This window comes from Topomyia yanbarensis, chromosome 2 (assembly GCF_030247195.1).
Source record: "Topomyia yanbarensis strain Yona2022 chromosome 2, ASM3024719v1, whole genome shotgun sequence".
Lineage (NCBI taxonomy): Eukaryota > Metazoa > Arthropoda > Insecta > Diptera > Culicidae > Topomyia > Topomyia yanbarensis.
Window position 1 is genome coordinate 128799401 of NC_080671.1, and position 288358 is coordinate 129087758.

A 288358-nucleotide genomic window follows, 5' to 3' on the forward strand; every position below is an offset into this window, starting at 1 on the left:
CGTATTTAATAGCATATTATTTTAACATTGCTCTTGCAGAGAAAAACTCTAACTTATTCATACAAAACCAACTAGCAGTTCGCGATGGCTCAACTACACATTTGTCTTGAACATAGTTTGCACTAAAAGTCATAATGAAAAAAGTTATATTAAAAAAACTAGATTTAAGGGGGTTGCCAAGTAAAACGCTTTATCAATCAATAAACTTGAATCCTACAAGCTCAAGTTCTTCAACAAAAAATTTTACTATGAGCATTCCTAAAACTTTGTCGAAGACACCAACTTTCTACCTCGTCAGTATAAAAAGTTAATTTTTTTAGTTCGATCGTAGTAAGCCATGCCTAATTTCAATTGTTATCAGATTGTGGGGAATATTCATACGAACAATTCCTCCAAAGACACGCTGTGAATATATTCGATGGTTTGGCCTCTAGTGAATTAAGTTCACGTTTTGCCTTTCTCAATAGAAAGGTATTGCAATTGCTCTGAAAACCGACTTTTTAACGGAGGCCCGGAGGGCCGAGTGACATATACCATTCGATTCAGTTCGTCGAGTTCGGCAAATGTCTGTGTGTGTATGTATGTGTGTGTGTGTATGTATGTGTGTGTATGTGCGTCTGTGTGTGTGTAAGCGAACACAATCTCACTCACTTTTCTCAGAGATGGATGAACCGATTTTTACAAACTTAGTCCCAAATGAAAGGTGCAACGTTCCCATAGGCTGCTATTGAATTTCTAATGGATCCGACTTTCGGTTCCGGAATTACAGTGTGATGAGTACGAACACGCAGAAAACGTCGATTTTAAGAAATTCTGCAATGAATGTATAATGGTGAAAATTTTTCCAAAATGTGACCACAATTGCTTCGATTTGTAGTACTAGGTCATTAACAGCCATTCAAAGTCTCTTTGGTCACATTGGCCACCATCATCGGTTCCGGAAGCCCCGGCGGAAGTATCCAAATTCTGACTAACAGTCACATCGGTTTCTCGGAGGTGGCTAGACCGAATCAACCAAACTTAGTCTCAAATGAAAGATGTTGCGTCCCCATAAATGGCTATTAAATTTTATCCTAAACCGACTTCCGGTTCCGGAGTTACGGGTTGTGGCGTGCGATCACATAGCAAATTGTGATTCAAGCCGATACCCCGATGGAAGCAAAAACGCTTTTAATCCACCTAACAGTGTGATGAGACATTTCTTATAACTCTTATCACTCTCTTCGGATATTATATCGTTTGAGAACATTTAGAACTTGATGCTTCGCGATGTTTTTGATAACACATACTACATGGGATTGTGGCAGGACACAGAGAATCGCTCAAATCAGCATAGGACAACATCAGTGCTAGAAATCTCAAACCAAATCAATGGGAAAGCGAAAAAGTGGCCCATAAAATAGACATACAAACGAATTATTGCTAATTGCTCTGTTAATAAAATATCTAAATTCCTCAATCAATGCATTGTGGTGGGAAAACTGAATTTTCCTAAAGGGGTTATGTATATTGTACTGAGCCAAAAAATCGAATTTTTTTTTGAATCGGAATGAAGTTTATACTTTACTCAAATTTTCAACGCGACTGAGACCTAAATATCAACGCTTTTTCTGGAAAAAAGCGATACTAGCAGTGACACCATTCAAAGAAAATCAACAGTGAATATTTCCAGACTTGGTTTTATTTCCTATTTAAGAAATATTGTGTTTTTTACATCCTAGATTGCATGATTCACTGATCGAAACCCAAAACTTCATGAAGTATTTGAAATTATTAAATTAAAATTTGTGTTTGCTATTGAAATTGACAAAATGATAGTATCGCCCCTTTGACGATTGTTTACCCACCTATCAGCATTGAAGTATCACCCTTACATTTTGTTTACAATACCAATTTTACAATTGGTGGGGGTTTGGTGAAAATTGATCTTACTGTCCAAACGGCATAATTCCGAAACCGTAATTTTTGAAGTTTTAAAATTATGCAGAATTAATTTTTCAAAAAATAGTAACAGAGTTCGTGTTTTTAGCGAATTTGTTGAGACTTTATTGTAGTCATGAATATTAACCTGAGAAAATTCACCATAAATACTTCTTGGACGATATACCGTCAAAATTATTTTATCAAATGATGCGCTGTTTAACGTTTGTAAAACTCATCGAAGATACTAACCCTCCGAAATTGGCGGTTTCAAAATGATGTTATCTTGACCTTAAATTACTGTTTTTGAACATTTGACCTATACATATAATTGGTCATACAACAAAAATCAAATTCTTATCAAAATCGATCAGAACCTGCTAGAGTCGAATGGAAATCGTAATTTTTCATAAATTTCTCTCTACATTCGGAAAGTGTTATCCTCGATATTAATCATATTACGTTTTCGTCTCAACTCGACGCATTCCCAAAATGAAAACCTGTTTTAATGCACCTAGTGGTGCAATTGTGCTTTTCTCATTTGTCCAGATTACGATTCCATGGCTGGTTATGTTCAATACAATGGTGGAATTAAATATTACATGTTCAGTTCGATTTGCACATACGTACAATGGATCGACAGCCACGATCTTGAGATACTGACCGCCGCTGGTTTCAAGCGATGTTTCAGTATCACATAGTAAGATCCGGGAGGTTCGGGTCCTGCCGAAAATTTTCAACTTGTTAAGAAATTTTAAACTAGTTTTAATTTTAAAGTAGCAACCACTTACTGCATACTCCCTCCGGGCCGGTATGATTGACGATTTTTAGAGTGATTGGATAACCTTTCTATATGAGAAAGGCAAAAATGTCCCAAAAAATCAATTTTTGTCAAACATTATTTTTTTCGAGTTTACATCAAATCTCGATGTTTCATGCATTATAAAGTCATTTGGCATCAAAAATACAAATTTGATTTTGAAAATTTTTCATTTCAGTTTATATGGGAATTTGCTGTGTGATTGCACTCTTCAACTCGTAACTCCGGAACCGGAAGTCCAATCAATAAAAAAATCAATTGCAGCCGATGGGAAGGTTGTACCTTTCATTTGAGACAAACTTTGTGCAAATCGATCCAGCCATCTCTGCTTAACAGAGGTCACATTTTTTTCCACATACACACATACACACACATACATACATACACACACAGACATTTTCCGATCTCGACGAACTGAGTCGATTGGCATATGTCACTCGGCCCTCCCGGTCGGGATTAGATTGACGAATTTTAGAGTGAATGAGAAAGGCAAAAACATTTTAGCAAATGTTGAAAGTTATGCATTTTTTTGGTGAGCTGTTCTATGTTTCATAGACATTAAATCAATTTTAACTTCGCTTCCTTTTAAATAAAGATCCTTATTACAGTACATCTCTACAAAAACGAGCTCAATTTGAAAAGAAATCTGAGGATTATGATTGATTACAGAACTCTGGAATTTTCTATTGGAATGTTTTCAGGCAGGATTTTGATATTGATGCAATTAGACAACTGTGAAATCAAGACCAATAGATCAGTTACATATCAGGACCCCATTCCGACAATTTATCAAAAGTCCTCATGATGTTTACAACAACAGGATATCAATGTACGGATCAGATAATTGTTATTGTAATATTGAATTGAATCAGTCTGCATCAATCCATTTTTTTTGGGTGTGGTGGGGGGGGGGGGCGTTGTATGGTGTTAAACCCCAAAACCTTCTCTTGGCAACGCCATTGCTTGGAGTTATTTATTTCGCTTTTTATTTTCCGATATGTTTCAGATCGAGCCGATGGTCATGAGTTAGAAAAATTGCAGTCAGAAGGTTCGCACAAATGAACATTTTTGCACTGATAAGTTATCAAGTTTCTTCCAGACAACTTGGAAGTGTTCGGTGATTATTTCTAGCGGTTGTAGATAGAAAAATGAAATACAAAATTCGTTTTATCGAAATAATGTTTGGCTTATTTCAATGGATTATTACTATATTGAACAATAAATAGGCGACAAAGAGTAATCCACAAACAACAAGCCATAACTTTTAAAGTATTCAAAATAGATATTTGAAGTCTTCAGTAAAGTTATTCGCAAAAGTAAGAGCTACAAATTTGCTGAAGGCATCATTTCGATATAATCACTTCCAAGAAAATTTGTGAAAATATCTCACTCATAGGGGGATTAATCAGCAAAAGCACAATACCAAAAGAAAGGGCATATTGCTTCCATTAAATTCTCCGAAGATACTATTGACCTAAAATAAGCCGTTTTGGCGTTAAAAATAGATTACATGTTTTTGGTCATATTTCTGGCAATGGGAAATGATAAAAATCTTTCGTCCGCATTTAATGTTAAATATCTCTTTTGATAATAGTCCGATTACAACAATCTATAGCTTGTTCGAAAGATATTTGTTAAAGCTATCTAAAAACATATAAATTGTTAATCTATATTGTCAACTTCGGCAAATAATTCCAAGAAACTGCAAAAAACGCCATTTTTACACATTCAAACATTCATATCTTGGAAACTAAACATCAGAATCAAAAACAAATTAATAGCGTTCATACTGTTTTTTAGTTCTTTCATTTAAAATTGGTTTGGATAAGATCGGTTCAGCCATTGCTGAGAAACACGAATGAGAATTTGTCCGTTACATACACACACACACACACACACACACACACACACACACACACACAGACATTGTCCCAAATCGTCGAGCTGAGTCGATTGGTATATAAGACTCGGCCCTCCGGGCCTCGGAAAAAATCTTGAAAGTTTGAGCGAATTCTATACATTTCTTTTATAAGAAATGTAAAAAGGTAAAAATTTCGCTAAAATGTCTCTCAAATAACTTAACTTTGCAGTTCTAGGCCACCGACGGCCAAACAAACTTTCGTTGACTACATTGACCACCATAGACGGTTCCGGAAGTGCCCGGGAAAAGCGGCCATCTTTCATAACTAGCAAACTCATATCAGTTTCTCGGAAATGGTTGGGCCGATTTTCACAAACTTAGTCCCAAATGATAGCTATATTATCCCCACAGATGTCTGTAACATTTCGCACGGACCGCTTGTATGGTTCCGGAAATATAGACTGAACGGTCCGTTCAGCCGGAACTCAAATTTTTTATTCAAAGGGGGGACCCCATGAAATTTCAGAAATCGAATTCGTATTTTTGATGCCAAACATCTTTAAAATGTATGAAACGTCGAGATTTTATGTTATCTCAAAAAAAAAAATTTTTTATAAAAATCGACTTTTTGGGACTTTGCCGATTTTGCACCTTTTTCAGTTCAATATTACCGTGGCTGTTTTTTCTTTTTCAAAATTTTAGAACTCGAATAATGATTTATTTTCCTGTATATAGTTGTCATGTGATGTACAATAATAAAATGTAGTATATGCATTTAAAAGCTTTTAATGAATATAAACAACGCACACATTCTCGTGATTCATGATTGAGAAAGGCACAATTGCACCGCTAGGTGGATTAAAATAGGTTTTTGGCGTTTCCAACCACTGTGCCAGAGTTAAAAATATTCAAATTCATTGAATGAAAATTGATCATATTCAGCCGCATTTATTTTCAATATTCAGCGACGCAGCTGAAAACGTCAAACGAACAAACCGCCCTTTCATCCATGCAGATTTTCATCCATCTCCGATTATTACACGAAGCGACCGTGCAGTAACGAATCAAACGCATCAAAGTAGGCTCTGGCACAATGGAAGCGATGATGATTGTTGTTTCATTTGCTTTACCGGCATTTGAAAACATTTTCCTAGATAATTAGTGAATGAATATATTGTACGATATTCAACTGAATGATGAACATGGATATTTGAATGAAAATTTTTTCTATTCACCGCGAGTCGCATCAGGTTCATTTTCAGTCGTCAAAAAAGAGATTCGATAATTTTTAACTCTGCACTGTGCAATGTCTTCAGGGCGACCAAACAAAAAGATGACGCTTACATCCAAACATCATGGCGTCATAAAAATCGTAACCTGCCTCGCGTTCTAGCAGACATGATAACATCCCGGTGATTATATGAACGTCTCAGCACCTATAAATTTTCAAACGCAGCCTCAAGCGTGAACCTACTGTGTTCATGCGATCATGAATCGGTCACATCCGGAATTCTGGGTACCAGCAGTCTAGGTCCATACCTTCAATTGGACCAATTAAATAATGAAAGCTCTCATATCCACTGGATAACACATTCCAGAAATTCCTCCGTCGAAAAACTTAATCGGAGTAGGGTGATTTCACCGCCGTGGACTGTCCTAGCAGATCGCAAAAAGGCTGGCAGCTTATTGACCCACGGAAATCAGCAGCTACACGGTTCACTGAGACGGGAACAAAATGGCGACGTAATAGATGGAGACGAAAAACAAGAAAAGACCGAAAGCAAAATGATTTAAAGGACGAGCCATTTCATGCATCAAGTGAGGTTCCGAGACAGCTGCGGAAAACTCGGGGGCCAAAGGAATAGATGCGAAGAAAGCACAACGCTCCCCCTCTCCCCCACGAAATAATACCTTGATATAGTTCCGTGGAGAAGAAGGGCGAACAAAGAGTAAGGAGTATTTTTGTGGTTAGATTCGAAAGAGAGTCGCGAATCTCACACAGTACCAATATACTACAGGCCAGATTTTTGAATCTTTTTAAACCTTACTATAAAAAACATAGAGAGAGAAACATTAACCCAAATCATTGGGCTAAGTCGATTGGTATATAGGGAAAATGTCTAGAAAGTTTGAGCGAATTGTATGCATTTCCTTTATAAAAAATGTAAAACTACATAAATAATAATATGGGGAACGTGCCAATCGAGCCAATATATTCTAATAAGCTGTCCTGACAAATTACAACATTTTCCATGCCGAATATTACGAGTAGTCAGCGTACAGATCTTCTCCGCTGCAACTATTATCGCCAAAAAGAAATGCACAATTACATCACTAGGTGAATGAATCTGCACGACAATCAAAACAGATTCATTGCCGAATGTGGCAGAAAAAACATATACTTACAAACTTTCACTCATACATACAACTGGTCGTACGACCAGTTTTTAAGCATGCCAAACTACCATACGATTCGACCCGGTCGTACTACAAGTCGTACGACAGAGGCACACACGTTACGATAATCGTTCAGACGGTCGTTGCGACCCAAATCGTACGACCGGTCGTACGACCAATCGTATCGTGTATGGCCTGTTTTATACAGAGGAATGTGCAACACTGTAAATTTATGATTACTTTGATTCTGGTAACCCCGCAGCATTTAACACATCAAAACAATATCACATGAAATCAGATTGAGCTCACCAAAGCATTCCGTTGTGTCATCCTACGTCTACTGCACATATTGTATGCGGTATACTTTATGCAGAACCATTCTTTGCATGTATATTGGTTGGAACTAAATATATCGATGCAATTATCCAATTGGAAAATGCCACGAAACTCTTTCACCAACCATTGCTTCCATGCTTCGCATTTTCTTTCCACTACACCTGCCACTATTTCCCGAGTTAGCACAATCAAATACTTCTTTTATTGTCGGTATCTATTACATGCAACTATTTTGTGAATCACCAAAAGGAATATTAGCGCAATGTCATCCGGTAGTACCCACTCAAAACTTCTCACAAAGAGCGAGCAAATCAACACGACCGACGCCTTCGGCTTAACATCCCCAGGAAGTTTCACTTTCGATTTTTTTGCATAAATTGGCGAATGCTTTTTCCAATTGGGTCATTAAGCCATATGCTGTTTTTGACTTTTCCGATGCAGCTGACGTTAAAGATACGTAATCGAACTTTTTTTTCACTTTGCTCTGTTGTGATCACCTGAAAATATTTTTGCCTTTCTCAATAGAAAGGTATTGCAATTGCTCTAAAAACCGCCTTTTTGACGGAGGCCCGGAGGGCCGAGTCACATATACCATTCGATTTAGTTCGTCGAGTTCGGCAAATGTCCGTGTGTGTATGTATGTGTATGTATATGCGTCTGTGTGTGTATGTGACCAAAAATGTCACTCATTTTTCTCAGAGAGGGCTGAACCGATTTTGACAAACTTAGTCTCAAATGAAACGTATCAATAGGCTGCTATTGAATTTCCAATGGATCCGACTTCCGGTTCCGGAATTACAGGGTGATGAGTACGATCACGCAGACAATGTCGATTTTAATAAATTCTGCAATGAATGCATAAAGGTGAAAATTTTTCCAAAATGTAACCACAACTACTTCGTTTTGTAGCATTAGGTCACTAACAGCCATTCAAAGTCTCTTTGGCCACATTGGCCACCATCATCGGTTCCGGAAACCCCGGCGGAAGTATTTCATCCCGATCCGACTTCCGGAGTTACGGGTTGTGGCGTGCGATCACATAGCAAATTGCGATTCAAACCGATACTCCGATGAAAGCAAAAAAGGTAAAAATTTCGCTAAAATGTCTCTCAAAACAACTTAAATTTGCAGTTCTAGGTCACCGACGGCCAACCAAACTTTCGTTGACTACATTGACCACCATACACGGTTCCGGAAATGCCCGGGAAAAGCGGCCATCTTTCAAAATTTACGAACTCACATCAGTTTCCCGGAAATTGTTGGGCCGATTTTCACAAACTTAGTCCCAAATGATAGCTATAATATCCCCATAGATGTCTATAAAATTTCGTACGGATCGCTTATATGGTTCCAGAAATATAGACTAAACCGTCCGGTCACATGAAATTCCCATATAAGCCGGAACTCAAATTTTTTTTCAAAGGGGGGACCCCATGAAATTTCAGAAATCGAATTCGTATTTTTGATGCCAAACATCTTTAAAATGCATGAAACGTCGAGATTTTATGTTATCTCGAAAATTTTTTTTTATGAAAATCGACTTTTTGGGACTGCCGATTTCGCACCTTTTTGCCTTTCTCAATAGAAAGGTATTGCAATTGCTCTGAAAACCGACTTTTTAACGGAGGCCCGGAGAGCCGAGTGACATATACCATTCGATTCAGTTCGTCGAGTTCGGCAAATGTCTGTGTGTGTATGTACGTGTGTGTATGTATGTGTGTGTATGTGCGTCTGTGTGTGTGTACGCGAACACAATCTCACTCACTTTTCTCATCGGATGAACCGATTTTTACAAACTTAGTCCCAAATGAAAGGTGCAACGTTCCCATAGGCTGCTATTGAATTTCTAATGGATCCGACTTCCGGTTCCGGAATTACAGGGTGATGAGTACGAACACGCAGAAAATGTCGATTTTAATAAATTCTGCAATGAATTAATATAATGGTGAAAATTTTTCCAAAATATGACCACAACCGCTTCGATTTGTAGTATTAGGTCACTAACTTCCATTCAAAGTCTATTTGGCCACATTGGCCACCATCATCGGTTCCGGAAGCCCCGGCAGAAGTATCTAAATTCAGAATAACAGTCACATCGGTTTCTCGGAGATGGCTAGACCGATTCAACTAAACTTGGCCTCAAATAAAAAGTATTGCGTCCCCGTAAATAGCTATTTAATTTCATCTCGATCTGACTTCCGGTTCCGGAGTTACAGGTTGTAGCGTGTGATCACATAGCAAATTGTGATTCAAACCGATACTCCGATGAAAGCAAAAAAGGTAAAAATTTCGCTAAAATGTCTCTCAAATAACTTAACTTTGCAGTTCTAGGTCACCGACGGCCAACCAAACTTTCGTTCGCTACATTGACCACCATAGACGGTTCCGGAAGTACCCGGGAAAAGTGGCCATCTTTCAAAATTTACGAACTCACATCAGTTTCCTGGAAATGGTTGGGCCGATTTTCACAAACTTAGTCCCAAATGATAGCTATAATATTCCCACAGATGTTTATAAAATTTCGTACGGATCGCTTATATGGGGCCGGAAATATAGACTAAATCGTCCGGTCACATATGGAATTCCCATAAAAGCCGGAACTCAAATTTTTTTTTCAAAGGGGGGACCCCATGAAATTTCAGAAATCGAATTCGTATTTTTGATGCCAAACATCTTTAAAATGCATGAAACGTCGAGATTTTATGTTATCTCGAAAAAAAATTTCTCGAAAATTTTTTTTTTATAAAAATCGACTTTTTGGGACTTTGCCGATTTCGCACCTTTTTTCAGTTCAATATTACCGTGGCTGTTTTTTCTTTTTCAAAATTTTAGAACTCGAATAATGATTTATTTTCCTGTATATAATTGTCATGTGATGTACAATAATAAAATGTAATATATGCATTTAAAAGCTTTTAATGAATATAAACAACGCACAAATTCTCGTGATTCATGATTGAGAAAGGCACAATTGCACCGCTAGGTGAATTAAAATAGGTTTTTTCTCTAAATTTTGATGCAGGATTCTAGAGAAAAGCTTCTCAAAAGTCTGGTGGAATCCTGCTCAAAAAGTATTCAACTGAAGATTATGATTTTTTCAAGATGCTGATAGAATCATGTTTCTATTTTCAATGAAATCCGGTGTAAAATTCTGATGAATATCCTGCTGTGAGTTGCAGTGGATTAATCCCGATCAGAATGCAATAACAAGATTATAACAGAACACAATTTTTGTAAAATAGTGTGTTATAAATTAGGTCTCGTTAGTAGTTAAAATAACAGAAATTTATAACAAGTAACAATGCGAGATATAGTTTTGAAAGATTTCTGTTATGTGTTTCTGATCGGGATGTGACACAATATTGCTCTTCTTCCATTATCCCCTTCAACAATTGATTCCTGCTCAGAATTCCAATGGCATCTTTAACCAATTCATGCCGATGTTGTTGATAAATAACCACGTTTTAAAACGACTATAACTTTTGGTTTACACAACGTATGTTTACAACGACAAATAAGCTAATAGTTGGGACTAATATCTTTCATTCGAGCAGTAACAGTTATAAATATTATGAGTAGTACAGAAATTACAATTAATTTTATTGGGGTTCCGGTGAAACGGTGCTGCCAGAGATAGTTTCTGTTAATGGTGAAAGTCAAATTTTGGAATATTTTCGTAGCCCAATATATGTAAATATTATTCGAAACTGATAGAACTTTTTAACTTAGACTACCTTCAACTACCTTTTTCATGAAATTGGACTTGTTCGGAAGGTAAATATTGAGCAGCTTCTAGCACTGCGAAAGAAGCACCAATCTTTAGTAAACCAGGTTATTCGTGTTTCATGATGTCAACAGTTCTAAGAAAAAATAGGTTTGGAACCCTATATGCGGTAGAAAGAAGTTGGTCATGAAATGGTTAACAAGATTCTGATAAGAGACCCGGCAGTCTCTGGAGGTGATTTCAATTGTTGGGTAGCTCAAGCAAAAATGACTGTTTTGTCTATGTAAAGAGGGCGCCAGCAGTACTTCTTGCTGAAGCCACCGAGAACCCATCATCTACGTAACCTTCTGTAGTTCTTCGCTGGTGACAAACATGAGTGGGAGAGTTTCCGAAGACTACATGCGTAGTGATCACATGACAATCCGGTACGACATTGGTCAACTAAATGATGCTACAAGGACAAGTATAAGGATCTCTTTGTGGAGACAACGTGCACTCTTCTAACTAGAATGAGGGTTAAAAGAAACGTTAGCTGGGATATGTGACACCACCACGTACACTAAACTGGTGCCGAGAAACAGACGACCCGCAGCTTACTTACTTTATTTTTTTCTAGTATACGAGTAATCGAATATATTATCCCGGAAAATCGAAGCCCCCGTTAATCGAGTTTGACCTGTATTGCAGAAGACACACATTGTTAAAAAGTTTGTTTTAGAATTGTTACAGAAATATCTATAAACAACTAATACATTCCGTTAACTCGTTACCAATATAAATAATACATGAAAACCAACTAAAAATACAAATCACACCTTGAAATTCTAAACAATCGGGTAGGCCCAAATTAGGTACATTTACATTTCCCTTAGTAGGAAAATTTACCCTGATCATTTCATTTTCAATTTCTTCGCAAATACAGCTTAAATTCATAAAATAACACAAAAAAAGTTTGATTCGATTATCCGGGGTGAGATTTTTTTGAAATCTCCGGATAATCGAGTCCGACCTGTACTTCGATATAGATGAAAATCTTGTATTTAACGTTTTTCTGTTCGTTGTAGTTAGGGTTGCCACCCCTCCGGGTTTGGCCCGGAGACACCGGTTTTCGGAAGCGATCTCCGGGGCTCCGGGTTTTACATCAATTTCTCCGGGTTTGCTGGGAAGAAGCATAATTTCATTTTTTTTTGAATTGCACTTTACATTTTTTTTTGGAAAATATTTAAAAAGTCTACGTTAACTATTACTCTGGTTCAGATTTATTTTGCCCGAGTAATCCTTCAATTCAAGGTTCACCAAATATTGCTGATTTCTTCCACAAAGCAATGAAAATGAAAAATAAGTACAAATCAAGGAAAGTAATATTTCGCTATATGCTACAATTGAAATGTTGCATCCCACTAAGTCGTACAAAATAATCTGAAAAAGTTATTTTGCAGCAATTTTACCAAATCAATTCACTGTTGGTGGTGCTTATAACCAGCTGCACCACGCTATGACATATATTTGTTCTAATCCAACTGACTAGGTCAACATCAATCGTGTTTTTCCGGTGTTGTTGCCACTCCTTCGGCGACCCTTAAATGTTGGTTAGATAGGTGAGTTTTGTCCCTTAGTTGCGACCTCTGGTGATGAATAATCTACACCACATGGTGCTTTCCATGTAATGCCGCAGCCCTGCTAAAGGTAGTTATGGAGGAGAGCAATGCTCGTTCGACTTATCCTCCACAGCGAGAGTAGCTGGTGCTTTTGTATTCCTGTCACTTAGTCGGGGAAGTAAAATACCACAACATATTAAACAGACAAAACCGTCTCAAACGTGAAAAATTCACAGCTTTATTTTAACGTAGAAATAAAAAGCTATTAAGGTGGTCTAAAATGCCGTGCAATCGCTTTAATTTCAATGTCTTGTTCCACTCAAAATCCACCCCCCCCCCCCCCCCCGCGGCGATCAGTGAAAATCTCCGGGTCAAAATCTACCCAGAGGTGGCAACCCTAGTAGTGTCTACGACTCTTTGTATCAACGAACTGTGTTGTAATTTCCACATTAGACAACTTTATGAGCACGTCAATGGTCTCACTTTACCTACCAGCATCAGCAGGCGCGGCTCTCGACGGCCCTGATCATTTTCCCTCCTTTTATCGTTCCATTAGTAAATGGGCCAATTGATTCAATTAATCCTGATGATTCCTAAAATAGTTAATGCAGGTTTAGGGCACCACAACTAGTGCACTAATAAGGGATGTGATACGATTATAAAATAAACTTTTATTATACATTTTCCAAGTATCATGTTTCACGATTTTTTCCATAATATTTCTTTTACAGCATTTTATTTTATATCGTCTTTCACAAATCATATTGTGTTCATCCCATTTCCTTGGGTGTTTTCGACTTTTCATTTGTCTATTAGATTCTCCCGAAAACAGCATCGGTTTGCTTCTAGTTAATCGATTCTTCCCCCACAGTCACTTTCTTACTTAATTGTTTTGCAACCACATTGCGCATTCAGCAACAGCATTTATTTTTTTCATCAACTCCAGTACTTCCAATAAAGGCATTGTTTTTCCTATGTTTTGCCAGCGGTATTGTTCGTGCTTCATTACCAGCATAGAAGCACAGTATGTGTGTGACTAGCCATCACTTCTGAATGGGAGAAAACAGCAACCTTAACGTTTGCCCAAAATCTTCTTAGACCCTTTCAGATGCGATCGCTGTGGAACCTACAGCTCTGCGGATCATCAGCGCTAGAGATGAATTACATACTACAATCTCGCAGTCACTTTACGATATTTTAGCACTTGTATGTTTGCTTTCATCTGCTGGGATAATTGAGTGATCAATAATGAATAATAATAATAATAACAATAATAGTATAGCAATATGACCGTTTTATATCTGCCGTCTCTTTCCGTTTACTGCTTTGCTCGGTTAACGATCGGTAATATATTAGGGTTTAGATGTGCTGCTCTTGTTCTGCCATAACAATCCGATTGCGTCGGTTTCCCTGCATAGTACATCAGGTTTGCTCTAAGCAGTTTTTTTATTGAATAAATTTTGCTAGTTTTATTCGCAATCAATATTTTTGCGTATTGTTCGATAAAGTATAATAGCATTTTTTAGTCTTTCAGCAGAATTATGTTATGATGTGGAGTAGAGAGTTTGTGCCAAAAAAGTTAGTCAGTATTTTAATAGGTTAGGAATAGTTGCCTGGATAAGCTGTCTTTTGTTGGTGAGAGACCTCGATTAGTTAATTTCTATCAAAATGCATTGGTGTGAGAAGTGTGAAATATATGTAGTAGAATATTTTGATTTTGTTTTGATTTTTATATGACCAAACATTTCCAGTAAAGTGATTGCGATACTCCCTACAGAGTTTAAAATAAATTCGTGCGCTTCAACTTTCATATTACTCCATTACAATGTGTCTGTTTCGGCTTTATTTGGGACTATGACCGTTAAAAAAGTATGTTGTGTTCTTTGGGTTATTACACGTTTCACGTTTATTTCTTCCTGTTTTACAATGTCCCTACGATTTGGAAACAATAGTTCAACTGATTCTTGTTCAAAGATCATTACTTCAATTACAAAAATGACAAAATTGTAAGTTTATATTTTAATGGATGCATTTTTAGTTCAATAGAATAAAAAAGTAAGACTTGCTCAATTCAAAGTTTGGAATAAAAACAAGCAAGTGTGATGTATATTTCATCAGTGGAAAAATATGAAAAAATACTAAAAAATACTACATTTTACCGACATGGTTCCAACGAGATGGTATATCGCGAAGTTATGGTAGAGAAACTTTTTACGGTCCTTTTAGCGAAAAGAGAACAAAGTATACTTTTTTGTAGAGTAGTTGTGTGTTCGGTACTTTCGATCAAATACTATTCAAAAGATTGAATGTTATTGATGAAAGAAACTGTTAAAAATATGCAAGTGAAGAGGATAGGAATTCATCGATGGATGAACTGGAAGACCGGTCGATTCGAATCCAGGAATCACTTTTTCGATGGTTTCTCGATTCTGAGAAAATAGTACGATTGAAAACGAAGTCTTGAGACTCTGTCGCAATCGAACCGGTTCAAATACGATCCGGCTGACTGGACAGATAACCATGTGCTGATAGTCAAATTAGTCGGAGCTATTCATAATCGGATTTAACTTGAAATGTATATTATACAACGTTCACACTACGAGTTAAAACGTGTTTTAACGCTATCTTGATGATATTTTTCTTGTTGCTAATTATTGTAATGTGTTTCAACTCTGTAGTGTGAACATAGTATTATTCTCTTATAGTCTTTTTATAGTTTCCTACTAGAACGGATATTAGCTATCTTCCTTTGCACAAAATGGCCTTTCTCAATTCTAATTAAAAAAAAAATAAATAGCTAACCCACAAAAGCTTACGATCACAGAAATTATGAAAAAGGTACAAAACAGGAAATGATTTTAGAAAAGACTGATTTAACTCTGTTTCTCGTCCTCAACAAACAAAATACTGCCTTCCTAAGCTGCGATCGAAAAAGGAGCCCGCGCCACGCGCGTCTCTTAGTTGATACATTCGGCTTTCTGCTTGATGGCCACTGCTGCCGCCGCCGCTGCTGCTGCTGCCTGGAAACCCGGTGGCATTGGGATGTTGAACTTGTCGAAACTGGGCGCCCCGAATCCGTTGGACAGACTGTTCATGTAGGCGCTCTGTTCGCTGTTGAGCCAGTTGGCGGAGGCATGCGAGAAGTTGACCTAGAATGGAAACCGAACACAGAAGGAAGATAGAACTAGAGAGAAAGGCTACTGCAACAGTGCTGAATTCCTTCATGTACGATGGTTGAAATGTGCGCGATGCTGGATGTAGTTTCCACTGGATGGACAGAGAGGTTGAATTGGATTGAATTAAACAGAATAAGACTTTGAAACAGTATGAAATAAACGTCTACTAAATATCTGATTAAAGTCTTCAGCCCAACTCATAGGAAATGGATCGTTTCAGGTACTTAAAATATGCGCCCAATGAGTCCAGAAGACCCATATTTTTGTTTTTTAATTAACGAAACTAAAAATATATGATTCATCGGCTCCGCTAAGCTCCCGCATTAAGTCATGTAAAATCAATGAATTTAAAAACTTGAGATATATTCCACATTTCTTCTTAAAATGGGATATAATTAGATTATTCTTATCGTCAAAATTAACGAATGACCTTACACTAGGGTGACAATACGTCCTGGGGTGGCATTACGCATCTCGAAACGAAAGGTTTATTGTATGCAAGCTTGTATAGAAAAGTCGATTCGTAATGGTTCCATAATCTCGCCCCTGGATTCCGTGGACATTCCTTGGTACTTATTTGACTGTTCTGGTGTTCTGGAATGTCAAGAAAAAAGCTGGCTTTGTCCTTGTTTCCTAATCTAAGCCATTAATTTTTTTTGGGGCTTAGCCTTGTTTGGCCAACCGCAACCATAACTGCAACGTAAGCTCACTCTCAAGTAGAGTACGAAAAAAGCCTAACACACTCGAATCTATCAAGTGTATCAGTCTATGTGTCGTCATTCCTCTTTTCAGCACACTTTTCTAATACGGAAATTGAAAAGAGAAATCGCGAAGCAGGAAATATGTACGTGACAAATAACTGAATGAAAATAATCTGGCAGCCGGCAGATATCTGTCAAGATTTCTGTAGCTGTCAACATTTTCAAAATGGCACTGTTAGAAATATGCTATAATTCTGACTGTTTCCCTTTTTGATTTCGAATTTTAAATGATAAATGATGATTTCCAGAGCTTCGGTTCAAAGTGTCTTTCAACCCGGAACCCGACTGATTCCCTTAGGTACTTCTGAAATGATCTTACCAGTGGCATCTATCCTGCTGAAAATCCACGAATATGTCTATAAAAAGGGAAATAAGCATCAATAACTATCGTGGAATGTCCTCATTGGACGCATCACGACAGGTCGTTGGACTAATCTGTCGTTTCTAACATGCTACATAATAGGGAGTATGGAACGTCACTCTCAATTTTTTTTTTATTTATACCGACATACTGCCGCTTCAGATAAAATGATGAAATTTGGTAACTTTTGAAATTGTTGCAACCCTAGCCTTTCAGATCGAGAGATAATGGTAGTTGTTGGATATTGCCTAGACCAGTGGTTTTCAGCCGGGGGTGAATTCACCCCCAGGGGTAAATTGGATGATTGTTGGGGGTGAATTATGCGGGACAAATTTTAAATTGTTATCCAAACATTCCCGTCGGGTATTTGTCATTATATATTGTGTCAGTATGTCAAGAATTGAGATGCTTACTGATAGTGCCCTGGAACAGGTTTCTTATTGTAAAATTGTGGCATTCATCCAATTGAAAATCTAAAAAGGGTAATGATGGTAAACAATTTTCAGAAAGGGATGCATCATGGGGATTAATATTCGGAAAGGGGTACATGGAACGAAAAAAGTTGAAAACCACTGGCCTAGACTACTACGCCAGAAATAGCACGTGGCAGTTACTGGGGTCCATTGCCGTTTCTGCTTTACTAAAATTACGTATATTTAGTGCCAAAGACTCCTAGCCGGTTCTTCGTAAACGATTCTCCAATAACAGCTTGAAGCAGCTACTGCTTGTGGTGCAGCAAGAACCGAGACCTTCAACATTTTTTATGACCGTCGAAAACGGGATGAAAATTTCGCCAGGCTCGTTTAAGGGGTTATATTGTACTTGAGTAGATCGAAAAATTCGAAAATTTTGTTTTTGTGTATTCTTAATGTACCTTCCACCAAAAATGTTGCTACAAAATTTCAAAAGAATTCGACTATTAGAACTGAACTTACAGCACTAAGGAGCTGAAGGTGTCCTACGCAGTTAAAAATATTCAAATTCATTGAATGAAAATTGATCATATTCAGCCACATTCATTTTCAATACTCAGTGACGCTGCTGCAAACGTCAAACGAACAAACTGCCCATTCATCCATGCAAATTTCATTCGTCTCCGATTATTACACGAAGCGACCGTGCAGCAACGAATCAAACGCATCAAAGTAGGCCCTGGCACAATGTAAGCGATGATGATTGTTGTTTCATATGCTTTACCGGCATTTGAAAACATTTTCCTTGATAATTAGTGAAATGAATATATTGTACGATATTCAACTGAATGAATGACATGGATATTTGAATGAATATTTTTTTCTATTCAGTGCGAGTCGTATCAGGTTCATTTTCAGCCGCCAAAAAAGGGCTTCGATTATTTGTAACTTTCAATTCTTTCTGGAAGATTGCAATTTTACGGCCTACAGCGAACTGTTCTCGGACCTGCCACTTTTCCAATTTGTGCTGAATTGATTTTGGATGACGCGAATGGATCAGATTTCGCTAAAATTGCAATACGATGGTCAGCTGCTGTAGATGTTTTCTTGGGTTTTTTGCGTGTTTCCTTTTTTCAAAGGTTTTAAGGCATTTGTAACGAAGTATTCGGAACGCCGCAGTTTATTCGCGATTTATTTATACGTCTTATCTTCTTGAACAAAATTTCTTAGCAAAATTCGTTCCACTTGAGTACATTGAGATGCTCGACCCATTCTATAACAAATCTTTGACTTATTCAACATTTGAATACATTTATTAACACGCAGAATTCAAACTTCACCAAATAAAACGTATAATAGAATTATGTAAAATAATAACACGTTAATATATTTCACACACCTATTATATTGACCACACGAAAAAGCCTGCGGTAGTCTTGTTTAGCATCTTGACAATAATCTGCGCCAACAACCCACTAGTAACTTGACAGATCCCAAGGCTTCTGTGTGCGGTAGGTGTGATTGAGAGTGCTGCAACTTGGTATGCGTAATTGAGAGAAAAACAAAATAATCTACCACACACCTATTTTATTGGCCAGCAGTGCACATTAGTGTTAGTGCATTATCTTTCAAAAAGTAAGTTGCTTGCAAAATGTGTTGGAGGTTTCGCGTAGAACAAACGAGTTTGTTTGCTCATCTCTAAAATTAATCCAAAGATTCTTGCTGGGGGTGTTTTGCCAGTCGAAATTGCATTTTTCACTTCCGCTTATATTCTCAGCGAAGGAAATGTTGCGGTTTTGAAAATATTACAAGCATTGTCCTAATGTCCATCGATTTGATGCAAAAGAGAACGAGGCTAGAGGCTACTAAAGAGGGAAGAATGGCACTTTGTTAAGATCAAAATGACATCCTTGGCATTACTGCGGCCTCCGAAGATAGTCGGTATGACCTCGGAATAGATTTTACATTTTAACGACATTCAATTAGCTAGAGATTGCTGGATAGGGAAAGTTATGAAAATTAGAGCCATAGTACTCAAGTGAGAGCAAGGATGTGTCGGTTGTCACGGTAAAGATGGACACGTCTATATGTACCAGGACACATACTAATGAACTGGGGTGATTCGTAGTTATGCTGCCTAAGCTCGACCCTCATTAGCAGAAGACAAAGATTAAGCCCGTACGATATTAAGCCTGTTATGATGACCCTGCCACTTCTAGTTTTCCGATCTGTTTACTTCACATCCTTGCTCTCACTTGAGTACTATGGCTCTAATTCTCATAACTTTCCCTACCCAGAAATCTCTTGCTAATTGAATGTCGTTAAATTGTAAAAAAATCATGATTCGTAGGGTAGAACATATTCTACACTTCTTTTCTAGTGTTCGCCACCTTAGTAAACGATTGTTAATTATAGCATAGCATAGCATAGCTCGAAAACCTGCACAAATCGCAGATGGAGTTGCAGAATTGAGCATATCCATTGCCATATCAGACTTCACCAAAATCTACAATTACGTAGACCGGTTCATCTCCATACCTCTGGCTACGTCCTTATATAAATTTAAATGGAGATTATATAAATTTATATCCTGCAAATCTCTGAAAATGTTATTGCTTAATGCAGGCCAATGCAATGATATTTAAAATAAATATAAAACGTACATGAAACGGTCTCACCGGTATCCAGTATGCGAAGATAGTTTCTATATCTTGTGTACTGCCAAAAACACTTTCTACGTCGCTTCCGGAAGTGTTATGCGGTACACGTCGTTTTCTCTCTCTGAAACTCAATTTGATGACCGGAACGCGAATCGTACTACGCTGAATCTGGATTTGGAATTGCAGGTTCCATTATTTAATCGGAACAACCACAAATGGTCCAAAATATCGATCGAAAATTCACAATTGAAAGAAGATGACAACCAAGGGGTGAGTCGCTTAGCACAAATCGAATTGTGCTCACAAACAAACAGCGTGGTAGCTTGTGCCGTAATGTGCCGCGATGTGTGATGGTGGTCCGTAAAACAAAAGCAATGGTAACTATGATTATTCAATTACACTTTGTTGAGAGTTTTTGAGTAATCAGAAGTGTGCCTCATTGTGCCACACATTGTACTAACGAGTGAAATGATCGTGTATTACTGTGAAGCGTAATCTTATTAAATACTTTACGGTGACGTCACAAATGAACTGAGCGTTCATTTTTGACAATTCGCTTGTACTGCTTACACAATGTTGTATATGGGTCATTCCATGCGAAGTGATCAAAAAAAGATGCAAACTTGAAATCGACCTTCACGAATTTGAACAAAATTTGGAGGAATTGTTCATCTAGGGCCAATATATAAAAACCCAAATTTTTGTGTCAATTGAACCACCCCTCGGGTCATGGGAGCACCCCCCGTTTTGGAAAATTTCCAAAACCCTTGATTTTCTTTTGATCATATCTCCGGTTCTATTTACTCTAGAATCAAACCACAAGATGGTTTTTAAAGAAATTTGTTCAAGGAATCTAGAAAAAATATTTTTTGCCGACAGTGCTGCCAACTAAGCAATTTTTTCAGTTAAATATTAAAAGTTAATTTTTCTCTCAACACATATTTTAATTTTGAAAATTTTAATGCCATCGCGTTCCTCAGGCATTTTTACATAATAAACACTTATCGTCCCAATATAATATGAGCGCATCCTGAGATATACCGTTTTCTCTCTCACTCACGCGAGAAGAAGCTTATCCGATGTCCAACTTTTCCGAGATAAGATGAGTCGCAAAATTCTCCGTCTCCACAAATAGCGTGAGAATGATTTTCCGGATAAAATTTATTTGACTTTTTCCTTCTCACCGGAGAAGGTGATAAAATTTTAATTTCGTGGAAATCAATTGAAACTTCAAAAAATACACTTAATTACAAAGAAAAGCGGCAAAGAAGTATGATAGACTTGTTTTTTCGTGTTTTGGAATAACGACAGGAAAGCAGCGAGCGAAAAAAGGATACCGTGATAAACTCATTTACTCATTCTCCGGCTGTTTTATTTATCCGGAGAAATAACACGTTGTATTTATCCGGAGAAGTTGTGTGAGTGCCAATAACTTTTCGTGTGAAAATGTTAGTTTTTATTGTCGCAGTAGCAAACTATCCGGATGCATTAACTCATATGAGCGATAAATGCAATGCCTAGTTAAAACTTAAAAAAATAAAAAAAACTTTATTCGTGGTATTCAGCTTGCCGATAAAACCCTCCTCCGGGCATTGATATGATCGGAGCAGCTTTCAACCTAATGAAGCTCTAATCGAAAATCTCCTGGAGCTGCGAGAGTCACACCTTGGATGGTTTTTTTTATTATGGGAAACTTTGCCACTGTGACCACTATTCAATTCACTTGGATTGTTAGTTCCAGCAGCTCGAATCTGTGCAATATACGCAAGTAGCATCCATTCAATTTGTCGAAGATACGATACATAGATTCTAGGAGCTTAAAAAAGTTCCAAACGCCGCATCCACTACATCCGAAGAACAAAGATGTGCATCTACGTGCTGTCGATATTCAAACTGTAGATTTGTAGTTCGACTCCGATCTTTAGGAACTAGACAGTTGTCGTTTTTTAGCACTAAAACGATTTTACAGGCCTGAGAACCGACTGAATCGAAAGACCGAGCTTAACAACGAAGGCGAGCATCATAGAAATGATTGCTACGTCTATGATATGTTGTCGGGCTCTGATAAGCTGCAAAAAGCTGTCGAAGGGCATCATCAGCTCAAATCGATATTGGGAAAGGCTGGATTTCAACTCCATAAGTGTTCAATTTTCTCAGAATTTCTTGAGCACATTCCGGCCGATGAACGAGAATCAATGAAACCGACTGAAGATAACGACATCAACCAAGCGATAAAAATGCTTGGGCTACTCTGGGATCCGTCCGTCGATGAACGTTTTCTCGCAAGTGTTCCATCAACGTTAACCAAATCCAAGCGACCGTTAAAATCAACTCCCAAGTGGCGAACCTGTACGACCCACTGGGATTGTATTCGCCTACCATAGTTTTCGCTAAACTATTAATACAAGTTCTTTGGCGCACAAAGGACTGGGAAGATCCAATGAACAACCAAACTGAGCATCATTGGAACGAATTCAAGCAGTTTCTGACACTTCTGAAGCAACTACCCATTCCACGGCGAGTTACTCTCGGTGGAGCAGTAAGATATGACATGCACGGTTTTGCTGACATCTCCACCATCGCTACCCAATAGTTCGGCCAAATGTAGTTTGCTAACCAGTAAATCGATGGTTCATGCCCTATCGATTCCGAGATTGGAACTGTGTGCCGGTGCTCTTACTCTCGAACTTGGTGCTCTCAATCATCCAGATAGAATTGCAGCATGTCATGCTGTGGTCCGACAGCGAAATCGTTTTGGCGTGGTTAGTTACTAAGATGCATCGATGGTTTGCAGTGGAACTATATTCGATCTGCCGCTAATCCTGCCGACATTATTTCACGTGGTTAACTACCGACAGCACTTACAACTTAACGACCCAGTGTTCACCATCAAGATGCCTTGTGATGTTCCTGATGACTAGTTGAAACCAGAAACTAGATCAAGTAACAGCTACCGGGGTTTGTCAAGTACAGTTTATTTCGGAAGCTGCAGAGTTATCGTATGGGTCTATCATATCATCAACAATGCTCGAAAATAGTAAAACGACCGTAGCAGATTGACCATTACTGAGCTCCGCAATTCTCTGGTGATTATTGTGTGAGTAATTCAGCTGAACTCGGTAACGAAATCAAGCGAATGCAATGGAAGATTCCTTACAAACATATCAACGCAATGAATTCGATCTACACGAATCGGTGGACGACTGAAAAATTCTCATCTATCAGAAGCAGCAATCCGAGTACGAGTCCGGTGACAATATTTTTAGTGCGGACATCGCACATCGAGCTACTTCACTTGGGACCTGCAGAACTAATTTGACGTTGTAGGTTCTGTTTACACAAGGCACGTGACCGTACGAGTAGTAACCATATCATGCGTCAAGTGTTTTCGAGTAAGACCATCCAAGGGTTCTACGTAGATGGGTGACTTACCGAAACAATGAGTTACGCCAACCTCTACGTTTAGAATAACTGGCGTTGATCAAAGTCGTCTATTTGAAGTCAGTGTCGAATTTGACTACCGACGCATTTATTCCTGCACTTTATCGTTTAGTCAGCTGCCGAGGAATGGTATCAGAATCCCATTCCGATAACGCCACCAATTTCCATGGAACCAAGCACGAACTCCATCGACCATATAAGATGTCTCGTTCCGAGCAAGAAGTAACCCGCATCGGCCAGTTTTGGCAGTCCAACGAAATTGAATTGCATTACATCCCGCCAAACGCACCTAAGTTTGGTGACCTCTGAGAGGCTGCCGTGGAAAGCACCATCTTGACGTTCCAGGAAATGGCCACATTATTATGCCTAATCGAAGCTATACTTAATTCCCACTCGTTGTTCGCCATCTGTGCCGACGCAACGGAGTATGAAGTCATAACTCCAGGACATTTCTTGATCGACCGTCCGCTGACGGCGATTCCCGAGTCTACATACAACGATGAAAAGATTAGTAGTCTAGAGTGCTGGCAACACATTCAATTGATGCGTGAACATTTTTAGAGATCACGGTCTCGATATTCAGCCTTATTCTGCATTACGGCGGATCACATTTTCGAACGAATGTGATTCGATCGAAGAAGGCTTCAGTTTGGTTTTGTTGTCATTATTGAGAATGCGAACCACTTATGGAACATACATGTTCACTTAAAATTACGTTCATTGAATCATTGACTTAAACATTACAAGGGTAAAGTACACAATATGCAATGAAACACCACTTTCATGTGCGTTCTCATGTTTAAAAGTAAAAGAAATGATTTCCCTTTTAATTTCACATGAAAAAGCATTGTTTTATGTGGTGTTTCAAATTAAATTCAAAAAAATTCCACGTGAATACGACATATTTATCCATTGAATGTTCATTGTCATGCTATTGAGTCGTAAGGTATAAACTTTGCACATGACTTTCGCACGAAAAACATGTAGTGCATTTCTACATGTAAAACAATTGATTTCACCGATTCTTCTGCCAATGAAATCTATTAGCAAAGCAATCAGATATTCACGTGTAATTCATTTGGAAATTTTAAAAACACGAAACACGAAATTATTGCGGCACATTCAACAGGGCATAACTTTTTTTACCATTGGGTAAAAATCAACCAAATTTTACACACTTTCTCATTGATGTGTATTGTTTATATGCTGTCAAACTTGAAGTCGTGTTTTTGGATTCAACGAAAATGGAGGTGAACCAACGCGAGTCTAGAGAAAAAAATTTTTCCAAGCACCTGGAATTTCCTAACCTGTCGCACCGGCAGTTGGGAAAAATGTTGAACATTCACCATTCAACCGTCTCCAGAGTGTTGAAGCGGTTCCAGGAGCGGTTGACGTTGGACCACGGCAAAGGAGCTGGAAGAAAACCGGGACCGAAGAACAAAAAGACGGAGGGAAAGGTGAAGCGGATCATTAAAGAAAATCCCAACGTCTGAAGCCGTGATTTGGCTAAAAAGATCGGCATGTCGCAGAGCTACGTCCAGAATGCAAAGAAGAGACCTGGACTACATACATACAAGGTACAGAACTTCCCACACCGCGATGAGTGGCAACAATCGACGGCTAAAACTCGGGCACGGAAGCTCTACGAGAAGATGCTGACAAAATATGGCTGCTGTGTGATGGACCACGAAACGTATATTAAATCCGATTTTAAGCAAATTCCGGGGTTAGAGTTTTTCACCGGCAAGAGCAAGTTCTATGTGGACGACAAATTTAAGAAGAAGAAAATGTCGAAGTTCGCCTCCAAATATCTCATTTGGCAGGCCATCTGCTCTTGCGGACTGAGGAGTGAGCCTTTCGTGACAAAGGGCACAGTAAATGGCGAGATCTACAAATCTGAGTGCCTCGAGAAGCGCCTTTTGCCGTTCTTGCAGCAACGCGACGAAGCTCCGCTATTTTGGCCAGATTTGGCATCATGCCACTATTCTAAAAGTGTCCTGGAGTGGTATGAGGCCAATTCTGTCCATTTTGTTCCAAAGGACATGAATCCGCCAAACTGTCCGGAGCTGCGCCCGGTGGAGCAGTACTGGGCAATGATGAAGCGGGAACTTCGGAAGAGCAAGAGGACAGTCAAAGACGAGAAGGACATGTTAAGAAAATGGAAAAAAACTGAGAAACTGGTACCGGATGACACTGTAAAGACTTTGATGGAGGGCATCAAGCGAAAATGCGTTCAATTTTACACTCAAGGCTCCATCGATTAACTTTTCTTTTGACTTTTGAAGTAAATGTATGTATAAAACCCTAAAATTTTGGTTTGATTTTAAACATTATAAGAAAATTGGCATGACATTTTCGGTGCCGCAATAATTTCGTATTCGCTCTTTAGTCAATGGTATTTCTTATGATGTTGATGTGCTTTTCACACCATTTTCGCATAAATTTCATTTGAAAACCATATTTCCCACACTCGAATGGATATTCAAGTGGCAACCGTGTGCATTTCATGTGTTTGTTGATTGAAATAATTCAATAGATTTCCACATGATGTTAACATGTTAAGTTTTTTCAGTGTAGGTTTTTTTCGAGCATCCAGTTTTTTCCAGTTTTTTTCAAGAAAGGTTCCAGTTTTTTTGAAAAAAAATGTTGGCAACGCTGATCACAGCAAAAATTCCCCAGTTCCAGTCGCCAGTGTGGGTTTGAACGTCGTAGAAGTCACAAGCATTTTACCGCCAGAGACCCGCTTTGTTAGTTCCTTGAAGGAATGATCCCCGCTAGTAGCCAACGAAAAGCGTTCTAAAAATTGCATCCGCCACGAGATGTGTTATGTTATAAACATATGCACAACAAACGGTCCTTATTAGGACCACAAAACCATTCTCGTAAAAAATTGGACTGAAATTTTCATTTTGTATTTTGGAAAACAACTTCTCTCTCATCGAGTTCATTGTTTTCTCTTACAATTGCCGAAAAAGTGCGATGAAACAAATAATTCGGCAACAGTCATCGCTACTAACTCGCACGGAACAAATTATTTAGATGCAGCTTCTCAATGGGCGGCACTACTACCATGCTCGTCTGTTCTGCTCTGTGTCTCACACAGCGTTGCCAACATTTTTTTCAAAAAAACTGGAACCTTTCTTGAAAAAAAAACTCGAAAATTACTTTACCCTTGTAATGTTTAAGTCAACGATTCAATGAGCGCAATTTTAAGAAATTACGTATGTTCCATGCCTTTTACTGAATATTTGAGTTGGTTTTTTGGAATTGTTATCCAAATTAAAAAAATATTAAAGCATTCGAATTTGATTGTAATTGTAATAGTTAGTCGAATTTTACTGTTTTGAAGGTTGTGTAGTTTATCCAAAAAAAACCTAAATTTAGGACCAAACTTGAGCATGTGCTTAAACCTTTCTTTAGATACCACTATAGCAACTAGCTGAGAATTCAACAAATCTCGCGTGTTTTTTGTAAACGGCCAATAAGCATAATTCACTTTGAGAGAAAATTCCGGACAAACCGTAACTCGCCGAGAATTGATGTTAACAATTTATGAAAGGAAAAAGTTTTCTCTTTCGTCTACTACTATGACTTATAATCTGCGATTAATGGTTTGTCCGGAATTTCTCTTCAAAGTGAATTTTGACAGTATGCTTATTGGCCCTTTTCAAAAAACACGCCTGAAATATTCATCAACATATTTGACACAATGTACTGCCACCTTTATATTTGAGTAAAATTCATTTGAAATCGAATCAAAATGTACATTCCCGAACCGTTTTACTGACAAGTGGTATAAAAAAAGTTCAGGTTACGGTGGATTAAAATCTTATTCTGGGGCATTCGGCATCATCCCATGGCTTGCTTGAAAATTCTATGAATCAAATTACAATTTGTGAGAAAAAAATACTAAATAAATGAATATTTAAAAAAACTGGATAAAACTGGCTCAAATTTCAAAAAACTGTGATTTTTCCGATTGTCTGTTTGACTGGATGTTGTAAAAAAACTGGAAGAATCCAGTTTAAACTGGAAGGTTTGCGTCGCTGATCTCACATACGTCTGGCTTTGAGAAAAACTGTGGCACATATACTCTAGGTTCTAGTATTTTTGATGACTCATATTAAAAGTAGTTTTTGAACTATTTAAACAAGTGTTCAAAGTGTACGTAACGCTTTTGAAAATATTGAATGATACCCAGTATAGCGTAGAAAGACGCAAGTCCTACGTAAAAATTTAAATCTTACTTCGAGTAACTTTTTGGATTCTATTTGGGTCCTAGAACAACTGAGCCAATTCTAAGCACGATCGGTGAAACTATTTTTGGCGCCCACGGTATCACGGTATGAAGTTTACAGGGGATTTCGTATGGGATAATTGTTTTTTACAAAATAATTGTTCCAGGTGACCGGACTAAGTGACATTGCATTGATTTCGAGAAAAACCAGTTTAAAGTTTGAATCGTAGCATCCTTTACGTTATAATTCTAAATAAATATTTGCCATAATTCTTGCGTATTGTAACTGATAAAAGTCGAATGTAATTGAAGAAATCTTTATCCAGTGCTATCATTGGGCCCTATTCTCACAGTCACGTCACCTAGTGACTAGAAGGAAATTTTCTTCTAGTCACTAGGTGACGTGACTGTTAGAGTAGGGCCCATTATCTCATTCTTAAGATTTTGCGACTTAGTCTGATCTGACTTAATAGCGATCATATTAGAAGAGTAAAAATTCAGGACAGTTTAAAGGCTCCCAGCGTTACCTCTCAATCGACTGTACCTTCTCCCAGGTTTTCGCCAGGTAAAAAGCTCTGGGATCTGACAAGCAGAGCTTCGGTATTAAAAAGATTCCTGAGGGTTTAGCAGCAGAGGAGTTATCAGCAGTAAATACACTTCATTGAAGTAAAGCAGAAACATCAACGGTCCCAAGTAGCTTCCCTGCGCTATTTCTGATGTAAAAATAAATGCCTGCAAATCTCCAATGACTATTATCTCTCGATTTGAGAGCTAGAATCGAGACATCTGCAAAAACTACCGTTGATTCATAATTTCACCATTTTAACGATTGTTATGTTATTAATTGTATGAAAAATGGCGGATTGATTGGTGTAAGCTTGAATACGAGATTCCATACTCTCTGTTACGCACGATGCTACACTCGCCAGGTTAGTCGCTGTTCAGCGTCCAGGTGTGAAGTCATGTTAATCGTGGATTAGGTACAGCTTGCATTGACCCTGACGTGGTTCCATAATCACCAGCTCGAGAAAGCGCTCAATGAAGTTATTCCACGATAGTTATTGATGTTAGATTGGAAACATGTTCGCGGATTTCCAGTAAGATGAAAAAATGCCACTAACAAGAAAGTCACCAAAACGTCGATGAGTCTTCTCAGAGGCACCAAATGGAATGAATTCTTCGGGTTCCGGATTGAAAGACGATTTAAGCCGAGAAGAAGCTCTGGTAATCAACGATTCATCAACATGGATAGCGGCCAGAGTTTGGTCCAAAACTGGAATAGGTTCAATATGTTCGGCTGCCAATTTTCTTCTTATTCATATGCTACGTACATACGAACGCCTCGTTCTTTCTCTTTACAGTTTCCATGTAAGAAAAGGAATTTGGGAAGAAAAGCAATAGAGTACAATTGAAATATTAAAAAAGACATCAGATGGTAAAATTGGAAGATTCGAGTATTAGAAGCTTTGTTTTTCATAGTCTGCTTGAGGGTGCGTTTACGTTGCAGTTATGGTTGCTATTGGTCGTAACTGTGATCTGGACCGGAGTGAATCAAGCGAATACTCAATAAAGAAAAATATTTTAGGCTTGCAAGAGAAAAACCAGGACAAATCAAGCGTTTTCCTTTTATTGTTTCCAAACCATAGATCGATTTGGTCTCTTCACAAGTTTTTAGGGATACAACGAAATTTAATTCGGAATCAACGACAATGTTCCAAACATCACTGTTAAGATGCGGCAGAAACAAGCTTTTAAATTAGAAGAGATACAAATTTGACTTTCTCAATAAAATTTTTTGAGGAAATAAAATCCAACAACTTTGTCTAAAGTATCTAATCCCTATCTTCTGTAGCTGAGACGATATGGTAGTTTGAAATTGTGTTTTATAGTTTTTGCTGTAAAAAGAGCTTCGATTTGTCAGCAGTTTTCAATATCCTATGATTCCGGGAATACTAAAAAGTTTAAAAACGTTACGGTTAGCTCTCTGTTTAATATCAGCATTCTGCTGCCAGATCAAGCAGATCACATTTTCCTCTTAAAATTCTACTAGGCACTTAGGGGTCTTAGAATTTTACTGCCACAGAAACAACATCCTCGCCTTCTGAACCAGAAGGATTGAACGAGCAAGAGGTCTTACGATAAATCTTTGAATAGGAGTAACTCAGCACCGTAGTGCACGAGATCCGTCTAGTGAACATGATCCAACAGGAGCAATTTTGCGTCCATCTTCGTGCCACTACGTACCATGAGTCATGCCAGCTGTGCTATAAGAGAAAATGTTGTTATACGAGATGATTCCTATGACACTCATGTTTGTCAAGCGACAGTTGTCAAAGGCTTTCAGCAAGCTGACCACACGAAGCTTCTTAATTGATAATTATCTTTACATCCATAACACAAATGTTCATTTTCGAATTTTTCATTACCATCAGCAACCAGTTGTAACTGTTAAACAATTCAGTCAGAGCCTCAAGAGCAATGATCTGAAAATCCGAAACGAACAGAAGCGCAAATACACAGATGGAGAGAACTCAGAGGTGCTGGTAGAACAATACGACTGCGAAAGAGCAATAGTTCCGTATTAATCCGATATCGCTCTAGAATTTAGAATACAAAACTCTGCGTTTCAAAAGGAAGAACGAGGAAGCTTTTAAATATACCGCGAATGAATCATGATTAAACTTGCACCTTTGGACTAATGTTAATATAAACAATAAATCAATCAAAGTGTCAACAATATGTGACACCTGTGCCGGTAATATGACTTACCAAAAAAACCTTTTTATGTACATATAGTCGTATTTCGAAGGTTACAACTTCAAACCTGAGTTATGTAAGCATTATAACGTGTGTACGCATAGCAGCCAAAACAACGGTTAATGTTAGATTGATAAACAGAATCTGTTATACACATGAAGACACGCAAAGCCCAACTGGAAAACTAAAATTTGTCCGATAGTAGAATAAAAAACAACGCTTCCACAGATGTTTCCCGCACTACCTTAGAGCATGGCAGACACCAATAAACCCACGACCAAAGCATCATTTGCTGAAGTGGACCTGTTCGATCAACTGAGCACAAGTCGGCGAAGCAGACATCTCATCAAAAATGATCAAGAATTCATTCCATAAACTTGATTTATTCCGGCTATAGTAGATTGCGTTTCGTATTCATGAATCGTTTCCTATAAATTCTGGCAACACAAAGTCTTTGCATGATAACGCGAATGTTCTGTATGCATGTAATAAGTCTGGGCGTGCTACGAGAGAAGGGCTGGCGAAAGATTGCCGCTCCCTTAAGACGACAACATTCGATAGCTCAATTTAGTAAAATAGTCGTTCATATTGCTATGAGCTTGCTGTTGCTGCTGCTGTTGCTGTTGTTGCTGCTGCTGTTGAAGCTGATGTTGCTGCTGGTGCAGCTGCTGATGGTGTTGGAGAAAAAAGTCGTCATATTTTACCTGTGCTTGCGGATTGCTCGGCGGTTGTTGCTGCTGCTGCTGGCCAATGATATTCGACTGCAAGTTAATGCCGTGATGTCCAAATCCTTTAGAAAATTTTAAAAAAATGGTTAGAGAAATATATCTCTAGGTTCGAAAGATTAAAAGAACCTTGTCCTGCTTGTTGCATGCTTTGCTGAGTCAGCTGGTTCTGTTGCTGCTGCTGTTGTTGTTGCTGCTGCTGTGCTGTGAGAAACATTTCACCAGGTTGGTTGGGACCGTTCATGAACGAACACTGACGATACGAGACAATGGCTGGATCGAACGAGGTCCAATCGGCGAAATTGTTACCATAACCTGAATAGAAGGGAAACCATTATCATCAAAAGACCACTGTTGTCCTGCAAATACACAATTGATAGCTAACCTGGTTTGCTGTGCCCTCCTTGTAGTTGGGATTGTGCTAAATGATTTTGATCATTCTGTTGGAATCCCATAAACTGTTGCTGTTGCTGCTGCTGTAGTTGTTGACCCCAGCTGGGGGGCTGTTGTGGTTGTTGCTGCTGCTGTTGTTGTGGTGGTGTATTGTTCGCTAGATTCATGAAGGGTAGAATTTTGCTGCCTGAAACTGTAGAGTATAAAAGTTAGTGATCACACTAGAATAAACAGTAAGTAGTCAGTAGTCTTTTATTTTACCTTGAGCTCTCGGTACACCGAAACCGAAAGCATTCATGTGATTGAAGCCAGGTGGTGGCATCCGGGCCCGTTGAACATTTTCCAACAATTTGCTGTGATTTACGGCTGCATTGGCAGCACTCGGCGGTATCTGTTGCTGGTTGATCTCGTCGTTCATCAGCTCTGCCAGTCCCTTTTGGGTCTCGAAAAACGGGTCGAAGCCTAAAAGAGTTCCTATATGAGCGAAAACTTTATGGTATGGAGCGAGATCAAAAAAAAAACAAATAACTTTCTTTGAATTGGTAAGTATTACCAAATCTTGTTGTTAGCTAGTACAATTAACAGCGCCGAGAAGTTATTTATAACATTCTACTGACAAGCTAAGTGACCGGGAAATAAAATAATACCTAAGTCGTCGTCTACGACGGGATTTTGCTGTGGATACTGCTGCTGCTGTGGGTTGTGAAGCCTAGTGTTTGGTTGCGGTTGTTGCTGTTGCTGTGGATTAGCCCCGTTCAACAGGATACTGTGAGCATTCAGCTGACCATTGAGCATTCGCTGCTTCTGTACGTGTTGAGAACCTAGCAAACCTGTATAGGGGAGCCAATCGATGATAAATTTTCGATAAGCACGATATTAATTCTATACAATTACCATTCGTGTGTTGTTCTAGGAAATGGTTGCTTAACCGGCTGTTCTCGATCAAGCCGGCAATGTTCATTGGATCCGGTACCGCGAGTGGCGTGTGTCCGTTGAGTAAAAATTGTTGATTTTGCTGCTGCTGCTGGTGTTGTGCGGCTTGCTGTTGCTGCTGTTGGTTTTTGTGAAAGTCGAAAAACTTTGACATGTTGCCCGCGTAGATGTGATTCATGTCTGTGTGCTGCTGATGATGCTGTAAACGCTGATGAGCATGCTGATTTTGTTGCTGACTAAGCAACCTACTATTAAGTTCGTTCGTGTTGTGGAAGTAATCTGCATAATCTCCTGCAAGAAATATATAGCAAATCGTTAGGTGGTGTTACACGTCTTTGACAGAACCGACTACTACCGTTAAAGCCATTAAATTGCGACCCGTTCAGTCCACTGTTGATGAGGTTGCGCTTCTGTAGTTCCTGCACCCGTAACAGTTCCTCGTGCTGTTCAACGTCTGGTTTGCTGCGCATCACATACTTGCTAAAGGCATCCCAATCGTCGGTGGTGTTCGTGCCAAGCCCTGCGAGGCTTTCGACACCACCATTGCCAATACCCAGACCATTAAGCTGCTGCTGCAAATGCACATTATTCAGCAAGTGATGCTGTTGTTGGTGTTGTTGTTGCTGCTGCTGCTGCTGAATGTTGCCCAGATTCTTGAGGATCTCTTTTGTTTGCTGCTCATTGGAATCATTTGTACCGCTGAGGAGATCCGGCAGCTGGGAGGATGTTAGACCAGTCGTTGGGCTACCATCCGGGCTATCCTTGTTAAAATTGAACCGATCGAATGCACTGTATGAGAAGAAACTGCAGTTGTCATCAAAAATGCCTAATTTGGAGAACCGCGAGGTGGCGTTATCTATTAGACTGTTGATCTTGTTCATGCCATTCTGTGGTTGCTGTTGCTGATGCTGCTGTTTGCTGGCCGTCGACGTCGTGACGACCGTAGTGGTTAGGTTGGTGCCATCAATGTCACTACTAAACAGGGACGGTGATGGCGATATCACGGGTTCAGTACTGTCGCTGCCACTCTTGTCATCGGAGGCTAACGCGGACGAGGAGGTGGAGAAATTGCTGCTACTACTGCTACTAATACCATTGGTAATGGCGGCATTGGCTGTCGTGATGGCACCACTGGCAACGGTTTCATCTGGGACCACCTGACTGGTGGTGATGGCGATGGTTGTGGTCGTACTTCCGGTCGATATCACAGTATTCACAACAGCCAGTGGATCGGGGAATGCAGTCGGAGAGCTCTTGCCACTGGCCGTTTCGCTCAGTGTGCTACCACTGTCGCCACCTGCCCGGGAGGAACCACTGCTGCTGCAAGGGGAATAAAATTAAAGGTAAATTTCAGTGCTTCATTAGTATTCTGAACACATAAAAAACATATTTTAACATTGTAGTTTATGAACTTACCTCAGCGAAGGCGTGTCCGTTTTACCATCGTTGTCTGACGAGAGAGCATCATTGTCTAGATCCTCAAAGTCAAGCTCATCGTCATCGTCATCCAGATCATCCAGTTGCGTGGCAGACTTGCCGCCAGTACTTAAACTGCTTCCGCTGCCGCAACCGTTGACGATCGGTTTCAGATTTTTACTATTGTTCAGTACTTCCTTGCCACTATCATCGGCACCATTTAGGTGACCGTTGATACCGACGGCTAGCTTGCCAGTGCTGTCGTCGCTGTTGCTAATGACCGTCGGGCTAGTAGCACTGGTAGCACTGAATGCATTGTTCACAGCCGCAGTGGTAACGTTTGTCCTGCCATTACCGTTCGCAATGCCATTGACACTGGTAGTCACCGAAATTGTACTATCTTTGTTATGATTACTGCTGCTGTTGCTCCGATTGTTGCTGCTACTGCTACTACTGGAATTACGTTTGCCGTGATTGCCTTTGTTTCCGTGCTCCTTACCGTGATGATCACGATCCCGAGCCCTATCCCGATTACGGTCCCCGTCCCGGCCCCCGCGGTGCTTGCGACCACCTTTCGTTCGAGACTTTTCGTGCTTTCGGTTCTCCTTGTTGCTTCCGACTGAAATGGCACAGAACAGAAGACGACGTTAGGAACACGTGTCCACACCGCTCATCGCTATTCGCATAATTTGGGCCGAGCTGTTAGTCGTAGAATGTTAGTCGGATTAATCCACGAGGCCAATTCGTTTGTTAGATGAAACAGTCCTAACATGAACCTGTCGCAAAACACAGCCACCAGACTTTTAGCAACGCTCACAGCCAACGGGTAAACAAACGAACATACACTGATGGATGGCGGTCACGCTTTCCTCGAAAGGAGGGGTAAACATTCATGAACGTAGATTATTTCGGAAATTTTGATGCGGGTGTCCATGGGTAGGTGTGATGTAAAATTACACTTCCGGGGCATATAACATAATGTTGGTATATGTATAATGTTGAGATAATGGATATATTAAATATTACAGTTTGCTCATCTTTCATGGAGGCGGCAGTACACTAAGGATTATCAGTTTTGTACAGAGTAACAGTATTATCCAACAATAATTAACACACAGAACTCCAGATCGTATTTCTGTCTCTCTGAACCAGTGCAGTGATTGTTGCTCTTTCATTTTATCTCAGGTTTGGCGATGAATTCTATCTTTTTGCGCAACAAAATCGAAATCGAACAGAGAACTTATGGTTCAGAGAGGAATGATCTACTATAACGAATATTTAGGTACAACAAATAATATTTATCTTCCACATCTAGTTGAGCTACTAATAAAATAGAAATCAAAATCTACTGCAAGCTTTTATGTACAGGGCGGGTAATATACCTACATATAGCAAACTTATATTAGAAATTCTATCCCAACTAGAGTTGTTTTTTTTTTAATGGCCCGCCTCTCACCCCCACACCAAAAGGCTCGCACAGAGAGCCCCCTGGTAGTGGACGCATCAGTTCTCAGCGACAAAAAAAGGCAACACAAGAAGAAAAACTATTCGCGAATACGCTGAGAACAAAAAAGACAAAAAAAATACGTGAAAGTAACCGGCACAATAAAGATATTAGAGTTAAATGCAAGTAAAATAACTGCATCGAGCTCCCAGTGGAACGATGTTCCTTTTAAGGGGCTCTCTACAGTATTTATGATAGATACAGAAAGTGTTTTTTTCTAAATTTTAGTAGGTATAATTATTATTAGAATAATGCACATAAAGAAAACTTTTTGGTGAATAACTAATTCTATATTACAAATTCTCTAATTTTATTTTTAAAAAAAACATTTCAGCCTTGTTTCGAATTGGATGCGATTTGTTATTTGTATTAACTCAGTAGGAAGCCGATTATAGACCGTTGGCCCAATAAATGAAATACGTTTTTGACCAAGGTTAGTGGAGGCCCTGGAGCGTTGTAAACTATTGGCTTGCCTGGTACTATACACACGAGTGCCTGTGGTGAAGTGTAAATTATTATGCGCTATTGGGTTATGCAGAGCATTAAAAACATACATTGCTGTTTGAAATTCTGTCAAACCAAGCAATGGCAAGATGTTATGTGAATTATTGCTGTAGAGTAGCAATAGTTGAATACATAACTGGTTTCTTAAAAATAATTTTAAGACATCGATTCTGAAGAGTTTGTAGTTTTTTTAGATTTGATATGCTGGCACGCCCCCATACTGAAACAAGATAGTTTAGTAATGAATGAATGTGTGCATAGTAAAACTTTAATAGCACGTGCAGAGGTACAAAAGTACAAACCCGACGCATAGCCCCACATAATGCAGCCACTTTTTTTTCGAGAGATTTTAGATGGTCGTTCCAGGAGAGTGTAGAATCTAACCAAAGACCTAAATATTTGAAACATTTCGTTTCCTCAATCTCGTAGTGTTCAGCTATTGGATGCGAATGATCTTCTATGGATTTTCTAGATGAATGGAACAACATGTATTTGGTTTTTGATAAATTTAGGGAGAGGAGGTTATCGTTGAAATATCCGATGAGTAATTTCAAATCATATTCCATATCACAAACTATGTTTCTAGAGCTATTGTTTGGATAAAACAAAGCTGTATCATCTGCGAAAAGACGTGGTGTGCCTTTCAATTTAAGTCTTCCTAGGTCGTTGATATAAAGAAGAAATAGTAATGGTCCAATATTGCTTCCCTGTGGTACTCCTATTTCAACGTCTCTGTATGAACTAGTTACATTGCCAATAGACACGCATTGAAGTCTGTTCGACAAGTAGCTACGAATTAGATTATTAGCTAAGCCTCTTATGCCATATCGTTCTAATTTTCCTAGCAATATAGAGTGATCTAATGTATCAAATGCTTTTTTTAAATCCAGAAAGAGAGCACCAACAACTTTTCTCTGATCAATTTCATCAACAATAGACTCAACTAATTCAGTCATTGCAATCAACGTACTACAACCCTGCCTAAAACCGTACTGAAAATTATAGATTATATTGTGTTTGTTTAAGAAATCGAGTAACCTAGAGATCAACAATTTTTCAAGCACTTTATTAAATACTGATACTGTTGAAATAGGACGATAGTTGCACGAATCACAGGGAATTTCCAAATTTGAAAATGGGAATTACTTTGGCAATTTTTAAACAATTTGGATATTGACCGGTGTCGAGCATTAAATTAAAAAGCATATCTAGGTTGTAGAAGTTCATATTTGCAGAAAAACATTCTATAAATATCAAAACTCTATGCCGCTGGAAGGGTTCGTAGACAGCCAGCCGTACTCGTTTACTGCACATGGGACAGTTATGCGTATAGCGGCAGTTTAGGAAATAATAAATGCTTGTAATACATGAAATAAATTATTCTATATTTACAATTTAAAACGTGAACACATTTTTGCTGTACTACTACTGACTACTGCTCCGACTCAATTTTCTCTTTTCAAATGGAGCATCCATTAGTGATAGCTGAACTGTCAGTAGCCAAACTTGATTCGTAGAGAGCTGACAAATAACAGGGTTACGATGCGTCAACATTTCCCTTCTTAACAAAAGTATCGAATCATTGTTGTGTTCTCTGTTTCCAGAAGAGCGGCGGTCTGGGAGCATCATTCTACTTCTTTGTCCACGTAACTGTAGAAGAAGTTGTAGATGCTACTAACGATGATTTAGCATCAAAAGGCTGAACATCAAAAGGCCGAAAAACATAAGGCGAAATTTCAAAAGGCGAAAATTCGAAAGGCCTAATGCTAAAAAGATCGAAAAATCAAATGGCCGAAAACTTTAAAGGCGAAAACTCAAAAATGCCGAAAAACCAAAAGGCTGAATCTCATAAGGCAAACTTTTTTTGTTATTCGATTATTTTACATTGTGTTGTTCCTGATTGATTAATCGCCTCATGTTTGAGTAAATCGGGAGGATCGCACGTTTACGTACGAAACCTTTCCAATACAAAAGAAGAATTAATGCTCTAAAAATCCACCAAACCCTTTGCCAAATTGTGCATTCATTGCGATTTTAATTGAGATTCAAAGAATGCTCGAAAGAAGGAATCATCCCCTATGTTTGAGTAAACTGGGTAGCCGAAGTGATCACAAGTGTGCGTGCAAGAGTTATTTGGCATACAGATTCCAAGAACTGCTCATATTTGAAAGAAGGAATCAATCCCTATGTTCGAGTAAACCGGGAATACGAACAGTTATGCAGTTGTAAGCAGCTGGCATGTAGCTCAAATGTTTGAGCATAACGGCAACTACCTAAACATTTAAATAACTTTAAATGAGTTTGTTTACTAATAGTACTAATATTGTACTTGAACCAAAATGAGATTATTCTTCTTTACCAATTAATAAAAAAACATTTATGCCTAATGTGGCTACGCCACATGGCTTCAAGTCGCGTGCTGTCCGACATCGCTGTCGCTCCGTCGGACCTAAACTAATTTATAGCCCCTATGTTTGAGTAATCCGGGCAAACGAGTGGATCACAGGTTTGCTTGCGAGGGGCCGCAGCTTCCGAAGGCGGGCCGGCGACCACCTCGCCCGGCGGATCCTCAGCGGCTTTGCGCCGCTTCGGATCCTAAGTCTCGGTTATGCGGCAAAACCGCATTACACTGGCTTCGCCCCAAGTGCTAGATCAGTGTAACAACCGATGGTTGAATATATGTGTGATAGTGTGGGAAATGAAATGAGTAGGCTTTGCTGGATAGGGAATATAGAAGGAGAAATAAAGTAATGACTGACGTGTACGGACGTATTTCCTTTCACTCAAATCCGAAGCACCACATCTGGCGACGAGGCTAGGATTATTTCTTTCCATTGGGTAGATATTAACTAATTTAAAATGATACGTTTAAATATATAAACTTTTCTTAACAAGATAATCCAGCCACTTCCGGATCGGAAGGACGTTTATTAAAAAAGCTCATAAGCAAGGCGACAGCCGCTGCGACCGACAGAAAGAAGGTTATAACCGCTGTTATCAGCAGAAATAAGGCGATAGCCGCTGTCCCAGAACAGGAAATAGGCGTAAAGCCGCTGTCCCGAAACAGGAAATAGGCGTAAAGCCGCTACCATTAGGTAGAAACTAGGCAACAGCCGCTGTTAAAAGCAGAAAATAGGTAAAAAAGATACCATAGCAACGAAAATTATTTTAAAGTATAAATAAAAAAAATTATGGAAGGTTGGAACATAGCTTCATTTAAATTTAACCATCTACCAGAAACGGAAATCCGCAAGGAATGGTTAAAATGGAAGCGAAATTTCGATGTTGTGGCCGCTACAAGTGACGAGAAGAACAGTATAAAACTGAAGAACATGCTATTAGCGAAAGGAGGGTTGGAGCTACAGGATCTGTTTTAGTCTTTAGATGGTGCCGACGTGGTTGAAGATCGAGAGAATGAAATCGATCCATATAAAATAGCGATCGAAAAGCTGAACGAGTATTTTTCTCCCAAGCAGCATGATTCTTTCGAGCGAAGCGAATTGTGTAAATTAATGCCGTTAACTTCCCAAGATGGAACACGTGAGCCATTAGCGAAATTTTTAATGCGGTGCACAGAACAGGCCAAGAAATGCGAATTTGGAAAAACCGAGGCCGAGAGTCGCGAGTTAAGGATCATTGATAAAATTGTGTTCTACGCACCGATGGAATTAAAGGAAAAACTGCTACAAGAAGAAGAACTAACATTGACAAAAATCACGAAGATGGTAAACTCGTTTGAATCGATCAAACATCAAGCTCAACTAATTATAATCACAGGGAACGAGACAGCTACCAAAGCAATGATATCGGACTCAACCCACGTGAATCGAATTCAAGGAAACACGAAACACCTTACTGGAACATGTTACAGATGCGGACAGAAAAATCACTATGGCAATGATCAACAGTGCCCAGCTCGAGGAAGGAAGTGTGAGAAGTGCAATAAAATTGGTCACTTTTCGAAGGTTTGTCGCTCTGTTTTAAAACGAAAACAACATGGAAACACAAGCTTCGTTCCACCATTAAAGAGAGGAAGATTCGAAAATGTGAGGACAATAGATGTAACTGAGCACAACGAAGAACAACCCAGTTTCATCTATAACATTGGAGACGGCGATGAATTTTTATGCGTGAAAATAGGCGGTGTGCTTGTTCAAGTGTTGATTGATTCCGGTAACAGCAAAAATATTATTGACGATACTACATGGGAATATATGCAGAAGGTTGAGGGATCGCGCATGGTGGCCACTGATGGATCGAGAAGCGAAGGAATTTGTAGTTAAATGTGAAGGATGCCAACTGGTCGGACTGCCTAGCAAGCCGGTTCCAATGAGTCGTCGTGAATTGCCATTGAAAGCGTGGGTCGACGTGGCGATAGATTTTATGGGTCCACTTCCGTTAGGAGAATATTTGTTGGTAATAATCGATTATTTCAGCAGGTACAAAGAGGTAGAAATCATGACACAAATAACATCTCGAGAAACGGTGGATAGACTAAATAAAATATTCACCAGACTCGGATATCCCAGAACAATAACGTTGGACAATGCGAAGCAGTTCATAGGAAGAGAATTTGAAGAATATTGTAAAGTACATGGAGTAAGCCTAAATCATTCTGCTCCTTACTTGCCACAGGAAAATGGACTTGTTGAACGCCAGAACCGTTCACTTTTAAAAAGACTACAGATAAGTCACGCTTTAGGAAGAAATTGGAAGAAAGATTTAAACGATTATCTCATCATGTACTATACGACGCCTCATTCATCTACAGGAAAAACACCAACAGAACTGTGTTACGGTCGAACCATATGTTCTAAGCTTCCGTGTATTGAAGACATAGAGACTGCTCCACCTACTTCGGATTACCGTGATCGTGATTGCATAAAAAAACACAATGGAAAAGAACGCGAGGACACCAGGCGACGCGCAACGGAATCGGATGTCCAGACGGGTGACACCGTTTTATTACAACATTTAACACCATCCAACAAAATGCAAACAACATTTGACCAAAACAAATATTGTTAGAAGAACAGGTCCAAAGGTAATAGTTGAAGATTCAGGATAAAAGAAACAAAAGAAAGGAATGTGGCACATGTAAAGAAAATTCCACAATTGGCACAAAACAATGAACCAGCAACCTCAAAAACACTAGATAAGGAAGTAGAATTGACTGCCATTAACACAAGTCTAGATCTCGAAGAAAATTTTTCTGGATTTGATCATGAAGACAGAGATTCAAGACAATCCATAAAAAGGAAACCACGAGTTCGTGAACTTCCAAACAAATACAAAGATTATATTATGTAGTTAATAATTCTTTTAAAAAAAATGATACAAAAGGAGATGTGATAGTGTGGGAAATGAAATGAGTAGGCTGGATTGGGAATATAGAAGAAGAAATAAAGTAATGACTGACGTGTACGGACGTATTTCCTTTCACTCAAATCCGAAGCACCACAATATGTAGGTTCATTCCATAAATCATCGTTTGAAAAACTTAGCGAAATTCACAAATGATGAAGTATATAATTCAAAAGAACAGCTCATGATATAAAGGAAGATAATAAGGATAATTTAAATTATTGAAACGCTGTATGGAAAACCGAAATCCACTGGCGATCATAATAATAATGGTCAAAACAAAACATACGTCTGGTGGATCGCAGTTTTACATTATACTGTACTAAAACGTAAGTCATAGCCAAGTATTCATAATTGCAACAGTGAACAAGCATAAAAATTTCAAAAATGAAACTAAAAAGAACAGCTCATATTTAAAAGAAAGCAAAATCAATTATAAAATGTATTCACTCGAAATATAATCAATATCAGGTAATGGATATTGCACATTATTATCATTGCATCATCATTATCATTATCATCAAAAAAGTTTGCCTTTCAAAATTCTGCCTTCTGAAAAGTTTGCCTTTTGAAATTCCGCCTTCCAGAAAGTTTGCCTTTTGAATTCGGCCTAATGTAATTTCGGCCTTACGATTTTCAGCCTTACGGCCTCGACCCACTAACGATACAGCTGACAATTACGTTATAGGGGTAAAGCGGGGGGTAGTTCTACTAATGAAGATTAGGTTATTCTGGTCTAAAAAAAGATATATACCGGATTGCGTTGGGGTAAGTAGGTTTTGCGATTTGTGAGTTTTTAATAGTAACATAGAAATGTTCCATTGGATTAACCTTAAACAATTTTAAATCTTGCAGGATTTACTAAAGCACATCATACTAACGAAGTTTGAGGTTTGGTCAATCTACCCCGGGGGTCCTGGACCTGATCATAAGAGGTCAATAACGCATTCTCTTTATATCCATTGAAAAAATGACCCAAAGAATGACTGTTAGCGTAAGTGGCAGACTACGAGGACACTTGACTAGTTCATCGGCGAATCCGGAATATGGCTCTGGTCACTTTTGTCAAATCGGAAACCTTCGTCATGTATATGTATGACGTAGCCACATAAGCCGTCAACGACTAGTAACAGAAAATTCAATGCATTTTTTAAATTATGCCAAACGACCATTATGCCAAATGACCATTATGCCAAATGAATATTATGCCAAACAAACGTATGTGTCACCTACTGTTATGCCAAATGAACTTATGCCAAACGACGTGCTCCCGTTTTAAGACCCTATTCTCATAGTCACGCCACCTAGTGACTAGGAGAAAATTTCCTTCTAGTTACTAAGAGACGTGACTGTGAGAATAGGGTCCATAATCTATTTTATAATTTGTAATCCATTTTTAAATTTTTCAATATTCAATTTTCTATTCTCTTTAGTTTTCAATATTTTCATGCTCAAGTTTTAAAATTTTCGAACGTTTAAGTTTTTAATTTTGTAATTTTTAGATTTCAAAATTAAATTACTTAATTTTCAAATTTATAAATTTAAATTTCAAATTTTAAATTTTTTTCTTTTATTTTGATTATAGAGGTTTTAACCTTAGGGTCATTCGCCTCTTATTTTGAAATTCTTGAATTCTTAAATTTTTTTTAAAAATTAATTTCGTTAGTTCGATTCTTTTGCTGGATAAACAGCACGTCATTCGAATCCAACCAAGCCGGAGTCTCGGTTGCGCTTTCGTCAAGGTCGACGAACTGGCATTAGCACAAAAAATCGTAGAAGAGCACGACAATATACACGAGACGGAGATCGACGGCAAAACCTACAAACTCCGGATCACGGATCTCTCCGAAGATGTGACGAACCAGAAAATTATCCAGTTCCTACAGACATTCGGTGACGTGCTCTCTGTCCACGAATTGATGTGGGACGAGAGATACACTTTCGGCGGCATTCCGATTGGTGTTCGGGTTGCAAAGATGCTGGTGAAGAAGAATATCCCTTCTTTTGTCACCATAGACGGGGAAACAACGGCAATAGCCTATTATGGTTAACTGCAAACATGCCGCCACTATAATGAATCCGTACGCAGTGGTATATCATGCATCCAGAATAAAAAGCTTCTGGTCCAAAAATTTGACGCAGATCAAGCAAACTCGTCCTACGCAAAAGTCGTAATGCAACTGGCACGCCCGAAGCCGGCTCCCCTCAAACCTCCGCAAACTAAGCCGTCAATACTGAAACCGACCAATAACACAGCAGACACACAGCTAAAACAGAACGCGGTGATGCTCCCGATGCCACCCTCGAACACAAGCAAACCCCAGTAACACCGACCCAACACCGATCTAGCTCCCGGTCGACACTCGATTTTACCCACCGAAGGAATCTTCAAAACCCCGAGCCTACAAATGGTTAGCGGGGGACACGCACCACGTAGAACTACTTCAGCAGAACGAAAAAACGACGATGAGGAAACCGACCGATCATCAACTTTGTCAAACAGCCGACGCTCACTACGAAGACCCCCGGGAAAAAAAAACGACACTATGGCGGCGACGAGTCGCCTGAGGATATTAGCAATTTGTGATGGAGCACACCAGCTACAATATTGCTACCATCAACATCAACACAATATCAAACACGACAAAGTTAATCGCGCTACGCTCGTTCACCCGTACAATGGAATTGGGTATCGTTTTCATGCAGGAGGTCGAAAACGAACAACTATCCTTGCTTGGCTTCAACGTAATCTGCAATGTAGATCATGCCAGAAGGGGAACCGCAATCGCTTTGAAAGAGCACATTCGTTTCTCACACGTCGAGAAAAGTCTCGATGGACGTCTAACAGCACTACGAATACAAGATACAACTCTCTGCAACGTCTACGCATCATCGGGTTCCCAAGCGAGAGTCGAGCGGGAAAGATTCTTCAACAACACCCTCGCATACTACCTTCGACACAGAACCGAACACGTTATCTTGGCAGGCGGTTTCAATTGCGTGTTGAGACAATGCGACGCAACGGGGTACAACTCAAGCCCGGCTCTCCAAGCTGCTGTCGGGCAAATCCAGCTACACGACGCATGGGTAAAACTTCGTCCACAAACTCCCGGCCACACTTACATCACGCACAACTCGATGTCGAGGATAGATCGATTGTACCTTAGCTCGGGACTTCTCAGCCACCTGAGAACGGCGGACACGCATGTGTGTTCGTTTACAAACCACAAAGCTGTCACAACACGAGTATGCCTTCCACACCTCGGTCGAGCACCAGGCCGGGGCTTCTGGTCCCTCCGCCCGCACCTTCTAACAGAAGAAAATATCGAAGAGTTTAGATTCCGGTGGCAGTCTTGGACTCGCCAACGTCACAATTTTCGTTCTTGGGTGGAATGGTGGCTGTCTTATGCAAAGACCAAAAAAAAAAATCTTTTTTTCGGTGGAAGTCAAAATTAGCGTACGACGATTTCCACCGCGAACACCAACGATTATACACCCAACAGCGTCGAGCGTATGACGACTATTATCGGGACGCAACCATGTTGACGACCATCAACCGTGTCAAAGCAGAAATGTTAAAACTACACCGAGAATTCACGCGCATGTTTGTACGGATCAACGAAACATACATCGCTGGTGAAGCCCTCTCCATTTTTCAACTTGGGGAGCGCAGGCGAAAACGAACGACGATCACACGTTTACAAAACGAGAGGAATGAGTTCCTCGAACACTCCGAAGACATCGCACAACATATGTTACAATATTACCGAGAGCTGTATACTGAACACGAGACGGAACAGGATGACTTTGTGCTAGAAAAATTCCGGAACACGAAGAAGCGAACGAGGACTGCATGAGTGTGATAACAACAACCGAAATTTTGTCGGCAATAAAAACAAGCGCGCCGAGGAAATCTCCGGGGTCGGATGGTCTTTCGAGAGAATTCTACCTGCGAACTTTCGACGTCATCCATCGGGAAATTAACCTTGTGTTGAATGAAGCTCTATCATCTAATTTCCCCTCCAAGTTTGTGGACAGCATCTTCGTACTGGTGAAAAAGAAAGGCATAGGAGACACTGCTCACTCGTACAGACTAATCTCACTCATCAACTATGACTACAAGCTTCTGTCCCGCATCCTCAAAACAAGGCTTGAGAAAGTGGTGAGTGCCCATCGGCTTTTGGGAGACGTACAAAAATGCTCCAACTCCGATCGGAACATTTTCCAAGCAACTCTATCCCTCAAAGACAGAATCGCTCAGCTGATCCAACGCAAACAAAGGGCGAAACTAATCTCATTTGATCTGGACCATGCGTTCGTTCGGGTGAACCGAAGATTTCTATTCGGGAACATGTGCGCAATCGGTATCAACCCCAGATTGGTAGAGATGCTCTCCCAACTAGCCGAAAGGTCGTCATCACGACTGCTTGTCAACGGACATTTGTCGTCTCCCTTTCCCATACAGCGGTCGGTAGCTCAGGACAATCCTCTCAGTAGCTTTGCCCTCTTTTTGTTACCACTCCTGAACCAACTCGAATACGTATGCGGCAACGACCTAATCGTAGCTTATGCCGATGATATAAGTATTATCGTTACCACGACGGCAAAAATAGAGCGGGCGCGAAACTAAACTTGGCGAAAACAACTTCCATTGACGTGGGATTCATTAACGGTAACCCAATGGATATACCATGGCTGCAGATGGGAGAAACTGTGAAGATACTGGGTGTGATCTTCGCAAATTCGATTCGAGCAATGGTTAAATTGAACTGGGATAAAACGGTGGGAAAATTCTCTCAACTTTTGTTTCTACAAACATCACGCTCGCTGACACTGCTGCAAAAAGTAACTATGTTGAACATGTTTGCTACGTCCCGTATTTGGTACCTAACATCCATTATACCACCGGCGAGTGTTCATATAGCGAAATTAACCTCACTGATGGGAAATTTCCTGTGGCGAGGGATACCAGCTCTAATGCCAATCCGGTCCACGAGATCGGGAGCTAGTAGGCCTAAAACTTCAGCTACCGGCGCTAAAATGCAAGTCGCTATTAATCAACCGCCATATGAAGGAAATCGATTCCATACCCTTCTACAAGTCCTTTCTACCCAATAATAATCCCAATCCTTCGAATCCTCCTGCAGACTGTCCTTGCTTAAAATTAATTCACCAACAACTTCCGCACATACCCCTACAAATTCAACAGAACCCTTCCGTAAATCTTATCCACCGAATACGTGGGCAACACAGAGGAACCAAAAGTGGTACAAGAAAATCCTAACGTAAGATGGATTCGAGTTTGGCTAAAAATTCATCGAAACCGAGGACTCTCGTCAGCCCAGAGAAGCAATTTGTTCCTGCTAGTCAACGGAAAAACTGAGCACAGATTCTCATCAGACCTACTGTAACATTAAGTGGAATGGCAAGAACAACAAAATCACAAATTCTACAACTCTTTACTCGCTATACGAGCTTCATAAACCAATGCAACATAGTGAATCTAAATGAATTGAATTTTGTCTTAGATAATGAATTGTAAATAGTTATTAAAATTTTATAAACAAAACTTTACACAATATAAAAATTAAAAATAAAAAAAATGTCCCTGTTTTATCTGCCTAAAATTCTCCAAGGGGCTGATAAAAACGGGTTTTCACTGTACTTCGTTTTCTCCATTTTTTAACTTGTTCACTATCAAATTGCTCGACTTTTTAATATTTTCTTTTTCTTAAATTTTATTTCCCAAAGTTTTTCATTTTATTTGAATTTTCAGATTTCGAATTTTAAAATTTCAACATTTTAAAATATCAGAATTTTAAAACATCAGATTTTTTTTCGAGAGCTGTAGAGTTAGGCTCTCGGAAGGACTCCCCGTCAGAAACACACACTACAATTGCGGACGAGACTGTCAATGTCGCCCTTAGTGGCCAATTGCAGTGGGTTGTGATTCTGAATGTGATATTCATTGTACGGATCAGATATGTGCGGGCGCAGGGATTTCATGATCGCGTGTATCATCGCGAAGGACTCGAGCATTTGTACGTTAACGTGTTCGATCGCGGGTGCGTTCGCATGTCGGGTGTGCTAACGTGTATGTAACTTCGCGTGTAGAAATTCTATTTTATAACCGTGTACCTTTCGCATATTCGCGTGTGTTCTGAAATGAAAGCGCGCGGGCCGTGAATCTGATACTTGGTTTTTCGTGAACGGTTCATATTCTAGAAAAAGTAGGTTCTTCCATATCACTGGAGTTCCTAGTCATATTGCCATGGAACGTGTTTTCTAGTGGATATGAGCTTTATTTTGTTATTGGTCTAATTGGACTTAGATTGCTGGTACCGAGCGTAGAGATTTCCGCAAGTGACCAATTCGTGATCGCGCGACCACGGATATCGTAGGTTCATGCTTGAGACCGCGTTTAAATGTTTATAAGTGCGGAGATGTCCATTCACCGTGATGTTATCATGTCTTCAAGAAGGGTGTAGATTGCGTGGATGATCGCGAAGGGCTCAAGCATTTGTATGTTAACGTGACTTCGCGTGTATAAATTTGATTTTTATGTCGCCATATTTAGTGGATATAAGCGTCATCTTTTTGTTTAGTCCACCTGTAGGCATTGGACCTATCCTACTAGGGCCGAGGATATGGACTTCCGGACGAAACTGAGTTATGATCGCGCGAACCGACTTGACCAACTTGATGCACGAACCCAAACGACAATTGATTCCGAGAGGTCCTCTTTGAGAACAGCTAGTAGCTTATAGAACCGAAGCAGCTACTGACTATTTGCTACCAGGGCCAAAAATTCCCCTTCTGTGGATGATAGGGCGACGCAAGTGAAGGCTTTCTTCTTCGGCGCTCAAGTGCAAGCGGACGTCCTTTGTGCCTTTCAGATACTTTAGAACACGCCTCCATCCAATCTCAATTGGTTGAATTTAACACTTTTCTGCCTAACAAAAATGCGCTGATGGAAATATCTGGCCGCGCGGTGACCGCCGCATACAGCAAACCGCCGATAAAGCTGTGTTACGATGCGTTTGTCAGCAATTCTGTCTCCTCCTGAAGGGTTTGGCTTTTTCATGCCCGAATTGTTCGATTAGCGATGTAGTTTTGCTGATATAGCGTGTAATGATCGTCGATTTTCTCGATGCGAGTACCGAGGAATCGGTGAAGTTGGACAGTTTGAAGTGCGCTTCCAGCTTCTTTCAAATTTTCCGGTATTCGCGTTCAGAATGGCAGAATACTAACAAGTTGTCTACGTAAGTGAGTATAAAGGTACGCTTACTACGCTTTTTCATCACGTACAGACATCAGTCGGCATAAGTGGGTGCAAATCCCATCGCTTTGAAAATTCCGCGTAGTTCTATTTCAGACGCGAGCTGACTGTTTAAGTCCGTATATGCTGCGCTGCTAGTGTTACACGAGGTTATTAACTGCCTCGAAGCCTGATGGCTATCTTATGTATTGTATGTGTCCTCCTCTACTGCCCATAACAGCAGAAGAGTCCCATGTTGAAAAACAGCAAGCCGAGAAAAACGCTGTTCAAGATTGTCCCATCCATTGAGCCAAATGGATGGGACAACCATGTTTTGGCATTTTCTTGATATTTTCTGAACAAACCCGGTAATCTTATTAAGCAGTGTGATTCAGTGGTGATACAGAATACAATCCAACGGATAACTCATTTTCGACAGAAATCCACATGGTACTCTTATTCGTTTATGGGCAGTCTGACTCCGTACACAGGTAAGCTGTTTTAATATCGAGGTGTTTTATCTGCATTCTCTGTCGCGCCGCAACTTTCAACAATTTTTTAAATTTGTCAGGCGACGGGGACCGAACACTTACGTAGTCTGTGCCGAATTGCTGCGAGAACCTTTGCGCTACGAGTCTCACTTTGTACCGCACAACATTATCGTTCTCATCCTCCTTTTTCTTGTAGGTCCAGCCCACAGCTTTTCTTCCGAGTGAGTTAGTTTCTGTGTTGTCTCGGAGAACTTGTTCCCCTTCTCTTTGTTGACCCAAACGCTGCTCTCGAAGGATACGCGGGTGGTCCATGTTAGGTTTTGTGCCATTCCGTAACTCGTACGGTGTGACGTTGATTAGTTTCATGGGAAGCCTATTTTGGAGGTCAACAGCAGTGTTCAAAGCCTCTGTCCAGAATACCTGTTCCGATTTGGCGTCAAATAGAAGGCATCTTGCCATCTCGACGAGGTAGAGGTTCTTGCGTTCCGCCACTCCAGGACCATAACCGGTCGCAAAATTGCGCCTTTATGCCTTCGGGCTAATAAAAAAACTCGTAGTCTCTCCGTAGTGCATTCTCCTTCTCGATTAGAAGGTAAGCCTTTGGGATTAAGCAACGACGCATATTCTTTTATCAACGTTAGCACTTCTGATTTAGTTTTGGGGAAATAGAACACACAGAAACGAGAGCAGTTATCTATGACCGCAATGAGATATCATTATCCGGTCACTAATGGCACATCAATCGGGCCACATACATCGGAGTGTATCAAATCCATCAGAGCACTTAAATTAGATTTCAGATGGGGAGGGACACGTGTTTTTGCTTTTACCACTTTGGCAAACAAAACCGTTCCCTTTTCTTTAAATTTTTGGTGATACAGAGAGTGTTAGTCTATTTAGTCGATTTCCATATTATGATGCAGCATTTGAATAATATTTTCCCACATGTCCATTGCGAAATGTTGAACATTGGGCGAATTACAGTTCATCTCCGGAAGCACTTCGAGAAAACGCGGTATTCATGATAACTCAAAATCTACTGGACCAATCAGGCATACTTTCTTAATTCATTGGCCGGCGGCAGCGGTAAAACATGCTGATGAGTTATGTTCTATCAATGAGCATGCGGTAGACTTGGGTGCAACGCCCATCTCCTACATAGCGCAGAAGGCAAAGGATTCCTCAATTTCCTTTCGATCATGCCCTTATGAGCCTGCCTGCCTAGTTCTAGTCGTTCTAAATTTATAACTGATTCGCTCTAGAATACTTATCCGTCTTTCAATTCCATTGCTTTCGTTTCCCTTAGTCTTTAATTTTCCGAAAATAGCCAACGATATCGCTACAACTTTTAGAAGCTTCATCGGAATTCCATGTTTATATACGACTTTTCCATTTTTCAGTTCTTGAACGGCTTTTTGCACTTCGTCTAGCATGAATGGATCCATCATTTCCAATCCTCAAGCTATTTGTGCCTTCTTTACTGGTTTGTCCGTTCAACAGCAACAAGAAGTGCTTTTCCACCTGGCAGTCATTCCTGTACGATCGGTTGACAGATTTCCATTGCAGTCGTTAATCATGACCAGCGTCGAAGTGCTTTTCCTCTTTATGTGGTTCATCGTTTCATTCATTCAACATTCGCACGTCGTCCCTGGCAAAGCTTCCGTCTTCCTCAACGAATTTCTTTTCTTTTTGTTTTATTTTGCTTTGTTTGTTACCCTATCGTTTTCTGTTCTGACGTGTAGGCGCTGCGAGCATACGGCTCGCATTTTGACACTCGACCTCGAACCAGCCATTCCGATGGCTTCTACATGTCGTATTCAACATTTCTGTGTCTGCAGAACTAATCGCCTCATGAACCTGCTGCGTGGCCACATTAGGTTAACTCTAGTTTGTTGTTTTTTGATTCGTTTGTCGAGCTTTACAGATCGTATTCCTCGACAACAGTCGCGGTCGACTGTGGCTATATATTCAGGTGCATAGCTCTCTGATACCAGAAGCCATTTATGCTGAATAGTCTTGCGCTAATCCTAGACAGATAATACACAGAGTCGATGTTCGTTTCCGACATCTATGACATCGCAGAAATATAGTGGCGTCAATCAAAGCATGATTGATTTAAGAGCAAGTATATTTAGTTTTTATCATTCCATGAAAATTGAACGTGTAACGGACGTTATATTAGCGAGTATGATTATTCCGATCTCTATACATAACAGTGGCAAAAATAATTCTAAGGGCATAGGAAACTGATCAAATCTAAACACCACAACCACGCATACACACACACACACATATTTACAGGTAACACAAAGGAAATTAGTTTTTGGATCGGAGTATAAACGCAAGCGCTGTAGTAATGAGGAACGGAGGCACAATTTAAGGTTGCGAAAGCTTTCTTGGCGGGATTTTCTGGATGGTAGGAGAGTAGTGGGAAAGCGAAGGGTTAGCACAGGCTTCCCAGAACTGAACCAACTCGAATACGTATGCGGCAACGACCTAATCGTAGCTTATGCCGATGATATAAGTATTATCGTTACCACGACGGCAAAAATAGAGCGGGCGCGAAACTAAACTTGGCGAAAACAACTTCCATTGACGTGGGATTCATTAACGGTAACCCAATGGATATACCATGGCTGCAGATGGGAGAAACTGTGAAGATACTGGGTGTGATCTTCGCAAATTCGATTCGAGCAATGGTTAAATTGAACTGGGATAAAACGGTGGGAAAATTCTCTCAACTTTTGTTTCTACAAACATCACGCTCGCTGACACTGCTGCAAAAAGTAACTATGTTGAACATGTTTGCTACGTCCCGTATTTGGTACCTAACATCCATTATACCACCGGCGAGTGTTCATATAGCGAAATTAACCTCACTGATGGGAAATTTCCTGTGGCGAGGGATACCAGCTCTAATGCCAATCCGGTCCACGAGATCGGGAGCTAGTAGGCCTAAAACTTCAGCTACCGGCGCTAAAATGCAAGTCGCTATTAATCAACCGCCATATGAAGGAAATCGATTCCATACCCTTCTACAAGTCCTTTCTACCCAATAATAATCCCAATCCTTCGAATCCTCCTGCAGACTGTCCTTGCTTAAAATTAATTCACCAACAACTTCCGCACATACCCCTACAAATTCAACAGAACCCTTCCGTAAATCTTATCCACCGAATACGTGGGCAACACAGAGGAACCAAAAGTGGTACAAGAAAATCCTAACGTAAGATGGATTCGAGTTTGGCTAAAAATTCATCGAAACCGAGGACTCTCGTCAGCCCAGAGAAGCAATTTGTTCCTGCTAGTCAACGGAAAAACTGAGCACAGATTCTCATCAGACCTACTGTAACATTAAGTGGAATGGCAAGAACAACAAAATCACAAATTCTACAACTCTTTACTCGCTATACGAGCTTCATAAACCAATGCAACATAGTGAATCTAAATGAATTGAATTTTGTCTTAGATAATGAATTGTAAATAGTTATTAAAATTTTATAAACAAAACTTTACACAATATAAAAATTAAAAATAAAAAAAATGTCCCTGTTTTATCTGCCTAAAATTCTCCAAGGGGCTGATAAAAACGGGTTTTCACTGTACTTCGTTTTCTCCATTTTTTAACTTGTTCACTATCAAATTGCTCGACTTTTTAATATTTTCTTTTTCTTAAATTTTATTTCCCAAAGTTTTTCATTTTATTTGAATTTTCAGATTTCGAATTTTAAAATTTCAACATTTTAAAATATCAGAATTTTAAAACATCAGATTTTTTTTCGAGAGCTGTAGAGTTAGGCTCTCGGAAGGACTCCCCGTCAGAAACACACACTACAATTGCGGACGAGACTGTCAATGTCGCCCTTAGTGGCCAATTGCAGTGGGTTGTGATTCTGAATGTGATATTCATTGTACGGATCAGATATGTGCGGGCGCAGGGATTTCATGATCGCGTGTATCATCGCGAAGGACTCGAGCATTTGTACGTTAACGTGTTCGATCGCGGGTGCGTTCGCATGTCGGGTGTGCTAACGTGTATGTAACTTCGCGTGTAGAAATTCTATTTTATAACCGTGTACCTTTCGCATATTCGCGTGTGTTCTGAAATGAAAGCGCACGGGCCGTGAATCTGATACTTGGTTTTTCGTGAACGGTTCATATTCTAGAAAAAGTAGGTTCTTCCATATCACTGGAGTTCCTAGTCATATTGCCATGGAACGTGTTTTCTAGTGGATATGAGCTTTATTTTGTTATTGGTCTAATTGGACTTAGATTGCTGGTACCGAGCGTAGAGATTTCCGCAAGTGACCAATTCGTGATCGCGCGACCACGGATATCGTAGGTTCATGCTTGAGACCGCGTTTAAATGTTTATAAGTGCGGAGATGTCCATTCACCGTGATGTTATCATGTCTTCAAGAAGGGTGTAGATTGCGTGGATGATCGCGAAGGGCTCAAGCATTTGTATGTTAACGTGACTTCGCGTGTATAAATTTGATTTTTATGTCGCCATATTTAGTGGATATAAGCGTCATCTTTTTGTTTAGTCCACCTGTAGGCATTGGACCTATCCTACTAGGGCCGAGGATATGGACTTCCGGACGAAACTGAGTTATGATCGCGCGAACCGACTTGACCAACTTGATGCACGAACCCAAACGACAATTGATTCCGAGAGGTCCTCTTTGAGAACAGCTAGTAGCTTATAGAACCGAAGCAGCTACTGACTATTTGCTACCAGGGCCAAAAATTCCCCTTCTGTGGATGATAGGGCGACGCAAGTGAAGGCTTTCTTCTTCGGCGCTCAAGTGCAAGCGGACGTCCTTTGTGCCTTTCAGATACTTTAGAACACGCCTCCATCCAATCTCAATTGGTTGAATTTAACACTTTTCTGCCTAACAAAAATGCGCTGATGGAAATATCTGGCCGCGCGGTGACCGCCGCATACAGCAAACCGCCGATAAAGCTGTGTTACGATGCGTTTGTCAGCAATTCTGTCTCCTCCTGAAGGGTTTGGCTTTTTCATGCCCGAATTGTTCGATTAGCGATGTAGTTTTGCTGATATAGCGTGTAATGATCGTCGATTTTCTCGATGCGAGTACCGAGGAATCGGTGAAGTTGGACAGTTTGAAGTGCGCTTCCAGCTTCTTTCAAATTTTCCGGTATTCGCGTTCAGAATGGCAGAATACTAACAAGTTGTCTACGTAAGTGAGTATAAAGGTACGCTTACTACGCTTTTTCATCACGTACAGACATCAGTCGGCATAAGTGGGTGCAAATCCCATCGCTTTGAAAATTCCGCGTAGTTCTATTTCAGACGCGAGCTGACTGTTTAAGTCCGTATATGCTGCGCTGCTAGTGTTACACGAGGTTATTAACTGCCTCGAAGCCTGATGGCTATCTTATGTATTGTATGTGTCCTCCTCTACTGCCCATAACAGCAGAAGAGTCCCATGTTGAAAAACAGCAAGCCGAGAAAAACGCTGTTCAAGATTGTCCCATCCATTGAGCCAAATGGATGGGACAACCATGTTTTGGCATTTTCTTGATATTTTCTGAACAAACCCGGTAATCTTATTAAGCAGTGTGATTCAGTGGTGATACAGAATACAATCCAACGGATAACTCATTTTCGACAGAAATCCACATGGTACTCTTATTCGTTTATGGGCAGTCTGACTCCGTACACAGGTAAGCTGTTTTAATATCGAGGTGTTTTATCTGCATTCTCTGTCGCGCCGCAACTTTCAACAATTTTTTAAATTTGTCAGGCGACGGGGACCGAACACTTACGTAGTCTGTGCCGAATTGCTGCGAGAACCTTTGCGCTACGAGTCTCACTTTGTACCGCACAACATTATCGTTCTCATCCTCCTTTTTCTTGTAGGTCCAGCCCACAGCTTTTCTTCCGAGTGAGTTAGTTTCTGTGTTGTCTCGGAGAACTTGTTCCCCTTCTCTTTGTTGACCCAAACGCTGCTCTCGAAGGATACGCGGGTGGTCCATGTTAGGTTTTGTGCCATTCCGTAACTCGTACGGTGTGACGTTGATTAGTTTCATGGGAAGCCTATTTTGGAGGTCAACAGCAGTGTTCAAAGCCTCTGTCCAGAATACCTGTTCCGATTTGGCGTCAAATAGAAGGCATCTTGCCATCTCGACGAGGTAGAGGTTCTTGCGTTCCGCCACTCCAGGACCATAACCGGTCGCAAAATTGCGCCTTTATGCCTTCGGGCTAATAAAAAAACTCGTAGTCTCTCCGTAGTGCATTCTCCTTCTCGATTAGAAGGTAAGCCTTTGGGATTAAGCAACGACGCATATTCTTTTATCAACGTTAGCACTTCTGATTTAGTTTTGGGGAAATAGAACACACAGAAACGAGAGCAGTTATCTATGACCGCAATGAGATATCATTATCCGGTCACTAATGGCACATCAATCGGGCCACATACATCGGAGTGTATCAAATCCATCAGAGCACTTAAATTAGATTTCAGATGGGGAGGGACACGTGTTTTTGCTTTTACCACTTTGGCAAACAAAACCGTTCCCTTTTCTTTAAATTTTTGGTGATACAGAGAGTGTTAGTCTATTTAGTCGATTTCCATATTATGATGCAGCATTTGAATAATATTTTCCCACATGTCCATTGCGAAATGTTGAACATTGGGCGAATTACAGTTCATCTCCGGAAGCACTTCGAGAAAACGCGGTATTCATGATAACTCAAAATCTACTGGACCAATCAGGCATACTTTCTTAATTCATTGGCCGGCGGCAGCGGTAAAACATGCTGATGAGTTATGTTCTATCAATGAGCATGCGGTAGACTTGGGTGCAACGCCCATCTCCTACATAGCGCAGAAGGCAAAGGATTCCTCAATTTCCTTTCGATCATGCCCTTATGAGCCTGCCTGCCTAGTTCTAGTCGTTCTAAATTTATAACTGATTCGCTCTAGAATACTTATCCGTCTTTCAATTCCATTGCTTTCGTTTCCCTTAGTCTTTAATTTTCCGAAAATAGCCAACGATATCGCTACAACTTTTAGAAGCTTCATCGGAATTCCATGTTTATATACGACTTTTCCATTTTTCAGTTCTTGAACGGCTTTTTGCACTTCGTCTAGCATGAATGGATCCATCATTTCCAATCCTCAAGCTATTTGTGCCTTCTTTACTGGTTTGTCCGTTCAACAGCAACAAGAAGTGCTTTTCCACCTGGCAGTCATTCCTGTACGATCGGTTGACAGATTTCCATTGCAGTCGTTAATCATGACCAGCGTCGAAGTGCTTTTCCTCTTTATGTGGTTCATCGTTTCATTCATTCAACATTCGCACGTCGTCCCTGGCAAAGCTTCCGTCTTCCTCAACGAATTTCTTTTCTTTTTGTTTTATTTTGCTTTGTTTGTTACCCTATCGTTTTCTGTTCTGACGTGTAGGCGCTGCGAGCATACGGCTCGCATTTTGACACTCGACCTCGAACCAGCCATTCCGATGGCTTCTACATGTCGTATTCAACATTTCTGTGTCTGCAGAACTAATCGCCTCATGAACCTGCTGCGTGGCCACATTAGGTTAACTCTAGTTTGTTGTTTTTTGATTCGTTTGTCGAGCTTTACAGATCGTATTCCTCGACAACAGTCGCGGTCGACTGTGGCTATATATTCAGGTGCATAGCTCTCTGATACCAGAAGCCATTTATGCTGAATAGTCTTGCGCTAATCCTAGACAGATAATACACAGAGTCGATGTTCGTTTCCGACATCTATGACATCGCAGAAATATAGTGGCGTCAATCAAAGCATGATTGATTTAAGAGCAAGTATATTTAGTTTTTATCATTCCATGAAAATTGAACGTGTAACGGACGTTATATTAGCGAGTATGATTATTCCGATCTCTATACATAACAGTGGCAAAAATAATTCTAAGGGCATAGGAAACTGATCAAATCTAAACACCACAACCACGCATACACACACACACATATTTACAGGTAACACAAAGGAAATTAGTTTTTGGATCGGAGTATAAACGCAAGCGCTGTAGTAATGAGGAACGGAGGCACAATTTAAGGTTGCGAAAGCTTTCTTGGCGGGATTTTCTGGATGGTAGGAGAGTAGTGGGAAAGCGAAGGGTTAGCACAGGCTTCCCAGATATGACGTTATAGCTTATGGACGTCACAATTCGGATTGGGTTCTCTTCCGCAGGATGGAATGACAAGAGTTTAGATACCGAAAACAAACAAGGTCAGGAGGGTATTTCTAGCTGCTACTTCTGGGAGGAGGGAAAAACCTATCACGCACACACCTGTTTTACCGTTAATCTTATTCTCCTTATTGCTACCGCCGCCTCCATTGCCATGAGTGCTACCGTCGATTGGCGTAGTGGATAAGCTTGGCCAAGCTTCTTTGTTTTGTCCATTGGTTATGTCGCTAATATGTTTAGAATCACCTGTTTTACCATTGCCGTTTGTACCATTTGCGATAATACCGTTCGTGGTGGTGCCGGTTCCGGTACCGTTGCCATTGCCATTGCTGTTGCCATTGCCGACACCACCACCGGCACTGTTGCTGCCACCAACACCGCCGCTGCCATTCACCGAACCCGACGATGCACCGTTGACCGACGCCAGACCCAACTGTGCCTGCATCGTATCGTGGAGCCGTTTTTCGTACTCTTGATGCTTCCCTTGATGCATTTCCTGAAAAATCAATCAGTTAGTTGTCACTCCAACCATCCGTTTCACTGTGCGAAAAAAAACTCACCTCCTTCGTAAAGCTAGCCTCCTGATCACCTAGTTCGTGCAAGTACATGCAGTCTGGTTTCGGGCACGTCTGGTTCTTCATAAAGTGACTGCAGTACTTGGTGGTACCTAAACTGGTCTTTATCAACCGCCCGTCGAGCATAATGTTGTTGACGCTATGAATGGCCTTCAGCGCGTCGTTATTGTTGATGTACGTTACGTACGCCGACGCCGAGGGACCCTGTAGTATTTGGTATGCCCCGTGGTATGTTTGTCCGAAGCCGGTATATTGGTGCAGTGCGTTGCAAAGAGAAACAAAGGGGAAAAAGTCAGTTACCTCCTTTACGACGTAAACCAAGTTACCTGGACTCCTGCGTACGTTGTACTAGGATTTATGACAACTTTATGAATCTTTCCGTACTTGCCAAAGTATTCATGTTTTTTCAGAGTCTGAAATGAAAACAAACATAATTTTGAATGACCCTGTGATATGAATCGCACCGAAGAATTTAATCAAATCACACCAATCGACGATAGTCCGCACAAAAGAAAAGCAGAAGTGAATGCATGAATTCGTTTCCAACACAGAACTCACGCATTCACTCCTGCTTATCCGCTGTCGGTTGAAAGTGTTCTGAAGAAAAATAAAAGGCTCACACTGCAACTAACCACCCGCTATTAAAACTTACCTCGGGATCTGCCAATCTAGGCGGCAAACCGACAACGAACACCAGGTTCTTTTGTACCACCCGTACGTTGGCCAGATGTTTCCGATTTTCGGAAACTTTCGCCTTCCGCTGCTGGTCCCGTTGCCGCTTCTCAGCCTTGAACGCCGCAATCTGCTCCTGCGACAGGGGCTTGAAGTCGGCCGGATTCTCCGGGTAGGCCTTCCGGCAAGCGGGACACAGCTCGTTCTCATCGGTGCGGATCCTGTGCCAGCAGAACCGGCAAATCTGGGAGAAGGTGGGAAAAGAGATTGTATCAGTACTTTTTATGAAGTATAAGTTCACATAAATGGATCACAACAACGAATATCGGCATCCTACTTTTTTAAAGGCTAACCCAAGTTATTAGATTCTACCGATGCAAGCGCAAAATACCGAATCTCATGATAAAACTTGTACTCTAAGGAATCGTGGGCCTAAATTTTAAATATAATATATTTTTCGGATTTCGTAGAATTCAAAGGTACGACAGTGTATACCGAATATTTTTAGCATTAGATCATTGAAACTTCTTTGAATTGAAACATCTTTTGAAACATTGAAACATCTTTTCAATCTTAGAATCATCGAATATTTTCATCTTTTTGTTTTTGAACCATTAAAATCATCGAATCTCTCGAAATGTTGAGCTACTGATCTTTGGAGCTTTCAACCTAGATCTTTGAATGTTTGAATAAATTCATTTTAGAGTTTGGGATCTAAGAAGTTTGCAACTTTCCATGTTTCAATGTTTGTATGGTTTAACTTTCGTTTCTCTGGAATTTAAAAGATGAGACTGTATTTTTGAATCAAGAGATCTTTTGGATTGTTGAAATTTAGTAGTTTGGGTTTTTTTATTCAGAAATCATTTTCCATATTTTCACAGCTAGATCTTTGGGTTTTTAATCGAGCGTTTTCAAACAGCTATAGCATTTGATTTGGGCAAGATTTGCAAGTAAGACTAATAATTGGGACTATTCCATTTAAGCTCTAATAGTTATAAGTATTATTCGCGAAACTGAAATTTTTGCAATCCGTTTCATTGGATGTCGCTGGAGCAGTGGCTACCATTCATTCAATGCAAAAAATTAAATCTTTTTGAAAGCTGATGCTATACATTTAGACTACCTGTGACTATTTTTACATGTACTTGGACTATTGTAATTCCGATAGGATAATTGTATTGGGCATCGGAAGGTTAAAATTGAGCAACTTGCAGCACTGTTCGAGAGACTTAAGCTTAATCGAAACAGTTTTTATAGTTTCCAGAAATCATTTCAAGGTTCCTATATACACTAGAAAAAGGCTGAGCGCGAAAGGGCCAATTCTTTGATTCTCCGGTCTATAGAATAATTCACTTTTTCTGAAATATTAACGTTATTTGATTGAAAGTTTACGCGAAGCAGTGTCTGCTGCCGTTCCTAAAGCAACGCGGTTGATTTGCACTGTTTTGAACGGTTTTTCAAGAGTTAAGAAGGTTAAGAAGATCCAAAAAACTGTAGAACGCAAGAAGTAGTTGCTAACAAACTGGCGTCTCTGACTAACAAAGTGTACGAGGAGCCACGTAAAGAATTTGATAACGGGAAGATTCGGTCGATAACATAAACAGCAAATACGTCTATTGTTTGGTATGTTTGCCGCATAATGAACCATACCCTTCTGATGATTTTAAAAGAGTTATATCACACTTTGATAGAAATGGAATTCCATTCATAATTGGCAGTGATGCAAATTCCCGCAACATAATTGTAATTTGGGCAGCTCAGATATCAATCGGCACCGAAATAATGAATACTTAAATAGTACAAATCTGCGTACACTTAATGTAGAAAATCGCCCAACATTGGCACGAGCTGGCAGAGAAGACGTGTTAGATGTAACTGTCTGCTCTGACGGTATTATACATGAGTTGGCGAATTGGTTCATACCCAAAGAGCTTGAACCGTCGTAATCTGATCTCGAGTACATCTGGCTAGATATTGTCACTTATCGTAATCCCACACCTACGAACTTGGACCTCAACAAAGAGGTCTTAACGACAAGGTTTCATGAGTATTTTTCGAAGATTGAATCTCCAAGTGACTTGGATGAGGTCGAGGATAAAACCAACTCATTCATACTACCAGCATACCAACAGGCTTGTCCGCTTTGACTTATGCGTGCTTCTAGAGGAACACCTCGGTGGAATACAGAACTTGTTTGACACAAAATGTTATGTGAAATAGTTTTGAATCGCAGGATCAGGGACTGGTCTGAACCATTTAAGTTGATTCGCAAAGCATATAGAAATGCCCTTCGATCCTCTGAGCAAAGCAGTTAGAGCAGCCTCTGAACAGATGTCTCTAGTCTCAATGAGACCAGCAGATTAAATAAATTACTGCTCCATTTCGAAAAACTTTCGTGTCAGTTCGATTAGAACTGATGATGGTAAATACTTGTCTGACGAAGTTGTTGTACTCATCTGTCTTTTTGGCACCTACTTTTCAGGCTGCACGGAGCCATCACTGACGACTGCCTCTGAACTCTTTTTAGGTAGTTCTTATTTTTAAACATTTGTTCGTAAAAATGTAAGCGTAAAAAGGGGGATGGAAAATTTTGCTCCGAGCAAGTCTCCCGGAAAAAATGAAATTATTCCAGTTCTACTGTAAAGAAGATATAAATATGAAGTATTTAGCATATCTTGAGAAAAAAAATTTACTTGTAGCCTTGCAACAGGATACATTCGATTAACGTGATAGGGAAGAATTGTAAAATTCATTCCCAAACATTGCCGTAACTTATGAGGCGGGAAAGAGCTTTGGACCGATCAATCTGACCTCCTTCCTTTTCAAATCAGTGGAACGTTTAATCGACCACTACATTGGGGGTGTTAGCTTTGGCGAGCACTCGTGGCATGCAACATGCATATCAGCGAAGGAAGTCCAGCACCACCCTGTTATGCAATGTTGTGTACAATATCGAAACAGTATTTTCATAAAAGCATTCAACCTTAGCGGATTTTCTTGATATTGAAGATGCCTTTGACAACGGGTCTTTCGAATCCATTTTGGAAGCAGCTCGAGATTATGCAGCACCTTCATATATCACGAATTTGATACGCGCAATGCTTAGCAACCGACATCTGTGCTCATCGTTAAGACATGTAGAGATAAGGATTGTCTGTGGATGTCCTCAAGGTGGTGTGATGTCACCACTTTTATGGAATCTTGTCGCTGATGGCTTGTTAAAGAAACTTAGTGACCTTGGGTTTCCGCCATATGGTTTCGCCGATGATTACTGATATTTGCATTAACACACTTTTTGATTAAATGCAGCAAGCCTTGTGTGTTGTTGACCAATAGTGTCTTCATGTTGTATCAGTTAATCCAAATATAACATCAATGCACAGTGGTCCAGATCGCTAATTTAGGAGGAATTTTTACTTTCTGACAAACCTGTATAATTTAGCCGTATCATGTCTTAGGATGAATTTGTGTACTTTAGAAGATGCTTCTTTTTATTGGAATAGTTATTAGGGTGGTTCTAATTTATCTAAAATACGAAAATAAACTTTTTACTGATGAAAGATAGAGCTCCACAGTCTTCCACAAAGTTGTAAAGTAACTTATTTTGAATAAATTTGTTGAACATATTAAAGCTCTATCTCTTTTAGTTTTTGTTATACAAGAAATTTAAAAAAAAGATTAGGGTGTTCCTGAAAAAAACGTTTTTTTAGTATAACTTTCGTATCTTTTACTTTTTGTTAACACAACCTTTGAACAGCTTATTGAAAACTTCAAGCCGAGTATTTTTCTCCAAGACACCGAAAGTCTAACTTTTTTCTTTAAAAAGTTATGGACACTTTTCGTTAAAAAAATAGCCTATTTCAAGGCTCAATATCGCTGATGCGGGCACCTAAAATTGAATTCTGTTTCCACCACATGAAAGACCATACTTATTAGTATATTTGAGCAAAAATTGGCGAATACGATATTTTTTTAAAATTTGCAATTTAGATTTAAAGTTTGTAGTTTTGCAGGTTCAACGCATTAAAGCATTTACACACATATCGTTGTATTATGAAAAAAGCCACTTTCAAATATCATTCTCTCATCGCAGCAAGCTTTGCATAAGTGAAACGACTGTCAAAAAAGGTTTCTGATTTTATTCGTTTTAAATAAAACTAGTAAATATGGATATTAGTCGAAGAGAGTTGGCGAATTTGCTTATTGCTGGTAAAAAGACAGATGAACTGCTTAAGTTCATTACAAGTAGTAATCCAAATGTAGAATTGAGACTTGTTAGTGCTCGGAAGAAAATAAAAATCTTCATGTTGGAATTTAGAAGGTTGTGGATTCGGAGTAAGCGCACGCAAATTCGGTTTGAGCTGGAAAATTTTGTGTGGCTTGAAGGAAAGCTAAGATTCGAAGTCGAAGGTAAAGGTAAAGGCCGAAAGAGGAAACCATTTTCCGAAATATGTCGCAGAGCCAAAATAAAAAGATTAGGAAAGTTGCGCGATAAGTATTCCACGGAAGAACTTGGTTTAGCGTCAGCCGTCAACGCTAATTCTACTGGTTTCCGTTTAGTTGGCAGACAAATCGAACGATTGTCGAAAAGTCCCGTCAGATCTACCGTAGAGAATTTAGGATCTATGGCTGTCCCGATTGCAGAAGCGTTTACTGCGGAGGAGGCACTTAGATTTATTTGTGAAAATGATTTTTCTAAGGCGCAGTACCAAAACATACGCAGCTCAGTTATGCAGAAGGGTTTGGACATTTATCCCGCGTATAATAAAATAGTAGAAGAAAAGAAACTATGCTATCCGATCGGTATGTACTATTCTCAAAGATTCGTCCCTGAATCAACAATTTTTTTCAGGAATTTCTGTTCAGCCTTCTTGTGCGTATGTTCCCCTTCAAGCTCTTGTTAACCATACCGTGGAACGACTCATCTCGTTTCTGAATATTGGAGTTCTACCACTGCATCCTGAGGATAATACGTTTGTTATCTTTAAGTGGGGCTGCGATGGAAGCAGCAACCATTCCCGGTAGGCAACATTATTTTTCTTCTAAACTTTGACTGACAGTCTCTTTTCCACTTGAACATAGATACAAGCAAATGTGCGTTGACGAAGATGAAAATGGAGAACTATTCGAGTATAACGATTCGCATATATTTGCTCTATCTATAGTACCTTTACGTGTAGTTAGTCGCCGGAAAGATGAGTCAAGAGATTGCATTCTTTGGAATAATGATTTTCCATCTTCAGTATCCCTGTGCCGACCAGTAAAATTAATTTTCAAGAAGGAAAATCCTGAACTAACAAAGGATGAAGTTGCCGCGATGAACAAGCAAATCGATGAATTAGTCCCGACTATAGTAAATGTTAATATGCGCAAGATTCCGATTAGTTCAAGCTTCATATTTTCCATGGTTGATACGAAGGTAGTGAATGACGTAACAGGCACACCGTCTCAAGCGTGTTATATATGCAAACGCTCCGGAAAGCGATTGAATGATCCTTTACTGGAAGCCAGCGATCCACCGGATAGTTTATATGTTTTTTCACCTTTACATGCATTAATACGAGCAATGGAGTTACTATTGAATATTGCTTACCGTTTAGCTCTAGCAAAACCGCGTTGGCGCGTAGGCAAAAATACCAGCGAGCTTAAGGAACGACAAATAAAAATTCGACAAGCGTTACGTGACCGTTTAGGTCTTCGTATTAGCGAACCTTTGCCAGGTGGCGGAAATTCTAACGATGGTAACACAGCTCGAAAATTTTTCAGAAACCGAGATGTCGTTGCAGAAGAAACCGGGTTGGACGAAATGTTGCTAGAACGTATGTATGTGCTATTAACAATCATCAACAGCAAATTGGGAATTAACGCGGATGCTTACCGGAGTTACGCCGAAGATACACGATTGCTTTATGTACGCCTGTATGGTTGGTACGCTCTCTCACCAACCGTGCATAAACTCCTGGTCCATGGAGGAAGCATTATTCAACATAACATGCTGCCAGTAGGTATGTGCAGTGAAGAAGTTCAAGAAACCAGGAATAAAAGTATTCGCAGATTCCGAGAATTCCACGCACGCAAATTCGATCGACTCGTCAATCTTGATGACGTTTTCAAGAGACTTCTTGTTTCATCAGATCCTATAATTTCTCTTAAATGTAAACGTCGAATTCAACGAGCACCGCTGGATATACCTGAAAATGCAATGCATCTACTTTTGAATTAATTGGCATTGAATAAATTCTCCTTATATAAATCATAAATTGTTGTTATAGCCAAATTATTTTTAATGAACACATTCTGTATTGTTGACATGTAAGCAAAACAGAAAAGGAAATACAAAGGCTTTAGGCAATTTCTTTTATGTCGCTATGCGATAAAATTTAAAACTTTGGTTAGTAAATTTAAAATTACATGCTTAAAAAAAATAATATTTTCCAATTTTTGCTCAAATATACTTAAAAGTATGTTCTTTTCTATGGTTCAATCCGAACTTACTTTTATTTGCCCCAATCAGAGATAATGAAATTTGAAAAAGGGCTATTTATGAGCGAAAAGTTTCCATAACTTTTGAAAGTATAAAGTTAGACTTTCAGAGTTATGAAAAAACGTGGATTGAAGTTTTCTAAAAGCTGTTCAAAGGTTGTTTTAACAAAATATAAAATTTCTTTCGAACATTAACAAGTCTCAATTTTACATTTGGATTACTACTTGTAATGAACTTAAGCAGTTCATCTGTCTTTTTACCAGCAATAAGCAAATTCGCCAACTCTCTTCGACTAATATCCATATTTACTAGTTTTATTTAAAACGAATAAAATCAGAAACCTTTTTTGACAGTCGTTTCACTTATGCAAAGCTTGCTGCGATGAGAGAATGATATTTGAAAGTGGCTTTTTTCATAATACAACGATATGTGTGTAAATGCTTTAATGCGTTGAACCTGCAAAACTACAAACTTTAAATCTAAATTGCAAATTTTAAAAAAATATCGTATTCGCCAATTTTTGCTCAAATATACTAATAAGTATGGTCTTTCATGTGGTGGAAACAGAATTCAATTTTAGGTGCCCGCATCAGCGATATTGAGCCTTGAAATAGGCTATTTTTTAACGAAAAGTGTCCATAACTTTTTAAAGAAAAAAGTTAGACCTTCGGTGTCTTGGAGAAAAATACTCGGCTTGAAGTTTTCAATAAGCTGTTCAAAGGTTGTGTTAACAAAAAGTAAAAGATACGAAAGTTATACTAAAAAAACGTTTTTTTCAGGAACACCCTAATCTTTTTTTTTTAAATTTCTTGTATAACAAAAACTAAAAGAGATAGAGCTTTAATATGTTCAACAAATTTATTCAAAATAAGTTACTTTACAACTTTGTGGAAGACTGTGGAGCTCTATCTTTCATCAGTAAAAAGTTTATTTTCGTATTTTAGATAAATTAGAACCACCCTAATAACTATTCCAATAAAAAGAAGCATCTTCTAAAGTACACAAATTCATCCTAAGACATGATACGGCTAAATTATACAGGTTTGTCAGAAAGTAAAAATTTTTTTTTTTTTTTTTTTTTTTCGAGAGTTGTCCTACTGGAGCTGTAGAGCTAGGTTCTCGGAAGGGCTCCCCGTCAGAATCACATACTACAATTTGCAGACGAGACAGGCAATGTCGCCCAATAAAACACTGCAATAGGCCAATTGTAGCGGGCCGTGATTCTGAATGTGATATTCTTTGTACGGTTCAGGCATGTGCGGGCGTAAGGACTCGGAATCGCGTGTATCATCGCGAAGGGCTCGAATATTTGTACGTTAATGTGCTCGATCGCGTGTGCGTTTGTATGTCGCGTGTGCTAACGTGTAACTTCGCGTGCATAAATTCTATTTCATAACCGTGTGCCTTTCGCATATTCGCGTGTGTTCTAGAATAATCGCGCGCGGACCGTGAATCTGATACTTAATTTTTTGTGTACGGTTCAGATTCCAGAAGGAAGTGGGTTCTTCCATATCATTAGAGATCCCAATCATGTCGTAGAACGCGTGGTCTAGTGGATATGAGCTTTATTTTTTTTGATTGGTCCAACTGAATGTATCGACCTAAATTGCTAGAATAAAGGTTAAAGATTTCCGGACGTGACCGATTCATGATCGCGCATTTGCGGGTTGGCGTTTGAGATCGCGTTTGTAACATCGTAAGTACTAAAACGTTCACACAATTGCCGCAGTGTTATCAAGTTTACGCGATCGCGGGCATAGGTGTGCGTAGATGATCGCGAAGGGCTTAAGCGTTCGTATGTTGACGTGTTTGTCCCGTGTGCTCGCGTGTGTGTGACTTCGTGTGTATAAATTCGATTTTGAAACCCTGCGGCGATTTATATATTCGCGGACCGTCATTCTGATCTTTAGTTTTCGGTGTACGGATCACATTCTGACAGGGAGAGAGTTACCCCATATCACTAGAGTTTCCGGTCATGTCGCCATGGAACGTTTTGTCTAGTGGATATGGTAGTTATTTTTCAATTTTATTATTTTTTTTAATAATTAACAAGGACCTAGATTGTTTGTACCGAGGATAGATACTTCCGGACGATCCCGATTCATGATGGCGCGAGCGCGGGAGTTTGTAGGTTGACACTTGAGATCGTGTTGGTAAGTTTATGGGTGCTGAGATTTTCACCTTATCACCGGGGTGTAATCATGTTTGCGAGTTCGTAGGTTGCTTGGAAAATCGCGAGGGGCTCTAACGTTTGTGCGCTGACGTGATTTTGTAACGTGTGTTCTTGAATGGTTGCGCGAACCGTGAGTCTGATATTAAATTTTCAGTGCGCGGTTAGAATTCTGGCAGAGAGTGGTATCGTTTATATCGATAGGATTCCCGGTCATGTCGCCATGAGACGTGTTGTCTAATAGGTATGGGCGTATTTTCTTAAATGGTCCAGCTGAAGGCATGGACCTAGGCTTCTAGGATCAAGGATAGACTTTCGGACGTGACCGAGTCGTAATCGCGTGCACGATGGTATTTTTGTAGGTTCCCGCTGAGACCGCGTTTGAGAATGTGTGAGTGTTAAGACGTTCACTATCACCATCGTTGTTGATTCAGCTGAAGGCGGGTGTAGAATGGCAGTATAGGACTCGAAAAGAAGAAATAAAAGACAATATATGAGAGACGTAATAGATTAGATAGGTACAAGATACAGCTGAAATTATGATCATCACATGAGACATACATTAGTACTTCAAACACTACTAATACTTGAATAGCCAATCACCACACATAGCACATCCTTTCTCAATTATCTATTTGTTACTGGTTGATTGTTGGTTATGAGCTGGTGAATAGAGGAAAGGTATAGAACAGACAAAAGGCTCATATCAGCCCTCCCGGCCTCCCCGACACACCACTATCGAGGCGTATTGTAATCAACATCTTGAAGCGGGCTTCTTATATAAATCAAATCCTCAGTAGTCATAATGTTTGGTGGATTATTAACATGAGAACTAATTAACCTCTAGTAGTAGAACTTGGTGCAAATAAAAACAAAAAAGAGCGAAGGTCCTTATATTTAGATAACTCTATTGAATATATTGTGGCTTGATGATGTTTACAATACCGTCAATCCCATCAACCTGCGAGAGGGTGGTTTGTCAGAAAGTAAAAATTCCTCCTAAATTAGCGATCTGGACCACTGTGCAATGGTGCTTTTCACGCAATGAAGGATTACAACCGGAGCTTGCCCGTTGTCGGAGTTTTTTGACTCAGAAATTTTTGTCGCCGATCAAATTAAGTACGCTAGAGTAATTCTTCACTCAAAATTATATTGGTCAGCTCACATGCATTTCAAGAATCAATACAACGTGCATGGTCTTCGGCCAATACAGACGGGCTTTCGGTAAATCTTGGGGACTCGAACCCAACAATTGGTCGGTGTTAAGTCAGACCGGACTAAGTCACAAATATTGATTTCGAGCAAAACGAGTTTAAAGTTTGAATCGCAGCATCCTTTACATTATGATTGGAAATTAATTATTGCCATCATTCTTGGTTATTGTTACGTATTTCAAATCTGGCAAAAGTCGAATGGAGCTGACGAAATTCTTTATCCAGTGCTGTCATTATCTCATTTTTTATGTTTTGCGACTTAGTGCTGTCTGGCTTAACACCGGCCAATTGTTAGACCAATACTGCCATATGGGTGCCTTGTGTAGTGGCACAAGGGAGAAGTCACGAAAATCCAATCAAAGTTAAATCATCTTCGGAGGATGGTCTTGATTACGATGACTGGTGCGTTCACGCCAACACTTATTGCTGCTCTACAGGCATTCTTGAACATAAAACCACTATATGTGTTTCTAAAGCAAGAAGCACTTGCTTTTACATACCATCTTAATGTTACTGAGTTCTGAAACAGTAACCCAATAGACCGTACAACTAGGCTCACAAGACTGTGGTCTCAAATGGTCACTTGGGATAAGTATATACTTGCTTCCACTCCCAGTGACCTTACACTTACATGTAGTTTTTCTTTTGAAACCTTGAATGTGAGAAATGTATGGAGCGACAACTTGAAGAATACGTACTTTGTTACACTGACGTTTCTTTATTGGAGGGCCGAGCCGGTACTGGTGTCTTGGTCGTGAAGTGAGATTATACCAATACCATGCGCGTGGTAGATGGTGTACCGTATTTCAAGAAGAAATTTTCGCGATACTGTGTGGCGTATAATCGGCACATTAACAGGGTATTTACGGTAAAAGAGTTTATTTTTTAGTAATCGCATGTCGAACTCAAATCGAAGAACTTAGAAAAATAAGTGGACGAATTGGCTAGAGCGGGTGCTGCGACTGACTTAGTTGGTCCAGAACCAGTTCTACCACTGTCGATAAGTTGGATAAAGTATGAGATTCGCTCATGGGCTGGATCCGAACATGCCAAGCGTTGGTGTGGCTCACAAACTTTGTTGTTGTGGTGTAATGGGACTGCAGCCTATGCAAAGTACACAGTGGTCCAGATCAGGGTTGTTAACGTTGAATTCAACTTTACCGCCGATAACGAGGAATTTAGCGCCATTATTGGCGTTGAATTTCACGTTAATATCATCGTCATCGCACTACATTAAATTAAACGTTAGCGTTATCGGAAATTTTCGCGTTGAATTCTGTTTGAAGTGCTTTTTTCGTGAGATAAATTGTATAATCACATGTTTAATGAAATTTAATTTTATATTTAGTAATATTTTTGTAAGAAGGTATATTTTAAATTTTATTGAAATTACAGATTCTGAGGTAGATGGAAATCCACATGCGATGAAAATTTTATCATGCAACCTTCGTACATCGTGCATGAGCTGTCTTAAACTCTTAACTCAAGATTTCTAACACGAAGCATATTATAATGGGAATTGAGAAGCTAACAATACATTTGAAGGCTAGAAATATCTGTGTGAATTTCGCTTATCTGTAGATGCATAATGTAATTAACATTAACCCTCTGCTGCCCAACCCCGTTTTTAGTGAGATATGGGAAAATCGCTATAGAATATTTAAAACACGATTGTATGTTGTCACCATTATGAAAACCTCTTCAGAACATTCACATTAATCATACATTGTTTGCATTTTGAAATCACTATGTTAAATACATGGTCGACAATGACTGGGCAGTGCGTAAGCCTCTCGTACCTGAAGGCATAAAATAGACCCCACTTGCGGTCCTTAGCTTCCTGCCCAGTAACTCCTAGCCCTGGCCTCCTCGTGGCGTCGACTGGGATACGAGTAACCTTAGTGAAGATCGGGTAACCAACCCCGGTGGGAACTTTGGTCGTATGCTGGCAGGGAAGGGGGGGGGGGGGTTACCCTTCTTCGGAAGGTGTAAACCTGTCCTGGTGCCCAGGTGGGACCTTAAGCAGTCCTGGCACGATGGCCCACCGGCGAGACAGGTGGTTGGCGTAGGCCCTATAAGCCACCCCTTAAAAAACCCACATAACGAACAATACAGAAGAGAATACGACCCAGAACAATCGGCAACAACCCAGGCGACGAATAAAGGATCACGATTGGAAACTCGGAACATGGAACTGCAGATCGCTCGGCTTCGCAGGATGTGACAGGATAATCTACGACGAGCTACACCCCCGCAACTTCGATATCGTGGCGCTGCAGGAACTTTGCTGGACGGGACAGAAGGTGTGGAAAAGCGGGCATCGAGCGGCTACCTTCTACCAGAGCTGTGGTACAACCAACGAGCTGGGAACCGGCTTCATAGTACTGGGCAAGATGCGCCAACGTGTGATCGGGTGGCAGCCGATCAACGCAAGGATGTGCAAGTTGAGGATCAAAGGCCGTTTCTTCAACTACAGCATCATGAACGTGCACTGCCCACACGAAGGGAGACCCGACGACGAGAAAGAAGCGTTCTACATGCAGCTGGAGCAGACATACGACGGTTGCCCTCTGCGAGACGTGAAAATTGTCATCGGCGACATGAACGCACAGGTAGGAAGGGAGGAAATGTACAGACCGGTGATCGGGCCTAACAGTCTGCATTCCGTATCAAATGACAACGGCCAACGATGTGTGAACTTCGCAGCCTCTCGTGGAATGGTAATCCGAAGCACCTTCTTCCCTCGCAAAGATATCCACAAAGTCACCTGGAGATCACCGGACCAAGTAACAAAAAATCAAATCGACCACGTTCTAATCGACGGTAGATTCTTCTCGGACATCACAAACGTCCGCACTTATCGCAGTGCGAATATAGATTCGGACCACCACCTGGTTGCAGTATGCTTACGCTCAAAACTTTCGACAGTGCATAGCTCTCGTCGAAGCCGAACGCCGCGGCTAAACATCGAGCGGCTACAAGATGGCAGAGTGGCTCAAGAATACGCGCAGCAGCTGGAAGTGGCACTACCAACGGAAGAGCAGCTAGGCGCAGTTGTCCTTGAAGATGACTGGAGAGATATCCGATCCGCCATAGGTAGCACCGCAGCCACTGCACTAGGTACGGTGGGCCCGGACCGAAGAAGCGACTGGTACGACGGCGAATGCGAGCAGTTAGTCGAAGAGAAGAATGCAGCATGGCCGAGAATGCTGCAACACCGCACGAGGGCGAACGAGGCGCGATATAAACAGGCACGGAACAGGCAGAACTCGGTTTTCCGGACCAAAAAGCGCCAGCAGGAAGACCGAGATCGCGAAGCGATGGAGCAGCTGTACCGCGCTAAAGACACACGGAAATTCTACGAGAAGTTGAACCGCTCGCGCAGGGGCCACGTACCACAGGCCGACATGTGCAGAGATACAAACGGGAATCTTCTCACGGACCAGTGTGAGGTGATCCAGAGGTGGCGGCAGCATTACGAAGAACACCTGAACGGTGATGCAGCAGACGACGAGGATGGCACGGTAACGCACCTGGGAGCACGCGCGGAAGACATTACACTACCGGCTCCGGATCTCCAAGAAATCCAGGAGGAGATTAGCCGGCTCAAAAATAATAAAGCCGCTGGGGTTGACCAAATACCAAGCGAGCTACTAAAACACGGTGGCGAGCCACTGGCTAAAGCGCTGCACTGGGTGATTACCAAAATTTGGGAGGAGGAGATTTTACCGGAGGAGTGGATGGAAGGTGTCGTGTGTCCTATCTACAAAAAGGCCGACAAGCTGGATTGCTGTAGTCACCCTGCTGAACGCCGCCTACAAGGTACTCTCCCAAATACTATGCCGTCGACTATCACCAATTGCAAGAGAGTTCGTGAGGCAGTACCAGGCGGGTTTCATGAGCGAACGATCTACCACGGACCAGGTGTTCGCTCTTCGTCAAGTACTGCAGAAATGCCGCGAGTACAATGTGCCCACACATCATTTGTTCATCGACTTCAAAGCCGCATACGACACTATCGATCGAGATCAGCTATGGCAGATTATGCACGAGTACGGATTCCCGGACAAACTGACGCGATTAGTGAAGGCGACGATGGATCGGGTGATGTGCGTAGTACGTGTCTCAGGGACGCTCTCGAGTCCCTTCGAATCACGCAGAGGGTTACGGCAAGGTGATGGTCTCTCGTGTCTGTTATTCAACATCGCGCTGGAAGGTGTAATAAGAAGAGCAGGGATCGACACGAGTGGTACGATTTTCACAAAGTCCGTTCAGCTACTTGGCTTCGCCGATGACGTTGATATTATTGCACAAAACTTTGAGAAGATGGAGGAAGCCTACATCAGACTGAAAAGAGAAGCCAAGCGCGTCGGACTTGCCATCAACACGTCGAAGACAAAGTATATGATAGGAAGAGGTTCACGAGAAGAGAATGAGAACCGCCCGCTTCGAGTTTGCATCGGTGGCGACGAAATCGAGGTGGTTGAAGAGTTCGTGTACTTGGGCTCACTGGTGACCGCCGACAATGATACCAGCAGAGAGATTCGTAGACGCATCGTGGCAGGAAATCGTGCTTACTTTGGCCTCCGCAAGACACTTCGGTCGAACAGAGTTCGCCGTCGTACGAAGTTGACCATCTACAAGACGCTGATTAGACCGGTAGTTCTCTACGGGCACGAGACCTGTCGAGAGTGTCTTCGAACGGAAAGTGCTGCGTACCATCTACGGTGGAGTGCAGATGGAAGACGGCACATGGAGACGGCGAATGAACCATGAGTTGCATCAGCTGTTGGGGGAGCCGCCCATCTGTCATACCGCGAAAATCGGACGACTACGGTGGGCCGGGCACGTAGCCAGAATGTCGGACAATAGCCCGGTGAAAACGGTTCTCAATTGCAATCCGACCGGTACAAGAAGACGTGGCGCGCAGTGAGCACGATGGATCGACCAGGTGGAAGACGATTTGCGGATCCTTCGCAGATTGCGTGGCTGGCGACGCGCGGCCATGGACCGAGTGGAATGGAGGAATCTTTTGTATACGGCACAGGCCACTTCGGCCTTAAACTGTTAATAAATAAATAAATAAAAAAAAATACATTCAACGTTGAAAGTTTAAAATTCGAAGAAAATGAGAAAAAAAACTATTTTGTGAATGGCAATGTTTACGCTTTTTTAAATTTTTGGAAGAAATTATTTTCAAGTTGCTAACTTGTAGTACTCCTCTGTGGTTGTGAAATCATTATGCGGAAATAAAAGTTATTAATAATAAAATCTTGACTCGGACATATTTGAGTGTATAATGATAAATCCGTAGCTTTCGTGAGCTGGCAATATATTTTTCGGCTTTCTCATTAGAAAAACGATCTACGATAGGTTTTAAGCAAAACAAACATTTGGGCAGCAGAGGGTTAATTTTTTAAGAAATGTGTACACCTCAAAAATAATATCCATGCATAACTATTCTATATTTCATAAATCGCAAGAAAAATCTCTAATGCATTCGTTTGGTAAAGTTGAGTAGAAATTGGTTTCAAAGTGAAACATGAATATTTCGCGAATCTATAAATATAAACGGTAGATTTGATTTCAAGGTCAATCGTGTATGAAAAATTAAATAAAACATTTTGAATATTCAACTAGTGTTATAGTGGAACGTTGTTCGTGGTAAATTTCTCATAACTCAAATATGCTCATAAACATTTGGGAATTTTCTAAAGTTTCAATGTGGAGGCCCAATTTCAAGACACAACCCTGATGTTCCTTTCATTCTAAAAATAACAATCGAATATACCAGATGTTGGGTAATCTAGCTATATTTTCTTCAGTATAGTATCTCACATGGTAATATCTTGAGGTGTCCTGCATTAGCTATTGTAAAGAGGAACGTTTTCGGATCTTTACTAAAAAGTATAGGGGTGACCGATTGGCTGGTTGGCCGAAGGGGCAGGTTGACCGAGTGCCTTTTATGAAAAAGCTATTATGCGTAGTAGTGACATCTATAGTGATGAAATAAGAGATTAGAATCATTAAAAGTCGGAAATTGTTTATAAAAAAGTTGATTCCGATATTTTATGTATTAAATGCCAAACAGGTTTCAGAGTCTCCGGCGTGTGCCGCTTCAATCCTGAAATTTTTCCTCCTGAGGAGTTTCTGGCAGGATTTGTCGTACTCGACCCAACCCCGAACAAAACTCGTCCATTAGCATAGAATCTGCTGCAGATGTAAGCCTCTCTGAAGACGTCAGACCTCTTCCCAAGGCGAGTGCACGATCTGATTCGAAGAAGTGGCAAGTTCGTAAACACCGATTCCCCAATAAAAGCAGTATTGGAGGAGTAGAAACATGAAATCAAACGTAAGCGTACGCTGGCGGTGGAAAAAAAAAGTCAGCCAGAGCTGGTAAAAAGTTGACTAAAGCTGCCAAAAGTAAGTCCAAAAGGGTTAAAAAGACTAAAAAGTGAAGAGTGGATTTTATTATTACGTTACATTCATCCAAGTGCGTTGACGATGAACGATGAAATTAACGCCAAAATTATCGCCATTGATTTCAATGGAAAAATTATCGATTCAAAGACATCGCGTTGAAACGATAACGTTGAATTTACCACATTAACAACCCTGGTCCAGATCGTTAATTTAGGAGGAATTTTAACTTTCTGACAAACCTGTATTATTTAGTCGTATCATGTCTTAGGATGAATTTGTGTGCATCAGAAGATGCTTCTTTTTGTTGGGATAGTTATTAGGGTGGTTCTAGTATATCTAAAATACGAAAACAAATTTTTTACTCATGAAAGAGCTTCACGGTCTTCCACAAAGTAGTAAAGAAATTTATTTTGAATAAATTCGTTAAATAAATCAAAGCTGTTATATAAGAAATTTAAAACAATGGATCAGATTTAGATCAGAATTTTGTAACAAGGAAAAAAACGTTTTTTTATATAGCTTTCGTATCTTTTACTATTTGTTTAAACAACCTTTCAACAACTTATAGAAAACTTCAACTTTATTTTTCTCATGGTTACTGAAGGTCTAACTTTTCTCTTTCAAAAGTTATAGACACTATTTCAACGCTCATTATCACTGATGCGGGCACCTAAAATTGAATACTGTTTTAACCACATGAAAGATCATATTTTTTAGTATAATCCTGCCAAGAAACTGACTGGACATTGTAAACTCAATTGTTATGCAATTGCGTATCCATATGTTTGGTTCTCCATCCACAGATGAACATATGTAGAGGGAGCTAAAACTCAAGAATATGCTATACAGTGAAGACCCGATTTTATCAGACCCCGATTTTATCAGCTTTTTGACCCGATTTTATCAGCTTCATATGAAAATTGATAGTTGGTAGTTTGATGGACTCTAGCAGATGAACCAAGTTGAATTCGAGTAAATCCTTTCTTGAGTATATTTTTCTTATCTCAGATATCCGAAAATTTTGTTCTTGATTTTGCGCTGTCAGAGCCCCTTAAGCGAAGTTTAAGCAAAATAATCAGGAAAGGTTATGAGGCTATATCTAGGGACCAAAGAAGGCAGGTGTTGCGAAAGAAAGATTGAAAACAAATGCAAATCGCATGATTTTTGTTCAAGGGCAGGTTTTCACAGTGTAACCACGTAATTGTTCCAGAATTTATGGCACTTTAATTACGAATTCGGGAATATTTTTCCTGTGTGCACATTTCAAACGTAATACGGGATGGCGGATAATTATCAATTGACCAGTATTTGAGACCCCACGGATATGTTCTCGTTTAATGTCAAATTCACTTCCTTTCCAACACTACTCCTTCCTAACAAATATCAAATACAGCTAGGGGAAGATGGGGTAAAACGCACCCCCGGGGCAAAGTGCACCCCTTGCTTATATCGAAAACTGCTGAAAATTTCTAGAAAACAGCAATACCAGTCGGAAGTCCGTCATGGTAAACATACACTGTCAAAGTTTGATAACCGTACATCAATAGCAGCTCGAGAAATAAACAAAAATCAATAACGTGCTCTTCTCATGTAATTATTGTGACTCATGCAACAAGGATGTTCAGCTCTTATAAATGCTGTTTTACTATTATATCAGTGCATTCCAGTTCTATTTATACCGTTATTCATTATTCTGTCGCACTATATATGAAAAATCTACTAAATAGTCCACTTTTTGCTGAATTTATATCTCTGCTCCATCGGGGGCAAAATGTCCTCTTCTTTGATTTTGCTGATTTTTAATCGAAAACAGAAAAATCGTTCTGAAAACTTACTAATTGCATAATCTAAGGCGATTTAATGGCAAACTTTTGTGAAATCCCGTCAGAAAACAAAACTACTTGCTTGTTCACCGAGCATTCCGCCCCGTTGTTGCGATGCATCCTGCCCCGTTGTTATAGTGCATTATGCCCCGTTTTTATGGTGCATTTTGCCCTGCTTATTTTTCAATATGCAATTTTTAATGATTTTGAAGAATTGAATATTTTTTAAGTTTTTGAATATTTTGCGAAGCGTTATAATTGTGATTACAGAGGAAAATGATGACTAAACGATATCATTAATTCAATTCTCCCAATTGATGTTCTATAACTGAGTTATGATCATATTTCCTTAGGGGGTGGGTTTTATCCCATCTTCCCCTATATCATACTACCGATAAACGTCAATTCGTAAAGTATTCATTTTCATCAGTATTCACAGGTCAGAGCTAACCGAAATTTAGTTTGATATTTTTTTGATTTTTTATACAACTTCAGTAAGCGGACTTCAAAAAAATTTCCAAAATGTTCTAAAAATTATTTTTAACGGTTTTTACCGGAAATCTACATAGATGCTTAATGTATCTGTGGAAAGCTTCGTCCTGCTATAAAGAGTATTTACACATTAACCTTACGCGTATCTTTATTAATTTCAATTCATTAGTTTAAACGTAGAACTAACCTGATAACCACACGTACACGGGTAGAAGTTGAGATCGTCCACCTCCAGTGGTTCCATGCACAGTGGGCATTCGACCTGCTCCTCGTCGCCGCTACTATTGTTCATCACGTTCATGATGACGCCGGAGGATAAATCGAAATTTACTTGCACTCCTCTTTTTACTCTTCTTTCTTTAAGCCTAGACGATGCTTTGTTTTTCACAAACACACAAACACGTGCAGAAATGCAATCAACAGGGCCACCCGAACAGAGTCGGGGAAAGAGCAACAACGGTTGAGCTGACAGTGTACTTCGACTTCGACAGGATCTCCGGAGAATGCACTCACGCCGACACTGACTTGGCACTAACAAATTACACTGACGGGAGCACAACTGGCCGGATCAACACGGTCCAGATTCTTCTTGGCAGTACTTTTGCACTTGGATTGATTTTTTTACTCACTCACTACGCCACGCACTGTAAGTACGATCGCCACCTGTGACAGTGGGATTCGTCGCTTCTTTTCTTTTAGCTAACTGAATTTAAAGCACCACTTTTTTGTTTTGTTTTCAAACTTTCACCAGTAAGGATCACTCTCAGTAAATACTGCACTGGTCTCCGCACTGTTGGAGTACGCTTCGCGTAACCCAACAGATTCCGGTAATGTTCTAAAGTTCAAGTGGGGTTTTCAGCTTTCAGTTCCGTTCCGAGCTGCGGATTGACGGATGGGAAGTGTCGCGCTGGTCTTCACTCATAGACGATCTGTAATGGTACAAATTTAAATGATGTATTAGTGTGGATCGGAATGGGAGGCAGAAAAATTATTTTTTGCGGATGGTGGGAAAGTGCTATTTCGCAAACAATAGTAATTTAGAATTTTCGGTTCGTTTAGGATGTAACCTTTACGGCCAGTTCAGCAGCAGCAGCAGATTGTTAGCAGATATATACGACTGCGAAATAGTGATCAGCGCGCAATTCAATAGCCTCGAACTGTATAAGTCCGAAAACCAAACCGGAAGAGAAACTGTTACAATCAACTAGCTCGTCGGTTCGGTGGTTGTCTGTTAGCTAGAAAAAAACATTTTGCTTTACGGTATGCGGCACGTCTTCACCCCATACTATTGCGTACGGAAAAATGTACATCTAACATCACTTTAAAGTATATTTTGTTGTTCGTCCGGAAGCTACACAATAGTGTCCAATGCTTCCTGGAGCACTATGTTACATTACAATGTAAAGTGACAAACAGAACCAAATTTAATGATAGCATTATTAATAAGATCAAGCTCAAGTTTTCATAGTTGGTTCGCCCTCTATACTTCTGGGTACAGGAATTCAAAGAACATATTAGGAGGTATCATAGATAGCAACTCAACTAAGATATAGAAATATTTATTCTATTTGCTAGATCGGAAGTTTCAAGCAGCCGCAAAGACGGTGTCGCCAGTGCTTCGGGACATGGTGTGCTAACCTCTGCACTAGCGCGACAACCGGAAGGGTAAACAAAACTTGCGTAAATGAAACAGTGCAAGTATTTATGAAAGTTGTTGTACATAAATATCTTGGTTTAAGAAGGTTAAGCAAATGATAACATAAGAAAAACAACTGGAGCAACAAAAACAAAGTAAACAGTTATTCTCGAATTGCGCAAAAATACTTCTGTCCATGTTGTTTTACCCGATTAGATAAGCGATCAAAGATTCGGTAAAAATAGGGCAATAAAACACAGCTGATTTCTTCACCGGACGGGAACGATAAAGCTGTCAATTGCTATTATCGGGAAGCTTACCATCGATTCAATAAAGCTGTTCTCCGATTGCAAAGTATTTGCATCAGATAGAGACTGCAGTACCAGACCGTACCAGAAGAAACTGGAAGAACTCCGGAGCAAACGGGGAGAAATTCGTTGTTTGTATTCTCTTCTTCTTTTTACTTTTCTTCTGGTAGCAAACCGTAATATGAAGCAGCAAGTTTTTTTGAGCAAACATAATATCATTCAAGAATCAATTCGAGGCATCTCTCGTTGCAGAATGTGAAACTTTTTGGCACCGCGTACCAATCTAGATTTCATTACAAGTTACATATCTTAATAGGAACAGTATTGCCTATTACATTTGACACCTGAATGGATTTCATTCCTGGCCTGAATAGCAGCGTTCGCCTAGTAGAATGTTCAATCTCATCCTTCATCACCTTGGATCAAGGACCTATTAATACTCAAACGACGCTAAGTACCTATGAAAATAAAGTTGATGCGTGTTAATCCAGTAACTTAATGGTTTGATGAAAAATCCTGTGTTTTCTAAAAGTTGATTAGTTTGCAGTTAATCAATGGTGATAAGTTAACATTTCCTCAGAATTAGTGGAGTATAACGGTGTGAGACTGTAATACACTAAACTAGAAACTAATTATTTTTGGTTCAAATGTTATCAAATTTTGGAAAATAAGACTAGACACGCAACGCTCCTGAATATCAATTTTTCGGATTTGCTGAACTGTTGAATTTTCGAACATTTGTTGAAAAAAATATCGTGCGTACTCCTAATGTTGCCTACCAAGATATATCCCGATAGTTCCCTTCTATACTAACATAATTTCATTCCCATCATTGTCGTAAAGATGCAGAGGTAGTTTCGGTCTCTAGAAAAAGCGAATAGAGAACTCCGAGGGAAGACCCTTTCCCAGCAGAACAACCTTGGTCGTGGCCGGCACCGTTAACAACCTCTCTCAAACAGCTCGGTGAATAAGCTAAGCAAAGCATGTTATGTCCTAGAAAATTATTCACAAAAGAAACTTTTTATATTGGTAGTTCGTAGCTTGGGTAATTCTTTAAATAATTTTCAGAAGTATTAAATTTTCAGCTTGAAAAAACCGACAGCCATATTCGAGAGCACAATGAAAATACAAAAAACAGATGTCATTCGCCAAAAAAAAAATCAAATATGAAATTATCAACAGTCTGACCCACTTAGAATCTGCACATATCAAACCAGGTAATATTGCACTCTCGTAAAATTTTTTTTATCCCTTTATGGGCAACTAGGACCGAGCGTTGTGGCTTTCATACATCCTTGACCTAACGGACGAAGCTATGGTGCCTTGAACACAGGCAACGCAGATCCAAGGCAATCATTGAAATTATAAGTTCTGCGTTTGAGATGTACTTCCCCCGGTTGCCAGACGCAAACATCTAATTATTGCGTGTGACATTGTATGTAAAGTCTAATTATGAGTCCTATGGTGATGTGTGCGTGGAAGGTGTGAGTTTCAGCGTTCGAGTCCAGGGGTGCATATCTGTCAGTTGGCGTGGGTAGTGTGATCGCAAAGGGCTCGAGCGTTTGTATGTTAATATGTTAATCGCTAGCGCTAACGTGAGTCTGATGTTTAATTTTTAGTGCTAGATGCTAGAATAGTCAGTTTTCCCATATCACTAGAATTCCCGGTAATATAATATAACGTTTTGTCTAGTGAGTATGAGCGTCATTGTTTGATTGGTCCAACTGAAGGTATGAGTCGAGGCTTCTATAGACTTCCGGGAGTGACCGATTCATGATCACGCGAGTGGTGGGTTCGCTATACACTCACAAACGTACATAGGCACAAATCTCCGATCAACATGGGGGACGTGTCATTTGAACCAGACGCTACTGATTCCTGATTCAAAACGTACAAATGCTCGTTACTTTCGCGATAACACAAACCTGGCCACAAACGCGAACATGCAATTGCAATCATCTACATAATATATGTAGATGATTGCAATTGCATGTTCGCGTTTGTGGCCAGGTTTGTGTTATCGCGAAAGTAACGAGCGTTTGTACGTTTTGAATCAGGAATCAGTAGCGTCTGGCTCAAATGGCGCATTCCCCATGTTGATCGGAGATTTGTGTCTATGTACGTTTGTGAGTGTATATGAGAGAATATGCAATTAATTGTGTTAGTGAGTGCTAGTATGAATCTAATTTAGGATATAGCAATAAAAGGGTTCTTAATATGCCGAATAATGAAATAAGATGCAAAGAGATTAACTAGAAGTGCATAAATTGACCGATATTATTTTTGGTATACATTAGTGGTGGGACAGCAAACTAAGAGAACTACAACATAAACAGGATTTTATCATGCTATGCTGGCCGGGAATGGATGATTCACGTGCGTCGGTAAACTAATTGTGCCTTAATTTACCAATCCAATCTTTCCGAATGAATAGAATCGAATGTACATATTGAACACTGGATTTACCAACTATTCTATCATATGCGCCACTTCTACATCCATTCTCTGATCCAGCTGTCACAAATTCTCAGACGAGCACACACAGATAGACAAACGACTCGCACATAATCACTGTACACTAGCACTAAAATCTAGCTAATAGGTTTCTACTTTTACATTTCTTTATTTATTTTATTGACCTGTGCACGATGAGGAAGCTGACCAATAAATCGACACGCAATGACCCCCACTGCGAGCTGTGCCCACAAACACTATCATTAAGCTGTTGAACAATGTTTGCGACAGAGGTCAATCCACGGCCATCCACCAGCCTGCTTCGTCAATGCGCACAGGTTGTTGGCTGACTGTTAGTTTGGGCTGGTGCGGAGTATGAAAAAAAACACAAAACATAAAAAAGGCCCATAAGCCCTCTCGGTTTCCTCGATGCACTACTATCGAGGCGTAATGCAATAACCATCTTATAGCAGTTGTCTGTCAGGTGCTGCTTGATGATGTTTGCAATACCGTTCAACCTGTCAACCTAGGGGACGGAGGTAATATTGTACTATTGTAAAAACATGTAAGATTACTCCTAGAGCGTTTTGGTGAACTCGTGGACTTTCTTTAGATCACCCACCATCGTCTGCCGCACACTCGACTAGTAAATCTTAAACATCGAGCCATCTGTATAGCGTCCTGAGCTGTCTGTTCAGTATTTTTTTTATTTCTTATTGACAAATGCCCAATGCTTTTCGAATGGGCGGAGTTGCAGTTATTTTGAGGGATTGTGACACTAGTCGATGAGATCCATCGTATTTCTGCGATGCCACTATAACATTTTCAAGTTGTAGTGGCAGTTTTTCAAGTCATTCCGAAGCTTCACTGGACATTTATTAGCTTTTGAACATATTTAGTATACATTTTCTCGACATTCTTCGAGAGTTCATCGTTTTGTTGATGACGGAAAGCTTAGTTTTAAATCCGCAGCTACAAATTCCTTGCCTGATCATTATTTTTCGAATGAGTTTCTCGGCGAAAATGGGTGAATTTGCATGAGACCGCATACCATGCTGAGACTAGATAAAATTTTATTCATCTAGACATAAGTTTCGACGTCCATGAGAAGCTATCCTCTGTTTTTTATGACATAATAGTTGTCAACTTCTGGGCTCATGTTTTGGTCACTACATTCAGCTTCGTCGTCCTGTTAGGGAGCTTGGAGGCAAGAAGTAAACGGCACAAATTTCGCAATGTAGTGTGATCACCGTAGGCGCCAAGCGTTATTGTCCTTGTGTGCAATACTTTGGCTTCAATGCGTTCATGTTAGATGAAGTGTTTACTTTTGTAAAATAAAGTCATTCGCATAGTTTGGACCAGTGAATTCTATTAGTGACACATTTCTTATATAATGAAACTGGATATTGGTAATTTCATTTTTTGTCGTGATTTATCTCACCAGTTTTTCAAAATTTCCGAATAACAGGAAACTAAGTTTTTAAACTTCAGTAAAATTCATTGTACTGAACCGAATTGCACAATTTTAGCACTGATCAGTCGTTTTAACAAATTCTATATTAATTTTTGAAGCATGTAAAGAAAGTCAAAAACTGGTTTTAATAAAATCTTGAAGAATCAATGTGGAAAACCTAAATTTGCCAGCCTATTTCAGGCAGAGCCATCAACATGAAGCACCAACCGAACACTAAAATTTTGCAATTGCAAATATAAATTTACTTCAGATCTTTCTTCGAAGCCTTCGAAGGCGACAAACCCGACCAGAAGAAAATAACTGCGAAATACTACATTCAGGTATTCTATACCAACGACTTTGTACCATAATGTGGTATTAATAAGGTCTACATAAGAGGTAAAATACCAAAAATAATTACACAGACATGCTCTACGAATAACTATTTGATAATGAAACGAGTTATTATAATGCCTGAATAATAATAAAACATGTTTCAACCTTCCAATAACAAAACTCACTGTATGGAGGTATTCAATAAGGTATTGATTTGGTATTTGTAAAAATTACTGGAATGCATAAATAATACTAAAATAAAGTATTATACCTCGTTGAGGTATTAAGCAGGTATTGAAAAATCTTTCTTCAATACCTGCTTAATACTTCAATGAGGTATAATTATCAACTAATACCAATTTTTGGTATGAATACCAAAATATAGCATGCTCGAGTTATTGGTTTTTTCCTGGTCGGGACGGAGCATTTTTCTGAGATACTGTACACGAAACCTGTTTACTGAGAAGACACCAATCGAACAATTTTCCTCCTACTAGGGAATTCGTTCTTTACCTAACAACATAAACTTACCCACGCTAGTATATAGCAATCTGAAGAATTTATTGGAATATTCCTCCTTCAGCAACCATTATACTCATTTCAGATTGAGATTGTATAAACAACGACAAACTGATATGAACTGAATATTTGCGATATACGTCGTGACTAGGGCGTTTGAAGGCAAAGGACGGAACATCTATTTAGTGGATGAGTAGACAGTATATAAAGACCGGTATACTGAGGAGACAGTAATTAAAAAATGGTCGACTGAAATTTGGCGTCTTTTTCTTATTCGCGTATTAAAAAACCTCTCATTTAGTAGGCGTTGGTATGCGGAACGTCGCTTTTCTATTTTCTTTTTTGCCATTTTCCATTCAAATGACAAAATGGCGTCAAAGAAAGATATCAATATTTTGTACGTGCACTAGAAAATCCAAAATACTTCCAAACGCATTTGGCAAAATCGCTGAAAGTTACAAAATCGACTGTGAGAAACTGGGGACATGAGGACTCCGTGATCGCGTGGAAACGAGTGTTTATATGTTCGCGATTGAAACCACGTTTATAAATTTATAAGTGCTAAAACTTTCTCTTAATCACTGGGACGTTTTTATGTTACGAAATGGCGAGTGTAGGTGTGCATGGATGATTGCGTCGGATTCGACCCCGATAAGGGGAATTTTTTTACTGTCACTCTATTGTACAACCATGTGGTCAATTGCATATTCTAGTGGTTTCTTGAATGTTCGAACGCACTGCGAGTCTTATGTTTAGGTTTGAGCGAACGGTTCTGATGGTAGAATTGTGTGAGTTCCCCCATATCATTAGATGTCACTCTGAATCTCGTTATCTAGTGTATATGAGCGGGGCCGAGGGGCGGGGTTTCCGAAAGTAACAGATTCGGGATCGCATGGGAACGCAAGTTTGTATAATCGCACTGGAGACGGCGTTTATAAACTCGTAGATGTTAAAATGTTTAAGAACGTTTTTATGTTTGCGAGATCGCGGGCGTTGGTTTGCGTGGATGATCGCAATTGCATGTTTGTATTTGGAACCAGGGTGGAATTATCGCGCAGAGCTCGAGCAATTGTATGTTAATGGGTTTGATCGCGAGGGTGTGTTTGTGTTGCGTGTATGTTGCTTTGCGTGTATAAGTTCATTTGTATGGCCGTGGAACCGCTTGCTTATTCGTATGCGCTTTTGAATGTTAGCACAAACCACGGTTTTGAGTATACGGTTCATATCTGGAAGAGTGAGTTTCCACTAGAGTATCCGGCCACGGCGCTCTGAGATTTATACTGTATATGAGTTGGTTTTATTGAGACGGAGATTGAAAGCATGGAGCTGGGTCGCTAGGACCAAAGATAGCGGCTTCCACACTTGACTGATTCATAATAGTGTGACAACAGACATTCGTATAATCGCTCCTGAGAAGGCGTTCATATATTCGTCAGTGCTAACATATTGACTTGACCTCAGGAGCGTTTATATGTGTGCGAAATCGTGGGAGTAAGTGAGTGTGATCACGATTGCATGTTTGCACGCGTAGACAGATTAATATTTTCGCGAAGGACACAAGCGTATGTCAACGTGTTTGATCATATCACCGTTTTTATGTCTCGTATGGTAGCGTGTGTATAGCTTCGCGTTCCGTATTTCAGAGCGGGAGCTCCCGGACGTACATGATTCATAATCGCACGATAGCGGGCATTTGTATGTTTGCACATGAGACTACGTTATAAGTTCCTAAGCGCTACTACCTTGACTTAATCGCCGGAACGTTTATATGATTGGGAGGTCGTGGGCGTTGGTATGCGTGAATGATTGCGTTTGATACCGGGTTTGTATTATCGCGAAAAACTCAAGTGTTTGTATTCAACTGTGAGCGTTCTTTTCATCGCGTTAGTATATGTAGGACGCGTATGCTAGTGCATTTGCATATATTAACGCATATCTATAACCGCGTGGTCGTGTGTATATTCTCGTGTACTTTTGAGTGCCAACTGGGTCGAAATCCGTCATATTTACTAGAAGATGTAAATTGAACCTCCGCAAAACAATTTGATAATATAAACAGATAGATGTAGTAGCAAAATACGTCTAAGAACTGGGTTTGAAATCCAACGTCAATACTTTATTCGTTATTGTAACATAGGGAGACGCGGGGGGTGAGTTAGAACGTTATGTAACATGTTTTTACTGAAGAATAGGGAGGGCGGATAAAGAAATTGTTGACACTTTGTTACATGGGGGAGGGGGAGTCAATTTTAATTAATGCTTGTGTCACGTAATTTATGAATGGTTCCTACATAGCAGCTAAGGAAGGTTAGCAAAAGTTAACATATTTTTCCAGGGACTCTTGCTTATACAGTTTCGAGTTTATCGTTTCGTTGGTGATGGATTGTTCGGTTTTCAGCCCGCAGCAGCAAATTCCTTGCCTGATATTTTTTAAGTAAATTTATAGACGAAAATAAACTTGAATTTTCTTGAAACTTCACGCCGTGCTCAGGCTAGATAAAAGTTTTGTTCGGGAATCTGCCTGAAAGCCATCTAGACATAGATTTTGTCGCCTATGAGAAATTTTGTTCTGTGCTCCCTCAGAACACTTGTACAATTTCTGGACACGTTTTCTGGCCAGTGGATTCTGCTTCATTATTCAGTTCGGTTTATTGGAGGCACAAAATAAACGGTGATCTGCTTGCAGGCGGATCGTGCGGATTGTACTAGAGTTAGTACCGTTTTTGTTGGTCGCGGTCCGATAGTCTTGATGGTACGACTTTCTTGATCGACCTCAACCGTTTTCAGTTCACTCATGAAATCTTAAGACATCCAGAAGTTCCACAGGAATTTGGCAAAATCGTTGAAAATTGCATAATCAACTTTGACGAAGGTTATGGAAGTGTCAGTACTTATAAACGGAATCCTTCTTATTCCTCTTCATGTTCTAGTTATTTTTCGTCAACCTATTTCCGCTACGAGGCCAAACACCGACGCCAGAGAGGTGACCCCACTAACTGGACAAAAGACATCGAACAATAAAATCATGGACCGGGGACCAACGGCTTTAGTTCCGTTCCTGAGCTTACCAGTCAACTGACCGGTTACAAATTAGGGATATCGAACACAACAGTGTAAAAAACCAAAGAAATGAGCTGTGCTGTCAACCTAGAACATTGCAATGATAACCAATTGAGATAAAAAGCAAAATATTACAACTAAACCAAGAGTGCGTAAGTTGTACACAACATTATTGAACTAGTTAGATTGTGTCGTTATGGATAATGAAATATATGTTAAGACGGATTTCAAGTACCTCTCAGATAGAGTTTTACAGAACAACCGGAAAACGAAAGGTTCAAGAAAAGGTTAAGCAGAAACAGTTGTTAAAGTTGTCGGAAAAATACTTGGTTTGGAAGGCGACTTGCACATGTGGGCCGAAAACTATAATTTTTGTGACTACTGGTACTGTCAACCTAGGAATGTTTGCAAAAACGCTTATGAAACCTATAGTCGGTTATATCAAACCAGGCAAACCCTGTGAAACCGCGCTTTCTGCCGCAATGGCACGGCAGTGTGATTTGCTTAAGAAGAATAGATAAATCCAAAGTAACATATTCAAAATAAAATTCCAAAGAAAAAATAAATGAAAACATCAAAACCACACTACCACATTTTCAGAATTGGGGCTATTTTGTCTATCTATGGAGTTAATTTCGATAAATATTGAACTATTTCAGTCAGCAAGTTCTACGAACTATTACACTAGTTTACAAATTTTGGGTTAATTGCATGAAGTTAAGAAAAAAGGTGTTTTCTAAGTCAATTTTGGGTCGCTGAGCACGAAAATCATATCCATTTTCTTTTTCAAAGAACCGTTTTTGTGATTTTTTGAAAAAGGTATTTTTGAGCACTTTTTGCAGTTTTTGGTCAATATCTCAGGAAGAAATCTTCCGATTAACACAAACGACTCACCATTCGAAAGGTAATGATGTATTATTCCAAAAATGTATAACATGTTAGGATAAAATATCAACAATTGAGGGTTAAGAGCAACCAAAGTCAAAAAAAGTAGTGTTTGGTAAAATTGCTAATTTTTAGTTAATTTTTCATAAAAAAACAAATCAGCAAAAAAAATCTTTTAAAGTCTTATGTCTTAATCTTTTAAAGTCTTACAAACTTCTCACGTGAATTTTAAGCCTAAGATCACGAAAATCCGATAAAAACTGGTGATGTTATTAAGCATCGAGTGAAAATTGCTCTGTTTTTCACATATCTCTTTTGGTCTTAAATAAGATTACACTAGTTTACAAGAAAAATGAAGTTACGAGAAAAAGTGTTTTCTAGATTAGTTTTGGGTCGCTGAATACGAAAATAATACTCTATTTCTCTTTCAAAGAAGTTCGATTTTAAAAAAGAACGTTTCTTTTTGCTTCCGCTTTTTTGTTTTTGCTCTATTTTTTATTACAGAAAAATAATTTTTCATATTTTCAGAATCTAATGTGACAGATTTTAACAATTTTAAGGTAATCGCGATAAGCTAAGAAGAAAGGTGTTTCCTCAGTTCATTTTGGATCGCTGAATACGAAAACCAACTCCATTTTTTTCAAAGAAGCATTTTCAAGATTTCTTTGAAAAAGGTGTTTTTGGGCACTATTTTAGTTATTTGTTAATATCTTGTTCATTATCTTGACCAAGCATAAGTATCCGATAAAAAATCAAATTTGTATTCCGTATTCCTAATTTTAAGATATTTGTAATTTTACCTCTTTGTTAAAACTATTGTCCCCGATCTTGTAAATAGAATTGTATCCCTAGTTTTAAAACACCGGAGAAATTTTTCATAAATATTTGTTCCCCTTTTTTGTGTACCAAACTATATTGTTAGTTTTAAGACAACTGTAAATATTTCCTAAAAGCTATTACTATTGAATTCCTTGTTTTAAAATTTTACATAAAATTTTTTTTTTGCCCTCTCTCTTGTATATAGAATCTTATTTCTAGTCTTAAGATAGCTGTAAAATTTTTCTCTTTCATAAAAAAAATATTTCAACATTGTAACCTCCTAGTTTTAAAATATCCAAAATGTAAAAACAAAAGAATTTGGCACCGCCAAGCTAACGCATTTGTGCCTATCAAATAAACGAAATGAATAAGAAAAAAATATCTTGTTCAAATAGGATCCGATCGAAACAGTTCGAAAGGTATTGATGTGCCGTTTCCAAAAATGTATAATATGCGTAGATCAAATCTCGACAAACATATGATTACGGCTGAAAAGCCAACTGTCAAAATCCACTTTGAATGGAAATTCCGGACAAACCGTTACACGCCAATCACTGATGTTGGTAGTAAATGAAAGAGAAAAGTTTTCTTTCATAAACTGCTGTGAACTGTGTTCGACTAGTAACGGTTTGTCTGGAAGTTCCATTCAAAGTGGATTTTGACAGTTGGCTTTTGGGCCGTAATCATATGTTTGTCGAGATTTATTATGATTACAATCGACCAAAGTAAAAAAAAGTCTAATGTTCGATCTTTTTTAAAAAAAAATGCATATTTCTAGTAAATCTTTATAATAAATCAAGGACAGAAGAAAATTCCTTTAGAATCTAATGAGATAAATGATAATTTTTGCATAAATTTTAATCCAATGGTCACAAAAGTCGGATGAAAAATGTAGATGGTATGAAGCACTGAGTGAAAATTGTAACTTTTTATTTTTCGCACAATCATACTTTCGGCTGAAATAATCTTCTATACTTGATAGTTATTGTTTATGTTGGGTACTGTCTTCTCGAGCTTGCATCCATCCATCCTGCGGCATTTGAATGGTTTTGGATATTTCATTATACAACTAAGTGCTCTTTTTAAAATGTGGAAATATCGTTGGAAAAGTTTTGTTTTGTCTGTGGTGAGTACATATTTTACGAATTAAAGGAATTTTCGCCTTCTGCTTCAACAAGCTTCACAGCAGATTCTCAGTTCACAGAATATTACGTGGCTAGAGCTGCGATTCCACTGAGACTCCTTCCCGATAGGGACTCGAATATTTGACGACTGGCTTATGAGACCAGTACACCCTTTAAACCGCCGCACCAGGGCAGGGTCCGCTAAAATCATAAAATTTCCATTTCGCTCAATGTGCCATAGCATCAACATTTTCCACCCGATGTTAGTGATATTAGGCTTAAAATTAACCCATTATAACCCAGGGGTTTCAAAAAGTGAGCCAAATGCAGTGATATCTTCAATTCCACCAAAAAATGTATCAAAGATTATGGGAAAAATAAAATCACCGCTTAAAATGGTTTTGAGAATGAAAATTTCTCGTGCAAAAAATTTTGTGCTCTTAAATAAAAACAACAAATTTTAAGTTGTTTGACATATTTCTTCGGATTTTCTAATAGACAACACTTCTTTTACATCTGTGGGAACGTTTTGTCACATAATGGAATTATTAGCAGGAATTCCAACAATAAAATTCAATTAAATGTATTGCTTACTTTTCAGCCGCCATTTGCCCCAGCTATACATGGTTCAAAAATGTAAACAAAATTATAAAAAATGGCAGTTGCCTTGTTTCACAATGAAATATGAGGTGCAATGATCCCATTAGTGCAATAATAAAACAGTTAGATGCCAAAATTCTGCAGTAGATACGCGTTAAACGATGGATAGTTCTGCGTATGAAATTTCATACGCTAGGATATAATGGGTTAACGTAAACATATTATCTGTTGTCTTATATTCTAAAAGGTCCGAAAAAAATCTGTTTCTCGGTAAAAAAATCATTTAAAAATGAGTAACTTTTAAAAATGGTCAAAAATGCACTTTTTTAAACTTTGGTCGCTTGCAGCACTAAAAATTTTACATATGATCGACATATATTATATGTTTTTGGAAATATCTTTCCTTTCAACCTGCATATTGACTAAAATAATTGAATGATTTTGACACGAAATATTGACTAAAAACTACAAAAAGTGCTCAAAAACGAGTTTTTTGAGAAAATCACAAAATCGCTTCTTTGAACAAAAAAATGAATATTGTTTTCGTGTTCAGCGACCCAAAATTAGTCTAAAAAATACTTTTTCTTGAAGCTTTATTTTTCTTGTAAACTAGTGTTATATATGAAATTTGAAATTTATATCATTTTGTTCAGTGTAGTTTGCACTCTCCCACCGTCCGATCATTATGAAATTTTTCGCGTGAAGAAACGGGGTGGCAACGACCGAGTCGACCACTTGGTAATGACGCAATCCAAAATCGGTGCCTAGCAGACTGTTGAACGAATTCGACTGTCCGCTCTCACAAGGCGATATCTGCGGCGGCGAGGTCGATGTTGTGTTATTGATACAACACTACACCATTCCGATTGTTTGGCATCATTAGCGTTGCAATGTACTTTCCCCCTGTACTTAACATCGAAAATTAGTCCGAAAAGGGTAAAAAAAAGAATTGAAAATACAGTCAAAATATACCAACGAGCTAGATTTTGTTGGTGCTGGTTCGCTTTCGTAATGCTAGAAATAATAAAACTGGCGTGACATTGTAACCGGTGCGGTAGATTCTATAAAAGTACGGTAATACTGTGTTTCAAGACGAATACGTACCACTTGAATTTGTCAATGTTTGAGAATTTGAGATCAAGCTAAAATATTTCGATGAAATTGCAAAGTACGCCATCTCGTCAAAAGCATCAAGATCGTCCCTCATTATTACTATGCTTCAACAATGCGTAGGTGGACGAGTGTTACACCATTATTATAGTTCAACGGTAGTAGCGTACAGTTTTCATCGAAACCATTCGCACTCGAATTGTATGCGCACACTCTCCCACAGCTCTGCTCACCCGTTACAAATACTCTGCTGCTACACGCATTTTAAGCTAGTATTTAGTAGACAGTAGCTGGTATGTCTAGTAGTGTCTAGTACCAAGCCGAGGCACATCACAGTTGTTATAAAAGCATACCTTTGCAAAAGTGAAAGGCACTTCGTTTCGCATCGGAGCTACATGCTGTAATTACCCAGACAAATGTACTTGCACACAACACCCAGGGAATCCGATGAAGCTGAACTTGTACCTACGCGATAGTCGATGCAAAGTAAAAATGTATGATTGTGGAACGGTTAATCTCATCATTCGGCAAACAAAGAGGAGGAACTACACCATCGATCCTCTTTTTTGCACACACTCCCCGCCACCGGCCCCCCGGAAACCACTAGCCGATCGATGTGGTCAATAGCGTTTCAACAGTTTTTTTTTTATTGATTAATAAGGAACCACGTCCTTGGATTTTATATGAAGAGGTGACGATCAGTCTTAATGTTTCAGCCTAAAACGACAGCACTTTGTAGATGCGGTTAGCATTTTAATGAAATTGCATTTTTTATTGTTTGGCTATCAGTTCCTGGAATTGCGCTGCATTTTGTCAGAATGCATCCACCTGTGTCGGGTTGGTCTTTCAGTTCTCTAGTGGGTGCCTTCAGATGAAATATTCAGTGCACTGAGCACGGAAGGTAACGAGTGAGTCGGAAAATCAATATGCAATAACATTTTGTTTATGGTTTTGCTCACTTTATGGTATATTTGCTAGGTTTCGACTCCTCTTATCCTCGAAACCTGTGCCTTATCTACCAACTTGACAGATTTACTGGGCATATAATAAAACTGACTTGCCAAGAGCACAAGCACATCTACGGAAAAGTGAGGGTACACAAAGTATATACGCGAACGCGCAGTAGTCCACGGCGCACTCCAACAGCTGATTTTGACAGGTTGTCTACCGACAGAACGGAGCAACGGTTTCCAAAAATAAACCTATCGCAATCGACCTGAACCGACCGGGTGGACGCAGCCGGGAAAACGGTTCGACGAATAACTTCACTAACAATACACAGACACCGAACGCGACAGACAGAATGAATTGAGGAAAAAAAATGCCTAACCGGGCTGAATGAACAACCAACATACTGAAACGCATCCCTTAGTTGTAGCCAGTCAGCAGCGTCGAGAAGGTATAATTGTATGATCGTGGAGACCAATTCAAGGGCACGGTTGGGGTGATCATGCAGAGTTGGAAAGTGTGCGGTAAATCAGCGTTATTCGAAACTACCACATGTGCAAGCGGAAGGGGGACAAGTAGCTTAATCACTCGTAGAGTTACGCTGGGGTGGTGTTTTGATCATTAATTATCTCGGACCTCTATAATCAACTTATTCTCTATTGAGTCAACTTAAGGCAAGGGTAAACTAAGGATTACCTTTAGAAAATGATAAACGTACTTTGTTTTAATTGTCACCCAATCGTTTATCGAATTAAAACCTCTGTAGTAAACTAGTTTTTTAACTTTCCGGTGGGCGCACTAGATTTTTAAACGGACGTCGTCCCGTTGTTCATATGGTCATAGGCGAGAAATCTGTGACATTAACCAAAACGAACGACGAGCCCAAAAACATTTTGAATGCTTGTCATTTATTAAAACTTATTGATGCTTATTGTACAACCTCTAAATGACTAAAAGTTCGTAAGCAGATGGAAACTATTCCATGAAACGTGAAATTTTACTTTTCAACCCTCGAAATTCATGATTACCAATATGTTATACACGATTGAATATATGTGCTCGTTAAATAGTTCACAAAATCGTAAAATATCATTAATGAATTCGTGAAGTGGTTCATGATGCCTAATGTAGTAGTCACGACTAATTATGCGTACCCGTCAAATAATTCACAAAATCAAAATAATGTTTATGTATTCATGACCTGGTTCATGATTTCTAGTACAATAGTCACCACATTACATTCGTGAACTGTTTCATGATTTTTAGTGTAATAACCACCCTTCGTGTTTGTGGCATAGTTCACGAAATCATGAAACATGTTTCCAGAGGCGACGCGTGGTTCCACCGTCAACCTGTTCAATATACCACCAAGACCCTTAAAACGTCACAATCGTCTCTATGAGACGTTTCTGTTCAGTTGATTCTTTCGTCGCCGATTTCATCCAACATCTAACGGATAGGACCAATGAAAAATGTTCGTTGACATAAAATTTCGCTGGAGCTGACCAACGCAAATTTGTTGTCAAATCCCACCAGTGAATTGTCCAACAAACTTCTTGTAGAATGCTTAATTTACCGTAGAAAAAGAACAAAAAATATATAACATATCCGAGAAGGTTGCCTCTTAATTAGAATTGAAAAAGATTTCTTAACAGAAACATAAGCAATACAATCATGTATAATCTTCCGACAGTCGCGCTAGTGCACTGAGTGCACGCTGCTCTGAAAATCTAGCGAAATCGCCTTAGAGCAGCTGCGGCTGCTCATTCAGTGAGCCGTTTGCGCGACTTCCGGAGGGATAAAGAGATTAAAACTTATATATCGTTATATGATTTGAATTAATTTGTAATGTAGAATCTTATTTTCTATACACTGAGAATTATTCGTCCTTCTGTTTAAGATAGATTGAAACGTTTGTCAACCGGTTTAAGAAAATACCTTAATTCCTTCAAATTTGATAGAAATTTGAATGTTGTATTTTCCTCGCAAATTATTGTAGCAAACAGGCATTTAACATCCACGCGTTCATGATTAGAACAACCTTTGATTTGAGTTTGTCTGTTTTACACATTCAGTAGATATATTTTTAGCATGTGAATGCAAAGATCAAGCGATTTCTTTGGCGAAAAAGTGGACGGTTCATTATTATAATTGACCCAACCAAATACATACGCGCTTGTAACTAGTATGTCCCAGGGGCAGAAACATCTTGTTAGGCTACCCAAGAAAAAAAAGCGTTCGACCAACAGCTACGAACGTACGGCGCAAGGTGTTCGAAAATTATAAAGCGCTCTTGTTTTGCACACAGCTCCAACGCCCATATGTACATCGCAGCAATGCACGCTGGTTCAATATTTGATTTGAACCGGCGCAAAAGAGAATAGAAAGAGCCTCGCCCATGACACTCACTCCAGCCGTCGCTCATGCAACTGCTCCCTCTAGAGCATGCGGTGAGAGTACGAGATGCGTGCATGTTTCTGGTTGAACCGGTCATAGGAAAGCACTGCTGGAGACGCTAGGGGTGTTTATCGTTCAGATCAAATTATCGAACTTCAAGGTTCGGAGATTATTACTTTCATTAAAAATAGTTTACGTGCTACTGCTTTAATGTTAATGCAAAATTGGTTTTGGGTCGTCTGATTGTTCCTACCTGTTCAGTGAACAGGTTGAACGTACCGACGCGTCGCCTCTGTATGTTTCATGGATTCGTGATCTGGTTCATGACTCCAAATACATGATTTCCGATTTTACGAAATTGTGATATTTAAAAGATATCATTCTCAATTTCACGCCACACAGGGTCATGAAATTGAAGTATTTCACAAAATTATGAATATTATTCTTGGAACCATTTTTTCATGCACTTTTTCATAAAATATCATATAGTTATGTTCAGCTGCTAGCGACCTGCAATAGATACGAGCAACTGATTTAAAAAAACTGCTAGAACCTAGAAGTGTGATAACTGGAAAGAAAACGAAAACTGCACTGAGCACCCAAAATAGATTATAGAGCTACAAATCGTGTCTGTGATATAGTTCACAAAACAGGATACCGCGAGTCAGTACCACTGAAATGATCCAGTTCATATTGTCTCCAAGTAAATAATCCGGTAGTAACCCAAAAATAACATATCACGGTACGGTGAAAAGGATTCACGAATGTCGTGATAAAGCTGCTGATTTCATGACCTTGAGTCACAGAACTGCACGTGTCAAATTTGAAAGTAAACTGAAGAATAAATTATCACGGTAACGTACATACCCATACTATACGAAAATCGTGACTAAAATAATGAAATCATGAACATAAATCACTTCACTCATACCTAAAATAATCACGGAAATCATGAACATAAATCACGCTACGCTGCCAGCAAAATCCAATATTAAGCTCAAGAATAAAATATCACGGTGAGGAACCATTAATAAATTACGTAATGCTTTTAGGGGGGAGGGGTTACGACAAATTGTGACATATGGAGGTGTGGGAGTAAGCTAGAACGTTACGTAACATGTTTTTACAGAAGAAAAAAAATTAAAGGAATTTGTTACGTAATAGGGAGGATACAGAAATTTGTGACAATTTGTTACATTTGGGCAATTTTTGCGCTACGTAATTTATAAATGGTCCCTAACGTGAGGAGAAATTATGTTACACGCGACTAAGATCCTGAAATCATGTACATCGTTTAATTGGCGGCTCTTTTAGATGATACAGTTTATACAAAGCAGTGTATCCCCAAATTATAAACAAGAATCATGACATAAGCTCAACATGTCCAGGAAACAGTCGCTGCAACCCAACCAAACATTCGAGTGTACCACCTCTTATATTTTGGGGATAACTAGTTTTTTGGAAACAAAAATAGTTTCATGAATACTCGGATCATTATTCATAATGTCAGGAACTTGGTCACGGTTTTCATAAATCGTTCAATTCACGAAATCGTGATCTTTTTTTATAAATTCACGACCGATTTTTTTTCTGGTAGAGACTTCACGATATTCCCACACGATCGTATTGTATTGTATTTTTGAGCATGTATTTTATTTTGCTCTTGAGACCACTTTGATCAGATTACACTAGTTTACAGCATTTCGGAACTAAATAAGCTGGTGGTCATTTTCAATGTAAAATAGCGTGCTGAATCCGAAAATGAAGTCCAGAAAATTTACGGTAGAATAGTTTTCGAGTTACAGTAAAAAATGAATTTCACCTATAAAATTAAAAGTACGGTCAGTAAAATCAAAATATCTTCGGTTGTAGTGCATCGATATGAAAAATTGTAATATTGAATTAAAGGTACTTTCACAATTTCCATCAGATTTAAACTTATAAGTGCTTATTTTCATTGGTAATTAGCAGGCTTTAATTTCCCATAAAAATATTTTTTAGGATTGCTTTATTTTTCCCAAAATATTGACCAAACGCTCATTGTTCTTCAAAAAATGACGAAAAATGAAGAAAAAGTTCAATAGATTCGTAAATAACGCCAGAGCCAGTAGTCGCACTAAAACAAAAAGTACGTTCTATTATCTTTAATTCAACATTATAATTTTTCATATTGATGCACTACAACCGAAGGTATTTGGATTTTACTGAACGAACTTTTTGTTTTAATGGTGAAATTCATTTTTTTACTGTAACTCGAAAACTGTCCTACTGTAATTTTTTTGGACCTCATTTTTGGATTCAGCACAAAATTTTACATCAGAAATGGTGTTCGAATGTTGAAGTTCAGTTTTTTATTTCTATTTTGTACACTAGTGTTATAAGTGCTACAGTGTTCACTAAATCATTGGGCGTTTTTGTGTTTGTGAAAACTTGGACGTGCATGGATAATCGCGATTGCTTGTTTGTTTTTCTGTATCATCGCGAAAGGCTCAAGCGTTTGTTTGATCGCGCGATATATGTAACTTCGCATGTATAACTTCGATTTTATAACTGTGTGTGGCCGCATATTTACATGTATTCTTGCATGATCACGCGGATGGTGAATTTGTTAGTTATTAGGAGATAACATTCCAGAATAGAGTTAGTTTTCCCATGTGACTAAAGTTTCCGGCCAAGCGTGTTGTCAAGTGGTTATGACCGTAAGTTTTCTATGGTTGCTTCAACTGCATGTATGGAACTAACCTGCTAGGACCGAGGGTAGACTTCGGTACGTGACCTATTCATGATCACGCGAACACGGGCGTTTGTAGGTGCACGCTTGAAACCGCGTTTATAACTTTATAAGTGCTAAACCGATCGTCAACTAATCAATGTTTGCGAGATCGCTAGCGTAAGTGTGCGTGGATGATCGTGAAGGACTCAAGCGTTTATATGTCGACGTGTTTGTCGCGTGTATGTAACTTCTCGTGTATAAATTAGATTTGAATACCGTGTGGTGTTCGCATGTGTTCTTCGATGATCGCGCGGATTGTGAATCTGATGCTTGATTTTGATGTACGGTTCAAATACTAGAAAAGAGTTAGGTCCCTCACATCACTAGAATTCAGGTTATGTCGCGCTAAAACTTGTTGTGTGGTGCATAGGAGCGATTTTTTTTGGATTGTCCTACTGAAAGCATAGACCTAGGCTGCTAGTACCGACTCGAGGGGTATCCGGATATGACGGATTCATAATCGCGTGGGAACGCGCGTTTGTTTAATCGTATTTGAGATCTCGTCTATAAATTCATAGGTGTTAAACAGTTCACTTAATCACAGGGGCGTTTTCATGTTTGCGAGATCACGAGTGTTGGTTTGTGTGAATGGTCGCATGTTCGCGTTTGTGACCAATGTCGTATTATCGCGCAGGGATCGAGCGTATGTATGTTAACGGATTTGATCGCGTGAGCGTGTGTGTATGTCGCGTGTATGTAGCTTCGTATAAAATCGTTTGAACAACTGCGTGACCGCTTGCATATTCGCGTGGGCTTTTGAATCACGGTAGTGACCAGTCGTCCAGAAAATTATTGCTTTTTTCCGGGACAGTTTCCTGCCACCGTAGCGAAAAGTTTTGTGCGCTTGTGCGACAGTAAATTCCCGTCGAAAGTTCCGGTCCGTGGTTTGGATGCGTAAGTTTGTGGTATTGGGTCGTCGGAAAAGAAAAGCTAATTGCAAAGAATCCACTCGCTTTCGCTGGATAACTATAAAGAACCCAGTGACACCACGCCGCCTTTACTATGGAGGAACAGCCGAACGGGTATAGCTCTCCTGCATAGTTGTTCGCAAAGGAGGGCGAAGCAGGTAGGATAGCGAGTCCACCTCAGGTAGTTTACTACGGTATCTACCTAGGTCATTCACGGCAGGGCCTAAAATTCTCATATCCTTTCAACGAACGATGAAACCCACTGGATTCACTTTCGTCTTTTTGCTGCATTCTTCATTACTAAATACATACAAAGCAAAACAAAAAAGAAACAGCTGGCTTCTTCTTTCGATTCTATGAAAGCGAATAGCAGAAGCAGCGACTTTCGTTTTTCTATGACAATACAAAAATTCAATCTCGTTTTAATTTTAAATCAGCAATATTAACACTCATTTTAATTTTCATTAAATGAAATTATAGCAATGTGCCTCATAGAACTGCAACTAGAACGCGGTAACAATGGGAAATATGCCCACCAATAGTGCTTCAGTCGTCCAATATCATCGCTAGCTACTAATTCCACGAAATCGAACAACGACAAGTAAATATCGTTAATAGTGTATTTTCGTGCGCCCAGCACTACGTTCAATATCGATGGGACTATCTCAATCTCAAAGCGAAAACGAGTGTGTGTAGGAAATAATGAAATTGATCTTACTCGTATGCTTTGTCCTAGGCCGTTGTCTCACTTCCGTTGAGTGAACCCGGCGATTAGTCGCCCTGTCGCTAGGGAGGTTCCCATAAAAGAACCTTGCTAATCGAAAAGAACCGCTGAAAAAGCAGTCAACGGTACCAATAGGAGAGCACGGCCGTTGGTGTCCCGGTCGGCCGGGAAAAAAACTTTGCCTTCCTGTTATCGCCAGCAGCAGCGGATCTAAATTTATTTGTTTTTTTTTATTGTTTACCGAAAATCCGAAATTCTTATTGAAGCACTTAGGCCGCCCTGACAAATAGGGTCCGCTGGGAAAACCTGAACCCAAGTAGTGAGGAAACCCCTAATAAACAATTTGTATTATCGCGAAGGGGACAAGCGGCTTTAGGATAATGTGTTTGATCATGTGGGCGTTTTAGATTGCGGTTGGTAGTATAACTTCGCGTGTTTTACTTCGTCTTTATAGCCGTGTAGTCGTTTGCATATTGGCAGGAGTTTTTGAATATTTGCACGGGTCGTCGCGCAGGGGTCCTAAACCCAAAAAAGACGATTAAAAGTATTTACTGACCTTAGATGGCAGTTTCATCATCATCATCAACATCATCTTCAGCAAAGGGTCTTGATATGCAATAACGCATCTAATTCAGTTTGCGCCGGAGCTTTTCGGGTACCTAATTTTCTTTGTATTTTAGTAATCTTAATATTCTTCAAAGAAAATTCGTTAGTTCCAAAACTTGCCGTTCAACAATATTAGAATGTTCAGTAAATCGATGTAATTTACTAGTATCTGAATTTTTCTATATGAGAGAAATTCATTGTATGGATAAAATGTCAAAAAACCGACTTTAAATTACCTCGACCAATACATCGATATATATCCCCCAAATAAATTAATAGGCAAATACAGTAAGATTCCGTTTTTGGCACGTTCCGTTTTTGGCATGCTACATTTTTGGCAACAAAAAAGTTCCGTTTTTGGCAACAAATGGGTTTCGGTTTTGGCAACATTAATTTTGTTCATAGTAAATCTTTTGAAAAATGCTCAACAATCATTTTGTTGTAATAATGGATATCGCTTTTGACTTTATTTCCAAACATAGGAGTCATATTCAATATATTTTATGGAGGCGGTCATAGCGAATAAAGTTAAATTTGTTGACATCACAAATGTCACAAGAACATTAATTATATAAGAATATGTGAAATGCAATGAAATACCATTTCACATATTCTTATATAATTAATGTTCTTGTGACATTTGTGATGTCACAAATTGAAAATAAAAGCTTTTAAGGTAAGGTTCCATTTTTGGCACGGTTACAGTTTTGGCAACTGAAAAAAAATATTGTTGCCAAAAACGGAATCCTACTGTAGTATCTTCAGCAAAGTTACTCCAAATAAACTGTTCTACAAGATCGCAGAATTTTTTTTGTTGAATAAAAATAACTTTTCCAAAAAGTAGGAGAACCTTCTTAAGAAAAAATAAGGTGCTAATCGATTTTAATAAGGAAATAAGCTTCGAAAAACTTTGCAGAAATTATTTTATCACGGAAACGTCAACAAAACCCAGAAAATATTTTTAATCGTCTTTTTAGGGTTTGGAACAACCATGTGTAGCTTATATCTAAAAATTGACACCAAAACTAGATAGTATGAATGTAATTCGTTGGTGTGTAAAACTTTCTAGAATAAATTTGATAAAAAATCATTGCGTAGATAAAACGTAAAAAACTGATTTTGAGCTACCCCTGCCAATATATGGGTATATATTCTATAAATAAATTAAAAGGCAAATAGTACATTTAGCAAAGTTACTCCAAATTAATTCTTTAAAAGATTGTAGAAAACATTTTTTATGACAGAATGAAAAAATCCCAATATTAATGTGGAAACATATTCAGATACTTCATTTAGTTTTATGAAACTTTACTGAAGACATCTAAGCACAAAAACATAATCGATAGCGAGTAAATACTTTTGACCGTTTTTTTAGTATGAGACCACTGTGCATCGTTCTGAGAAAAGGAACTTCCAGTTATCACTAGAGTCCCCAATTATGGCGCCCTGAAACTTGTTGTCCAGTGTATAAAAGTTCCGTATTTCAGAGTGGAAGCTTCCGGACGAGTAATGATTTCGTGAGAATGGGCGTTTGTATGTTGTCGCTTGAGACCGCGTTTATAAATTCGTAAGCACTAACACATTGACTTAATTATCGGGAGGATTTCATGATTGCGAGATCATGGGCGTAGGTATGCGTGAATGATCGCGTTTTCGGCCTAATTTGTATTATCGCGAAAGACTTGAGCCTTTTTTTTATTCATTTCGTTTATTTGATAGGCACAAATGCGTTAGCTTGGCGGTGCCGAATTCTTTTGTTTTTACATTTTGAATATCTTAAAACTAGGAGGTTACAATGTTGAAATATTTTTTTATAAGAGAAAAAATTTACAGCTATCTTAAGACTAGAGAAAAAAAATCTATATATAAGAGAGGGGGCAAAAGATTTTTTTTATGAAAAATTTTAAAACAAGGAATTCAATAGTAATAGTTTTTTAGGAAATATTTACAGTTATCTTAAAACTAACAATATAGTTTGGTACACAAAAGGGGGAACAAATATTTATGAAAAATTTCACAGATGTTTTAAAACTAGGGATACAATTCTATTTACAAGATGGGGGACAATAGTTTTAACAAAGAGTAGAAATTACAACTATCTTAAAACTAGGAATACGGAATACAAATTTGATTTTTTATCGGATACTTATGCTTGGTCATTTCCAAAATCGGTGTAGAAGTAGTTGTATCAAGGACAGGGGAGAGAAGGCGTAGATGGTGACCGGTAGAGAAGAGCAAAACTTGCAACTTTCGGGCAAACGGGAGATCAGCGAGACAAATTTGCGCCTCAGTCTAGTAGGTCGGATTGGCGGATGGTATTCTTCGGACCCGCGGGGAATCCTTCAAAGGGAATCCTTCGGACCTCGAGTCGCTCTCGCTTCAGATTCCGTAGTGATAAGGGCGACGGCGGTTACATAGTGGCAGTCTGAAGCTTATCGGTTCCACACGGCAAGAGGAAACTTCTAAAAACGAGAAATAAAAAGAGAGGGGCTAAATTGGGATATTTATCGTTTTTATGAAAGTATAAATAAGGGACATATAGGGGAAATCACGATTTGCCAGCATATCTCGAACTGGGACATTGGGTGGTCTACCTCGGGCCCGAAGGGAATCCTTTAACTGAGACCTGGCGTCCAAATACCCGGCGCATACCCAGACAACGTTCTCGATGTCATGATAGCCCTCGTCACAAGCGCACAGACTACTCTCCGCAAGCCCAATACGCCGCAAATGTGCATCTAAGGTGTAGTGGTTGGACATAAGTCGGGACATTACACGAATAAAATCCCGACCCACATCCATCCCCCTGAACCAAGGTTTCGTTGATACCTTTGGGATAATCGAATGTAGCCATCGTCCAAGTTCACCATTGCTCCACGAGGTTTGCCAACTGTTGAGTGTCCTCTGACGACAAATACTAAAAAATTCGTTGAAGCAGATTGGTCTTTCGTATATGTCACCATTTAATGCGCCCACCTTTGCTAATGAGTCGGCCTTTTCATTGCCCGGGATAGAACAATGAGAGGGGACCCAAACAAAGGTAATCTGATAAGATTTTTCAGATAACGTACACAAGGACTCCTGTATCTTTCCCAGAAAATACGGGAATTGCTTTTTAGGCTTCACCGCACGAAGAGCCTCGATAGAGCTGAGGCTGTCCGAAATGATGAAGTAGTGATCTGTGGGCAGAGTGTCGATGATCCCAAGGGTGTACTGAATTGCAGCTAACTCTGCGACGTAAACTGAAGCAGGATCATTGAGTTTGAATGAAGCGGTGATAGTATTGTTGAAGATACCGAAGCCAGTGGACCCATCGAGATTTGATCCGTCAGTGTAGAACATTTTGTCACAGTCTACTTCTCGGAATTTATTATAAAATATATTGGGGATCACTTGAGGGCGTATATGGTCCGGGATTCCACGAATCTCTTCCTTCATGGATGTGTCGAAGAATACAGTAGAATCAGAAGTATCTAGGAAACGAACACGGTTGGGAGTATACGTAGAAGGATTAATGCTCTGTGCCATGTAGTCGAAGTACAAGGACATAAATCGGGTTTGAGAATTAAGCTCGACGAGCCTCTCGAAGTTTTCAATCACCAACGGGTTCAGAATGTCGCATCGGATGAGTAATCGATATGAGAGTTCCCAAAATCGATTTTTTAGCGGAAGAACGCCCGCCAGCACTTCGAGACTCATCGTATGGGTCGAATGCATGCAACCCAAGGCAATGCGCAAGCAACGATACTGGATTCTCTCCAGTTTGATGAAGTGTATGTTCGCAGCGGAGCGGAAACAGAAACACCCGTACTCCATCACCGACAATATCGTTGTTTTGTACAACCTGATCAGGTCTCCTGGGTGAGCACCCCACCATGTTCCAGTTATTGTTCGGAGAAAATTGATCCTTTGTTGGCATTTCTGTTTCAGATACCTAATGTGACATCCCCAGGTACCTTTAGAGTCGAACCAGACCCCGAGATATTTAAATGTGAAAACCTGGTTGATCGTTGCACCCATTAATAGAAGCTGGAGTTGGGCCGGCTCACGCTTCCTAGAAAAAACAACCAACTCAGTTTTCTCCGTGGAGAACTCAATACCCAGCTGAAGAGCCCAAGCAGACAAATTGTCCAAGGTATTTTGTAATGGTCCTTGCAAGTCGGCAGCTTTGGGCCCTGTAACAGAGACCACCCCGCCGTCTGCAAGTTGCCTTAGCGTGCATGAATTGGCAAGACAATCGTCAATGTCATTCACGTAAAAATTGTAGAGCAGGGGACTTAGACATGAGCCCTGGGGAAGACCCATGTAGCTAAATCGCGATGTTGTTAAATCGCCATGCGAAAAATGCATATGCTTCTCAGACAACAGGTTTAGCAAAAAGTTATTTAAAATTGGCGAAAGACCATGCTGGTGCAGCTTCTCTGACAGAATGTTGATAGAAACTGAGTCAAAAGCCCCCTTAATATCCAAGAAGACTGATGCCATCTGCTCTTTGTTAGCATAGGCCATTTGGATTTCTGTAGAAAGCAACGCAAGGCAATCGTTCGTCCCTTTGCCTTTGCGGAAGCCAAATTGTGTATCTGACAGTAAGCCATTTGCTTCAACCCAATTGTCGAGGCGAAACAAGATCATTTTCTCGAACAACTTCCGAATACAGGACAGCATTGCAATCGGCCGATACGAGTTGTGGTCGGAGGCTGGTTTTCCTGGTTTTTGAATGGCGATGACCTTCACTTGCCTCCAGTCATGAGGGACAATGTTACCCTCAAGAAACTTGTTAAATAAGTTCAGCAAGCGCCTTTTTGCAGTGTCAGGCAGATTCTTCAGCAAGTTGAATTTGATTCTGTCTAACCCTGGGGCGTTATTGTTGCATGATAAGAGAGCAAGTGAAAACTCCACCATCGAAAACGGTGTTTCGTTCGCGGTATCGGGAGGAGACGCGGCGCGGCACGTTTTCTGTACCGGGACAGAGTCCGGACAGATCTTCTTGGCGAAAGCGAATATCCAACGGTTTGAATATTCCACGTTCTCGTTGGTACTATTACGGTTACGCATACGTCGAGCCGTACCCCAAAGAGTGCTCATCGCTGTTTCTGTCGTTAACCCGTCGACGAACCGGCGCCAATAACTGCGTTTTTTGGCTTTCATTAAACTCTTCATTCGTCTTTCTAGCGACGCGTACTGTTGATAGCTAGCGGGTAACCCGTCTTCCCGGAAGGCCTTATATGCAGTGGACTTCTCCGCGTACAGCTCTGAGCACTCTTTATCCCACCACAGTGTGTGAGACCGTCCATGGGTATTCGCGCTGGGTAATGGTTTAGTCTGAGCTTGATTCGCACTGTCGAGAATCAAGCCAGCCAAAAACCTGTACTCTTCCTCCGGAGGAAGTTCTTGAGTGGATTCGATTTTAACGGATATCGCGGTCGCGTAACTCTTCCAATCAATGTTCCGTGTGAGGTCATACGAGGCATTGATTGTTTTCGATGGTCTTGAACCGTTAGCAATTGAAATCACGATAGGCAAATGATCGCTACCGTGGGGATCAGGGATCACCTTCCACATGCAATCTAACTGTAGCGATGTCGAGCAAAGCGATAAATCCAACGCGCTTGCGCGTGCTGGTGGTGTAGGAATCCGCGTCATTTCTCCCGTGTTTAAGATGGTCATGTTGAAATTGTCGCAAAGATCTTGGATTAATGTTGATCTATTATCATCATGAAGACAACCCCATACCGTACCGTGCGAGTTAAAGTCTCCCAGAACTAGCCGCGGTGCCGGTAAGGATTCCGTGATATTACAAAGCGTTCGGTGCCCTACCGAGGCTCTAGGAGGAATGTAGATGGAAGCAATGCAAAGGTCTTTACCTTTGATTAGAACTTGACAAGCGACAATTTCAATGCCTGGTGTCGAAGGGAGGTTAATTCGGTTGATTCCATTGGGGTTACGACTTGAGCCTTTGTATGTTAAAATGAGCGTTCTGTTTATCGCGTGGGCATTTGTATGTCGCGTATGTTTGTAATTTCGCATGTACTAAGACGTTTCTATAACTGTGTGGTCGTTAGCATATTTCCGGGAGCTTTTGAGTATCGCCGAGAAAAAAAACAGTAGAAGAAGAAACAACACAAACGTTAGGCAAACATTCAGTGAAGCTAATACGATATATTAGACAAAGACGTCATATATTGTGACAATCAAGAGAGAACGGTTGAAATAAATAATTGAAATGAAAGATGAGAAAGGCGAAAACATATATCATAAGAAAAAAGAATATTAGTATTTAGAACACCACAGAAATAATACAAACACTAACTAATGGCTTAGCTTTGGTTAGAACAGCATGAAACATATAACAGATCCAATAAGCCCTCCCGACCCAATCGAAGGACCATTTTGAGGCGTATTGCAAACAACATCTTGAAGCGGCATTCTGTTACGGGTCAATATGAAAAGCTACAATTATGTACAATCGAATATGAGTGGCTATTTGCCTAGTTGTCAAATTTAATAGATTTACGAATAAACTAGTATAAATTGATGTTTGTAATACCATCAATCCAATCAGCCAGGATGAGGGTAAAAATCAAAACTGTGCTAAGTTTCCCACACAAAATACGAGTTTTTTTATATTGCCGATAACGATCGCCATAGACAGATACCTCCCACTCCAACCCCCGTTTCTCGTTACCTTCGGGGTTACGGGAATATTTTTGAGTGTATAACTATCTATCACTACTGTCAAAATACCATGTTTTACTTTCCAAAAGTTGAATATAAAGTTACGTAGAAGGCATTTCACTATCAAAACAAATTAAACTTGAGTAATCACCGTTTAAAAGCAGCCTTATCTTAAAACCAAATCACCAGTCTGGGAAGTATTATCTTTTTTGAATTTTACAAGTAAAAAAATCCTTAAAGCACCTCAAACAAAGAGTATTTCGACTCATTTTGACGTCAGTTCTGCGAATTTCCATCTATGCAGTATTGCACGTATGACTACAATCACGCACGCAGTTACCAACATCAACGTCACCACAAGAGATGTCGTCGTCGTTCCACCGCCCATATCACTATGAAAGACTCTATTGACAATCTGCATACAACTTCGCACGTTTGCAAACAATACCAGCGACCAGGGCCGTCGGGGGTGGTGGGATTTCTGGGAAATACCGCTCTGTACGATATGCCTTATTGTTGTGCGTGACGTTCGCAAAAAAAAGTGGAAGCTCATTCCTCAAATTACATTAATATAAATATATGTACACAACGCAAACGTCCGTATGAGTAGAAGTGCGAGGGCCAATTTCATTAATTACGAGTACTGTTCAATTTCATATAGGCAAATCTGAGTATGTGCGAGGTGGATATACCATGTAGGTGGCGGATATACTGAAAACATGATGGATAGATAAACGAATGGACACCTTGAAGACGCACGCCACATAAAGACGATCAGTGAGAAAGTTTGTTGACCTTTCTTCCCCTCAACGCGTGAGCACTGGCCATCACAAATTAACAATTCATGGACTCACGAATGTTACCTAATATTTCAAAGTGAATCAATGTTAAGATTTTCCATGATGATAGAAAGTGCCATCAACTAAAAGAAAGTTTTAATTGAAAATAATCTAACTCGTAAGAGCTAAAATGTTTTTGTCACTACATTATTTCCTTATTTTTCTCATAGCCAGCAGGTACGTTGCGGATGGTCTTACCAAAGTGCAGAAATCACCTGGGATCACCGCAAAAGAGAACGGGTTTAAAAGCCACTTAAAGTCGCACTCAAACACAACCTATACAATTTTTATTTCTTTCTGCAACAAACTACCAACACAGCACTACACGCCGAGCCTACCTATGCTATGATTGAGCGTGTGTAGTCGCATATTGTGGAACGTGCACATCTGGAGAAACCAGTTTGAGGTTGTTTTTTTTTGCTTTGTTCCTTCCCACCGTAGTAGAGTGGCCTCAAACTCCAATATCCAGTTTTAAAGTCAGAAAGTTCCTCCGTTGCGAGCAGAACACGAAGCAGATGAATTTACGACACCAACGAGGGTAGTATGGGAGATGTGCTCCCGTAAAAAAACGGATCACCCACATTGTCGTTTCGTCAGATGTAACAGAAGGATTGGACAGACAAAGTTTGCAATAAATCGATGTACGGGAATGAGGTATTTGAACCTTATAGCATTCATTCATCAGCAGGTTTTCCTGACTGCCATACAAAACAGAACAAAATTTAGCAGACTTCCTTGCTTGCTCTAACGGGTCACCCCCGGGATTATGGGTACTGTTGTTGAATAATGATTGACCTGGTTCGTTTCTCAGCTCAATCGCGAAAGGTGACTGGGAAAAGTGGAAAAGAAACCTGGAGAAGCTCCTTCTTTTATTGCGGGTCGTTAAAGCAGTGACCCTGGTGCAACAGACCACAGACAACGATGAAGAGATGAGAAAACGGTTGCAACCTTACACCTTACTTTTCAAAGTACTAGGTATAAAGGATGATTTGGTAAAGGTACCTCTACCACTAGGAACACTGGAGGTCATGCCACCTTTACAGATTTTAGCAGTGTTTGCTGATTACAGATATACAGTTAGAGGCCTAATGAAACGATTTACCATAAAATAAATTGGCATAAACGATATGGTTTGAAGTGGATTTCTTAGTAATATCACACAGCATAATTTGAATGTCTGGGAAATAAAATGTAATTTAAACCTTAGAACAAGGATAGGGTAATGAACCTAGTTTGGCCCTATTAGCGAAACTATTTTTTGAACAACTACATTATATATAACCTACCTCAGTATTTGTGTACTGTTTTTTAAACGTCTGTATAATGATTATTTAGCGAAAATGTCTCTATTTTAAGCAAAAATGAAAAAAGTTCGATTCTGTGCATCTATTCTTACCTCAACGATCCAATTATCGCTTCTTGGGCGTGCCAAATTTCTCCTCATTGATAAAATATAGTTGAAACGCATTGGTTGAAATGCATTGCGTCTAAAAAATATCGAACAAGATATCCAGATCATAGAGGTTAAGGCATGATTTGTAAAACGAATCATTCTACTTTTTTCAGTGGGAACAAAACAACCGTAAACATCATGCGCATGAAAGAACCTCTTGAGCTGTTAGAAGAAGAGCTCCCAGTATTGCACTCGCAGGAAATATTCATGCGAAGGCTAACAACTGGTAATGACTAGTTTCACATCAAACTTTGCTTTGTCCCGAGCCGAATGTTATGTTCAAATGAAAATAAAATATCTGCAGTCAGCAATCAGTGAACGTGAAATAATTGATTATTTGTACCTAAAATTGCATCACAATATATTTCTAAGTTTATGTATTAGTTTTGCCGCACTGCTGATTCTTTCCTGTGCGCTGAATCCAAAAAGTTAGTTTTGATTGCGGTTGTGTATCGGAAAGACTATATGGCTATAATATATACCATCGTATTTCTGAATGAGCTATTATAACACTAGGCCTCAGGGTTGTTAATACGATACATTTTTCGCGATAATTTATCGGCGTTACTCGTTAACGATAATGTATCGTCATCGAAAACTCCGTTAACGATAATGTATCGTCGCCTTCATCGTCATCGTCGATAATTGTATCGTCGTATTCATCGTCATCGTCGGTTCATCGGTTATCGCGATACATTTTGCGTTACTTTCCCGTTTATTGGAGTTGAAGTTGATGCGGTTAACTTTCAGTTGATTAGAAATAAATACCTATTGAAGGACATGTTGTTGGCAGTTGAAAATCAATAATTTTGGACATTTTCAATACGCAGAAGGGTCCGACGATGTGTCAAAATGGAATTTTTTTAACTTTTCGAATAAGTTGGTGCACAGAAGAGTCCCAGGTGCACATTGCGGCAAAAAGGTGATCAAAATTGTTTTGACCATGAAGAAAACAAATTTTGAGCTATTGTGTAATTAGTAATTTTTATCACGCAAAGACATATATTGAAAAAACTAGTAAACCACTATTATTAGGCCATTCACAAATTAAACTACACATTTAAGTGGTGTGGTGATTAACAGATTTTATTATAATTTTAATTTAAACTAAAAGATTTTGAATTTTAAAAAGGAGAATATACATATTTCCAATGTATATTTTTTTTCTAGTTGGGAAGCTTTTAGCCCCTCCTCCGTTTCTTCTCTCCGCGATGTAACAAGATGCTTCATGCTTCCTTCTTTTACCCTCAAATATGTAGTGTAATTTATGAACGGCCTCATAATACAGTTTCAGTCATTTTTGAATACAGTGAAGACCCGTTTTTATCAGCCCCTTGGTGAATTGACATTGACAAAATCGGCACATATTTTTTCTGGTTCTGAAGAGACGATGTCGAAACGCAAACACCAAGACTAATATATCTCTCAGATAAGAAAGATATGCTAAAGAAGGAACTTACTCGAATTTGACTTGAACGTAGACAGGAGACCACCAAACGGTTTTGATAGTGTTTGTTTTGCAGTTTCGTCTTGGTGAAGCTATACCTGCGGAAATTTGTGGCTTCCATACCAAAACATTGCTTTTTGGACACTAAATCATTCGATAACTTCTAAGTTGTAAGAGATACAAATAAACTAACATTACAAAAATTCTGTATTTTCTTATGCTGAACGAAATCTTGGAACATTTTGAAATTCTACAAAATTACCAGGAAAAGTATTTTTAAATAAGCAATTTTGTGGGGTATATCAAAGAAATCTTCACAAACGTATAATTAAATCGACAGATAGACACATAGTCTCTTCAGCGAAGTTAATACTAAAGATATTCTCAACAACTTTGCCAAAAAAGTTTTTTTTTTATTTTCATAAATGACCAAACAAAAACTTGCTTCTCAGCTTTAGAGGGATTAATCACCCAACTAATACTTTTGAAATGCAAAAAATATAAATAAACTTTGCTGAAAACACTATAGCTAAAAAATGTCTTTCGTGATTCAAAGAATTTCTTTCGCCTTTTTGCCATTTTGAAAACACTGTGAACTGGTGGATTCTCCTGTGAATTGAAAATGTCCAAAACTATCGATTTTCAACTGCCAGCAACCTGCCCTTCAATATAAAAAGTTTGCGAAAAGTTGAAAAAATTTCTATTTTGACTCACCGACGGTACATGCCCAAAACTATTGATTTTCACTAATTAATAACTTCTTCAATATAATAAACTTTCCCCAAAAAGTTAAAAAAAATCCATTTTGACACATCGTCGAACCCTCTGTGTATTGAAAATGTCCAAAACTATTGATTGTCAACTGCCAATAACTTTCCCTTCAATACACAACACTCCCGAAAAGTTGACAAAAAATTCCATTTTGACGCATCGTCGAAACCCCCCCCCCCCTGTGCATACAAAATGTCCAATACTATTGATTTTCAACTGCCAACAACATGTCCTTCAATAGTTATTTATTTCTAAACAACTGAAAGTTAACCGCATCAACTTCAACTCCAATAAACGGGAAAGTAACGCAAAATGTATCGCGATAACCACCGATGAATTATCGACGATGACGATGAATCTGACGATACATTATCGTTAACGGAGTTTCCGATGACGTTGACGGGTGGTTAACGTTATCGACGATGACGATTAATTATCGATTAACAACCCTGCTAGGCCTATCCTAGCGCTAACGAGTGCTTCTAAAGTGAATAAGTCATAAATGCATTCTTCACCTAAAAGTGCTATGTTTAATATAGTTGTGAAGGAATAACGAGATATGAGGATGTAACTGTCGGCTCGTAGCACATAGTTTTGCTTAGCGCCGTTGTGTCATGTTACAGTTCACTATGTGAATGAGGTGAATTAGCACATATTTCAAGAAGGAGATTTTATTTTAATATTTTTGCACACCTGTTTTAGCCAAACAGATATTGTCATTATCCCATATGCTTGGTTCGGTAATCGGATCCACAAATCATATGCAAAATATGAGTTTTTCCGATATCTCGTTCACCCACAAGAGACTTGAAGTTACTATAGTAATTAAGTTGACACCATTCGGTAACGAAGCCCGATCGCTCAGGCAAACGTACAACGTACAGTGGGTCAAAATCCCGAAAAGCTGACCAAAAGTCGAAATATGAAGTTCTTCCTTTACAGCTGTTGATTTTTTTACATGATTTACGTTCCCATTGCATCATATAATGAAGTCAGTTCACCACAGATGACTCTGTGTCGAAACGTTAAATCCAATGCAAGTTTGGGTCAGAAAAATGGTTTTTTTCAAAAAATCAGTATCCACCAATGAATTAAGCTAAGATAGTTAAAAAAATGAACTCTCACGTTGAAGGTATGTTCTTTAATCATTCCGCTTGCTTCCAAGTGACATGCACAAAAAACTTACAATAATTTATTGTTTGAAAATTGTTAATTATTGTACGAAATAAACACTAATTTAAGCATGGCTAAACTAAAAGTCTTATTAGATCCCATTAATTTTTCTAATGCTAAATGTTTGTTAGGCATTTTCTCAAAAACATTGTAAATATTGCTTTTTGAAGCATGTAGAACTTTCCAAATATCACAAAAATGTCAAAAATAAAATAAAATAGATATCGACAGGTACATCTGTTTCATTTGATCACTTTTTTCTCTTAAGAGATAGACATTTTGCATCTTCAACAAAATGTCTCAAAATTAGATCTTCTACAAACTTTCCATAGACACTTTACCATTTCAACAATAAATGAAAAAGTTATGTTTTTTATCTGAGTATACACCCCCTTAAAATAAAATTTGCCACCATCATATTGAATTGCTCAAAAAATAAAGAAACCTTCCAGAAGACATCAAATTACTGTAACCAATTTGCGCATTAAGGGATCATCCATAAATGACGTAGCATTATGTGGGGGAGGGGGGAGTATTGTATTTTGTGATGATGCGTGACGACAGGGGGTTAGGGGGTCATATCATGCTACGTAGCTTTTTTAAAGGAATAACTAACAGTTTTTTATTTCTTTTATCTTACGGGAACAATAGGGGGGGGGGGGGGGGAGAATTATCGTCAAGCTACGTAATTACCAGGAGAGTATTTAGAGGTTTGTGACGAAATGCTATAATAGGTAGGGGGTGTTGAAAATAACTCAAAAAATGCTACGTCATTTATGGGTCGTCCATAAGGGCACAAAACCTAACATAAATTCAGTTTGATTTTTTTGTGTTTCGAATTCATCTCGTCAGTAACTAGCACCAACTGGGTGTCTAGTTACACGATGTATCTAAACCAATCTAATTTTCCCTATTAATATTATTTTCTGATTCTACATCATATTATCATGATTTAATCTGTTCCACGATATTCCGCCACGTCACTCGGTCAGTTGCTGCTTGTCTCCAACTTCTCAGGTGCCCGATACTCGCCAGGTTCTGCTCCACTTGGTCCAGCCACCGGGAACGCTGTGCTCCTCTCCGTCTTGTACCTGCCGGGTTGGAGGTGAAAACCAACTTGGTGGGGTTGTTGTCCGGCATCCTCACAACATTCCCCGCCCAGCGTACCCTTCCAGCTTCAGCTACTTTCCGGATACCTTTGCTCACCATAGAGTCGCGCAAGTTCGTGGTTCATCCTTCTCCTGCACACGCCATCCTCCTGCACACCACCGAAGATCGTTCTCAGCACCCTTCTTTCGAAAACTTCGAGTGCTTGCAGATTCTTCTCGAGCATTGTCCACGTTTCGTGCCCGTAGAGGACCACCGGTCCAATTTTCCCTATTGGGAATTAATATTGCATAATGCCAGGCGTTTGGCTCCCTAGCCATAAGACAAGAGTTCATTTTCGCTTTCTCGTCAGCAAACCAGAGCTTCCGATTTTGTTTCCTGGGACATCTCACGGGATAAGTCAGTTTCTTAGACATTCGTATATGCCGTGTGAACTGTTTGGAATTTTTATGTGTTTAACTAGTACTAACTTGAATACTAGTTTGATACATCGTTTAACTAGACACCCAGTAGGGGTGGGCGTAGCGTATTGGTAAATCGATTGCCTTGTACGCAGCGCACCTGGGTTCGAGTCCTGACCCCGCAAATAGGGTTAGAAATTTTTCATAAGAGAGCTTAATTTAAATGAAAAATCGAAAATGAAATCTCAAAATTTTTTGAAGGTTGCATATTGACTTGATGTTTCCCGACAAAGTTATCAAGCTTTAAAGGTCAACCGTTTTTCTGGAAATTTCGTATTCTAACCATGTGCGAGAAAGAGAGATAACACCTAAGTTTACATTAGAATATCTTTTTACTGTAATCTTCGGCAATGTTGAAGTGAAATACATATTTCATGACAGGCAACGATGGCAGAGTATAATTAAGTTAGACTTGCTTAACGACCGTATTTTTCGACTCGGGTAGAAAGCTCGCCGACTGGTAGAAAATAAGCGACAAAGGATACCTCACATTATTTTTTGTTTCTTTTAGTTATAAATTTCCTAACAAAATTCAAATGGACCATTTTAGCCAATTCATTCTGATTTCAGATTCAAAAAAAATATTCATATTTGAGGATTCAGTACACCGTCGCCGAATGGCATTCAAAACAATGCACTCTGTAAATTTCCTAAATGTAGCCGTTGCTAGGATATTTAGATATTGAAACTCAAGGAAACATAGTAATTCTTTTTTTCGAGAGTTGTCCTACTGGAACTGTAGAACTAGAATCTCAGCAGGGCTCCGTGTCAGAATCACTTACTACAATTGAAGACGAGACGGGAAATGTCACCCACTAAAACACTGCTTAAGGCCAATTGCAGCGGGCCGTGATTCTGTATGCGATATTCATTGTACGGTTTAGATATGTGCGGGTGTAGGGACTTCGCGATCGCGTGTATCATCGCGAGGAGCTCGAACGTTTGTACGTTTAAGGTGTTCGATCAGGTGTAGATAACTTCGCGTGTACAAATTCGATTTTATGACCATATCGGCCATTCGCATATACGCGTTTGTTCTTAGATGATCGCGCGCGAACCGTGAATCTGATACTCAATTTTTGGTGCACGGTTAAGGTGCTAGAAAAGACTGATTTCTTCCATATCACTAAAGTTCTCGATCATGTCGCCAGTCATCTGATGTCTAGTGGACTTGTACCATTTATTATTGGCCAACTGAAAGTATTTTTTGTTAGGTGAAACTATGCCACTGCGACCACTATTCAAGTTATCCTTTGTGGCTGCCCCTGTTTGCTCTACATGTTACAATTTTCTCGAATCCAATGTAATTGGAAGCGAGTTGTTTGTCCACATATATCGTCTTAACTGGGTAGTACATTATTAATATAGTTGGGGATCCGGCAGAGAATATGTTCCGAGCTCTTGGGCTCGTAGTTACAGAATCGACAAATGTCATTTTGACTTTTGTCAATTTTTTTCAGATGATACTTGGCAGAACAATGTCCCGTAAATAAACCTGTGATTATACGTAAGTCTTTACTTTTTAGATCCATTAGTTTTTTGACTCTCGTTGTATGTGTATGTATGAATTTCTTAGCTTATCGAACGCCTACTACGTTACGTCAGTCGTTTAGTAGTTGATTTCTTTCCCAAGTCGAAATTTCTAGTTTGATGGCCCAGGTAGATACGCCTAAAATGGGTCTGACCCAACAAACATGTTTGATGAACCTCGCCTGGCTAATTCGGCGGCCACTTCGTTACCACGGATTCCTTGGTGACCTGGAACCCAGAAACTGAAAGCATGGACCTAGGCTGCTAGGGCCGAGGGTAGGGACTTCCGCGGACGTAACCGACTCATGATCACGCGAACACGGGCGTTTGAAGGCTTACTCTTGAGATTGCGTTTGTAGATATATATAAGCGGTAAAATGTTCACTTAGTTACCGGAGTGTTATCCTTTTTGCGAGATCGCGGGCGTAAGTGTGCGTGGACGATCGCGAAGGACTCGAGCGTTTGTATGTTAACGTGTTTGTCACTTACGCTAGCGTGTATGTAACTTCGCGTGTATTCTTGAATGGCGCGCGCGGACCGAGAATCTGATGCTTAGTTTTTAGTGTGTAGTACACATGCTGGAAGGGAGTAAGTTTTCCCATATCACTAGAATTCCCGGTCATTTCACCATGAAACGTGTTGTCTAGTAAATATGAGCGTTATTTTTTATTGGTCCAACTGAAGGCATGAACCTAAGCTGCTAAGACCGAAGGAAGAGTGACCGATGCATTATTGCGCAAACACGCGAGTTTGTAGGTTCCCGTTTGAGACCACGTTAAGTTTATTAGTGCTAAGACATTCACTTAATCAACGGGGTGTTTTCATGATCGAAACCGCGGGTGTAGGTGTGAGTGGATGATCGCGAAGGTCTTGAGCGTTTGTATGTTAACGTGCTAAATGCTAAAAGGGATTACCCATATCACTGAGGCTCCCGGTCACGTCACGTGTTTATTAGTCGGTATGCGTGTCATTTTTTCGATTGGTCCAACTGAAAGTCTAGATCTATGCTATTAGGGCTGAGAGTAAGGAGCTTTCGGATGTGACCGATTTATGATCGCACGAGCACATGTGTTGGTAGATCCGCGCTTGAGACCGCGTTTATGAGTTCAAAAGTGCCAAAACGTTCGCTCAATCACAGGGGTGTTTTCATGTTTGTGAGATCGCGGGCGTAGTTGTGAGTGGACGCAGCTCAAGCGTTTATATGTTAACGTGTTTGTCGCGTGTGCTAGCGTTTATGTAACTTCGCGTGGGTAAGTTCGTTTTTATAATTATGTATTCGAAAGTGTTCTTACGCGCAGACCACGAATCTGATGCTTAATTTCAGTATACCACTCAGACACTAGAAGAGAGTTTCCCCATATCACTAGAGTTCCTGGTCATGTCGCCATGGAACATGTTGTCTAGTGAAAATGAGCGTCATTTTTTGATTGATTCAACTGAAGGCATGAGGCTAGGCTACTATAACCGTAGATAGAGATTTTCGGACGTAACCGATTCATGAGCGGTGGGTTAATGCTTGAGACCGCGTTTGTAAATTTATAGGTGCTAAAAGGTTCATTTAATTACCGGGGTGTGTTAATGTTGGCGAGATCGTGGGCGTAAATGTGTGTGGATGATTGCAATTGCATGTTTGAGTTTGTGATCTGGTTTGTGTTATCGCGAAGGCCGCGAGCGTTTGTATGTTTGGAATGGGATTTCGTTAGTCAGCCGATGACGAATCGATTTAAATCAATAAACTGAACGATTAAGAACCGCTCACTCAAAAGAGCTGGTTGCATATATCTAGCGGAAACTAATTTTCACGACGCGGAGAACCGAAATGTTCAAATTTATTTCCGGCAAAGCCATCAACGCACAGCACCAACAGAACACGAATGTTTTGTGAAGTTTTAAACACTATAGATTTGTCTGTAATATCAACATTGCGGTGTTTGAAAACGACGTGCGAAGCATTTTCTCGAGAGACTGTACGTTCAGATTGCTTTACTGAGAAAACGACCATTCTCTATCACACAAAATATTGAAGAATTTATTTGTAAAAAATACAAAAAACGCGATTTCCGAAAAATTTGACCGAAGGGTCATTTCATTTAAATTCCAGCCGCAAAAATTTTGAACTCTAAGGCCGAGACTACCATTCTGAGGAGACAATATTTAGGAGCTGTGATCTGGTTGACATATTGTTGATTGCGGTGAAAATCATTAGATTTGAATCACTAGTCCAAGTGCCGTCACCACCCTCAATACACCATATTTTTTCACAAGCGAGTGAAAGAAAGGTGCTTTATTAAACTGTTGCTGGTTTTCGCACATTATTTCATCAATTGACAATTGAAAATCGGTAGCCTCGAATAAAGAACACACTTTTACTTTACTAACTCCTTACTCGTCTTTCAATTTCTTATATCTCACGTAATTTCTGTCACTTGCTTTGTAGTCTTAGAATTGTAAATTGTAAACGTAAGCTCCGACAACCCGTTTTTTGTAGGAGATGAACTATCGCGACCAGTATTTATCTATTATGGTACTCGACTAGCCGGTTAACATTAAACATTTAATTCAATCGGACTATATCGGATATTCTTCGGATAACAGATAATCTGCTAAATTCTAAAGATTTTGAAAGATCTAAAGCAGAAATATTCAGCCGTGACAAACATTTTAAAAGCTTCCACAGATACCGTATCCACATGCCTGCCCATAAAGTTGAAGTTGATGGTGTGATAACGAATTCGAATGTGTTTAGCGTGAATCTACTGAAGTACGAGATTGACTGTTTCAAGGATCCCTTTAGTGATCGAAGATATCGGCTATTTGTGGCGCGCCACATGCATTGCACTAAATACAAGATTCGGTGTGGCGCGTGCGTAGAGTTTCGTTTGAAGGACTCTTGCATTGGGAATGCTTAAGTGTTTTTATTGTGGAAAGAGCCCACATGATCTAGTAGCATGATCCCAGGGAAAAAAAGCGTCAGGAGCATCTGAAGCGTTTGCTTACAAGTTGCTCTAAGTACTATTATACCACAATATTTCTTTAAATGGTCGCATTGGAAATTAGGACTCTAGAAGCTTAAAAAGCACTATTTTGTAGAAATACTAAAGCGAGCTACCTCATTCACCACAACAGATCGTTGTGGTATGATATGAGCTTCAATGAGGAGTTCACAGCGCTTCCAGGTACAACAATAATCTTAAATGGCTCAACATTTCAACCAGAGATTCATCTATGCGCAGGACTGCTAGGTTGAGCACCGGCAACTTTGTGTTATTGTGAAACGATTTCCGGTACCGAGGAGACTTCAATTCTCTTATCTTTTCGATATTCAGTCTACACAATCTTTGCTACAGCTTTAAGAAGGTTGCCTGCTTTGCTGTCCTGTTTGATCTTTAGGATTTTAGGAAACAAAGAAAACAAGCGATAGTTTGCAACAATTTTCGTCATTTTTTATTAGAAGTCCTATTATTTTATAAAATGGACCAAGTTTAATTATTATATAAAACGAATTTAAGGATCCAAATATTTCTTAAAACAGATTTCCGCGCTCCTCTAACGTTTATGCCCTTATCGGGGGCCAACTACACTTATGTTGCTGAAACAAAATAATTAGGATCTATATTTCATGGCAGGAAACGATGGCAGGGTATAATTGAATCACGCTTGTTTCTCGATCATGCTGTTAGACTCGGGTAGAAGGCTTGTGGACTGGTAGCAAATAGAAGATAAAGGATTTCTCACAATATCTTTCGTTTCTCTTAGTAATCAATTTCCCAGCAAAATGGAACAGACCATTTGGGCCAATTTACTCTATTTCCAAATTCAATAAAGTAAAAGTAATCCATATTTAGGAATTCAGGACAGCGTCCCCTGAAAAGCACTTAAGATAAGGCGAAAAAAATCCCAAAATGAAGCCGGTGCTAAGATATTTCTATATAAACTCTAAGAAACATCGAAATTCATAAAAACAATAATTGTTGATATTTGTTGTAGTTCAGGTGTTGAAATTGTGGCTTTCATTTGAAACTTACATTGTTCACAGTCCACTGGCTATTGAATCATAAAAAGTACATTTGTTTAATATGTAGCGATTGAGCCACTTGATTTACATTTGTTTTTTTTATTCCTGTAGAGGAATAGTTTTATTAAAAATAGCTCAATGTAATAATTTGAGATACCAACCTAAACTTTCAATTTATTTAAATATATGTTTTAAGGTCATGTATCGAAACTTTCGACAAAATCGACGTTTGCGATGTTTTAAAAACAAATTCGATGTGGTCTCCGATCTCATCTGAATGAGTTTCCTGCGACATCGAATTGATCAATCGGTATAACTCTCTAAACCAGCAAAATTGCCTTGTTGATGGGTACGATTGGAAACTTCGTATGCGATATTTGAAAACCAAACGCAAACGAGTTCCGTCTCTCACCTTGATCCAAACAGCAATCGCTTTTTTTCTTGACAAAATTTATTACCCTCACTTGGGGAAACCACGAACGTGCGTTAGCACTTGACGAGCGCGGTAATCTGCCATGCAAAATGTAAACAGCATTCAAAACCGACATCTCACATACACACCGACACACACAATAAAACTTCATTAGTTCGCTCATTAGGCAATAGGAAATTAGCAATTTGCCATACTTCGAGAATCGGACATCGTCGAACATCGATTGTGGCGCAGTGTCGGATTAACGAAATACCGACGATAGAGTCTACCCATTCCTATATACTTTCTTTCGACCGACCGAAGTTGTACTGTACTTACACAGGCGAACAGATTAGATTGAATATTGTGCTGCGGGAACTTTTGCGTAGTAAAAAATTAAAAACCCGCGATAGCGTGCCGAGGAACACGAACTTCTGCTTCCTTACCACCCCTTGCGCTACTGCATACGTTCGCAGCAGTTCATCCAACTGTGTCCACCTAAGAGGCCCAAAGAGACGAACTAACTGCCCAGCACAACACTTGTGCACTTAAGGCTTAAGGTGACGCAGCTATGTGTACCACTTTTAACCAACTCAACCACTCAGCGGTAATTGTCAACAAACTGGTCGATTCGATGGCCGATAGGCGGCCCCGATTTCGAATTGAAGTGAAACAAACAACGCCTTGAATAGTGCTGGACGCGTCCGAAAACAAAAAAAAACCAGAAGCAGGGGTGTAGCCGAAAGGATCCATATTGGTCATGAATTTATTTTAAATTCTTACTTAATTTCAGTGGAATACGCTGTATGACTAATCTAACCTCAAGACAACGTCAATTTGCAGATAGATGGATTCCGATGACTGCAACTACCTGTCAACATGTTTTCCGATTGCGACACTGCATTCTGGAACAAGTGCAAAATGGTGTAATACCTGAACGGCCGCTGATTGAAACAGAATGCCACGTCTGTCCTTTCGAGGACGACGATTGATAGCGAACACGACACGGGTGCGCTGCTATCATTTGTGAGCAGTGTATTTGGCGATAAGATTTCCACCACAGCGGAACGTATTGGCTGATGGAGCCAGTGGTGTATGGGGAACGACGAGATCCGCTGTCGATGCTTCCAAAGGTTATAGTGCTGAATGCAGAAATCACTACTGCTTTGGATTTGCAGAAAAAATTCATCGAATTATTTCGCAGGATTTATTTTTTTCTTCACTCTATAACCATCGTATAATATAGAAAGTTTAACAATTTGATTAACCACCATTAAGCAATTGCTCCGACTGTTGATTCAAATTTTAAGTTGTGCCTCGAATGATCTCATGAATAAATCAGCAGGTTCCAATAAGAATTTTTGGTCATGCTAACAACGCACTTGTAAGGAATAAATTGATATACTTCAAACATCTGTTTGGCATTAAAAAAATCTATCAGAGTGAAATGTCACAACTTCGTAATTAATTACTGCATATTAACCCTTTCAAGTCCAATATACAGGGTTTCAAAACTATTTTTCTTAAAACTACTGAGCTCAGGAAACATGAAAAACTTGCTTTTATCAACCAAGTTGCTTTTCTTCCAGCGTTCAATTTTTGACTTCCGATGATCAATAGAATTTTCCTAGAATATTTTCAATAGTCCAATTGCTTGGAGAAGGCATTAAAAACAGTGTGAATTAATAGGTTTTATCAATTTTCAATAATATTCCAAGACAACGAAGATATATCAATATATCAAATTCGTTCGCTAACTTAAATTGTCCCTGGCAACACTGCTCCAAGCACACCAATTGCAATAACTTCAGTTCAACAGTCTACTTTCTACTTCTGCCGCAGTCAGACGTACAATCGAGCCAAGTGAACAACAGGCCTCTCGATCTAGTGTGCATTGTCTCGAGAACAAAGGAAATATCGGATTATTCTTGTCATCATGAGTAAAGTTGACGAAAAAGCTCTACTCCGACCCAACGCTGCGGTCGTTGACTTTAAATTTTGTTTAAAACGACCGAGTTTTAGTGAAGTGGAATACCTTCTGAAGGTAAAAATGCAACTTAGGCTTGCGGAAGTCTTGTACCTTCAGTACCATCATCTTCGCAATGTAGTGTTAATATCATTCAACACGTTAGCACAAGCCGAGCGTTTCGTTTTGAAGAACAATTTAAAACACGTGGTTGAAAGTGACAACGTTGGAATTAAGATTCCCGTATACATTGAGAATGATTATATAGATGTAAGGTTATATGACCTATCACCTCGTACCCCTCCTGAGCCAATTGCAAAATGCATGTCGCAATACGGAGAAGTAGAATCCGTTACACCTGATACTTGGAGAAACTTCTTCCCGGGTACACCTAACGGCGTTTTTGTAGTGAGGATGCGGGTTGAAAGGCCTATACCCTCCTACTTGGCAATAAAACTCAATACTCACGGAACTACAATTATGCAAACTACACTATGCACCCATGAGGGGCAAACTCCTACGTGCAAGTATTGTAATCAGACAGCTCATCATGGACAACCTTGCGCGGAAGATGCAGAGGAAAATGCATCTCAACCGATTGCCAACTCATCTACGGCAAACCAACCTAAAACAGAGTTTTCAATACCAATGCCTGAACCACAAACGGTGGCCAAATTTGTGGCAGCTGTTCAGAGCATAATGACAACCGCAGAAGAATCATCCAGCACCCCAAAAGCAACTGTAAGCAACATCGGCAACGAATGCAGTAACAATGACGACGGATTTACACTGATCAACAATAAGTGCAAGAAGCAAGGGAGAACATCTGATCCCGGACACCAAGCCAGCTTCGACCGGGACGTGAATAACAAGGGAGAATTAAATGACCCCCCTGACGCTGTTTGCCAACAGACCTCGCGAAAGAAGGTCTCCGCTCGCAATAAAAAGTTGCGCGCACGAGATCCAATTAATTGTCTTGTTTGTATTTTTTATTTTTACATATATTGTAAACGTATAAAAGATCCACGGCTCCGTTAAGCTACCGCTATGAGCCGTGTCAAATAAACGAATTTAAAAAAAAAAAAATAACTTCAGTTCTACGGATGATACTTTTGATGTTCACATTAGTATCAGTTATTAGTCTTTATTGTTTCAATGATCAAATCTTACGTAAATCAAAAGTTGTATGTAGATGTTAAAAAATGTTGTTTATGAACAACATGGACACTGCTTAAACTTTAATCGATTCAGGAATATCTATCCAGCTTGAAGATTGCTGTCATATTTCAATTAAAAAGACTTTGAAATTTCATTTTTAAACAGAATATTTTCACACATGAGCATGCGGTTCTCTGACAGAGACCTCAATTTAATGCTTCTAAGACCAGTGAATTTTAATTCAAGATCACGTAACTAAAATAAGTCGGAGCCATTTGGAATAGCGGTCATTTGGCATAACTATGAGATGTCTGCTTTGCGGGTCATTTGGCATAATTTTGCGAAGTTATCACACTGAAGGTCATTTGGCATAATTATTTGCATTTTTAGTGGCCACATGGCTCGCTCCCATCGCACGCAAACGTATTCCTGTCTTGTGAGATTTCTCTATACATCAGATTTCTTCGCTTTTCAAAACAGCGTTTCAGTAACTAAAATTAGCTGCTTTTTATTCTTCTTAATTTCATGAGTTGTTCTTTCAAAATATATAATGTAAAAATACTATCGCATCAGCCCAATTACCAATTAACGGCTTTACCATTACTAGGTTTCGCAAAATGTCGGGAATGCCAATTTACTGCTGTATTTACACATACTAAACCATCGGTTATTATACTGCTCTAATGTGTAAGCGACTTTGCCGCATAAACGACGCGAAGGATCCAAAGCGGGGCAAAACCACAGAGGATATACAGGGCGAGATAGTCGACGAACATCCGTCGAAAGTGGCGGCCCCATGCAAGCAAACCTGTGATCCATTCGTTTGCCCGGATTACTCATATATAGGGGCCATGCACTAGTTTAAGTCCGACGGATCGTCAGCAATGTCCGACAGCACGCGACATGAAGCGATGTCAATGTTATTTATTTATACCATTAGGTCAGTAACACAAATTCTTGAAGAATAATATACTAATTCGCTTCGGTTTGCGATAAGTTTAATTATAAATGTATACTATTGGTCAACAAACCCTCTGTTTTGTTTAAAGATGCAGCGAAAAAAAGTGAAGCGATGCAAAGCCTCTGACGATTTGCCGGACTAGGTGACAGGTAGCCCGCACTCCTAAGAGTAAGTAAATCTGTGATCCACTCGTTTACTCATTTCATTCAAACATAGGACTTTTTGCCAGCAGCTTACAACTGTATATGTTATAACTTCTCCGGCACAGGAAAGCATTTACCCAAAGAAACACCCTTGTAACTTATAACTCTGTCCCACTCTATACCCATGCTAAACGATATTGTTTTCCTGGAAATAAAATAGGTTATACCAAAAGACCCTGAGCAGCACCAGGGCTCAAAATTATCTTAAATGACATTACTCCTCGCCAAATTTGAAATTTTGTCTGTTTCCCTGAGAATAAGAAAGTAACGTCAAATTACCTTCAGTGTGATCGCTTCTCAAAATTATGACAAACGTCCGTTATGACAAATGACTCTTTTGCCATAACGGACGTTTGGCATAATTTTAAGAAGCGATCACACTGAAGTTATGCCAAATGACAGTTGTGCGAAATGACATTTACTTTGGACAAAAAAATACCAAATGACCTTCAGTTTGACCAATTCTCAAAATTATGTCAAATTACCGTTATTCCAAATGTTCGTTATGCTAAGTGAGCTTATGCCAAATGACTTGAATCCAAATAAATCAATCAACGTCAAATAAATTTAAAAATTGGAAAACATTTTAAAGACATTTTCAAATATGTTTAAGCTTTGTGTTTTTCGGAGTAGAAGCAACCTGCGGCAACAATATCTGCAAAGTTAAGTGAATGAATCAGACATTCTGTGGGTTAGGGCAGAATGCTGAGGCGAAGAATAAGCCTCTACGTATGAAGACTCACTGTAGGTTGAAACGCCCGACAAATTGAGGAAGTACACGACGTTGGAAACAAAATTGAAGAGGTCGATGAAAACCGATGGAAACGGATATTGGTGTTGACGGGGCTAACACATCGATGAATACTTTTTGACGCACGACGCAATGTGGGCGCTATCGGAACAGTAGTCTCATAATCATCATCATAGTCGAATCACATGGGCGCTACGAATTATGACAGAAAGTAATTCGATCTTTAGCCACCAGTCTTGTACGCCGGTTGCCTGTTCATCTTCCTCAATTGCACAGTCAGCGAGTGCAGGGTCTGCTTCGAAGTCGACGGTCTCTTCCAAGTTCTCTCTAGGGCATAACTTCAGCTGGTCTCCCTTACGGCATTCGCGCGACATGACCATTATACTGTCCACGCCATTATGTGGTTGAGGTTCACTCGGAGGTTGATAACAGTCTATTATCTTTCTCGGGACATAACGAACCTAGAGGCCGCTTGGCATCCGGGAGGGTTGAAGGATCTCAGCCAACAATAGATGCGCTGGGTCCTCAAGCCAAAGTGTTTCACTAGATCGAGGACAGAATGGCTGGCAGGACCAATATATGTCAGTCATGCACGGAGTATTGTAAGTCATACCATTGCTGTCTTAAGCGAATCTCTCTCTAGGTGATTACAAGTCAAAGTGATTGGTATTTTCTAGTTGCTAAACTATAAGTGCTGACGATGAAATGTTTAGTACTTTGGTCGATTGGTCGACCATGGTTACCACATGGTCAGGTCCAATAAAGTGATGCAAAGGCTCACCACATAATTTGGGGCAGGACAGGTGCCAATTAGAGGGGCACTGAATTGACGGCAGACTTAATTAGTACAAATCTGAATATATTTGATAGAGATGATCGCACATTATTTACACTCTCTGCTACGACAGTACTGTGCATGAGTTGGTAAACTGGATCTTTGGTCATTGCAAGTTCTTCCTAGATATCTTTACATATCGTCATCCCAAATCTACCAACTAAGAGCACTGCGTAGAGGCAAGCCCTCCGCAAATGACCGCCGCGTAATTTGGGGTAGCAAAGATATCAATTTGAGAAGCAACGAATTGATGGAATACTTAAGTAGCACAAATCAGCATATCCTTAATGTCGTCCAACATTTGCGTGATCTGACAGAGAAGAGGTGTTAGATGTAACTCTATATTGTGGTGGAATTGTGGTATTACACATGAGTTGGAAAACTGGCTCATCCGAACGAGTTCGAACCATCGTTTTATTATCATAAATACTTCATGTTTGATCATTTAAACGTCTCCACAGATAGCGTTACATATCGTAATCCCAAATCTACGAACTGGGACCTCTGCGAAGAAAGCTAGGCAAGGCAAGGTTTATTGGAGTTCGCCGACGATTGAAGCTCCAAGTGACACCATGGTCATAGTTAAAACAAGCTTATTCACACTAGCAGCATACGAGGGACTTGCTCGTTTCGAGTTATGTGTGCTTCTAGAGTAACAATTTGGTTAAATTCGGGAATAGCTAGCCGCAAAAAGTTCCCTCCCCAAGGTTGAGGGGTTTGACGGTACTGCAAACATGATCAGGCATATTGCGTGCATCAGCGCTTAAGAACAACTTCTTTGAGATGGTTATTGCATTACGCCTCGATAGTGGTGCATCGAGGAGACCGAGAGGGCTTATGTGCCTTTTTATGTTTTATGTTTCTTCATACTCTACACCTGCGCATACAAACGCTCAACCACTGGTCTGTGCGCGGTGATGTGGCCGACTGGCGGGTCGATGTGCATTGACTTTTGCTGTGTGCCGTGTTTGCAAATATTGTTCCACAATTTGATGGCGGCATTCGTGGACGGGGCTCACAGTGGGAGTCATTGTATGTCCATTTATCGGTGGACTTCGTCATCGTGCACAGGTTATTTTTAATAATTAAATCAATTTAATAAATACATAAGTAGATACCTATTAGTTGTCGTTTGTAATAATTGTAGTTCTTAATATTAGTGATCAATTGTTATGTGCTAGTCGAATGTCTATCTATGTATGTCTTCGTCTGAGTATTTGTGGCAGTTGGGTCAGGGAATGGATGCAGAACTGGCGTATATGATAGAATAGTGGCCAATACTTCTGGTAATCAATTGCGTTTGTGCATTTGGTTCTATTCATTCGGGAAAGTCGGATTGGATAAATTAGGGAACAATGAATTTACCGACGCATATGAGTCATCCATTCCCGGCCAGCATAGCATGATGAAAGTCTAACAGCATGCAATTGTCGTTAATGGTAAATATACAACATTTGCTGCATTTAGACGAGTTTGATTATTGAGGTATACCAAAACAGCATCGATCAATTTATACACTTCTAATCAAGCTTTTTACATCTTTTTTCTTTATTCGGCATGTTATGATTATTTTTATTAGTATATCTCTACTATACGCTATCTATACTCATATAGGTACAAATACTCGTGGCCTTTGCGATAACACAAACCTGGTCACAAAGGCGACCATACAATTGCAATAATCCACACATACTTACGCCCGCGATGTTGCCTACATGAAAAAATCCCGGTAGTTAAGTAAACGTAGCGTCTTTAAACTTCCAAACACGATCTCAAACATTAATCCACCACTCGCGCGATCATGAAACGGTCACGTCCGGAAGTCTTACCTCGGTCTTAGCAGTCTGCACTAATGTCTTCAGTTGAACCAATCAAAAAAATGACGCTCATATTCACTAAACAACACGTTCCACGTATTGGGAAACGGATTCTCTTCTACCAGCTGTACCATGCACTAAAAATTACGCATCAGACTCACGGTTCGCGCGCAATCAAACAAGAATACACACTACATAATTATAAAATCGAAATAATACACGCGAAGTCACATACACGCGAAATACACGTTAATATACATATGCTTGAGTCCTTCGCGACCATCCACGACACCTACACCCGCGATCTCGTAAACATGATAACATCCCTATCATGAATCGGATACTTCCTGATGTTTCTATCCTTGATATCAGCAGACTAGGTCAATGCCTCCAATTGGATCAATTAAAAAAAATAAAGCTCTCATATCCACTGGACAACACGTTACATGGCGACATGATCGAGGACTCTAGTGATATGGGGTAACTTACTCCCTGTCAGAACGTGAATTGTACACCGAAAACTAGCTATCAGAATGAAGGTCCGCGTGACCATCCAAGAATGCACGCGTATATAGGAATGGCCAAACGGTTACAAAATCCAGTCTTGTACACGCGAGGTCACATGAACGCGAGCACAAGTGACAAACACGTTAACATACGAACGCTTAAGCCCTTCGCGATTAACAACGCACACCTACGTTCGCGATCGTGCAAACTTAATAACACCCCGGTAATAAGGAGAATGTTTTAGCACTTACGAAGGTTCAAACGCTGTCTCAAACGCGAATCTACAAACGTCCGTTTTCGCGCGCTCATGAATCGGTCACATCCGGAAACCATTACTCTCTGTCCTAATAACTTAGGTCCATACATTCAGTAGAACCAAAAAAAAAAATAAAGCACATAGGGTGATGAGCCTATTTTCACCATACTAAGCAAGGTGCCTCACTAATTCGGTAATTTCTTGCCTTACAATCAATGGAATGCGAAAAATTGACATGAACCGCTTTGCTTCGTTGTTAAGAACCAATATAATAACACAAATGCGTTGAAAACAGTAAAATTCTCGTGTTTGAGCGCAATGAAAACACGAATCGAGTGCCCCTATTGTTGCGCTACCATTTGACTCAATGCGTTGAACAAAGATGGCAGACACTGCTCTAACCAACGGCTTCAAATGGGTAGGGTGATAATAGAAACATGGTGCAAATAGGCTCATCACCCTATCCACTAGACAACACGTTCCATGGCGACATCACCGGGAACTCTAGTGATATGGAAGATCTCACACTCTTTTAGCATCTTAGCAGTGCACAAAAAAATAAAGTATTAGACTCACGGTCCGCGCGCGATTATACAAGAACACACGCGAATATGCGAAAGGCACACGGTTATAAAATAGAATTTTTACGAAGTTACATACACGTTAGCACACGCGACATACAAACGCACACGCGATCGAACACGTTAACTACAAATGCTCGAGCTCTTCACGATGATACACGCGATCGCGAGTCCGTTCGCCCGCACATACCTGAACCGAACAATGAATATCACATTCAGAATCACGGCCCGCTACAATTGGCCTAATGCAGTGTTTTAGTGGGCGACATTGCCTGTCTCGTCTGCAAATTGTAGTATGTGATTCTGACGGGGAGCCCTTCCGAGAACCTAGCTCTACAGCTTCAGTAGGACAACTCTCGAAAAAAAAAAGTTATTGAAATGATTACAATGTACAAAAGGTTTGATCAATTCGCTTCACCCAAATTTCTAAACAAATTTCTCAAAAAAATCGTTTTTGTTCGCGCTGAAACCCATGCCCATTTTAGTTTTCTATATAATCTATCTGACACATAAATATTATTCCTCTTACTGAAGTTGATTTCTTCTTTCAAACATGAGCAGTTTGTGGAGTCGCCCTAAGCGCACATTTTGATGAAGGTTAATATCAATAAGTTCGGATAATACATAATGTTGCTAGCGAACTTTAAAGCTGCTTAAGCTTTAATTGAACTTGAAAGCTGCATTAAACACTGCTAGAAGAGAAAACGTATCGTATAAGAGAGCGGGCCATTTGGCATTGTCATTTAGCCTAGTTATTTGGCATAATGCATTTTTAGCATAACGGACATTTGACATAATTTTGAGTGGTGACTACACTACCGGTCATTTGGAATAATTACTTTTAACTTCTGGAAAACGGTCATTTTGCATAAATTGGTAAATTATTAGCTTATTTTACTTTTTTAGATCATGTAAAAAGACTATTTAACCAGCCCAATCATTACTGACTTTTGCCCAATTATAAAAATGACAATTTTTATGTATTTACACCTACTGGCATCGGTTTCAAAAAAATCGGTTTGAAATTATGCCTGTTTCACAGATGATAAAAAAAACCATGTCGAATGGCCTTCAGTGTCATCACTTCTCAAAATTATGCCAAATGGTCGTTATGCCATATGCCCGTGGAGAAAAAATAATTATACCAAACGGCCGTTATGCGAAACGACCTTTATGCCAAAGGACCATTATGCCAAACGACCTCATTAGCATCCAATATCCTGCACATTTTATGCCAAATGGCCACTGTACCAAATGAGCTACCATCAGATTATTTCTTATGCCAAACGGACATTATGCCAAAAGACTTTATGCCAAGCGATGTTATACCAAATAACTTTATGCCAAACAGGATAGCCCCCGATACCAGTTGTAACTCCAGTTAGAATACATTGTGTGAACGGGTATTCGTTGAAATATTTACAACTTATTTGTTCGAACCTGGAAATTCGTTCTCTGTGAAAATATCTACCTAAAAATATCATCGACCAGACAACTTTTCAGAAGGTCATGGAAAGATTCGACGGCAAAGGAAAAAATGTTACTATATCCTATAGTTCAATTTTCATTCTCCGACAAATGACTACAGACTATTGAACGCGACCGCTGACGGCTCGACTCCAGTTTTAAATACCTAGCTGAGTTTCACTATCGTTTCGATTAATGAAACGAAGATAAATAAAACCTTCGCCTATGTAGCCTAGTCGACTAGGAAAAAAAACAGTGCAATTGACAGAACCTCATTTAACAGCAGCAGCAGCGACGACGATGCTACGCTGTCAGTTGTTTAGACAGGTGGATGACACGGCCGCCCACCGCAAACCCCGGTCGACCGATCGGATAAAGGGAGAGTGGTTAATTGTTTCGATCGATCGAGCTTGGATGAGATAAAATGATGTGCAATTTATTTATATCGGCAGTCGAAAGTTGGTACAGCTGATTGTGCGGGGATAATATGCCAGTGTTGATGTTGCTGACGTCGGTGGAAAAAAGTGGTGGGTGGAATCTATGATATCAATGAGGGGATTCCACACGGAAAATATCACTTTATCGTCAATAGGTACCATCTGTAGAGTTGAAGTGCTACTGACAGACTTTTTGACTATGAACTATTATATTTGGGATAATAATCGTTACCAGTAGATTTCTCAGCCACGAAGTACAGAATGTGGGCCAGTCAGTTGAACTATATGGTCCTCGTTGTTATATCTCATTAAATCGACGGTTAAAATAAAAATCTGTTTTAAGTGGCGCTATTGTGCTTTTTAGATCTATCCAAACTGATTCCATGGCTGGTTATGTTAAATAACTCTGATAAACGTCCAGAAAGCCTATCTCAATAAAAAATTGCCGGATTTAGGCTCTTGATATCGTGGTAGTACCAGTTCATATGGAAACTTATTGCATGACCATATCTCCGGAACCGAAACTTTGATCGACAAAAAATCAATAGCAACCTGTAGGGACGTTATGCCGTTCTATTTCAAATTAAATTTGTGCATACCGGTTCAACTATCGCTGAGAAAATCATTAGTTTAAATTACACATACACACACATTTTTTGTCGTAACGACTTATCTTCCAATATGGGGGCACCATTTCAAAATTTCGAAAAAAGGTCGTGTAATATTTGGAATGATCATCTCTTTCGCTGTACTGCATGGATTCAATATCAATTTCTTCGCCAATTTGTCGAAAATATGTTCAGCAAAGTTGCATTGAATTTTAAAGTAGGCATGACATGCATTAATAACTAATAATATATAGCAATCTTTTGAAAACTACTCGGAAATGGTGGAAATATTCAGCTCATCTCGGTCTGAGCCGTCAATATGGTGCACCAACAGAACACTTAAATAATGAATAAAATAAATATAGGTTAGCTCCAGATTTGCTTCACTATCATTCGTGTGTTCGTGGTAAGGAAGAAGTATCTCCTTAAAGGGCTGTACAATATCGAGAAGGAAATATTTGAGAGCTGTACAAGGTGATTCGTGTCGTTACTTGCTATCCAATGTGAGTACCCCAGTGCTAGGTGAATACCCCAGTGCTGGGTGAGTACCCTAGTGCTAGGTCATCATCATCGTAGCCAAAAGTTCAGGGTATTCTGAATCATGACTGAATGTATTTTAAATTTCCAGATTACTCGCTCTGGCGCAATTTATTTCATCTTCTTGAACGCCAACCAACCGCACGGACATCTTCCTGGATTGCACACAGCTAGCGAGTGCGGTGTCTGTCCTGAAGTCAACGACCTTTTCCAGGCTCTCTGCTGAGCACAACTTTAGCCTTGGTCTCTCTTTCGGCATACGCGCTACGTGTCCAGCGCACTGTGGTCTACCATGTTTCATCATCCTTTCGATATCGGCGTGTTTGTATACTCGGTACAACCCATTGAATTCTTGTCTCAAACGCACCAAACACTCGAAAACCCTAGTTCTAGATGAATGTTTCTAATTAAACAAATCCCTAGATTTTAATCAACTTCAAAACTTTAGCAGCTAGTATAAAAATATGTCGAAATAGTTTGGATTAGCGCTTGTACTAGTGACTTTTCTTACGATAGAAAAAGGCGAATGACCCGTTGGTTTGAATCCTCTATAACCACCAACAAAAAATCTATCCAGGAACTCGATTTCTCACTGATCAACAATCAAACATCTAACTCATCGATTTCCGGTTCTGTACAGCATGAATGATTCATCCTACTAATGCTGTAGTTTTTTGTTCCGAGTCACAGTTTGGAACAATCTGACTCACCGTTACACTAGTCTTGATTCTCTTGGTTAACATATGGGAAAAAGTTGTGTAACGCCAAACATACAAACACCCCCGCCTCTTCCACTCTCGCGGATTTGTTGCACATTTCACGCATTAACGTAACGAATCTGCGCACCTTCCCAAAATCGATTTGCATAGGAATTCCGATTCCGTCCTCGTCGCCCATCACTTGTTTATCGACTTCATTGTGCGAAAAAAAACAGAAACAGTTATCACTTTCACAAACACATTCAACCCGCGGTATGTGTTATGTCGTCCATCAGCTGCATAGGCATGGGGAAGCAAGGGAAAGGGGTCGCTACTGGCAGGAAAGAGAATTGACAGATTTGAGTAACGTCGAGTAGTTGATTTTTTGCTGCTGTTGATGTTGTTGCAGCTTGTTTCCCCTTCTTTCGCGTAATTTTGCTTAACTCGAACAGCGAAAAGCAAGCAAAAAAGAAAACCTTCACTTTACATTGAAATGAATTCAATTTTCTGTGTGGTGTGAATGAAACTCTTTCGGATAACCAAAAGTAGCAATTATTTTGTTCCGATCTTTCGTGAACTAACTAATTATCGCTTGCAGTGATAATTGTTCAACTTTCGTGTGAATCGAACTTCACTCTTGGGAATCACCGTTTTCGCACTATAGTAATTTATGCAACCATCACCGATTGCTACTTGCTGCCATGTAGAACAATGCGGATCTACTTGTTTGAGCGATTTCTGCACACTATCCGTTAAAATTGGTAAAATGAAATTTTTCGTTTTACCTCTAGAGAAAGAAAAAAAATCCACCCCGTAACCACTTTTACACCGAGACAATTTACGATCGCGAAACTCTTTACGCACACGGGAGCTACTCAAAAGTGCCTGAAGAAGACTGAACATTTTTTACGCTGCTTCAATTCATAGCCACGGTTGTGCGATAGGGGCACTACCATACCATGCCAGCCAGCCAGTCAGTCAGCAGCACCACTACAAACACGCTCGCACACAATCCGAAACGGGCCTACGTCCGCGACGGTGTTTCTCTCTCTCTGCTGCCGTTTCTTTGCGCCGCAGCGGGTTTGTGATTTTTTTGGATTGACTTGCGGAACGGGCGTAACTGGGAAAATGTTGGCCTAAATCTGTGGTACTGTTAAAGTAGGATGGAACGTTAATTTTGAAAATTATTAGATTTTTTCAAACGACAAATTGAAAAAGTAGACTTCATTATGAGCTCATACAATTATTTCAACTGATCTGAAATAATTCAGACGGCTTTAATGGTTCTTAGGATATAAGAGTACCATATGTAATTTTGACTATCTTAGAATTAGTGCAAGTAGAGTTCCACGAGACAAGTTGACTCTTCCGTTGACTGCTGTGAACTGTTGCCAATGACGGTTTCTCCAGCATTTCATCCTCAAGTGACAGCAATCTTTTACGCCCTAGTCCAATAAAAAATAAACTTATTCATGAACTTTAACCCATATAGTACGATGATTCCACATATTGTTGGGATAATACCCTGAACAGGTCGTTAGGCTCTTGAATCATATCTCGACAAACATATGATTACGGCCTAAAAGCCAACTGTCAAAATCCACTTTAAATGGAAATTCCAGACAAACCGTTACTAGTCCAACATAGTTCACAACAGTTTATGAAAGAGAAAACTTTTCTCTTTCATTTACTACCAACATCTGCGATTGGCGTGTAACGGTTTGTCCGGAATTTCCATTCAAAGTGGATTTTGACAGTTGGCTTTTAGGCCGTAATCATATGTTTGTCGAGATATGATGTTTATTAGGGTAGTAAGGCGCGAAGTGTACCTTCATTCACATTTCATATCATTATAAGTGGAAAATGAGGTTCTGTTTTGTGACATTGTCAAAATATGCTGTGAACGACTTCGTATGTCAGCAGAATCCAAACAAAAAATATGACAAAATTATAAATTGAAATTATTTAATGTTTTTCTGTGAGGTGTTGATTGTTACGCCCTTTGCACAGTTCGGTTCACAGCTAGCTCACGGCGATTTCTGTTATGATGTGCAGTCAATGGTTATTATTGTGATCGTGTGCTGTTACTATCGTCACATACACAATCGGGTGAACACATACTAGAGGTACCTATAGGTATGATTTGTGTGCATTATGAAAGGTGCCACCACTTCGGGGGCAGTTGTGGCACCAACACAGATCGGTTCATTCAATCACGAAGTTTCACTGCGCGATAGGGCGCAGGATGTATAATTCGTTCATAGTGTTGTTCGTTGTCTACTAATCTGGTTGATGGCGAGACAGTGGGGCCAAGTTTATAATTATATTGGGTGTTTGGTTCATTTTTAAAAACCTTTTGAGCGATAACAAGGGACCATATTTGTCGACGATAATTTTTCTAAATTTCCCACCGAATATTAATCGAATACGTTGTTATTTATTTTACTTTTTTGTATTTTAACTATTTGTCTTTAACTCATTCATGCCCATGTTGTTTGTGGACAACAACGTTTTTAAACAGCTATAACTTTAGATTGGGGCAAGATTTGCCCACAAAAGCAATTATGGCTAATAAATGTGACTATTGCCTTTCATTTGAGTATTAATAGTTACAAAGATCAGCTCTACAACAGAAGTTATTGCAATTAGTCTGATTGCATTCCGATGGAGCAGTGCTACCAGGGACAGTTTACGTTGGTGACGGAAAATGGATTTTTCATATACCTTCGTTATGTTGCAAAATTATTGAAAACTAATAAAACTTATTAATTTGGACTGTGTATGGCTACGTTTTCGTCGCAAGTGGACTATTCTAAATATTCTAGGAGAATTGTATTGAGCATTGAAAGATAAAAATCGAACAGCTTCTGACACTGCGAGGGAAGCATCTATGATCTATCTTTATGAAAAAAGGCTTTTCGTGCTTCTTGACCCCACCGTTTTCAAGGGATAATATATTTGAAATCCTACTAGAATAAAATTGGGCATGAAAGGGTTAAGATTTCCTAATTTGAGCATTTTTGACCACTCTTGCTTGCTAGTAATTACACGGTGATACAGTGATTTTGTATTCTTCAAGAGATTTAGCATAGGTTGCACACGGAAAAAAATCTATTCATAAAAACATGAACAAAAAAACACGGTTTCGTAAACTGAATGAACTTCAGAATATATTGGGAACGTGCCATTTGAGCCAATATATTCTGAAGTTTCTGAAATTGTGAATAGTAAATCTCGTAATCATAAAAACATCTGCTTCCAAAAAAAAGCTCGCACCACAAATATACAAGGCGTTACATTCTATTACACAGTGGTCCAGAATGTGAATTCAGCAGGAATTTTGACGTTTTACTGAAATTAAACGACTTAGGGCCGATTTTTTCACCCTCGCTTAACTTTTAAACCAGGTTCTCCAGTACGTTTAAACCTGGCTTAAGCGTTAAGCGAGGGTGTAGAAATCGGCCCTTAGTCTTACAATATGTTTGGCAAAGTTGCTGTACTTTGCAAGGCCCTTCTTTTCGTTTAAACAGATGCAAGGGTGGTCCTAATTTTAGCAATATTTAAAATTGAAATTTTTAACGGTTCGAGATAAAGCTTTACTGTCTTTGATGAAGTTGTAGAGCAACAAATTTTAGACAACTTTGCTGAAGACATGCAAGCTCTAGCTTTTATACTTTCCCTTGCTCGAGAAATCCAAATGTAAGCTTTAGGATGTTTCTTACAACAACGGTTTTATTTCTATTACACTTGTAGCCTGTGGACAACTTGAAGATTATTTTAGAGCGATTATTGAAGATTATTAATTTGCTTTAAAACACCAACTAGTAAACTCTTCGTTTCAAAGTTATGAGCACCTTTATATAAAAAATATTACTTTTTCAAATAGTATAGATCACCAAAAATGGCAAAAACGATATTTTTTATATCTTGCAATATTCACTCAATAAAAAAGTTATTTTTAGTAAAAAGTATAAGTGGGTCTGATATTAAACTTTCTAACGAGACTAGCTAGAGGTTCGGTATATTAAGACGAATTCAAGCAAACTTATTGAAAAGGTCCTATGTGCAAATGAGAGCCTCTCTTTGTTTACTTTCTCTTCCGCAAATAACACGGTCGCATCTGCGTTTGCTGCTTAACTCTTTGCATAATATGCTAGTCGAAATCATGCTCTTCCAATATGTACTGGAACATTATTGGAAAGATTAACGGTAAAGCCGTGATAATCGAAAGAGAAAGTAAACAAAGAGAGGCTCTCTTTTGCACATAGGTCCATTTCAAAAAGTAGGCGAGAATTGTTCCCCTTCAAAATATCTGAAAGTATTTCAAAAGTGATCTTAATGAATAATTAAAACTGCAAAAGTTATACAAAGAAAATCATTTTTCAAGAAACACTATTTTTTTGGTCAATTTCTTATAAAATGAAAAGTACACGACATAGTTTTAGGGTCTTCCACAAAAAGTTTCTTAAATTTTTATTTTCTTCAATTTTCTGGAAGACAACAAAACTATCTCAAACCATTGAAAAGTTAGTTTCCTGATTTTAATAAATTTCGAACCACCCTACCCACTATTTAAAATAATAGAAAATTATTTCAAAGTGCAATATTTTATAATTAAAACAAACATATATTTTTATTTTGTTCACCGTGAAAGTAATTTAAACATATTACAAAGGATCAATTAAAAAAACCCTTTTTTAACATAACTTTTTAGTTTTCATTTAATTTCCAATCTATCCTTCTAATGTTTTTCGAAGTTTTCAAAGACGAACATTTTCTTCTAACACATCAAAACTCTCTCTAACACTCGTTCAAAAGATATAAGCACTATAGATTTTTTATGGTGCCTTAAAAACAGGCAACGCAGATCCAAGGCCATCATTGAAATGATAAATTCTGCGTTTGAGATGTATTTTCCCCGGTTGCCAGACAAAAACCTGTAATTATTGCGTGTGACATTGTATGTAAAGTCTAATTATAAGTCCTGTGGTGGTGGTGTGTGTGGTAGGTGTGAGTTTTGGCGTTCGAGTCCAGGGGTGCATATCTGTCTGTTGGCGTGGATAGTGTGATCGCGAACGGTTCGAGCGTTTATATGTTAACGTGTTTGTTGCTTGCGCTAGCGTATGTGTAACTTCGCGTGTCTAAATTCGATGTTATAATCGCGTGGCCATTCGCATGTATTCTTGAATAATTGCGTGCGGAACGTGAGTCTGATGCTTAATTTTTAGTGCTAGATGCTAGAAGAGTCAGTTTAGCCATATAACTCAAGTGACCCAACCTGACCCGGTCATGTCGCCGTGGAACGTTTTGTCCGGTGGGTATGAGCGTCATTGTTTAATTGGTTCAACTGAAGGTATGGATCTAGGTTTCTATAACCGAGGGTAGAATTCCGGACGTGATCGATTCATGATCGCGCGAGCGGTGGGTTTGCTTTAATATGTGTAGATGATTGCAATTGCATGATCGCGTTTGTGTGAGTGTATATGAGAATATACAATTAATTGTGTTAGTGAGTGTTAGTATGAATCTAATTTAGGATATACAGTAATGTTTCGATTATATCACTATGCGTTTATATCAATACTCGTTTATATCACCCTCGATTATATCACGCTTTTTGAAAAACAGGCAAGGCACACTACGTTGTGATCTAATTAAGCCACATATTATGTCCTGATACTTTTAAGATATTTTTACAATTGATTTAATTATTTTCATGTAGGGTAATGAGCCTATTATTGAGTTTCGGACTATTTCGTTAAGGGTTTATATATGATGGGGTCGATCAAAAAGTCGAACTTTTTTATTCTTTAATCTTAAAGAATAGATTCTTAAGAATGAATCTGAAATCTTTTTAGAGGTCTAAGTAGTAGAAACAGTAGTTCAGTAGTAGTTTTTATTTTAAATTCTTCGTAACTTAATTGCCGTGTCCTTAAGAAGGCGTTTGATGTAGCGGGTAAAAAACGACTTCTTTTTTATTCGCTTAATTGTTAGTTATCCGCAGAAAAATCTAACACAATGACGAGTAAAACAAAGTAGGAAAGATATGGTAGGTATGCAGAGATATGGCATTTTCTATTGAATGGATGTGAAACCTTTTCTTTTGGAAGGACAACATCAACCATTGGATATGAGACTAGTTATATGGATGTTGAAACAACGAGAACTGAATCGTAGTCCCTTCGAATACAACTTAACCTACCAGATTCCTTCAAGTTTAGATTTGGGTGGTTCAACAATTTTAAGGAACGGTACGAGATACGTAAAGTGAAGCTGTGTGGAGAAAAATTATCCGCTGATGCCATAGCATTTGACCCAATGCGTTGAACAAAGATGGCGAACGCTGCTCTAACCAACGGTTTCAAATGGGTAGTATGACAACAGAAACATGGCAAAAATAGGCTCATTACCCTCCTATAATTTATTCTTTTTGACTAACTTTTTATTACTTTTTGTTCATAGAAATACATGGATTAACGCTTGAATGTGATCTTTTGTTTTATTTTGAATATATCACGCTTCAAATATATCACGCTAAAATACAGACCGACCCTGATATAATCGAAACATTATTGTAGTAATGAAAGGGTTCATAACATGCTGTACATGTATGATAATTGCACCTTTATTTACCAATCCAATCTTCCCGAATGAATAGAATCGAATGTACATATTGAACACTGGATTTACCGATTATTCTATCATATGCGCCAGTTCCAATCCCTGGTCCAGCTTTCACAAATTCTAAGACAAACACGCACATTGTACACTAATTCTAAAAACTAACTCATAAGTTTTAACTTCTACATTTCTTTATTTATTTTATTGACCTGTGCACGATGACGAAGTTGCTCAATAAATCGACACGCAATGATCCCCACTGCGAGCTGTGCCCACAAACATTATTATTAAGCTGTTGAACAATGTTTGTAAACACATTCTACAGAAAAGGCCAATCCATGGCGATCCACCAGCCTACCACGCCAATGTGCACAGGCTGTTGGTTGACTGATAGTTTGGGCTGGTGTGGAGTATGAAAAAACACAAAACATGAAAAAGGCCCAGAAGCCCTCTCGGTCTCCTCGATGCACCTTAAAGCAGTTGTCTGTCAGGTGCTGCTTGATAATGTTTGCAATATCGTTAAACCCGTCAACCTAGGGGACCTCTCTTGTTTGTCCCAATGAGTTAAATTGTTTTCCAAAAAACCCATTTTGGGCGAAAAAGTGCTCATAAGTTTTCAACGAAAATAGTTAGATATGTGGTGCCATGAAACGAATTATTCGCCTTAAAACAATCTTAAAATTGTCTGAATACTGTTTGTTTTAAGGTTGCACAGAGAATGCGTAAAATTCGCAAACGAAAAAAGCAGTTTTTTTCCACACCGTATGTCAGATCTTCATAAAAATCAATCAGCGTATGTAGAATGTTGTTACTGTACTGCTGATTGATTTTTATGAAGATCTGACATACGGTGTGGAAAAAAACTGCTTTTTTCGTTTGCGAATTTTACGCATTCTCTGTGCAACCTTAAATCAATACCGCAAAAGGTATTTCAATAAAAAAGTTTTTCTACGAAACACCCTAACCTTCGATTTTAAATATGTTGCAAAATAAAAAGTAAGACAGCTAGAGCTTGCATGTCTTCAGCAAACTTTTCCAAAATCTGTCGTTCTACAACTTTGCTGAAGGTCGTTTGGCTCTAGCTGGAATGATCAAAAAGTTAATTTTTGGCCTTGGTAAAATTAGAACCGCCCTGACTCTTGTTTTAACAAAAAAAGAGCAAAAAGACTGTTGTTTAAACGAAATCTTCTCCAAAGATTTGAAATGCACCTGCAAATGGGACTGTTATGCAGACTTGAAACTTTAAACGCGATTATCTCGAAATCATGTTTCCCAAAAGCGTCTTTGCGGTGACTACGATTGCCGGAAAAGTTTGCAACCGATCTCAAAACATTTTTTTTTTTGACTTGCTCGTAATTTAACTGCCATGTCCTTGAACGAATTAATTTTTTCGTCAAAATTCTCATATTATTGTTATAGATTTTTAAATAATTTTTTTCAGGTGAAAATAGTGTTTTTTTTGGAAAAATCGTCTCCGTTTCCAAAAAGAAGATTTTTTTAATCGATCGTTTAAGGACACCCCATTTACATATACTAATGATTTTTTTTAGTTTGATGGTTTCTGTTGAGCTGTTGGACTGGAATCGTAGTCAAGGCAAACCTCTTTGAAAAAAACGCGTTTTGCGGAAGTTGTTATAGCTTCGACAATTATTAATATATTTTTATTTTCTCAAGTGGATTTTGCAAATTGGACATTGTACTCCACTAAACTTATAACAAGTATTTCATAAAAATATCGCTACATAACTTTATAAACATTGAAACTTTTCCCTTTTTTCCCGCATCTCAACATATATTACCCCTTGATGAGGCTAAGTTGTTTAGTTTTAGCAAAATTTCAAAATTCCTGTCAAATTTGCGTTCTGGACTACTGTGCATTGTTCGGTTGGATTACTGTGGTTGTTCGCTGGACATGTTTAATTCTTATTCATAATATGTTTGTAAACAGTATATCAAATAAAGAACCTACATTCAAACGGTGTTCATGATTTCAGGAGCTACGTTGCGATTTTCGTAATTGCTCGTCACGTTACCGTGATATTCAATTCATTAGTTTACCATCGGATTTTTTAGTAGAGTAGCGCGATTAATATTCATAATTTCAGAACTTTAGCAACTATTTTCTTATATTCACGTTATCGTGATATTTTATTCAAGAGCTTCGTACTAGATTGTTCTGGCGAAGTGGTGTGATTTATGTTCATGATTTCAGGATCATTGTCACAATTTCCATAATTTCTATTCAGGTAATCGTGATATTTTAGTCACAAGTAGAGTGATGTGCGTTCATGATTTCAGGATCTCGGTCACGATTTTTGGTTTTTTAGTAACGAGTCGTGTGATTTATGTTCATGATTTCAGGATCTTTCTCACGATTTTCGTAATATATAGGCACGTTATGGTGGTATTTTATTCTTAAGCTCACTGTCGAATTCGACACGTGGAATGATGCGACTCATGTTCATGTCTAATTATTATCAGATTTTTTACTAGTGACGAGACAATATGAACTGGATCATAAAAGTGTGACTGATTGTATCTTGTTTTATGAAATATATAACGAACACGATGAGATGGGGTTTCTGACGAGAGCAAATCGAAACGTAAATTCCATAACTAATTTAGTTGCAGGTTTTGTGCTCTTCTCGCGCAAAGATTTTTTTAAACAACTTTGTCCCAGGTAGAGAAAATTGCTTTGCCTAATTTTTTCTCCACTAAGAATAAATATAGCATTTCGTGAATATTGTAATGGGAATTGTGAACAGGGTAACATAAAGAGAATTTTATAATTTTGTAAATTATTTTATGGGTGCGCATGGACAGGTGTGACTATTATTCTAAGAATCAGAGACCAGTTCACGTTTTCAGGAATAAGATTTCATGATTTTGTGAACTATTTAAATCACGAACGGTGACACTAGGAATCATGAACCGAACATATGAGTATTTTCCTATTTTGTGAACAATTCCACGAGCACGAATGCAGCCTTAATTATTATACTACTAATAATGAACTAGTTCACGAATATATGTGCATGATCATGATAGTGTAAACTATTTCACGAGCACGAATGGTAAAATGTGGCTAATGTTCTAGGAATCATTAACCAATTCGCGAATACCCGAAAAATATTTTATGATTTTGTGATCGAGCACGAAAAGTGAGTCGTGACTAATTCACTAGGAATCAAGAATTAGTTCACGTATACTATTTTACGAGCAACGATATTAAATCGTGACTAATATATTAGAAATCATGAAGTAGTTCACGATGATTGAAAGGATTAATGAAGAAAATTCTGAGTTTCGTGAAAAAATTCGCGAGGAAATATGTTTTGACGGCGCCGGTGGTTGAGTGGTAAGCGTGACTGCCACTCATTCCAGTTGGCCTGGGTTCAATTCCAGCCGAGGTCTGTGGTCACGTCTTCCTTCAGAAGTGAAGTAAAGCCGTTGGTCCCCGGTCCATGAAATTGGTGGATCGATATCTAGTCCAGGTAGTGGAATCACCTCTCTGGCGTCGGTAAAGAAGAAGTATATCCAACTTCTATACTCTACTAACAAAAATATCCTCCTCCCGTGATACTTGTGGAGTGCGCAGTAGTATATACGGCCTCTAGCAAAAGCAAATATCGGACTAACAATTCCTTCCCTTTCCTTTCGCGATCTACGTTCGGGCCTGGCCGGCGCCGGTATTGATCAGAAACACTAGGATTACCAGAAGTTGCACATTGAAAGATTTTTCGCTAATCCCAAGCATAATCTACTGATTCCCTGTGCAACTTCAGCTAGTCCCGATCAATAACGGAGTAGCAGCCAGGGGTGGTCGCACAAGCTCAAGCTCAAAATTCGCGAGGAAATATGTTTTGATTTTGTGAACTAATTCACAATCACAAAAACCACATCATGATAAAGATATAATAAATCATGTGTCAGTTCCTATCGTACAGTCCGACTCAGAATATTGTTCCTAAATCTATGAATAAAACCACGAATTAATCTTTGGTTTAATCCTTAATGCCCATAAAGTTGTAAACTCTGATATTGCACAAAGAATGAATCGATGCTAATGTCTGGGAGCAGCAAATCATCTTTCAATTTATAACTCATGTTAATTTCAAATCGTTTATTGATCTTGAACTTAGATCAGGACAGGAAACGGAAGAAACGTTAGCTTAACAGTTGGTTCTGCTATCAGTCGTATATGATACTGCGAACTTCACAAATGTTACGAGAGGAAGGAGATTGTTGGTAAGTACAAATTCTACAAGCAATTTCCACAAAGAAAAATTATTGAGAACGGTTAACAAACTAAGCCTATGGCTAAAAAATATTGGTTTGCTTTCGCGACAAGTATATGCAATAATCTTGAGCGGCCCAAAATAAGCAGTAAGTGTACTGAAAATCTTACTTTGTATAACGAACATACTAGCAATTTCACGCGCGCGTACTTTTCTTATTATTCTAGCTACGAAAAAGAAAAGGAAACAGATTTGTACCGGAGATTTATTTATTTGTTTTGTTTGTCATCCGACTCGTAGTCTTAATGATATTGGGGATGGGGGAAAACTGTTGTTGTTGATTAACAAATTTCACTTCTCAAGTTGGCATGAAAACCCCATTGTATTTTAAACAGGTTTACAGATATAGAAATAGATATTTGGTCTTGGTCAACAATACAAGAATTAACAAATAGGAAGAAAATAATGTTAAAAAATTCTAGATGACAGAAATATGTTCCGGAATACTCTGGAAGAATCATAGAACTTAAACACATCGGAAACCTGACTGAACGTACGGCGTATAGGGGAAACCGCCCATATTCTGTCCGATGGAATGGCCGATGAACCAATGCGCGAGATCGTACAGTGTGCAGGAATGCTAAATTAATACTGCGATAGTATATCGGTACAATGGACTGCCGCTATCAACACCATGCCAGTAAAAACAGCCAAGACTAGAGAAATTGAGCGAATCACGCCAAGGAAAGCTCCGCAGGGCACATCTGCCAAAACGCTTCTGGACTTGCTCGATTCGATCCGTCCAAGCACTATGATAATACCCCCAAACTATTGAGGACGTTTCCAATATTGGTCGCACTAGTGAACTGTACCTACTGAAGTGATCGCAGGTAAAGGGGGTCGCTAAAGTTATAGAACCAAGCTTTTTCGATAACGATGTTGAAATCCCACTGACTATCAGACTTCTAAGTCTTTCATTGTTTCCACTCTAGTCAACGGCTTGTTTGTAATATGGTAGTCATATTCAATAAAAGATCTTCGATGAGTGAAAGAGCTACCGTTACATTTTTCGACGCTAGCGCTTTTCACTCACAATCTCAACCATTCAAAACGTACAAACGCTCGCGGCCCTCGCGATAGCACAAACCTAGTCACAACAGCGAACATGCAATTTCAATCATCAACACATACCTACGCCCGCGATTCCGCCAACATTAAAAAACCCCCGGTAATTAATTGAACGTCGTAGCACCTATAAATTCGAAAGCGCGTTCTCAAGCATTGACCCACTGCTCGCGCGATCATGAATTTATTACGCCCGAAAGTCTCTACCCTAGATTATAGAGCCTAGCTTCACGCCTTTAGTTGGACTAATCAAAAAATTGACGGCCATATCCACTACACAATTTGCTACATGGCGACATGACCGAGAACTTTAATGATATGAAGAATCTCACTTACTTCTACCATTCAGCACGTTAACATAAGCTCGCCAAAAACCTGCGCAATCATCCACGCACACCACAGCCCGTGATATCGCAAATATAAAAACTTTCCGGTAATTAAGTGAACATTTTAGCGCTTATAAATTATAAAATATACATAGAACACTGTCTCAAGAGTGTACCTACAACGCCCGTATTCACGCGATCATGAATCAGTTACGTCTGGAAGTCCCGGTTCTCGGCCCTAGCAGCCTAGGTCCATGCATTCAGTTGGACCAAAAAAAAATACACTCGGGTCTCGAACTCTTTCGCACCATGCCGTGCATATGCACCCGACCAAATAATGATTAAACTCGTTAAAGCCGCCGAGCGCGGTATTCCTCGTACAAGTGGCAAGCAAACTTTTACCCCGAGCCACCCACTAGTGGAACCCAGAGGTCAGTCAAGCCATCAAAGACCGTAAAGCACTCCGGATATAGAAAAACATTCACGCTAGCCACCCCATGGAAGAACATACGGATGCATAGTTTCGTAGATCTCGAAACCTGGCCAGGAAGGCCATCGAGACTTCGAAGATCATCAAGTGCTGGAACGCGTTGCACCAAGGGATACCTCCCGATGTTTCCACCGCCGAGCTTTGGAGGAGAGGGAACGCCCTCAGCAGGAAAAGAAGGCCAGTCGGCTTCTCCCTCGAAGCAAACAGAACCGCAACAGTCAAACCCCAAGAAATAGAGCATGACCATGATGACCGTACACTTCGTAGTTGCTACTCCATGATTGACCAGAACAAGCGAAATTGCACACAGGATCAACGAATGGGGTGTAGCTGTCCATTCTCAACGTGCACGCTTCTAGAGCTCTAGAGTTTTAAATACCAAATAGTCGTCGGGGAAGGAAAGTTAGTGTAACAAGCGTTGTTATGGAGACCATGTATACCTCTGCATCTCTATGTCTGCTACGCAAAGGAGTTTTTGTTAGTGGGATAAAGTAAAGAATTACACAAATCTGCATTCACCTTGATAAGTGATACGATCTATGCAACTCTCGTAAGTGTTATCATGTGCAGCCGGCTGCCGAGAATGTATGATAGATTTACCGTTTGTTGAATTAATTTGGAAATGCTCGGTTTGTAAAAAGGCAACTGTAGCTCCAACAGTTGGGAGTGTTGTCAAACCCCAAAATGTTGCAGAAAAATTCCGCCAACACTTCAGCTCGTTATCTTCAGACGCTGCTCTCCCTCCGACATTTTTAGCACGATGCAGAAGGCTTGGAACAGCGCCCTTATATTCCCAACGGGTTACGGATAAGACTTCAACGGAGATTTCACGGGAATAAAATTAACGGCGGCGCTCGCTACCGGCCCCTACAACTCCGCGCGACTAAATGACGTCGGCTGCCTTATGCTACGGCATGATCCAGCAGAGACTAGAAGAGTGCTGTTTGAACCGCATCTGGAATGGCCAATCCATTCCATCCTCTTTGAAAACGGCCCTTGTAATCCCCATGCCTGAGAAGGGTGACACTCACCGTACAGCGAAAGACTTCCGGCAGAATAGCCTGCTGCCCATACGCAGGGAAAACTATGGAGCGGATGGTCAACGAACGGCTTATAACCTACCTCGAAGAAAACACCCATCTTAACCAGCGCCAATTCGCATTTCCCAAGGGTGGAAGGACTAGATCCCACCACGGAGCCCTTACAGAAATCCTTCGGCAGATTCTGGCGGACGATCTGCACGCCGACATAGCAATATTGAACATCGCCATGGCTTACAACACAGTCTGCAGCGAGGAGGTTCTTCGGCAACCGGGTAGCTGATTCTCCGGAAGCCTTGGGAACTACATCAAGGACTACCTCAACAATCATGTCTTTTGAGTGGGAGTTGGTAGCCTACAGTTTAGAACGTATGTGAAAAAAATCGATGTCCCACAGGGGTCCGTCCTCGCCGTTCCTTTGCCGGGGGAGTTTACATTTTCATCTACGCCGACAACATCATAATCGTCGTAGTGGGAGGATCGACTGCTCGAGTGCGGATAAAGCTTCAAGCTGCAGTAAATGAAATCGGAAAATGGGCTGAATCAGTGGGGTTCAACATAGCCGCCGCCAAATACTGCGTATTACATTGTTGCAATTCCCATCACCTAGCCAATAAAAGATCGTTCAAACTCAAAAATACACTTATCCCTTTCTGTAGAGAACCTAAAATCCTTCACAGAACCGAAGACCGACTCTGGTACACGAGAAGTCCAAACACCAACTCATCCAGGTCTCTGCGAGCAGGTCCTCCCGCAAGGTCGTTAAGGCAAAATTCCTAGGGCTAATGAACTAACCATTCCCGGACCTACCTACACTACTACAAATATACACTGACGCTTCCAAGCTACAAGAAAGAGTCGGAGTAAGGATCAGCGGTATAGGAGCTGATCTGGCCTACTGCATCCCAACAAGCTGCTCCGCTTTTTCGGCAGAAGCTGCTGCTATCAGTTTTGCGAACGCATGGAAACCAGAGGAACTACCGACTATCATTCTGTCGGTTATATCCACCCAGGAAATGGGAACGTCAAGCCACCCCTACATACAGCCTATGACCATTGCGATCCGTTAACAACGATATGCTGGAATACCAGTTCACCAAATATTCTTTACTACAAAGAAGCTTCAGCGGTCCTAAGCAGGTTGGTGAGTGAACAGCAGTGATTTATCCAAGAATCATGGACCATAGCAGATCGTGTTCACCGCCTTCCAAAGCAAAGTTGTAAGTTGCTTCATTATAAAGAGAAGGGTCTTCCAAGGACAACCCTGCGACATCGACTTTCCCATTAACCGAATTTATTTCCAGGCACCTAGTGTCTGCAATAATAGAAATTGCCACAGAGAGGACAAAATAAGAATGTCGTTAGCTACCAAGGGCGGCGTTGAAAAGTTTGCTTCACTATTGCAAGAGGCGAAATATTCACCCGATCATGGGTTTCGATGTCAATGCTCATTACGTAGCATGGGGGTGCGATATCTTAGGTCACCTGCCTTGTAAATTGTGAGTCATGGGAACCCCCACATACAGGCATAATAGTTTGGACAGGAAAATGGTTCTGGATTGTACGTATCACTCTGCTTATCTCAGTTCTAAGGTCAGTAAGGGTCTGCTTTGATCTAAGGATTAGGAGAAGAACTCATGAAGGTATTAGGGACATGTAGATGAAATCCCTAAGAGCGTCTTTGGTGGGGCTCCAGGTCAATGTCAGAAACCCCAAAGATCTAGAAGAAGCTACACTAAAACTCAGACACTGCACGATAACAGCACATGAGAAGAGCTGTATTCCAAACCAAACAGACTACGACTAGAAAAGCCCCATGCTGGACCAATAGCCTTGAGAGAATGTGCAGGGAAATGAAGGTAATTGTTTACTTTAGCTACTTTTCCCCCTGTAAGTGGAAAACATGTTTTTCTTTCGTGAATATGCTAGTTTAGTGTTGTAGATTCATAAAAATGAGGCGGAAAGCGAATTTTTTTTTTAATAATTCATTAATTAGCTTTAAAGTAAGTTGTACCTAATAACTTTGTTCATAGAGTTATTGTGCTCCCGAAAGTAAGGTTTTTGGCGAAGCTAGTTTAATGCGGCTATGCCGCATAGCCGTAGTCCTCGTACTCGTCATCGGAAACGTAAGCAAACCTGCGATCCACTCGTTTGCCCGGTATACTCAAACATACGGGCTACCTCTAGTTTAAGTCCCTCTGAGCGGTAGCGAAGTCGGACAGCATGAGAGAAAAATCGATGTGGCGTAGCCACATTAGGCATTAACAATGTTTTATTTAGTAACAATAGGATTGTATTTATCGGCAAAAATTAAATTATTGTCACACGCCACATCGTTTCAATTGGGTGCTGTCCGACTTCGCTGCCGCTCAGTCGGACTTAAACTAGGGATAGCCCCTATGTTTGAGTATACCGGGCAAACGAGTGATCAGGTTCGCTTGCGTTTCTGATGACAAGTACAAGGAAGGCTCGTCCAGCGGATCCTCAGCGGCTTTGCGCCGCTTCGGATCCTTGGACTCGGCTATGTGGCGTAGCCGCATTAAACTAACTTCACCAAAAACCTTACTTTCGGGAGCACAATAACAATATGTGCAAGATTAGTAGGTAGAACTTATTTTTAGTCTCATTAATAAATTATTAAAAATTTTCGCTTTCCGCCTCTTTTTTATGAATCTACAACACTAAACTAGCATATTCACGAAAAAAAAACATGTTTTCCACTTACAGGGGGAAAAGTAGCTAAAGTAAACAATTACCGTACTATTTTTTCGTTTCTTAAGGAGTGATATCTCTTCTACCACATCGGGTACGGATGCTATACCTAAGGATATACAATAGGTAGATGTGAAAGGCTAAACAGTGCCTGTGGGAAATTCCATCATGTGGAGGTAACACCAAGACATATACTATGCGATTATTCAGCTTCCTCTAGAACCAGAATCGGCTCAGCGAACTTTGCGAAATCCCTGCATTCGGAAAAATCTTCTTCGCGCAAGATATGAAGGTTTTTTTGAGAAGATGAACGGAAAACTAAATATGGTACAATATGCGATTAGTGATCTGTTTCACCGATCCTTGTACCGAACACTACGTCTCAAAAGATCCTTGATCTGAGAAAATGGTAAAACCAACAGGTGCGATTAAAAATTACAAATTACATGTTGAGTGATTGTCAAGCTTGGCAACTTAAATAAATGATGACTTATTTTTGCTGAATTGACAAGATTTGCTTGCATTTTGCTATGGTTTTAAACAGTTAAGAAATAGATGTAAATTTAATCCGTCACGCTAAAATAAACCAAGACCTTTCGATGCTTTATGAACATCAAATTTGGTCAAATTCAACAGGCTGACAAACCCACAAAATGATTCATGAATAAAGCTGAAACTGATTCAATTTCAAACTGCTGTTAAAATCATACGCTTCGACTGCGTTCAGCCATATTATTTTTCGAGTTCTGCATATATTTACTTGATAAACAAAAAAACTCTACTTACGTACTCCAAGTATCGCAAAATTAACCGAATTTATCTGAAACCTCCACTAGAAAGGAAATTTGCACAATAGGAAAAGTTACAGAATCGCACCCAACGACCTGTTAAAAACTTGTATCCTTGTTGCTGGTAGTTGTGCCTGTGCCAATCATAGCTCCGTTTTCATTTTCCTTCCGTTATGTTCCACACAGTCCGCATCTGGGACAAAAATGAACCTGTGTTGGTGTTAATGTTCTGAAAAATAGATGATTTTCTGCAAACACTGCTGCTGACTGGCAAAGGGTTTCACGACCAATATTTTTTTTCCTCTGCTGTTGCTGCGACTAGATGGAACGCAAGAGCCTCGCACATACAGCCGTAAAGCTGTGAGAAAAGGAACAGTGGAAAAAAGAAATCTCCCCTTTTTTCTCGAATAAAAAAAAACCCAAAACCTTTTATGGTATCTATAGCACTTTCCCAACACTTTTCATCAGAAATTTCACTTCACCGCGATTACCGACGCACCAATGAATACTCTGTACACCAATTTTATTACCTGATACGGAAAAAAGCAAGCGAAAATCAAAGATTTTCAGTCAGCAAAATCGAACCAACTTTGAATCGAATCGCTAGGAAAAAATACAGTGACGAACGGAGCGAACGGGATAGCTGGATATGGGTTTGGCATTGGAGTGAACGAGAGGTACCGATCGAATACACGTACGTAGCGGAAGCAAATTTCGTTGACCAAAATCCACAAAATGGTGGCTTCGATGGTGGAGCTACTGTCAAAAGTGGGCCACGATCGGAATTGTCAGCTGACGCGATAGCAGCGCAGAACAATGCTGCCAGAGAGACCGATTTATCGATTTTGTGTACCGATTTAAGTCCTCAACGTTGATAGGCAGATGAAAATCGTGATGAAACCTCACAAAACTGACATTTTATATAATGGGGTTCCATGCATTGAAAGCAAATCAAAAGTTGTTTCGAAAGTGTCCTCAACTTTCCTTAATAAATAATCCGGAAATTGAATCATAAACCTGTCTAGTGGTATCTACCAAGAACTCAAGGACAAAACCCATAACTGAAACCAGTTAAATTCAGTGAAATTTTATTACGTATTAAAAACCACTATGATTTATCACCGATTGCGTGTAAACTCCGGCTCGCATACATATTTTAATGCCGATATTTTATTTGAAGTTATTTCGATATCATATACAACCATCTGACAACGCTGGATCAGGGTTGTTGATGATTTTAAATTAGACGTCTGTACAGGGCGGGCATTGATGGGTGCCGCTGTAATTACATTGATTACACTGGAAAATAAATAAATTGCACAAAACAATTTAGTAAAGGGCGATTCCTTTACCCAACGTTCAACATTAAACCAGGTTTAAGGCACCGTTTAACTACACTGAAAAAAATCCAAACGTTAATTCTATTTGCTTCAAACCGCTTAAAATTCATATGAAGAAGAAATGCTATTGTTATCTCGCGCACACATACCTTCTATGTGTCAACTGTATAAACTATGTATGCACACACATAAGTTATATGTGCATATTGTTATAGAATGGGGTTTTATGTACCTAATAGTTATGAAATGTGCATGTAAGATTAATATTTCTTATAAATACACACATTGGGTTTATGTACCAGCAAATAGTGTCTATATGCCTCCGTTAATTGCAAAAATCTATGTGTAAAATCAATAGGCATAACGTTTACTTTTTTTTGAGTGTAGGTTTAAAAGTTGAAGGATTTTGGCTAGGGACGTTTCGATATTAAAATACATCGATACTTAGAATCGACACTGGTATCGAATGCAAGTACTGATACTTTCAATATAATCGTAATCGCACACAGAAAAAAAATGTTGGTAAAAATAAGAGTTTTTCACTCTTAGCAAAAAACAACCAACACATACTCTTAGTTTAAAAATAAAACTTTTGTTTTGAGTACTATTCTTCATGTGCTTAAAAGGAAAACTTTTACTTTGATTATTATTCTTGATTAATTTAAAAGTTTTACTTTCAACAATAGTTGGCGTTGGTTGTTTTTTGCTAAGAGCGGAACCAGCCCGGGGACAACTTGACAGATAGTGCTTGTTTCATATATGTACCACCGATTTGATGGTGGCGCTAGTATGCCTTTTCTGTACGACTACCACGAACAACGACACGAAAAAGTTTCAAGAGAAAAGCGTGTTTCGTTACGTATGTTATGAAGGCCGTCAATGCGGCTAGAACAACATTTAGAAAAAGCGTATTCCAAAATGTGGATAAAGAAAAAAAATATTATTAGAGAATAAATTTATCCCTGATTGGAAACCGTCAGCAAAGCTACATAAATCTTATTAAAGATTTAGCTGGAAGGTGATGTTTTTAGCAACCGGCTCTCTTCCTTCCTAAAAATGTTTTGGTTTTCTTGTTGTGTGAAGTTTGTAATCGGTAAATCATTGGTGTTATAAATGAAATATAAATGAAAAACTTTTTGGCCAATGAAAGTAAATCACCAAGCTTAACAATTCGTGAACCTGCGACATCTTGTTTCAAGTTCATTAAGAACGTCAAGAATTCTAGCATTTTGATTGGGAGAATAAACAATATATGTATAGGATTTTCTACACATTTAGCAAAATTGGTTTTGAATAAAATTTGTGTGCTTTTATCAGAATTCTGGCATCAAACCAGTAGTGCTCGGTTTCAGCAAGAATCCTGCCAGGAATGTACAATTTTGTTCGACTTCGGCCAGAGTTTTGTTCGACTTTTGCAATAATTCTTTCCGGAAGATGTTGCGATGGTTTTGGTATGGATCCCTTCAGAATTATTCTGGCATTTTCCTCGGCTCTACCGGAGGATTTCATGCCTTAGGAGATGTTGATTAGTTTCGGAAGATTTTCGGAAATTCCAATATAAGCGGTAGTGGCTTGATTTTGAAAGTCATCTTCTTGTATTTCCGAAAATCGATTTATTTTTTTTCGGATTTTTTAAATTCCAAATGGAATCTATGTTTCTGTTTAAGTATGGGGGAATGAGGGCAGTTTCTAATGTGAACAGCGAAATAAATTTGATGAAAGAAATGCTTAAATTGATTATTTTTTAGATATGGAAAATAGTAAATGGGATGCGCCTTTTTCAAATTTTGCTCCATTCGAGCCGCCATGACATCACCAAATCACCACAAAATTTGCTTATGAGTTCAATATATGGGAGCTGTCAAGTTGTCCCCGGGCTGAGCGGAACACTCTTATTTTTACCAATATTTTTTTTCTGTGTGTAGTATCGATACTTGAAAGTATCGCCATTCGATTCCGCACTTTTACAGTAGCTTAATTCCCTGAATTAGTTAATCTACAAACCGTTGTTTGGAAATTCAGTAGTGGGTTTTGTCAGTTAACGTTTTGCTCTGCTCCTGCGAACAGAAAATCCCGTTTGACAAATATCTTTTATTGGTCTGATTCGTTTGATGTTGGATCCAGTCGACGATTCTGTCAGACGTCGAATGTCAGAAAAGATAAACAATAAATAATTGGCTGATCAGAAATCTCATGGACTGTCAAATAATGGGCAATGCTCGGAATCGATTTTTTCATCAAATGCGATTGGTGCTCCAGTTATTGTAGCAACTCAAATGCAACAACCGATTCCGCAATGGTTTAGCCTGAATAAATAATCACGTTTCACTCGGAAATAATTCCAAAATCGTTCAGAATTCCGAATTTAATACTTCCAACTAATGGTTCTTTCGATTCTTTTCGCTATCGTGATGATTGTATCGATATCAGTAAAGTATCGATACCAAAAAATCGAGTATCGGAAACAAAAGTATCGATTCCGTACTAGTATCGAAAATATCGCAACGTCCCTAAAATTGGCCCTAAGCGCTTCATTTCAAACACATCATGCTCACACGGTTGCAATTACAATGTTCAATTGCGTGTGTAAAGTAATTTCAATGTAATTTTTAAATGGAATTCTTGTGATGATTGTGTGCATCACTTCATGGAAGAATTCTTGCGATGATTGTGTGCATCACTCCATGGAAAAATTTTCTAACATCATCGATTTCGATCAGTGCAACGGAAGATTGGGAAAATATTGAGACATAGAGTACTTAACAATCTATAACTGTATTAGGGCCGATTTCTTCACTCGCGCTTAACGCTTAAGCCAAGTTTAAACGTACTGGTGAACCTTAGTGTGTTCAACGATTTGTTTTCCTCCACCTGTCATAAGTGGAGAAAAACAAATCGAAAATAGCTTTTCGGTCGGAATATTTTCATGATGGATCCTAACTAATCAGTATTGCACATATCCGGAATAAATTTTACGGCGGCATAGATCATTACAACACCATTATAAATACTTTAGGCGAGCTACTTCAAATGTTCAAATTGACTGACAGTTTTATATATGACAGCTGGAGGAAAACAAACCCCCAATTCGTGTGTGTGTGAAATGATCTGCATAGAACTCTTTTCACCGAAACGTACACGACGCACCAACTGCTTACTAATCGCTGCTCTAAGGTTGCCAGCAAGTTTTTTGTGTAACTAGTACTTGTTAACGACGCTGAATCCTTCTGGATAAAGACTCGACACGTCAATCGTTTGTTTACCATTTATCTGTCAGTGTCATTCCAATCGAGCACGAGACCTGTCAATGGCCCTCGTTCCAGAAGGATTCGAAGCGATTTTCTTCGGATTGCGGGCTTTTGACAGGTCTCGTGCTCGATTGGAATGACACTTACTGACAGGGTGACCAGATAGAATTCCTTAATATCGGTAGGGTCACTAAAAGTTTATCGGTAGTTACCGGTAGGCCGGGTTGTTGTCCCAAAAACGTAGTATTGAACTGAAATTGTAAAATACTGACAACACAGATATCTGACCAAATCTAACCCAAAAAATAAATGTTGAGTAGGATGTGTCCAAAATCAATAAAAATCGGTAGTTTTCGGTAGGAATAACAAAATATCGGTAGTTTTGCCTTGGTCGTCTGTGAATCGGTAGGGAAGACCAAAATCGGTAGGACTACAGATAAATCGGTAGGTCTGGCCACCCTGCTTACTGATGAAAAATAAGAATAAGATAGAGTTGGCGAGTCTTTATCCAGAGGCATTCAGCGTCTTTAGTACTTGTATTTTCTATTTGCAGTAGTAATAAGCCTCCCACTTTGGTTTAAACGCAAAGACAAACAGAATTTGATTGGCAATTATAGCTAATTAAACTAATTTTATCATTTCTGTAGTCTAAAAAGATTGAATTTTACTGAACCTGATGAATTTGGGATCACTTGCATCACTGGTATACTCAACCTTCGCAAAACGATGGATAACGAAGAGTTGGAAGAACTTGCTTACTCATTCAGCCCTTTGTTATGCAAATTTGCAACATTATGACAGATTGGTTAAGCGCGGTGTTTCATGAAGCGCGGCCGTTCCTATCAGAGATGCCAGATTTGAAGATTTCTCGACAAACATATGATTACGGCCTAAAAGCCAACTGTCAAAATCTACTTTGAATTGAAATTCCGGACAAACCGTTACTAGCCGAACACAGTTCACAGCAGTTTATGAAAGAGAAAACTTTTCTCTTTCGTTTACTACCAACATCTGTGATTGGCGTGTAACGGTTTGTCCGGAATTTCCATTCAAAGTGGATTTTGACAGTTGGCTTTTAGGCCGTAATCATATGTTTGTCGAGATTTGTCTTCATATTGAACACATTTGAAATCCCGGTAAAAAAAATGCGGACGAACATGGTCAGGCGATTTAAACAGTTTGACGTTTAACTCAACTCGCCTGTGCTAATTGCCCCTAGCAATTTGCGAATGCGATTTAAAGGCAATTTCAACACTTAGACAAATTTTCTGGCGGCTGAAATGGACTTGGTTGTTTTTTGCGTTCATGTTTGGCTTAAGCTTAAAATTGTTTTTTGAACAATTCAATATTAATTCGTCAAAAGGGCGAAAGTGTTTTTTGTAAACAAACTTGTTTCGCTCATTAGTCTGCTGCAGAGTGGAAATTCATGAAAAATATGCGTTAATGTAAATTTTTACCCTTCGTAGAAGTAATTGCAATTGTTTTCTGCTTTGAAATTGTAGTAAATTAAAAGAAACCATCAAAATAAAAGTTTGTTTACAAATCTTATTCGCCCTTTTGCAAATTTAATATGGAATTGGTGTGTTCTCACTTGTATTTTGTTTGTGTAGTGCATGTTGTGATTTCAACGTAAAAGGAGGGATTCTGTTCTTCTTTTTGTATTTCAGCTGCTGGATTAAACCTAGCAAATTCTTGGCTTCGATTGCAATTACTGCCTTTGTTCTAACCGTATGAGTTCGGCAATATATTTTAACAGCCACGTAGTTGATAGGAAATTACAAATTCTCGCTATTTTAAATATTTTTCGTATAAGAACTAACTTCGTATAACAATTCGCTAATGTCTTTTTTTCCTTTCTCTGCCTGTCCTTGCGTAACCTGTTAATTCGATCGATCCCTTGATCGGTCACCGGGTGTGGAAAATGTCTTTGGCGCAGAGGCATACCTAAAGAGAGGGTTATACCAGCACGAACCAATGTTGTTGAATAGTAGGTGCGTAGCAACTTGAAAAGTTGCGACACTCCCCCCTGTACTTCGCGATCATTGATCCGAGGTACTCCCAATCGCACCAACATCCAACACGGCGAGTTTTATGGCTGGTCTCTCCAATATTCCGCTAGCTGTTTGCACCATAGCTCTTCAAACCTGGCCAACCTTGGACCAGATGGCGTCGATGATTCGTCCTTTCGGCCAACAATTTCTTGGAAGTGTCTCGTCCACCAACACGACAATGTCTCCCACTTCTATGGGCTTCGCCGGACAAAACCATTTTGTTCTCCTCGTTAACATTGGCAGGTAATCAGCTATCCAGCGTTTCCAGAACCTGTTTGCGTAGACCTGCGACATCTTCCATGTGTGCTTCAGGGCGTAGCTACTGTCTTCGAATGTGACCGGTGGCTTAGAACCGTCTGATGACCCGAGTAGGAAATGGTTCGGGGTTAGCGGCGATGATAGCTCATCGTCTAGTGGCAATTCAGTCAACGGTCTAGAATTGATAATTAGTTCGATTTCTGCCAACATGTTTCTTAATAGTTCATCGGTAGGTGTGCGTGTGAGTTGTAGGTGTTTCAAGGCTTTCTTCACTGACTGAACGAGGCGTTCCCATACGCCACCAAAGTGCGGAGAAGCTGGCGGGTTGAATGACCATTTTGTATCCGTTGTAGTGAAATGTTCCATCAGCTTGTCCTGATCTATCTGCTGTAGTGCCTGTTTCAATTCACGGCTTGCACCAACAAAATTCGTTCCGCGATCGCTAAATATCTCCAAGGGGGAACCTCTTCTGGCTATGAAATTCCTAATGGCCAAGATGCATGAATCTGTTGTGAGGGTGTGCGCAATTTCGAGGTGTATTGCTCGAACAGTGAGACAAGTAATCAACACACCCCAACGTTTTTCGGTGCGTCTGCCAACAGCCACGTGCATCGGCCCAAAATAATCAATGCCTACATATGAAAATGGCCGACAAAAGGCTTTCAACCGCATTGGTGGTAGAGCGGACATTTCAGGGACGGCTGGTTTTGCCTGGCGGATTTTGCAAAGCTGGCATCTCTTACGAACACGATTATACACCGAACGAAGTTTCGGAATATAGAACCGACGCTTGATTTCGTTGAGCGCCGTCTGGTGGTTCATGTGGCAGTATCGTTGGTGAATGCTGGCGATAATAAGATCCGAAACTGGATGGCACTTAGGCAGCAATATCGGGCGTTTCGTACACTCTTCCACAAATTCGCAAGCATCTATGCGACCTTTCATGTGAACTAACCCATCTACCTCAAGAATTGGGCTAAGCTTGTACAATGAACTATTTTTGGGCAACACGTTCTTCCATGGCAATGGATTAGATTTCCTTAAGTGTTGAATCTCTCTGGCAAACTCGGAATCTTGAACGAACTTAAGTATAGTCAGCTCTGCTTCTTTTAGTTCCTCATGGGATAGGGGACCGCTTTCAACAGGTTGTTTGACGATTTTCTTGCGTATATTAGCTGGGAATCGTTTCACAAAAGCCACATGACGTAGCAACCGTTTCCATCTGGAAAATTTCTCCCATTCGAATATCGCACGTTCTTCGAAGTGATGTAGTACTTTTACACGTTTTTCTTCTATTGTGTCACCAAATTTTGATATATTATCAGGCCAACCCTCTTTGGGGCCCCACAGGAATTCCAGTCCACGAAACCAACGACTTGTAGGAGCCAGGTCCGGTAACTTTTGCCATTTTGTAGCCTCGTCCGCAACGTTCAATTTTGATGGGATCCAGTTCCATTCATGTTGCTCCGTCAACTCCAACATCTCACTGATTCGTACCGCTACAAACTGGCTATATTTCCGGTGATCAGAGTTTAGCCAACAAAGAACATCTCGCGCATCCGTCCAGAAGAATCGTTGCATAGGTTTTAATTTGTGCGACTCCGTGATGCTGTTCGCCAAGCGGGCGCCGATTACTGCTGCCTGCAGTTCCAGTCTGGGTATTGACACAAATCGCAGTGGAGCTACTTTTGTTTTTGCCCCGACTAGTGCACATTCCACGACGCCACCTTCTTCGAAACGCAGATAACATACCGCAGCAACTCCATTCTCAGACGCATCAACGAAGACATGGAGCTGAATCGAATTTCGTTCACTGATGCTACTCCTCGTCCGGTAACATCTGGGCACCCTAACCATCTCTACTCTCGGAAGAACTTGCACCCACGTCAGCCATTTCTCCCGCTGTTCACTGTTGATTGGCTCGTCCCAATTCACACCGCTACGCCATATTTCCTGAAGCAATATCTTCAGAAACATCAGGAAGTTTGCCAAGAATCCCAAAGGATCATAGATCATCATTAGCGTGCTTAAGATCTGCCTCTTTGTCGGAATAATATGACCGTTAAGTAGTTCCGCGTTAATCCTTGGGGATACTTTGAAGGTGAATGAATCAGTAACAGTACACCACCACAAGCCCAGAACTTTTTCTGTCCCCATCTCGCTCAACAGATTCATACTTTTTACACCTGGTGTCGCTTGCAACTCCCGCAGTACTTGATTTGAGTTTGACAGCCAGTTGCGTATTTCGAAACCAGCCTCAGCATGGACGAACTGGACCTCTTTCGCCAACTTTATCGCCTCTTCTTCCGTTTCCACACTAGTGAGCATATCATCGACGTAATGTTCCTTCACTATCGCTTCAGCTGCTCTTGGAAATCGGTCCTGGAATCGTTGTGCATTATGGTTTTTTACATACTGCGCGCAACTCGGCGAACACGTTGCCCCAAATATCATCACCTTCATAGCATAAACGTCTGGATCACGGTCAAGCTCACCGTTTCGCCATAAAAATCTCAGACATTGTTGGTCATTTTCATTCATCATCACTTGTAGGAACATTTCCCGTATATCCCCGGTAATGGCAATTCTGAATTCGCGAAAGCGATGAAGCACGGATAACAGAGAAGTAAATCCGGCCCAGTAAGTAAAAACGAATTCAACGATACTCCCGCAACCTTCGCAGCCGCATCCCAAACTATTCGTAGTTTTCCTGGTTTATTGGGATTTACTATGGGGAAAATTGGCAGATACCAGACACGCGGGTATTTCTTGGATAGTTGTTTCTCAGTCAGTCTCACGATATATCCGCATCGCTCGTAATCTCTAATCTTCTCCTTTAACGATTCAGCCATTTCAGGGTCTCGTTGCATTCTCTTCTCCAAGCAGCTCAGCCGTCTCGCAGCCATAGGTTTGCTATCAGGCAGTCGGACATCATCGTTGCGCCAGAGCAATCCTGTCTCGTACCTTCTGTCTTTAACGTGAGTTAGAGATTTCAATAACTGCTGCGCTCGCTCATCATCCTTTGATAGGAGTGGCTTGATGTTGTGCCCGATCCCAATGCTATCCAAGGCGAAGTATGCTTTCACCGTTTTATGCAGCTCAGCATCGTTTCGCTCGCAACACTGGCACACATGAAAACTATGATGTGCCATGTAACTAATTTGGGGTATTACAGAGCAGGGTCCAAACACTATCCATCCCAAGCGTGTTCTGGTGGCAATCGGCTCGTTTTTCTTCCCCTCTCTGCTGTCTAACGTGTGCCCCAAATGGAAACTATCGATTCCAATCAATATTCTTGGTTCGACATTGTAATATGAATCCGCCGGAAGATCATGCAAGTATGGATAGCGAAGCTGCAATTCATCCAAAGCAAGGGTCTGCCTTGGCAATGCCAGCCTTTGGACAGTATGAACTTTGGGAATCCGATGCACTTTAGTGTCGTGTATTCCCGAAATTTCCAAACCAAGCTTAACGGAATTCATTTCCTGCCGTTGATAGTCTGATGTCCAATCGAGACACAAAGGATACGGTTCACCTTGAATATCTAGTTCTTTTAGCAAACTGTGTTCCATAAGTGTGACCGATGAACCATCGTCCAGAAAGGCGAACGTACTGACAGACTTGCCTCGTCCATGTAGAAGCACCGGGACGTATCGAAACAATACCTTTCCTACGTTACTTGAATGCGTGTTGCAGGTTTCGACGGATGTCTCTGAACTACCACGAGGAAGTGATGCTTGTTGAAGCTCTCGTCGTTGATATCTGGCCTCATCGTGTAACAATTGGTGATGCATGTAAGTACAACCATTCTTTCCGCAAGCTTGCCTAACCGTACACGCTCCGAAATGTTTTGTCAAACATTTACGACACAACTTGTGCTGCTTCAGTGCTGCCCACCGAGCATCGATATCCATTTCCCGAAACATTTTACATGAGCCTATATTTCCGCATTCTCCGTGACAAAGGACACACTGAGTAAACGCTGGCTTCGGCGTAGTCCTGAAAGGAACCACTGGAACAAGAGATGGACTAGAAGTCGTCTCGACATGTACGTGCACTTCCTCCCTTCGACCTCGTTTCTCTGGTTTGCCTGCGTAGCTGCTTATTGACGACGGAACCGTTACTGTGCATGCCGCTTCCACGAGCGTACCAAGCCATTTGCTAAAGTCCGACAGTGTAACCGCATTTAGTGCATGACGAAATCTCGCCCAATCGAGCTTAATAGTTGGTGGCAGTCTCTCGACGAGCTCTTGAAGGAGTGCCACGTTGCAAAGATGCTCGTTTAGACCACAAGCCACGATCGTTGCACACATATTCTGGACGGCGACGCCAAAATCGATCAGAGTTCCAAGCTTCTCTGTCTTCGGCGCGGGCATTTCCCGAATCTTGCATACTAATGAGTGTACAATCACTTCCGGCCTGCCGAATAACGTCCTTAACGTGTTTATGACACCTTCGATCCCTGCTGGATATAACAAACGGCTCCGCACTACTTCTAGAGCTTTTCCCTTCAAGCTTTTCTGAAGTCGAAGTAGGTTTTCTTCATCACTATAACCGCACATCCTGGTAGTACTCTCATAAGTAGCAATGAACAGAGGCCATTCTTCCGGATTGCCTGAGAAATAAGGAAGTTCTTTCGCAACTGCGTGCCGTGCGGCAAGTTGACTTCTGCTGAGCTCGTGAGCCGTGTTCACTGTTTCTTCTTCGATCGCAAGATCATTCCTCGGTGGGATAGATTCACCGATTTCCATCGCTTTCACTCGGTTCTCAAGGCACTTCGTTTGGACATCTTGCTTTCTTGCCATCTCCATAAGTTGTCTTTCCATCCGCTCGATCGCTTTATACACGTCGCCCGTTGCTCGGATTTCCGTTCCTAAAGTCGTTGAATTCGCGTTAGGTGGAGGAACACCGGATGGAACAACTAACTCCTCTCGTATTTGCTTCTCTCGCTTCTCCATTCGACGCTGAAACTGGTGGTGCAAATCACTGACAGCATTCTGCAACTCGCGGTCTTTTTCACGAAGTAGCTTCTCGTAGGCCCGCTGCTGTTCTTCAAATTTATTCTGCATCTGATCCATTTTTAGTTGAAACTGCTTAAGTTGCTCGTTTTGCACTTGGTTTTCCTCTGACCTTGGTTCCGCTCCACCCTGTACAGGTACCGTAATGATGACGGATGCGCTGTTAGCTGTACGTTTAGCTTCGCATGTTGCACAACTCCAGTCCACATCCTCGATGCCTTCATCAACGCCCACGCACTTGAAGTGATACCATAAACCACAGTCGTCACAGCAAACCATCCGGCTGTTATCTGGATCATTACAGGCTTTACAACTCACACCTGGCCAGGAGCCTTTTATCCGATTGGCTTTCGACATACCTCAGTAAGCCCCCGATCGTGATAAAACGGATTTTTTAAAATGTTGTGATTTCAACGTAAAAGGAGGGATTCTGTTCTTCTTTTTGTATTTCAGCTGCTGGATTAAACCTAGCAAATTCTTGGCTTCGATTGCAATTACTGCCTTTGTTCTAACCGTATGAGTTCGGCAATATATTTTAACAGCCACGTAGTTGATAGGAAATTACAAATTCTCGCTATTTTAAATATTTTTCGTATAAGAACTAACTTCGTATAACAATTCGCTAATGTCTTTTTTTCCTTTCTCTGCCTGTCCTTGCGTAACCTGTTAATTCGATCGATCCCTTGATCGGTCACCGGGTGTGGAAAATGTCTTTGGCGCAGAGGCATACCTAAACCCGCTTGGAAGAAAAACGGGCAGCCAGCAAAAATCCGTCAGGATTCCGGCAGCTGTCAAAATTATCAAAATGGCGCTGCCAGAATTCAGCTATACTCCTTCCAGTTATGGCAGGCAGATTCGCCTCACCGGTTCTGTTTTGTTTATCGTTGTTTCATTTTCGCCATATTTATGTTTTTCCAAGAAGGATAGTTTTGGCAGATGAAAAAATAGGAAGAAACAAAGATTTTGGTTTCAAACAAGGTAAGTAATATGGATTTCATGTCTCCAGACATGTTTTTATTATAAATTTACATAAAATTAAAAAAAAATTAAGAAAAAATGCAAGCAAAACCTGAAGCGGTGCAAAACCGGTCCTGCCGGTGCGTGCCTGGCAGAAATCCGGCAGAAAAAACCGTTAATAACCGTAAGGCGAAAAATTCTGCCAGAAACGGTTGTTGCATTTGAGCCGGCCGGCTGGGCAGCGCTCTGCCAGCCGGACCCCCAGAAATTCTGCCAGAGTTTTTATTTCGCTGCCGGCTATCTGGGGGGAATCCTGCCAGGCACGTCCGAGCGGGAAGAGAGGGTTATACCAGCACGAACCAATGTTGTTGAATAGTAGGTGCGTAGCAACTTGAAAAGTTGCGACAGTGCACTTCATTTAGCCAACGAATGTAGAAAATTGTGGAATCGTGTGTAAGTTTAGTAGAACCAAATCTCTGACCTAAATTCTTAATGTACGTCAGATTGTGATATGTTTTGGTGTGCAATACCAATTTCACCTTTGATTCTTCCTATAATTTGATGGTGATTAACTACTATACTGGGAAGTATATGTGAGTAGATAATGAATCCGAAAATAAATATTATTTTTAATTTTCATATTAGGCAATTAAGGGCGATTAAATGGCGCATTCCGTGGGCGATTTGTGGGCGATTTAAGGGCGGGTTGGGCGTTAAAAAAATGACGGCGGCGAATCGCCCAAATGTTGCATTTGAAATAGCCCCCTAATAGCCAGCAATTTGCTGACAAATTGAAGGGCAATTAGCGCATCCGAGTTGGCAAATAGCCCCCCGTTAGCCAGCAACTTGCCCTTTTTGACTGGGATGTTGTGAAGACGAGTTCTTTATTTTGTAGACATTTTTTTTCCGATGTCTGGCTGATTTCTGGCAGAATTCTGCCTCGAAATCAATAACCGATTCAGAATCCTGGCCGTTGAAGACAATTGTTATGAAATGTGAAGACATTTGAAAAATATTCCTGGTATTCCTGAACGGGACCCCCATATTGAAACGTTAGAAGTCAATATTGTCAATTATTCCATCAGAAACGGTTCATGTTTGGAGATTTGTTGAAATCCACGACGTTAACGTTAACAGTTCTGAATCAGAACTGTGTAGATTATTTGAACCTTTGTTGTAAAATATTTCTAAAGGTTTAGTTTGTTTTCAGTAGAATTTATAACTACACGTCACCAAGCAAGCCTAAATGAGATATGCATAATAAGATTGAAGAATTTCGAAAAGCAAACCTTTCTAACGTTCTTTCAAACGACTTTTTTTTGGTGATTGCTATTAAGGGTTTTTGAGGAATAAACGATGATGAAATATGCCTGAATGCATCCATATTCTATATTTTTAAAAACAAAAGTATAAAGCAGAGCGTGTGTTCGGAACTAGAAATGCAGATCACTTGTGATGCATTTTTAAAAATCAGCGAAATTAAATGCATTTATTTCCATCAAAATAGAAATTCATAATGTATTTTGCGTTGCGTGCAATGTTTTTGCGTTGCCTGCAATGTGGTTTGCGCTGCGTGTAAAACGTCAAATCCCTACAGAAAAACTAGCCCTACATTTAACAAAGCGTAGGACGTTTGTTAAACAAACTTTTCTGCGAGGGAATGCCAAGCTGATGCAAAAATGGAAATTACATGCATTTTTCCTAATTTGATGCAAATTTGTTATACATTCTTAGAGTGATCTGCCCCTAGGTTCGGAATCAAATTGCCTCACTTTTAGGGCATGTTCAGGAGTGCTTCAGTTATAGATGCATAATTTTGACAGTTCTATAAAATAAAACTGAAAATTTTAAAACTAGAACTTGCTGTTCCCAGCAGCAGTTTTAGCGAGTGTTCTATTCAGTTTAAAATTCATGTCCCGCCATGCCTTCAGCGTTACTGCATTCAAATTTATTTTTCCCCAGTCTATCGGGTCTAAGTGTCTGTGCTGAGTACTCTTCATGTATTTAAAACACAGTTCCAAACGTGTTTTAAAATCAGCAACAAATAGAACGGCATCGTATAACAATTTTAAATTTTAAAACAAAACTGTTCGAAATTATAAAACAAAACGCTCTGCTGGGGATGTGAATGTTTCAGTTCCAGTTCTGCTTTGAAACTCCTATACAAAATAAAACGCTCCTGAACATGCCCTTAAATTGCTGTACTTTGTTTCTATTCAATTGAAAAAAATAAGAAATAATAGTTTAATGTATATTGTTTACATTGTACGAGTATCACTAGCAATTGTGAAACTATTGGGAAATTGGGAGCCGGAAAAACATGAACGGCATCAAAAAAACCTACCCAAACCCTAATCTCTTTCTCCTTCTTCTGCCAGTAGCAAGAAGCCGGGAACGGTACGATTCGAGTTTTGAAACGATGAAACGAACATTTGATCTTAAGCGGACCCTACACGAGCGGAAATATTGACAATACATCATATATTGTTCGATATGGTGTAAGGTCATCTTAAAAATATTGATTCTGTAGAATTTAAATGGGATTGATGGATTCAAGCAGTCTTGTCAATATAATTATTAACAATATTTCTGTCTTGTGTAGGGTCCGCTTTACATAAGAAGAAAACAAGTGCCCGAAATGTTTCTCTGTATGGTGTAAAGGATCAGGTGAGAACAAGAGGATGACATGACGCCATATTGGCGTAGTCAACATAAAAAACTTTGTTTGTAACAAAATAAACGAAATTTGTCTAAATACAAAACGAGGAGCACTTTTGTTTGCATCAAACTAGAGAAAGTGTGCATTGTTTTCTATTGTTTACTGCTACTGCTGTTTGTTGGTGACATCTCAAGCGATTTTGACATTGTCAACCTGATCGGTGGAAAAACGATGTTGCTTATTGTCAAACTCTGTATGTAGAGATAGGGACGCCAGTTACCTGGATGAGAAACGTGTCGAAAAAACTTAAGTAAAGCTTTTGGGCAAGAGACAAATAAACGTGATAGACTACATACGTACAAAGTTCAAAAGGCTGGGTACCTTCACGATGAATGGCAGAATACATAATGGGGAAATAACGTTCGAGGGCACTATTTCGTAAGCGATGACAAGATTTATGCGAAAGCAGATTACCAGCAGCTTCCTGGGCTGCTTTCCTTCACTGTTCGTCATAAGTTAGACGTTCTTGAGAAGGCTAGAGAGAAGATGTTTTAGTTTGCTAATTAATACATAATTTGGCAGGCAAGTTGCTCGCATGTAATGCGAAGCAACCCGTTCGTGATGACCGGAACGGTCAATGAGCAGTAATAGTTAAAAGAATGCCTCCAAAAGAGTCCACTTCCATTTCTGAGGTCCCATGGTGGCCCTACACTTTCCTGGATGGATTTGGCCTCATGTCATTACGCGAAAGATGTTCCGGAGTGGTACAAAACAAAGGAGGTCAATTTTGTACCAAAGAATCTAAATCCCCCGAATACACAGGAATTGCGGCCAATTAAGAAATTTGTAAGCATTCTAATGGAGTGAGATCGGAAGCAGAATTGAGGGGTTAAAAGTTTTCCACACAAAAACAAGTTGGTACAAACGTAGTTCAAGATTTTGTGAGCAGTCTTAAAAGGAAAGTACGTGCATTTAGATATGGCTAATATATTTAATAAAACGAACATAGAAAATGGTTAACAATATATTTTATTTTGTTCCCTGAAAATTTGACAACGATCGGTTGAATGGATGAATTTTGATGAACCATTTCTCTTGGTGCAATTTGATAACGTATACACTTTAGCAAGACGATTTTTTTTAACTGGGATTGAAGCAGTCTATAAAAAAATGTTAAAACCATAAGGTAGACATGGATGGTTTAACAATGAAGTTTTATAACTGTTGCTTGGGTGTTTCAGTGCAATTTTGCGCCATTGATCGTCTCGATTTTCACACGTCGTATCTTTATCAACGTTAGATACATATCCGGAACCGATTTTAATTTGTTCAATTGTATGAAAGCAGTTTCTAAATTCGAAAACAAATTAAGCAAATACATTGTATTTCGTAAAAGGTTAGCATTTGATAGATTTACAAAAAGGTTTCTGATACTACATTCACACTACAGAGTTAAAACACGTTTTAATAATTAGAAACAAGAAAAATGTCATCCAGAAAGCGTTAAAACCAAGGGCTGAGCCGCTTAGCACAAATCGAATTGTGCTCACAATCAAACAGCGTGGTAGCTTGTGCCGCAATGTGCCACGATGTGCGATGGTGTTCAGTAAAACAAAAGCAATATGGTAACTATACTTTGTTGACAGTTTTTGAGTTGTCAAAAGTGTGCCTCATTGTGCCACACATTGTGGTAACGAGTGAAATGATCGTGTATTACTGTGAATCGTAATCTTATATCGTGTTATCGTAGGTGATACAATGTGTATTGCACATTGTTCTAAGCGACTCACCCCTTTGTTAAAACATTTTTTTTTTACAGCGTGAACGTAGTTTAAGCAACACAATTTTTGTCAACACAACAAATCGTATGCCTACTTCAAAATTATCAGAAAAAGTTGTATTAAAAATGTTCAACAATATATTAACATTTTCATTTATGGGTAGATCCAAAAAAGAGGGATTGTAGTATCAACACTTTGCTTTCTAGGGTTCTATTGATAGTAAGATAAATGGTTACGAATAGCTATTATAAACAATGGAAACGAATTCGGATATTAAATAAAAAAAATACGTATCAGCGATAAATTTAGTATTGTTATTAAATCACATTTGCAGTAAAACAAATCAAATTTTATGTTTTGCAAGCAAAAGTTCACAGAAATCGAGATTTTGTTACATAAATGAATCAACTCAACTGATCGACCGTTCATTACCCTGTCATATAAACATAATTAACGAAGCATCCAAACTGTTCGCATAACAAAACTAACAATAAAACAATTTAAACCCTATCGTACAAGATTCGACCCTTTCACAACAGACAAAACAAACAATCGTAGTATTGCACACGCTCGAAACAATTCCTCATCATGATTTAGACTCCAATAGGGTGTGCGAGTATTGTATTTGACACGTGCATGCCAGCTCAAAATATCGTATGCTCATCGAAATGGTATAGCAATTATGGCAATCGAATTATTTACAAAATATCGTATTATGTTTTTGGGTGCTACAGCATCCTCAGGTCAGTTTGTTGTGCCGCTTGGACTTGATTCTTTGCATGTCCTCATCCATCTCGAGGAATCGGCTCAGGCGGGATCCGTTGAAGGGAGCGTCGCTACCGGGTGGGTGCATACGCATCTGAGTAGGAGAAAATAAGAAAGCGTAAACTTTTTTATCAGTCAAATATAGGCATTTTCGGTTGTTTAGTAAACTGGTGTAAATTAAAGCATCCCATAACAGAACAGATGTAGCTGGCGAAGAATATATATAGTGGAAGCATATGCTGCTCGTACGCACCTGCTGACTGCTAGCGGCGATTCCTGCGAGTAGTTTGGCGTATTTGAATTTTGCGAAACAAATCTGGTTTGTGAGTTGAGTCTGTTGTATATTTTTGTACAAGTTTCGTCGTGGTACCATAGGGTCACGATTGTCAATAAAATATTGTTTTGTGTTGAGTCATTCGATCAGTACGTGATGTTTTGATTAAAGCTGTTCGCTCACGAGGCGACAGGACACGCGCCACAAAAATATTCACTATGGATTTTGTTCTACCTATTCCAACGCTGTTGCTGTTGCCGCGTTGGAATAGGTAGAACAAAAACCATAGTGAATATTTTTTGTTGCGTGTGTCCTGTCGCCTCGTGTGCGTACAGCTTAAATAGTATGCGGGTATACTGAAGAAAGCAATAAAGCTACCTAGTTAGTGTGGATTCAAGCGATCGAGCAATTGAATGGCGTTAGTAGGTTTTGTAAAGCTTTGTCCCAATCCCCCTAGTGTTTGGTGGTTTGACATGTTTGACAAAATGGCTATTGGGCGTTCGAAGAGAGCACGTCAAAAAATGTCAAACTATGGCTCCAATAGCCCATTTTGCCAAACCTAATTTTTAACTCTCAAACTGATAAATGTATCACGGGACCCAACATGGAATAAAAAAGGTTTGTTTTTGTTCGAAAACGTCAAGTATTAGTGGCCAACTCTAACGTGTATACACAATAGGGTTGGGCACATTTTAATGGAAAAAATGTAAACTTGACCACATCAAACGAGAATAATTCTATTTGGGGCTCGTTTTAGATCCCAAATACCTGTGCATAATTTAGGTTCCCCCAATCCGTTTCAAACGCGTATAGACAAATGTGACTTTTGTATTTTCATTTAAAACGCTCGCAATTTGTCCTAATGTATACAATCATTTATAGATACATAATTCAAGAATTACTCAAACATTTTATTGCATAAAGCAGGGCCGGCGGAAAGCGTGGCTAGTATGGGTAGTACTACCCACTCGAAAATAACCGAGTGAGTGGTTAATAACCCAATTTTTTCGAAATTTTGAACCATTTCAAAAAATTTAGATGTGCAACGCATGTATTTCGCACAACACACATTTGAAAACATCGCTGTGCCACAATTCCAATGTAAGCGTGTGCATTGCGAAAAGGGAAAAAATCCTTACTAATGGACCCCTCACCCTATGCTTTCTACCCAAGATGGGAGAAAGGTGGGAACATTTGACACTTTTGAGTGTATTAGTTAAATACTTGCAAAATTAAGCATGGCGGCCGGGGCCCTTGAAGTGAACAAACGAGCATCCTGATTCTTTGGCGCACGATGAAAAGTGAGGAAAGGCCGAGCTTCACCTCGGATCTACCTATTAGAACACTTAGGGACACTTTTTACTTCGAAAAAACCGATTAAATTAACTATGACCGAACCGAAAGAAAACTTATGGTAACAGAAAGGCCCACTACGTCATTTGTTTGTGCTTTTCTTCTTCATATCCTCTTGTTTTTTCGGCTTCATCAAAGAAAAATGACAACCGCACTCACACACAGAAAAAAATGTGCACACCTGTATCCGTCTTGCTTTCTACCCACTCGGGCGTAAAGTGTTTCGACGCCCCTGGCATAAAGTATGTGCCAGAATATCGTGTTATAATTGTTCAAACTTCAACGGTTAGAATTGAAAACCAAGTATCATTCCTTTTGCTAATTGCTGTCCCTAGCAGCAGTTTTAGCGGGTGTACTATTCAGTTTAAAATTCATGTCTCGCCATGCCTTCAGCGTTACTGCATTCACATTTATTTTGCTGTGTCTGTGCTGAAAACTTTGCAAGTATTTAAAACACAGTTCTAAACGTGTTTGAAAATCAGTAACAAATAGAACGGCGTCGTATAACAGTTCTATGTTTTGACACAAAGCTGTTCGAAATTATAAAACAAAGCATTCTGCTGGGGATGTGAATGTTTCAGTTCCAGTTCTACTTTGAAACTCCTATATAAAATAAAACGCTCCTGAATATGCCCTAAATTTAGCAGTTCTATAATATAGAACTGAAAATTTTAAAATTAGAACTTGATGTCCCTAGCAGCGGTTTAGTGAGTATTGTAGTTAGTTTGAAATTCATGTATCGCCATGTCTTCAGCGTTAGTGGACTCAAATTTATTTTTCACCGGTCTATCGGGTCTAGGCGTCTGTACTGAATACTCTCTATGTATTTAAAACGCAGTTCTAAACATGTTTTAAATTAAGCAACAACTAGAACGGTGGCGTATATCAATTTTACATTTTAAGGACATGCTCAACAGAGTCACAAGGTGGCAGCTAAAATGGTTGCCGTCGTTTCTGCTTCTTCTTTTTATTTCATCGTCAAAATCAAAACATTGCATTGGCGCGCAAGACAAAATCGTTTGTAACTTAAATGTCTTATCTCAGATTGCTTAGAAATTGTATCACTGTATGTAAGCATGTTAGCACATGCAGATGAAAAGATTTTCTTCACGGAATTTTGATTCGTTTGGAAAATTTGTACTTTTTTATTTTTCCAAACAAATCAAACACGTGGTACAAAAATCAGTCAGCTGATTGCTGAACGATACGCTTGTGTGCGTGCCATCTCCTATCGGTATAGGACGTACTAGCCGCACACAGATGCTGAACGTAACCCGAACATAGCCGAACATAACCGAACCTTTGTTGTGATTTTCGCATCGCTCCACCTTAAAACACAGCTCTAAACGTGTTTTAAAATCAGTAACAAAGAGAAAGGCGTCGTATAACAGTTCTAAGTTTTGAAACAAAGCTGTTTGAAATTATAAAACAAAGCGTTCTGCTGGGGATGTGAATGTTTCAGTTCCAGTTCTACTTTGAAACTTCTATACAAAATTAAACGCTGCTAAACATACTCCAACAAATTGTTTCAAAATTGTCTAATGTAGGTCCTTCGTTGGGTAGATCGTCCCACAGACGTCTATTATTGGGCCTATGTTGAACGATTTTTAAAAACAAGTTTTGGGTGTCACCTGAACGGGTACCGCTGTAAGCAAATCAAGAATGCGAATGCCACAGACAAACCGACGAATTTATCCGTAGCATGACCATGCGTGTTTTTCAATAATGGCCAATAAGAATACTTTCAAAATAAATTTTAATGTAAATGTCGAACGAACAGTTACGCAAAGAGTGAAGCCATGTTAACCTGTTGAACAACATAAAAATTCATCTCCAGAATGGTGGTACAAGCGTGAAATTTTGATTTTGCTCGTTTGGGTGACTTGGCTTTATTCTTTGACTAACCATAAAGGAAACAATAAATAATAACTAGAGGCCTCACTCTAAGGAATCACTAGTTACACGGACCAGTGCAATACTTCAGAAATGGTGGCGTTTTCGGTGTACTAGAACAGACATACCGTGCGTATTTATCAATAGCTACTATGGTCGGCTGGAAAGAACAGTTGTTTCGGGTGCACTTTCACTCTCATTCATTACTAGTTAGCGTCTTAGGTGTCACTATTTCTTTAGAAAATCAAAATAATGAGGTCTATATTAAATATTTTCTTTATGGTGTAACTGTACTTTATAAAATGCTGCAGTCACGTAATTATTTTTTACGAAATTCTTATTCAAAGGGAATGTTGCTTCGTTAGTTAAATTAAAACACAATATTAGAATGCGGTCGAAAAGTTTGAATGCAATTCTGCTAATTTAAAGATGGTGCAGGGGTGTGAATTTTCATTGAATGCAAACAATTCGTACAAATTTTTCACTGGATTGCGAGAGTAAGGTTAAAATTAATTATTATCTTAGAATTCTAGTTATATTTCACATCTCCAATTCATGAAATTATGATTCTAGTAATACTATAGAGCATGTAGTTCTTTATGTGAACAATAAAATGTATTCTTGTACTTATTTCCAAAATATTCAATTTTCCTCTTTTATTAGTTTACATTTGTAAAGTCGGGGAACATTTTTCGATAAGATCTGGTAACCGCTAATTGAAACCTTACACTGCTGACACAGTTTTCGACTTGAATGTTATATAAAAAGGTTACTCTAACCTATATAGATGGACAAGGAACATAAAATAATCCTTCAGTTTATTTTATTTGGTTAAAACTGTTCCAATTGTTACACGAAACTTAAAACGTGTCACTCGATTAGATATGTACTCGTTATTTTATGCGAAGAATAATTAATTTTAATGGTTTTAGTTAACATTTAATTTGGCATTTAATCGGCAGGAAAAAGTTTTATCTCTTGTTAAACTATTTTTCATCAGCTTTAGTTCAGAAAACACATATGGAAATGTTACTGGAGAAGTGCATAAAGTAGGAAGAACAGTGCAGTTGGTCAATATTTAAAAAAAAAAAATATTGCCAGACGTGTCCAACGTATTGTTCGTAGTCGAGTTTAGGTCTAGGTTTGTTTTTATTGTTCAGATTTTAGGCGACGGTGCAGAGTAAAAACGGCTGTTTTTGCGCTCTGAAACCGCCAGAAGAATGCACCCTAAAAGTGTCGCGTGTGCACTTGGCGCGTAGTGTGCGTGTGTTTGCGAAGTGTGCTGGCGTGTTGTTTTATTTAGGCGTGTTTGTGAATGCAGTTGGATTAGATCTCGACATTATCTTTGGCGTATCGTTTCTGAAAATTGCGAGAAAACCATAAAAATCACCGTTGATTGATTAGTATTATTGTTTTGAAAAAAAAAAAAAAATGATTTAGAATAACAAGTGCCGAATTATTATTGCATTCAAGCCAATCTCAAACAAACCAATGTAACGAATAGTATGTAAAATATTTGATATTTTATACTGTGAATAAGAATTTTAAAGCTTCGGAAAGTTACCATAATCCTGTATTTCTCCTTGCACGCGTAGTCGCTCTCGTCCAGATCCTTATAGCAGTCGGATTTGTAGTCCTCTGGTAAGGGCTTTCCTTCATACTCACACAGTTTAAGCAACGGGCGGGACCTTAAAAAGAAAATAATTTTATAGCATCATTTCGCTAGTAACTAACAATTGGAACTCACCTCACAATCATCTTGTCCATTCCGGTCGGCTTGTTCGTGGGACAATAGAAAACATCCGGTGTATTCTTATCGTACACAATGGATTTTCGCATCATATCTTTCTCCTTATACTTGATGTGCTTTTCTTTGGTATCTTTGGCACCTTCGACGACCATCTGTGCGATGACGAGGGTCACGGTGAAAAGTGCAATTGTCACGTGTTTACCCATGGTTTGAATAAGACACGACCTCCAATACCTCTATGATCGAATTAACGTGCGAAGAAATTGCAACTTGTTACGATAATTTCTAGGTCACTACGGCGCGCCCGGTCTGGATGGGAACTAAAAAAGAAAGAGGCATTGTTTAAATTCGCGTCCATGCGGTTGCAGTTGAAGTTTCTGGTGTCAAGGTTGAAGTGCTGCATGTGCATCGTTGCCGCCCCGTCGTGGAAGATGAAAGTGATTCTCACGCTGTAAACTTATAGAATCGAGTATTTATTTCAATTGGATTGTTTGACATAGCTTCACGAAGTTGGTGGTTAATCGAATCAGATGTTTGAATCTTTGAAAATATAAATGTCTTCTATCAGAAACTTTATCATTTGAAAATTGTCAAATCTAAAATACGGAGAATTGACAGCTAATCTATTGACATTATATGCGTCGCCCTCATCAATTTGATGTTACGCTGATATGTATCATTAAAACCGTCGCAGTTTTTTGAAATCATATTGAGAGTAATGTCGTTTTTTTCGAAGCTCAAACTGACTCAGTTTCGGACCCAACTGCTGTCAAACAGTTTCGAGTCTAGGTTATGCGTGATTAAACTGAAAATCGGGCTGCGTTCAAACCAGATTTATATTTCAGAGTCGCTCACACCATCACTGTATTGCGTGAATCTAACTCAGTTCCATCGAAACCCTTTGTTTGAAGCAACTAACCTGGGTTCGTTTCTAGAATCTCAAACGAAAACTACGATTCATTTTATCGATTCGGGATATAAAATTTAGTTTATCCGATGAATTTTACCCGATCGTTTATCTTCTCCAAAAGAATCAATGCCCGTTTTCAACGTTCTGCAAAAGTCACTAGACCTCCTATAAACCATTAAAATACTAGACTGTAAAATAAACCAGCTTGAGGTTATCAAGTTAACGAAAGGAAAGGCGCTTCGTGCAAGTAAAAGTAGTGAAACCAAAGATGATAATAAAATATCGTATAAGGAATGGATAAATCAGCACACGGTAAACTAAAGATCGAATCTTCGTCTCGTTGGTTCGAAGAAAATGTGGGAAATGGGAAGGCGGTGAAAAGTGCACACCCGCTAATTATAAACTGATCGGGTGTTGAGTTTTTGGAGTTTCATTTTCAAACCGCCGATGATCAATTTTAATTAGTTACATAGCAGTTTGATTTCGATCGTTTCCCGTTTTATTTGCTTTCATAACCAACATGCATTCACCACACTTTGCTTGACACTTACTAGGTTTGTTGTTTCACATTTTTCCCACTGATATACATTCCGTTAGTAGTTTTATTTACGCTTCCGATTATGGATTACATACGAGAAGGTGTAGAAATCTGAATCTATGGGAGAATAAGATAACAGATTGCACAGTACATAGTTTTGGATTGTCAACCGAACTTTGTTTTGATTTTTTCTACCAGCAATCAGAATTTCTATGCTTCCAGGACATCGTCCATGACTAGTTCCATATTAAATTTGCAAAAGGTCGAATAAGATTTGCAAACAAACTTTTATTTTCATGAAATTCCACTCTGCAGCGGACTTATGAGCGAAACAAGTTTGTTTACAAAAAAACTGTTTCGCCCTTTTGACGAATTACTATTGAGTTGTTTGCTTGTGGACCCAAGTTATATTCGACATAGATCTTTCATTAGGGCTTAAATCGCAAATGTAAACAAACTGCGTTTTCGCTATTATGACATTATGCGACAAAAATACTACAAGATTGAGGTGAAAATTTGTTTAAATGGTTTTTAGTTCGATTTATAATTAAAGAAAACAAAACGGCGAAACATGCATTTTCTTCGAGATTTCGACTTAGGCCCTTCTTCTCATATGGAATATAAAGGCTAAACTTACATTTTTTGACAGAACCGGGCGTACGGTTTTTATTCACAAAATTATTCTTTAAATGGCGGTTCTATTATATAAATGAAAAGCAATATGTACTATGATCATGTCTACTCGATAGTTGTTGCACATAAACATTCGAATATTTCGATATTTTCATGAAATTCGAAAAAAAGATGCACGCGCCCTTTCATTTACATTGGGTTTCTATGCGCCCATTTGCTGAGCCCTATTAAAAAGTATACTGTCAAGCTCGCCCATTTACCCAGCCCTACCCAGCAAGACAGAGTCAGTTTAGCCCATTTACCGCGCCCTTCTGAAAATTATGTACATGGTTTAGCCCTTCCGCAAATGGTGGTTGCTGAAGGGCGAAATCACGACTGGGATGCAAATTGGGCGTAAGCATTTTTTTAGTTTCTACCCACTAAAAGCACATAGGAATTAAATTCTTTGTTATATTGTCATAAGGTTTAAACAAAGATGCTTCCGGAAAAACATGATCATAAAGTAATTTATACCTACAATAAAAACTACATTTAGAAAAGCATCGCCGAATATTGAAACTGATTTTTCTCCATTTGAGTACATTGCGACTTAGGCCCTAATGAAAGATCTGTGTCGATATGTTTCCCTTTTGGATCAACCGTCTACCTACCCGACCCGAATAGAAATGTACAGTAACAACACCACGATTTTCATTGCGACACTACAATAATTTTACAGTGAATTCTAGTTATATGGTACAATATGAAAACAATAAACTTTAACGTTTCTACACTGAATTTCAATGTAAAATCGACATTTACTGTAAAAAAGAGGGGTGGTTATGTAACTTAACATTAAAAAATTGATTTTACTCCATACATTTTTTTTTCTCGAAAACGGTAAAATTTAATGTAAATTTACTGTATCAGTGTTTTGCTGAATAGTAAAATTGATTGTTACATGAAAGTTTATTGTAAATCTATTGCGAGAACTCTGCGTCTAACAATGTGGAAACAGTAATAACTATAATATTTATTGTTTTATGATTGTTTGTAGGGTAAATGTTATTGTAAAATTCTATCCGGGTTGTGACCAACTTAGTTTGCCCGATTTCGATGAGACGAAGTCGAAATGCAAATCCGTGACCGAAAAAAGTTGTGGGTATTTGGGTTCTTCACGCACAAAATGAATTTAATCCCATTTTCTCCTTGGGTAGTAATACAGAAAAACGTAACACATTGGCTTGTTTGCCGAACTATGATTCGATTGCGCTCATTAGCAAGTAGAATGCTTTGCTTGTGAGCAGGGATGCCATTATGCCAGATTTATCTGGCACAGCCAGAGGTTTTGGCAGCTTCCAGACAAAAAGACAAATCTCTCATTCTGCCAGATTTTTATGTTTTGGAAGCGGCTACATACACATTTTGGAAAATTGGGTAAAAATGTCCCAAATTTTACAAAAATCGATTGAGGCACATTCTACGAAAACTAAAATATATGCCAAATTTAGATGACTATGAGGTCGCTGTCAAGTGCCAGATTTTGCCAAATATTTTTAATTGAACTGCCAGATTTTCTTTGAAAAATAGTGGCAACCCTGCTTGTGAGACGGATTGTGAATACAAGTAAAGCCAGAACGTATTTTTCGTTTTTCGGAACATATTCTTCCTGTATACTCCGCTTTACAACCAGTGGCAACGACGAAATGACTTTAGGAACTACTCCAGTTTTCTCCGCAGTACTTCCAATTTCTCCGGGTACTGAAACATAGCCAATACTATTCTGTATCGATTGAGTTGAAAGCAATCGGCAAAATCCAATGCGCCTATGGTGGCGGAAATAAAAATCATGATATTACACGCTTTGGTCCCGCCGATCACAATCGGTGCTTCAATCAGTTTCGGTTCAGAGTATAGCAATCCATTTTCTGCCCATTTTTGCTGTCATGCTGATCAGGTTTCTCTTTCAGCCAGGCGTCCTTGATTTCGCGGTAGTTTGGTTCGCTTCTGCATACTATTATGCGGTTTAGGAAACTAGTTCACGTTCTCAATTAGTACACAGACAAACGGACGTAACAAGAAGATGAATCGATACATAGTCAAATGCGTCACTTCGTTTCCGCACTGAAATGAAAAAACGAAAGTGGTGCCACGGATTCGTAAGCGGGATCATCGAGGCGAACCATCAGTTTAAAAATTAACCCTTAAATGCATACTGTTGCCATTTGGCAACACACCGGTTTTTTTTAATAAAAAGCTCAATCAATGTTATATTCTGGCAACATTTTCCACCTTTTGACAGCGTACATTGTAGCCGACAAGTACAGTTGGATTAATTGACACAGTTCACGTTAATCGTTGAAATTTCGCACAATTAAACGAAAGCCGTTGGAATTACCGTTTTGCTTTGCGTCGAGAATTAAAATTTACAAATTTTCAAGCACAAAGGCAAACTATTATCCAATCTAAAAATATTACAGCAACAATGAAAGTTTATTCTCTTTCTAGGTTGTGTTATTTGATAAAAGTCATCATCTCACTTTCCAATAAAGCATAAAATGTTTATGTTGCCAAATGTCTTGCTTTATTCAAAGGCCAATAAGTGTGTCTCTACCAATTTGCAATGCAACTGGTTCCGATCAAGCGCTTTTGATTACATTTAGCGATGAAAACACTCGGCCATTTATGAGCTCGAGCGACGGCGTCTAGGATGACGGCTAGTCGTTAATCAATGAGGCACATAATGTGCAATGTTTATTTTCTCTTATGATCGATAGATTGTCTGGCAAATGGTTGTGTGTGTGGAGTTCAGTTTTTACAAAATTCTTTCGAAGTGCTCTTCGTCTTCGTCCAAACACTCCATCTCATCGGAGGAGTTACATCATTTCCATAGTCATAGATTGATATATAATTGCGACATATTATGTACACTTGAAACCGGACGAAAACAATTAATCCAATCTGTGGCCATTTGAAACTTCTTTTTACTTTTTGGTGCCCTATGAAAATTTATTTATAAAATTGAATTAATATGGCCACACCTTGCATTCTGCCACTCTCGTCCTTTTGCTGGATTAACTGTCAAAGAGGCTAATCCATGATACTGAAACGATTGTCACGTGAAACCGTCAATGTCATCCAAGGATGTGGTCAATTTTAATTCTAACGTTTCAATATGGGGGTCCCTTTTCAACAAATTTATATTTTCCCAGTTTTCAAATGCGAATAACTTCCGTTGTACTGATCGAAATCGCTATATTTTTGCACTATCTGATCGGAAATATGTGCACGTATATTGTATTTGATCCCGTAAAATGTACGATAACGAAAATAATGTAATTTGCAAAGGTGGTAATTATCTGCGCTGATTGGTCCGTACAATTCAACCAAGCAGCGAGCGTTGCTAGGACTGCCTCTTTTTTATCAAATGAACTTCGCCAGGTATAAAAACGGCACATAAGAGAAAATTCGTTTGCTTTCTGATCTCGTAGTAGTTCAATGAGGTATATATAGGTGTGGCAGAACACACGTTTTGCTAGTGTTGGCAACCAAAAATATGTAAACAATCCAGAAGTACAACGGGTCGACGTCATAGCTGTCACACGATTAAATGGGAGCGCAACGACCGGTATGACGAAAGCAAGTCGATTTATACTGTGATCACTCACACCACTCATGTAAGATTCATCTTACGAATACCAAAGTGCCATCTTCGCCAGACCTGTATATACGACATTGGTAGTAGCTGCTACGTTTTGTGTCAGCTCAAACTCTTCGGTTGGAATATATTCAATGACCAGGCATCATTCCATCCAATGATGCACAGGCGTGGCGTGCATACAATGATCAGCGCACATCGCAGAAAAAGCAGAACGCTCTATTTTCGGTGTTCAATACGCGGATAGCAAGTGGCGGGATCAGATAAATTCATCATTTGGTTAATTTTCTTTTGGCAAGCGGTAGTATGATTGACGATGACAATTTTATTAGCATTGGTTGTTGTGAAGGAGATGATGTTGGCGTCTTGGATACTGATATAATATGTTTCTGCGGTTGATTTGATACTTGCACGCTCATTCAAAACTACTCAAAATTTGAGTTCGGAGCACTCAATTTCAAAAGTAATAGCAATATGTCAAAAAATGAGTTTTAATTTGAGTAGAACTAACTCATTTCATGAGTAATCATAAAATCTTCAAAGTTCTGAGTGAAAAAATACTCTCAAAAAAGTGTGCGGAATTAGGTGTTGATTTAAATTTTAAAAAGAGCCTGAAGTTAAAGCCGATGATCGTTCATAAAACTAGAAGGTAAGTTTCATTGAGTTTTGCTTGCTTTCAAATCTTACTTCCAGTTGTGTTTTTGTAGTTTCGGCAATTTATACAAGATGCCGATCGGCATGAAATAGATGTAGAGAACGACCCTTGGATTAAGTTCCCGAACATCGCAAACACCTGGACAACGGTCTGGAGGATCAGGTAAATGATATTTGAAATGCCAATGAATGTCTTTGTAATTTTATTAAAAATGCGGAATGATTATTTTCTGTATTTCCCTCTTGAGTAAAATGTACTCAAATTTGACATTTTTATCCCAAACTCAAAACTGAGTAAACGAGGAAAACTCAATTTTTGACTATGTGCACTTTTAATGAAATTGAGTGGCTGGCTACTCAAATTTGAGTTGTTATGGATGAGCGTGTGGGGCAAACTGGGATAACTTTTTACATATCATCTATGTTAGGGTTACCAACCGTCCTTATTTTCGAGGTTTTTGGAAAGCGTCCTTATTTTACTTCAAATGTCCTTATTTTTAGTCTCAAACCTTGGCATATACAGAGTGGTTCAACATGATGGTTTTAATAAGGCATGCCATTTTATTGTAGTTTAGTATTGTTTGCCACCACAGTATGCTCACGATTTTCAAATTATTCAACTATATTTCGAAAACCAGCGATCTGTGAGAAATGTGTTTCGTGCACTCCGTCCATAATATGGTCGATATAATCGGCCAACTGACTCCACTATTCACCATACAATCAAAGAGTGAAAGTTGCAGTTCTCGTTATTGGATGGTTAACGAACAAATCGACCACATCCAGCACGCATTGAAGAAAACATTGACATTCCCATTGGAAACCAACTTTACTCGACTAATTAGCCAGATACCACTTGAAATACTCGAATCCATCATCAAACATTGGACCAATCGAAAGGATTACCTCAAGCGCCAACATGGTCAACGTTTAAAAGAAATTGTTTTCAAACAATAAATGGCAAAAAATGTTCTTTCGATTGACAAATAAACATTTCGCGATTTACTCAATTTTTAAAATTTTTGCGAGATCAAAAAAACGCCATGATGAATCACCCTGTATTAAATTATTCAGATCAACTTTATTCCAAGAGAATCAATTTCAATTGTCAATTTCAAATACTTCCAGCGATTGTTTTTGTTAATGCATACTCTCGGCGACTCATTCCAACCAAAAGTTCTTTTACTCAGACGTAACCAAAATTTGTTGGATAACTCGATATAGCCAAAGATGTTATCTTCGTTCAATATTGGCAATACACCATTCCAATTTGTCTCGATCAAGATTCAACGTCCCAGTTCAACTGCTGGAACATAAGCCAGAATCCCGACTTTTTCAGAATTCTGGCTCAAGTGACAACCGGTTCAGGCTCCAATTCCGAATAGATTTGGCAGGGATGTCCTTAATTTGCTCTCAGTCCATTTGGTAACCCTATCTATGTATACGCTGTTATAAACACAGTTTAATTGTGTAACTGCTGCATGTATGACGGGATTTGTACATCCACATGAAGACCGGTTTATTTTATGTTCAGCTAAATGATTTTACTTATTTCGCTGTTGAACTAGTGAAATGCTCCATTAAAAGTAATGTCCTGGCACCAGCTATACCAGATTTACAGACATGTCGGAATTCTACAGACTTTTGATAGCCTCCTGCAGACGTAGTTAGAACTCTAGACTTTTAAAAGAGTAATTCTCGACAAACATATGATTACGGCCTAAAAGCCAACTGTCAAAATTCACTTTGAATGAAAATTCCGGACAAACCGTTACACGCCAATTACAGATGTTGGTAGTAAACGAAAGAGAAAAGTTTTCTCTTTCATAAACTGCTGTGAACTGTGTTCGGCTAGTAACGGTTTGTCCGAAATTTCAATTCAAAGTGGATTTTGACAGTTGGCTTTTAGGCCGTAATCATATGTTTGTCGAGAATTGTATTTAGCAAAATTGTACTAGAATAACTGTATTCGACTACGAGTGATTCCTTCATTAATAGTATTCTAATTTCAATCTATTTTTAAATTAATATTCTAGTGTAACTAGGATTTACACAACCATCTAGAGACATTTACAGACATTTTAATTATTCTTCTACAGACATTTCATAAAAACATGTGGCATCGCTGCCTGGCACTACATTCGTTGTGGGTTATTATCATACGCGGCAATTGCAGGGTTATTGCGAAAACTCCACGCTAAGAAACCTGCTTGGTGAAGGTTTGAACATATTATGTATAGAGCATTCGCCTTAACTCTCTAATGCTGACATTCCACGCGCCAATGCACTTCTGCTGGTTCTTAACTGTAGAGTAAGTACAATTTACAGTAAGTCCAAAAACTATTTGTTATCCGATTTGGCCATTAAATTATTTTATTTGTACATGCCATACTTTAAAGTGGCCTATTTTTAACAATATTCAGCAAGATGAATGCATTTTGATCCCGCTATACAATTAGTGGCAGTGGCAGTATTACAACGCAAAGTGCAGTTCCTAAGCTGTTTGAAATGGCTGTGTTGGAACCCATCTCCAGCCACGGCGAACAGTATATCTCCGAGACTCAGCATGGATTTATGCCGAAACGTTCAACATCTACGAATCTTCTGTCGTTCACATCATATATGACAGATGCCATGTCGGACGGCCTTCAAACTGACATTATCTACACGGACCTTTCAGCTGCTTTTGACAAGATTAATCACGCTATTGCAGTGGCAAAGTTGGATAGACTTGGCTTTGGTGTACTAATATTCTCCGTTGGATGCAATCGTATCTCAGTGATTGTGTAATTGAAGAGTTCTTCGCTTCATCTGGTATTCCGCAAGGCAGCCATCTCGATACATTGATTTTTCTTCTGTATTTCAACGACGTCAACTTTTGTTTAGAAGAACCACGGTTGTCTTTCGCCGACCACCTCAAGTTATACCATAGAATCCGGAATACTGATGATGCAGCTTTCCTTCTACGCCAACTGGTAACCTTTGCGGAATGGTGCGAGATCAACCGAATGACCCTAAACCCCAAGAAATGTACGGTCATTACGTTCTCGAGAAAAAAACGCCAATTCGATTCGAATACTGTCTAGCTGAATCCACGATTGACAGAGCGAATTGTGTCAAAGATCTCGGAGTTTTTCTCGATGAACAACTGACGTTTAAACAGCATATCAGCTATATTATCGCAAAGGCATCACGCTGTTTGGGGTTCATAATGAGAATATCTAAGCACTTTTCAGATATTTACTACTTGAAATCTCTCTACTGCTCACTCGTTCGATCAACACTGGAATATTATTCAGTTGTGTAGAACCCTCATTACCTCAACGTTTGTCCATCGAATTGAGACAGTACAGCGTAGATTTGTTCGGTTTGCCCTTCGTGGATTGCCTTGGAGCAACCCTCACCAGCTGCCAAGTTACGAAAGCCGGGGTTTGCTTATTGGACTCGATACATTGCAAGTGCGGCGAGATCTATTCCGTGCTATGACGATTTCGGATATTTTGCAAGATCGAATTGACAAAACTTATTTCTCCGATTACCTCTTCGCCGGACTAACTATGGAGTTAACGGTGCCATCATTGGTTTGCAGCGGACCTTCAACAGAGTGTCATCCGAATTTGATCTTCACATTCCACGTAGCAGATTACAATTTGGCTTTTTAAATAGATTAAGAAATTATCATTAGGACCACACTGTGTCTGTTGATATTAATTATGAATGAATAAATAAATAAACAAATACAAGCGTATGCATCAATTGGAAGAATTTAATCAATTATATCATTTAGCCAACATGTTACTCTGAAATCACAATCGCTTTGCAAAATATTCAGGAACATGAAAAATATTAAATTTTTTAAAATCATTATAAATTGCTCTTTAAAAAATGGGTAGGGCAAAACGCACCTGTGTAGGGGTAAAATGCACAACAACGAGGCACAATACATCATAACAAATATCGAAATAGCTGATTTTAATGCAGAACGTAGCAAAAATTGCAGCATTCGAATTAACAGCCTATGTGTATTCTACTTCACTTCGGTTATGTCTCTGACATTACCTACCCATCTTTTTTTGGTCCGCACTTTTGGTGCACGCAGAAAAATATGGCCTGCTTGCAACCACAAACCATTCAGTTGAACTTTAAATTAGTAAAATGCAGAATTTGCCTATTTTTTCATTTCAGGCTCGAGGTAAATAGAAAAATGATGTGATATCTGCTATGAAACAAATTTCTATGTGGCATACTATTATAATTTCATTTGTTTTCACATGATATCTATGCGTGACGTAATTTTTATGCGCTACTACAAATTGCAAAAAATGATGTGTGAAATCAATATATTTAATATAACGAATTCCTTGGTACAAATTTTTGTCTGTTAATGTTATGAAATGAAACAGTTTGTATATACCGCACAATGAAATAAAAATTTATCAAAATTCAGTACAGGTTTAGACAATTTGTGCATTCTAGTTAGTGATACATCAGCCAAGAATGGACATTGTTTTGTTGGCCAAAAGAAACAAAAATGGTTAGTAGCTATGAAATGACGGTAGAGGGATTATGTTTTTGCTTTTTTTTTATTTGGCTCATCTGACGCGACGATCCTAATCTAGTATTCTGTATCTACTGCTAATAGTCGAATTTTGCGCCAACTCGAACAAATGTTAGCAGCACCCTCTCAGATTTTAATGAAACTATCTGGACATGAAAACTTTGTCACTTTGAAAAGGGTCAAACTTTTTTTACCAATTTTTTTTGAAATGGCTATAGTCTAAAAACGACAAATCTTACAAAAAAATGTTGTAGGAGTGATTTGCACAAAATAAGTCAAACTTTTTAATAATCATATTGAAAAAAATCTTCATCAACTCCTACACTGAAAAAATCAATTTTAAAAATTTAAAGTCGATATACAAAAATCCCCATCTTTGATTTGGATGAAATTTTGTTCCAAGATTGGTAATTATTTTCCCTACCTCAAAAATTCAAGGAAAAAAGTTATTCAAAAAAAACTTTTCCTTGTCCAATTTGATTTTTTTCAGCGTGTTTTTATCAAAAACTAAACCAATGAAAGTCATAATCATCTCAGAATCCAATTTCCCAGCTGCTAGTTGCCTGATACATGCAAAAAGTATCAATAACGAATTTGGTATAGGGTGGATGTACCAATAGTCGCATACTTAAGAAAAACTTTTGCTAAAAAATCGATGAATAGACCTATGGGCAATGTTAATATATTAAATGAAAGCTTTCAATTCCTGCTTCATAGGAAAAATATAAAGATGGTTTAATAACCAATTTATGTATTTAAAATCGCTTGTACCACTATAGGAACACATGTACCAATGGTGGAGCAATCGCTAATTTCGGTTCCTATTGTTGCAAATCCCATTGCTTTCTTATGGGACTTGCAACTATAAGTACACGATATCATTATTTATTTATTTATTAACAGATTAAGGCCGAAGTGGCCTGTGCCGTATACAAAAGATTCCTCCATTCCACTCGGTCCATGGCCGCGCGTCGCCAGCCACGCAGTCTGCGAAGGGTCCGCAAATCGTCTTCCACCTGGTCGATCCATCGTGCTCGCTGCGCGCCACGTCTTCTTGTACCGGTCGGATTGCAATTGAGAACCGTTTTCACCGGGCTATTGTCCGACATTCTGGCTACGTGCCCGGCCCACCGTAGTCGTCCGATTTTCGCGGTATGACAGATGGGCGGCTCTCCCAACAGCTGATGCAACTCATGGTTCATTCGCCGTCTCCATGTGCCGTCTTCCATCTGCACTCCACCGTAGATGGTACGCAGCACTTTCCGTTCGAAGACACCAAGTGCGCGTTGGTCCTCCACGAGCATAGTCCAGATCTCGTGCCCGTAGAGAACTACCGGTCTAATCAGCGTCTTGTAGATGGTCAACTTCGTACGACGGCGAACTCTGTTCGACCGAAGTGTCTTGCGGAGGCCAAAGTAAGCACGATTTGGGGTAGGCGTAGTGTAGTTGGTAAATCGATTGCCTTGTACGCAGCGCACCTGGGTTCGAGCCCCGACCCCGCACATAGGGATAGAAATTTTCATCAGAGATTTTTCTAACCCGAAGAGGCGAATGACCTAAAGGTTAAAACCTCTATAATCGAAATAAAAAAAAGCACGATTTCCTGCCACGATGCGTCTACGAATCTCTCTGCTGGTATCATTGTCGGCGGTCACCAGTGAGCCTAAGTACACGAACTCTTCAACCACCTCGATTTCGTCGCCACCGATGCAAACTCGAAGCGGGCGGTTCTCATTCTCTTCTCGTGAACCTCTTCCTATCATGTACTTTGTTTTCGACGTGTTGATGGCAAGTTCGACGCGCTTGGCTTCTCTTTTCAGTCTGATGTAGGCTTCCTCCATCTTCTCAAGGTTTCGTGCAATAATATCAACGTCATCGGCGAAGCCAAGTAGCTGAACGGACTTTGTGAAAATCGTACCACTCGTGTCGATCCCTGCTCACAGACACGAGAGACCATCACCTTTCCGTAACCCTCTGCGTGATTCGAAGGGACTCGAGAGCGTCCCTGAGACACGTTCTACGCACATCACCCGATCCATCGTCGCCTTCACTAATCGCGTCAGTTTGTCCGGGAATCCGTACTCGTGCATAATCTGCCATAGCTGATCTCGATCGATAGTGTCGTATGCGGCTTTGAAGTCGATGAACAAATGATGTGTGGGCACATTGTACTCGCGGCATTTCTGCAGTACTTGACGAAGAGCGAACACCTGGTCCGTGGTAGATCGTTCGCTCATGAAACCCGCCTGGTACTGCCCCACGAACTCTCTTGCAATTGGTGATAGTCGACGGCATAGTATTTGGGAGAGTACCTTGTAGGCGGCGTTCAGCAGGGTGATTGCTCGGTAATTACAGCAATCCAGCTTGTCGCCCTTTTTGTAGATAGGACACACGACACCTTCCATCCACTCCTCCGGTAAAATCTCCTCCTCCCAAATCTTGATAATCACCCAGTGCAGCGCTTTAGCCAGTGGCTCGCCACCGTGTTTTAGTAGCTCGCTTGGTATTTGGTCAACCCCAGCGGCTTTATTATTTTTGAGCCGGCTGATCTCCTCCTGGATTTCTTGGAGATCCGGAGCCGGTAGTGTAATGTCTTCCGCGCATGCTCCCAGGTGCGTTACCGTGCCATCCTCGTCGTCTGCTGCATCGCCGTTCAGGTGTTCTTCGTAGTGCTGCCGCCACCTCTGGATCACCTCACACTGGTCCATGAGAAGATTCCCGTTTGTATCTCTGCACATGTCGGCCTGTGGTACGTGGCCCCTGCGCGAGCGGTTCAACTTCTCGTAGAATTTCCGTGTGTCTTTAGCGCGGTACAGCTGCTCCATCGCTTCGCGATCTCGGTCTTCCTGCTGGCGCTTTTTGGACCGGAAAACCGAGTTCTGCCTGTTCCGTGCCTGTTTATATCGCGCCTCGTTCGCCCTCGTGCGGTGTTGCAGCATTCTCGCCCATGCTGCATTCTTCTCTTCGACTAACTGCTCGCATTCGCCGTCGTACCAGTCGCTTCTTCGGTCCGGGCCCACCGTACCTAGTGCAGTGGCTGCGGTGCTACCTATGGCGGATCGGATATCTCTCCAGCCATCTTCAAGGGCAACTGCGCCTAGCTGCTCTTCCGTTGGTAGTGCCACTTCCAGCTGCTGCGCGTATTCTTGAGCCACTCTGCCATCTTGTAGCCGCTAGATGTTTAGCCGCGGCGTTCGGCTTCGACGAGAGCTATGCACTGTCGAAAGTTTTGAGCGTAAGCATACTGCAACCAGGTGGTGGTCCGAATCTATATTCGCACTGCGATAAGTGCGGACGTTTGTGATGTCCGAGAAGAATCTACCGTCGATTAGAATGTGGTCGATTTGATTTTTTGTTACTTGGTCCGGTGATCTCCAGGTGACTTTGTGAATATCTTTGCGAGGGAAGAAGGTGCTTCGGATTACCATTCCACGGGAGGCTGCGAAGTTCACACATCGTTGGCCGTTGTCATTTGATACGGGATGCAGGCTGTTAGGCCCGATCACCGGTCTGTACATTGCCTCCCTTCCTACCTGTGCGTTCATGTCGCCGATGACAATTTTCACGTCTCGCAGAGGGCAACCGTCGTATGTCTGCTCCAGCTGCATGTAGAACCCTTCTTTCTCGTCGTCGGGTCTCGTGTGGGCAGTGCACGTTGATGATGCTGTAGTTGAAGAAACGGCCTTTGATCCTCAACTTGCACATCCTTGCGTTGATCGGCTGCCACCCGATCACACGTAGGCGCATCTTGCCCAGCACTATGAAGCCGGTTCCCAGCTCGTTGGTTGTATCACAGCTCTGGTAGAAGGTAGCCGCTCGATGCCCGCTTTTCCACACCTTCTGTCCCGTCCAGCAAAGTTCCTGCAGCGCCACGATATCGAAGTTGCGGAGGTGTAGCTCGTCGTAGATTATCCTGTCACATCCTGCGAAGCCGAGCGATCGGCAGTTCCATATCATGTATAGGTGCAAAGAAGCTCAAAATTCAAAGAAAATCATTTTTTTCAATAGCTATTTGAGCAAATTTCAAGGATAACAGTTTTATTGTTGCATAATTTTAGTGCGATGAATCGATAAAAAATATTTGTGGATGGTTGGTACCTAAGTTAGGCGTATAACCCACTACTGCAACTATTGGTACACCTCAACTATAGGAGCACCTACTCTATATTCATTACAAACTTGAATGAATAGTGGAATACTGGAAGGCTGGAAGACTGAAACAACAAATTGTCACAAATTTCTCTATACCCCCGCTCCCCTATTACGAAACAAATATAAAAAAAATCAATAAATACGTGTTACATAACGTCCTAGCTTATTCCCCCTTCCCCATATGTCACAACCTGTCACAATTTATCGTGCACCCCCTCCTCTCTAAAAGCGTTACGTAATTTATGAATAGTCTCATGGTCCCCGCTGGAATGATTATTCGAGTATAGCAGCTGTATTTGAATAGTTATAATTGAGCACAACCAGGTTGCATGGGCAGACTTGAGCGATCAGTGCACTGCAACCAAATACGCCATTGAAGGGTTCCCTTGAGATCGGGTATACAAAGGTATAATTAGCTGCAGCATACATGACCACTCTCATGCTCTTGAAATTTCTAGACAATGAGTGCAGTTTTGATCTTATCCAAACATTTTCGTTTCATTATTCATAAGCTCTCAATTTCTTGTCTAGCGCAAAATAAAGCGCATTCTGTAGAGTTCCCAAGTAATAAGAGGAAACAGATCAAAAGATAGTAAACCAGCTCACCTTGTCATAGTTTACAATCTATAAAATAATAGACGAGTGAATATCAAAATCACAAAATAGGTCCACTCTGAGATATCCGGAAATGAATCGAAAACATCCATAGTATTATTGTTTACCCATTGTTATCTGTTGTGGTCTGTTTTGGGCGAATGTTCCATAAAGGAAGTCCTACCCGAATTAGTCGTGCACTACGGATTAACAAAACAAAACGATAGGCGTCTCCATAGTTAAGCCTTGATCTTGATCGAATCGATGATCTGAACTTTTGCTGTTTTGTTTTATCGTTTTATCCATTCCTAACTGGGCGATACGAATAAATTAAAATAGATCGCCATTATGGATCGTAAAAAGCTGAATATTATTATCGTCCCTCTCCTAGTACGTAACGAAAAATGATGTTAAATATGCATGGATTTAATTATTTTCTTAAAAATCGTCAAAATACGCTCCATAAAGCAAAATCCTGGTTACGTCACTGATGATCTGAATTGATAGTTTTGTTGAAAGTACTCAGTGACTGTAATGTTCTTGGTTTCTTGTGCGACCAATCGAAACAATTTTAATTGTGAATATATTAATACACAAGCCTTTGTACTACGGTTTTTTTGTAATAGTGCAGGTATTACAAAAACCAGAATATCCCTACTGTAGAAGACAAAGAGTCCTCGACAAACTTTATATCACCTTATTCCATGTTTTATTTGTACTTAATTTTGCAAAATCTTGCCCTCGTTAGGGTATCACTACACTAAATCAGCCTTATTTTTCTATGCCAATCTCTTTTTAGAACAGGCGAAAAATGAAACAAGAGAAGAAAACTCGCTCTTAGTCAATAAAAAACAGATAGGAAGTAAATAAATGCAAAACAAACAAATGCAGCTAATCAACTTTAGCTAGTCGTTGGTTCGTACTCGTAACATTCATCGGACCCCTGCCGGGTTTCATTTGGAGTTAAAATAAAGTTTGTTTGAAATGCGCAATGCTCCGGTGATTCTGGGCAAGTCTTCGGTCGACACGCTTCATAAGGCTCAGGGCTAAATAGTAACTTTGTTTTACCGTTGGTAATTGCGAACTGTTTCATCATACTTAGCTTTTGAACATTCAGTTCTAGCATAACAAGAAATTTGCACAAATATCGTGCTCCATCTAAAGGCAGTGCTCCCCGTCGGCAGCTTATATGAAGTTTAGAAAGTTAAACTTTTTTCATTACCTTTCTCAGGAGGGGTCTTCCTAATGATATACAAGACGACCAACCAACGAAACCAAACTAAAGCAGATAGAAATCACTGCCAACCATTTCAAATGTAGGTTTATCGCTTCAACTTCCTACCTTTCGGCGTGACAAAGTGGAATGAGATGGACCATCGGCGGCACGATCACGGTCACGAGCATGACACAAACTATGATGATGATGATCAATGTGAAGGTGGGAGGCATCAAAGCAACCCTCGCAGTTTCGACTCAAGTTTCAACCAGCCCGGGAGGGACGAATCGAGTATATACCTATACATACTTGGATTACCACTGACTGGATGGCGTAGAGACTGTTCAATGACTTACGTCGAACTTGACTTGAATCGATGGCCGCTGGTGAATCCGGTCATCCAACGTACTTTTGTGCCTACATTATTGCTTTACAGCATTCTGCTTTACCTAATGGTTGATAAGGTGGGCCGTCAGGCTCCCACGGTTCCAGGTGTGATCTGGACTGCTTTATCGTTGACTCCTTCCAGATTTATTTATTCGCCAGTACATCTTTACTGTCTCGACAATCTTTCACGTCGGTTTTATCGGGACCGGGCCGAGTTTACAGTAGTCTGGACGTGGGACTGGACTGTACCGTTAGCAGCGTTGGTTGGTGTTGCAGAATGCAAATCATTAATTTGTTTCGGTTGTGTTGGGATCCTGTGGGTAGTTTCGTGTTGGGCACAATAACAGACTTAATTAGGCCTCGGATTGAACGACCGATTATAGTGTCGATTTCAACCTGAATTCGATGAAGTCCTTCATATAGTTATATTGAACTTTTTCATTTTAACTTGTGGTAATTATTATAAATAAGTAGTGTTTATAGGGATAAACATGTCAACAAATGATAATTTTAAATTATTCCATATATGGGATCATCCATAAATGACGTAGCATTTTTTGAGTGATTTTTAACACCCCCTCCCCCATCGTAGCATTTCGTCACAAAACTCTAGATACCCCCTGGTAATTACGTAGCTTAACGGTAAACCTCCTCCCCCCTTAACCCTGCAAAAATTTTAAAAAATATAAAAAAAACGATGTTAGATGAACCGGGGAAAGTTGTCGTGACATTAGGTCAGCCTCTATTCCCCTTTAAAAAAATTCCCCCCTCCCCCATATATTGCCACGTCATTTATGGACGATCCCTATGTGCTATTCTGCGCTACATAGAACAGCCATTTAATTGTAATGGCTCAAATGAAGAAAGGTGTTGGCAGGGCATTTCGCTTACTCGGGAGTATTCACTTAGCCCCACGGAATGTTAGTACCAGGAAGATGGTAGTTCCACTCTCCCTGTCCAAACCGTTTCAATCGGGTGGCCTGATGGTTCCTCCAAGATTCTATACTTATGTTTTCAATGGTAAGTATAATGGGATATATTTCATATGATAAATTAGAATGATAGACAGTGGACAGCGCACTATAGTTTAGAGAATTTTGGGATTCAGTTGGAAAGAAAGCCGTTGTTGTAGTGTAGAGCATCAGTTCCAATAAATATGTGTTTCTAATTCCGAATCCTGGTGTTCTGGCGATTCTAATTCGCTATTTTATTATTTTGTTGTCTGTGGGATATACATTATGAACAGCTAATTTAAATATAGCTATTCTCTCCAAAAATGAAAACAATGAGAACTTGAGGTAACATCGATGTAAGGAATAAGGACCTTTTAGAAAAGAATTGGACGAAGAAAGAAGAAAGAAGGAAGGCGGAAGATGGATTACGAAAGATGGAACACGGAAGATGGATGACGGAATACGGTAGACGGAGACAGAAAACAGACGACAGAAGACAGAAGACAGTAGACAGAAGGCAGAAGACAGAAGACAGAAGACAGAAGACAGAAGTAAGAAGACAGAAGACAGAAGACAGAAGACAGAAGACAGAAGACAGAAGACTGAAGACAGAAGACAGAAGACAGAAGACAGAAGACAGAAGACAGAAGACAGAAGACAGAAGACAGAAGACAGAAGACAGAAGACAGAAGACAGAAGACAGAAGACAGAAGACAGAAGACAGAAGACAGAAGACAGAAGACAGAAGACAGAAGACAGAAGACAGAAGACAGAAGACAGAAGACAGAAGACAGAAGACAGAAGACAGAAGACAGAAGACAGAAGACAGAAGACAGAAGACAGAAGACAGAAGACAGAAGACAGAAGACAGAAGACAGAAGACAGAAGACAGAAGACAGAAGACAGAAGACAGAAGACAGAAGACAGAAGACAGAAGACAGAAGACAGAAGACAGAAGACAGAAGACAGAAGACAGAAGACAGAAGACAGAAGACAGAAGACAGAAGACAGAAGACAGAAGACAGAAGACAGAAGACAGAAGACAGAAGACAGAAGACAGAAGACAGAAGACAGAAGACAGAAGACAGAAGACAGAAGACAGAAGACAGAAGACAGAAGACAGAAGACAGAAGACAGAAGACAGAAGACAGAAGACAGAAGACAGAAGACAGAAGACAGAAGACAGAAGACAGAAGACAGAAGACAGAAGACAGAAGACAGAAGACAGAAGACAGAAGACAGAAGACAGAAGACAGAAGACAGAAGACAGAAGACAGAAGACAGAAGACAGAAGACAGAAGACAGAAGACAGAAGACAGAAGACAGAAGACAGAAGACAGAAGACAGAAGACAGAAGACAGAAGACAGAAGACAGAAGACAGAAGACAGAAGACAGAAGACAGAAGACAGAAGACAGAAGACAGAAGACAGAAAACAGAAGACAGGGAAACGAATAACAGAAAACAAAGAAAAGAGAAAAACAGAGAAACAAGAACTGGGAAAACAGAAAAGACGAGAATAAAAAATATAGAAAAACATAAAAAGGAAAAACATAAAAACAGAATATCAGGAAATCAGAGCTACAAAAACAGAAAGGGCGAAGCAGAAAATAACAGAAAACCAGAATTACTGTAAACAGAAAAAAACAAGAAAACAGAAACACAGGAAAATAGAAAAACAAGAACACAAAAAAACAGAAAAAAGAAAAAAAGAATTGTAAATAAGAATAACACATTAACAGAAGCACCGAAAATAAGAAAATCTGAAAAAACAGAGAAGGCAAAAAAGAGAATAACAGAAATACAGAAGACAGAAATCCCACATAAACAGAAGTACAGAAATACAGAATAAAAGAAAAACAGGAAACAAAAATACAGAAAAATAAGAATACCGAAAAATAGAAAGACAGAAAACAGAAAAATGGAAGAACAAAACAGATAAACATACAAACCGAATAAGAGAAAACCAGAAAAATAGAAAAACAAAAAACAAACGAACAGAAAAACAGGAAACACAAAAACAATTGGAAACAGGATAACATAAAATCAAAAAAACAAGAAAACATACAAACAAGAAAATAAAAAACAAGATTTCAAAAATACAGAAAAACAGAAAAACAAAAAACAGAAAAGCGGAAAAACAGGAAGGCAGAAGAAGGAGAAATAAGGAATTCGGCAAAATAGAAAAATTTAAAAAACAGAAAAATAGGAAATAACAGAAACAGAAAAATAGGAATAACAGAAAAGGTGAACAGAGAATGATAGAAAAACAAAAAAATACAAAGATAAAGAGTAACAGGCAAAAAGAAAAATACCAAGACAGGAAAACTGAAATAAAGAAAACAGCAAACAAAAAAAACAGGAAAACAAAAAAACAGGAAGAACGGGAAAATAGTAAATCAGAAAAATACAAAAACAGGAAAACAGAAAAGGCGAAACAAAGAAATAAATTAAAACAGAAGAGCGAAAAAACAGAAAACAGGAAAAATAAATGAAAAAAAAGAAAAAAACAGATAAATGGGAAACAAAAAACCAGGAAAATAGAAAAAAGGGGAAAACAAGAGAACAGAATAACAGAAAAACATTAAATCAGAAAAACAGAAAAATTGAAGAACAGGAAAACAGGAAATCAGAAAAATAGGTAAACAGAAAAAAGATGAAACAGTAGAACAGAAAACCGGAAAACAGAAAAACAGAGACAAATAGAAAACAGAAAAAACAGGAACATAGAAAACAAAAAAAAATAGGAAATCAGAAAAATAGGAAAACAGAAAAGGCGGAAGAGAGCATAAGAGAAAACCAGAAATACGAATAACAGATATACTGAAAACCATGGAATTAAAAAATAGATAAAGAAATGGCAGAAAAAAGCAAAAACAGAAAATTAGGAAACGAGGAAACGAAAGAACAGGAAAACAAGAAAGCAAAAAAACAGAAGACAGAGAGGATAACAAGATAACAGGAAAACAGAAAAACAAACTAAAACAGAAAAACCGAGAAACAGCATAAAAGAAAAGCAGAAAAATAGAAAAACAGGAAAACAAGAAATAGACAAACCGAAAACAGGCAGGAATACAAGAAAACAAGAAATCAGGAAAACAAGAAATCAAGAAAACAGGACAACAGGACAACAGGAACACAGAAAACAGAAAAACAGTAACACAGAAAAACAGAATTAAAAAAAGCAGAAAAAAGAATAGAAAAGTAGGAAACTGCGAAGAATACAGGAGACAGGATAAAAAAAATATGAAAACAAGAAAACAGAAAATCAAGAAAACAGGAAAACTTAAATGTAGTAAAGCAAAAAAAAAAACAAGAAAAAATGAAAAATAGAAAAATCAAAAAGAAGAAAACTGAAAATGAGAAATCGGGAATACAGAAAACAGACTGAAAAGCAGAAAAACCAGAAAACAAAAAATAGTAAGATAGGAAAACAGCAATACAAGAGATTTTGAAAACAGGAAAACAGAAAAAAACAGAAATACAGAAACACAGAAGAATTGGAAAAAGAGAAAACCAGCAGAAAAGTAAAAAGAAAAACAGAAAAATGGAAAATCAAAAAAATAAGCAAAAAAAAAATAGAAAAGCGGACAACGGGAAAACAGGAAAACTGGAAAGAAATACAACATCAGAAATGTATAAAAAATGAAAAGCAGATAAAGACAAACAAACGGAACGGAAGTGAAACAGAAAACCAGATAAATAGCAGAAAATCGAAAAAAAACGAAAGATCGGAAAATTAGAAAAACGGGAAGACAGGAAAAATTAAAATAGGAAAACAGGAAAGCAAGAGAACAGGAAAATATGAAAACAGGAAAACTGTAAAACAGAAAAACACAAAAATTAGAAAAGTAGGGTAAAAAGAGCAGAAAAAGAGAAAAACAGAGAAACAGAAATTCCTAAAAGCAGAGAAAAAGAAAAACGGAAAAGTAGTAACCAAGACATCAGAGAAACAGGAAAGAAGAAGGAAGAACGGAAACATGAAAAAAGGAAAACAGGAGTACAAGTAAACTGATAAAACAGAAAAACAGGTGAACAAGAAAACAGGAGAACAGAAAAACAAGAAAGCACGAAAACAGGAAAGGCTGGAAATAAGAAAAGCAAGAAAAAACAAGGAAAGCAAAAAGCAGGAAAATCAGGAAAAACAGGAAAATTCGGAAAACAAATAAAACGGGAAATAAAGCAAAAACAGAAAAAGAACTGAAAAACAAGAAAAACGGGAAAACAGAAAAAAAGGTGGAAAACAAGAAAAGCCGGAAAAAGAGGAAAACCCGAAAAAAGATAAAAACAGAAGTTACAGAAAAAATCCTAAAAATCGAAAAAATGGAAGGTACAGGGAAAACAGGAAAAACAAAAACAGAAAAAAAATATAAAATACGAAACATAAAAAGAAAACAAAAGGAAAAGAGGGAAATAGATAAATAAGAAAACATAAAAAATGAAAAGAAAAAGAAAAGTGAAAAGAGGAAAAGGAAAACTGAGAAAGTAAAAGGAGAAAAGATAATAAAAAACAGTAAAAATTAAAAAGGAAAAAAGAAAAAAAGGAAAATGGAACAGGGAAAAAGGCACTAGGAAAAAGACGAAAGGAAAAACAAAAAAATGATAATGCAGATGTGAAATAAGAAAACAGAAATATAGTCAAAAATGGAAGCAAAACGGAATAAGGAAATAAAAAACTAAAAATAGTATAACGAAAGAGGAACAATAAAATTGGGTAATGGAAAAAAGTTTAAGCAAAAGGAAAAAACAAAAGAAAAGGAAAATCGGAATAACGATCAAAATGAAAAAAAAGCAAAAAAGAAAGATTGAACAGAATTAAGGAAAAAGGTGGAGTGACCAGACGTTCTGGTTTTTATCGGTTGTCTGGTGTCCTAAAAAACGCATTACTTGTCCAATCTGGGTATGCGGTTGCATATTGTTTATTTCGAAGGAAAATGATGAAAAGTGGCGTTTTCCGTTTATCTCTAGTACGTTATGATTGGTTTTCATGAAAAATTCAAAATTTGCTGAATGATCGATTATAAAAAGAGAATTGAAAATCTAGAACAATTATAAAAGAAGCATTGAAAATCAAGCAAAATAAAAACAGTAATTATTTTTGGTGTACATCGGAGGGCTGAACTCAATTGCGCTATTAGACTTTGTATACAATGCCGTGTTTTCAAGTATTTCACTTTTAAAGTCAAGAATACTAAAATAAATATTTAAAAACAGATCAAGATCACATAATTTCGAAATTAGTGGTATAGTGTCTTTGAAGAAATTATATAATGTAATAAAGATGTGTCTTTTGAAAAAATAATTTTGGTTATTATTCTCCTTGAAAGTAATTACGGAGAATCCACTCTTCCAAAATAATAATTTAGATATTTGATGTCTGTTGAAAATAATATTAGAAACAAATTCGTTGAGGGAAAAAAATCTATGAATTCGGTGTGTCGAGATTTAGAACAATATTTACAATTTTTTTTGAATTTCAATTTTTTTCAATCTAACCTTTCATTGCAAATTTTAGAAATTGATTCAACATGTTTTTCATTTATCTAAATAGCTTTGCCGATGAGTAAGAGTAGTTCTCAACCTTAATTCTTGAACATCTTGCTTAAAAGGGATTGTCGTAAATAAAATAATATTTTAAATAAATTGAGCAATAAAGACTTTAAAAAGTTGTCTTTTTTGGCAAACAGTGTAATACTTCAAGTTACAAATTTTGAAACAAACAACCTAAGCTTTGCTATCGAAGTAGTAGTGTGAAATGTTCTGCCGTGACGTCCAATATTATTTACAATTTCTTTTTACCTGCCAACGATAAATAAGCTTACATTAAATAATCAAATTTAGATTATATACACCATTGAAACTTATTTTAAACCATAGCAATTAAATTCAAAGTTAATTGTTCTATGTCGATATAAAACCATTTAAAATAAACCAACATTATTTGATTTTGCAATATTCGACATTAGGACCAAACCCGAATTACGCAATTTTGGTAGTTCTTGCATACATGAAATGATCTCATATTAGTGCTGAGTTAACAGCGTTCAATTGATCATTTATAATTTTAAACCGTCTCACGCTGGTCTCTGCACAAGTCCTGTTCATGGTCAACTGTTCACATACTCCTTATGGTGCACCATCAACTACATCTGACAGCACACTTTCGTAGTCCGTTCGGTGGTCGAGGAGACTCGATCAATTAGCATACAGTCCGGTGACTCAACCTTAACGCCACCACTCCGTGCACCTTTCCGTCCACTCACTCTCGTTGTCCACATGGTATGTAATCTTGTAAAATCACCATTCAACACCAATAGTGCAGCCCAAGAAACTGAAAAAATACGACCACCGAGTCACGATACCTGAACGCCGAGTCACACCGGAGACACTTGAAAGCTCCTGGCTCACATCACAGCAACCCACACGCGATCATCGACGTTCCAAAACAAAAAAACGAAACAAAACAGCTCACTTCAAACCACGGAAGGGTAACGACAGTTTTGGTTCCACGTAGCGGTGCCTTACGACTTGCAAGGAACTGACGTAGCGGTATGCAACAGAAGCGAAAAAAATGAAGAAATCACTCAATCTCTATTAGTCAACCTTTGTCTTTAGTTGCGGTTCGATCACTCGAAAATAAGCACAAGCGCTCAACGATGGTATTTTGCATGCAATTCACCCGCGCACAACGTCCAAACAACAACAATAAAATAAAGCAAGAGAAACTTTTTTTATTTGCTGTCTGATTGACTGCCCATAAAAAGTAGCAACCTACGATCTGGTTTTTGCCTTACAATCCTGCTGCGGCCGGACGATAGACGATGGTTTGCGATCGGACACGGTTCTACACAAGTTGGCATTCACGTCTGTCTCGAAAACGGGTTAGAGGTAAACTGAAAAGGCATTACCACGGCAGTGAACGTGAGCAGTGGTTTGAGATTTTCACGGGCGGGAGCAGTCCCCAATATGACGGCAAGAGAGTTGAGAGAAACTTAACAGGGATGGCTCGAATGCGGGTTATTGGGAGTTTGCTGGTTTTGGAGATCTGTACATTAAGTTTTTAATGCCTTTCTTATAAATTTTATGTAGAAACCGTTGAAACTTTGAAGAATCCTTACTTCGAAGAAACTTTAAGGCACCGTACATTAACCCATTATTGTCCAACTTTTTGTGTCATGCGTATACCAATGGAGTTTTTCGGTCGAAAAAAAAAAATGAAATGATGACTGATCAATATTTTTGTACCCAACTAACTGCTATAATAAGGAAAGTGTGGATCCCAACCAGACCCTCCCATCAAATGGAACTCCGCAGACCCAACATAGTGATGACCAGGGAGCCAACCTTCTCCGTTCAGGTCTAGCGCCTCAAGTTCCAGTATACTATAGTTTTGTGAAATTTTAAATATAAGTTTTAAATATAAGTTAGCCAATTCCTCTATCAGTTCCGGTTAGATTCGATACACCGAATCAATTAAATTAGTAACATCCCATGATGTTCTTACTCACCTATCGGCATCCTGTTGTAACCTATGAAATAATTTTGAACAACTCTGCCTTGGGCATTTCATGGGTTTGCATGAGATTAAAAAGGCGGTAACATTTTCGAGTTGGTGCGGAAACTAATGTCACTTTTGCTTGAAGCGAAACTGAGTCAGGTCCTAACCCCAACTGCTGTAAAAATGTATAAGCAGACAGCGGTTGGGATTAGGACCTGACTCAGTTCCGGGGTTAAGCAAAAACGCTATTAGTAAAGTAAACGCTCTGTGTCAAAATTACAGACCCTTTATACACAGACTTGCGTAGTGTCAAAAATTATGATGAAAATTCATCTCGTAATGCGTCTATTGGTCTGTGATACCGGGCTGGTGCAACTGACACTGAAAATCGTTTCTAAGTTAGGCTCAACCATACGACGGTTAATTTATGAGACCAGAAATCTTACCCTCAGCATCGCCACTTCAGTGCACCAGCCAGCGTCACGAAAAGTCAAGATCATTCTGCCCAACAATTTTTTGAGAAAAAAATTGAGGTCACGATTTAATCAATGAACTTCGTATTGAAAACAATTTTTGTGTTTTCACAAAACTAGTTCACACGAAAAAGAAAAAAATGGCGTTATACTCTAATGCTTAGTAAAGTTACTGTGGTTGTGTCTGAATACGTTTACTATTTTTTTGATCCTTGTTCATAATTTGAGGATACACTGATTTGTATTAACTTTATTAACTTTTCAACTAAAATAGACCACAAGTTCTCTTCGTGGTATCGTGATATTATAGTGTTGAGCTTACCGTCTGATTTTTTACACAGAGTAACGAGTCTAAGAGTTTTCTTAATTATTTCACGGACATGGATTGTGGCTATGTAATGTATTTTTGGTGCTCAGTGCAGTTTCATTTCATTACGAACATTACATTGAGTCTTAACAAGAAAATAACAATCCTTGTATCTAATGCTCGCGCCTATTAGACTGATTGCTAGCAGTTGTACACAATAGATCACGTAGAAATTTCAAGACCAGAGAGCAGGGTGGCATTCGGAAGCGCACAAGAAACAGTTTTCGAATCCATGAATAGTCTGAGTTCCTTGGAATTGTTTACGTAAATATATTAAGATCATGCAGAAAATTAATTACTTCGTGAACTATACCATGAACTATTTCACGAGCTCGACTGGCGAATCGTGACTAGCACAAAACCGCAAATTTCATTAACTTGTAACAAAAGTTTGGCTATCACCCAAAACAGACAGAGAATGCATAATAATCCCAAAATATATATTTAATAGCAAGGGCTAATAAGGGTAGCTGAGAATGCCAATAGTGTGCACTAGAGTGACAGAAAAAAATGACCCCCATCGGCCCACCCCTTAGTCGATTCCTAGTCCCACCAGGAGTGTCTGCTTCAAATTTGAGCCAAATCGAACAAGTCTAGCTACCGGACCAACGTGCTTGAAGTTTGTATGGGATTTTTCGACAATTTACATGGAGAAAACCCACTTGCTAACATTTTCGCCGCTAGGTGGCACTGTATACACCAGATTATCACCAAAAGTGAAACTTAAGAAGATAATTTTATTATCTACAACTTTGTTGAAGACTGCAAAGCGATCCGACTCCAATAGAAAAAGTTATTAAACTTTTAACGAAGTGATGTCTGAGTCAGTTTTGCATGGGGCCTAGCAGTGCATGGTATAGTATAGTGTATCAGTACTAGGTTCTAACAAACTAAACATTTTTATGGAATAATGGTTAGATTTAGCTGAATAGTATGTTCGGAAGAATTGTAGTACATAATACGAGTTATGTTTAGGTTAGAAAATTGTAGTTCCACATCTGACCGCATAGATGGCGCCAACACTAACTTTTCAACGAAAAGAGATAGAAATTAGGTGTATTCTACAAAGTTGTTGAACAAGAATATTGCAGTAATTCTTCCAAACATCTCGATATTCTATCTCTCTCCGTTGAAAAGTTAGTGTTGGCGCCATCTATGCGGTCACAGATTGAACTATAATTTTCTAACCAAAACATAACTCGTATTATGAACTAGAATTCTTCCGAACATACTATTCAGCTAAATGTAACCATTATTCCATAAAAATGTTTAGTTTGTTAGAACCTAGTACTGATACACTATCATGCACTGCTAGGCCCCATGCAAAACTGACTCAGACATCACTTCGTTAAAAGTTTAATAACTTTTCCTATTAGAGTCGGATCGCTTTGCAGTCTTCAACAAAGTTGTAGATAATAAAATTTTCTTCTTATGTTTCACTTTTGGCGATAATCTGATGTATACAGTGCCACCTAGCGGCGAAAATGTGAGCAAGAAGGTTTTCTCCATGTAAATTGCCGAAAAATCCCATACAAACTTCAAGCACGTTGGTCCGGTAGCTAGACTTGTCCGATTTGCTTCAAATTTGGAGCAAGTACTCCTGGTGGGACTAGGAATCGACTCAGGGGTGGGCCGATTGAGTTTTCAAAAATTCATTATTTTTCTGGGCAGTCTAGTGTGCACGCTTACCTGATGATGATGACGTCGTTAGACTTGTTCAGGTAACTTGACAAATCCAGACAAGGGTACCACAATTGCTGCTGGATCTGAGGGTCATCATCTGACCGGAACCTCACGAGTCTTGAGGGTTCCTTTATCACTTATGTGGTCCTACGAATACGGATGCCCTGTGGATTCTTCGCTCATTCCTAGGTCGGTTCAACTGTCAAACTACCGCCCCAAATCGGCCACGTATCACAGGTGCAACCCTCCGGAGGGCGATGGAGCAGAAATTGTACTGTTTTCCTACACTTCACATGCACTAAGTTTTGCGTGTTTTATCACTTCCTCCGGGTGAAATACCGCGCGGAAATGACACTCAACTAAAGCATTTACTATGACCTGTGTCGTCCATGGATTTTCCCGCAGGCTTGCTCAGACATTTTTTCTGTAGCTTTGTTCCCACTTCCATGCAGTCAGCAAATCAATCACCGCCTGCAGACTTTCCCCTTTGTTTCAACCAGCTGCTGCTCAGTGTGCATTTAAATTACATATTTTCTGTAACACAACATTGCCGTTACAGAAAAACTTCCCATGAATCGGCAATGGCTCGATTCATGAGAAATTTATGAGCCATACTCCTTTAAGGAGTCTCCCGTAGACTAATTAAATCGTTAATTGAATGCGATGCTCGATGTATCGACATTCTTCTACATGCTCCAGCTAGCTAAGGAACAAACTAATCTCAAAACACAAATCACAAAACTACATAATACCGCCAGCGAATCCTGGCTAAACATTGCGAATCCGCCAACTAAAGTTTGGCTATAAGTCTCCGGGTAATTCCTTGTCTCAAGCTCGAAACCTCTTAACCTATTATTATTGCGTCGGAAAAGAGGTATTTAGTCCCCTAAATCGACATGAGTCCAGTGCTAGGGTTTTACCGCGCCCAGAATAGCGTTTGGTTGATTTCATATCGACCCCCACTACAACTGTCTGATGGATCCGATTTACGGATCGCGACTGTGCTGGCTCTAACAGGCTGTCGACACCATTCCAGGATTAATAATCTTCCGTTTCACGTCTTCGTTCTGTGCTTGTAGCTGGTGTTGCTCATAGCTTACTTACTTATCCGATTCTCTGTTCCGCCCGCGTCTGGATTCTTACTGTATCAGTTTCTCTCGCTCTGACAAACGGCTGGCCTGCGGAGGCTTGCGTATCGTGGACTCTCGGGCTTCGATTTCTTCCGTATCGAGAACGGCAAACACTGGAATGTTGTGTAAGTAGCTGGAGTTGGCAGTCGACCTGCACCCCTGTGCAACGGCTCAAGGTTTTCCAGAGGCTCTCTCCAAAAGTTCCGTCTCTAGTTTGTGGTTACCTGCTTTTCTTCCTATTGCGCTCGCGCGGTCGCTGGCTGGTTTCTATCATTCCGAAATGACGCGCCTGTTTTAGGCTTCTGCTTTCTCGACATGCGTTTTCTCTAGAATCGCTGACGGTGTGTCCGCTGAAGCCTTCTGTTTCCGACGTGTGTTTTCTCCCGATTCGCTAACGGCTCGTCTGCTGAAGGCTTCTACTTTCGACGTGCGTTTTCTCCCGATTCGCTAACGGCGTGCCCGCTGAAGGCTTCTGCTTCTCGAAACGCGTTTTCTCCCGATTCGCTAACGACGTGACTGCTGAAGGCTTCTGCATCCGATGTGCATTTTCTCCCGACTCGCTAACGGCTTGCCTGCTGAAGGCTTATGCTTCTCGAAACGCGTTTTCTCCCCAATCGCTAACGGCTTGCCTGATAAAGGCTTCTGTCCTCGTTTGTGGAAGTCCTGTCCCGTCCCTCACGTCACGACAGCTCCTTGCTGCGATTGCGCGTTGTTATGGGCCTTCCTAGACAGCTCTTCGAATCCAAATGACGCTGGCTGGTGTTATTGCTCGCCACACCATGACAGGGCACGATTTGTCCCGATCGGCTAACGGTATTTTTTGGAGCATGATGCTCGTGGTTAGCAGGTTGGAGCCTGCCGACATAGCTGAGCAAATTTTCTCTAATCCGCCTTAACGTTCTTTGTGTAATACCTGCCTCTCTTTCATATGGCTACGTCTTCTAGAGTGTACAGGTTAACGCCCAGGACGTCTTTGACTATCGCTGGAATGAACTTGGGATCAAGTTTGCGGTTCACGTGGTTTACTTTCGACGGCAGTCCGAAGGTTCTACGTCATACCATATCTCCCGTGTTCGTGTTCGAAGATTGTATCTCTGCTTCGCCTTTTCGTGATTGTTCCTGATGCGTCGCAGTACGAATTCCTGTACCCGCCGAACCGTTGACAGTCGCATGTCCTGTGCTACCTTGGGGTCGTCTGGGGTGTTGAGACTTTGTTACACGTAGAGATCTGTGTGAAGTATTAGGTCCCTTCTAAAGTTGGCAAAATGCGGACTTACTCCGGTTGCATCATGTTTCGCACCGTTGGTGGCCGCCGTGATTGCTGGAAGCTGTGAATCCCATTCTCGATGATCTCCTTCTATGTACCCTCGGAACTTCCCGTTCCGTTACCGAATACTTCCGTTCCGAAAACGATAGCTTCTGTGAAAAGTAGCAAATCGGGTGATCTTCTCCGTCAGTCTCCTGCGATAGTACGGCTCCAATCGCAACATCGCTGGCATCGCAGGTAATAGCAAATGGCATTGTATAGTCAGGCATTGCCAACACTGGGGCTGATACCAACGCTGCTTTGAGCTTTAGGAATGCTTCGTCTGCTTGCGTACTCTATCGAAACTTGTTCTTTGTCTTCGTCAGTTCCGTTATTGGTACTGCCAGTCGAGAGAAATCTTCTATACAACGTCGGTACCAATTGTACATGCCGAGAAACCGTTGCAGTTGCACCTCCTTTCGGTTCGTTGGAGCTGGGAATTTCACGATGCGCTCGATCTTTTCTTCATCAACTTTCCATGTGAAATTTTGTGTTGCGTGCCGTCTGCTGTTTTGATGCCTCCAATCACGTTTCCTTTGCGCAGATTTAGCTGTTCGACGATCTTTACATTGTTGCCACCTAGCAGTGAGCAGTTCGCCCCGCTATCTAGCACCGCTGTCATTTCTTTGCCCAGTACGCTAATGATTGCATGTGGGCGATTGTCTAGTCCGGGATTAATGTTGATTGTATTCAGTAATTCTAGTTCGGTGGTATCGTAAGGGGTTTTCTATTGGTTGCGGAGATTCCTTACCCTCTATTGCAGAATCCCCGCGGTGGCGTTTCCCGCATCTGTTCGACACGTGATGCAGCTGCGTAGAGAGTATCCCTTTCGTCCACAACGATAGCAGAAGAGAATTACCTGTGCTTTTGCACAGTCCATGAAACGATGTCCTTCCTCATCGCAGTTCCAGTAGATCATCCTCGTCCGTCTCTGGTCTATCGGTTCTAGTCTGTGTTCCACCGCTCTGTCTTGCTCGCCTCGTGCTGAGTTACACGGAGGTTGCAACTCCCGAGAGTGGTGCTGCGCAGGCGGAGGCTGCTGTCTCTGTACCTGGTTGCTGTACTGGCGCTGTGTCTGCTGCGTGAGTGGTTATGGCGCGTATTATCTGTGCTGCTGTGCGACGTTCGCCTTCTCCAAATTTTGTGCTGACGTAAATGTTGGTCTAGCGTTCCTCGTCGTCAACTGCATCTTTAGCGCGCTGACTTGCTCCGTAAGCTGGTCTATCTTCAGCTGTTAGTATCCGTCATCATGTCGCGAGTGTGCTCCTTCTTCATTGAGCGAGGAATTTTGCCCGTCGACCAATCCACCTGCCGAGTTTTCCTCCAGCTCTACTGTGTGTAGCCTACCGAACCGTGGTAGATGCTGCATTGCCGGTGCTGGTATTGGTGCAACGGTGGGTGTTGCGAAGTTAGGCTCTAAAAGTGCACTGTGCGGAATTGGAACCCTGCGTTGCCTGTTCAGAAGCATCCTCGTTTCGTCGTAGCTGGTGCAGATCTCCACCATTTCCTGTATAGTGTGAGGTCTGGCTGCGATCACGATCGCTGTATACTCGGCGTTCATATTTTTCTTTACGATGAAAAACTTCTCTTCCTCGCACATCGGTGGCGTAACGAACCGAAATAATGCTGCGATGTCCCGATAATATTTCGAAAATGTCTCGTTGGGTCCTTGGAATCGGAAGCAAGCCTCAAGGCGCAAAATCTGTGCATATCTCCTGGGTGGGAATTCCTTCCGAATCTCCTATTTGAATGCCTTCCAGGAAAGTAATGTGTGCTGCGCCATGGCTCATGCGTACCAATCCAAAGCATCTTCCTGTAATAGATGTTTGATCGATGCCAATAAGGTGTCGTCGTTCATCCCTTCCGATCTAGCGAATGTTTCAACTCGGTCCAAGAATATATTTAGCGACGTTGTGTTCTTCGCTCCCCGAAACTTGAATGGCCAGTTGTGTACTGCTTTCGTTGTGCGCCTGTCGTCGCCCCGATCGCTCGCCGGTCTGGTGTCTCGCCGCAGTAGATGATGCAGTAAATCATCGCGCAGCTGGTCGTACTTACGTTCCTGTTTCCTCTGGTGGCGCTGGTTGTTCCTGCTCGGTCGTTTCGTTCCGACCTGCGTTGATTATCGATCGAATTCCAGCCGGTTCTCTCCTCTTCTTGCTGATCCTCTAAGCGCGAATTGTCCCACCTCTCGTGATTGTGAAAACTCCTGGAAGTCGGTGGAATGTCCAGTGGTGGCGGCGTGTTATGTGACTCTGTCGTAATCCGTCCGTGATCACTATAGAAACGTGTGCCGGAGAAAGTTCGAGAGCACCTTGCCCTCGGCTCGCCGATAGTAATGAACTGGATACCGGAAGCGTTGTATGTTGACTGCTTCTTCTGCTATGTTCTCTCGACGCGTCCTGTCCAGTCGCCCTGGTGCCGTCCTTGTCTCGCGTTGGATCGTTCTCGTCCGCTAGCAGCTGCCGATTGGGTTTTGGCACAGCCCCTCCTGCACTTCCATAACCTGCCACACTCACTGGATTGGTTAAAGCACTGTTCACGTCATCGATTAACACTCTGACAAGCGCGTCGAGCGATCTGTGCGCGTCTGCTAGAAAACCCGGCGGCTTGAGACATGCCAACCTGTTCCTATAATGTACGAATCGCGACCGTAATTGACATAAATTTTGCTTGTCGGTACTCTGAAGAGCAGGTCCGAGAGCTTTCTGCAGCTCATAAATCGCTATCTGACAGGATTCTATATTTCCAATTGAACTCATAACGTGATCCGAACTGTTGTGAAAAATGTTTCGGGTCCGGTCATCTTGAACAGCGGCCCTCAACTTTTGATCTTTGACTCTATGAGTCATAGAACCTAGATTAACCGTGTGACGTAAGGCCAACTCGTAGTTGATCTCTTCGTCATTTAGATGGGTGAAGTCCATCCTAAAAGTTTCAAAAACCAAACTTAATTGCTACCACAAATCTTTAATGTTACACTAATCTACCAATTGGCTCAAATAAACATGTGGGATTTTATGTTGGGCGCCATTGTAACAAAAGTTTGGCTATCACCCAAAACAGACAGAGAATGCATACTAATCCCAAAATATATATTTAATAGCAAGGACTAATAAGGGGAGGTGAGAATGTCAATAGTGTGATGATGCTGACGTCATCCCTTTGGATTTCAGTCGAGATTCCTTCCATCCGACATTTCCGTCAGTAATCACAGTCTTCTCGCATTAGAACGTAACTTCGCCGTGCCGTGATATTGTGAGGATGAAGCTAAACCAACCGCTGGAACAGATCGGTCCGGCAGCAGTCCTGGATGAAGATTTCGACGTGTAGGAAAGCAAACCTTTCCCGATGATGTGCTTCTGTGGTGAAACGTCTCACGTGTAGCGCTTGCCAGTAGAAATCACGTTGCTTCGTTTGCTTTTTCGGTGCTTAACCTCACCTCCTTCCAAAAGGCGTGAACATGGTCCAACTCACCCTCACAATCGACTATGGTCGTGGTTACGGAACACTGGGGAATTGTTTCTGGAGATTGGGCACAGATAGAGAACTTTCTAATCAACTCTCCGCCTATCGAATCTTTTTTTCCGAGCCGAGATTCGCACAATTGGAGCAAATGACACTGCCTTCGGTGGAGCAGTCAATCCCAGACACTTTCCCTGGCTAGAGCGTTCTCCTCGGGTCTCTCTCAACTCAACTCGCAAAGCCTGGACTAATTCAATTTTGGCCGGCAAAACAACCACCAAGAATTACTTCACGTTGCCGTTTCCCGTTTTTTTCCTTTTCCTTTTCACACGCGCACCACGAACAATGAACCTCCACCTTTTTTCCCTTTTTCCCGCGGGAGCCAAAAAGCTGCTCCGACCGTACTCGGTCAACTCTTTTCTCCGACTGCCTATTTTTATTTGCTGTCACCCATTCTTCCGGGATTTGTTTTCAATCAAATTTTACTGCGACGTTTCGCTTTCAAGCGGACCGTCAAATGTGCATCTCTTGCAGTACACACTAATCTTTTATTCCTCCCTTTAAGCATTTAAATTACATATTTTCTGTAACAAACTATATCTTGAAAGTCGAAGTGTTTTTTGAATTTGTGGATTATTTCACGCACACGAATGGTGAATTTTAACTTATATGCTCGGAATCATATCCAGTTCACGAAGCAAGAATGGATCCATGAATAATATTCCGAGCGTCGTGTAATGGGTATCAAGAAAATATCAAGACTATTTTAATTTTGTAATTCAAATGACAACCACTATTACCAAATAATGATCAAGATGTGATAAAACATGAATCAGTTAACGTCGTATATTCGGTACATAGATAATGTTGCTAGATTTGTGGATAAAATTATGAGTCAACAATTTTCGAGTTCGCGAATTGTTGGCGTGGGAAAAATGCACCGGCGGCGCGCCTCCGGTCTACCGTTCGTCGTCGACGTACGTTAAAAACTACCGGCAGCGGCGGCGTGGCGCGGCGGCGCACAGGTCTATAAGTGTGCTTCTTTTTGAATGCTTTGTTCGAAATTGGCAGGACAATTTTTGTTTTCTGCGTCGATTTTGAAGATTTTTCGAAAATTTACTTCGGAATTTTTTCTATAAAAACATATATACCGCCGGCGGTGTCTAAACTGTACTGGAATAACTTTATCTGACTATAGAGCAAAAAATCTATTTCAATTGTAAAGTATGAAGTAGTGGCGAGGGCAGGGGACGTCTAGAAATTACGCTCTGCCGCAATATTTTTCAATACCTGCTGAATACCTCAACGAGGTATAAATTATCAATTAATACCATGTTTTGGTATGATACTATAAAATAGTATGCTCGAATTATTAGCCAGTTATTTTCTCCTTATCACAAGTTCATCTAAGTGAACATTTACAGTGAAAAATTAGTCAAGGGAAATAATTTAGAGAACCCTAGAAGGACCACCGCTAATAAACCATGACATTGCTGAAAGGTTGTAGATTTCTTCTTGCTTTCTACGATATGCCCCGGTTATAGAATTTTCAAACCTGTAATCTGTAGAATGTTCCTGCTGGACCTGCATCACGTCAGGTCAGGTTCTATTCTATTTGACCATTTTTGTTTATTGTTTAGTTTATAGAGGTTCAAACGTCAGGATCCTTAGCCATTCATCGAGTTAGAAATTTTTTATCGGGGGTTGAAAACCGAACGCAGGTAAGCTGAGTATGGGGGTATTCTTTGTCCACCTCGAATTCCACTGAACATGATCATGGGTTCAACCCTGAATATTCACAACACGAAAGAGAGCCACTGAAAAGACCATGAGAAATATTGAGTAAAAGTACTCTCCCATAGCAAGAGAAATGAAATTTGTGCCGTAGCTATTTGATCATTTCCCCGGAAATAACATGATTCACGCGACATGCTTTGTGATTAACTAAATGATGCTTATTGTTGTCTTTTCTTTAGTGCAGATCTTCCGACACCATCAATCATTCAACCCAAAGCTATTGTGAGAATTTAATTACCTTCACCACTATCAGAGTTTCCGATCGATCGATTAAATCTAGAGAGCGAGAGTGATTTCAACGCGCCACACTCCTCAGACAAGCGACGAACCTGTTCCACCTCCTGCGTCGTCTCACTATTGCATTGCGGCAACAAACGAAAACATAAATGCTTACATGTTCCGAATTCACTTTCGCTCTCATTACTACATCGAACGCGTGTACGTATGCGTGTAACGATCACTAAGGTAGCTAGCGGAACAACACCAGATGACTATATAAGCGCGCAGCGCAGGGAAGTGGATTAGGAATTCGCCAACAATGAATAACAACATGAAAGGCAGCATCTTCAATCGTTTAGGTGGCAAACAGCAATAGCAGCGAGCGGTTATAATAGAGAAAGAATCATGAAGCACCGTAGGCATGTGCCTGCCTGCCGGCCGTTTCTTTAGATCGCGGTACTTTTGGACTCGGTCGGGGTACCGTGTGGAACTGTTTACGCTGATGATTGCCTCACGGGGCACAGTCCGTGCTGGGTAGGTGTATGACTAAAGCTTTTCCGTGCTCTGCTGGTGGAGCGAAATGTGGATAACGGGGTTTAATAGTACTTCCCGGCTGGTTGGCTGGCTGACTGCTTATGGGATGGCTTTCTTCATGTTTATTAGCAAACACAAAATATGCATTTGACTGCAGATTATAGTGTGTGACTTTTTTAAATTATTTAGTCAGGAATTTAATTCATTTGGTGTTGTGTAATTGTAGTAGATGTATAAAAGTGACGAACCCTAACCAAATCAACACACTAAAATTGATGCCTATTTTTTGGTATTATCACTGCTATGGAACATTATTTGAAACAGATGCCATCTACCAATCATTACTATTCCCTAAACTGATTCGATAGATGAATGCCACAAATAAATACATTGCGAAAAGTTGCCGACGCCTTCAGCTGATCTCCCTTTCTGGAACCATGTACACAATTCTGCCTCTTCCGTGCCCCTCAATTTGAGCAGCGAAACATCGGTACCGTTTATTTTGGCGCAGCCAGATTTTTACTGGACTCTCCCTACTCATCCACTGGTTAACAGTGATTCTCGTGTATCTGCTGCGCGGTAGACAACGGGCAATGGATTTGACCTTATTGAATCGAATTAACATTAATGTGTGAGAAATGTGCCGAGTAATCATAAGAACATGGCCGAGTGTTCTCCGACCTGCGGTGAAGACTGTTGAGTTAACTCGCACTACCAGCCGACCGGCGAAGGCTTGTCTGTTATCGGACTGTAGGTCAAGATGAGTGATGGGAGCAGTAATGTTATAGAATTGTTTTTTTTTTCCTGCGCGGGAAGCCGTTCTTTTTCAATTAACACTTAACTCGGAATGATTTCGCACCTCTCATGTCCATGTTAATTATAAACAAAAACATTTATAAACAGCTATATCTCTTAGGTTATGCAAGTTCTGATCGCAAAATAATAATAACTGTGACTGTTACTTTCAGTGCCATCATTCCTAGGGTGGGCTCAAAAACACGAACATCGAAAAATCCAAGGTGCTGAAGCTGTTTCGGACGTGGATCCTTAAAGTTAATCTGGAGCCAAAATGCGGTGGGTTCTAATTAAGCTCAAGAGGTCCCACTAACCTCATCTTTAATGCAAATTTACAAAATTTTGAGAGAATTCGGGCTGAAACCAGGTAACCTTTCATACATGGGTTCAAAAAGGAAAAAGTCTTGTTTTATTCGATGGTTCATAGCTGTGGGGTTCGGAAAGTGATATTGATTGCTGAATAGAATTAGGGTGACCATATCAGGCGAGTAAAAAAACCAGGACAGTCGAAAGAGGACTGCCATCCCCCCGTTACCTCTCAATTGACTGTACCTTCTCCGTAGGTTTTCGGCCACTTTAAAGTTCTGGGGTCTGGTAGGCCCGGGCCGTCTTAAGACCACTCGGGGCCCTTGGGCACAAATGAGCTGAGGGGGCCCTATAATTGAACAGGTATGCACTGCTGTAGAATATGATGATCCCCAGTATCAAGGAGCCATCTATACCACCTTGAGATTTATTTTGACGTAGGACTACGTCTTTGTTTTCGATATGGGGGTGCACTTTGTAAATTCTACAAAAATGGTATGTAACGAAAAGTTGTTCAATTTTAAACGCATATAATTCAGCCATCTTACGATAAATTTTCAAATTTTTTGCGCATATCGCCACGAAATACTTCTAAGAATAGATTCCAATAGATAAACCCAAAGATTTTTGATATCATGGCATTAAAAATTTAAATAATGTACAACCTATTCAAAATATCGCGCATTTACACACAGAAGATAGCGCTTCCCAAGTCCAGCACGACAGATTTGTGTACCTAGCGCGCTTCGCTTCTATGAATGACGTCATCATCGACTATTTAAAGAACGGATTTCGCCGGACAAGCTCAGTTGCCTGTTGCACGGCAGGCGGAGCAGATCACTGCGCTGTGTGTTTTCATAGTCAGTGTAGCTGAGTTAGAAATCCGTTACACTGGCTGTGGAGGTGCGGTACCCAATGCCGTCCAACACGCGACTGAGCTTGTTCGTTCAACGTTTTGTATTGTACTCGTTTCCAGCACACTTATGTACAATTTTAAACACAATTATTCGTACACAAAATTGCTTGAAACACATCGAATGCACGCTGCCGTGAGGCACAAAACCTCGACTACCAACGGGATACGTTCCATTTGAGCCAGTATGTTCTGATTCCTGATTCTGGCGGCCTATAATATTTTTGATAAAGCGGAGTGTCGAATCAAAATAAAATAATTGGTTCTGTACCAGAATACGACGTCATAGTGAAAAATGCCTATTCTGGCCGTTAAAGTATTGTGAAACCTCAAGAAGTCCAGGAGTCATTTTTAAAGGTTTATATGCATTCACAAATCCTGATGTGACGAAGAAATGAAAATTTGCCCCAAGCGCGGATCGCTTGCCAAACAAGGATTGTGTACCGAATTTCGAAATCTTTCTCTTCCACTTTCTGCACAGCTTCCTTGTGCAAATTTTGCCACCTTGTTGGTTGCCGCTCTTGCTTGATGCCTTTCGAAACGAATACGATTAGTGGTATAAGGTTATCACGAACTCCCACCAATTTAAACAAAAAGCTTAGCTCAAGCTGTACAAACAATCTGAAGATAAATCAGTGTCAAATACTGATGAGAGGAAATTGAAGCGTAAACGTACCAATGTTAGATATAATGCTCTTCATTTACTAAATGGTTTACATTTCCTGATTACTGGTGAACTATCGACATGAGTGAGTCGCAGAAGCAAGAAGTGGAGCTCCAGCCAAACACAGTCAGCCGATGGTTCATATAGCACAACAACTTAAATCGGACGACCAGCTACTAAGATTCGTTTTTTGTTATTTTTATTTTCTATTCCTGGAAATATGGAAAAGACCCTCGACTCCGTTGAGCTAACGCATTGAGCTATATTCTTCTAAGGTATTTTAAAAATAAACAATTTTAAGTAAAATTATTTGATTTCCATAGCCATGCATCGATTAATCGAATCATAATCGGACATCCCTAATCGAAATGTTGGATTGACGTTAGACTTAGAATTGGTCCAATACCATTCTGGTCATGCAGTGACTCGTTTCCTATCGCCACCATTATTCCGCTTGATTGTCTGATGCTCTTTAAATGTCACATAAGATAAAGTGCAATGTACGAATCCGAACAACTGATCCATTGTTACTCGCATGCTAAAGATTTATAAACAATTGAGTGCTACTATTTTTTGGAATATACCATTCAGAATGATTCTATATTCATTCTAAGTTGGGGGCCCCTAAAAGCCCGGGGCCCCTGGCCCTGGCCCAGTGTGCCCATGCGTAAAGACGGTACTGTGGTAGGCCAGAAAGTCTTACATTAGAATTCAATCACCGTGCACTTTTTCGGATTTACACACACCCATTTCTTGCTACAGCACATTCAGTGAAGGTTTCACGCTATTTTTGAAAAAATCGGCAATCCTGAATTGAGCGGATGAGACGAAATATTTTGAGATCGTCTGTACTGGACCGGCGAGGAGTTTTCAGCACTAAATTGATAAGCTTGATCAGTTTTCAAAAATATTGCACCAGAACGAATATATATGAAAAAAAAATCCGTCATTAACGTAAACTGTCCCTGGCAGCACTGCTTCATCGGAATCCAATCAGACTAATTGCAATAGCTTTGGTTCTGGAGTTCATCCTTGTAACAGGTAATACTTAAATCAAAGGCAATAGTCATATTTATTAGTCTTACTTGTTTTTGTGAGCAAATCTTGCTCCAATCAAAAGTTATAGCTGTTTAAGAACGCTGTTGTTCACAAACAACATGGGCATGAATGAGTTAAGTTAGGATTTGTACCCTTCGCATACAAAGAGTGGTTTCGTGTTCCGGGCATATTCCAGAACTGAAGTCAATTCGGTGATGACTGAACCAATTTTCACTAGAGTGGGCAGGCATAGCATAGTTGGTAAATCAATTGCCTTGTACGCCAGCTCGCCTGGGTTCGATTCCCAACCCCGCACATAGGGGTAGAGATTTTTCTAAAGAGTTTTCTCTATCCCGAAAAAGAGGCAAATGACGCTAAGGTTAAATCCTTTATAATAAAAAATAATAAAAAAACAACATTTTGGTTGAATCTCTTAGATGCTTTATATTGACGACTATGTTCGGAAAATGTTGATTCATGTGTAATTTTCGCTTTTTCCGAGAGCTTATTTTTCAGTAAAATGTTCCATATACGTCCTAATAAAAAAAATTCTCATACAGCAATATTGCTTTGTCAGCTAATCGTAAGCTGATCGTCGGTGATCCATTGTACCTGAACAATTTTGTTTAAGTGTGCCCCAAGAAATTATCGAAACAGTTTCTACTGTTCTTTACAACAAAAAAAAAAAGAAAAGCCATCAAGCAAGAAGTTTCACAACGAAACGCTGGGTTGCTTCGATTGATTTTGGGGTTTCCCTATTTACTGCCACTGCTGTGTGAAATGCGAAAGGCACATTCGAGTGAAGTTAAGTATCGCTATTATAGTACAGTCCCCTTTCTTGTAACTTCTATTATCCTGCACTGAGCCCTAGGCCCGTGCAAAAATCATTTAGCCTGAAAATGATTCACCTCAAGGTGAGACAATAGTCGAAATAAAATCGACTCCCCAACTGAAATTGTACCCAATCATCCTCAACCGCGTCCTTCATGATCTTTTTCCGGGCCAATTCTAAATCTAAAGCTTCGAGTAGTGGTAAATGGTATGAAGCAGGCAAATTATTTCGCTGGCTACGGCCCTTTGACAAGGAGTATAGAGTATACGTAGCAGTTAACCAGGTTGAAATAGGTGGGGTCGTTTCCAATTAGAGTTTTAATTGTGCGGATCTGCTAAATTCCATCTAGCAAAAGTAGCAGCTGGCAGGAAGAGGTGTTTTCGTCGCTGTTGTGCTATCTTATGACAAACGCCATGACTGTAGTAAGATATGTCACATTACTTGCCTAAAAATTCTCTTTAAAGTGCAGTTTTTAGAATTTTGACACACTGCTTGGTTACTGAGATATAGCGAGCAATGTTCTGAGAAATTGTGAGTTGTTTGCTTCAAATGACTGTGTCAAGTGGTTTGGCTCCAGTTATCTTAATGTATAAGATGTGTAAAACTATCTGAAAAATACAATGGCATAATTATTTTCAAAATAAAAATATACGAATTGTAAGGAAAATGCAGTTTAAGTTTTAAACTGAAAATATAGCCTATTTGGCAACATTGTAACTATTTGTTACTATTTTTTCTAGCTTCCCTGACTCATTTCCTTCAAAATGCATCTCACCGATTGTTTATAGACTAAATTAAGCCAAAGATATGAATAAAAGTTTATAATTTATGCTTTATTTGTATGGAGAATTTTCCATGCACGATTATGACACGCCATACAAATTTTGTCATCAATACACACCTATGGCACGTGTGAGTGCGACTTTTGTTTACATTTGTAGTAAAAACTCGCAATATAAAAAATGAGAATGCTTTCAGTGCCTTTCTGTAATTAATGTAAATAGCGTTTTTTTCACCAAGAGAATTACTCCCTCGACTCCCTAGAAATGGATGGCATGTTTCTTTTCGCTCGGCTGCTGTCAGTTCAGTCGAAGATGGCGTCGAAACAGCAAGTTCTCCGCGAGCGTGTTCTATGGTTTTACGAAACTCATGGTCATCGTGGAAAAAAGTTTACGGTACACCTTTTTGAGACGGAAACATGCCCGTGAGTACAATTTTGCGGATCCTGGCATTCCTGAGCGTGGAGCGGAAGACCTGTAGCAGCCGTCCGGCGAAGATAATGACGAAGAAGAAGGAAGCGTTGAAAAAGCTGTTCGGCAACAAGAACGGAACGAGTTTGTGTGACGCCGGCCGAAAATATCACTGCTCGCATACCTTGATACACCGAACCCTCAAGATGGAGGACATCATCTGTCGGAAGAAGACTCGGTCCCTCGAGTACACGGATGGGTAAATAGTAATCGTGAGATCGCAGTGCCGGTGGATGACGAAGAACTACCGCGGGACGTCAATCGTGTTGCACGACGAAAGTTACTTTCCGCTCTCGAAGACCCACATCCCAGGAAATGATAGCTACTATTCCAGCGACAAGTCGGCCACACCCCCGAAGTAAAAATTAAGTGTAAGCATAAATTTGTGAAAAAAAGTTATCTAGAGAGAAAAAAGGCTCGCTGACCCACTAACAAAACCGAACAAAGTGCCTGAGGAACGAGAATCTGTGCAGACTTACCGCTCAACCGTCGTGGGTCCTCCTTCTCCTTTGGAGAGTCTATTGGTGTCCGTTCAACCTGGCTAGGTAAGTTGAGGTTGGATTTACTGCTTGTAGATTCTTCACTGTCCGGCACGCATTCGTCTGTCTTCTTAACCCTTGCCGGTGGCGCTTGTGTCGCTTCCTTTGATGAACAAGCTAAATAAATGCTGCAATCCTACAACTACCACGAGGACGGCCCACATCCATCGGTTTTCATTGGCGAACTTCAAAAACACGGGAGACAAATGTTTCCGCTATATCGTACGATACACTGGCCGTCCGTACTCCTCCGGCTCACAAGTTACCGTTAGCTTCTCGCAATCACTCCGAAAAAGATAGCGACTGGACCCGTACACTGCAACCTACACACGCGGGCCGCGCGGAGAAAACTTACGTGCCACGGAGAATAACTGCTCCTACCTTCTGCTGCAGGCTCGCACGACTAATTTGCGGCTTTTTTTCCTTGGCCGCTCTCGCCTCACGTCCACACTCAACCTGCTATTTATCCAAAATTGTGAACATGCGGTTTTCTTTTCTGACAGCTGCAGTGCTGCCGTTATCCCGACAACCCATCGCGGGTGGGGTGCGTTCACGCGCGTGCTACACACTCCCGTCTAACACCTCATTATTGCACTTGTAATTACCCTTTACCTACTTTAAACGTAACACAACTCTACCCAGTGGCAAATTTTTGTTTGTGAAGCACTAAAGCGGCTCACGAAAAATTTCAAAAAACTTCTCACTTCTTTAAGAAGTGTACCGGAGACTGTGCTGATTACTAACATAAACACTAACTTTAAACATCCGAGAGCCTAACAGCTGCTCTCCAAATCTTGAGCTCAAGACAAAACACAACTCTCCAAATCATATACACAACAGACTTCATCTGCTCAGAATTGTGTAATCGTGTGCCAACTATCTATGGCAAAAATGTCTCCGGTTCAGTTCTAGCTTGCATTTCCTCAAACTTCCACTGAGTAGCAACACTCAATGATCTTATCTAGTCTTAATGGCTAAATTAAACTAGAAGATCTATAGATGTATACAAAAAACATGCAAGAATATAAATGGTCTGAACGGCTCTGTGTTCAGAAAATCTTGAACTCTCATAAGACTGAAAGTCTCATAAGAGGCGGTCGTATATTCGAGGTATGAGAGAATTTAGTCTCTCCTATCACCACGAGTCCATACAAGGGTTAAGTTCATTTGGACTAGCCGCCTGAACGTCCGCGCCCCTGATTCGCGTTGCTTTAGAGATTTGTCGTGGTGACGTCTTCTCGACCAAATAAGACCTGTGATTCAATTTGAATTTTGTGTTTACTGGACTGAAACGCCCGTCCAGTTTAGGAAGATTAATATCGATCTGTCGTGTTTTCATTGCTAAGCATGCGGAGCTGGCGATGCTCATAGCTGTAGATTTACTTGTTCGGGCTGGACACTGTTTGTGCTTTTGCCGATCTGTCTAGTCTGCTTTCTTACACCCGTCCGTTTTCTCTCGTTACGGTAACGGCAAGCCATTCACATATTCACGGACCGTCATTCTGATATTTAGTTTTCAGTGTACGGATCACATTCTGACAGGGAGTTACCCCATATCACTAGAGTTCCCCATCATGTCACCATGGAACGTTTTGTCTAGTGGATATGGGAGTTTGTAGGTTGACGCTTGAGATCGAGTTGGTAAGTTTATGCGTGTTGAGACGTTCACCTTATCACCGGCGTGTAATCATGTTTGCGAGTTCGCGGGCGTAGGTTGTTTGGAAAATCGCGAGCGGCTCTAACGTTTGTACGCTAACGTGATTTTGTAACATATTTACGTGTGTTGTTGAATGGTCGTGCGAACCGTGAGTCTGATATTAAATTTTCGGTGTGCGGTTAGAATTCTGGCAGAGAGTGGGATCCCTTATATCGATAGGGTTCCCGGTCATTTCGCCATGAGACGTGTTGTCTAGTAGGTATGAGTGTATTTTCTTAATTGGTCCAGCTGAAGGCATGTACCTAGGCTTCTAGGATTAAGAATAGACTTCCGGACGTGGCCGATTCGTAATCGCGTGAGCGAGGGCATTTTTGTAGGTTCCCGCTTGAGACCGCATTTGAGAATGTGTGAGTGTTAAGACGTTCACTATCACCATCTTTGCTGACCCAGCCGAAGGCGGGTGTAGAGTGCCAGTGTAGAACTCGAAATGAAGAAATAAGAGACAATATACGAGAGACGCAATAGATTAGACGGGTACAAGATACAGCTGAAGTTATGATCATCACATGAAAGACATACATTATTACTTCAAACACTGCTAATACTTGAATAGCCAACCACCATACATAGCACATCCTTTCTCAATTATCTATTTGTTACTGGTTGATTGTTGGTTATGAGCAGGTATTTTTTTATTTCGATTATATAGGTTTTAACCTTAAGGTCATTCGCCTCTTCGAGTTAGAAAAATCTATGAAAAATTTCTAACCCTATGTGCGGGGTCGGGACTCGAACCCAGGTGCGATGCGCGCAAGGCAATTGATTTACCAACTATGCTACGCCCACCCCCCTATGAGCAGGTAAATAGAGGAAAGGTATAGAACAGAAAAAAGGCTCACATCAGCCCTTCTGGCCTCCTCGATACACCACTATCGAGGCGTAATCAACATCTTAAAGCGGGATTCTTATATAAATCAAATCCTGAGTAGTCATAATAATTGGTGGATTATTAACATGAGAACTAATTAACCTCTAGTAGAACTTGGTGCAAATAGAAACCAGTCTTCCCAAATGAACATCGAACACCATGTTCGCTCTAGTTCTGTGCTCATCCTACACCATCAATTCGTGTGCAAACTCGAACGCGCTAATGCGTACCAAAACACGAGCACAACATGTACGTACGCGGTGTTCGTACACATAGGTTCTTGATACTAGTTTTCTCTTTCTCTCATCCATCATCACTAGCATTGACTCATTCTGTTTTGTGTGTGCTTTTCTTATGTACGTACACGATGTTTAAACTTAAGTTTGTACATCGTTCGCTTGGGTTCGGTTTTCGATGCGAACCTGTACACAAAGGCAACGAAATTTTGTACACGGGTGCAAACTTGTCGATGTTCATGGGAAGACTGATAGAAACTAAAAAGGGTCCTTATATTCAGATAACTCTATTGAATCTATTTTGGCTTGATGATGTTTACAATACCGTCAATCCCACCAACCTGAGGGATTAAAACTGTCTATAAACCCTTCCCACAGACATTTAGGCTCGATTCGAAACGTGTGTAAATACCCGCTACTGAAATTCCGATGAAATCAGACTCTGAAACACGTTTGGCAAACGTTATAGCCGTTGTATTACCTGTTCTGACATTGATTCTAGTACGCCGTCCATCGTTTAGGATCGTTAAATTATGGTCGATAGTAAAACCCGCAATATTACGTCCTCTCAGATTCGCTTTTTGACTGACTCAAATTGGGTTGCGGGGATTGAAATCCCCATTAAAACGACAGGTTCTGTTACTTGAGTGAGTAAATTGATTGTGTTTCCGATAAGCTCCTGTTCGTTGGTTGTGGGAGGAATGTTGCGCGAATTAGGGCTTCCGCTAGAATTGCGATGGCTTTTAGCGGTTTCGAGGCGAAGTGCATGGGTGAGGCGTGTCATCTCTCCGATACATAGGGTGCCTATTTTCACCATACTAAGCAGGGTGCCTCACAAATACCTTAATTACTCGAGACTTCAGTTTGTTTCTCGACGTGCGTCCGTTTTCTCTCGCTACGGTAACGGCAAGCCTGGGAGGCTTCAGCTTGTTTCTCGACGTGCGTCCGCAGGAGCGGATCCAGAAAAAAAAAATTCGGGAGGGGTCCGAAATTTTTTATTTTGGAATGTACATTGTACAATAAATTATACATCAAAAACTAATTTAATAAAAATCAGTTTTGGTGGTAAATTTTGGTTTCAAATGATTTTATGTTTAAAACTAGTATAAAATTAAAACTAATTTAAAATTCCTCAAAAGGTTAAAAAATTTCGGAGGGGGTCCGGACCCCTTAGGACCCTCCTCCTGGATCCGCCACTGTGCGTCCGTGTTCTCTCGCTACGGTAAAGACAAGCCTGGGAGGCTTATATTCTGCGCGTTTACATCTGCTTCTTTCCCGCTCCGGTTGCGACAAGCCTGGATTGTTCAGCTGTTCCTCCTTTGTTTCTGCTCACCCGCCTCACTTTTATAGCATTTTCTGCGGTCGTGAGCTCCTTGCAACCCGTTTCCAGTCTGCAGGGTACGATTTCACCCGAATCGTGAAGGACCCGCGCGGTTGCGCTTGCTTGTCGGTTTCTCACGTTCTGAAACGGTTCGCGCGCTTGCGCCAGTGACTTAGGTCCATGATTTAGCTTGATGTGTCACCATGAAGCAGCTTACCTATGAGATTGACTTTTGCTATGTCTGAGGAGTTCAGAGGGGTCCGCCTTCGTCGACCTGCACCCCTGTACAACGGCTCAAGGTTTTCCCGAGACTCGCTCCGAAAGTTCCGTCTCTAGTTTGCGGTTACCTGCTTTCCTTCCTGTTGCGGTCGCGTGCTCGCTGGTCGATTTCTCTCGTTCCGAAATGGCGCACCTGTTATGGGCTTCTGCTCCCTCGAAATGCGTTTTCTCTCGAATCGCTAACGGCGTGCCTGCTGGAGGCTTCTGCTTCCGACGTGCATTTTCTCCCGAATCGCTAACGCTTTCTCCCGAATCGCTAACGGCGTGCCTGCTGGAGGCTTCTGCTTTCTCGAAATGCACTGTTCCGAAAACGGCATGCCCGCTAAGGCTTATATTTCTCGACGCACGGTTTCTCACGTTCCCAAAACGACATGCCCGCTGAGGCTTACTGTCCTGATTGCTGGAAGTCCTGTCCCGTCCCTCACGTCTCGACAGCTGCTTGCTGCGACTGCGAGTTGTCATGGGCCTTCCTAGACAGCTCTTCAAGCCCAATTGACGCTGGCTGATGTGCCATGGTGCGGAGGTAGTTTGAAAAGTTATTACTCGCCACACCATGGCAGGGCACGATTTATCCCGATCGGCTAACGGTGTTTCTGGAGCACGAAACTCGTGGTTAGCAGGTTGGAGCCTGCCGACATAGCTGAGCAAATTTCTTCTAATCGGTCTTTAGGTCCTTCGCGTGGTACCTTTCTACTTTTCCGGACAGAACATCCTCCATTCATATAAGTTGGTACCTAAAACTTTCCGGATCATAGCTGGCAAGAACTTCGGGTTCATTTTCTGGTTGATGCGATCTACCTTCGATGATAGTCCGAACGACCTTCGCCAGACAAGATCTCCGACGTTGAACAGCCACCGCTCTCGTACGCATGTTGTACCGTTTCTTCGATTTTTCGTGCTAGTTTCTGATCCGTTGCAACATGAATTCATGGATCCGCTTTAAATTCGACAAACGCAGATCTTGCGCAAGCTTTAGATCCTGCGGCGTGTTGAGATCCTGTTGTTTGTACAGATCCGTATACAGAATCAGATCTCGGCCGAAGTTGGCAAAGTGCGGTCTCACTCCCGTGACCTCGTGCTTCGCGCTATTGATGGCAGCAACGATCGATGCTAGATTTTCGTCCCAAGTTCGATGATCTTCATCCAAAAGCGCTCTGATGCAAGTTATTAACACCCTATTTACCCGCTCTGCGTTGTTCACCATCGGACAGTAATACGCTGTGGTCATATGCTCGGTATTGTGCCTCGCGAGAAGAGACCGGAATGCCAACGACATAAACTGCTTCCCGTTGTCCGTGAGAATGATCCTTGGCCGTGAGAATCGAAGGAATACTTCCTTTTCCAGCAAGTTACACATGGCCTCTGTATCTGCAGCGCGCATGGTTTGCGCAATAACGTACTTGGTTATCCAGTCGACTACTATCAAGATGACCGTGTTTCCCTTCTTCGATCTTGTGAATGGGCCGACGAAGTCAAGCGAAATCAATTCCCACGGTGTCCTGGCTGGTTTCAGCTTCCCCATGTGCGGCATCATTCGATGATTCGGAGCTTTGCTAGCTTTGCATACCTTGCAGTTGCGCACGTGGCGGCCTATATCCTCTCGCATCTTCGTCCAGTAGAAGCCCGTTTGAATTTTCTGCAACGTTTTCTGGAATCCCAGATGTACTCCTGAGGCTGAGTCGTGATACTTGCCTATAGCTCCTGCTCGTTCATCTTTCGGCACTACCTTTTTCCACTTGTGCGCGACCTGTTCCAGCTCGTCTTTGTACTTTAAACGTAACAAAGTTATGCTGTACATCGCCATATCGGACAAAGGGATTTCAAAGCCGTGGTCCAAGCCGAGCGATCTGGCCATCAATTTTACCAAGAGGAGTGTCTTGAGAAAATTGTTCTGCCGTTCTTAAAGGAACATCATGCGGAAGGGTAGCACGTCTTCTGCTGGCCGGACAAAGCGTCTTCCCTTTACGCCAAGAAGACGCTGGAGTATCTTGAGCAGAAAAGATACCGTACGTGCCGAAAGAAAGGAACCCAACCAACTTGCCCCAGTGCCATCCCATTGAGGCTCCCTCAGTGCCCTAGTGTACAAAAATAATAATTGGCGGGTCAAGGAAACGAAGCAATTGACTACCAGGATCCGGAATTGTATCCGGAAGATGGACGTCAGTGCCGTCCAGCGCTCTTGTGAGAGCATCGCAACTAAGTTGCGTCGTACGTCTGACCAGGGCCCCTTCTCCAATATTGATTGACGTTTTTTTGAAGAATAAACATTATGTTTTAATAAAAAATACTGAATTCGTGGATTTTTTTTTGTTTTTTGTCATAAACTGAAAAAAATTTCATTTTTGTTGAACACCCGTTATTAAAACGAGTTATAGTGCGATGAAGCAATACTTGTACACTATTTTATTTAAATTTTTTCGTTTACTTTTGGCAAAATGCTTTTGCATGCTTATAAACAATACTCCGAACTGCCATTCAACCAATTTATAGACAGCTCCTCCCTTCTACAAAAGACATTGAAATTGTCGCTCGCGAAATTAGTATTAATGTCAAAGAGCGTTGTATTGCTTCCACCTACATTCCCCCTAGAGCCTCAGTTGGTAATCGACAGCTTTGCGATATTTCGGAATTCCTCCTCGAGACTAGTTTTAGGTGATTTTAACTCCTACGCAGGCATTGCATTTATCGCTCATATGAGTAAATGCGTCCGGATAATTTGCTACTGCGACAATAAAAACTCACATTTTCACACGAAAAATTATTGGTACTCACACAACTTCTCCGGATAAATACAACCTGTTATTTCCCCGGATAAACCGCCGGAGAATGAGCGAATGAGTTTACCACGGTATCCTTTTTGCGCTCGTTGTCTTGCTGTCGCTACTCCAAAACACGAAAAAACAAGTCTTTCGTACTACTTTGGTGCTATTCTTTGAAATTAAGTGTATATTTTGACGCTTTTATTGATTTCCACGAAATTAAAATATTATCGCCTTCTCCGGTGAGAAGGAAAAAATCAAATGAATTTTATCCGGAACATTATTCTCACGCTCGCTGACGCTGGAGGCGGACAATTTTGCGACTCATCTTATCTCGGAAAAGTTAGTCATCGGATAAGCTTCTTCTCGCGTGAGTAAGAGAATTACAATGCCTGCTCCTACGATAAGGAATGGGGCCTGCATGACGATAATCGATCTACCTTACTCCTCGAGCTTTGTGGCAACACCAATATCTTATCCAATATGACCATTTTGAACACGGGTGAAATGGCACGGATTCCTGCTTACCCACTGGGCCCGAGCGCCATAGACTTGTCCCACAGTTCGACATCGCAGCGGTTATATTGCATGTAGAAGGTAATCTCTGATCCCCACAGTAGCAAGCATCTAGATTATAGACACCACGATTCAAGCTCTAGACTAAACGAGTACCAGACGCAAACTCTCGCGGAACAAGAACTACCAGAAGTGCATCTGAACGCAAACACCAATGACTAAACACACCAACTCAAATCCTAACAAACATTGCCAATAAACTTAAACAATCCTATATTGCTGTCTTCATTTTCTCCTACTCACTTTTTCTTTCTCATTACTGAGCCACCACCCTGTCCTCTTCTCACATCTTCCGTTCCTCCCGACCGCAAATTCTTAAATCTTAAGCGTTTTTTCAAAACGTCATATCTGCAATGAGTTACTCTCTTTGTTTACTTTCTCTTTCGATTTTTACGGTGTCACTATAACACTTTTCACTTATTTTACACTACAGATCGAAAGACGGTGGTTTTAACCAGCATATTATGCAAAGAGTTGAGGGATAAATGTTAAAGTGACCGAATTATTAACAGAAGAGAAAGTAAACAAAGAGAGTAACTCATTGCAGAAAATTAAAAAAACGCTCAAGAAATCTTTCTACTCACACTTCCCTTCCTTTCTATCGCCTCTCCTACATGTGCTCAACCCAGGCTTCGCTGTCTTTGTGCTGTGCCAATTAAATCCCATTCGATCTGCTCTTTGAGCTTATCGACCGTGAGCAATGCGCGGATCGAGTTTGTACAATCGGCCTCTGTCGTCTTGTCTATGACGTTTCGATTCGGACTGCCATCCCGGCCGGTAGAACGCAAGATGTCACAATAGGCCAAGAGAAAAAACTGTATTGGGCACCTGGCATTGGTCCTCAACGGGCTCGGTCATTACCGCCCAAAACCCAGAAAACCAGCCTCCGATCACAATTCGTATCGACCGATTGCAATACTGTCATGCATCCGGAAGTTGTGCAAAAAAGAATCCGACTCGACAATTGGTTCGAAATTAATTTAGAGAAGCTTGTCGAGTTCAATTCCCATACCCAATTTGTATTTCGTCTACATGCCACGAACCTTCGATCTGTTTTACATGGCACAAATCATCAATTCATCTTCGTATTATCCCAACCGTGTTAATCTTTTTCATGTTTCTGATTCAACTGTAATCTTCGACACATCAATGAAAGAAGAGATTCGTGGAATCGTACAAGATTACGTTAAATTACCGTTTTCGAAGATGACATCTACGAAAGACCAGAAATTTTCAATATCTCTCGTCAGAGGACGCTAGAATGTTGGCAGATATCTTGGAGCAATGGGGAGTTGGGATGGTAGATACATTCTGTTATTCCATAGATATCAACGGAATCTTGGTTGGGATTTCATTCATGCGATGTCTTGGCTTATGTCCAATCACTACCCGTTAGACGCTCATCTTCGATGAATTATACTCACGAATCTGTGCTTGTGACGACGGTTATCACGATATCGAGCATGTTATCTGGGCATTCGCTGACTATTGTTCTGCCAGGTTTCAACTATTGGACTCCCCTCGGGCCCGAGGAAGATCACCAAATGTCTATTCGGGATGTACTGGCAAGCCGCGATCTTCTCTATATGTCCTTCGTATACACCTCACTAAAAACGATTAATATACATATTTAATTGTCACTTTTATTTTTGTCTTATTATTCTCAGACATGCCCTCTTTCGCCTATATTATACACTATCGATGGTTTGATGCTACTTTAAGGAAACATCGCTGTCGAATGAGTTAATAAAGACGGGACTCACAGTACAAACATCACACGCCCAACTCGGTGTGTTGCCGATCCGCATCTGAATAGTATTACGGAATGATCTGGAGGAACCTCTACCGATTCGCAGAGGACCACCCGGCGTTTCAGTTCATGATGTCTCCTAATGAAATCTGTAGTCGATATCGTTGATCTCCCGTTTGCTTGAAACTGAAGGTTATGAACAAAGAAACTGGCACCAGCAAGCTAACGGGAACGTGCCTTATTAAATAAACGAACTTGCACTTGGCATATGTTATTCAATCGGAAAGTAGTGGAAAACTGACTGAATTCATTTTAGGTAAATATAAAATATTTTATCCATATTTGAAGTGTATTTTTGTATATTGCTCGAGGTAAACAACAGGAATCTACAAACCTTCTTTTACAATATCCATGGAAACATTTGAATTTTAACTCGTACAATTAAAACGTAATTTAAAAAAAAATAACAGCATATAAAAAACTTACGTACTTTTAGTCTGTTACTTTTGATTCTATTTATTCCTCTTTTCGTTCATCAAAAGCGAACGCTCCTCACACGGGAGCGCTTCTCATAGGCGAGAATCTTTCAGTTGTGAAAAACATGTTGTATCGTTAGCTTCTCAAAAAACAAAGCGTCCCTTCCTACTTACTCGCACGAGAGCATGAGAGAAAGAAGCGTAAAGAATGCAGCGACTATCGCAGTAAGAAGTTTTCCGTATTGTGTAAAAATGGCATCACGCTTTCTCGCCTATGAGAAATTTCATTTAAGCTAGGCAGTAAATAAAGAAAGAACAAACTGTAGCTCATTCTCGCTCGCTCGCGAATGGAACAAATGAGACGTGTCCTTTTTTGTTGCAATACTGGCGTGGCTCATTCGCGAAGCCGTAGCTCAAAGAGCGCTTTTCGATGTTTTTCTTGTTCAACTGTCGACAAATCAGCGCCCGTAGTCGCGTTTTGATGATTATCCAGATGTTTCAGACGTTTTGTTCGCAGCTTAAAACTTACCTTTGTTGTAATTCTGAACTGTTAAATAATGCAAAACATTCATTTTTTTCAAAAGACCATTTTACTTGATCTTAATTAAGACTGTCATGTGTATTTGAAGAAGTAGTAGCCATTTAAAGTTTCAAACATAATCTTTATTTCACGGTTTTGTAAAACTAGACAATTGCTATTGATTTTCACGAACAGGGGCGGGGTGGGAACTTTGCAATTATATTAGGCAACAAAATGATCTATACGTAGGCTTAAATCACTACTGTCACGGCGGTGAAACAATGCAAGCTGCCCTAATTAAATACGGCCTTCATTTCCCATTTGACTATGTTCCGGCAAACTGGTTGCACGAATTTGAGTAACTACACTGCCTTTGTTTGCTAACGATGGTTTTGAACCGTTTTGTTTTCTTTATTTTCTATACTATTCATTAAAAGCGCGACAAAGCAGAAAACATTTGGAGAGTATTTGGACAATACTGTATCATGACGTCTTGATAGCGAAACGGAAATTTCGAGAGAGTGCCGAAAGTAATTTGAGGATTGATTTTCTCCTGTGCATTTGTATAATATTTATTTATCTAGGTGTACTTAGCAAAGTGAATTTTTGATTGCCATTCAGCTTAGAAAGAGGATTTTTTGATGGGAGTATCCAATTTATTTCCATTTGTCACAACAAGCTTCGGGTATATTCGTCTGTTCGCGTTCAAGATATTTTCTTTTGTATTTTTTTTTCTCCGAATGAAGCTCCTACGGTAGGTTCTTATTTTTACTTAAATGGAATGGAATATGTTATTCATACCTGTAGTCATATGGTTTATGTCATTATAGAAAAAATGAGGAGATAGAAAGATGTGTTTACAATTCACCTGCTCTCTGCTACTTGACTTAGTTCCGTTAGTGTTTTTATTTTGTTTTGTTCTCTTTTAAACGCTATTTGACTTTTCATAGCCATCGTTCAGTCATAAGCTCAGTCGGATACGTGGATGTAGGGTGGAGAGCTTTCGATGAGTGTGCTTCAAAAGTTATGTTGGCTGAGACTACAAAATTCCTACTGGATTGTGTAAAAGTGTTTATCGTTTGGGTTTAATTTTTTTCTCTTAGATAGGATTATTGCTGATTTTGGTTCTCTAATGACGAAGAAATGTTTAAAGATGGACACGATATGGTTGAAACTGGAGATCGTCTACGAAGATGATGATGATGATGATGATGATGATGATGATGATAATGATTATGTTGATGATCACGACCAAGTTAATTGGACTAATGATAAACACTCCGTTCTCAAACACAACGATTCTCGGTTCGATCGGAGGGTGGACAATAGCCAATGTCGAGAGGTGCCAGAGTTCTACTGCTGATTCTTCGCTTCTTACGTAGTCGAAATCGAAAGGTCATAAATCAGGAAATCTATAAAATAAATCAGAAATCTGATAATGTTAGTAATGAAGATTAAAAAAAAGTTAGATAAAACTTGTAAAACACCAGAAAATTGGACAATAACACTACACAACACATCATAAAAACTACACAAGAAAGAAGACGAAAACGAATATTAGGATTATGCTCACCTCATGCTGTCCTCCTTGTAGGTGTCCGGAATTACAAACAGATCCGGCGAGATGTCGTCCCGGAATTCGAACTTTTGAAAAGTGATTTTGGCCGACACAGTCGGCAGGATCGGGATGTCGATCTTCACCGGGAATCCGCTGGGCAGTTTCAGTGTTACGAACTCGCGCAGTTTGCTGAAGTGTTTGAACGGGGCGATCACTTCCAGCACGTTCAGCAGCATGTCAACGCTGAGGGGGAAATCTTTGCTCTGGAAGGTGAAGAAAATGGGTTAGTTTTAGTCATCTACGAAATGGTTAAATCGAATTACAAAACCGGTTACAATTGAAGCAGTAGTAAGAAAATTTTTTGAGGGGGGATTTTTTGTATATATAGGGGAACCCGGGGCTATTAAGACAGAGGGGGTAATTCGAACCCCCTCGATTTCTCAGAAAATAGCAAGACTTTCTAACTATCGTACATATTCGGGGGACCGCTATTTTGAAACAATAATTTTGAGAGCTGAAGTTGATTCTTTGTTCTTTGTAGAAAGGAGATACAACGTGTTTCGTTGTTTTACCATTCTCAAAACAAAAATCATTATAATGGAAAAACCGTGATCAAAGCAACAAACAAAAGCGAAAATATAAAAGGTAAGTGTTTTGGAAAGCTTGAGGCTCCTATTTAATGGAATGATTTTTGTTTGGGTGAAAACAAAGATATTTTCGAGACGTCCAACACTTTTGTGCGATATGACCGTACGGGGCTATTCGGACCCCCTATTTCGCCATCCACCGTTCAGCGGCTTGCGGCTGTGCACCATTGCACACGCCACAGCAAAGAAAATACATTGGCCGCCAATCGAAAGCTGTGACATACCAGATTAAGTTTTTGTAAAGCATTTTTTTGCTTCTTAAGGAGTGCCTCTTGTAACTAATTCATAGGTAAAAGTTATTCCATTGTAAAAAAATAAAAAAAAAATGACGGTCGGAATTGCCCAGGGGAGGTAGGGGGGTCCGAATTACCTCTACATTGTAAAAGGCTGAAAAAACGTGGTTTGCAAATCGGCGCCTAGCGCTGCCATTGAGTGGTGCAAATGAGCCTTTTATGGCACCAAAATGTAACTGAGGTTTCAAACTAACAATTAGGACTTTTGACCGGTAACTTTTCTCACATCTATCCACCTAAAAGGGCGATTTGCTTAAGTAGGTCCGAACAGCCCCAGGTTCCCCTATGAAAAAATGTTCAAAAACATTCTGATGAGGAAAAAAATGTTCAAAAACAACAACTCAGGCAACGGGTTTGGGTAGTCAAGATAGGAAAGCTAGCTGTGGGTCTATAATTAATGCTCTTCCCCTACGAGGACAATTTGGGCGGCAAACTTCAGACTGTTTAATTTACTGAGCCCTTCAGTTCCCTTGTGCCATTCGGTACCACTTCCTCGTTGAGCTTCCGACTGGTTCGCGAACTACTCGGTCTAGTCCCCGACGATAGATCTAGCCTACTCCGACGAAAAGTTCCCCGGCGAGAGAGTTTCGAAAGCGAGGCAACCAGCCAGGTGCTGAGGTCAGTTCGGCGATTCCGGTAGAGTAGGGCGTTCGGTTTGCTAGAGCCCCGCCGCGACTGATGGTGTGTCGTCGCGGTCTACGCAGTCTAGTTCCCGGCGGTGAATCTGACTGTACGCTGACGGAAAGGTCCCAGACGAAAGAAGTTCTCCCGATACCGATTCTTATTTGGTTTCAGTACCACAACTTTTTGAGCCCTTTGGCTCCATGGCTCCTTTAAGCTCTTGGGCCATTTTGCATTACTTCATTGATGATCCATTCAGCTCCTCGACTTGTATGCGAACAACTCGGTCTAGTCCTCGGCGATGGACCTGACCTACTCCGACAGAGAATTCCCCGGCGAGAGAAGTTCTCCCGAGATCGAGCCAATCAGCTAGGTGCCGAGGTCAGTTCGACGATTCCGGTGAAGCAGGGTGTCCGGTTCACTGATGCCTCGATGACCCGCGACTAGTGGTGTCTCGTCGCTGTCTACCCAGTCTAGTCCCCAGCGGGGAATCTAACTTACGCTGACGGAGAGTTCCCTGGCGAAAAAAAATTCTCCCAATATCGATTCTTCTTTGGTTTTTACTATTTTTCTATCGGAACAACCGGTGAGGTGCCGTGGTCGGTCTGGCGAATCCGCATGGAGCGTGACGTCCGGTTCGCTGGCGTTTCGACGACTCATACTCGGTGCCCTGTTGCAGTTTACTCGACTAGTCCTCGGCGGTGGATCTAGCTTATTCCTGCGGATTGTTCCTTGGCGGTGATTATTCTCCCGAAACCGTTGCTCGATGTCCATTCCGCTGTAAGACGGTCATGATCTACATGATATCTCTGTTTACTGCGTTCCACGTCTTTACGTCGCTTGTCATTCTGTAGGCTACATTATCCGGGTTGATGTCCGGTCCTCCCATTTTAAGTAGCTCCGTGCACGTCACTTCAAACCTCGGACATTCAAAGACTCTCCTCGGACTTTCAAACAATTCAAACCTCAGTGCACAGTGTTGACGTTGCGTACCCACACCGATGAAGATACTCCTTAAGCAGCCGAGGCTCGGTAGGAGCTGTTTCAGGTGGAAGGTCATCTCTCCGTGCTTTCTATTGACCCACGTTGACAGGACTGGATGAGCCGATAGATCCACTTTCATTTCTCCGTATTGTCCCATTTCTGCTGCCACGTCGCCATCGAATCGATTCTCATAATCTTCCTCACGTTTCTGACGTATCATTGATTGTAGCACTTGATATCCTCCGTCAGGGTGATGCAGATGGGGATCATCTCGGCGATAAGGCATATTGCCTCCGGTACGCAATCGCAACTCGTACGACCAGTAATCGAAGCGTCCTGTTCAGCTTTTCGCGGTTCCTTCTTCTTCGCCGTACGGTGTCGGTGACCAGGTAGTTGAATCGTGATTCAGGAAGAGACCCTCAACAATTATCTTTAGCTTACCCGCGCATATTTCAGCTGGTGTCGACTTATGGGAATTGCCTTGCTAAGCTTGATCTTCCGTTTCAAGAGTCCCTACCTTCTCGACACGTCGCTTGCGCTCCTCTCTCACTCTCCGATCTTGCGCTCTGAGCCCTCCTTCTGGCTCTAAGACAAGCAGCGTGTAGCGTACTGAGTTACTCATGTAACCAGTAAGCTGCACGCCGTCTACTGCATGGTCCTAGTTTTCGTGACATTGTAACGTCACAAGCCGTCACAATCTTTCTTGTTAGATCAGCCGTAGCAACGTACTTGATTCCGTTGTTCGCTGAAGTTACTCAACAAACAGGTTTTCGTTAAAGGCTTTCGTCTTTCACTTTAGCTTGCCGCCCGTCCTTCTCCGTGCTGCAGCAGGGTTCCATTGGCCGATGCGGTAGCGAATCGCCCGGTGGTCGCCATGAGGATACTTCTCGGACACTCTCCAGTCCATATTCGCCGTCAGTCAAGGACTACAGAATGTGGCGAAAATTTCTCTCGGTACAGATATCCGTTTCATGAACCAATAAGATTCCAGCTTCTCGCTTCGCCTCGATCTACTCGTTATAGTCCTCGGCGGTTGAGCTAGCCTCCACAACGAGCCGACAGGTAGGTGTCGAAGTCTGCTGCCAATTTTCACTACAAGGAAATATTCTCACAAGATAACTTTTGCAAATGAAACTTTGAGAATTCCATTCAAAATATTAGGCATATTTTTGTTTAACATATTCAATTTTTTCAAATTTCTTCAAAATATTTCGGGGGGGGGGGCCGTTTGTCCCCAACCCCCTCCCCCGCTACTACGCCACTGAATTGCAGTACCTATGGTATGCGAAGTTTATTATTACAAAAGGAAAGTTTAAAATAAATTTGAAGAGATTTTCAGATTTGAAGGCAATTTAGAACCTGGGCTTTAGAACTAACAAGACGTTGAATAATATGCTTGAGCAATGACAAGTATCTTTTAAACTGATTTGATGAATTGCAGTGATCTTTTTTAGAAATTTTATGGAATCGCCAGTTTTTCGCAAAATTTATCAAAAACTTAATAAAGGAAAAAACATGTTTTTCGGTGTATCCTAACAAAGTTGTACCTCGTTTGTTTTGAACAAATTAATGCAAATTGCAAATTCAAACCACCAAACATAATCGTGATCGTTGTGATGTGTGCTTTCTCCTTTTGTCTGAGCCAGTGTATTTCTTTCTTTTTGTGTGCCTCGTCTGAAGAACAAAAGAATGTCACTTTAATTCTTGCAGTGGCGATTTTTCGAGATGAGTCAGTCGCAGAAGCAAAAAGTGGTGCCAAAGGCCAAATACGGAGGCTATTGATTTCCGATTTATTCGTATAAGACCAAACATTCCTGAAGTGAAATATTTGCTGAAGGTGAAAATAGAGGTTAGGCTTACGGAAATCGCCTTTATTTAGTTCTACTATGTATTCAGTACTGATACGAAAAACGACTTGACTGTAATATTACGCGGTTCTTTTCAGTCAGATGCAAACGATGCGATGATAGTTTTTGGTTATTTCAACAAAACAGGACTTATGTGGGTATCCATCCTACTCTATTTCTACCGTTAGTTCACCACAATATGAAAAAGCTTTAGCTGTGGATCGTCGTAATTTTTGCAAAACAGATCTAGTAGCACTACTTCGCTCCTTATTGCTAATCGACTACATTGTACATATATGCTGCGGTTCATCTAATTAATCATTTACTGCTGTACTGTGTTAAAAAACCGTACCAAAAAATCAATCTCCCAGGAAACTTCTCTGGTCCATCGCCATGCTTCAGAATCTGAAACGTATCCGTACCCAAGCTCTACGTGAAATTCCAAGGGCTTCTGGTCTTTTGTTTATACGAAGTGAAAAGAAACGGGTCTTCCGTCTAGGATGGTCTAGACGTCTCGAGTGTATGCATGACTGATGCGCCATCTACTATCGAGCTCGAAAACGCGCTCCGTGATGTTCCCGTCGGTGTGGTGGATATGCATGTATTCACCATTTCAGAACAATCGGTTTTCTCTGTAATATGGAAAACTAAATCGTTTTATGCTCCAGGACTAAGTTCTGTGCCTTCAGTTGTTCTGAAAAAGTAATCCGATTTTTTAGCGATACCTTTGGCGCACCTTTTCAATGTGTCACTTCAGCAGCAAAAATTTTCTGATGATTGGATGTGTTCAATTATGTTTCCGGTACACAACTACCGGGGAATTACTTCAATGAGAGTCAAAGCAAAATTTTTCGAATTTCTTAATAACTAAGGGCTGTTTTCAGCTAGTCTACATTACATAAGCACTTGTCAGCACGGATTTTTCCCGGGTCCGGCGGATGAGACGAATCTAGTTAGCTTCACATCGTTTTTTACAGAGAAAATATTCAGTAAACTCTAGGTGGACACGGTCTACATAGATCTTAAGGCAGCTTTCAACACAGTTAACCTCGAGATACTGCTAGAAAAGCTTGATAAGCTAGGATATACCGCGAGATTTCGCTACTGGTTTCAATCCTACCTTGTACACCGCGAGGTCGTCGTACAAATTGGTGACAAAGTGCCTGAATCATTTTCTAATAATTCCGGAGTTCCTCAAAGTAGTGCACTAGGTCCGCTACTATTTTTATGATGCGGTCTTCACTCTAATACGTGGTGATTCGTGGGGATCCTTCTTGTTTTAAGGGTTTATATTGCTCTCTGGGGCGCTCGCGGTTGTAATTTCAAAATCAACCTCTACGCCTCGACTGCTGGATGATTCTTTTGTGGTAACAACCATGGTCTGAACAGCTGCCACAAATTTGGCTACCGTTTGTGGTTCAGGCATTGCATTGGTATGGAAAACTCTGTTTTAGGTTGGTTTGCCGTAGATGAGTTGGCAATCGGCAATTGAGATGCATTTTCCTCTGCATCTTCCGCGTAAGGTTGTCCATGATGAGCTGTCTGATTATAATACTTGCACGTAGGAGTTTACCCCTCATGGGTGCATAGCGTAGTTTGCATAATTGTAGTTCCGTGAGTTTTGAGTTTTATTGTCAAGTGGGAGGGTACAGGCCTTTCAACCCACACCCTCACTACAAAAACGCCGTTAGGAGTACCCGGGAAGAAGTTTCGCCAAGTATCAGGTGTAACGGATTCTACTTTTCCTATTGCGACATGCATTTTGCAATTGGCTCAGGAGGGGTACGAGGTGATAGGTCATATAACCTTACATCTATATAATCATTCTCAATATATACGGGAATCTTAATTCCAACGTTGTCACTTTCAATCACGTGTTTTAAGTTGTTCTTCAAAACGAAACGCTCGGATTGTGCTAACGTGTTGAATGATATTAACACTGCATTGCGAAGATGATGATACTTCCGTAAGCCTAAATTGCATTTTTACCTTCAGAAGATATTCCATGGCGCCGGTGGTTGAGTGGTAAGCGTGACCACCACTCATTCCAGTTGGCTTGGGTTCAATTCCAGCCAAGGTCATTGAGATTCTTCTGAGGTAAAAAATCTGTGATGACGTCTTCCTTCGGAAGGGAAGTAAAGCGATTGGTCCCGGTCCATGAGTTGACGGATCGATATCTAGTCCAGAAGTAAAGTCGCCTCTCTGGCGTAGATAAAGAAGAAGTAATATCCAACTTCTATACTTACTAACAAATGTCCTCCTCCCGTGATACTTGTGGAGTGCGGAGTAGTGCGGCTTCTAGCAAAAGCAAGAATCGGACTAACCACTTCCTTCACTTTTCTCCCGCGATCTAAGTTAGGGCCTGGCCGGCGCCGGTATTGATCATGTGACAGCTGCAGATCAACGGATGGATCTTCTGACAATGACGGGACTTTAGCTATGGGTGCCTCCACCATCGCAACTTTCGAATAACGCAGACAGCCTCCTGAACTTTGCCTCGACACATCGCTTGCACTACTGATCCTGAATCCCCGAAAGGTCGTACTTTTTTGCGGCTGATCTGCTGCGATTCATTTATTCTTTCCACGGAGTGTCAGTCCATTTTAAGCACATGGGTTTCCTAGATGCTTGGACGTAAACGTCATCTACAATCCGACTTGGGTAGCGCCAATAATTTTTCACCTCTTTCTCCAGTCTACTGTGCTACTACTGGAACAATACGAAACAGTAGTGCTAACTGCCCCTAATCTAGGTTGCAGTTTCGATACGAATACTTAGAGTCATAGATGAGGCCTTTGAATCTAGTACACTTCGTGACCATCAACCAGTTTCCCTTACAAACTACGTAAAAAATTCTGGCGGGATCCTTTGCTGCGGTCGACCTTGGTTTGCCGAGTCCCTTAAAAGATTTCATTATATATGACTTCGAATCAGAATGGCAGCTCAGTTACTCACCATTCTTGATGCATCGGCTTGGTTGATCATGAGCCGACGTGGTCATCGCTGTGCTAGCATTCTCCACTTCAGAACATACCTACACTCAATTAATTCGTCACCATTTCGAGATGCTCCATACTTGATTTCGGGAGACTTCTGATTCTCTAAACGACTAACTGAATGATCGCATTTTCAGCATCGACAGTATGCCTGCAAGCAGCTTGCATCTGTCTCCGATGCCTTTCCCTACAGACACTTTCGCAGTCTTAGCTTTATGACCATAACTTAGCGGCCAGTATTGAGGTACCTTCAATGCAAAACTGAGGACGAGTGAGCTTTGCTACCGTCTAGCGTCACGTTGGCATTTTTGATGCCGAATTTTGGTTCACACTTGTCAACTTTATTCAAATTTCATTCAACATGTCGTTGAAAAATGGGGCTGACCGACATTACTGATTTACAAGCTATATTTAGCGCCGAATTAGAACACAGAATTAGAAGCATCACAATGAACAAATTATAACCAGTTTTGCAGTAATCTAAACCACCAGAAATCATCTACAAGCAATTGCTCTACTCACCATCGCAACGGTAGCTCTAAAGTTTTTACTCGATTCCTTATACACTAGCTCACGGCCCAGATGGGGATACTCGCCCGGTTTGGCGGAAAGGTAATCCTCCCAGTTGATACTGCTACTCGGGGGAGCCTGCAGTGACGCCCGCCTTATAATCTCCCCATTCTGGTCGATGCCCTGCGCCTGGCCGCCCTTCGTCAGCGACTCCATCAGGGCCTTGTTCTTCTGCAGGTCATCTCGGGACAGATGCTCCCGCCGTTTTCGCTGCTCCAGCGTCAGTCCATTTATGGTATAGAGATCACTGTCGTACTGTCCGGCCACGGTTTCTTTCTTGTCCTCCCGGAAGATCCAGCCGGATTGTGCTTTCGTAAAACTAATACTTTTGGTCGACATCTGTGCCGCGAGGATATCGCTCGACATCAGAATGTCCACTTCGTCCTCAATCTCCAGCTCGGTTTCTTCGTGCCGGACGTGCTGATAGCAGCGGCAATCGTTGTCCAGCGCCGTCAGCGAGTCTTTCGGATTGTTGTCGCCCTTGAAGATGAACGAAATGTCCCCCCGTTCCCAGCGCATGTCGGAGAAATCGACCAGCGTGGTGTCCAGACGGATCGAACAGCCAGACTTGTGGATCTTGCACACATCCGACGGTAGGATGCGCGAAATCAGTGGAACCCAGGAGTGAAAGTCCCACTTGAGTTCCATGTAGAAATCGCCCATTTGCTTCAGCGCCTTCACCAGATTGGGTCGCCGCTGTTCCATCTGTTCGCGGGCTTGCTGTTTTAGCTTTTTCAGTAAGGAACATACTGTAATGAAACGAAATATTATAGCAGTTGTAGGGAAAACATATTCCATTTGGCTACATACTAATTTGCCGATCTCCGTAGGAGATGGCTTCGGCCAGGGGTGACCATCCTTGCAGGTTTTTCACTTTGACTGGTGCACCATGGGCCAGCAACAGGTAGGTGCATTCTGAAAATAGAAAAAAACAATCATATTGGAGGGAAGTTCCTTTAGTGGTGTGAATTTCATTTAAGACATTCGAATGCATTCATTTAGCTCTATGGTTTACATAGAGTTACAGTGTTTATCTATTTAATTCATTGTTATTCAAGTATAAACACAATAGAACCACATAACGTATTTATCTCCTCAGTTTGTGAAGATAATTCAAATAGATTTCTATCAGTTATTCCAGAAAATCAATAAAAATAATTACAATTGTTACGTAGCCTGTCTCACACTGAGAAAGGCAAGAATAGAACTTAGCCTCAATCCGCGCGCCTTGAACAAACACTGGAATGTTAATTAAATTTTTAATCGAATTGTACGCTATGCTAGCCACTACTCGGCTCCAAACTGTTATCGATTGAATTTGCGGGTTCTGTCTACCCCTGCATGTTTTTTTGTGCAGAACGGAAATCGCACAAGGAGCTTCCAATCGCAGTAGTCTACCCGACCAGGAGAAAATAACTGGCCAATAACCCGAGCATACTATTTTCTGGTATCATACCAAAACCTGGTATTAATTGATTATTAATACCTCATTGAGGTATTAAACGGGTATTGAAGAAACATTTTCCAATACCTGCTTAATACCTCAATAAGGTATAATACTTTATTTTAGTATTCTTTATGTATTCCAGTGATTTTTACAAATACCAAATCAATACCTTATTGAATACCTCCATACAGCGAATTTTGTTATTGGAAGGTTGAAAAGGTTTTGTTATTATTCAGGTATTATAATAACTTGTTTTATTATCAACTAGTTATTCGTAGTATATGTCTCAGTTATTATTTCAGGTATTTTACCTCTTATGCAAGGCTCCTCAATACCTTATTGTGGTGTACAAATATTGGGTACAGTATACCTGAATTTAGTATTCCGAAGTTATTTTCTTCTGCTCGGGTATAAATGCGCATCCGTTCGCGGAAAACCCCAGCATTGCTAAATATAGCACGAGGAAGAAGGCAGCGGTTGGATACGGGATATTGGCAATAAATAAATAGGAGATTCGCTGGAATATTACGCGTTATGGAAATTTGTGTTTTCTTGTACCTTGCCAAACACACTTAAAGCCTGTCTCACAAAGTTGTTATAGGTATTTTCTTGTAAGTATGTGTGTAAATGAGAAAGACAAAATAGCAACACTGTGTGGATTAAAACAAATTTTCTGAAACCTATCGTGTGTATTTTCAAACTAATTGAGAATTATTCCTCTTAAGACAGATTTCCGTTCAATTCCACTATAATTACCCAATTGAGAATGTTGGAAAATAGAGTGCTACTTTCGAAAGTAATGGCTTTAGAATACGTAAAAATGTCCATCACATTTTAGAGGTAAATAAAAACACTTGTTTTAATCCTAGTGGTGCAATTGTGCCTTTATCTTTTGTCCAAACTATGACTCCATTGCTGGTTATGTTCAATATAATTGTGGAAATGTCTATTACATTTTTAGTTCACTTTGCACCTGTACACAATGGCTCGTCAGCCACGAACTTGATGGGCTACGTGTCGACGATGAAACACTTGAAACAAAAAAGTGTAAGTTTTAATTTGCTTAATCAACTTACTCCACTTTTTTAACCTTATTCAGCTTCTGCTTTTATGGAGTCAGGAACCGTAAAAGGTCGCCAATGTGACCAAAGCGACTTTGGTTTGTTATTTGTGATCTAGAGTGGTAAATCTAAGTAATTTCGCACCCATTTTAACAAGTTTGGCTTCACTTTGATATCAAAGTGGTACCAGTTTATACGGAAAATTGATGTGTAACACCGGAATCGAAATTCCGTTTGACACACAGTTTAATAGCAGAATGGAAAGGTAGTACTTTTCATTTGAGACAAAGTTTGTGCGAATCAGTCCAGCCATCTCCGAGGAGATGGCTGGACTGGTTTCCCTCCCTCCCTCCGAACCTAAAGGGCGAATACGAAATTATTGCGACACATTCAACAGGGCATAACTTTTTTACCATTGGGTAAAAATCAACCAAATTTTGCACACTTTCTCATTGATGTGTATTGTTTACATGCTGTCAAACTCGAAGTCGTGTTTTTCGATTCAACGAAAATGGAGGTGAACCAATGCGAGTCGAGAGAACAAATTCTTTCCAAACACCTGGAATTTCCTGACCTGTCGCACCGGCAGATGAGAAAAATGTTGAACATTCACCATTCAACCGTCTCCAGGAGCGGTTGACGTTGGACCACGGAAAAGGAGCTGGAAGAAAACCGGGACCGGAGAACAAAAAGACGGAGGGAAAGGTGAAGCGGACGATTAAAGCAAATACCAACGTCTCAAGCCGTGATTTGGCGAAAAAGATTGGCATGTCGCAGAGCTACGTCCAGAATGCAAAGAAGAGAGCTGGACTTCATACATACAAGGTACAGAACTTTCCAAACCGCGATGAGCGGCAACAATCGACGGCTAAAACTCGTGCACGGAAGCTCTACGAGAAGATGCTGACAAAATATGGCTGCTGTGTGATGGACGACGTAACGTATATAAAAGCCAATTTTAAGCATTCCGGGGTTGAAGTTTTTCACCGGCAAGAGCAAGTTCTATGTGGACGACAAATTTAAGAAGAAGAAAATGTCCAAGTTCGCCTCCGAATATCTCATTTGGCAGGCCATCTGCTCTTGCGGACTGAGGAGTGAGCCTTTCGTGACAAAGGGCACAGTAAATGGCGAGATCTACTAATCTGAGTGCCTCGAAAAGCGCCTTTTGCCGTTCTTGCAGCAGCACGACGAAGCTCCGCTATTTTGGCCAGATTTGGCATCATGCCACTATTCTAAAAGTGTCCTGGAGTGGTATGAGGCCAATTCTGTCCATTTTGTTCCAAACGACATGAATCCACCAAACTGTCCGGAGCTGCGCCCGCTGGAGCAGTACTGGGCAATGATGAAGCGGGAACTTCGGAAGAGCAAGAAGACAGTCAAAAACGAGAAGGACATGTTAAGAAAATGGAAAAAAAACTGAGAAACTGGTACCGGATGACACTGTAAAGACTTTGATGGAGGGTATCAAGCGAAAATGCGTTCAATGTTACACTCAAGGCTCCATCGATTAATTTTTCTTTTGAATTTTGAAGTAAATATTTTGATTTGATTTTAAACATTATAAGAAAATTGGCATGACATTTTCGGTGTTGCAATAATTTCGTGTTCGCCCTTTATATGGAAAATTGCTGTGTAACACCGGAACCGGAATTCCGGTTGACACACAGTTTAATAGCAGAATGGGAAGGTAGTACTTTTCATTTGAGACAAAGTTTGTGCAAATCAGTCCAGCCATCTCTGAGGGGAACGAGGGACATTTTTGACACACCTCCTTCCCTCCGAACCTATTGCGAGTTGGGGAGTCTTGCTAGGACATGGTGGACCAACATTGCCTTGGTCTCCGCTAAACCTCTATCAAAAGCTATATAAATCCGATAGCAGCTCCGGCGCAGCGAGTTGTTGCCGTTTCCGCTAAGATTTTATCCAAGACTATAGAATAAAATATGTTCGAAACCCGGTGACTTAGCCGGTGGACGTAGGCTCAGTTGACCGCCGATCCAGGACTGAACGATCCCGTCAACCCTCGCAAGCGACCTCACTGATTACAAAGTTAACAAAGGCGACTAAATACTAGATAATGGCTTGGAGTTGGAACCTAAGAAAGCATAGAAGAAGACAAAATGAACAAAGATAAAAAAATCTCTGTCAGACAAAGGTTTTTATATTTTATGGAAAGAAAAAAGTTAGTACTTTCAACTGTAATCAAAACCATCTGCAAATTTTTCCGAATAAGGTAGTTGCTTAAATTGTAAGTTGACCTAAAAATATTCGAAAAATTAACAATAACAGTAACAATTGTTTCAAGAGCTACAAATTCATCGTCTTCATCAAAAATATGTATTTTATCGCTCTTAACAACTTTGTAGAAGACCCTTTTAATATAAAAAATAATCGTAAAAAATTATATTAGAAACACTGATTTAAGGGGTCTATCTCAAGCAACCCTACATTTTTCGCATCCATTGCTATGTAGAGCTTTAGTATCTTCCGTAAAGTTTTTCCCAACAATATTTTTTAGAACTTTACTGAAGACCGCGAGCTTCTAGCTAAATATGTGGGGAAATAAATTTTCCATCTTACTTTTAGAGAGATTAATCACTCAATTCATTCTATGAAAAGATGCGTCTGTTTATATATAGAAACTTCTTCGAAGAAGTCCATTCTCCAAAGCCAATAATGGTTCAGGAGTTATTGAATTTTGATTGTGAAAACGACGTTTTGAAACACTGTGCGGAGTAAGTGTGGTGAACCCGTTCACCAAAGGTGGGCTAGTAAGGTGACCGACCCAGCAAAACGACTATGTGCAACAGCAAATGCAACCCCAACAACAGCAGCAGCGGGAACAACCCAGGGAAGCACGAGCGCCGACAAACCAATAGGACGACAAGGAAAACTGGGGTCCCGAACCGCACGCCAAAACCAAGCATTGCCTAAGAAGACCAGCAGAATGGGTTGCCTAAAGCGACGAAGCTGAGGCAAAAAATCGAAGAGCTCTACGGATTCGTGAAAAGCAAAGACAACGTACACGGACAGATCAGGGATCTAGTGATTACCATCAAATCCACCGTGGCAGCAGCCGAGTGCAAATTGACGGTGTTATTGGAGAGATATAAGATTTTATGGTCACCGCAACATATTTATTTCATGGACTTGTAGACTTTTCTCGATGAAAATGAAAACTCCAAATTTTCCCATTACTACATGTCTATGAAATAAATGTTATTGGAGAGAGTTGAAAACGCCGAAAAGACACTGAAGACAAGCGCAGTTAGCGAAAACAGAAGCCTGTGAGACACCAGTTTTGTGAAATGAGTAAGGGAAACACCAGGAGAGGAGGAGGAACTGAAGATACCCAAGAAGGTCGGTGAAGGACAGTGATACAGCCGACAAATGGAGAGTGGATGACTAACCGGAGAAGCTAAAGGATCGAGGATAAAAAAAACAGAAAGAAAAGGAGGCAAAGGAGTAAATGAAGACCTTCGGCCATGCCAGGAGAGGTATAGGGGATACGCTCTAGTTGACAAAGCAAACGACGGTATGACGTAAGCTGCAATCCTCGAAAGGGTGAGAGAAGATTTCAAGTTCAAGGAGCTAGGGGAGAACGTTATACACTTAGGTGATATGCTGCTCGAGTTGAAGAAGGATCCATTGATCAAGAGCTCGACCTGTCGGGAACATGTTGCAGAAGCGGTGGGAGGGGAAAACAGTTGAAGCAGTGGAAAAGTGCAGGAATTCGGAGGAATTCACAACGGAAGACGAAGTGAGAAGCGCATTGATAGAGCAATGTAACGTGGAGAAAGAGCAGATGTCAATCAGGTTAAGGGACCATTCATAAATTACGTAACGCTTTTAGGGGGGGGAGGGGGTACAACAAGTTGTGACATGTTGTGACATAGGGGGGAGGGGGAGTTAGCTAGATCGTTACGTAACATGTTTTCACCGAAGAAAAAAAATTTTTTTCTGGGAATTTGTTACGTAACAGGGGAGGGGGGGATGAAGAAATTTGTGACAATTTGTTACATGGGGGGAGGGGGGAGTCAATTTCGGGCAATTTTTGCGTTACGTAATTTATGAATGGTCCCTAAGGAAGACTTGTACTGGCACACAGCCAGCAGCGATACGCTTATCGCCAGCTGCAGCCAACCAGCTTATGTCGACCGGTAAGATCAAAGTCGAATGTTCGGTGTGCTCGTATCGATTGATCCCTAGAGCCACTAAATAAAGGCATTGTAGCTACCGGGGCTTCGATCTTCAGGCAAGAAACTGTAGAGACCAGGACAGATTTGATCTGTGTAGAAAATGTGGGGAGAAGGGACACATTTCTAGAGACAGCACAAAGTAACCGAAGTGCATACTCTGCACAAAGGAGGGTGGTAAGGACCACATGACGGGAGGCTTCTTATGCCCAGGTACAAAACGGCGAAGGCAGGCCAATGATGATTCCTCCTGATAATGCTAACTGGTTGGCAGATAGTGCAGGGATGGCGGCAATCCAAGTGATGGGCGATTTCCCTCTCCATAATAATAATCGCCAGGATCAACGGCACATGTAGCTGTTATAGTCCCCCACGGTGGACACTAGAGTAGTACAATTGGATGCTGGACCCACTAACGCCGGTTGTTATAGGAGGAGGTTTTAATGCTTGAGCCGTGGAACGGGGTAGCAGGCTGACCGACGCAAGAGCTTACAGCCTGTTGGAAGCCCTGGCGAAGCTGGATGTAAGGATATGTAACGAAGGTTCCGTTAGCACATTCCGTAAAGGCGGCTGAGAATTCATCAGCGACCTAATATTCTGCAGTGCGTCGCTGATGGATAACATGAAATGGCGAGTTAGTGAGTAGCGACCACCAGGCCCCCCTCTACACCATTGGTCTTCGGAACTGCATTGTAACGTGCAGAGTAAGGATTGACGAGCGGATGTGGAAAATAAAGGAATTCACAAAACCCTTTTTGTGGATGCACTTTGTGCTGACAGCCTCGCTTCAATTGTGAATGCCGATGAGGTGTCGGAAACGTTAGCGAGGGTGTGTGACGTAACAATTCCGAGGAAAATGGAGCTGAAGAACTGCCAGCGTATTGGCGAAACGAAAGGCTAAGCATCCTCCGTGCTGCCTGCCTGAAAGCCTGAACACGTAAAGAGCAAGATTTGAGGCAGTTGGTGAAGAGTGCAAGGCGACATTCCGGGCAGCTAGGGTCGCTTTTAAACGCGAGATAGCACTTAGTAAGTCCACCTGCCACAGAGAGCTATGCAGAGAAGAAAACGTGAACCCCTGGGGCAACGCTTACCGTGGCGTGATGGCCAAGATTAAGGGTCCATCGATGCCAGTTGAAATGTGCGCTGACAAATTGAAAATTATTTTGGAGGGACTTTACCCGAAGCGCGACCCAACCGCATGGCCGCCTATACCGTACGTTTATGCAGACGGCGGAAATGCTGGTGATAATCGAGTCTACAACGACGAGTTCCATATAGTGGCAAAAGGGCTGAAAGCTCTCGGTCCAGACGGTATCCCCAACGTGGCTCTGAAGACCGTGATCCTGGCGTTACCGAACATGTTCAGGATAGTTCTACAGAAATGCCTGGATGAAGGCTACTTCTCGGATAGACGGAAGATCCAGAAGCTGGTGTTGCTGCTAAAACTAGGAGATCCTGCATCGTATCGGCCTATGTGGCTGCTGGATACTCTTGGTAAACTTCTGTAAAGGGTCATTCTCAACAGGCTGACGACCTACGCTGAACATGAGATCGAACTATCGTAGATGTAGTTCGGATTCCGGAAAGGGATCTCTGCAGTGTCCGCCATCCACACAGTTATCGCGATCTCGGAAAAAGCAGTGAAGCAAAGGAGAAGGGGTAATCGCTACTGCGCGGTGGTTACGATCGACGTTAAGAACGCGGTAGCTGGGTGGATTTCACCGTAGCGCACAGAATGTGGGTCCTTGACTATTTGTGCACGGTTCTGAAAGTTACTTTCAGAACTGAATACTGGACTACGAGACGAACATGAGGCAGAGGTCGATTAGAGTGACGGCAGGAGTACCTCAGGGCCATACTCGGGCCAACGCTCTGGAATATAATGCACAACGGAGTGTTGACACCGGAACTGCCAAGGGGAGTTGAGATCGTCGGCTTTGCAGATGACGTTGCTCTCGCACGATAATCGGTGAGACCCTTGAGGAGATGGAGATGTTGACGACAGAGACAAAAGGCTCCGTAGAAACTTGGATAGCTGACGCCAACCTGCAGCTGACTCACCACTAGACGAAGGTAGTGTGGTCAGCAGCCGTAAAAAAATCAGCACGTCGTGATCAGCGTCGGGGGACACTAAATCCCATCGATGTGTGAGCTGAAGCACCTGGGTGTAATATCGTCAGAGGCGGTATGCTACCAGCGGAGGAATGCACGAAAGGCAAGGAGACTGGTCGGAGCGTACTTATTGGCTAAGTGGCAACAGGAGTGGGACAACGCGTAGTAAAGAAGATGGACCCACCGACTCATTTCAAATGAGCCGGCTTGGGTACTTAGGAAGCATGGAGAGGTGAACTTCCATTTGACGTAGTTTTGATGCCGGGGTGGATGATTCCGGAAGTACCTGCATCGATTTGGACATGCTTCGTCATTTCTTTGTACGGAGTGGATTAACGTGCAAAAGACACCGAAACATGTGGTCTTCGATTGCCCTAGGTTCAAGGAAGTTCGAAGGGGTCTGCCTGGTATGACAGTTAACAATATCGTCGAACAGATGTGCTACGACAAGCTTATGTGGGATGCTGTTAATAGAGTTGTTAAGAGTATACTCTCCAAGCTGCAAAGAAAGTGGCGAAGGGACCAATAAAGTAGCGTTACCGGGTAGGATACCACCGTGAAATTACAAATCGGGTCTCTGGAGAAATTCCGCCGCCGGGGAACTCGTTTCAGGTTTAGACTAGGTCCATCGCCGGGGACCATGTGGATAGTGCGAGACATAGCCTCGGCCTCGAGACGAGACTCCATCGGAATCGCCGGGTCGACCTCGATACCCTACTGGGTAGCTCATGAGTAAGCTAGATCAACCGCCGAATATTAGAGCGAGTTGATCGCGCCGAGCAGCTAGCAGTAGTTTTTTGTGATATCTGCGAACCGAAAGTTACGCTCCACCTGGAATCGCTGGACAGACCTTAACACCTATTGGCTGGCTCGTTGAGTAGGCTAGGTCTACCGCCGTGCATTATATCGAGTAGATCGGGACGAAGTAGGGAACCAAATGGCTCGCGGAAACGAACATCGGTGTCGGGAGAAATCTATCGATCGGTTTCGGGAGAACCTCACTCATTGGGAAATTCTCCGTCGGAGTAGGCTAGATACATCGCCGGGGATAAGACCGAGTAGTTCGCGAGCAAGATTTTAGTAAAGTCAGGCGCTGAATGGCTCATCGGGGAAGTAGGGTAAAATGGACAGAGAGGGGTTCTAAAGGGCCCAAAGAAGTGCTAAATGGTACCGGATAGGGAGCCAAAGGGCCTAAGAAGTTGTAGTGCTAAAGCCAAAGAAAAATCGGTATCGGGAAAACTTGCTTCCTCCGTTGGCGCAAGCTAGATTCACCGCCGGCGACTTGACTGAGTAGACTGTGACGAGACACCACCAGTCGCGGGTCGTCGAAGTACCAGCGAACTGGACGTCCTGCTCTACCGGAATCGCCGAACTTATCTCGACTGGTTGATTGGTTCGGTTTCGAGAGGACTTCTCTCGCCGGAGAACTCTCCGTCGGAGTAGGCTAGGTCCAACGTCGAGGACTGGACCGAGTAGTTCGATAACAAGTCGGGAGCTCAACGAAGAAGTGGTGCTGAATGGTACGAGAAGGGAGTTGCGGTGCTCAATGTCACAAGGGATCCGAAGATCTCGGTAAATTAGACAATCTGAAGTTTACCGTCCAGATTGTCTTTGTAGGGAAAGCGCACTATGTCTCGATCCACAGCTGCCATGCAGAAAATGCCAGTCTGTGTGGATGGTGGAGAACTGGTGGTGTGACGAGGAGTGGTGCTGTAATCTTACTGAAGGAACTAACTACTAAGTAGTTGAATTAGAGTTGGTGCTATGCACATAAAAAACCCCTCCCCGAAGTAATGCCGTAAGGTAGTGCTGGGGAGGATCAGGTTCAGGGCAAAAGCAGTGATTTTTAGCGGGTCGGGTGGTGGCAGTCTAAACCCATTCCCTGAGGGTTAGAGTTTTGTATTTTTTTCCTGCATTCCTAGGACTTGTTTGAAAGCTTCTGCTCAAATTTGGACCAGAGGTTCTGGGTGACACGAGAAACAAGTATGATGCTCGAATTTCTTCAAAATATTCTCAAAATCACCATATGGGTGCACAGCTTACGCCAGCGAAGGACCATTGCCAGTGTATTAATCCCTAATATTTCAAATGTGGTATTAGTTTTGTTCCACTTACATATCATGAAAGCTGGGCTCTTACACTTACACGCAATCACAAAAAAAAACAATAAACATTTTACGAGCTGAGTAGTGACCATGTATGCTGTATAAGTATTGTTGAAAGTTTCTTGTTTAAAGGGTTTCTAGTTTAAATATAACTATAATGCCAGTTGTTCAGCTATTGTTCGCTCGCAGCTAACAGCGGGGCGCACAACAAATAAATTTTTCAAGCAGAATCATCCGTTCATCCACACTCGTTTACTCACATTATGCTTACAATGCACAATGTTGTTTTAAAACAACATTGCGAAAATCATTTTAAAATTATCACAGTAGCGTATTGGCACAAAATTTGAAAAAAAAAATAAGTTAAGATAAATTTTCACAAACGCATGATTCATCATCACTCCATCACAATCGACTCGAATTTTATAATTGAATTTTGATATCGAACCCATTACGTACATACTGAGGTAAGCCACCGAACCGCATGAAACATCAATCCACTCAGATAACTCCCTCCCTTCACCACCCACACAATCTCAATCATGTTTTGGGTGGTTAACTTTGTGGAAAATCCTTTCAACATTCACCGTCTCCTTTGCCGTTTGCTTCAGGTATCCTCCCGAAAACGTGCCACAAACGTTGGTATCTATTTTTAGATCACACTGACAGTGGGTAGTTCGAAGCCACTGAATACTTTCCCTGGGGATTGGGTGGAGAAACATTACATCCCTTGAAAACTTTGTCCGTCATTCTTACACCTGTTGGATATTTACGGGGCCAGGTGCTACCGAAACGAGCTTGGACTCATTTATTCATGCGTTTCGTTGATGAGCTTCTTAAGGAAAGATTATTAGTTGACGGTGGAACGATTTAATGTCGTTTCGAACAAATGAGGTGGATTCGTGTAATAATTGGTAGCTACCTCTATACTCTTTAATTTAGTGTTCGTGCCAGCTTACATTTTTTTGGTAATTCGTTTCTAACTAGATGCACGATTCAATGGAACGAAAGGCCTCGAAGCACTAGATTTATATACTATATATGTGTCACTTCTGAACTAACGTGTACATAATATAACCTATTCGATACAACTATATTTAATATTTTATATCAAACTCATGATGGAGAAATCTAATAGTCATTTCTAGAAAACCGAAAATAACAATGCATTTTCCAAAGAGGAAACAGTTACCGAATAAAAATGCGATCAATTGGCATTGCTTCTTTGGCTAGCACAATTAAGGCAAATGACCTAATTTTAATAAAAACTGCTCTGTTTGATAATGGGACTATTTTTGGCACCAGATACGATATCTGTAGCATGGCTGCTATTCACTAAAAACTGCCAGTGCTTTGGAGTAAATGACCAACCGAAAAATAGACGCAATTGATAAGTATTTAGTGTATTTATTTCTAATAATACCCGTACACAAGTACCGAAAACAAATTGCATCGTTTATGGTGTATTACTTCATTACAAATATCGAGGACAAAAACTCCGCGCGAAAAGATTTATTAGCAGAGTTTTTTCAAAACAGTTATCTGAGGCATGGAAAGTTTTATCATGTACGATTATTATTGAACGTCGAGAAGAGAGAGGTTCTTGTATCATTGTATATTGTTTAGAAAATAATTTGAAATAGGACATATTTGACCAGTATAGATATGTTCTCCAATGATCCTGAACACTCTGGTGTATATTGTGGTGAAATGATATTAGACCAAAACGTTTAACTTGTCAGAATCGAGATCGAAATCAATATGCTTCCCAATTTCCAAGGACATTTGCAGTATTCTCTTTGGACACTGTTCTCATATATCGCATGGCTCGTATTCAGCGTGTTGAGTATTATTCATGTGATCTTTGTGAAACCGATCCCGTAAGTTCATATTATTTGATATGTAACTACCCTGGAGTAATGCAATTTCGTAGCCGTATTTTTCATATATAGATAAACCTAAACTAAACTAAAGAGCTATAGGCTTTATCATTAAGGTTCATTATTCCTTCGGAAATCCACGCTGTTTTTTGTTTTGTGTTATGTTTGTATTGTTTTGTCATTTTTCATTTCATTTTTTCTTTCACCTCCCATTTCTTTCTCACCAGGAAAGTGATGAGACGACATGGCAAGGTACAAATCTTCGAATAACATAGGGAACATGCCTGTCACGTGAATAGCTGGCGCCCGAAAGGGGATAACTCACATTTTTCCGAATTTGACATTTTTGTATTTTAGGAACTTGTACAATCACTTGAGAAATTTGAAAATTATTTTAGGTTTTTTTGCTATTAGCGATCAAAGTTGACCATGGTGGTAACTCCAGCACTAGTTGACGTCCAATAGTGGGTACTGAAGATTTCTCGTTCGTTTTTAAGAAAAAGTTGTCTATTAATTCGCCTTTGGAAGTATTATGTTGCTGCCCATATATCGGTGAACTCGATATAAAACTGATTTTAGTTGGATGACGTTGTACGTTGACGTTTCGGCTCGAAAGTCGTTCCAGAAGATGAGAGCCGCTCAAATACATGCTGTTTATAGCTATTTTCTATCTAATATATGTTTCCTGTACGAATGTATATTGTTGACCATATTGTTTCGAGAATTTCACTGAATGTATCGTGTTCCAATATTGAAAATTGACTGAGAAATATGGGATGAAGGGAAACGGCACACAGGACACAGTGGCGTTTTTCAAAGCATACAGCAATAATGTCTTCTGTAATGTTTTATGACGCTCGAAGACCTTAATTTTGATAATATAGTTGAAGTGAAAATTCCCTTAGATTTTGTAACAAAAGCATTAAAAATCAAGATTAAGTCTTCAGAAACACTGAAGAACTTGTTTTTACGAATATTTAGAGTAGACTCGAAGTTATGGACCGTCGTTTGTGAATGACCCTTTAAAATCTTTTGTTTCACATAACTTCTTAAATGTCGTACATAAAACTTCAGTGTGTTCCAGTTGTTCGTCTGGTCTAGATACATATCTTTCCAGAAGAGATCACAGCCCTATCTCAATTATCGAAAAACTGCCAGCAATAAAAATACAGTGTAAAACTGTAAACAATACACTCTAAACTAATTCTACCCAAGTTTTCAAGAGAAAAGCCTAATGGGTTATTTTCTACAGCGGTTTTTCCGTGAATTTCCGTGGGGCACCCTTTAGTAGCGTTTTTCTCGAAACCGCGTTTTTACAAATTGGCGAACATGATAACTCTAAAACCAATCAACGAATTGACTTGATTTTTTATGAGAATGCACAATATATGTAGTAGAGTGGCTCGAATATGACATTTTTCAGCACAGCCCTTTTTTAGTTCCTTTTGTGGTCCCAAATGGCTGTGTAAAGTTTGGGAGCGGTCGGGTGCTTCCCGGGTTTGCGCATTGCGTTCAAAGTTTGTATGGGATTTTATATGGGGAAATCAATTATTTTGCATTTACGTTAATAAAGATTGCTATTTCATTCAATATGAAAAACCAGCTTTATAAAACTATAGTTTAAGCCTTGGTTAACAACTTTGTCGAAGACGGTAACTAGCTAAGAGTTTTTTTTTAAAAAAAAGTGAAAACGATTTTAAAACTTATAGTTCAATCCAAGTGCAGAAATTCGTTATTTCTTCCAACACTGTCAGTACACCACGACACCGATACGTTAAACTTAAATTAAAGTAGAATATAATCATCGCAGAGACTTGGTACCTTTGAATGAAATATTCAGAATGAACTGCTGAATAACATAAACGTAGTCAGAAAATGAAAAGAAGAGGGGTGTCGCTTGTGTACTCCCCAGTTCTCTGTTCAAAAAATTCAAATTCAAAAAAAATGCATATCCTTAGATTCCTTGAAGTCTCGGAATTGTTTCTATTGACGTTTTCGTTTGAGAATCTAGAAACGAAACCAGGATAGTTACTTCAAACAAGCGTTTTTTGATGAAATTGAGTTAGATTCACGCAAAATGTTGGGCGCAGAGGTTATGTTGGCGAACCATAAATATACTTCAGGTTAGAACCCAACGCGATTTCCAGACCTGAGTTAGTTTTTGCCTCAAGCAAAAACAACACATAAATTTTTAGGTGTAAATCCTAAATAATGTAGATGTTTTTTCCAACAACAAAGATTGTAGTATTATTCTTATTTGAGTCTATCAAAATATTAAGAAAGTTCAGTCGTTGACATTTATAAGGACGTAATGATTCTTTGCCTTATATTTGTCATATACAAAACAATCTAAAAAAGGGATTGAGGAGTACACAAGCCCCCTCCCCCCTCTTCTTTTCATTTTCGGACTACGTCTATTTTATTCAGAAATTCATTCTGAACAATTCATTCAAAGATACCAAGTCTCTGCGATGAATATATTTTCATTTATTTAAGTTTTAATTATCGATGTCGGTGGTGCAGTGTTGGAAAAAGTAATCAATTTCTGCATTTGGATTTTACCATAAGTTTTAAAATCGTTATAACTATTTTTTGAAAATTCGTAGCTAGTTACGAAAAAGTTGTTAACCAAGGTTTAAACCATAGTTTTATAAAGCTGCTTTTTCATATTCAGTGAAATAGCGATCTTTATTAACGTAAATGCAAAATAATTGATTTCCCCATATAAAATCGCATGCAAACTTTGAGCTCAATTCGCAAACCCGGGAAGCACCCAACCGCTACCAAATTTTGCATTTTTTTTAATTCATCGAGTAACTACAAGTCTGAGCTTTACAAATCATGTTGAATTTCCTATGTCAGACAATTTTATCAAGAGTTATCGTGTTCGCCGAGGCGCTCCTCAACGTGGAAATGGTTGGACGTTTACTCCTGGAACGCCTGGCTCTGCGTGACTGAAAATATTTTTTTTCGCGCACGCCCCCCTTATGTCGGATCGCTTTGCAGTATTCGATAACGTTGTCTTCCTGGTCGTGACATTATCGTGTATACGGTGCAGTTATGAAAACACGACCAGGTGGGCTTTCCATGTAAATTGTCAAAAACGTTTAACCATGCCAAAAATCGATCTCTGGCATCTACTCGTCAAGCCCGTTTCGAAAATACCCATATTGATTAGGTTATAGAGGACTCATAGTCCACCAACATGCCTCCAGGTAAAAACAGACGACCCTCTTTACCGTGGGAACCGACCGATATTAGTAAATTCATGAATAAAATATCACGATAACGTACATATATTTTTTTTTGAAATCCTAAAATCGTAAAAGTGTATCACATTTCATTACGCGAAATATCCGAGACTGAATTCATGAATAATATAGCATAATAGCATCTAAAGAAATCATGAATCAAATAGCTCTGACAGAATAAACCGATGGTAATCTCATGAACAAATATCACGATAACGTGCATAGAAAATGCGAAAACCGCGACTAACCTTCTGAAGTCATAAACATTGTTAAATTCTCGGGTATTTTAGCCGATATAGACTAGGCCTAAAATTCTCATATCTATTCAATGAACGATGAAATCCACTGGATTCACTTTCGTTTTTTCGCTGCCTCCTCCGTTACTAAATACATACAAAGCAAAACAATAAAGATAACGCTCCTTCTTCTTTCGATTCTACAGAAGCGAGTAACTGAAGTAGCGACTTGTGTTTTTCTATGCCTGTACGAAAATTCAATCTCACACCCACGGGAAATATACACACCAATAGTGCTTCGGTCGTCCAATGTTGTTCATAATTCCGCCAAATTGAACAATGAGAACTAAATATCGTTACTACTGTACTTTCGTTTACCCAGCGCTATGTTCAATATCGAAGGGACTAATGTCGTTTTCAATCTCCAAGCGAAAACGAGTACGTGGCGAAAATAATGAAATTGAATTTACACGCATGCTTTATCATAGACCGTTGCCTCGTTTTCGTTTTCGAAATGTTCTGGTGTTTTAGAAAGTAGGCTCTCTCGTAATTTTCGCCTGATTTTGGTAATTTTGAAGTCGGCTGTCTCAGTCTTTAAACAATCAAAACAAGGGTTTCATACTACTCGACGTTTCGGATTTTGATGATGGCCTTTCTTATTTCACTTGAGAAAGGCCATCATCAAAGGCCGAAACGTCGGCTAGTAAAAAATCTTTGCTTTGAATTTTTAAGGACTGAGAAAGCCGACTTCAAAATCTCCAGCATCGCATCCCAATCGCGATCTACATAATAATCATAAGAATATCCAGAACACAACAACAGTAACCCTGCTAAACATTTGAGTGTATTTTGTAACGGTTGTACAATCGTAGTTGTAAATATAACATTACCAAACTCAAATATTTATAGACAATCAATTCATCCGTAACCCTATGATCGATGTAGACACACGACGGGGTAGTTAGCCATAAACCATATGAATAGAATCCATACCTACAAAATTTCACATATTTCTACCCAATCAAAAAAAAGAATCCGCCAAAATCTAGGTAATGTCGATAAGTCCAACATTCTCTAAAGCCAACGATCAAATCCGTTTCTCTCAAGCCCGAGTGAGATTGCGCGAATACTGATTCTAAGAAGAATCCTTTCAGTTAAGTTAAGGGAAAGGGAAAGCTAGATTACCTACTCGCGGCAGAATGAGCTAGACAGTTGAATACTCCGGGATCCCGAGTAATCCCGAAGAATCCTCGGGAAATGACGTACTTCCGGGTACATTGAGATTCCCTTCCCTAAAACTGAGGATTACAGGGCTTAATCACTTCGTTCCAAACCGTTCAACAGTGTGGAAGTAACGCGAGTTTGTTCCGTGGAAAAACCTGAAAACCAGGTACTAGTGATGTGGTAGATATTTTAGGGAGCTATTAATGTCTGTTTTTCTAATAGCTAATAGGAGAAGTAGTGCGAGCTAGAAAAGCTAGGTAGTGCGTGACGATTCTGTGTGCGAATCGAAAAGATCAGGTAAAACATGTGCGCTACTAAATGACCCCACTCGCAGCTAACGATCCTTCGAATAGCCACGCTAGGCTATCATTTTTACTCCACTAGGCACAAAAACTGTGGAAAACGTACGATCGCCACACTCTACCACTTTCGCGTTGCTCGCCGCAATAGAAGGAACGAACCATCCCGGCACACGTTATTTCCGCCGGAAGGAAGTGGAGACGCAAGGAAATCGCTTCGTCGGAAGTTTCCAATCTTCCAGTGGCCATCTTGGAACCACGTGTCAACACGGAAAATCGCACTATCGGCAACTCTAATCACCAGGCAACCAGCAACGACGGTTAGCCGTCAAATTTCATTAGCCGTACACATCAGCAGCATCACCATTCATCCGCAGCAGATTCGGTGAGTCCGTACTTTTATACCAGTATTGGTGAAGTGGCGTCCAGAGAAGACGGCCCGTAAATAAATCTAAGACCGCATCCGGTCAGTTTTTCGGATCCCGCTTTTGTCCGGGGCGCGCCCAAAAAGCTATCCATTCGATCCACGTGCACGTGTTACTGCGTTTTCGGAAGCACCATCCAAACGCACATGGTTTGAAGCCACTCGGGAGTACAGGCCTATAGCTATTCATCGCTTGCCGCCCGGTCGAATGTAGCTGCGGGGTAGAGTAGAATAAAAGCACACAGAAGAAAGATAGGGAGAGAAGAAACGCACACAATAGACCAATAGAATACAGAAATGTAAAATTAAAATTAAAGCATGCTTACCGTACAATATAAAATTAGTTATTGAAATGAATTCCGTATGATTAAAAAAACTGATTCAGTCCTAAATAAATGTTTTCTGTTAGTGTAGTGAAATAGTGTTTTTAGCTTGTTGAAATATTGCCACATCACTCCGATTATGTTAGGTCCGCTTTCCCTTGCCGCGTGGCACATTTAAATCTGACGAAATTCTCTTCCACTCGGTTAGCGCAGTCTGGCGACGAACATTAACCCTGCCGATGATGAGAAGCTTTTAGGTATGGGGAGTTTCTACCGTGGTGTTTTGAAGGAGAGCTTTGATTCAGGGAAAATTTAGCTAACTAGGGTATTGTACCTCATTCTGGGGCTAAGTTTGTGTGGCTAGCTGGATCGATCCTATGCATTTGACTCGCATTCAAGCAGTCTCATCCGGGCAACATTAAAAACTTGGCGGTAGTCTCCGAAAGGAGTGGCGCTTAAAACTACGCGCTTCACAGATCGACCAGCGTCGGCTACATATTGGCGCCCAACTAAATGTACGAACCTACAATTTTTGGGAATTTCTTTTGGACGAACTCTTAAGTTATAATTTCTCGTATGCTTCGTGATGGCCAAACCATAGGTATGAGCTCACATTTCTGGAGATTGTGTTATGCAATTATTAAAATATTCTATGTCGGTTCTGTTTATGATTATGGTTCTATATAGGCCAGTAATGTTCGTTATTTTCTTGTAAGACCCAATTCAACAGTCTCGGGTAAAACTCTGCAAACGAACAATTGTAATGTGGATTTTTCTGGTTTAGGGTCTAATTTGGGTGAACGATTATAGTTGTTTTCGGATGTTTTGCAAAGTTTGCAGAAAGTTACAGCGTTTCAACTCGAAACGTTTTCCTATGCTTATTTAGAACAACGGTTTTTCTGGAGAATTTTTGTTTCGGTTTTTGGAGATATTGCGACTATTGATGAGGAAAATACTTCTGTTGATTATTTATTATTCTAATAATTTAGTTATTTATTATTGCCAAATTATTTACATTTATTATTTTTCTATATGTTCATGCTGTTATTATACAATTATTTATTCAGATCTATACAAAATATATGTACAGATTTATTCATATATTTGTGGTCGGTTACAAATGTGTTCTGATTTTTGTTTATAAATATCGCTTTGGCTCGAAATCTTTTGAATGAACTGTTTAGTCGGTTGAGACAAAAAAACATAATAATGATGAGCTTCAAATACCCCTACGCTAAATATCTTCTAAATGATGAAGTTGATTTCGAACTTAGAGTAAGAAACTATACAGAAGAGCTGAAATTAGACTTAGAATCTAAACAAAATATTTTACAGCAAATATATCGCGATGACTGTCAGGAGAAACGCGAGTACCAATCAATTTACACTATCGAACAGGACTATGACTTCATACTATCGCGCGTGACTTCGATTGAGGCGACGTTAGAAAATAAGAAGGACCCGCGGTCAATTTCGCGTCTCAAATTTTATTACTTGCGCGCGAGAAATAGTAAAATCTCATCAGAATCGAAGGGACTAAGAGATTCACTGGTGCGAGAGATTTGTGACCTTCTCGCAAACCAAGGTGTTCAAATGCGACCGATGGCAGAGTCGGGGCAGAATAGTGGTGAGGAAGCAACGGCACTGACTCCAATGGAACAAAATACGCAAATGAACTACGAAGGGCAGGGCAAAAGCAATATTACAAACGTAAGCTTTGGAGATTTCGACAACGTGAATATCAGTCCAATTCTAAACAAACCTACGTACGCAGGAGCTATTCCAAAAAACCCAATGAATTCTGAACCGCAACCAAATCCAACTCCTAGTATGCTCGAACCAACATCAGAACAACTAAAAGCAAAAATACGCGAAATGGAGAAGGAAATGAACGGGATGCGGAGGATTGTGAGCAAACTAACAGACCGCTTGGAAACCATTAATTTAAATGCATTACGAAATCAGAGTCCAGTATGGGGAAACCAGCAGAACATCCAAGGTATATCAGCTTCCGGTAGCAATGAGCAGGCGAATCGGTTGGAAACGCCAGCATTCGAGGGAAACACAAGGAACAATGGATTGGGTGTACCAATTCCCAGAAGAATGGCAAGCCAAGAATCGGAAGAAGACAGCGATGCGAGCGCCGAAGTTTCTGAAGCTCCAGCGATAACAGTTCGAGAAAGTAGAAATCACTACGATAGGCGGATTGAGAAATGGAATCTCTTTTTCTCTGGTGATGCACGTTCAATCACGCTCGAAGACTTCATCTACAAGGCAAAAATGCTTGCGAAGATGAACTTCATTTCAAACGTTCGATTACTCAGCCACATACACCTTTTACTGAGAGGAGAGGCAGCTAACTGGTTTTTCACTTACTATGAATCGCATTGGGATTGGGTTACCTTCGAAGCACGAATTCGTTTTCGCTTTGGTAATCCTAACCAAGATCAAGGTAACCGGCAGCGAATCTACGACCGCAAGCAGCAGAAAGGAGAAACGTTCATTGCGTTTGTTTCAGACATCGAACGAATGAACAAACTTCTGACGAAGCCGTTTTCAAAGAGAAGAAAGTTTGAGATAGTGTGGGAGAATATGCAACAGCGCTATCGTTCTAAGCTGGCATGTTTCACGGTGAGCAATCTCGACGAACTAATCGGGCTTAGTCACCGTATCGATGCTAGTGACCCTTCATTACATCCGGTAGGACCAAGACACATGGTAAACAACGTTGAAGCTGAACAGGATCACCAAGAGATCGAGAGCGATGATGAACTGAACGTCATTGATAGACGACACCAGCGACAACACGATAACAGACCATCGAGACCACAGAATGGGCAACTGAGACCCCAAGACCGAGCGAGACAAAGAACAGGAGCTGAAAGTTCACCGGAGACTACCAGGCTTCCATTGTGTTGGAACTGTAGACAACACGGACATTTTTGGAGAGAATGTCGCGAAGTTAAAGTAACGTTCTGCTATGTATGTGGAAACCCAGGGAAGATTTCATCGACCTGCGATGTTCACCCTAGAAGACACGCACCTGCTCAGTCTGCACAGGCAACGCAGGGATCGGGAAACTAAACTTGGAGTGCCATGATGGGGACTCAAGCATTCCTAGCAAAGACAAAGTTCCCAGTTCAGAACCATTTTTCGACCCTTTTCAAAATTTACTAGAAATTAAGATTCAAACCAATTTGTGTCCACACGTGAAAATTCGTGTTTTCGAGACGGAGTTCGAAGCCCTGTTAGATTCAGGAGCCAGCGTAAGCGTGATGAACTCGAAAGATATTGCTGGCCGATACGGATTGAGAATTTTGCCTTCCCCAATTCGAATCTGCACAGCCGATCATACACAGTATTCGTGTGTAGGTTACGTGAATATGCCAATAACTTTTCGAGGCATCACGAAAGTAGTAGCAGTCGTAATCGTTCCAGAGATAACAAGAGAATTTATTCTGGGCATCAACTTTTGGAAAACTTTCGGAATCAAACCAATGATGCAAGGACAATCGGGCTTAGAAGAGATAGCCGAAATCAGCGCTCTAGGACGAAATCTTTCTGAAGAGTTGTTCCATTTTTTTATACATCCGGTTGAGGCACTTCCGGTCATCGAAAGATCACCACCTGACGAGTCTCTGGACATACCTGGCATAGACCTACCAGAACCATCGATAGTCACGCCGGACACAATCAAGACAGAGCACACTTTAACCGAAGTGGATAGGAATCGGTTAGCAGACGTAATCCGGACTTTCCCATGCACGAAAGAAGGTTATCTGGGTAGAACGACACTATTACAACACGAAATCATACTTCGAGAGGACGCTAAACCGCGACGACAGCCGTTGTACCGCTGTTCTCCTTCCATTCAGGTGGAAATGGACAAAGAAATAGAGCGATATAAGTTACTAGATGCAATCGAGGAATGCTCAAGTGAGTGGGCGAACCCTTTAGTTCCGGTCCGTAAAGCAAATGGTAAACTGAGGATTTGTTTAGACTCCAGGAGAATAAATGCCATCACGAAGAAAGATTCTTATCCAATGCGTGATATGAAAGGCATTTTTCACCGATTGGAGAGCGCAAAGTATTTTTCGGTCATAGACCTAAAGGACGCGTATTTTCAAATACCCCTTAAGGAGGAATGCCGCGATTATACCGCGTTTAGAACAGCAAAAGGGTTGTTCAGATTCAAGGTCTGTCCATTTGGTCTCACAAATGCACCTTTCACGATGTGTAGATTAATGGACAAAGTCATCGGGTTTGACCTGGAACCCCAAGTGTTCGTCTACCTGGATGACATTGTGGTAGCGACCAAGGACTTGACCGAACACTATCGTTTATTGGAGATAGTTGCGGATCGTTTAAAGAAAGCAGGACTCACTATTTCGCTTGACAAATCTCAGTTTTGTCGGAAACAGGTAAACTACCTGGGTTACCTGTTGACTGGACAGGGTGTTTCAATCGACAATAAACGAATCGAGCCAATTCTTAATTACTGTAGACCCAAAAGCGTGAAAGACATTCGTCGGCTTCTCGGTCTAGCAGGCTTTTATCAACGGTTTATATCGGACTACAGTAAAATTGTTGCACCGATATCGGACCTGTTACGGAAAGATAAAAACAAATTTCAGTGGACAGAGGCTGCTGAGGCGGGATTTCAGCAATTAAAAGCCGCTTTGGTATCCGCTCCCATCCTTGCTAACCCAGACTTCAGTCAACCGTTTGTGATCGAATCAGACGCGTCTGATAATGCAGTTGGGGCCGCACTGATTCAAAAACTGGACGGAGAACCGAGAATCATTGCATACTTCAGCAAAAAACTAAGCAGCACACAAAAGCGATATGCTAGCGTAGAAAAGGAGTGTTTGGGCGTTCTCCTTGCTATTGAACACTTCCGCCATTTTGTCGAGGGAAGCAGGTTCAAGGTAGTAACGGACGCACGAAGTCTACTTTGGCTTTTTACGATTGGTGTTGAGTCCGGTAATTCCAAGCTCCTCAGGTGGGCACTCAAGATACAATCCCACGATATTGAGCTGGAGTATCGGAAGGGAAAGCAAAACATCACCGCAGATTGTTTGAGCCGTTCATTAAATTCAATCTTAACGACCCCCGTAGATCCGGATTATCAAGATCTGATCAAGCAGATCGCAGTTGACCCTCAAGCCTATTCAGACTTCCGAGTCGTAGACGGCCAAGTTTACAAATTCGTCAGAAACCATGGGAAAGTGGAGGATAACCGTTTCTGTTGGAAAATGTACCCACCGAAGCAAGAAAGAGAGCAAATCTTGCAAAGAATTCACGGAGTAGCTCATTTAGGTTTTGAAAAAACTCTTGCAGCACTGCGGGAAAGATTTTTCTGGCCGATGATGAACTCAGAGACGAAACGTCTCTGCCAAAGCTGCATTATTTGCCAAACTAGCAAAGCAACTAATGTCAACACCACTGCGCCACTCAAAATACAACGGAAAATAGCGGAATACCCTTGGCAATTTGTGACCATGGATTATGTTGGTCCACTTCCAATGTCGGGAAGATCTAGAAGCACTTGCTTGCTAGTACTGACGGATGTATTCAGCAAGTTCATCTTGGTACAACCTTTCAGGCAGGCGACTGCTGAATCTCTCGTTCCGTTTGTGGAAAACATACTGTTTCAATTGTTTGGGGTCCCCGAAGTAATTCTCACCGATAATGGGACTCAATTCACTTCCAAATTGTTCCAGGACCTGTTGAGTCGAAATCATGTCACACATTGGAAAACACCCAGTTACCATCCACAAATCAATGACTCAGAAAGAGTTAATCGGGTCATTACAACTGCCATTCGGGCCACTATTAAAAAGGACCACAAAGAATGGGCGAATAATATACAGGCTATCGCAAATGCCATTCGAAACTCGGTGCACGAGTCTACAAAATACACTCCATATTTCATCCTATTTGGGAGAAACATAGTTTCGGACGGAAGGGAGTATCGATGTATGCGCGACACGTCAATGGATAGTGGTGATTTGGGTAATGCTGAGAGGGAGAAGTTATACGCAGAGGTAAGGGAAAATCTGAAGAAGGCGTTTGAAAGACATTCAAGATACTACAATCTTAGGTCCAACTCAAAATGTCCCCAGTATTCAATTGGCGAAAAAGTTCTGAAAAAGAACACAGAGCTGTCCAACAAAGATAAGGGTTACTGCGCCAAGTTAGCTCCAAAATATGTCCCGGTTGTAGTCAAGCGAGTTGTGGGGGACCATTGCTACGAACTAGAAGACGAGAAAGGGAAAAGATTAGGGATTTTTAACTGCAAGTACCTTAAGAAATGTCACCAAATTGCGTCAAATTAGAACAACCAACATCGCGGTTAGTTTCGACCAGTTGAAATAGAAGTTGGCCGAATTTTTCTGAGCTATGTACCCTCTAAACGTTAGGGATGACAACACATCAAGAGATGCACAAAAATCAACACTTTGTTGCAATCACACCACTTTTTCTCGTTAATCGAAAAAAAAAAATCAAGCTATGTAAACTCTTTTAGAGTCAACAAGAACTAAACAAAATATCTATTCATTCAGCCTCCTCGTAAAACGAGTCGAGCGTCCCACAATAACAAATTAACTACTGGTGACAGACTGAATGAAATAGAGCAAGAATTCCACGAAACCTCGGACAAAATCATAACAACCGAGTGTATTACCTACATACCCCTGAAGAGATAATTTAGGATTAGGATAGGATAAAGGAAAGGGACAGGTACCCTACCTACTTGAACAAGTATGTTAAATGTTAGTCGCGACCCTATACTTATGTTTTATGTTAGTACTTATTTTTATGGTTAGATTTTTTTTTTTTTTTGCTCTTTTCTTCGATGGTGTATAGTCCTTCCGCTTGGTAAAATAGTTATCGTAGATCCAATCAGCATCTTCAAATTGGTCGCAATCAGCAACATAGTAGTCATTCACATTTTGTTTTCACCTTCAGCAGTTTTCCGCATCAATTCATTACATTCCATCCATAGCTTTATATTCCATCCATAGTAATTTTGACATCCCATCCATAACAATTAGCTCATATATCAGCACTTTTCGTCCCACGTCGCAGCTCCTGTAGAAAAGACCATAAAGCACATTAACTCTTAATATAATTTTAGGGAAAGTAAATACTCCCCCCGTAAAAGGATCCAGCAGTAAATTTCGGCTCATTCGTGAGCAAATTCCGGCCAAACAATTTAAAATAGTCGCGATACAAAAAAAAATACGGACACATTTACTACCATCTTAACTAAGCTTTCATTTGACGTTTCGTAGCAGAGCTTTTTTGACCAGACCTCGTGACAGTCAAGTATGTATGAAGATTAGTGTGAAGCCTTTTGAATGTTAGAGTTGAAGAACCCATGTGGTGGAGTTCAGTTGTCTTTTTGAATTTCGGGTGACCAGAGTCGATTCTGGAGTTGAAATTCAATTAAGATATTTTAATTAGGTTACGTTTTGCTGGAGAAACGGACAATTTTGCCCGAAGTATAGCTTTGGGGTGGGCCAGACCTCCGCAAAATAGATTGTTGCGGCGAATTCAGAGGAGGTTTCGTTTGTTCAACGGAATGATTGAGGTTGATTCTGAATCTGAATAAGCCAGTTGATTTGAGGAAAATAAGTTTAAAACTTTGTGTTATACTTTCACTGAATATGGAACATTATTCAACTGAAAGTATGTTTTAGTTGGGGTTATTGATTTGAGAATTGAGTGACTGGTTGAATGAATGAGGAACGTCAATTGTGGTCTTGTCAGATTGCTTGTTATGATCTGTTCAGTCATCCTTCGCTAAAATGTCAGAAAACATCCGATTGTTTTTTTTTATGCAGGACTGTCAGATAATTTAACGGAAGTATTGCAAACATTTGTTGAAGACCCGAGTCTCGCGACGTTGAAGGTCAGTGACAGAGATCATCTGTAATGGAAGATTATCTGGAAATAGAGGTGGAGTTAACTCACTGGGTTAACGATGAACACATATGACTCCAAATAGTTTGATACTCCATTGAATTACATTGAGTGTCCTTAATTTTCTAGAAGTATCTGTAGTATAAGAAATTTTTTTTCCTGCGAAAATTTAGTTGAATCAATGCAACTAAATTTTCGTAATTTAAGCATGGAGTGATGTAACGGTTGTACAATCGTAGTTGTAAATATAACATTACCAAACTCAAATATTTATAGACAATCAATTCATCCGTAACCCTATGATCGATGTAGACACACGACGGGGTAGTTAGCCATAAACCATATGAATAGAATCCATACCTACAAAATTTCACATATTTCTACCCAATCAAAAAAAAGAATCCGCCAAAATCTAGGTAATGTCGATAAGTCCAACATTCTCTAAAGCCAACGATCAAATCCGTTTCTCTCAAGCCCGAGTGAGATTGCGCGAATACTGATTCTAAGAAGAATCCTTTCAGTTAAGTTAAGGGAAAGGGAAAGCTAGATTACCTACTCGCGGCAGAATGAGCTAGACAGTTGAATACTCCGGGATCCCGAGTAATCCCGAAGAATCCTCGGGAAATGACGTACTTCCGGGTACATTGAGATTCCCTTCCCTAAAACTGAGGATTACAGGGCTTAATCACTTCGTTCCAAACCGTTCAACAGTGTGGAAGTAACGCGAGTTTGTTCCGTGGAAAAACCTGAAAACCAGGTACTAGTGATGTGGTAGATATTTTAGGGAGCTATTAATGTCTGTTTTTCTAATAGCTAATAGGAGAAGTAGTGCGAGCTAGAAAAGCTAGGTAGTGCGTGACGATTCTGTGTGCGAATCGAAAAGATCAGGTAAAACATGTGCGCTACTAAATGACCCCACTCGCAGCTAACGATCCTTCGAATAGCCACGCTAGGCTATCATTTTTACTCCACTAGGCACAAAAACTGTGGAAAACGTACGATCGCCACACTCTACCACTTTCGCGTTGCTCGCCGCAATAGAAGGAACGAACCATCCCGGCACACGTTATTTCCGCCGGAAGGAAGTGGAGACGCAAGGAAATCGCTTCGTCGGAAGTTTCCAATCTTCCAGTGGCCATCTTGGAACCACGTGTCAACACGGAAAATCGCACTATCGGCAACTCTAATCACCAGGCAACCAGCAACGACGGTTAGCCGTCAAATTTCATTAGCCGTACACATCAGCAGCATCACCATTCATCCGCAGCAGATTCGGTGAGTCCGTACTTTTATACCAGTATTGGTGAAGTGGCGTCCAGAGAAGACGGCCCGTAAATAAATCTAAGACCGCATCCGGTCAGTTTTTCGGATCCCGCTTTTGTCCGGGGCGCGCCCAAAAAGCTATCCATTCGATCCACGTGCACGTGTTACTGCGTTTTCGGAAGCACCATCCAAACGCACATGGTTTGAAGCCACTCGGGAGTACAGGCCTATAGCTATTCATCGCTTGCCGCCCGGTCGAATGTAGCTGCGGGGTAGAGTAGAATAAAAGCACACAGAAGAAAGATAGGGAGAGAAGAAACGCACACAATAGACCAATAGAATACAGAAATGTAAAATTAAAATTAAAGCATGCTTACCGTACAATATAAAATTAGTTATTGAAATGAATTCCGTATGATTAAAAAAACTGATTCAGTCCTAAATAAATGTTTTCTGTTAGTGTAGTGAAATAGTGTTTTTAGCTTGTTGAAATATTGCCACATCACTCCGATTATGTTAGGTCCGCTTTCCCTTGCCGCGTGGCACATTTAAATCTGACGAAATTCTCTTCCACTCGGTTAGCGCAGTCTGGCGACGAACATTAACCCTGCCGATGATGAGAAGCTTTTAGGTATGGGGAGTTTCTACCGTGGTGTTTTGAAGGAGAGCTTTGATTCAGGGAAAATTTAGCTAACTAGGGTATTGTACCTCATTCTGGGGCTAAGTTTGTGTGGCTAGCTGGATCGATCCTATGCATTTGACTCGCATTCAAGCAGTCTCATCCGGGCAACATTAAAAACTTGGCGGTAGTCTCCGAAAGGAGTGGCGCTTAAAACTACGCGCTTCACAGATCGACCAGCGTCGGCTACAATTTCTTGGCGTGAATTAGCTTTGTGGAGACATGAATAGTTTCATAAAAACAAGGATTATTATTCGTGATTTCGGGGGGCTCAGTTTTCGAAAGATATTGAACGGTTTACAAAAATAGTGATTTTTGAAAACTTTTCAAAATCTTTCGAAATCGTGATTTCATTCATGGACAGTTTTTTTTCTGTGTATTATTTATCAATGTCAGATGAGAATATAAAACATCCTCTTCCTACAATAATATTGTATTCGAGTACCCTATTTCGCTGTCTTTCGATATGATGAAAGTAGATACTGCTCATCCTAAACTACTAGGTCAATTGTCGGATACCAGTTCGAATACAATATCAAAGGATCGATCAATTTTCGGACTTCTTGATAGAAGTGGGAATGCCGGCAAGACTATTATCGCTTGAAAAGAAAGCAATTCGGAAGCGCCTAGTATGGAAAGTATAGAATTTTCTAGTTCGCTTTGACCGGTCTTGCGACTTGGTAACTCAAAAAAAATTCTTAAAGGGGGGGGGGGGGGGTGTTTGATTTTTTTTAACGTTTATTTTAAAAGAAACGTACAGAAACCCTCAATTTTTGAAGATTTTTTCAGAGGCCTGGACCTAGTCTTGTAAACCAAACCACTCAGCTCAACAAATTGGGTAAATGTTTGTTATTGAGAAGAAGTCATGAAAAGACACCGCGGCATAGTGGTCGGAAACCACAAAAACGTGAACTTAATTCACTAGAGGTCAAACCATCGAATATATTCGATGGTTTGACCTCTAGTGAATTAAGTTGAGAATATTCCCAACAACCTGATAAACAGTCATGGCTTACTACGATCAAACTAAAAAATAACCTTTTATACTGACGGGGTCGAAAGTTGGTGTCTTCGACAAATGCTCGTAATGAAGAATTTTGTTGAACAACTTGAACTTGTAGGATTTAAAGTTATCGATTTATAAAGCGTTTTTTGGTATTTCCGACCACTGTGCACTGCCTGCTGGCTCGTGGTGGATTTGGGTTTGATTGTAATAGTTGTTAAGCCAACCGACTAAACCTAAATCTCTTGTATCTCGCAAACCTCATTCACCCGGGGAAACTGCTTTGTGTTCTTACTCATTTTGTTTTGTGTCGTCATGTTTTTATCCATAGCTACTTTTCCTTACTTGCTGTCCAACCTTCGCGATACATCTGACCTGTTCAGGTATGCTGCAAATATCGTCACCGTTGAGACATGAATCGATCCGGAGGTGTCGACCAAATCTGCTGCTGAAGATCTGCTAGCTGATGCTGAGAACTTCTCGGCGGCGGTATTTCACCCCATACCGATACCCATTTTCGCGATCCATTTCTCTGCCATTCCAACGGATCATCGGTGGTAAAATTTCTCTAGACGACGATATCCCGATTTTCTCCAATTTCTTGTTTTTTCTCCTTAGCTGCCGTTACTAGCCCGCTGACCGGTATCTGCTGTCTACTCACTACTGTTGCTAATATCGAAGCTTGACAAAACGTGAACCTATCCGTCAGAGAAGCCGTCCAACTTGACATACATCCCTTTCCAGCCACCCTCGCAAAGATTCGTCCTTGGTTTCTGCATTGACTTGTTTTTAGAATGACGGAACTCACATGACATTTTATTGGTCAAGACGGTTTGTAGTATATTTTTTTTCCTAAACAGGTAGTTAATAAATTTTTAAAAGTGATTCGAAACCTTCATGGGGGGGGGGTTTCAAACCCCCCCACCTTGCGCACGGGTCTGTTGTGTCTTTGACAACTAATTTACCGATCAGTATATCCAGTTCGGGGTCTTCAAAAATGTTCTCACGTCAAATTAATAATCTGTTAGAACCATTTACGTTGTGTTCTTTTACCAGAGAAGCCCAAAGTTAAGTACGTGTCTTAGACAAAGTTGTAGACAATTAAATTATCTTTCTTATTTTCACCTACAGTGATAATACGATGCATACAGTGCCACCTAGTGGCAAAAATGCGAGTTAGTGGGTTTTCTCCATGTAAATTGTCGAAAAATCTCATGCAAACTTCAGGCACGTTGGTCCGGTAGCTAGACTTGTCCGATTTATTTCAAATTTGGTGCAAGAGCTCCTGATGGGACTAGGAATCGAATCAGGGGGGGGGGGGCGATTGAGTTTTCAAAAATTCATTATTTTTCTGGGCAGTCTAGTGTGAGCGTTCAATGAATCTCATCCACAATTTTTTTTTAATTGTAGTACAAAATAAAAGTGAGAATTTGGCTCAAAACTAGATACGATCAAGCAAAAAACTCAAGATGTAACCAAGTCGACTAATGAAATGCGGTCGATATATTAAATATTTTTGATCTACTTGTTTCGACCAATCAACAGCTATAGCTATTTGATAATTGTCAAGATCTGTTGTAATCAACTAATTAACAACATATAATTAGCATTTTTTGTCAAACGGCTCTCCGTGTTGCAATGATATCAGTAAACTTTTGATATGGTTATCTGATGTGGTTTCGATCTGTCGCATTTTTAATGTGTCAATATCACTGAAGCATTCTAATTCATTTACTAATTACTTGAGTAAATTGAGAATTAGTTCTGGTTTAACCCTTTCATGCCCAAGTTTTTTCTAGTGCATGTAGGGTTTCAAAACTATTTTTCCTTGAAAATGGTGGGATCAAGAAACACGAAAAGCCTATTTTCATAAAGATAGGTACTTCTATGGCAGTGCTAGAAGCTGGTCAAATTTTACCTTGTAATGCTCAATACAATTCTCCTAGAATAATTACAATAGTCCAATTACGTGGAAAACGTAGCCAACGACGGTCTAAATTGATAAGTTTTATCAGTTTTCAATAATATTGCACCATAACGAAGATATATGAAAAAATCATTTTCGGTCGTGAACGTAAACTGTCCCTGGCAGCACTGCTCCATCGGAATCCCATCAGACTAATTGCAATAACTTCAGTTCTAGAGCTGATCCTTGTAACTGTTAATACACAAATTAAAGACAACAATCACATTAATGAGCCTTACTTGTTTTTGTGAGCAAATCTCGCCTCAATCAAAAGTTAAAGCTGTTTAAAAACGTTGTTGTCCACAAACAACATGGGTATGAATGGGTTAACATTTACCAGACTTTCTTTGCAGTGTTTCTTCACTCCTAGACACTGTCACAAATACCTCACAAAAACACACCTAAATCGCACTCTACAGCCGGGAACCTCCCCAATTCGGCTTATCATCGTCGTTCCACTTGTCTGATTCCACATAATCTCACTTCACTTTTCATATATGTGGGAGTTGACTGATAATTGCGATTAGTCACAAAATTCTAGTAATTCACCTCTTAGGAACTGAGCCTTCGCAAAAATTGCTGATTTTTTTATATCAAATTCCACACAATCAGTCCAGCGTCGGGGATAGCGATAACAAAACGAGGCAGGAACTATGGGAAACGAACGAGCACCATGGCTGAAATAGTTACGTCTCTATATTTACCTTTTCTGCCCAGCATAACCGCAAGATGCAGTGGTGTGTTGCCTAAAAATATAAGAGCGATAAATTTTGTGTTCAGTCATTTGATTGATGCGAATAGTGGATTGGCGAAGATTGCTGCAGGTTTCGCAAACGGACTGTAGTAGCTGGGGGATAGTTTTATGGTTTGTTTATCAATAAAAAATACTATTCCTTTGGCATGACTAAGAGAGGTGGGCGGGTTTATGCCCTAGAGGTGAAAACATAGTAAAGAAAAACAACGAGCACCCGAGTAGGATTATCGATGCATGAAGTTTTATTTTCTGTCGAGGCATATTTATTTATATAGTCATTTGGAAGAGAAAAAACTATGATATGCCACGAATGAGTAAACGGACGAACAAACAGACGACGTAACGATAGACGTCGTGACACGGAGGAAAGGAAAAAGTTTCCCAAAGCTATCACATTGCATTGCGGTAGGTAGGTACCTGGAAGAGGTAGGTAGGCAAAACTCACCATGTTTGTCCTTTTCCGTGGGTTCGTGCGTTCGCAGGAGCTGGGACAATCGTCTGGTATCACCCTTGAAAACGCACTCATGCAACGGGTACGATTCGGACATTATTTTCGCCTCACTCGCGAGCACATAAATGAAAACATTTTACTAATCAAAAACACGGACGTTCGCGAGGTGATAATTTTTTTCGCTGCCACTGTTGCTGCTGCTGATGTTGATGCGTTCTGATGCGTTATGGAAAGGAACGCTCTCACCCGACTCACAGCACGACGGTTTCTTCGACTAGACGAAATGCAAAGCAGAGGTAGCACTAGTCAGTCAGTCATACTCTCACTCACAGTGGCAAAATTGTTTGCAGATAGGGACGTTTTTTTCTCTCCTGTGGCACAGGTAGAAGAGGGGCAACAGCAACAGCGGACAGGTAGTTATCGAACGAACAGTATCAGACATTTCTCCGCTGGGACCGAGCTTTTGAGGTTTCCCACTGCGCACGCTTCGGCTTCGGGCGAAGGCGAATTATTTTTACTGCAGGGCAATGGAAGCGAGGCAAATAGAATGTATGCACGGTATTTTCAAGACGGCTGGTGGGTATTTGAATTTACCGTTTGGGTTTTATTGAGTTGTTGTTTTTCGGCTGTTTATTTTCACATCGTCTTTCACTGTAGGTATAATGAATTATATCGAAGATTGTGCGAATATGCAAAGCAGATATTAAATGTTGAATGGGTATATCTTAAATTGTTGATATTGATTGGTATTTCTATATTTCATATTTCTATATTTCATATTTTAACTATTCATAGCGCTATACAGATTCCCAACGGAAAAGAATATTCCTATAATCGTGAATAAAGTGCCGTGAATTCTGGAACAATCAGGTTTTTGCGTTACGAAAACAGAACCATGAACAAAAATCATGCGTTTTATAATTAACGCCCGCATTCCTTACTACATGATTCCAACTTATCATCCAAAAACTTTGCTACTCTACCAGTGACATCCACTTCTCCAGCCCAGCAACCAAATCCGGCTGTTCGGCCATCTATGGAAGCTGTCCTTAAATGTCAGCTTCCTTCTCCGAACAGCCTAGATAAGCCGTGTAGTGTCGGTAGTGGTTGTTTCAACCGGCTAAGAATTACACTACGGATCACCTGTTCCGGTGGTAAAACCCCCAAACAGGAAATCCCAATTCCATAGTGTCATGCGACCCGTACTATGGTTAAAATTATTGAGAGGAGTTAAAATATTCTCAATGGCGAACGGAGCCTGGGAAGTATCGGGGTGAACTTCCCAGTATGAAGCCCTTTCTGCATTCCTATGTCAGTGATTCAGTGACTGTTTACTCTACACACCGAATTTTCTTCGCAGAGGTTAGGCAGAATTTTACTGGGTTTTCAACAGTTTGGGGGTTTACTAGGGTTTTCAGCTGATGGAAGTTCGCTGAAGTTTTGCTGGGTTTCTGTTTTCAAATTTCGGTGTGTGCAGACGAACCTGTCGTGTTGGCTGTGATCCACTAGGAGACTGATAAGTCTATTCACGGAAAACCGATTCATCACAATTTCAACTAAAAAATTAGTTGAGTTTTTGGTTTCGTCTAGTTAATATTTGGGCGAACTAAATTTTTGTTGAAAACAATAATCCAACGTTGTTGGTTTGATGCTGTCAGTTTCAGTCTGGACACGAACGTTTCATCCTAGCACAAAACTTAAAAAGCTAAAGCACAAAACTTGAAAAGTTACATGAGCTAAAGCTTGAAACGCTTGTCTCAGCTTCTAATGCTTGTTTTAGTCCAGACACAATTGCATATGCCGTTACACTACCTTTTCAGCCAAGACACAAACGACTAGAATTCAACTAATCTCATTGTTGAATTAAACTGCTTCATCGTAAAATACAACATAGGATATTTCAAACGTTTTGTTTCACCGACCGACGGATGAAAGGTATGGAATTAAATTGTTGAAAAATTCCGTATGTCAGTAATTCACACGTAAATATAATACAGAGTTATGTTTCTCATAATGTTATCTTTTTATAAACTGCAATCTTAAATGAGACGAAATAGCCAAAGGTATTTAAGGATTGTTGGAAATTGATTGATTTGAATTTTAGAATAAAGGTATATTTTTTTTCTATTTAGTCACAAACACTATCCAGCACTACAAAAAAAACTTCATACTTATTCCACATCTAGTATGGAATCTCAAACGATGAAAAATAATTATCATATTACATATTACATTGGTTAATAATTGAAATGTTACTATATAATCGACTAAATCCGAAATAGAATGATTTTGACAATTTTCGACAATACTTTCAATTTTCAGTGCACATGTATTGAAAAAATGTCAATAAAAATCATCCCTTTATTGAAATGTCTTTAAAGAAAAACCAGGTAAAACCAAAATGAGGTCAGTTGAATTTCTGTTTTTTTGTGTACTGGTTCAGGTAGTTGCGTCCAGGATAAAACAAGCTTTCCAAGCTGAGACAACTACCTACGTGCTTAACCGTTATGCCCAGCGTGTATGAACATAGTTACTGTCGCTACCTTGATGTATTTCAGTAAGGTGTGCATCTTAGCTACTTGCTGTCATTTCGTATGATGTGCGTCTTGAATCAAAATCAATAATAATTTTCAATAACTATTATTTGAGAATCTCTCAAAATTAAGAGAAAATTTAGTTACGTTATTCATTTTTCTGTTGAAATCAATTAATTAGGAAAACAAAAATTTGTTTTGTTATTTTCTTCATCGAATGGCTTTCAGTGTTATCTTTCTCTGAAAAAAGAAGCATATAGGCCGTGTGGCATCCGGCGGGTTGAAGTATCTCAGCCAAAAATGGATCCACTGGGCTTCTGTTCCCAGGTCGTAAGAGGCGACTGAATGCAGAAATCCCTAAGTCAAGATGTACATATCTCCGTGTCGAGCACTGAATCGCTGGCTGGGAAAAATATGCCAGTCGCAAACGGAGTATCATGGGCCTTGTCCTTACTGTGTTAAGCGAATCTCTGACACAGTGGACGTGTTGTTTCTTCGCAAGTCGTGGGACTCAAATGATGAGTGACAAAACCATAAAATTTATCCAGGCGAATCTGCATCATGCGAAAGGAGCAACTGGAATGTTTTGTCGCAGATTCACAAAAGAAAATATAGACGTGGCTTTAATCCAAGAACCATGGGCTTTGAAAAACAATATTCTAGGAATATTTACACAAACGGGTAAGATAATATTTGACAACTCGGTGAATATGCCACGTGCGGCTATTCTGGTAAGTGCAAATGTTAGCTTTACACCAATAACCGAAATTATAAAAAGAGACATAGTGGCAATACAGTTAAATATACCAACAACGAGCCTGATGTTATAATCGCTTCTACTTACTTACTTACTTACTTCCCAGGGGAATCAGATGAATCCCCTCCACAGGAAATAACTGAGTTTGTTGGCTACTGTAGGAAAAGAAATAAGAAGTTCATTATCGGTTGCGATGCAAACGCACATCATACAGTATGGGGAAGTAGTGATATCAACGAAAGGAGTAAGTGCCTTATAGAATATATATTATCCAACAATATTGATATATGTAATAGAGGCAACAAACCTATTTTTATAAATGCGATACGCGAGGAAGTGCTGGATCTGACAATGTCAAGTACAAAACTCTCTGAAAACATCATAAACTGGCATATGTCTGATGAAATTTCTCTATCAGACCACACGCATATACTCTTCGAATATAAAGTAGGAGAAACACTAACAGCAGTTTACAGAAATCCCAAAAACACAAACTGGGATTCATTTTGCTTTCAACTGTTGAGCACAAAAGCATGTTTTGAAGCAGAAATCCAAACCGAAGAAGAATTGGAGATATCCACAAATATTGTAACATCTAAACTGATCAGTGGCGGCGCGAGATGATATGCCGCTAGGGGCCAAAAATTAAAGCTGCGCCGCTTTTATAATGAATTTTCAAAAGAGTTCAATTTTGTACCATCTATTCGATTTTTTGAAAAAAACTTTGTGAAACCGTCCCCTTAAGAGTTCATGCGAGCAAGTTTCTATTTTAGAGAAAAAATTAATATTACTGCCACTTATTAACCGATTGTCATGAAAAATGGCGCGTAATACTTTTAACAAAAGAACATAACAAATGACCGCGCTACTATTTTTTTTAGACCCGAGAAATAATTCTACGCTCCAAATCAAGATCTTAAGGGTCTATTAATTTAATCGAACGTGGGTTTGTATTGTATTTGACCAGACCTGTAACCTTTTCTGGATCACTTGAAAAGTACATTCTTTTATTTATTTTGCGGCACTTTGAAATTATTTATTATGGTACAAGAGTCGACAATTTTTTAAAAGTATTTGTAGTTTTTGCCTTTCTCATATAGAAAGGTTATGCAATCACTCTGAAAAACGTCAACCTAATCCCGGCCTGGAGGGCCGAGTGTCATATCCCATTCGACTCAGTTCGTCGAGATCGGAAAAAGTTTGTATGTGTGCGTATGTGTGTGTATGTGTGTATGTGTGTGTATGTATGTGCGTATGTGCCAAATAATGTCACTAATTTTTCTCAGAGATGGCTGGACCGATTTGCCCAAACTTAGTCTCAAATGAAAGGTGCAACCTTTCCATCGGCTGCTATTGAATTTTGGATCGATCGGAATTCTGGTTCCGGAATTACGGGTTTCAGAGTGCGACCACACAGAAATTTCTCATATAAACTATAGGAAAAATTATAAATAATAAATAATAAATAATTTTTATTTTTGATGCTAAATGTGTTCAAGGTGCATGAAACGTCGAGATTTGATGCAAACTCGAAAAAAAATTTGACGACGATTCACTTTTTTGGATTTTGGCACATTTTTGCCTTTCTCATATAGAAAGGTTATGCAATCACTCTGAAAAACGTCAACCTAATCCCAGCCAATTTTTTTTTTCGACTCGCATAAGGTTTCTGGATTTTAACAGGGGCGTAGTTAATAGTTTACGGAGAGGGGTTACACCCCCCCCCCCCTCTACTGTTCACTCCCCTCCCTTAAAAATCTCCTTAAATCACCCCTCAGACCACCACCCCACCCAGCCCTCATACCCCACCCTTTCAACCCCATCTTTAAACCACCACTATATCACAAAGCATACCAATTTAAGCTGGGGAGTCGTTCGTTCATGGGACTTTCGCCCTCCTCACATACCCACCCCCGCATGACAAAATGAGTTAGCAAGCAGATAACATTGATCTAATGCTGATTAGGCTAATAAAGTATGATATTTTTTTTGTTTCAAGTATTTCACCGTCGACACGTAGCTCATCAAGTTCGTGGCTGGCATGCCATTGTGTATAAGTGCAAAGTGTACTAAGATTATAATGGACATTTCCACAATTATGTTGAACATAAAAAACTTCCGTGCCATAGTTTAGAAAAATGAGAAAGGCACAATTGCACCGCTAGGTGGATTAAAACAGGTTTTTTAATACTAATAACAAGGTCGCCGAATGGTGAATACCTCCCAGTGTTCGCCAGCTTCCAGCTCGTGCCTCAGCTTTGTATGTAATTGCTTATCAAACGTCCCTAGGTGAAAAAGCGGCCAAGTGCATCTATCATAATATCAAATTTGCCTTAACAAGCTATCAATCGTCATCATTATCTTAGTGAACTAGTGACCGGATAATTCAAATCATATCTGAATGTATTTTACATTTCCAGGTTACTCGATCTTGGACCGCCAGTTCCATAGACGCCCACCGCATGCGCATCTCCTTGAATTGTGCACAGCCAGCGAGAGCGGGGTTTGCCTCGAAATTGACGACTTCTTCCAGGTTCTCTGCTCTGTTGTCATAACTTTAATTGGTATCTCTTTCGTCCTTCTGCACTACAAGCCCAGCTCACTGTAGTCTGCCGTGTTTTATCAGCCTTTCAATGTCAGCATGGTTGTATAGTTCCCCAAACAAGCCGAGCACTCGATACCCTGCTTCCTTCAACATCCACGGCCGTACAGAGCAACAAGGAGTATCAGCGATTTGAATAGAGCAAGTTTTGCGCGCATTCTCAGGCTGTGGGACTCTAGCTGACTACGTAAACCATATTCGCAGCAGCAACATCCATTTTTCCTTCGCGGCTGACATCGTTATCATATGTCACTAGTGTTCTAAGATATATAAATTGGTTTACCGTACCCCATCGTTTTCCACCTCAAACCCAACCCGACTGCTACGTTCTCTGCCAGCTACCATGTACTTTGTCTTGTCAGAGTTTATAGTCAGCTCGATTCTTGCAGCTTCCCAACAATGCCTCTTCCACTGTTCTGCGATCAACGCCAATGATGTCGATGTTGATCGCAAAGCCAGAAGCATGTGAGATCTCGTGATGATGGTTCCGTTCCTTTGCACATCATATCTTCGTATCGCTTGATTTTATCCCATCCAGCATCATCCAAATCAGCTTAATCAGTTTTGTCGGGCAACAATGCTCAGCGATTTTCTGCCACAGTTCATTTCGTTTTGCTGAATCATGTGCCGCCTTGAAATCCACAAACAGATAGTAAGTCCGCAAGTTGTATTCCCTTAATATATCCAGAATTTGTCGCATTTGGTCCGTCGTCGATCGTGCTTCCCGAAACCCAATATTTATCGACAAAGGATTCAGCCAACAGACGCAGTCTCCTCAAAAGAACATGAGAGACTACCTTGTAGGCGGCATTGATGATCGTTATGTCTCGGAAGACATTATGTTCGAGTTTGTAGTCCTTCTTGAAGATAGGACATATGGATTTTATAATATTTGCTAGCTGATAATCAATGTTTTTTTTTAAACTTGCAACAATGCACCGCAAAAAACTTCAGTCGAACAACTTCCTTGCAGTAGAAAAAATTCGATCCGAAAAGTGAAAAAATATGGCAATAAGAAAAATTAACATTCAAATAATTGGCGTTTCACCAGCGACTAGCGACTACCAGGTGTCGCCCAAAATTCTTCGCCCGAAAAATAGGTGGCAAACTAGCCGGTCGGTGCTCAGCTAATTTCGTCCGCGTTCCTTGTCACCTATTTTTTATTGAGTGTTTCATCGGTGGTGCTATCTTTAAAAATGAGCTGCCTTGGATATTCAACTGTTTTTTTTTACTGTATTATTTTATTGCAAATGAGTAGAGGTTTTGAGTCTTTTATATTCGGGATTGCAGATATTTTGTTGCATGTAAATTTTGGGTGTTAGTTGATGTGATGGCGCTGTAAGGGAATACGTATCTGCCGGTCGGCAAACTTTTCTTTGGACTGAGCAAACTAATTTTTATGTTTCTTTGGGGTTTGTTTTACCAACGGGGGAACTGATTCACAGAGCATTCAATGTGCTTTGGGAAAACACATGGCCTTATTTGAGTGGAATGATGACTTCAATCATGTATAAGGTTTGAGCATTGACAATTTGCGAGAGGGATCGGGGATCGGTCATTACCTTCAGTAATGTCAGCACGAAGAATAAGTGTTTTGCTGTCATTTTCATTGCTGAGTTTTCTATTCTATCGCATGCCTCCACGCGAGTCTAAGTCTATTGATGATATTTGGTCCTTAGACCGGCGACGACTGGGAGCTATCGGCATTCTGCCGATAGTAGCAGAATGAGAGTATGCGATATAGCCGAGAAAACAATATCGTAAAAGTTGTTCGGAAATCAGCGCCAATAAGATTTTAATTTGACTAGTATCGATGATCGCGGGTCAATACGTACTGAAAATTCGCCGCGTCTGTTTTAATGAATCTAATTTCAAGTTCCGTTATTGCTATCCTCTGTATTTCCCTTCAATGTTCGATATAATCGTTCGTATACGTGTATTTCACAAACAATCCGATATTAAAAATAGGAAATAATTTCGTTGATTTATAACAGCTAAAGCTATCATAACTCTCTGTCTGTATAACGTTTTATCACTCGGTAGTTTGCAACCCAAAAAATATATCGTAGAGAAGGAATAGCGAAATTAGTCTAAATAATGTCGCAATAAATAGTGATCCGGCCCATTACACAGATAAGATTAGCTTTTCTAGGCAATACTCCCACGATCGGCTGTGTGGATGTGAAATTGCTTTTGTTTAAAAAACATAGGATACTCTCGGTAGATCTTATTTTTCGAGCGATGTTCTCGAAAACTAACTGAACTACTACCTAATAAACTATGCTATACAGGTCGCATCGCTTGCTTGGAGCGAATCCTAGACCCTATTCCCTTCCAAACCACCAACTCTGCGATACCTGTGGAAGATTCTGATGAACCTTCTGTATAAGATTCCTCATTTTATTCAAACGATCGCCGGGTAAAATCAGCACCGACACGATAGAAACCACGAAAAAATTCGTTGTGTGATTGAATATTATTAAAAAATATAAGCAGTGCTCCTTATAGCCGGCTATCCGGAGTTCAAGGTGCTTATATTGCTAATCGTATTAATACAACAAATGATAAATTTCCCAAATTCTCGGCAGCCAGCTGCCCAGAGCAATTATTACATGATAACGCTATTGGCACACTTACATTTACACACATAACTTTACATGAGAATATCTTTTTACTGCCAAATCGTATCAATTTTCAGTCTTCGGTAATGTTGATCCTTACACCTTAAGCTATATAACTGCAGATTTTGGGATGCACAAGATGATACTGGCATTTTGTACTGAATTTATTGTTTCGATTGCCCATTTTTCATATATTTTCACATACAAACTTGAAAATTCTTGTGAGTGAACTAGAGTTTTCGAAAAAAGCTCATATTTGACAAATTGTATGTAAAGCCAATTACCGTTTGATTTAACAGTGTTTCGAAAAAAGTCAAAATTGTTGCGGGTCTAATACTCACGCTACTGCAAGGACATTTGGAAACTCATCTCCGTTGAATCTTCTGAGACTGATCAATAAGTATATAGTTTTGTTCGATCCCATCCGTCGTCCCGATTTCCTACCTTTTTAATTGTCAACAGATGCGAAAATAATATAAATTCAAGCTTTTCCTCCGCACTTGATTTTTATCGTGATTAATGAAACTTGAAAACATGAAAAATGAAATAGAAATTTGTTGAGTAGGAAATGCCGCCCCCTGATTTTGCCGCTCCGGGCGGTTGGCCCCTTCGCCCCCCCCCCTCTTAGTGCCGCCACTGAAACTGATGGATGCTTATAATAGAAGCTGTCCAGCTAAAACGCATACATCCAATAGGGACGGACCATGGTGGAACATACAGTATTGATCGTACCATTGTATTGATCGTGTGTTTACCGCTAAAATACAATTTTCAATTTTTCACCGTAAAACCCCGTTGTATCGCTAAAATTGTGTGTCATCCTTATAAATTGATTATCAAGAAATGCCAAGTTTTTGGAGTTCACCATGATTTATCACCCTACTTGCAATTACGATCGATTAAAAATCGAGTTTTGTAAACAGCAATTGCAATTCGCATTGTTCTACTGGCTTGTTTTTGGCACCGACAATACCAGTTAGCAGCTTCCCTTCTCTGCTCTGTTTTCATCAGCCGCGAATCTGAGCAAAGCAAGGATGGAAAAAAAAACTGTGTGGAAAATGTAATTTGCCAATAAACGAGCTGGAACCTGTACGTTGTGGCTTTTGTGACGCGTTCTTCCACATTAGTCAGCAATGCTGTGGATTCATCAACCGTTCGAACAGGGATCTGTTTGCGCAGGGAAAGGCAATCTTCGTTTGCTGCAAATGCAAGGATAAGTTGAATGTTCGAAGCGTTTTTTCCTACATCAACGATGCAATAGAATCGCAGCAGTCTCAACTGTCAGACTTAAATACTCTCTCTGCTCAAGTTCGTCAACTTTTCAACCTGATTGAAACGCTTAGTAAACAGGTTGAAAATATCGCAGTTGAGCGCGCTGTTAGTGGACCACCAAACGATTCCAACTGGCCTAAATTAGGTTTTAAACGGCGACGCGGCAATAATGGACAACCCGTGCAAGCCTCTGCCGAGCGTGGAACGAAGTCCATTGACTTAAGCGATTTGTCAGTTCGTTGTTACTTCACCACCACCACCGCTGACTTTACTTGTCCGGTTTCCAACCAATGGTAACAGTCGACGATGTTCAAAAAATTGTGGCTCGCTGCTTGGATGTGACCGATGCTGTTGACGTGGTGCGTCTACTTGCCAAAGGAGCGAACGTTTCAAAAATGTCGTTCATATCGTTCAAAATTGGACTGGATCCTATCTGGAAGGAACAATCGCTCGATGCTTCAACTTGGCCAAGTGAACTTCTGATCAGGGAATTCGAGGAACAGCATTAAAACGCGTTTCAGATAGAATGTCCACCCCTTTTATCAACGCAGTAGTGGGGAACCAGCAATCGTAACTGCAGCTTCGAATTCACGAGAAACAATAACAAGCATTGAGTAAGCCCCTGCGCCTCGCGACCCATATACGCACTCCGCTAACATCCTTCTATATAAGCATTCTGTTCCTGAAGTCGGTGATGGCAGAGGGGGCTTCCAGCCTGTCATCCCAGGCAAGTATAATAGTGTTTTTGAACCTGCTGTACCTGATAATTTCTCGCATCCCAGCAGCGCTGCTTCAAGCAGTCTCCGGATATACTACCAAAACGTACGCGGATTAAGGACTAAAATAGATTCATTCTTTCTGGCGATTTCGGAATCTGAGAACGACATAATCGTCCTAACGGAAACTGTTTGGTCATCAATACGCCGTTTTTAGGAATGATCGGTCTCCCTTGAACAGCCGTAAGACTCGCGGAGGAGGCGTTTTGATAGCAGTGTTGTTAGAACTAAACGCTTATATTGATCCCGCAACCATCTCCAATACGCTCGAACAGATGTGGGTCGTTGTTGATATACCACAAAACGCACTCAGTATCGGTGTTATATACTTGCCCCTCGATCGAAGATTTGACGCAGTGAGTATCAATGAACACGTAGAATCTTTGGGTTCGATATCATCACGATTTAACCCCCACACTCCTGCTATTTTATTTGGCGACTATAACCAGTCAAATCTTCAGTGGTGTATCTTGGAGGGAGACACACCGTATATTAACCCGCTAGTTTCGCATATGCCGGCTGCTTGCGGCGCTCTCCTGGATGGGTTTAATTTGCATGGGCTCACCCAAATTAATTCATTATTGAATCGAAACGAACGCCTGTTGGATCTTGTTCTAGCAAATGATATCGCTCTTCCGGTCACTGCAGTATCGGCACCCATTGAGCCCCTGATTGATCTTGATGCTGATCACCCTGCTCTTAGTGTTGCATTCAATTTGCCTACTCAAATTGTCTATGAAGAGCCTTCCATCTCGAATTCCCTGGACCTTCGTCGAGCCGACTATGCCGCATTGAAAGATACGCTCTTAATCACTAATTGGGATTTTATTGAATCGGCCACCACTATTGATGAAACAGTGGAATACTTCAGTGCCGCTGTGCAGGATACTGTTTCCCACGTTGTTCCGCCTAAGCTGCCTCCGTAAAAACCACCGTGGGCGAATACAAGATTATGCTCTCTCAAGCGAGTGCGATCTGCTGCTCTTCGAAAGTATTGCAGTTCCAGGTCGCCATATTTCAAACGACAATTGAACATCACAGGCAACCGGTATCGTCACTACAACCATTTTCTGTACAATCGTCATGCTAAGCGCACTGGTGAGAATATTCGTCGAAATCCAAAACTTTTTTGGTCGTTTGTCAACTCAAAAAGAAACGATACTGGTTTACCATGCTCCATGTTTGTAGAAAATTCAACTGCCTGCACTGAAAGCGAGAAGTGTAATTTGTTTGCGATGCACTTTAAGCAAGTATTCCTCGATTGTTCCGCCACTTCGATCCAGATAGAAGAAGCAACGTGTGGGATGCCTCGTGATGTATTTTATTTTATTTTTTCTATTGAAACAAAAGAAATCTCACTTGAAGCTTTTTTAGACATAGAAGGAGCTTTCGACAATGCATCTCATAGTTCAATGCGGAATGCTATGAGAAAACATGGGTTTGACATTTACACAATAAATTGGATCAACTCAATGCTTACAAACCGTGAAATAACTAGCACGCTAGGAAACACGTCACTAACTATGAAAACAAATAAGGGATGTCCTCAAGGCGGAGTTCTATCACCCTTCTTGTGGTCATTAGTTGTAGACGAGCTATTGAAATCATTAACTGAAATGGGATACGAAGTGATTGGATTTGCGGATGATGTTGTAATCCTCGTAAGGGGAAAATGTGATTATGTTATCTCAAATAGAATGCAATCTGCACCGAACTTCACTTCGAAGTGGTGTAAAAAGGAGGGCCTGAACATAAATCCCTCCAAAACAATCATAATCCCGTTTACTAGAAAAAGGAAATATTCCATATCAACACTTTTGCTCAACGAAACAGTAATTGAAATGTCCTCTGAGGTAAAGTATCTGGGAATGATACTCGATAAAAAACTAAACTAGAATGCGCATATTGAGCAGGTTATAGGCAAGGCAACTAGTGCTCTGTGGGTGTGCAGTAGAACAATTGGCAAAAAATGGGGTCTTAGACCAAGTATGGTTCACTGGTTATACTCTACAATACAACCAAGAATTATATATGCCTCGCTAGTTTGGTGGCCTTAAACAAAAGAGACATCAACTCAAAAAAGCTAGGCAAACTTCAAAGGCTTGTTTGTGGAGCGATAACCAGCGCCATGCGCAGTACTCCATTAAAAGCATTAGATGTAATGTTGCATCTCCTTCCGCTACATCAGGTGATACAATTTGAGGCGGAAAAAAGCGCATTGAAAATAAGTCGTCATAAACAATTATTATCTGGAAATTTAACAGGACATCTTGCGGTTCTGAAAGATTTTCCTATAAATAACCTCGTCATTGCAAATGAAGACTGGTTGCATGCGATGCCGAACTTTGAAATTACTTACAAAATTATGCCTGAGCGGTCAACCTGGGAACAAAGTGGCCCTAGTCTCAGCCCAGGCTCAGTAATTTTCTTCACAACATGTGGAACTAAAATGTTCTACCTAAAACATGACTCGTATTATTTAGTATAATTCTTGTGAACATACTTTTGGACTAAACCTAAGCTTTATTTTACAAAAATGCTTAGCTCGTGCGGATCGAGTACTAATACACAACCATGTACTGCTACGCTCCATGAAAGACTGACTCAAACATCACTTCGCTAAATGTTTAATAACTTCTTTTAACAAATCCAGATTGACTAGCAGTCTCCCGCAAAGTTGTAGACAATTAAATCATCTTTCTTATTTTCACTTATAGTGATAATACGATGCATACAGTGTCACCTAGCGGCAAAAATGCGAGCTAGTGGGTTTTCTCCATGTAAATTGTCGAAAAATCCCATACAAACTTCATTCACGTTGGTCTGGTAGCTAGACAAATATGTGTGCCGTTCGGCCAACACATGTGCTGAAAAATACATGTGTTGTTCGGATAACAAGTTTAGCACAAAGTTGTTTAAAATCGGTGAGAGGCCATGCTTTTGCAGTTTTTCTGAAAGAACTTTGATAGAAATTGAGTCAAAAGCCCCCTTAATATCCAGAAAAACTAATGCCATCTGCCCTTTGTTAGCATAGGCCATTTGAATTTCTGTTGAGAGCAAAGCAAGGCAATCGTTCGTCACTTTGCCATTGCGGAAACCAAATTGTGTATCTGACAGTAAGACGGAAAGTGTTTCGTTCGCGGTATCGCGAGGGGACGCGGCGCGGTAGGTTTTCTGTGTTGGGCTGAATCCGGACAAACCTTCTTGGCGAAAGCGATTATCCAACGGTTTGATGCTCCCAAAAGATATATTTTTTCAGCTTCCCTAAAGGGAAAGTATTGACTGATGCTCCTTTCGCTCTATATTACTCAGCACGAATGTTGATGAAACAGATCTGTATCGGACCTATATTGAAAATTTTGAATCATTAAAGTGTTCGGTTGGTGCACCATATTGACGGCTCTAACCGAGATGAGTTGAACATGTTCACCATTTACGAGTAGTTTTCGAAAGACTTTCCAAAACAGTTTTTCGTTGTGTGGTCGTGACAAAATATTTATTTTTGAGACACCCTAATGAGTAATAAAGGATTTTTTTCGAATCATTTTAAACGTTTGAAACAATTAAGTGCAAAAGTGTATTTTGATATGTTAATGTCAAAAACAATTTCAGTGTACCAACATTCCATAAAACCATCTAATATGAATCGATACGACAAAGTTTTGACTTTAGTCCACTTTTTATTTTAAGCTGAGCGGATTGTGCGCCGCAGTCACTGCAGTTTTGATTAGATTGGTCAATTGCCCATGCAGTTATCGTAGCGAAAAATCAATGACAGCATTTTGACACGTTTACACGTTCAAAAGATATCGAAGATAATTTGCCGGCACTCACTTCGAAAACTCAGGACGGTAATCCATTTATCATGTCAATCGCTTTCTATCTTCTTTAAATTGTGTTAATAAGCTCTGATCAGATTTTAACCATTGAATATTCCATTCCATTCCGATTAAAATAGGCTTTCGAAATCCACTTGTCATCTGATTTGAAATTTTTTGCTAGTTATGTTTCTTAAGTTATACAAAACGACACAAGTTCCAGCGATGATCGAGCGCCCTTCTACTCTACTGATATGTTCCTAATTATCAGTTTAGTTCCATATTCGATATAATCCAATCAAACTGCTGGTATACATCCGTGTAAAATCCAGGCTTCGTTGAACCACAGGTCAACCCTTTGCTAACTACTCCTATCAGAAAGAATCGCTTTTTTCCACCGGCCACCTGCTTAATCTCCATCAACGGCCCTCCCGAATCACCTTGACAGGCATCCTTGCCATTTCCCCCCAGCGCACAGATCATCGTTTCGTCAATTTTTATCAACGGTGCATTGATCTTCCTTCGACACTCGTCCAGCTCCACATTGTTCACGTCAACAAATAGTTTCTTCGTGCTAACCACGTCATTTTCAGTCATTCCCCAGCCGGACACGTACAGTGTTTGATTATCGGCGCGTTGCGCTTCGGCATCCGTTCTCGGTAGGCAAATCGGTAAAACAAAACGTCCGAAGGAGATCTCCCGATCTAAGCGCAGTAAAGCCATATCGATCTTACCTCCTTTGGAGGCTCGTCTGGTGTAGTTTTTATGGATCGATATCCTTTCTATGCCGACATCAATAACCGGATCCGCACAGCGCCTGATAGATTGCTCAGTGACGCAGTCGGGATCCGTCTCCAGGTCCCACTCACCAAGACGAACACCGGCACTGCAAAGAAAGTTCCAAGAGGTTAGATCAATGCGTCGATATTTCGTTTAACCTGTTAAGGATTTTACATTGCTTGGTTGATGCAGTGAGCAGCCGTGAGAACGTAGCGTTTGCTGATTAGCGATCCACCACATTTAAATGATTCTTTCTCGTCTATAAATCGAAAAGCAAAACAAACTTATGTTTTGTAAGTATTTCTAGTATGACATACCGTTATCAATGTACTTGATCAGAACTAGCCAAGGATATTGATCTAGGCTAGTTACATTTCCATGATAGATCCTGTCGGCACTGTCCAATCCGCATTCACTTTGTTTCGGCAGAACATCGCGATTTCCACCGGTCAGAGGTTTGGCATCCTCGAAGGAACGCGCAATAGGAGGACGTAGTATTCGCTTGCAGCAGATCAGTCCTGCTTCTTCCTCGTCCGTACACTTGGCCAGCTCCCGGTCAATAAGATTTCGCTGACCTGCCGATAAAGCCTCTTTTTCACGGGCTTCTTTGAACTTGTCACATTTTTGCAACGGAACACAAACGCCATCCTCGTAGTCTTCGGTTTCACATGATTTAGCTATGGTGGGGTGCGATGAAACGGCCAATAATAGAAGAAAGAAAATTTGCTTCAACGGCGCTTGCATTTTGGTGTGCAATTTCTGCGAAGTACGATTGTGTTCTGGCAGGTTTTACGCTCAACTGCAGTGTCCGTGAGAGATAAGACAGTTTAGCACGTGGATGCAGTATTAGTTTGCATGTATTCAATCTCATTTGTAAGCGAATTACCAATCAACTATAATGTCAAAACATATACAATAGACTGGTTCAATTTTTGACTTTTAGCTCCACCAGGCTCTACTCAATGTTTCCATACATAATTCCATATAAACTTTGAAATTTTTGTAGGGTCCGTAGACACAACCGATCGGTACCAAAATTTGCACAATTACTAAGGGCCATAAAAGGAATCAGTAGAGCCTGGTGGAGCTAAAAGTCAAAAATTGAACCAGTCTAATATACAAGGCAGGTTCGATTATCCGTGAACTAGAAAAAAAAATGGAAAAATCATCTCTTTTAATCTAACCATCTGTATACAGGACATAGGCGGCTCCAATCGGATGGTAAAGGAGGGGCACGCCTTCTTGGAATAATGTGTCTGATGCACGATTTGGACAATGCAATTTCGAATCTTGGAAACGCATTTTCGTGGAGTGTGATGAAAAATTTGTCAAACAAAACACAGAAATTATTTTTATGTTCCTTAAGGAATTATCCAAGGATGAATTTTTTTGGATGAATATCGGGGGCACGTGCCCCCTCGTGCCTCCCCCTGGAGCCGCCAATGATAAAGGAAGTGACGTAGCCAGAAATTTGGTTTGGGGAGGGGGTTTGATGAAAATCGTTGTTTTTTTCAAAATGTAAGTTGGATAAATTAGTGAAAGTTCAGAATCAAAACTAGTCTAACAGATGTCTTTTATATTTTTTTGTAATATGTCAATAAAGTCAAAGAATGCAAATACAAAGTGCAATTTTAAATGTTCAAAAACTTTTCTATCGGTCAAGATCACATAATTTTGAAATCATCAACTTTGAAGGTTTAACAACTTCGAAGAAGCTTTTCAACATTGAAAGCTCATATGTTGATATAATAATTGTGATGAAAACTGCTAGAAGTGATTATGGAGAAGTAACTCTTCAAAAATAGTAAGAGATTTGGTATCTTCATCAAAGTTGTTGATAATGTCATTCTAAAAAACTTTGTAAACGCAATATATCGAGATAAAAACAATATTAAAGAAATTTTCTTAAAGCCAGCTCTTTTCAATAATGCTAGACTTTAGAGAATACCTTGAATATAATGTGAATTGTATTGTTTATACACAGCAGTAGAGAGTTATCGATGACAGTAAGATCAGAATAACTTATTTTAAAAGTTTTGGTTCGCATATTGGTCGGTGTTAAGTCAGACCGAACTAAGTCGCAAAACCTTTAAAAATGAGATAATCATAGAGCTGGATTCAGCTACATTCGACTTTTGCTGATTCGGAATACACTGAAGTTTTTTTTTTATGTGGGAGATACGCACAGCATAAAAAAATCCGCATAAAAAAACCGCACAACATTGAATATCCGCATAAAAAAAACCGTATAACTTTGAAAACCCGCATAAAAAAACTGCATAATTATGAAAATCCGCATAAAAAACACATAAGGTGTGAAATATTTTTGAATATTAAGAGCAATAGTACTCAAGAAAGGGCAAGGATTTGAAGTAAGAAAGTTTAGAGAAAAGCGTGGAGTACGGTCATATAAGCAAGCTTAGAGTTTCCCGGCTACTTAACTCTTTTTCTTCTGCAACGCAGGAGTCAGGATCTTTTGGCATTAAATGCGAATCACCTGAGTCTGCGGCATGTCCAGACAAGCGTAAAGTCACTTAATGACTTATGCTGTCGGAACCGTGACTCCCCGGAATCGCAAGACTGACCTTGGCACCTAACCGACCAGCATCGAGATAACGATTTCGAGAGAAATTTCAACGTCGGGAAATTTCTCCGTCGGAGTAGACTAGGCCCACCGCCGGGGACTAGTTCGAATAGATCGGGAAGTAGCTCCTGCAGATGCTCGTCGGGGTGCCTGTCAACTGGAAGTCACCTTCCACCCAGAATCGCAGGACCGACCTCGGCATCTGCCCGGGTAGTATCGGTTTCGGAAGATCTTCCACTGCCGGGGAACTCTTCGTCGGAGTAGGAAAGATCCACCGTCGCACAGTGGGACGGAATCAAAAAAAGCCGGACATTGATATTTGCGACGAAACTATTGGTTATGGCACTTTGATGTCTTCGGAAAGGTTTCTTCATTTTTTAAGCAGTTTAATATAATGTTTGAAATTTTTTATTTAAGGGGGTATATACGCAGATAAAAAAAATAACTTTGCAAGTTGTTGTCAAAATTGATAGTCATGTATGGAAAGTTTGTAGACGAAATGATTTTATGAAACTTTGTTGAAGTTGCAAAATGGCTATCTGTTAAGCGAAAAAAGTTATTGGGTGAAATTGAAGTACATGTCGGAATACCCCCTTAAAAAGTGTTTTTTCATTGTAACTTTTTTATTTGATTTTTTACAGTTTCTCAATGTTCTAGAAAGTTGTTGATGCTTTCAAAATACATCTTTTTGTGGAATAGACCAACTCGCTATCTCTTCGTTTTTAGGGTGTATGTCTGTTTTTTTGGTTTTTTTGGGCTAACTTTAAGGGGCTATGGTTTGTAGAGTAGCACGTAGTAGCAGCTAAATTTATTTTTTTGATGTTCAGCAAGAAATGCCCTATTGATACATATATAAATCATAGCGGGATCTAAGAGGATCCTTGGAATAATGTGGGGTAGAATAGACTAGCGTTTAAATAAATTATTGTATTATGAAGCATGAAAAATAAACTATTATGTGAAATTAATAAACATTTGAAATATTATAGTTCATTCCATATATTCCGACATCCAAAATTATTTTTTTTTGTTATTTACATGCTCATAAGTCATCAGTGTCCTGCCAAATACCTTCTTTGTCATTGGATGAACAAGGTATTTCGTTGCTTAGAATACTCGGTTAAATTACTACCTTGTTCACCCAATGCCGAAGAAGATAAGTGGCAGGACACTGATGACTTATGAGCATGTTAATAACAAAAAAAATAATTTTGAATGTCGGAATATATGGAATGAACTATAATATTTCAAATGTTTATTAATTTCACATAATAGTTTATTTTTCATGCTTCATAATACAATAATTTATTTAAACGCTAGTCTATTCTACCCCACATTATTCCAAGGATCCTATTAGATCCCGCTATGATTTATATATGTATCAATAGGGTATTTCTTGCTGAACATCATAAAAATAAATTTAGCTGCTACTACGTGCTACTCTACAAACCATAGCCCCTTAAAGTTAGCCCAAAAAAACCAAAAAACCAGACATACACCCTCAAAAACGAAGAGATAGCGAGTTGGTCTATTCCACAAAAAGGTGTATTTTGAAAGCATCAACAACTTTCTAGAACATTGAGAAACTGTAAAAAATCAAATAAAAAAGTTACAATGAAAAAACACTTTTTAAGGGGGTATTCCGACATGTACTTCAATTTCACCCAATAACTTTTTTCGCTTAACAGATAGCCATTTTACTACTTCAACAAAGTTTCATAAAATCATTTCGTCTACAAACTTTCCATACATGACTATCAATTTTGACAACAACTTGCAAAGTTATTTTTTTTATCTGCGTATATACCCCCTTAAATAAAAAATTTCAAACATTATATTA

At 40.1% G+C, this 288358-nt stretch overlaps 6 protein-coding genes across 16 annotated transcripts; all 6 read right to left on the reverse strand.

Annotated features, from left to right (window-relative positions):
- Nucleotides 1–13331: 13331 nt before the first annotated feature.
- On the reverse strand, nucleotides 13332–150438 carry LOC131681277 (transcription factor SPT20 homolog). Of its 7 annotated transcripts, none has more exons than XM_058961999.1 (15): nucleotides 150300–150438; nucleotides 77292–78033; nucleotides 58479–58742; nucleotides 58159–58239; nucleotides 57812–58030; nucleotides 57498–57747; nucleotides 33930–34548; nucleotides 32869–33833; nucleotides 32475–32804; nucleotides 32228–32410; nucleotides 31842–32069; nucleotides 31573–31773; nucleotides 31317–31502; nucleotides 31167–31252; nucleotides 13332–15805 (listed from the first exon to the last, which is right to left on the reverse strand). In XM_058961999.1, exons 2-15 carry the CDS (start codon nucleotides 77403–77405, stop codon nucleotides 15614–15616), a joined length of 3918 nt encoding a protein of 1305 aa, XP_058817982.1. In that variant the 5' UTR covers nucleotides 77406–78033; nucleotides 150300–150438; the 3' UTR covers nucleotides 13332–15613. The 7 variants fall into 7 exon arrangements, with proteins under 7 accessions (XP_058817982.1, XP_058817979.1, XP_058817978.1 ...); XM_058961996.1 differs by having other exon boundaries at nucleotides 57363–57747; XM_058961995.1 differs by having other exon boundaries at nucleotides 32869–33830; nucleotides 57354–57747.
- A 6057-nt stretch (nucleotides 150439–156495) lies between these two features.
- On the reverse strand, nucleotides 156496–159129 carry LOC131679749 (uncharacterized). Its single transcript, XM_058960493.1, has one exon. The coding sequence runs from the start codon at nucleotides 159127–159129 to the stop codon at nucleotides 156496–156498; it is 2634 nt and encodes an 877-aa protein (XP_058816476.1).
- An 80-nt stretch (nucleotides 159130–159209) lies between these two features.
- LOC131679750 (uncharacterized) lies at nucleotides 159210–162041 on the reverse strand. The gene has a single exon (XM_058960494.1). The coding sequence runs from the start codon at nucleotides 162039–162041 to the stop codon at nucleotides 159210–159212; it is 2832 nt and encodes a 943-aa protein (XP_058816477.1).
- A 5333-nt stretch (nucleotides 162042–167374) lies between these two features.
- On the reverse strand, nucleotides 167375–198231 carry LOC131681279 (uncharacterized). Of its 3 annotated transcripts, none has more exons than XM_058962002.1 (4): nucleotides 198142–198231; nucleotides 173114–173436; nucleotides 172931–173054; nucleotides 167375–167940 (listed from the first exon to the last, which is right to left on the reverse strand). In XM_058962002.1, the coding sequence occupies exons 2-4, from the start codon at nucleotides 173320–173322 to the stop codon at nucleotides 167821–167823; spliced, it is 453 nt and encodes a 150-aa protein (XP_058817985.1). In that variant the 5' UTR covers nucleotides 173323–173436; nucleotides 198142–198231; the 3' UTR covers nucleotides 167375–167820. The 3 variants fall into 3 exon arrangements, with proteins under 3 accessions (XP_058817985.1, XP_058817984.1, XP_058817983.1); XM_058962001.1 differs by having other exon boundaries at nucleotides 198123–198229; XM_058962000.1 differs by having other exon boundaries at nucleotides 198119–198223.
- Nucleotides 198232–226776: 28545 nt separating this feature from the next.
- LOC131681280 (ankyrin repeat domain-containing protein 13C) lies at nucleotides 226777–269170 on the reverse strand. 3 transcript variants are annotated; one of them, XM_058962004.1, is made up of 6 exons: nucleotides 268769–269170; nucleotides 268274–268315; nucleotides 236982–237086; nucleotides 236124–236920; nucleotides 228229–228476; nucleotides 226777–228087 (listed from the first exon to the last, which is right to left on the reverse strand). In XM_058962004.1, exons 1-6 carry the CDS (start codon nucleotides 268869–268871, stop codon nucleotides 228030–228032), a joined length of 1353 nt encoding a protein of 450 aa, XP_058817987.1. In that variant the 5' UTR covers nucleotides 268872–269170; the 3' UTR covers nucleotides 226777–228029. The 3 variants fall into 3 exon arrangements, with proteins under 3 accessions (XP_058817987.1, XP_058817986.1, XP_058817988.1); XM_058962003.1 differs by having other exon boundaries at nucleotides 268741–268870; XM_058962005.1 differs by having other exon boundaries at nucleotides 226777–228067; nucleotides 268741–268869.
- Nucleotides 269171–282899: 13729 nt separating this feature from the next.
- LOC131681281 (phenoloxidase-activating factor 3-like) lies at nucleotides 282900–284723 on the reverse strand. Its single transcript, XM_058962006.1, has 3 exons — nucleotides 284252–284723; nucleotides 284109–284193; nucleotides 282900–284040 (listed from the first exon to the last, which is right to left on the reverse strand). The coding sequence occupies exons 1-3, from the start codon at nucleotides 284676–284678 to the stop codon at nucleotides 283422–283424; spliced, it is 1131 nt and encodes a 376-aa protein (XP_058817989.1). The 5' UTR covers nucleotides 284679–284723; the 3' UTR covers nucleotides 282900–283421.
- Between the last annotated feature and the right edge of the window lie 3635 nt (nucleotides 284724–288358).

Bases quoted from the DNA above. Each gene is read 5' to 3' on its own strand.
- LOC131679750 (XM_058960494.1), bottom strand. From the start codon at position 162,041: ATGTCGAAAGCCAATCGGATAAAAGGCTCCTGGCCAGGTGTGAGTTGT.
- LOC131681281 (XM_058962006.1), bottom strand. From the start codon at position 284,678: ATGCAAGCGCCGTTGAAGCAAATTTTCTTTCTTCTATTATTGGCCGTT. The intron at 284,194-284,251 runs GTATGTCATACT...TTCGATTTATAG, and splicing joins GATCAAGTACATTGATAACG to ACGAGAAAGAATCATTTAAA. The intron at 284,041-284,108 runs GTAAAATCCTTA...CTTTCTTTGCAG, and splicing joins CACTGCATCAACCAAGCAAT to TGCCGGTGTTCGTCTTGGTG.
- LOC131679749 (XM_058960493.1), bottom strand. From the start codon at position 159,129: ATGAAGGTGATGATATTTGGGGCAACGTGTTCGCCGAGTTGCGCGCAG.
- LOC131681280 (XM_058962003.1), bottom strand. From the start codon at position 268,849: ATGAGTGCGTTTTCAAGGGTGATACCAGACGATTGTCCCAGCTCCTGC. The intron at 268,316-268,740 runs GTACCTACCTAC...TTATATTTTTAG, and splicing joins TGCCTACCTACCTCTTCCAG to GCAACACACCACTGCATCTT. The intron at 236,921-236,981 runs GTATGTAGCCAA...GTTTCATTACAG, and splicing joins CTACGGAGATCGGCAAATTA to TATGTTCCTTACTGAAAAAG.
- LOC131681279 (XM_058962002.1), bottom strand. From the start codon at position 173,322: ATGGGTAAACACGTGACAATTGCACTTTTCACCGTGACCCTCGTCATC. The intron at 173,055-173,113 runs GTGAGTTCCAAT...TTTCTTTTTAAG, and splicing joins ATGGACAAGATGATTGTGAG to GTCCCGCCCGTTGCTTAAAC. The intron at 167,941-172,930 runs GTAACTTTCCGA...TCTCCTACTCAG, and splicing joins AGGAGAAATACAGGATTATG to ATGCGTATGCACCCACCCGG.
- LOC131681277 (XM_058961992.1), bottom strand. From the start codon at position 77,405: ATGAACGTGATGAACAATAGTAGCGGCGACGAGGAGCAGGTCGAATGC. The intron at 32,070-32,227 runs GTATTATTTTAT...CATACCATAAAG, and splicing joins CGTCGTAGACGACGACTTAG to TTTTCGCTCATATAGGAACT. The intron at 15,806-31,166 runs GTAAAATATGAC...TTTCCATTCTAG, and splicing joins CGAGCAATCCGCAAGCACAG to GTCAACTTCTCGCATGCCTC.